At 45.3% G+C, this 253,066-nt stretch overlaps 3 protein-coding genes across 3 annotated transcripts in view; 2 read left to right on the top strand and 1 right to left on the bottom strand.

The window, feature by feature from the left end:
- The first annotated feature begins 12,948 nt into the window (after positions 1–12,948).
- LOC311143711 (speckle-type POZ protein-like A) lies at positions 12,949–16,184 on the top strand. Its single transcript, XM_084179579.1, has 3 exons — positions 12,949–13,085; positions 13,173–13,226; positions 15,523–16,184. The coding sequence occupies exons 1-3, from the start codon at positions 12,967–12,969 to the stop codon at positions 15,665–15,667; spliced, it is 318 nt and encodes a 105-aa protein (XP_084035705.1). The 5' UTR covers positions 12,949–12,966; the 3' UTR covers positions 15,668–16,184.
- A 23,282-nt stretch (positions 16,185–39,466) lies between these two features.
- On the bottom strand, positions 39,467–119,108 carry LOC311143522 (neurexophilin-2-like; the record flags this gene model as incomplete). The annotated part of the gene is made up of 2 exons (XM_084179351.1): positions 39,467–40,255; positions 119,064–119,108. 2 exons carry the CDS (start codon positions 119,106–119,108, stop codon positions 39,467–39,469), a joined length of 834 nt encoding a protein of 277 aa, XP_084035477.1.
- A 62,490-nt stretch (positions 119,109–181,598) lies between these two features.
- The window catches only part of LOC311143710 (hyccin 2-like), a 161,344-nt gene continuing 89,876 nt past the window's right edge, over positions 181,599–253,066 (top strand). Inside the window, exons 1-2 of the mRNA XM_084179578.1 lie at positions 181,599–181,711; positions 223,946–224,028. The gene's annotated coding sequence lies outside the window, so the exon portion shown is untranslated. The remainder of the gene's footprint in view (positions 181,712–223,945; positions 224,029–253,066) is intronic.

Genomic DNA, 253,066 nt, shown 5'->3' with positions numbered 1-253,066 from the left:
TCTCTCTCAGTAGGAGGATAGGTTATTGTCTCTCTCTCAGTAGGATAGGTTATTGTCTCTCTCAGTAGGAGGATAGGTTATTGTCTCTCTCAGGAGAAGGATAGGTTATTGTCTCTCTCAGTAGGAGGATAGGTTATTGTCTCTGTCAGTAGGAGGATAGGTTATTGTCTCTCTCAGTAGGAGGATAGGTTATTGTCTCTCAGTAGGAGGATAGGTTATTCTATCTCTCTCTCAGTAGTAGGATAGGTTATTGTCTCTCTCTCAGTAGGAGGATTGGTTATTGTCTCTCTCTCAGTAGGAGGATAGGTTATTGTCTCTCTCTCAGTAGGAGGATAGGTTATTGTCTCTGTCTCAGTAGGAGGATAGGTTGTCTCTCTCAGTAGAAGGATAGATTATTGTGTCTCTCTCTCAGTAGGAGGATAGGTGATTGTCTCTCTCTCAGTAGAAGGATATGTTATTGTCTCTCTCTCAGTAGAAGGATAGGTTATTGTCTCTCTCAGTAGGAGGATATGTTATTGTCTCTCTCTCAGTAGGATGATTGGTTATTGTCTCTCTCTGTAGGAGGATATGTTATTGTCTCTCTCTCTCTCAGTAGGAGGATAGGTTATTGTCTCTCAGGAGAAGGATAGGTTATTGTCTCTCTCAGTAGGATAGGTTATTGTCTCTCTCAGTAGGAGGATAGGTTATTGTCTCTCTCAGTAGGAGGATAGGTTATTGTCTCTCAGTAGGAGGATAGGTTATTCTATCTCTCTCTCAGTAGGAGGATAGGTTATTGTCTCTCTCTCAGTAGGAGGATTGGTTATTGTCTCTCTCTCAGTAGGAGGATAGGTTATTGTCTCTCTCTCTCAGTAGGAGGATAGGTTATTGTATCTCTCTCATTAGGAGGATTGGTTATTGTCACTCTCTCAGTAGGATGATAGGTTGTCTCTCAGGAGAAGGATAGGTTATTGTCTCTCTCAGTAGACAGATAGGTTATTGTCTCTCTCTCTCAGTAGGAGGATAGGTTATTGTCTCTCTCAGTAGGAGGATAGGATATTGTCTCTCAGTAGGAGGATAGGTTATTGTATCTCTCTCTCAGTAGGAGGATAGGTTATTGTCTCTCTCAGTAGGAGGATAGGTTATTGTCTCTCTCTCTCAGTAGGAGGATAGGTTATTGTCTCTCTCTCAGTAGGAGGATTGGTTATTGTCTGTCTCAATAGGAGGATAGGTTATTGTCTCTCTTTCAGTAGGAGGATAGGTTATTACCTCTCTATCAGTAGGATGATAGGTTATTGTCTCTCTCTCAGTAGGAGGATAGGTTATTGTCTCTCTCTCAGTAGGAGGATAGGTTATTGTCTCTCTCTCAGTAGGATAGGTTATTGTCTCTCTCAGTAGGAGGATAGGTTATTGTCTCTCTCAGGAGAAGGATAGGTTATTGTCTCTCTCTTTCAGTAGGAGGATGGGTTATTACCTCTATCAGTAGGATGATAGGTTATTGTCTCTCTCTCAGTAGGAGGATAGGTTATTGTCTCTCTCTCAGTAGGAGGATAGGTTATTGTCTCTCTCTCTCAGTAGGATAGGTTATTGTCTCTCTCAGTAGGAGGATAGGTTATTGTCTCTCTCAGGAGAAGGATAGGTTATTGTCTCTCTCAGTAGGAGGATAAGTTATTGTCTCTGTCAGTAGGAGGATAGGTTATTGTCTCTCTCAGTAGGATGATAGGTTATTGTCTCTCTCTCTCAGTAGGAGGATAGGTTATTGTCTCTCTCTCTCAGTAGGAGGATAGGTTATTGTCTCTCTCTCTCAGTAACAGGATAGTTTATTGTCTCTCTCTCAGTAGGAGGATTGGTTATTGTCGCTCTCTCAGTAGGAGGATAGGTTATTGTCTCTCTCTCAGTAGGAGGATAGGTTATTGTATCTCTCTCTCTCAGTAGGAGGATAGGTTATTGTCTCTGTCTCAGTAGGAGGATAGGTTTTTGTCTCTCTCAGTAGAAGGATAGGTTATTATATCTCTCTCTCAGTAGGAGGATAGGTTATTGTCTCTCTCATTAGGAGGATTGGTTATTGTCACTCTCTCAGTAGGAGGATAGGTTATTGTATCTCTCTCAGTAGGAGGATTGGTTATTGTCTGTCTCAATAGGAGGATAGGTTATTGTCTCTCTTTCAGTAGGAGGATAGTTTATTACCTCTATCAGTAGGAGGATAGGTTATTGTCTCTCTCTCAGTAGGAGGATAGGTTATTGTCTCTCTCTCAGTAGGAGGATAGGTTATTGTCTCTCTCTCAGTAGGAGGATAGGTTATTGTCTCTCTCTCAGTAGGAGGATAGGTTATTGTCTCTCTCTCAGTAGGATAGGTTATTGTCTCTCTCAGTAGGAGGATAGGTTATTGTCTCTCTCAGGAGAAGGATAGGTTATTGTCTCTCTCTCAGTAGGAGGATAGGTTATTGTCTCTCTCTCAGTAGGAGGATAGGTTATTGTCTCTCTCTCAGTAGGATAGGTTATTGTCTCTCTCAGTAGGAGGATAGGTTATTGTCTCTCTCAGTAGAATGATAGGTTATTGTGTCTCTCTCTCAGTAGGAGGATAGGTGATTGTCTCTCTCTCAGTAGAATGATGGGTTATTACCTCTATCAGTAGGATGATAGGTTATTATCTCTCTCTCAGTAGGAGGATAGGTTATTGTCTCGCTCTCAGTAGGAGGATAGGTTATTGTCTCTCTCTCAGTAGGATAGGTTATTGTCTCTCTCAGTAGGAGGATAGGTTATTATCTCTCTCAGGAGAAGGATAGGTTATTGTCTCTCTCAGTAGGAGGATAGGTTATTGTCTCTGTCAGTAGGAGGATAGGTTGTCTCTCTCAGTAGGAGGATATGTTATTGTCTCTCAGTAGGAGGATAGGTTATTCTATATCTCTCTCAGTAGGAGGATTGGTTATTGTCTCTCTCTCAGTAAGAGGATAGGTTATTGTCTCTCTCTCTCAGTAGGAGGATAGGTTATTGTATCTCTCTCTCTCAGTAGGAGGATAGGTTATTGTCTCTGTCTCAGTAGGAGGATAGGTTATTGTCTCTCTGTTAAAGGATAGGTTATTGTGTCTCTCTCTCAGTAGGAGGATAGGTGATTGTCTCTCTCTCAGTAGAAGGATATGTTATTGTCTCTCTCTCAGTAGAAGGATAGGTTATTGTCTCTCTCAGTAGGAGGATATGTTATTGTCTCTCTCTCTCTCTCAGTAGGAGGATATGTTATTGTCTCTCTCTCAGTAGGAGGATAGTTGATTGTCTCTCTCAGTAGGAGGATAGGTTATTGTCTCTCAGTAGGAGGATAGGTTATTCTATCTCTCTCTCAGTAGGAGGATAGGTTATTGTCTCTCTCTCAGTAGGAGGATTGGTTATTGTCTCTCTCTCAGTAGGAGGACATGTTATTGTCTCTCTCTCTCTCAGTAGGAGGATAGGTTGTTGTATCTCTCTCTCTGTAGGAGGATAGGTTATTGTCTCTCTCAGTAGGAGGATAAGTTATTGTCTCTGTCAGTAGGAGGATAGGTTATTGTCTCTCTCAGTAGGATGATAGGTTATTGTCTCTCTCTCTCAGTAGGAGGATAGGTTATTGTCTCTCTCTCTCAGTAGGAGGATAGGTTATTGTCTCTCTCTCTCAGTAACAGGATAGTTTATTGTCTCTCTCTCAGTAGAATGATAGGTTATTGTGTCTCCCTCTCAGTAGGAGGATAGGTGATTGTCTCTCTCTCAGTAGAAGGATATGTTATTGTCTCTCTCTCAGTATAAGGATAGGTTATTGTCTCTCTCAGTAGGAGGATATGTTATTGTCTCTCTCTCTCAGTAGGAGGATAGGTTATTGTCTCTCTCTCAGTAGGAGGATAGGTTATTGTCTCTCTCAGTAGGAGGATAGGATATTGTCTCTCAGTAGGAGGATAGGTTATTCTATCTCTCTCTCAGTAGGAGGATAGGTTATTGTCTCTCTCAGGAGAAGGATAGGTTATTGTCTCTCTCAGTAGGATGATAGGTTATTGTCTCTCTCAGTAGGAGGATAGGTTATTGTCTCTCAGTAGGAGGATAGGTTATTGTCTCTCTCTCAGTAGGATAGGTTATTGTCTCTCTCAGTAGGAGGATAGGTTATTATCTCTCTCAGGAGAAGGATAGGTTATTGTCTCTCTCAGTAGGAGGATAGGTTATTGTCTCTGTCAGTAGGAGGATAGGTTGTCTCTCTCAGTAGGAGGATATGTTATTGTCTCTCAGTAGGAGGATAGGTTATTCTATATCTCTCTCAGTAGGAGGATTGGTTATTGTCTCTCTCTCTCAGTAACAGGATAGTTTATTGTCTCTCTCTCAGTAGGAGGATTGGTTATTGTCGCTCTCTCAGTAGGAGGATAGGTTATTGTCTCTCTCTCAGTAGGAGGATAGGTTATTGTATCTCTCTCTCTCAGTAGGAGGATAGGTTATTGTCTCTGTCTCAGTAGGAGGATAGGTTATTGTCTCTCTGTTAAAGGATAGGTTATTGTGTCTCTCTCTCAGTAGGAGGATAGGTGATTGTCTCTCTCTCAGTAGAAGGATATGTTATTGTCTCTCTCTCAGTAGAAGGATAGGTTATTGTCTCTCTCAGTAGGAGGATATGTTATTGTCTCTCTCTCTCTCTCAGTAGGAGGATATGTTATTGTCTCTCTCTCAGTAGGAGGATAGGTGATTGTCTCTCTCAGTAGGAGGATAGGTTATTGTCTCTCAGTAGGAGGATAGGTTATTCTATCTCTCTCTCAGTAGGAGGATAGGTTATTGTCTCTCTCTCAGTAGGAGGATTGGTTATTGTCTCTCTCTCAGTAGGAGGACATGTTATTGTCTCTCTCTCTCTCAGTAGGAGGATAGGTTGTTGTATCTCTCTCTCTGTAGGAGGATAGGTTATTGTCTCTCTCAGTAGGAGGATAAGTTATTGTCTCTGTCAGTAGGAGGATAGGTTATTGTCTCTCTCAGTAGGATGATAGGTTATTGTCTCTCTCTCTCAGTAGGAGGATAGGTTATTGTCTCTCTCTCTCAGTAGGAGGATAGGTTATTGTCTCTCTCTCTCAGTAACAGGATAGTTTATTGTCTCTCTCTCAGTAGAATGATAGGTTATTGTGTCTCCCTCTCAGTAGGAGGATAGGTGATTGTCTCTCTCTCAGTAGAAGGATATGTTATTGTCTCTCTCTCAGTATAAGGATAGGTTATTGTCTCTCTCAGTAGGAGGATATGTTATTGTCTCTCTCTCTCAGTAGGAGGATAGGTTATTGTCTCTCTCAGTAGGAGGATAGGATATTGTCTCTCAGTAGGAGGATAGGTTATTCTATCTCTCTCTCAGTAGGAGGATAGGTTATTGTCTCTCTCAGGAGAAGGATAGGTTATTGTCTCTCTCAGTAGGATGATAGGTTATTGTCTCTCTCAGTAGGAGGATAGGTTATTGTCTCTCAGTAGGAGGATAGGTTATTGTCTCTCTCAGTAGGAGGATAGGATATTGTCTCTCAGTAGGAGGATAGGTTATTCTATCTCTCTCTCAGTAGGAGGATAGGTTATTGTCTCTCTCAGGAGAAGGATAGGTTATTGTCTCTCAGTAGGATGATAGGTTATTGTCTCTCTCAGTAGGAGGATAGGTTATTGTCTCTCTCAGTAGGAGGATATGTTATTGTCTCTCTCTCTCTCAGTAGGAGGATAGGTTATTGTCTCTCTCTCTCAGTAACAGGATAGTTTATTGTCTCTCTCTCAGTAGGAGGATAGGTTATTGTCTCTCTCAGTAGAATGATAGGTTATTGTGTCTCCCTCTCAGTAGGAGGATAGGTGATTGTCTCTCTCTCAGTAGAAGGATATGTTATTGTCTCTCTCTCAGTATAAGGATAGGTTATTGTCTCTCTCAGTAGGAGGATATGTTATTGTCTCTCTCTCTCAGTAGGAGGATAGGTTATTGTCTCTCTCTCAGTAGGAGGATAGGTTATTGTCTCTCTCAGTAGGAGGATAGGATATTGTCTCTCAGTAGGAGGATAGGTTATTCTATCTCTCTCTCAGTAGGAGGATAGGTTATTGTCTCTCTCAGGAGAAGGATAGGTTGTGTCTCTCAGTAGGATGATAGGTTATTGTCTCTCTCAGTAGGAGGATAGGTTATTGTCTCTCAGTAGGAGGATAGGTTATTGTCTCTCTCTCAGTAGGAGGATAGGTTATTGTCTCTCTCAGTAGGAGGATAGGATATTGTCTCTCAGTAGGAGGATAGGTTATTCTATCTCTCTCTCAGTAGGAGGATAGGTTATTGTCTCTCTCAGGAGAAGGATAGGTTATTGTCTCTCAGTAGGATGATAGGTTATTGTCTCTCTCAGTAGGAGGATAGGTTATTGTCTCTCTCAGTAGGAGGATATGTTATTGTCTCTCTCTCTCAGTAGGAGGATAGGTTATTGTCTCTCTCTCAGTAGGAGGATAGGTTATTGTCTCTCTCAGTAGGAGGATAGGATATTGTCTCTCAGTAGGAGGATAGGTTATTCTATCTCTCTCTCAGTAGGAGGATAGGTTATTGTCTCTCTCAGTAGGAGGATAGGTTATTGTCTCTCTCTCTCAGTAGGAGGATAGGTTATTGTCTCTCTCTCAGTAGGAGGATAGGTTATTGTCTCTCTCATTAGGAGGATAGGTTATTGTCTCTCTCTCAGTAGGAGGATAGGTTATTCTCTCTCTCTCAGTAGGAGGATAGGTTATTGTCTCTCTCTCTCCGTAGGAGGATAGGTTATTATTGTCTCTCTCTCTCCGTAGGAGGATAGGTTATTGTCTCTCTCCGTAGGAGGATAGGTTATTATTGTCTCTCTCTCTCCGTAGGATAGGTTATTGTCTCTGCCTCAGTAGGAGGATAGGTTATTGTCTCTCTCTCTCAGTAGGAGGATAGGTTATAGTCTCTCTCTCTCTCTCTCTCTCAGTAGGAGGATAGGTTATTGTCTCTCTCTCTCAGTAGGAGGATAGGTTATTGTCTCTCTCTCTCTCAGTAGGAGGATAGGTTATTGTCTCTCTGTCAGTAGGATGATAGGTTATTGTCTCTCTCAGTAGGAGGATAGGTTATTGTCTCTCTCTAAGTAGGAGGATAGGTTATTGTCTCTCTCTCAGTAGGAGGATAGGTTATTGTCTCTCTCTCAGTAGGAGGATAGGTTATTGTCTCTATCTCAGTAGGAGGATATGTTATTGTCTCTCTCTCAGTTGGAGGATAGGTTATTGTCTCTCTCAGTAGGAGGATAGGTTATTGTCTCTCTCTAAGTAGGAGGATAGGTTATTGTCTCTCTCAGTAGGAGGATAGGTTGTTTTCTCTCTCTCAGTAGGAGGATAGGTTATTGTCTCTCTCAGTAGGAGGATAGGTTATTGTCTCTCTCAGTAGAAGGATAGGTTATTCTCTCTCTCTCAGTAGAAGGATAGGTTATTGTCTATCTCTCAGTAGGAGGATAGGTTATTCTCTCTCTCTCAGTAGGAGGATAGGTTGTCTCTCTCTCTCTCAGTAGGATGATAGGTTATTGTCTCTCTCAGTAGGAGGATAGGTTATTGTCTCAGTAGGAGGATAGGTTATTGTCTCTCTCAGTAGGAGGATAGGTTATTGTCTCTCTGTCAGTAGGAGGCTAGGTTATTGTCTCTCTCAGTAGGATGATAGGTTATTGTCTCTCTCAGTAGGAGGATAGGTTATTGTCTCTCTCAGTAGGAGGATAGGTTATTGTCTCTCTCAGTAGGAGGATAGGTTATTGTCTCTCTGTCAGTAGGAGGATAGGTTATTGTCTCTCTCAGTAGAAGGATAGGTTATTGTCTCTGTCAGTAGGAGGATAGTTTCTCTCTCTCAGTAGGAGGATAGGTTATTGTCTCTCTCAGTAGGAGGATAGGATATTGTCTCTCTCTCAGTAGGATGATAGGTTATTGTCTCTGTCTCAGTAGGAGGATAGGTTATTGTCTCTCTCTCAGTAGGAGGGTAGGTTATTGTCTCTCTCTCTCAGTAGGAGGATAGGTTATTGTCTCTCTCAGTAGGAGGATAGGTTATTGTCTCTCTCTCTCAGTAACAGGATAGGTTATTGTCTCTCTCTCTCTCTCAGTAGGAGGATAGGTTATTGTCTCTCTCTCAGTAGCAGGATAGGTTATTGTCTCTCTGTCAGTAGGAGGATAGGTTATTGTCTCTGTCTCAGTAGGAGGATAGGTTATTGCCTCTCTCAGTAGCAGGATAAGTTATTGTCTCTCCGTAGGAGAATAGGTTATTGTCTCTCTCTCAGTAGGAGGATAGGTTATTGTCTCTCTCAGTAGGAGGATAGGTTATTGTCTCTGTCTCAGTAGGAGGATAGGTTATTGTATCTCTGTCAGTAGGAGGATAGGTTATTGTCTCTCTGTCAGTAGGAGGATAGGTTATTGTCTCTCTCAGTAGGAGGATAGGTTATTGTCTCTCTCTCTCAGTAGGATGATAGGTTATTGTCTCTCTCAGTAGAAGGATAGGTTATTGTCTCTCTCTCTCAGAATAAGGATAGGTTATTGTCTCTCTCTCAGTAGGAGGATAGGTTATTATCTCTCTCAGTAGGAAGATAGGTTATTGTCTCTCTCTCAGTAGGAGGTTTAGGTTATTGTCTCTCTCTCAGTAGGAGGATAGGTTATTGTCTCTCTCAGGAGAAGGATAGGTTATTGTCTCTCAGTAGGATGATAGGTTATTGTCTCTCTCAGTAGGAGGATAGGTTATTGTCTCTCTCAGTAGGAGGATATGTTATTGTCTCTCTCTGTAGGAGGATAGGTTATTGTCTCTCTCTCTCAGTAACAGGATAGTTTATTGTCTCTCTCTCAGTAGGAGGATAGGTTATTGTCTCTCTCAGTAGAATGATAGGTTATTGTGTCTCCCTCTCAGTAGGAGGATAGGTGATTGTCTCTCTCTCAGTAGAAGGATATGTTATTGTCTCTCTCTCAGTATAAGGATAGGTTATTGTCTCTCTCAGTAGGAGGATATGTTATTGTCTCTCTCTCTCAGTAGGAGGATAGGTTATTGTCTCTCTCTCAGTAGGAGGATAGGTTATTGTCTCTCTCAGTAGGAGGATAGGATATTGTCTCTCAGTAGGAGGATAGGTTATTCTATCTCTCTCTCAGTAGGAGGATAGGTTATTGTCTCTCTCAGGAGAAGGATAGGTTATTGTCTCTCTCAGTAGGATGATAGGTTATTGTCTCTCTCAGTAGGAGGATAGGTTATTGTCTCTCAGTAGGAGGATAGGTTATTGTCTCTCTCTCAGTAGGAGGATAGGTTATTGTCTCTCTCAGTAGGAGGATAGGATATTGTCTCTCAGTAGGAGGATAGGTTATTCTATCTCTCTCTCAGTAGGAGGATAGGTTATTGTCTCTCTCAGGAGAAGGATAGGTTATTGTCTCTCAGTAGGATGATAGGTTATTGTCTCTCTCAGTAGGAGGATAGGTTATTGTCTCTCTCAGTAGGAGGATATGTTATTGTCTCTCTCTCTCAGTAGGAGGATAGGTTATTGTCTCTCTCAGTAGGAGGATAGGTTATTGTCTCTCTCAGTAGGAGGATAGGATATTGTCTCTCAGTAGGAGGATAGGTTATTCTATCTCTCTCTCAGTAGGAGGATAGGTTATTGTCTCTCTCAGTAGGAGGATAGGTTATTGTCTCTCTCTCTCAGTAGGAGGATAGGTTGTCTCTCTCTCAGTAGGAGGATAGGTTATTGTCTCTCTCTCATTAGGAGGATAGGTTATTGTCTCTCTCTCAGTAGGAGGATAGGTTATTCTCTCTCTCTCAGTAGGAGGATAGGTTATTGTCTCTCTCTCTCCGTAGGAGGATAGGTTATTATTGTCTCTCTCCGTAGGAGGATAGGTTATTGTCTCTCTCCGTAGGAGGATAGGTTATTATTGTCTCTCTCTCTCCGTAGGATAGGTTATTGTCTCTGCCTCAGTAGGAGGATAGGTTATTGTCTCTCTCTCTCAGTAGGAGGATAGGTTATAGTCTCTCTCTCTCTCTCTCAGTAGGAGGATAGGTTATTGTCTCTCTCTCTCAGTAGGAGGATAGGTTATTGTCTCTCTCTCTCTCAGTAGGAGGATAGGTTATTGTCTCTCTGTCAGTAGGATGATAGGTTATTGTCTCTCTCAGTAGGAGGATAGGTTATTGTCTCTCTCTAAGTAGGAGGATAGGTTATTGTCTCTCTCTCAGTAGGAGGATAGGTTATTGTCTCTCTCTCAGTAGGAGGATAGGTTATTGTCTCTATCTCAGTAGGAGGATATGTTATTGTCTCTCTCAGTTGGAGGATAGGTTATTGTCTCTCTCAGTAGGAGGATAGGTTATTGTCTCTCTCTAAGTAGGAGGATAGGTTATTGTCTCTCTCAGTAGGAGGATAGGTTGTTTTCTCTCTCTCAGTAGGAGGATAGGTTATTGTCTCTCTCAGTAGGAGGATAGGTTATTGTCTCTCTCAGTAGGAGGATAGGTTATTCTCTCTCTCTCAGTAGAAGGATAGGTTATTGTCTATCTCTCAGTAGGAGGATAGGTTATTCTCTCTCTCTCAGTAGGAGGATAGGTTGTCTCTCTCTCTCTCAGTAGGATGATAGGTTATTGTCTCTCTCAGTAGGAGGATAGGTTATTGTCTCAGTAGGAGGATAGGTTATTGTCTCTCTCAGTAGGAGGATAGGTTATTGTCTCTCTGTCAGTAGGAGGCTAGGTTATTGTCTCTCTCAGTAGGATGATAGGTTATTGTCTCTCTCAGTAGGAGGATAGGTTATTGTCTCTCTCAGTAGGAGGATAGGTTATTGTCTCTCTGTCAGTAGGAGGATAGGTTATTGTCTCTCTCAGTAGAAGGATAGGTTATTGTCTCTGTCAGTAGGAGGATAGTTTCTCTCTCTCAGTAGGAGGATAGGTTATTGTCTCTCTCAGTAGGAGGATAGGATATTGTCTCTCTCTCAGTAGGATGATAGGTTATTGTCTCTGTCTCAGTAGGAGGATAGGTTATTGTCTCTCTCTCAGTAGGAGGGTAGGTTATTGTCTCTCTCTCTCAGTAGGAGGATAGGTTATTGTCTCTCTCAGTAGGAGGATAGGTTATTGTCTCTCTCTCTCAGTAACAGGATAGGTTATTGTCTCTCTCTCTCTCTCAGTAGGAGGATAGGTTATTGTCTCTCTCTCAGTAGCAGGATAGGTTATTGTCTCTCTGTCAGTAGGAGGATAGGTTATTGTCTCTGTCTCAGTAGGAGGATAGGTTATTGCCTCTCTCAGTAGCAGGATAAGTTATTGTCTCTCCGTAGGAGAATAGGTTATTGTCTCTCTCTCAGTAGGAGGATAGGTTATTGTCTCTCTCAGTAGGAGGATAGGTTATTGTCTCTGTCTCAGTAGGAGGATAGGTTATTGTATCTCTGTCAGTAGGAGGATAGGTTATTGTCTCTCTGTCAGTAGGAGGATAGGTTATTGTCTCTCTCAGTAGGAGGATAGGTTATTGTCTCTCTCTCTCAGTAGGATGATAGGTTATTGTCTCTCTCAGTAGAAGGATAGGTTATTGTCTCTCTCTCTCAGAAGAAGGATAGGTTATTGTCTCTCTCTCAGTAGGAGGATAGGTTATTATCTCTCTCAGTAGGAAGATAGGTTATTGTCTCTCTCTCAGTAGGAGGTTTAGGTTATTGTCTCTCTCTCAGTAGGAGGATAGGTTATTGTCTCTGTCTCAGTAGGAGGATAGGTTATTGTCTCTGTCTCAGTAGGAGGATAGGTTATTGTCTCTGTCTCAGTAGGATGATAGCTTATTGTCTCTGTCTCAGTAGGAGGATAGGTTATTGTCTCTCTCTCAGTAGAAGGATAGGTTATTATCTCTCTCAGTAGGAGGATAGGTTATTGTCTCTCAGTAGGAGGATAGGGTTAGGGTTGGGGTTAGCCTCTCGGGAATGTCCCTAACCCTAACCCAGAGAAACAGTAGGTTCTGACTGGACATGGTGTTATTCTCCTACATTCCTCTATTACGTTCTCTATATAACATATTTATTGAAATAGGCTTTAGCAAATAGAAGGGTTAGGGTTAGGGTTAGGGTTAGCCTCTCGGGAATGTCACTCATGCGCTGCACTGCTTTACTACGTGGCACCAGTCAAGTTCTAACAGGCTAAACCATCGCCCAACCCTAACCCCTAACCCTAACCCTAACCCTAACCAACCCTAACCCTAACCCTTTACTACGTGGCACCAGTCAAGTTCTAACAGGCTAAACCATCGACGGTGTCAGTCAATCACTATCTAACCCTAACCCTAACCCTAACCTACCCTAACCCTAACCCTAACCTACCCTAACCCTAACCCTAACCTACCCTAACCCTAACCCTAACCTACCCTAACCCTAACCCTAACCCTAACCCTATCGTAATATCGCCCAACCCTAACCCTAACCCTAACCCTAACCCTATCGTAATATCGCCCAACCCTAACCCCAACCCTAACCCTAACCCTAACCCTAACCCTATCGTAATATCGGCCAACCCTAACCCTATCCCTAACCCTAACCCTAACCCTATCGTAATATCGCCCAACCCTAACCCCAACCCTAACCCTAACCCTATCGTAATATCGCCCAACCCTAACCCCAACCCTAACCCTATCGTAATATCGCCCAACCCTAACCCCAACCCTAACCCTAACCCTATCGTAATATCGCACAACCCTAACCCCAACCCTAACCCTAACCCTATCGTAATATCGCCCAACCCTAACCCCAACCCTAACCCTATCGTAATATCGCCCAACCCTAACCCCAACCCTAACCCTAACCCTAACCCTAACCCTATCGTAATATCGCCCAACCCCAACCCTAACCCTATCCCTAACCCCTAACCCTAACCCTAACCCTAACCCTAACCCTAACCCCTAACCCCAACCCCAACCCCAACCCTAACCCCTAACCCCTAACCCCTAACCCTAACCCTATCGTAATATCGCCCAACCCTAACCCCTGACCCCAACCTTAATGAATCCTAACCCTCTCCTCTCTCTGTTTCAGTACGCCTTGGAGCGTTTAAAAGTGATGTGTGAAGAGGCTCTGTGCAACAGCCTCTCTGTGGAGAACGTGGCTGATACCCTCATCCTGGCAGACTTACACAGTGCCGAGCAGCTCAAAGCACAAGCCATAGATTTTATCAACAGGTAAGTATCTGTAGAAAGTCCCAGTGATGAATTCCTCCTGCCAGCTGTGTTTACCTTCTCTCAGCGCTGCTCTGTTGTCTCCTATAGGTGCAGCGTCCTCCGACAGCTGGGCAGTAAAGATGGGAAAAACTGGAATAGCAAGTATGTAACTAGGTGATATGTGACACCAGATTAATAACAAACTCTTATCTCTCCCAAAGAGATGCATTAGAAATCATTGTTTTAGCTACAGAGCCAGGGAGGAGGGCGCCAGCAGGGCCAGTATTGGGCTGTTCAGTGGCTCCCTATCTCTGAGCCATGATATTAATATACCTGGGTATGGTACTGTTCTACAATAGGAAATGAAGCATTGGTTTTATTCTGTGTGATGTAGTGTCTCGTTAAGGACTCCTTGAATCATCTCAGTATTTATCATAGAGGAGGATGACTTGTTTTACTGGTGATCATCTGACTTCAGTAGTATGAATAGGATGAGTCCCCACCACCATCACTACTGCTGCAGCTCTGTCTGAAACACTGCTTCATATCTCTGTATTTATACTGAACAAAAAGAGAAACGCAACATCAACAATTTCAAAGATTTTACTGAGTTTACAGTTCATATAAGGAAATTAGTCAATTGAAATAAATTCATTTAGGCCCTAATCTATGGATTTCACATGACTGGGAATACAGATATGCATCTGTTGGTCACAGATATCTTTTTTTTTAAAGGTAGGGGTGTGGATCAGAAAACCAGTCAGTATCTGGTGTGGCCACCATTTGCCTCATGCAGTGCGACACATCTCCTTCGCATAGGGTTGATCAGGCTGTTGATTGTGGCCTGTGGAATGTTGTCCCACTCCTCTTCAATGGCTGTGCCAAGTTGCTGGATATTGGCGGGAACTGGAGCACGCCGTGGTACACATCGATCCAGAGCATCCCAAACATGCTCAATGGGTGACATGTCTGGTGAGTATGCAGGCCATGGAAGAACTGGGACATTTTCCGCTTCCAGGAATTGTGGACAGATCCTTGCGACATGGGGCTGTGCGTTATCATGCTGAAACATGAGGTGATGATGAATGGCACGACAATGGGCCTCAGGATCTCGTCACAATGTCTCTATGCATTCAAATTGCCATCGATAAAATGCAATTGTGTTCGTTGTCCGTAGCTTATGCCTGCCCATACCATAACCCCACCACCACCATGTTCACAACGTTGACATCACCAAACCGCTCACTCACACGACGCCATATACGCTGTCTGCCATCTGCCCGGTACAGTTGAAACAGGGATTCATCCATGAAGAGCACACTTCTCCATTATGCCAGTGGCCATCGAAGGTGAGCATTTTCCCACTGAAGTCGGTTACGACGCCAAACTGCAGTCAGGTCAAGACCCTGGTGAGGACGACGAGCACCCAGATGAGCTTCCCTGAGACGGTTTCTGACAGTTCGTGTAGAAATTATTCGGTTGTGCAAACCCACAGTTTCATCAGCTGTCTGGGTGGCAGGCCTCATATGATCACACAGGTGAAAAAAACTGGTGTGGAGGTCCTGGGCTGGCGTGGTTACACGTGGTCTACGGTTGTGAGGCCGGTTGGACGTACTGCCAAATTCTCTAAAATAACGTTGTAGGTGGCTTATGGTAGAGAAATGAACATTCAATTATTTAGCAACAGCTCTGGTGGACATTCCTGCAGTCAACATGCCAATTGCACACTCCCTCAAAACTTGAGACATCTGTGGTATTGTGTTGTGTGACAAAACTGCACATTTTAGAGTGGCCTTTTATTGTCCCCAGCACAAGGTGCACCTGTGTAATGATCATGCTGTTTAATCAGCTTCTTGATTTGCCACACCTGTCAGGTGGATGGATTATCTTGGCAAAGGAGAAATGCTCACTAACAGGGATGGAAACACATTTGCTCCTGAGTGGCGCAGTGGTCTAAGGCACTGCATCGCAGTGCTAGCTGTGCCACTAGAGATCCTGGTTCGTATCCAGGCTCTGTCGCAGCCGGCCGCGCTATTGGGCGGCGCACAATTGGCCCAGCGTCGTCCAGGGTAGGGGAGGGAATGGCCGGCAGGGATGTAGCTCAGTTGATAGAGCATGGCGTTTGCAACGTCAGGGTTGTGGGTTCGTTTCCCACGGGGGGCCAGTATGATTTTTTTATTTTATTTTTATAATAATGTATGCACTCACTAACTGTAAGTCGCTCTGGATAAGAGCGTCTGCTAAATGACTAAAATGTAAATGTAAAATTTGTGCATATGGAACATTTCTGGGATCTTTTATTTCAGCTCAAGAAACATGGTCATGAACCACTTTACATGCTCTGTTGATATTTCTGTTCAGTGTATTTATTCTGTCATTACAGCCCTAGATTGGTTTTTAATGTCTCTGGTTTCAGATGTTTGGGGGTTAATTTCCTGTCTGTGTGGTTGTGTTGCAGTTATGCCACGGACATAATGGAGACGGCAGGCTGGAAGTCAATGATCCAGTCCCACCCTCACTTAGTGGCTGAGGCCTTCAGAGCCCTGGCATCGGCACAGTGCCCACCCTTCGGCCTGCCGAGGAAACGCCTAAAACAGTCCTAACTGCTACAGCCCACTGATACAGACACTAGGAGCTGAGAGCTGAGGCAGCATGGAGACCCGAGCAGGGCTGAACAGAGCTGGGAGGCTAACTGGCTGGGAGGCTAACTGGCTGGGAGGCTAACTGGCGGAAAGTAACGTTTGGTTTTGGTCCTCAAGTTTTGTCTGCTATTTTTCTGTCATTTCAAATGGCCTTAATCTATCTGCCATTGCTCTGGAGCTGATCGACTGTGTTCTCTCTATTTGACTCTGTGCCTGACCCGTCCCACAGACCAGGCTGCCCCGTCCCACAGACCAGGCTGCCCCGTCCCACAGACCAGGCTGCCCCGTCCCACAGACCAGGCTGCCCCGTCCCACAGACCACCAGACCAGGCTGCCTCCAGATTGCACTAGTTCCCATAGTCATTTTGATATGGAATTCTATAGGGACGTGTTAAGGGTTTGATTCATGGGAAATATTATATATTTGTAATGTTTAGCCCATTTTGTGACTAGACATTAAAAAGCGTGAACACTTTCAGTGCAAGGTCAATTCTTTACACTTTTTAAAAGATGAGTATGCCCCATATTGATGGCACCATTTCTATGTAAATGACAGTTGAACCATCTTCAGAAGACCGGTTTTAAAGCAAGTCTGTTCTATTTTCTGGCATTACGAGACCCTGTGTTGATGCTGTTATTGTATGTAAGACAAACATGTCGATACTCTCTGCCCCTGAACTAGTCAAACTATTGGACAAATAGGAAAGGCAATTTCCCCAGACAGTCTCCCATTGGACGATCACTTATGCAAAGACCAACCTACAGTGCTTTCAGACAGTATTCATACCCCTTGACTTATTCCACATTTTGTTGTTCCAGCCTGAATTCAAAATGGATTAAATAGATTGTTTTTCTCACCCATCTACACACAATAAATACCCCATAATAACAAAATGAAAACATGTTTTTTGAAATGTTTGCAAATGTATTGAAAATCATATACAGAAATATCTAATTTACATAAGTATTCACACCTTTGGGTATGTATGTCTGAATCAGCTTTGAGTCGTCTTCAGTATGTCTGAATCAGCTTTGAGTCGTCTTCAGTATGTCTGAATCAGCTTTGAGTCGTCTTCAGTATGTCTGAATCAGCTTTGAGTCGTCTTGAGTATTTCTGTATCAGCTTTGAGTCGTCTTGAGTATTTCTGTATCAGCTTTGAGTCGTCTTCAGTATGTCTGAATCAGCTTTGAGTCGTCTTCAGTATGTCTGAATCAGCTTTGAGTCGTCTTGAGTATTTCTGTATCAGCTTTGAGTCGTCTTCAGTATGTCTGAATCAGCTTTGAGTCGTCTTCAGTATGTCTGAATCAGCTTTGAGTCGTCTTCAGTATGTCTGAATCAGCTTTGAGTCGTCTTGAGTATTTCTGTATCAGCTTTGAGTCGTCTTCAGTATGTCTGAATCAGCTTTGAGTCGTCTTCAGTATGTCTGAATCAGCTTTGAGTCGTCTTCAGTATGTCTGAATCAGCTTTGAGTCGTCTTCAGTATGTCTGAATCAGCTTTGAGTCGTCTTCAGTATGTCTGAATCAGCTTTGAGTCGTCTTCAGTATGTCTGAATCAGCTTTGAGTCGTCTTCAGTATGTCTGAATCAGCTTTGAGTCGTCTTCAGTATGTCTGAATCAGCTTTGAGTCGTCTTGAGTATTTCTGTATCAGCTTTGAGTCGTCTTCAGTATGTCTGAATCAGCTTTGAGTCGTCTTCAGTATGTCTGAATCAGCTTTGAGTCGTCTTGAGTATTTCTGTATCAGCTTTGAGTCGTCTTCAGTATGTCTGAATCAGCTTTGAGTCGTCTTCAGTATGTCTGAATCAGCTTTGAGTCGTCTTCAGTATGTCTGAATCAGCTTTGAGTCGTCTTCAGTATGTCTGAATCAGCTTTGAGTCGTCTTCAGTATGTCTGAATCAGCTTTGAGTCGTCTTCAGTATGTCTGAATCAGCTTTGAGTCATCTTCAGTATGTCTGAATCAGCTTTGAGTCGTCTTCAGTATGTCTGAATCAGCTTTGAGTCGTCTTCAGTATGTCTGAATCAGCTTTGAGTCGTCTTCAGTATGTCTGAATCAGCTTTGAGTCGTCTTCAGTATGTCTGAATCAGCTTTGAGTCGTCTTGAGTATTTCTGTATCAGCTTTGAGTCGTCTTCAGTATGTCTGAATCAGCTTTGAGTCGTCTTCAGTATGTCTGAATCAGCTTTGAGTCGTCTTGAGTATTTCTGTATCAGCTTTGAGTCGTCTTCAGTATGTCTGAATCAGCTTTGAGTCGTCTTCAGTATGTCTGAATCAGCTTTGAGTCGTCTTCAGTATGTCTGAATCAGCTTTGAGTCGTCTTCAGTATGTCTGAATCAGCTTTGAGTCGTCTTCAGTATGTCTGAATCAGCTTTGAGTCGTCTTCAGTATGTCTGAATCAGCTTTGCACATCTTGATTTGGGGATTTCCTCCCATTATTCTTAACAGGCCTCCTGTAGCTCAGTTGGTAGAGCATGGTGCTTGCAACGCCAGGGTTGTGGGTTCGATTCCCACGGGGGGCCAGTATGAAAAATGTATGCACTAACTGTAAGTCGCTCTGGATAAGAGCGTCTGCTAAATGACTAAAATGTAAAAATGTAACAGAGCTTGAGAAAGCTAGTTAGATGGGGAGCGGTGGTGAACAGCAATCTTCGAGTCTTTCCGCAGATTTTCTATGGGATTCAAGTCTGGGCTTTGGCTGGGCCACTGACGGACTTTCACATTCTTGTTCTGAAGCCATTCTAGCGTTGCTTTGGCTGTATGCTTGGGGTCATTGTCCTGTTGGAACGGAAATCTTCGCCCTAGTGTAAGGTCGTTTGCACTCTGAAGCAGTTTCTCATCAAGGACTTGCCTGTATTTGACTCCATTCATTGTTCCCTCTATCCTTCCCAGTCCCTGCCACTGAAAAGCATCTCCATAGCATGATGCTGCCACCTCCATGCTGCCACCACCATGCTTCACGGTAGGGACAGACGGGTGAATGATGCTGCCACCTCCATGCTTCACGCTAGGGACAGACGGGTGAATGATGCTGCCACCACCATGCTTCACGGTAGGGACAGACGGGTGAATGATGCTGCCACCACCATGCTTCACGGTAGGGACAGACGGGTGAATGATGCTGCCACCACCATGCTTCACGCTAGGGACAGACGGGTGAATGATGCTGCCACCACCATGCTTCACGGTAGGGACAGACGAGTGAATGATGCTGCCACCACCATGCTTCACGCTAGGGACAGACGGGTGAATGATGCTGCCACCACCATGCTTCACGGTAGGGATGGTGTAAGGCGGGTGATGAGCTGTGCCTGGTTTTCATCACACATAGCGCTTTGCATTCAGGCCAAAGAGTAAAACATTTTGTCTCATCGGACCACAGAATATTTTGCCTTATGCTCAGAGTCTTTCACGTGCCTTTTTGCCAACTCCAGATGTGCTGTCATGTGCCTTTCTCAGGAGTGGCTTTGTTCTGGCCACTCTCCCATAAAGTCCAGATTGGTGGTGCTGTAGAGACTTGTCCTTCTGGCAGGTTCTCCCATCTCAGCTAAGGAACTCTGTAGTTCTGTCAGAGTGGTCATTGGGTTCTTGGTCACCTCCCTGACCAAGGTCCTTCTTGCCCGGTTGATCAGTTTGGTCGGACGGCCAGCTCTAGGCAGAGTCTGGGTAGTTCCATATTTTTATTTATTTCCCGATGATGGAGACCACTGGGCTCTTGGAAACGTTCAACACACTAGAAATTGTTTTATTCCCTTCCCCAGATACACTGAGTATACCAAGCATTAGGAACGCCTTCCTAATATTGACTTGCGCTCCCCTTTTGCCCTCAGAACAGACTCAATTCGTTGGGCATGGACTCTACAAGGTGTCGAAGGCATTCAGTGGTGATGCTGGCCCATGTTGACTCCAAAGCTTCCCACAGTTGTGTCAAGTTGGCTGGATGTCCATTGGGTAGTGGACCATTCTTGATATACACGGGAAACTGTTGAGCATGAAAAACCCAGCAGCGTTGCAGTTCTTGACACAAACCGTTGTGCCTGGCACCTACTACCATACCCCGTTCAAATGCACTTAAATATTTTGTCTTGCCCATTCACCCTCTGAATGGCACACATACACAATCCATGTTTCGATTGTATCAAGGCTTAAAACTCCTTCTTTAACCTGTCTCCTTCCCTTAACCTACACTGATTTGAAGTGGATTTAACAAGTGACATCAATAAGGGATCCTAGCTCCTTGGACTTCGTGGTATAGTTTCTGCTCTGACATGTACTGTCAACTGTGGGACCTTATAAATCATGTCCAAACAATTGAATTGGCCACAGGTGGACTCCAATCAAGTTGTAGTGACGGCTCAAGGATGATCAAAGGAAACAGGATACACCTGGGCTCCGTTTGGGGCATAATAGTGGAAATACTTATGTCAATTAGATATTTCTGTATTTGATTTTCAATAAATATGCAACATTTTCTAAAAACATGTCTTCACTTTGTCATTATGGGTAATTGTGTGTATATGGGTGAGAGAGAAATCTATCTAATCTATTTTGAAGTCAGGCTGTAACTCAACAAAATGTGGAATAAGTCAAGGGGGATGTCCACCAAGGGGTCTGAATACTTTGAGGCACTGTATAGATTCAACTTCCAGAGATTTAGCTTTCCATGTTACTACCAACTTGCAGATATTTATATATTCTCAATATGATGTGGTTAACAAAAGAACAACTTTGGGAAGACTAATGCATGGTCCTGTGTTGTTGACAAGAAGTGTCCAGGTTCACATTTTGTCATTAACCATTTTCTTTTGTTTGTGCAATTATCTAAAAGTATCTGTAAAGGATTTAAATGAATCAAGCTCCAACAGTATTGGATATGGAGCTGTATCGGCTGCATTATTACAGTATGTTATAGGAGTCAGGCCAGCTTCACATTCTAACCAGTCAGGACCTGAAACTGATTCAATTCATCAATGGAAAAAATTATGTTGGTCATACAGCCATGATGTGTTGTATGGATGGGTCACATGTTGGTTGGCTGTTAAGTGACATAGCTGCTGTTATTTTATAGTATGACAGAAATGCCTATGTGGAGAATTTTGTGAAATACTGAAAGCAGCATCCTTTTTACATGGAATTACTCAGTCCTTCTGTGTTCGTTTGCGATGTTGAAAAAAGATTGTTGCCTGCATTAACCCATTAAATATGTTTTACAGCAGTTGGTACTTTATTTACCTGACAACACTACTTTACTTATTTACCTGATCACACTACTTGACATACAGTGCTATGAAAAAGTATTTGTCCCCTTTCTAATTTTCTCTACTTTTGCATATTTGTGATACTGAATGTTATCAGATCTTCAACCAAAACCTAATATTAGATAAAGGGAACATAAGTGGACAAATAACACAACAATTACATATTTATTTCATTTATTTCATAAACAAAGTTATGCAACACCCAATTCCCCTGTGTGAAAAAGTAATTGCCCCCATGAATTCTGCTCTGTATCAGACAATTCTACAGGAGAATGTCAGACCATCCGTCTGTGAGCTGAAGCTGAAGCGCAGCTGGGTCATGCAGCAAGACAATGATCCAAAACACACAATCAAGTCTACATGAAAATTGCTAAAAAGCAACAAATTGGAAATTTTGGAATGGCCTAGTCAAAGTCCAGACCTAATCCCAATTGAGATGTTGTGGAAGGACTTGAAACGAGCAGTTCATGCTTGAAAACCCACACGTCACTGAGTTAAAGCAGTTCTGTATGGAAGAGTGGCCAAAATTCCTCCACAGCGACGTGAGAGACTGATCAACAACTACAGGAAGCATTTGGTTGGAGTCATTGCAGCTAAAGGTGGCACAACCAGTTATTGAGTGTAAGGGGGCAATTACTTTTTCACAAAGGGGAATTGGGTGTTGAATGACTTTGTTTATGAAATAAATATGTAATTGTTGTGTTATTTGTCCATTTATGTTCCCTTTATCTAATATTAGGTTTTGGTTGAAGATCTGATAACATTCAGTATCACAAATATGCAAAAGTAGAGAAAATTAGAAAGGGGGCAAATACTTTTTCATAGCACTGTATTTACCTGGGTAGATTACTTTACATTATTTACCCGATTAGACAACTTTATTTACCTGATTACTTTACTTTATTTACCTGATTACACTACTTTACTTTATTTACCTGTTTACACTACTTCATTTACCTGATTATACTCATTCCCTTTATTTACCCGATTACATTACTTTATTTATTTGATTACATTACAGAACTTTATTCACCTGATTACACAACGTAACATTTTTAAAACCTGATTACGCTACTCGATTTAACTGATTACATTCATTTACTTTATTTACCTGATTACATTACAGTACTAGTGTATAGAGGGTTCCTGATGGGTAGAACAGAACATTGCAGTGTAGAGAGGGTTCCTGGTGGTCAGAATATAACATTGCAGTGTAGAGAGGGTTCCTGATGGGTAGAACAGAACATTGCAGTGTAGAGAGGGTTCCTGATGGGTAGAACAGAACATTGCAGTGTAGAGAGGGTTCCTGATGGGTAGAACAGAACATTGCAGTGTAGAGAGGGTTCCTGATGGGTAGAACAGAACATTGCAGTGTAGAGAGGGTTCCTGATGGGTAGAACAGAACATTGCAGTGTAGAGAGGGTTCCTGATGGGTAGAACAGAACATTGCAGTGTAGAGAGGGTTCCTGATGGGTAGAACAGAACATTGCAGTGTAGAGAGGGTTCCTGATGGGTAGAATATAACATTGCAGTGTAGAGAGGGTTCCTGATGGGTAGAACAGAACATTGCAGTGTAGAGAGGGTTCCTGATGGGTAGAACAGAACATTGCAGTGTAGAGAGGGTTCCTGATGGGTAGAACAGAACATTGCAGTGTAGAGAGGGTTCCTGATGGGTAGAACAGAACATTGCAGTGTAGAGAGGGTTCCTGATGGGTAGAACAGAACATTGCAGTGTAGAGAGGGTTCCTGATGGGTAGAACAGAACATTGCAGTGTAGAGAGGGTTCCTGATGGGTAGAACAGAACATTGCAGTGTAGAGAGGGTTCCTGATTTGCAGAACAGATCTTGGTAGTGTAGAGAGTGTTGCTGATGAGTAGAACAGAACAGAACATGGTAGCATAGAGAGGTTCCCTGCAGGGGAGAAATAATGTATGGAGGCTATCACCTCTCTTCTGGACACATATCTAATATGCAAATATATGCAAATAAAATACATCATAGAAATGTATACTTTAAAAACATATACAGTGGCTTGCGAAAGTATTCACCCCCTTTGTCATTTTTCCTATTTTCTTGCCTTACAACCTCGAATTAAAATAGCAAAATATTTGTTCTTGTGAAACAAGCAAGAAATAAGACAAAAAAACGGAAAACTTGTGCATGCATAACTATTCACCCCCCCAAAGTCAATACTTTGTAGAGCCACCTTTTGCAGCAATTACAGCTGCAAGTCTCTTGGGGTATGTCTCTATAAGCTTGGCACATCTAGCCACTGGGATTTTTGCCCATTCTTCAAGGCAAAACTGCTCCAGCTCCTTCAAGTTGGATGGGTTCCGCTGGTGTACAGCAATCTTTAAGTCATACCACAGGTTCTCAATTGGATTGAGGTCTGGGCTTTGACTAGGCCATTCCAAGACATTTAAATGTTTCCCCTTAAACCACTCGAGTGTTGCTTTAGCAGTATGCTTAGGATCATTGTCCTGCTGGAAGGTGAACCTCCGTCACAGTCTCAAATCTCTGGAAGACTGAAACAGGTTTCCCTCAAGAATTTCCCTGTATTTAGCGCCATCCATCATTCCTTCAATTCTGACTAGTTTCCCAGTCCCTGCCGATGAAAAACATCCCCACAGCATGATGCTGCAACCACCATGCTTCACTGTGGGGATGGTGTTCTCGGGGTGATGAGAGGTGTTGGGTTTGCGCCAGACATAGAGATTTCCTTGATGGCCAAAAAGCTCAATTGTAGTCTCATCTGACCAGAGTACCTTCTTCCATATGTTTGGGGTGTCTCCCACATGCCTTTTGGCGAACACCAAACGTGTTTGCTTATTATTTTCTTTAAGCAATGGCTTTTTTCTGGCCACTCTTCCATAAAGCCCAGCTCTGTGGAGTGTACGGCCTAAAGTGGTCTTATGGACAGATCCTCCAATCTCCGCTGTGGAGCTTTGCAGCTCCTTCAGGGTTATCTTTGGTCTCTTTGTTGCCTCTCTGATTAATGCCCTCCTTGACTGGTCTGTGAGTTTTGGTGGGCGGCCCTCTCTTGGCAGGTTTGTTGTGGTGCCATATTCTTTCAATTTTTTAATAATGGATTTAATGGTGCTCCGTGGGATGTTCAAAGTTTCTGATATTTTTTTATAACCCAACCCTGATCTGTCCTTCTCCACAACTTTGTTCCTGACCTGTTTGGAGAGCTCCTTGTTCTCCATGGTGCCGCTTGCTTGGTGGTGCCCCTTGCTTAGTGGTGTTGCAGACTCTGGGGCCTTTCAGAACAGGTGTATATATATTGAGATCATGTGACAGTTAAATTGCACACAGGTGGACTTTATTTAACTAATTATGTGACTTCTGAAGGTAATTGGTTGCACCAGATCTTATTTAGGGGCTTCATAGCAAAGGGGGTGAATACATATGCACGCACCACTTTTCTGTTATTTATTTTTTAGTATTTTTTTTAACAAGTTATTTGTTTAATTTCACTTCACCAATTTGGACTATTTTGTGTATGTCCATTACATTAAATCCAAATAAAAATCCATTGAAATTACAGGTTGTAATGCAACAAAATAGGAAAAACGCCAACGGGGATGAATACTTTTGTAAGGCACTGTATACCATTTATACAAATCTTCATAGTTTATAGTAAGCAGAACCAATTCCACCGCATTCTGTGTGCCAAGTTCAAATCATGTTTAATGTCATAAAAACCTAAATAGATTTTACAAACAATTTTTTACATTTAATTTTAATAAAACAAATCCCTATTAAAGTAAATAGTTTTAAATGAACATTTTACTTACACAATGCACATAACAGATCACTTATTTCTATCTTACAGAACAATAACTAGAAACAAGATAAAGCTAGCAGAAAATAAACAATAGTCTAATTTAATCTCTGCGATAAATAGCAATGTTGCTACATCTACTTGATATTACTGGCAAACACCAATACTAAGGAACAATTCATATCTATATTAATACATTTATGGAAAATAGAAAGAAATTGACATCATTTATTTTTAAGCCATATAGTTTTATCTTTGCTGAAACAGACACATATTGAACAAAGGATTAGAACTAAAACATTAAGTTAGATTCAGTTCGCTCATTATATTACAGTTTTTGTCATTTGTATAATATTAGATTACAATTTTACAGTTTTTAAGAAGGACATCAGAAACATAAAACAAAGCTTTCTTACCAACTCATCCAACATCTCTTTGGCTCCAGTGATTGACATACATTACATGAGGCCCTAGCAGCCTCTGGATATGTATGAGCCAACATGACTGGAGACATTTCATATATTTGGAACCTGAGAATCCTAATGATCTGTTCCATATGTTTGTCCCCATAGGTTGTTATCAATAAAACGTCACAATACGGAGCAGATCATTTGATTTGGCTGCTGGGGGGCAGCTCCGCTAAAACCATTGACAACTGCGTGCCGTTTTCAAGGGATTGTTAAATAAACGTTAACTATTTGGTTTTAATATCAACACCTTGAAGAGAAAAGTCAGAACTACACAATTCTGATTATTCCACATTTAGCTCTATCAGAGTTATACAGAAAATAACTGCACGCTTTTCATGAACAGTAAACATCAAATGATCATGTAATTTCAGAGACTTGAGGGTAGCCTATCCATTTGGCATGTAGCTAGCTAATTAAGCAAACAACATATTTCATTTAGATTGACATCAGCAGGTCCTTGTCCTGGTAAAGTTGTCAGTCGGACTTCTGTCATCACCACTATAGATGGCAAGCAAATCAAGTTCAAGTTTATCCCCTGAAAGTTAGCTTGTTAACAAGCCATATTGACGTGATCTGATATTAGCTAGCTAGCCAATTTGACATGGTCCATCAATCAATGAAGCCAAGCTATCATGTCTAACTTCACGTTGGTTGGAGAAAAAAGTATATTAGGTTTACTTACCACTGTGTTTAGCCTGTACAAAGTTTCTACCGGTAGCTTGTAAATATTATCAGCTAACAGTACATCGGTAAAATGCGCCCTTCTGCTGCTTGACAGGAAGAGCCCACAAAGGATAAGAAATGAACCTAAACCACTCATACTTGTCAAGTAAAGTTAACTTTTATTTTATATCACTCAAATATCCAATCAATGGTGGGCAATATTGAGAGATATCGTCAGGCTACCCTCATGTTGTTGTTTACTGATCATGAACCGCATGCAGTTACTCTGATGATAGAGCTAAATGTGGAATAATCTGACATCTGTAGTTCTGTGTTCTTCAAGAGATGATGATATTACAACCCAACAGGCAAATCGAATACTCTGCACCTTATTGATAACAACCCATTCTAACCAGTCTATGGGTCGTTCCACGAAATGAGTGCCCATTGAAATTTTAAGTAGAAATCGTGCAAAATATTGAATTTTAAAGGCCTGTTATATTAAATGAAGTGCCTTTTAATAAAGCCCACATTGGTTGAATGTAATTTCACTGAAATGATGTGGAAAGAACGTTGATTCAACCTGTGTGTACCCGGTGGGAGACCATGTGTAAATTCAATAAATCCTATTTTTTTTATATGAATAAAGGCTTGCTAAAGTGCCAGAATTCCGCATTTTGACATGTCCCTCTGTGCGCCTTCTGTGACTTCTAGGAAGATTTTAACCCACTAACCCCAACATTTCTCAAAATGTTTTGCATCATTGTAAAGCCCTAGTTATGTTGTTATGTTGCTTTGACAAAGTAATTTCAGCTGATTCTTTTTTATTTAATGTGATTCATTTCAAGAAAACAATGATAATAACTGTCCCTCATTTTAAGGTCAACCCTGTTACGTGAACTGAACTCTTGTTTTAATCCTTAGTCCCGTGTAGCTCACTAACTGTAAGTCGCTCTGGATAAGAGCATCTGCTAAATGACTAAAATGTAAAACATTTTAAGAGTCTATTGACACACCCGTGCGTCAATCTAAGTAACATAATTTAAAAATCCACATCAAAATCTGTCAATTTAAGCTAGAGATATCAGGTTTTTGCATGGACTGCATCTCAGTCCACCGCATCCGCCTTTGTTGACCGTCCCCATCCGCCTTTGTTGACCGTCCCCATCCGCCTATGTTGACCGTCCCCATCCGCCTATGTTGACCGTCCCCATCCGCCTATGTTGACCGTCCCCATCCGCCTATGTTGACCGTCCCCATCCGCCGATGTTGACCGTCCCCATCCGCCTATGTTGACCGTCCCCATCCGCCTATGTTGACCGACCCCATCCGCCTATGTTGACCGTCCCCATCTGCGGTGGAAGGTGGCTGAGCTACAGCTGTGTTTGTCACACCATGAGACATCCCGAAAATTAGTTTTGTCATGAAAACGTCTGTAGCGTCCGAACGGTTTGGCCTACAAACTATTATGACCCATCTATGGAAATGGGAGACTCTGAAGGTCACTCATACAAACGAATGGAAGCATGGAGGTAGTTTTGTGCCAACAAAAGTAAGGGGTTAAATATGTCCTGATCTGTCTTATATAGACAGACACTTCAAAACATTATTCCTTATTATTTAATTTTGGACTGTCTTTTTTGCCATTTATGAATGTGTTATTCAATGGGTTTCTGTGGGCTATAGTAGTAAAGGTTTTATTTTGATACCTAAAGGGGTATCAAAACAATTCCATTTGTTAGCTTAGTATTTTTTTTCTTTAACCTCTTGAGATGGGAAAACATGTTGTTTTATTAACAGAATGTTAAAATTAGGTGAAACAAACACTACACTACTACTACACTACTACTACACTACTACTACACTACTACACTACTACTACACTACTACTACACTACTACTACACTACTACTACACTACTCAAAAGGAACCCAATTGGTGGAATGACCCCTAAACATTCTAAACTTTCAAAATGTTCTAAACATCCATAAATAAATAAAAAAAAGAATTGTTGGCCAAATATTAGAGAGAGAGAGAGAGAGAGAGAGAGAGAGAGAGAGAGAGAGAGCAGAGAGAGAGGAAAGAGAGAGAGAGCGAAAGAGAGCGAGAGAGCGAAAGAGAGAGAGGGGAGAGAGAAAGAGAGAGAGGGAGAGAGGGGAGAGAGAGAGAGAGAGACAGAGAGAGAGAGACAGAGAGAGAGACAGAGAGAGGGGAGAGAAAGAGAGAGAGGAGAGAGAGAGAGGGAGAGAGGGTAGAGAGAGAGAGAGAGAGAGAGAGAGTCTTTTCTATTATTTTCAGTGTTTGGAGAATTAACTCTCAAGTGCATGTGTGTCCTGAAGAGCAGCAGTTTAACATCAGAATTCCCCCACACAGCTCCTGTAATATCTTTATCTCTGCTCCATGATTACTGGCATGTTATCATTCCAGAAGAGGAGAATAGTAACTTTGAGCATTTTAGTTTCCTCCGTCACATAGTAAATGACAATTCCCCCCTCTAATGAATGTTAATGGAAGCCATGAAGAGTCAGGCTGAGTGGCAGGAGGAGTCAGGAAGAGCCAGGACCGTGACAAAGTGATGTTAACAGCCTGCCATCTTCACTAAACACTCATGTTGTTATCTCTATGTCCTGTACCTTCTATTGTAATCAGACTCCTCTCCTCTATCTCCTGTTGTTATCTCTATGTCCTGTACCTTCTATTGTAATCAGACACCTCTCCTCTAACTCATGTTGTTATCTCTCTGTCCTGTACCTTCTATTGTAATCAGACTCCTCTCCTCTATCTCCTGTTGTTATCTCTATGTCCTGTACCTTCTATTGTAATCAGACTCCTCTCCTCTATCTCCTGCTGTTATCTCTATGTCCTGTACCTTCTATTGTAATCAGACTCCTCTCCTCTATCTCCTGTTGTTATCTATATGTCCTGTACCTTCTATTGTAATCAGACACCTCTCCTCTAACTCATGTTGTTATCTCTCTGTCCTGTACCTTCTATTGTAATCAGACTCCTCTCCTCTATCTCCTGTTGTTATCTCTATGTCCTGTACCTTCTATTGTAATCAGACACCTCTCCTCTAACTCCTGTTGTTATCTCTATGTCCTGTACCTTCTATTGTAATCAGGCACCTCTCCTCTATCTCCTGTTGTTATCTATATGTCCTGTACCTTCTATTGTAATCAGACTCCTCTCCTCTATCTCCTGTTGTTATCTCTATGTCCTGTACCTTCTATTGTAATCAGACACCTCTCCTCTAACTCCTGTTGTTATCTCTCTGTCCTGTACCTTCTATTGTAATCAGACTCCTCTCCTCTATCTCCTGTTGTTATCTCTATGTCCTGTACCTTCTATTGTAATCAGACACCTCTCCTCTAACTCCTGTTGTTATCTATATGTCCTGTACCTTCTATTGTAATCAGACTCCTCTCCTCTATCTCCTGTTGTTATCTCTATGTCCTGTACCTTCTATTGTAATCAGACACCTCTCCTCTATCTCTCTGTCCTGTACCTTCTATTGTAATCAGGCACCTCTCCTCTAACTCCTGCTGTTATCTCTATGTCCTGTACCTTCTATTGTAATCAGACACCTCTCCTCTAACTCCTGCTGTTATCTCTCTGTCCTGTACCTTCTATTGTAATCAGGCACCTCTCCTCTAACTCCTGTTGTTATCTCTATGTCCTGTACCTTCTATTGTAATCAGACTCTCTCCTCTAACTCCTGTTGTTATCTCTCTGTCCTGTACCTTCTATTGTAATCAGACACCTCTCCTCTAACTCCTGCTGTTATCTCTATGTCCTGTACCTTCTATTGTAATCAGACACCTCTCCTCTATCTCCTGTTGTTATCTCTCTGTCCTGTACCTTCTATTGTAATCAGACACCTCTCCTCTAACTCATGTTGTTATCTCTCTGTCCTGTACCTTCTATTGTAATCAGACACCTCTCCTCTAACTCATGTTGTTATCTCTATGTCCTGTACCTTCTATTGTAATCAGGCACCTCTCCTCTAACTCATGTTGTTATCTCTATGTCCTGTACCTTCTATTGTAATCAGGCACCTCTCCTCTAACTCATGCTGTTATCTCTCTGTCCTGTACCTTCTATTGTAATCAGGCACCTCTCCTCTAACTCCTGTTGTTATCTCTATGTCCTGTACCTTCTATTGTAATCAGACACCTCTCCTCTATCTCTCTGTCCTGTACCTTCTATTGTAATCAGGCACCTCTCCTCTAACTCATGTTGTTATCTCTCTGTCCTGTACCTTCTATTGTAATCAGGCACCTCTCCTCTAACTCCTGTTGTTATCTCTATGTCCTGTACCTTCTATTGTAATCAGACACCTCTCCTCTAACTCATGTTGTTATCTCTCTGTCCTGTACCTTCTATTGTAATCAGGCACCTCTCCTCTAACTCCTGTTGTTATCTCTATGTCCTGTACCTTCTATTGTAATCAGACACCTCTCCTCTATCTCTCTGTCCTGTACCTTCTATTGTAATCAGGCACCTCTCCTCTAACTCATGTTGTTATCTCTCTGTCCTGTACCTTCTATTGTAATCAGGCACCTCTCCTCTATCTCCTGTTGTTATCTCTATGTCCTGTACCTTCTATTGTAATCAGACACCTCTCCTCTAACTCATGTTGTTATCTACAGCGATCTCCAATAGTATTGGGACAGTAACATGTTTTGTTGTTTTGGCTCTGTACTCCAGCACTTTGGTTTTGAAATGATACAATGACTGTGAGGTTAAAGTGCAGACTGTAGAAATGAATGGTAAATTATGTATTGTGTTATTTTGGAGTCACTTTTATTGTAAAGAAGAATAGAATATGTTTCTAAACACTTACACATTAATGTGGATGCTACCATGATTACGATAGTCCTGATAGAATCGTGAATAATGATGAGTGAGAAAGTTACAGACGCACATATATCATATCCCCAAGACATGCTAACCTCTCAGCATTACAATAACAGGGAGGTTAGCTTTTTATATCATACCCCCAAGACATGCTAACCTCTCAGCATTACAATAACAGGGAGGTTAGCTTTTTATATCATACCCCCAAGACATGCTAACTTCTCACCATTACAATAACAGGGAGGTTAGCTTTTTATATCATACCCCCAAGACATGCTAACCTCTCAGCATTACAATAACAGGGAGGTTAGCTTTTTATATCATACCCCCAAGACATGCTAACCTCTCACCATTACAATAACAGGGAGGTTAGCTTTTTATATCATACCCCCATGATATGCTAACCTCTCAGCATTACAATAACAGGGAGGTTAGCTTTTTATATCATACCCCCAAGACATGCTAACCTCTCACCATTACAATAACAGGGAGGTTAGCTTTTTATATCATACCCCCAAGACATGCTAACTTCTCACCATTACAATAACAGGGAGGTTAGCTTTTTATATCATACCCCCAAGACATGCTAACTTCTCACCATTACAATAACAGGGAGGTTAGCATGTTGGGGGGGTCTGATATTTATGATATTTATGCCTCTGTAACTTTCTCACTCATCATTGTCAAGTGTTTAGAAACATATTCTATTCTTATTTAAAATAAAAGTGACTCCAAAATGACACAATACATTATTTACCATTCATTACTATTGGGCACAAAATAATCTGAAACACACCCAAAACAAACAGCAAATGCATCCAACAAATGTGTAGAGTCACAAAGTTGATGTACCAAATATTTAACTTTTTACTACTTTAATACACATAAAAGTGAATTTGTCCCAATACTTTTGGTCGCCTAAAATGGGGGGACTATGTACAAAAAGTGCTGTAATTTCTAAAGGATTTGCCGCAATATGGATGGAAATACCCTCAAATTAACGCTGACAGTCTGTACTTTAACATCATAGTCATTGTATCATTTCAAATCCAAAGTGCTGGAGTACAGAGCCAAAACAACATCACTGTCCCAACACTTTTGGAGCTCACTGTATCTGTCCTGTGCCTTCTACTGTTATCAGGCACATGTCCTGGATTGATACAACAGTATAATTGTAGCATGTTGTATTAAAGGAAGAAATAGGAACAAAAAACTAGCAAATGTTTGCTTGAACTTGAAATTCTCTTTAGAGAATCAAGATTCCCTTTTTTTAAATGCCTAGGAGATGATATAATATGTTGATATTTAACAAGCCTAGGAAGTGATTTGATGTTAACATTGTTGTACAGGTCTGCAGGGTGTCATGGGGTAGTGAGAGCCTATAGTCTATCCTAATACCACACATCTGGACTGCTCTAATTGGCTGGGATTTACTGAGAACACAAGGATGTGATGAGGAGGAGGAACAGAGGGGTCATCATTACAGGAGGAACAGAGGGGTCATCATTACAGGAGGAACAGAGGGGTCATCATTACAGGAGGAACAGAGGGGTCATCATTACAGGAGGAACAGAGGGGTCATCATTACAGAGCAGTTTAACCAGAGTTGGGTCATATTGTGGTCATCATAACAGAGCAGTTTAACCAGAGTTGGGTCATATTGTGGTCATACTAACAGAACCAGGGTTGAACCAAGTTGCACAAGGTTGAACAAGAGTTGGTCATATTAACAGAACCAGGGTTGAACCAAGGTTGAACAAGATTTGATCATATTGTGGTCATACTAACAGAACCAGGGTTGAACCAGAATTGAACAAGGGTTGGTCATATTGTGGTCATACTAACAGAATGGTCAACCAGGGTTGAACCAAGGTTGGTGATATTGTAACCAGGGCTAGTGATGTTGTAACCAGGGTTAGTGATATTGTAACCAGGGTTAGTGATATTGTAACCAGGGTTGGTAATGTTGTAACCAGGGTTGGTGATATTGTAACCAGGGTTAGTGATATTGTAACCAGGGCTAGTGATATTGTAACCAGGGTTAGTGATATTGTAACCAGGGTTAGTGATATTGTAACCAGGGTTGGTAATGTTGTAACCAGGGTTAGTGATATTGTAACCAGGGCTAGTGATATTGTGATCCTACTAACTCTATGGGAGATCCAGGTACATGCTTAGACTGGATCAGCCAGTGGAGGAGTAGGGAGTGTTACTATGGTAGTTGGAGTCTGGGCAGACCTTCAGCCAGTAGAGGAGTAGGGAGTGTTACTATGGTAGTTGTAGTCCGGAGAGACCTTCAGCCAGTGGAGGAGTAGGGAGTGTTACTATGGTAGTTGTAGTCTGAGCAGACCTTCAGCCAGTAGAGGAGTAGGGAGTGTTACTATGGTAGTTGGAGTCTGAGCAGACCTTCAGCCAGTAGAGGAGTAGGGAGTGTCACTATGGTAGTTGTAGTCCAGGCAGACCTTCAGCCATAAGAGGAGTAGGGAGTGTCACTATGGTAGTTGGAGTCTGGGCAGACCTTCAGCCAGTAGAGGAGTAGGGAGTGTCACTATGATAGTTGTAGTCCAGGCAGACCTTCAGCCAGTAGAGGAGTAGGGAGTGTCACTATGGTAATTGTAGTCCAGGCAGACCTTCAGCCAGTGGAGGAGTAGGGAGTGTCACTATGGTAGTTGTAGTCCAGGCAGACCTTCAGCCAGTGGAGGAGTAGGGAGTGTTACTATGGTAGTTGGAGTCTGAGCAGACCTTCAGCCAGTGGAGGAGTAGGGAGTGTTACTATGGTAGTTGGAGTCTGGGCAGACCTTCAGCCAGTAGAGGAGTAGGGAGTGTTACTATGGTAGTTGGAGTCCAGGCAGACCTTCAGCCAGTAGAGGAGTAGGGAGTGTTACTATGGTAGTTGTAGTCCAGGGAGACTTTCAGCCAGTGGAGGAGTAGGGAGTGTTACTATGGTAGTTGGAGTCTGGGCAGACCTTCAGCCAGTGGAGGAGTAGGGAGTGTCACTATGGTAGTTGGAGTCCAGGCAGACCTTCAGCCAGTAGAGGAGTAGGGAGTGTCACTATGGTAGTTGGAGTCTGGGCAGACCTTCAGCCAGTGGAGGAGTAGGGAGTGTTACAATGGTAGTTGGAGTCTGGACAGACCTTCAGCCAGTAGAGGAGTAGGGAGTGTTACTATGGTAGTTGGAGTCTGGGCAGACCTTCAGCAAGTAGAGGAGTAGGGAGTGTCACTATGGTAGTTGTAGTCCAGGCAGACCTTCAGCCAGTAGAGGAGTAGGGAGTGTTACTATGGTAGTTGGAGTCTGAGCAGACTTTCAGCCAGTAGAGGAGTAGGGAGTGTTACTATGGTAGTTGGAGTCTGGGCAGACCTTCAGCCAGTGGAGGAGTAGGGAGTGTTACTATGGTAGTTGGAGTCTGGGCAGACCTTCAGCCAGTAGAGGAGTAGGGAGTGTTACTATGGTAGTTGGAGTCTGGGCAGACCTTCAGCCAGTAGAGGAGTAGGGAGTGTTACTATGGTAGTTGTAGTCCGGAGAGACCTTCAGCCAGTGGAGGAGTAGGGAGTGTTACTATGGTAGTTGGAGTCCGGGCAGAACTTCAGCCAGTGGAGGAGTAGGGAGTGTTACTATGGTAGTTGGAGTCTGGGCAGACCTTCAGCCAGTAGAGGAGTAGGGAGTGTCACTATGGTAGTTGTAGTCCAGGCAGACCTTCAGCCAGTGGAGGAGTAGGGAGTGTTACTATGGTAGTTGGAGTCCAGGCAGACCTTCAGCCAGTGGAGGAGTAGGGAGTGTTACTATGGTAGTTGTAGTCTGAGCAGACTTTCAGCCAGTAGAGGAGTAGGGAGTGTTACTATGGTAGTTGGAGTCTGGAGAGACCTTCAGCCAGTAGAGGAGTAGGGAGTGTCACTATGGTAGTTGGAGTCTGGGCTGACCTTCAGCCAGTAGAGGAGTAGGGAGTGTTACTATGGTAGTTGGAGTCTGGGCAGACCTTCAGCCAGTAGAGGAGTAGGGAGTGTCACTATGGTAGTTGGAGTCTGGGCAGACCTTCAGCCAGTAGAGGAGTAGGGAGTGTTACTATGGTAGTTGGAGTCTGAGCAGACCTTCAGCCAGTGGAGGAGTAGGGAGTGTTACTATGGTAGTTGGAGTCTGGGCTGACCTTCAGCCAGTAGAGGAGTAGGGAGTGTTACTATGGTAGTTGGAGTCTGGGCAGACCTTCAGCCAGTAGAGGAGTAGGGAGTGTCGCTATGGTAGTTGGAGTCTGGGCAGACCTTCAGCCAGTAGAGGAGTAGGGAGTGTTACTATGGTAGTTGGAGTCTGAGCAGACCTTCAGCCAGTGGAGGAGTAGGGAGTGTCACTATGGTAGTTGTAGTCCGGGCAGACCTTCAGCCAGTGGAGGAGTAGGGAGTGTTACTATGGTAGTTGGAGTCTGGGCTGACCTTCAGCCAGTAGAGGAGTAGGGAGTGTTACTATGGTAGTTGTAGTCCAAGCAGACCTTCAGCCAGTAGAGGAGTAGGGAGTGTTACTATGGTAGTTGTAGTCTGGAGAGACCTTCAGCCAGTGGAGGAGTAGGGAGTGTCATTATGGTAGTTGGAGTCTGGACAGACCTTCGGCCAGTGGAGGAGTAGGGAGTGTTACTATGGTAGTTGTAGTCTGGACAGACCTTCAGCCAGTGGAGGAGTAGGGAGTGTCATTATGGTAGTTGTAGTTTGGACAGACCTTCAGCCAGTGGAGAAGTAGGGAGTGTCACTATGGTAGTTGTAGTCCGAGCAGACCTTCAGCCAGTAGAGGAGTAGGGAGTGTTACTATGGTAGTTGGAGTCTGGGCAGACCTTCAGCCAGTAGAGGAGTAGGGAGTGTTACTATGGTAGTTGGAGTCTGAGCAGACCTTCAGCCAGTAGAGGAGTAGGGAGTGTTACTATGGTAGTTGGAGTCTGGGCTGACCTTCAGCCAGTAGAGGAGTAGGGAGTGTTACTATGGTAGTTGGAGTCTGGGCAGACTTTCAGCCAGTGGAGGAGTAGGGAGTGTTACTATGGTAGTTGGAGTCTGGGCAGACCTTCAGCCAGTAGAGGAGTAGGGAGTGTTACTATGGTAGTTGGAGTCTGGGCAGACCTTCAGCCAGTGGAGGAGTAGGGAGTGTTACTATGGTAGTTGTAGTCTGAGCAGACTTTCAGCCAGTAGAGGAGTAGGGAGTGTTACTATGGTAGTTGGAATCTGGGCAGACCTTCAGCCAGTAGAGGAGTAGGGAGTGTTACTATGGTAGTTGGAGTCTGGGCAGACCTTCAGCCAGTAGAGGAGTAGGGAGTGTTACTATGGTAGTTGGAGTCTGGGCAGACCTTCAGCCAGTAGAGGAGTAGGGAGTGTTACTATGGTAGTTGGAGTCTGGGCAGACCTTCAGCCAGTGGAGGAGTAGGGAGTGTTACTATGGTAGTTGGAGTCTGGGCAGACCTTCAGCCAGTGGAGGAGTAGGGAGTGTTACTATGGTATTTGGAGTCTGGGCAGACCTTCAGCCAGTGGAGGAGTAGGGAGTGTTACTATGGTAGTTGTAGTCCAGGCAGACCTTCAGCCAGTAGAAGAGTAGGGAGTGTTACTATGGTAGTTGTAGTCTGGAGAGACCTTCAGCCAGTGGAGGAGTAGGGAGTGTCATTATGGTAGTTGTAGTCTGGACAGACCTTCAGCCAGTGGAGGAGTAGGGAGTGTCATTATGGTAGTTGTAGTCTGGACAGACCTTCAGCCAGTGGAGGAGTAGGGAGTGTCACTATGGTAGTTGTAGTCCGAGCAGACCTTCAGCCAGTAGAGGAGTAGGGAGTGTTACTATGGTAGTTGGAGTCTGGGCAGACCTTCAGCCAGTAGAGGAGTAGGGAGTGTTACTATGGTAGTTGGAGTCTGGGCAGACCTTCAGCCAGTAGAGGAGTAGGGAGTGTTACTATGGTAGTTGGAGTCTGGGCTGACCTTCAGCCAGTAGAGGAGTAGGGAGTGTTACTATGGTAGTTGTAGTCTGAGCAGACTTTCAGCCAGTAGAGGAGTAGGGAGTGTTACTATGGTAGTTGGAATCTGGGCAGACCTTCAGCCAGTAGAGGAGTAGGGAGTGTTACTATGGTAGTTGGAGTCTGGGCAGACCTTCAGCCAGTGGAGGAGTAGGAATTTTTACTATGGTAGTTGGAGTCTGGACAGACCTTCAGCCAGTAGAGGAGTAGGGAGTGTTACTATGGTAGTTGGAGTCTGGGCAGACCTTCAGCCAGTGGAGGAGTAGGGAGTGTTACTATGGTAGTTGTAGTCCAGGCAGACCTTCAGCCAGTAGAGGAGTAGGGAGTGTTACTATGGTAGTTGGAGTCTGGGCAGACCTTCAGCCAGTGGAGGAGTAGGGAGTGTTACTATGGTAGTTGTAGTCCAGGCAGACCTTCAGCCAGTAGAAGAGTAGGGAGTGTTACTATGGTAGTTGGAGTCTGGAGAGACCTTCAGCCAGTGGAGGAGTAGGGAGTGTCATTATGGTAGTTGTAGTCTGGACAGACCTTCAGCCAGTGGAGGAGTAGGGAGTGTCATTATGGTAGTTGTAGTCTGGACAGACCTTCAGCCAGTGGAGGAGTAGGGAGTGTCACTATGGTAGTTGTAGTCCGAGCAGACCTTCAGCCAGTAGAGGAGTAGGGAGTGTTACTATGGTAGTTGGAGTCTGGGCAGACCTTCAGCCAGTAGAGGAGTAGGGAGTGTTACTATGGTAGTTGGAGTCTGGGCAGACCTTCAGCCAGTAGAGGAGTAGGGAGTGTTACTATGGTAGTTGGAGTCTGGGCTGACCTTCAGCCAGTAGAGGAGTAGGGAGTGTTACTATGGTAGTTGTAGTCTGAGCAGACTTTCAGCCAGTAGAGGAGTAGGGAGTGTTACTATGGTAGTTGGAATCTGGGCAGACCTTCAGCCAGTAGAGGAGTAGGGAGTGTTACTATGGTAGTTGGAGTCTGGGCAGACCTTCAGCCAGTGGAGGAGTATGAATTTTTACTATGGTAGTTGGAGTCTGGACAGACCTTCAGCCAGTAGAGGAGTAGGGAGTGTTACTATGGTAGTTGGAGTCTGGGCAGACCTTCAGCCAGTGGAGGAGTAGGGAGTGTTACTATGGTAGTTGTAGTCCAGGCAGACCTTCAGCCAGTAGAGGAGTAGGGAGTGTTACTATGGTAGTTGGAGTCTGGGCAGACCTTCAGCCAGTGGAGGAGTAGGGAGTGTTACTATGGTAGTTGTAGTCCAGGCAGACCTTCAGCCAGTAGAGGACAAGGGAGTGTTACTATGGTAGTTGTAGTCTGGACAGACCTTCAGCCAGTAGAGGAGTAGGGAGTGTTACTATGGTAGTTGGAGTCTGGGCAGACCTTCAGCCAGTGGAGGAGTAGGGAGTGTTACTATGGTAGTTGGAGTCTGGGCAGACCTTCAGCCAGTAGAGGAGTAGGGAGTGTTACTATGGTAGTTGTAGTCCAGGCAGACCTTCAGCCAGTGGAGGAGTAGGGAGTGTTACTATGGTAGTTGGAGTCTGGGCAGACCTTCAGCCAGTAGAGGAGTAGGGAGTGTTACTATGGTAGTTGGAGTCTGGGCAGACCTTCAGCCAGTGGAGGAGTAGGGAGTGTTACTATGGTAGTTGTAGTCTGAGCAGACTTTCAGCCAGTAGAGGAGTAGGGAGTGCTACTATGGTAGTTGGAGTCTGGGCAGACCTTCAGCCAGTGGAGGAGTAGGAATTTTTACTATGGTAGTTGGAGTCTGGGCAGACCTTCAGCCAGTAGAGGAGTAGGGAGTGTTACTATGGTAGTTGGAGTCTGGGCAGACCTTCAGCCAGTAGAGGAGTAGGGAGTGTTACTATGGTAGTTGGAGTCTGGGCTGACCTTCAGCCAGTAGAGGAGTAGGGAGTGTTACTATGGTAGTTGTAGTCTGGAGAGACCTTCAGCCAGTAGAGGAGTAGGGAGTGTCATTATGGTAGTTGGAGTCTGGACAGACCTTCAGCCAGTGGAGGAGTAGGGAGTGTCACTATGGTAGTTGTAGTCCGAGCAGACCTTCAGCCAGTAGAGGAGTAGGGAGTGTTACTATGGTAGTTGGAGTCTGGGCAGACCTTCAGCCAGTGGAGGAGTAGGGAGTGTTACTATGGTAGTTGGAGTCTGGGCAGACCTTCAGCCAGTAGAGGAGTAGGGAGTGTTACTATGGTAGTTGTAGTCCAGGCAGACCTTCAGCCAGTAGAGGAGTAGGGAGTGTTACTATGGTAGTTGGAGTCTGGGCAGACCTTCAGCCAGTAGAGGAGTAGGGAGTGTCATTATGGTAGTTGGAGTCTGGGCAGACTTTCAGCCAGTGGAGGAGTAGGGAGTGTCACTATGGTAGTTGGAGTCTGGGCTGACCTTCAGCCAGTGGAGGAGTAGGGAGTGTTACTATGGTAGTTGGAGTCTGAGCAGATCTTCAGCCAGTGGAGGAGTAGGGAGTGTTACTATGGTAGTTGGAGTCTGAGCAGACCTTCAGCCAGTGGAGGAGTAGGGAGTGTCATTATGGTAGTTGGAGTCTGAGCAGACCTTCAGCCAGTGGAGGAGTAGGGAGTGTCATTATGGTAGTTGGAGTCTGGGCAGACCTTCAGCCAGTAGAGGAGTAGGGAGTGTTACTATGGTAGTTGTAGTCTGAGCAGACCTTCAGCCAGTAGAGGAGTAGGGAGTGTCACTATGGTAGTTGGAGTCTGGGCAGACCTTCAGCCAGTAGAGGAGTAGGGAGTGTTACTATGGTAGTTGGAGTCTGAGCAGACCTTCAGCCAGTGGAGGAGTAGGGAGTGTCACTATGGTAGTTGTAGTCCGGGCAGACCTTCTGCACCAGTTTGTAGTCCACGCTGTAGAAGGCGATGTAGATGCAGATTACTTTAAAGGGCTTGGAGCAGAGCCAGGAGACGTGGCTCTGTGTCTGTTCCTGGTAACACACCTTGGAGGAGTCGAAGCTGCACAGAGCCGTCTTCTTGTTTCGGTCCGTCTTCTCATACTCGATACGACAGTTGAAAGCTTTAGAGTCTTTGGTCTCCAGTGTGGACTGCTGAGCCATCTCAAACTCCACCACTTTAGACGGTGGCACCAGACTCACCGACACGTTCCCCAGGCCAGTGGAGTTATGGCGGAAGTAGACGCTGAACGTTCCGTTACCGTGGTCTACGATCTTCCCGGTGATCAGCAGGTTGAGCTTGACAGTCTTGATGTTGGAGTGGAAGTCTCCCCAACCAAACATCTTCTTGAACTTGCCCGTCTTGACGATGGGTCGTCGCTTGGTTCTGGCCTGGCTGGCCTGAACATCTGTCTGGTTGGATAACCAATCCCAGAAGTCCTCCATGTTCTCTAGGTATGTCATATCCCTGATGGGGTTGTGTTTAAGGCTGGGGGCCCTGACGGCCCCAGGGGCTCCAGGGACCCCCCTAGCGAACAGCCTCAGGGGGTTGAAGACTCTGGGACTGGCTCCGGCTCCGCTGGGGGAGAACTTCTCCTCATGGACCCCCTCCCCCCACTCTATCAGCTCTGTCTCTGGGAATTGCAGCTGGACCTTCCTGCACCACACCTACAGAGGAAACACAGAGAGATACAGGAAGAGAAGGTTAGAGGACATGAACTATGTAATAAACTATACCACTGTACCATAATATTCAAACAGCAGAGCAACTGGATGCATCAAATAATATAAAACACATTAAAGCCACATTCTGTAATTTCTAAAGTTATTTCAAAATAGGGACACAATGTGGATGATTCTCTTTTGTTCCACTACTATTCCACTTTATGACCTACTACAAATCTACTATAATATGTCCCCCTATACATTACTGGATTTGAAGTGTTTAACTGCAAGTAGTCATCCTAATCTAGCAATGATCCTCTCTACCTCACAGCCTCTCTGCTTCAGGAGTGGTTCCTGGTCCAGTCCAGATACAGTTGAATCATAATACAGGGTAATAAGCTGTTAGGTGTTAGCAGTAATTAGCTAGCAGGGACCTGAGGCCTGGAATCACTGGCTAGTCGCACCAGATGTGAAGCTTTAAAAAGGCTGTTTCAAATCTAACACGAGCTCTACTGTATTTCCAACCTAATTATAACTTCAGCTGTAAGCTTAATTGAAGCATATGTGTTCACAGCGAACAAACTAGACACGTCGTCTACAACCATTACACAGTGTTAGAACGTTGTCTTGTTATCTTTCAGAAAATAACATTTATATAACGTATTGTACAGTGTTTAATATAATATATAGCACCAGGAGAATGTTTCTTCTTTTGCCTCTTTTTATTGAACATACTGTACTTGAGAGGAAACTAAATGTATTCCTCATGTTCAGTGAGGTGCTCAGGTGAGGATTGGGCAAGATTATCATAATGGAAATGAGAGAAACATTTAAGTCTGATGAACAACTGGGGAAATTGCTGTGACAACAAGGAGGATATCAAATACAGAGAGAAATGTGAACTTGAAAGCCTGCGTTGACACAATCTCTCTCCTCCTCCTCTCTCTCCCCCTTCTCCCTCTCCTCTCCCCCTATCCTCTCTTTCTCCCCCTTCTCTCTCTCTCGCTCTCTCTCTCTCTCTCTCACTCTCTCTCTCTCCCTTCTCTCTCTCTCCTCTCTCCTCTCTCTCCCTTCTCTCTCCTCTCTCTCTCTCCTCTCTCCTCTCTCTTCCTTCTCTCTCTCTCCTCTCTCCTCTCTCCTCTCTCCTCTCTCTCCCTTCTCCCTCTCCTCTCTCTCTCCTCTCTCCTCCCTCCTCTCTCTCCCTTCTCTCTCTCTCCTCTCTCTCCTCTCTCCTCTCTCCTCTCTCTCCCTTCTCTCTCTCCCTCTCCTCTCTCTCTCTCTCTCTCTCTCTCTCCTCTCTCCTCTCTCCTCTCTCCTCTCTCTCCCTCTCCTCTCTCTCTCTCTCTCTCTCCTCTCTCCTCCCTCCTCTCTCTCCCTTCTCTCTCTCTCTCTCTCTCCTCTCTCCTCTCTCTCCCTTCACTTGGCGCTATATGAGACACAACATTAAGGTGTGCAGTGCTGCTGTATAATGTGTTAGTGAAGCTTTGAAGCCCTGAACAGTCAAATGGAAGGAAGAGGCAGTCATTTAGACTTCAAAACTGAGAAAGAAAAAAAACTGCCAGGCAAGGTCTGATGAAGGAGAAACACAAAAGCTTCTTAATTAAGATTGGTTAATCGGAGCTGCTATGCTGATTGGTTAAGCGGATGCTCCAGGCATTCCAGGGCGACGTGGCTTAAAACAGACACTATTATCGTAATAAGCTGAAAACACAAGACCTCATTCCAAAGTGTTCAAAGCTCAGAGATGACCTGCCAGCGTTGGGATCTGCCTGTGGAAGAGACCGTGGAAATGTGACTGACTTTCTCCTCACACCTAATATCACACCACCCTTATCACACCACCCTTATCACACCATCCTTATCACACCACCTATATCACACCACCTATATCACACCACCCTTATCACACCACCCTTATCACACCACCTATATCACACCACCCTTATCACACCACCTATATCACACCACCCTTATCACACCACCTATATCACACCACCCTTATCACACCACCTATATCACACCACCCTTATCACACCATCCTTATCACACCACCTATATCACACCACCCTTATCACACCACCTATATCACACCACCCTTATCACACCACCTATATCACACCACCTATATCACACCACCCTTATCACACCATCCTTATCACACCACTTATATCACACCACCTATATCACACCACCCTTATCACACCACCCTTATCACACCACCTATATCACACCACCTATATCACACCACCCTTATCACACCACCCTTATCACACCACCCTTATCACACCATCCTTATCACACCACCTATATCACACCACCCTTATCACACCACCCTTATCACACCACCCATATCACACCACCCTTATCACACCACCCTAATCACACCACCTATATCACACCACCCTTAAAACACCACCCTTATCACACCACCCTTATCACACCACCCTTATCACACCAACCTTATCACACCACCTATATCACACCACCCTTATCACACCACCCTTACCACACCACCCTTATCACACCACCTATATCACACCACCTATATCACACCACCCTTATCACACAACCCTTATCACACCACCTATATCACACCACCAACAGTGGGGGGAAAAAGTATTTAGTCAGCCACCAATTGTGCAAGTTCTCCCACTTAAAAAGATGAGAGAGGCCTGTAATTTTCATCATAGGTACACGTCAACTATGACAGACAAATTGAGATTTTTTTTCTCCAGAAAATCACATTGTAGGATTTTTATGAATTTATTTGCAAATTATGGTGGAAAATAAGTATTTGGTCACCTACAAACAAGCAAGATTTCTGGCTCTCACAGACCTGTAACTTCTTCTTTAAGAGGCTCCTCTGTCCTCCACTCGTTACCTGTATTAATGGCACCTGTTTGAACTTGTTATCAGTATAAAAGACATCTGTCCACAACCTCAAACAGTCACACTCCAAACTCCACTATGGCCAAGACCAAAGAGCTGTCAAAGGACACCAGAAACAAAATTGTAGACCTGCACCAGGCTGGGAAGACTGAATCTGCAATAGGTAAGCAGCTTGGTTTGAAGAAATCAACTGTGGGAGCAATTATTAGGAAATGGAAGACATACAAGACCACTGATAATCTCCCTCGATCTGGGGCTCCACGCAAGATCTCACCCCGTGGGGTCAAAATGATCACAAGAACGGTGAGCAAAAATCCCAGAACCACACGGGGGGACCTAGTGAATGACCTGCAGAGAGCTGGGACCAAAGTAACAAAGCCTACCATCAGTAACACACTACGCCGCCAGGGACTCAAATCCTGCAGTGCCAGAAGTGTCCCCCTGCTTAAGCCAGTATATGTCCAGGCCCGTCTGAAGTTTGATAGTGTGCATTTGGATGATCCAGAAGAGGATTGGGAGAATGTCATATGGTCAGATGAAACCAAAATAGAACTTTTTGGTAAAAACTCAACTCGTCGTGTTTGGAGGACAAAGAATGCTGAGTTGCATCCAAAGAACACCATACCTACTGTGAAGCATGGGGGTGGAAACATCATGCTTTGGGGCTGTTTTTCTGCAAAGGGACCAGGACGACTGATCCGTGTAAAGGAAAGAATGAATGGGGCCATGTATCGTGAGATTTTGAGTGAAATCCTCCTTCCATCAGCAAGGGCATTGAAGATGAAACGTGGCTGGGTCTTTCAGCATGACAATGATCCCAAACACACCGCCTGGGCAATGAAGGAGTGACTTCGTAAGAAGCATTTCAAGGTCCTGGAGTGGCCTAGCCAGTCTCCAGATCTCAACCCCATAGAAAATCTTTGGAGGGAGTTGAAAGTCCGTGTTGCCCAGTGACAGCCCCAAAACATCACTGCTCTAGAGGAGATTTGCATGGAGGAATGGGCCAAAATACCAGCAACAGTGTGTGAAAACCTTGTGAAGACTTACAGAAAACGTTTGACCTGTGTCATTGCCAACAAAGGGTATATAACAAAGTATTGAGAAACTTTTGTTATTGACCAAATACTTATTTTCCACCATAATTTGCAAATAAATTCATTAAAAATCCTACAATGTGATTTTCTGGAAATGTTTTCTCCTTTTGTCTGTCATAGTTGACATGTACCTATGATGAAAATTACAGGCCTCTCTCATCTTTTTAAGTGGGAGAACTTGCACAATTGGTGGCTGACTAAATACTTTTTTCCCCCACTGTATATCACACCATCTATATCACACCACCTATATCACACCATCTATATCACACAACCGTCGAAGTCGACGTCGGCAACCTTCCGAAATACAAAGCTCTGGATCAAGCTGTCGGAGGCCTGCACCATCCTGTGAAGTGGATTTTGGGCAGCTCCATGGTAAGACGTGTGACTGTTCCTGGTGTCCCGGAGCTCGAGTAAATGACATTACTAAGCTGCTCCCGAATGCAATACGCCAGGACATGGACATCGATTCTATCGCAGTCCATGTGGGTTTTAATGACATTATGAATTGTATTTCGTATTGGACGAAAAAATTTTATTCAACGAGTCGGACACGAAGGATATTCTACAGACACCTGACAATGCCCAAATCCCTGTCATTCGCATGAGAAAGAGACAGAGATATCGTGGACGTAGGTCGGGGTGCCTTGTAAGGATCCGACAGCGAGCGAGTAATCTGCCTCTTCCATCAATCCTATTAGCCAATGTTCAATCATTTGAGAACAAAATGGGCGACCTAAGACTAAGGTTATCCTTCCAACGGGACATTAACAACTGTAATATCTTATGTTTCACCGAGTCGTGGCTGAACGACGACATGGATAACATACAGCTGGCAGGATATATGATACATCAGCAGGATAGAACGGCTGACTCCGGTAAGACAAGGGGTGGCGGTCTGTGTATATTTGTAAACAACAGCTGGTGCATAAAATCTAATACTAAGGAAGTCTCAAGGTTTTGCTGGCCTGAGGTAGAGTATCTCATGATAAGCTGTAGACCACACTATCTACCAAGAGAGTTTTCTTCTATATTTTTTGTAGCTGTCTACCTACCACCACAAACCGATGCTGGCACTAAGTCCGCACTCAATGAGCTGTATAAGGCCATAAGCAGACAGGAAAACGCTCATCCAGAGGCAGCGCTCCTAGTGGCCGGGGACTTTAATGCAGGGAAAGTTAAATCCGTTCTACCTAATTTCTACCAGCATGTTAAATGTGCAACCAGAGGAAAAAAAACTCTAGACCACCTTTACTCCACACACAGAGACGCGTACAAAGCTCTCCCTCGCCCTCCATTTGGCAAATCTGACCATAATTATATCCTCGTGATTCCTGCTTATAAGCAAAAACTAAAGCAGGAAGCACCAGTGACTCGGTTAATAAGGAAGTGGTCAGATGATGCAAATGCTAAGCTACAGGACTGTTTTGCGAGCACAGACTGGAACATGTTCCAGGATTCTTCCGATGGCATTGAGGAGTACACCACATCAGTCACTGGCTTCATCAATAAGTGCATCGATGACGTCGTCCCCACAGTGACCGTACGTACCCCAACCAGAAGCCATGGATTACAGGCAACATCCGCACTGAGCTAAAGGGTAGAGCTGCCACTTTCAAGGAGCGGGACTGTAACATTGACGCTTATAAGAAATCCTGCTATGCCCTCCGATGAACCATCAACCAGGCAAAGAGTCAATACAGGACTAAGATTGAATCGTACTACGCTCGTCTGATGTGGCAGGGCTTGCAAACTATTACAGACACTTGGTGGTCTATTAAAAAGGGAAGCACAGCCGTGAACTGCCCAGTGACACAAGCCTACCAGACGAGCTAAATAATTTCTATGCTCGCTTCGAGGCAAGCAACACTGAAGCCTGCATGAGAGCATCAGCTGTTCCGGATGACTATGTGATCACACTCTCCGTAGCCGACGTGAGTAATACTTTTAAGCAGGTCAACATTCACAATGCCGCAGGGCCAGACGGATTACCAGGACATGTACTCCGAACATGCGCTGACCAACTGGCAAGTGTCTTCACTGACATTTTCAACATGTCCCTGACTGAGTCTGTAATACCAACATGTTTCAAGCAGACCACCATAGTCCCGGTTCCCAAGAACACTAAGATAACCTGCCTAAATGACTACCGACCCATAGCACTCATGTCTGTAGCCATGAAGCATTTTAAAAGGCTGGTCATGGCTCACATCAACACCATTATCCCAGAAGCCCTAGACCCACTCCAATTTGCATACCGCCCCAACAGATCCACAGACGATGCAATCTCTATTGCATTCCACACTGCCCTTTCCCACCTGGACAAGAGGAACACCTATGTGAGAATGTTATTCATTGACTACACCTCAGCGCTCAACACCATAGTACCCTCAAGGCTCATCACTAAGCTAAGAACCCTGGGACTAAACACCACCCTCTGCAACTGGATCCTGGACTTCCTGATGGGCCGCCCCTCAGGTGGTAAGGGTAGGTAACAACACATCTGCCACGCTGATCCTCAACACGGGGGCCCCTCAGGGGTGCGTGCTTAGTCCCCTCCTGTACTCCCTGTTCACCTACGACTACGTGTTTTACCCCATATGTACAGTGAGGGAAAAAAGTATTTGATCCCCTGCTGATTTTGTACGTTTGCCCACTGACAAAGAAATGATCAGTCTATAATTTTAATGGTAGTTTTATTTGAACAGTGAGAGACAGAATAACAAAAAAAATTCCAGAAAAACGCATGGCAAAAATGTTATAAATTGATTTGCATTTTAATGAGGGAAATAAGTATTTGACCCCTCTGCAAAACATGACTTATTACTTGGTGGCAAAACCCTTGTTGGCAATCACAGAGGTCAGACATTTCTTGTAGTTGGCCACCAGGTTTGCACACATCTTAGGAAGGATTTTGTCCCACTCCTCTTTGCAGACCTTCTCCAAGTCATTAAGGTTTCGAGGCTGACGTTTGGCAACTCGAACCTTCAGCTCCCTCCACAGATTTTCTATGGGATTAAGGTCTGGACTCTGGCTAGGCCATTCCAGGACCTTAAGGTGCTTCTTCTTGAGCCACTCCTTTGTTGCCTTGGCCGTGTGTTTTGGGTCATTGTCATGCTGGAATACCCATCCACGACCCATTTTCAATGCCCTGGCTGAGGGAAAGAGGTTCTCACCCAAGATTTGACGGTACATGGCCCCGTCCATCATCCCTTTGATGCGGTGAAGTTGTCCTGTCCCCTTAGCAGAAAAACACACCCAAAGCATAATGTTTCCACCTCCATGTTTGACGGTGGGGATGGTGTTCTTAGGGTCATAGGCAGCATTCCTCCTCCTCCAAACATGGCGAGTTGAGTTGATGCCAAAGAGCTCGATTTTGGTCTCATCTGACCACAACACTTTCACCCAGTTCTCCTCTGACTCATTCAGATGTTCATTGGCAATCTTCAGACGGCCCTGTATATGTGCTTTCTTGAGCAGGGGGACCTTGCGGGCGCTGCAGGATTTCAGTCCTTCACGACGTAGTGTGTTACCAATTGTTTTCTTGGTGACTATGGTCCCAGCTGCCTTGAGATCATTGACAAGATCCTCCCGTGTAGTTCTGGGCTGATTCCTCACCGTTCTCATGATCATTGCAACTCCACGAGGTGAGATCTTGCATGGAGCCCCAGGCCGAGGGAGATTGACAGTTCTTTTGTGTTTCTTCCATTTGCGAATAATTGCACCAACTGTTGTCACCTTCTCACCAAGCTGCTTGGCGATGGTCTTGTAGACCATTCCAGCCTTGTGTAGGTCTACAATCTTGTCCCTGACATCCTTGGAGAGCTCTTTGGTCTTGGCCATGGTGGAGAGTTTGGAATCTGATTGATTGATTGCTTCTGTGGACAGGTGTCTTTTCTACAGGTAACAAACTGAGATTAGGAGCACTCCCTTTAAGAGTGTGCTACTAATCTCAGCTCGTTACCTGTATGAAAGACACCTGGGAGCCAGAACATTTTTGACATGCGTTTTTCTGGATTTTGTTGTTGTTATTCTGTCTCTCACTGTTCAAATAAACCTACCATTAAAATTATAGACTGATCATTTCTTTGTCAGTGGGAAAACTTACATAATCAGCAGGGGATCAAATACTTTTTTCCCTCACTGTAGGTAACAACACATCTGCCACGCTGAGTCTCAACACGGGGCCCCTCAGAGGTGCGTGCTCAGTCCCCTCCTGTACTCCCTGTTAACCCATGACTGCATGGCCAGGCACGACTCCAACACCATCATTAAGTTTGCCGACGACACAACAGTGGTAGGCCTGATCACCGACAACGATGAGACAGCCTATAGGGAGGAGGTCAGAGACCTGGCCGTGTGGTGCCAGGATAACAACCTCTCCCTCAACGTGATCAAGACAAAGGAGATGATTGTGGACTACAGGAAAAAAAAGAGGACTGAGCACGCCCCCATTCTCATCAACAGGGCTGTAGTGGAACAGGTTGAGAGCTTCAAGTTCCTTGATGTCCACATCACCAACAAACTTTCATGGCCCAAACACACCAAGACAGTCATGAAGAGGGCAAGACAAAGCCTATTCCCCCTCAGGAGACTGAAAAGATTTGTCATGGGTCCTCAGATCCTCAAAAAGTTTTACAGCTGCACCATCGAGAGCATCCTGACTGGTTGCATCACCGCCTTGTATGGCAAATGCTCGGCCTCCGCCGCAAGGCACTACAGAGGGTAGTGCGTACGGCCCAGTACATCACTGGGGCCAAGCTTCCTGCCATCCAGGAGCTCTATACCATGCGGTGTCAAAGGAATGCCCTAAAAATTGTCAAAGACTCCAGCCACCCTAGTCATAGACTGTTGTCTCTGCTACCGCACGGCAAGTGGTACCGGAGTATAGTCACTTTAACTCTACCATGTACAGTTGAAGTCGGAAGTTTACATACACTTAAATTGGAGTCATTAAAACTAGTTTTTCAATCACTATAGTTTTGGCAAGTCAGTTAGGACATCTACTTTGTGCATGGTACAAGTAATTTTTCCAACAATTGTTTACAGACAGATTATTTCACTTCTAATTCACTGTATCACAATTCCAGTGGGTCAGAAGTTTACATACACTAAGTTGACTGTGCCTTTAAACAGCTTGGACAATTCCAGAAAATGATGTCATGTCTTTAGAACCTTCTGATAGGCTAACTGACATCATTTGAGTCAATTGGAGGTGTACCTGTGGATGCATTTCAAGGCCTACCTTCAAACTCAGTGCCTCTTTGCTTGACATCATGGGAAAATCAAAAGAAATCAGCCAAGACCTCAGAAAAAAAAATGGTAGACCTCCACAAGTCTGGTTCATACTTGGGAGCAATTTCCAAACGCCTGAAGGTACCACGTTCATCTACAGACAACAGTACGCAAGTATAAACACCATGGGAACACGCAGCCATCATACCGCTCAGGAAGGAGACACGTTCTTTCTCCTAGAGATGAACATACTTTGGTGCGAAAAGTGCAAATCAATCCCAGAACAACAGCAAAGGACCTTGTGAAGATGCTGGAGGAAACAGGTACAAAAGTATCTATATCCACAGTAAAACAAGTCCTATATCAACATAACCTGAAAGGCCGCTCAGCAAGGAAGAAGCCACTACTCCAAAACCGCCATAAAAAAGCCAGACTACGGTTTGCAACTGCACATGGGGACAAAGATCGTACCTTTTGGAGAAATGTCCTCTGGTCTGATGAAACAAAAATAGAACTGTTTGGCCATAATGACCATCGTTATGTTTGGAGGAAAAAGGGGGTTGCTTGCAAGCCGAAGAACACCATCCCAACCGTGAAGCACGGGGGTGGCAGCATCATGCTGTGGGGGTGCTTTGCTGCTGGAGGGACTGGTGCACTTCACAAAATAGATGGCATCATGAGGAGGGAAAATTATGTGGATATATTGAAGCAACATCTCATGACATCAGTCAGGAGGTTAAAGCTTGGTCGCAAATGGGTCTTCCAAATGGACAATGACCCCAAGCATACTTCCAAAGTTGTGGCAAAATGGCTTAAGGACAACAAAGTCAAGGTATTGGAGTGGCCATCACAAAGCCCTGACCTCAATCCTATAGAAAATGTGTGGGCAGAACTGAAAAAGCGTGTGCGAGCAAGGAGGCCTACAAACCTGACTCAGTTACACCAGCTCTGTCAGGAGGAATGGGCCAAAATTCACCCAACTTATTGTGGGAAGCTTGTGGAAGGCTACCCGAAATGTTTGACCGAAGTTAAACAATTTAAAGGCAATGCTACCAAATACTAATTGAGTGTATGTAAACTTCTAACCCTCTGGGAATGTGATGAAAGAAATAAAAGCTGAAATAAATCATTCTCTTTACTATTATTCTGACATTTCACATTCTTAAAATAAAGTGGTGATCCTAACTGACCTAAAACAGGGAACTTTTACTAGGATTAAATATCACGAATTGTGAAAAACTGAGTTTAAATGTATTTGGCTAAGGTGTATGTAAACTTCCGACTTCAACTGTACAAAAAAAAACAACACTCGATCCCACTGATGTCAACAACTACAGACCAGTATCCCTTCTTTCTTTTCTTTCCAAAACTATTGAGCGTGCCGTCTTTAGCCAACTCTCTTGCTATCTCTCTCAAAATGACCTTCTTGATCCAAACCAGTCAGGTTTCAGGACTGGTCATTCAACTGAGACTGCTCTTCTCTGTGTCACAGAGGCTCTCCGCACTGCTAAAGCTAACTCTCTCTCCTCTGCTCTTGTCCTTCTAGACCTGTCTGCTGCCTTTGATACTGTGAACCATCAGATCCTCCTCTCCACCCTCTCCGAGCTGGGCATCTCCGGCGCGGCTCACTCCTGGATTGCGTCCTACCTGACCGGTCACTCCTACCAAGTGGCGTGGCGAGAAGCTGTCTCCGCACCACGTGCTCTCACCACTGGTGTCCCCCAGGGCTCAGTTCTAGGCCCTCTCCTTTTCTCCCTATACACCAAGTCACTTGGCTCTGTCATATCCTCACATGGCCTCTCCTATCATTGCTACGCTGACGATACACAACTAATCTTCTCCTTTCCCCCTTCTGATAACCAGGTGGCGAATCGCATCTCTGCATGTCTGGCCGACATATCAGAATGGATGACGGATCACCACCTCAAGCTGAACCCTGGCAAGACGGAGCTGCTCTTCCTCCCGGGGAAGGACTGCCCGTTCCATGATCTCGCCATCACGGTTGACAACTCCGTTGTGTCCTCCTCCCAGAGTGCGAAGAGCCTTGGCGTGACCCTGGACAACACCCTGTCATTCTCCGCTAACATCAAGGCGGTGACCCGATCCTGCAGGTTCATGCTCTACAACATTCGGAGAGTACGACCCTGCCTTACACAGGAAGCGGCACAGGTCCTAATCCAGGCACTTGTCATCTCCCGTCTGGATTACTGCAACTCGCTGTTGGCTGGGCTCCCTGCCTGTGCCATTAAACCCCTACAACTCATCCAGAATGCCGCAGCCCGTCTGGTGTTCAACCTTCCCAAGTTCTCTCACGTCACCCCCCTCCTCCGCACACTCCACTGGCTTCCAGTTGAAGCTCGCATCCGTTACAAGACCATGGTGCTTGCCTATGGAGCAGTGAGGGGAACGGCACCTCCGTACCTTCAGGCTCTGATCAGTCCCTACACCCAAACGAGGGCATTGCGTTCATCCACCTCTGGCCTGCTGGCTCCCCTTCCTCTGCGGAAGCATAGTTCCCGCTCAGCCCAGTCAAAACTGTTCGCTGCTCTGGCACCCCAATGGTGGAACAAGCTCCCTCACGACGCCAGGACAGCGGAGTCACTCACCACCTTCCGGAGACATTTGAAACCCCACCTCTTTAAGGAATACCTGGGATAGGATGAAGTAATCCTTCTACCCCCCCCCCCAAAAAATAAAATAAAAAATAATTATTATTATTGTAAAGTGGTAAACCCACTGGCTATAGGGTGAATGCACCAATTTGTAAGTCGCTCTGGATAAGAGCGTCTGCTAAATGACTTAAATGTAAATGTAAATGTAAATGTACATATTGCCTCAATTACCTCGACTAACTGGTGCCCCCGCACATTGACTCTGTACCGGTACCCCCTGTATATATCCTCCCTACTGTTATTTCACATTGACTCTGTACCGGTACCCCCTGTATATAGCCTCCCTACTGTTATTTCACATTGACTCTGTACCGGTACCCCCTGTATATAGCCTCCCTACTGTTATTTCCCATTGACTCTGTACCAGTACCCCCTGTATATAGCCTCTCTACTGTTATTTCACATTGACTCTGTACCGGTACCCCCTGTATATAGCCTCCCTACTGTTATTTCCCATTGACTCTGTACCGGTACCTCCTGTATATAGCCTCCCTACTGTTATTTCCCATTGACTCTGTACCGGTACCCCCTGTATATAGCCTCCCTACTGTTATTTCCCATTGACTCTGTACCGGTACCCCCTGTATATAGCCTCTCTACTGTTATTTCCCATTGACTCTGTACTGGTACCCCCTGTATATAGCCTCTCTACTGTTATTTCACATTGACTCTGTACCGGTACCCCCTGTATATAGCCCCTCTACTGTTATTTCACATTGACTCTGTACCGGTACCCCCTGTATATAGCCTCCCTACTGTTATTTCCCATTGACTCTGTACCGGTACCCCCCTGTATATAGCCTCCCTACTGTTATTTTATTTTTTACTTATCTATTTTTCACTTAACACTTTTTTTTTCTTAAAACTGCATTGTTGGTTAAGGGCTTGTCAGTAAGCATTTGACTGTAAGGTCTACATCTGTTGTATTCGGCACGTGGCAAATAAAATGTGATTTGATATACACGTCAAGGAATAAGTTAGTCCTTAATATTTCAAAAACTAAAAGCATTGTATTTGGGACAAATCATTCACTAAACCCTAAACCTCAACTAAATCTTGTAATAAATAATGTGGAAATTGAGCAAGTTGAGGTGACTAAACTGCTTGGAGTAACACTGGTTTTGCTGGCCTGAGGTAGAGTATCTTATGATAAGCTGTAGACCACACTATTTACCAAGAGAGTTTTCATCTATATTTTTCATAGCTGTCTATTTACCACCACAAACCAATGCTGGCATTAAGATTGCACTGAATGAGTTGTACAAGGCCATTAATCAACAGGAAAACGCTCATCCAGATGCAGCGCTCCTAGTGGCCGGGGACTTTAATGCAGGGAAACTTAAATCCGTTCTGCCTAATTTCTATCAGCGTGTTAAATGTGCAACCAGAGGGGAAAAAACTCTAGACCACCTTTACTCCACACACAGAGACGCATACAAAGCTCTCCCTCGCCCTCCATTTGGCAAATCTGACCATAACTCTATCCTCCTGATTCCTGCTTATAAGCAAAAACTGAAGCAGGAAGCACCAGTGATTCGGTTAATAAAAAAGTGGTCAGATGACGCAGATGCTAAGCTACAGGACTGTTTTGCTAGCACAGACTGGAACATGTTCCGGGATTCTTCAGACAGCATTGAGGAGTACACCACATCAGTCACTGGCTTCATCAATAAGTGCATCGATGATGTCGTCCCCACAGTGACCGTACGTACATACCCCAACCAGAAGCCATGGATTACAGGAAACATCCGCACTGAGCTAAAGGGTAGAGCTGCCGCTTTCAAGGAACGGGACTCTAACCCGGACGCTTATAAGAAATCCCGCTATGACCTCCGACGAACCATCAAACAGGCAAAGAGTCAATACAGGTCTAAGATTGAATCATACTACACTGGCTCTGACGCTCGTCGGATGTGGCAGGGCTTGAAAACTATTACAGACTACAAAGGGAAGCACAGCCGCGAGCTGCCCAGTGACACAAGCCTACCAGACGAGCTAAACCACTTCTATGCTCGCTTCGAGGCAAGCAACACTGAAGCATGCATGAGAGCACCAGCTGCTCCGGACGACTATGTGATCACGCTCTCCGTAGCCGATGTGAGTAAGACTTTTAAGCAGGTCAACATTCACAAGGCCGCAGGGCCAGACGGATTACCAGGACGTGTACTCCGAGCATGTGCTGACCAACTGGCAAGTGTCTTCACTGACATTTTCAACATGTCCCTGACTGAGTCTGTAATACCAACATGTTTCAAGCAGACCACCATAGTCCCCGTGCCCAAGAACTCTAAGATAACCTGCCTAAATGACTACCGACCCGTAGCACTGACGTCTGTAGCCATGAAGTGCTTTGAAAGACTGGTCATGGCTCACATCAACAGCATAATCCCAGAAACCCTAGACCCACTCCAATTTGCATACCGCCCCAACAGATCCACAGATGATGCAATCTCTATCGCACTCCACACTGCCCTTTCCCACCTGGACAAGAGGAACACCTACGTGAGAATGCTATTCATTGACTACAGCTCAGCATTCAACACCATAGTGCCCTCTAAGCTCATCACTAAGCTAAGGATCCTGGGACTAAACACCTCCCTCTGCAACTGGATCCTGGACTTCCTGACGGGCCGCCCCCAGGTGGTAAGGGTAGGTAACAACACATCTGCCACACTGATCCTCAACACGGGGGCCCCTCAGGGGTGCGTGCTCAGTCCCCTCCTGTACTCTCTGTTCACCCATGACTGCATGGCCAGGCACGACTCCAACACCATCATTAAGTTTGCCGACGACACAACAGTGGTAGGCCTGATCACCGACAACGATGAGACAGCCTATAGGGAGGAGGTCAGAGATCTGGCCGTGTGGTGCCAGGACAACAACCTCTCCCTCAACGTGACCAAGACAAAGGAGATGATTGTGGACTACAGGAAAAAAAAGAGGACTGAGCACGCCCCCATTCTCATCGACGGGGCTGTAGTGGAACAGGTTGAGAGCTTCAAGTTCCTTGGTGTCCACATCACCAACGAACTATCATGGTCCAAACACACCAAGACAGTCGTGAAGAGGGCACGACAAAGCCTATTCCCCCTCAGGAGACTAAAAAGATTTGGCATGGGTCCTCAGATCCTCAAAAAATTCTACAGCTGCACCATCGAGAGCATCCTGACTGGTTGCATCACCGCCTGGTATGGCAACTGCTTGGCCTCTGACCGCAAGGCACTACAGAGGGTAGTGCGTACGGCCCAGTACATCACTGGGGCAAAGCTCCCTGCCATCCAGGACCTCTATACCAGGCGGTGTCAGAGGAAGGCCCTCAAAATTGTCAAAGACTCCAGCCACCCTAGTCATAGACTGTTCTCTCTGCTACCGCACGGCAAGCGGTACCGGAGTGCCAAGTCTAGGTCCAAAAGACTTCTCAACAGCTTCTACCCCCAAGCCATAAGACTCCTGAACAGCTAATCATGGCTACCCGGAATATTTGCACTGCCCCCCCACCCCATCCTTTTTACGCTGCTGCTACTCTGTTAAGTATTTATGCATAGTCACTTTAACTCTACCCACATGTACATATTACCTCAACTACCTCAACTAGCCGGTGCCCCCGCACATTGACTATGCAACGGTACCCCCCTGTATATATAGCCTCCCTACTGTCACTTTATTTTACTGTATATATAGCCTCCCTACTGTCACTTTATTTTACTTCTGCTCTTTTTTTCTCAACACTTTTTTTGTTGTTGTTTTATTCTTACTTTTTTTGTTTAAAATAAATGCACTGTTGGTTAAGGGCTGTAAGTAAGCATTTCACTGTAATGTCTGCACCTGTTGTATTCGGCGCATGTGACCAATAAAATTTGATTTGATTTGATTTGATTTGAAATGTCATGGTCAAAACATATTGATACAACAGTAGCTAAGATGGGGAGAAGTCTGTCCATAATAAAGCACTGCTCTACCTTCTTAACAACACTATCAACAAGGCAGGTCCTACAGGCCCTAGTTTGGTCACACCTGGACTACTGTTCAGTCGTGTGGTCAGGTGCCACAAAAAGGACTTAGAAAAATTGCAATTGGCTCAGAACAGGGCAGCACGGCTGGCCCTTGGATGTACACAGAGAGCTAATATTAATAATATGCATGTCAATCTCTCCTGGCTCAAAGTGGAGGAGATATTGACTTCATCACTACTTGTATTTGTGAGAGGTATTGACATGTTGAATGCACTGAGCTGTCTGTTTAAACTACTAGCACACAGCTCAGACACCCATGCATACCCCACAAGACATGCCACCAGAGGTCTCTTCACAGTCCCCAAGTCCAGAACAGACTATGGGAGGCGCACAGTACTACATAGAGCCATGACTACATGGAACTCTATTCCACATCAGGTAACTGATGCAAGCAGTAGAATCAGATTTTAAAAAACAGATATAAATACACCTTATGGAACAGCGGGGACTGTGAAGCAACACAAACATAGGCACAGACACATGCATACACACACATGGATTTTTTGTTGTAGATATATGGTAGTGGAGTATGGGCCAATTCTGTAATAAATGTGTTGTAATGTTTTTACAATTGTATAACTGCCTTAATTTTGCTGGACTGCAGGAAGAGTAGCTGCTGCCTTGGCAGGAACTAATGGGGATCCATAATAAACCCCAGGAAGAGTAGCTGCTGCCTTGGCAGGAACTAATGGGGATCCATAATAAACCCCAGGAAGAGTAGCTGCTGCCTTGGCAGGAACTAATGGGGATCTGAATACTTTCCGAATGCACTGTATATCACTACCTATATTACTCCACCTAGTCACTGCTAAATGGATGAGTTCCTAATATCACATGTTTAATAGCAAGGTATATGTCAGTATTTCTTAAAGGGGTGTTAGTGTTGACAGTTTTATGAGAGGTGTTAGTGTTGCCAGTTTTATGAGAGGTGTTAGTTTTGACAGTTTTATGAGAGGTGTTAGTGTTGCCAGAGAGATATGAGAGGTGTTAGTGTTGACAGTTTTATGAGAGGTGTTAGTGTTGCCAGAGAGATATGAGGGGTGTTAGTGTTGCCAGATAGATATGAGGGGTGTTAGTGTTGCCAGAGAGATATGAGAGGTGTAAGTGTTGCCAGAGAGATATGAGAGGTGTTAGTGTTGCCAGAGATATATGAGAGGTGTTAGTGTTGCCAGAGAGATATGAGAGGTGTTAGTGTTGCCAGAGAGATATGAGAGGTGTTAGTGTTGACAGTTTTATGAGAGGTGTTAGTTTTGCCAGAGAGATAGGAGGGGTGTTAGTGTTGCCAGAGAGATATGAGAGGTGTAAGTGTTGCCAGAGAGATATGAGGGGTGTTAGTGTTGCCAGAGAGATATGAGAGGTGTTAGTGTTTCCAGAGAGATATGAGAGGTGTTAGTGTTGCCAGAGAGATATGAGAGGTGTTAGTGTTGCCAGAGAGATATGAGAGGTGTAAGTGTTGCCAGAAAGATATGAGAGGTGTTAGTGTTGCCAGAGAGATAGGAGGGGTGTTAGTGTTGCCAGAGGGATATGAGAGGTGTTAGTGTTGCCAGAGAGATATGAGAGGTGGGGTTAGTGTTGCCAGAGAGATATGAGGGGTGTTAGTGTTGCCAGAGAGATATGAGAGGTGTTAGTGTTGCCAGATAGATATGAGAGGTGTTAGTGTTGCCAGAGGGATATGAGAGGTGTTAGTGTTGCCAGAAAGATATGAGAGGTGTTAGTGTTGACAGAGAGATATGAGAGGTGTTAGTGTTGCCAGAATGATAGGAGGGGTGTTAGTGTTGCCAGAGAGATATGAGAGGTGGGGTTAGTGTTGCCAGAGAGATATGAGAGGTGTTAGTGTTGCCAGAGAGATATGAGAGGTGGGGTTAGTGTTGCCAGAGAGATATGAGAGGTGTTAGTGTTGCCAGAGAGATATGAGAGGTGTTAGTGTTGCCAGAATGATATGAGGGGTGTTAGTGTTGCCAGAGAGATATGAGAGGTGGGGTTAGTGTTGCCAGAGAGATATGAGAGGTGTTAGTGTTGCCAGAGAGATATGAGAGGTGGGGTTAGTGTTGCCAGAGAGATATGAGAGGTGTTAGTGTTGCCAGAATGATATGAGGGGTGTTAGTGTTGCCAGAGAGATATGAGAGGTGTTAGTGTTGCCAGAGAGATATGAGGGGTGTTAGTGTTACCAGAGAGATATGAGAGGTGTTAGTGTTGCCAGAGAGATATGAGAGGTGTTAGTGTTGCCAGAGAGATATGAGAGGTGTTAGTGTTGCCAGAGAGATATGAGAGGTGTTAGTGTTGCCAGAGAGATATGAGGGGTGTTAGTGTTGCCAGAGAGATATGAGAGGTGTTAGTGTTGCCAGAGAGATATGAGAGGTGGGGTTAGTGGGGTATTAGTGCTACCAGAACCCAGACAGTCCTCTCAGTAGCAGAAGGATGAATCAGACGAGACGTTGCTCTGTAATGAGGCATTATGGGCTATCTGCTGTGTCCCGTGGGGAGACATATCTTCTACAGGCTGACATAATGGTAATTGCCACAGTGACCAGAACTAGCCTCTAGAAAGGTATGAAGAAGCTGTAACATCCTCTGGCCGCTAGATCATGTGAGAGGAGAAGTTAAAACGCCTTGCCACAGTGATGGGTTCCCTGCCGCAGGCCGCCCGCTGTCCTGTCAGGATGGAATCCATTTCATTTTTTCTTTTTCTTTTTTCTTTAACCTCCATCCCTCTCTTCTGTCATTTTGTTGTCCTCTCTCTCTCCATGGACTAACAGTGTTCTATTGACAACATGGCACCTGCTTATTGTCAGATTTTGTAATATATTTTTTCAGACCAGGCTTTGACAGGGTTTGCATCCTTACACACTCCAGCTAAAATAAAACCTGTTGCTGTATTTCCACAGTGTAACGCTGTTTCCAGATAGTTGTGTTTTTGTGGATGATTGGTTCAGTAGCTCCAGACGTATTTCCTCTCTACAACATAACGACTAATTAACCTGAGTATCAGAGCAGCAGAGAGAAGCAGGCTGGCTGGGGGTTCTGCCTCCAGTGAAGCACTGAGCTGTTTCTCATGGATTTATCTACAGGATGGAAATTGACCTGACTTCTGTGCTGCAATCCATTTCCCTGCTAAGTCCCTGTGTCTGAAGCTTCATTAACTTAATTCCTGTATTTATAGGGAAATGCTGGACAGAGGAAATGGTGCCGTCTCACCGGCTGTAACTATGTCATCAGTTCCACAGTCAGTTAACAGTATAGACCAGACGCATAGTCAATGAATAGACTGGATTCACAGGTTCTGCTGACTCCTGTTTTCAAGAACTCACCACTATTCCATTCACATGAATCTCCATCCTTCTCACCCCCCACTCTCCCCCATCCTCCTCACCCCCCACTCTCCCCCATCCTTCTCACCCCCCACTCTCCCCCATCCTCCTCACCCCCCACTCTCCCCCATCCTTCTCACCCCCCACTCTCCCCCATCCTCCTCACCCCCCACTCTCCCCCATCCTCCTCACCCCCACTCTCCCCCATCCTTCTCACCCCCCACTCTCCCCCATCCTCCTCACCCCCCACTCTCCCCATCCTCCTCACCCCCCACTCTCCCCCATCCTCCTCACCCCCCACTCTCCCCCATCCTCCTCACCCCCCACTCTCCCCATCCTCCTCACCCCCCACTCTCCCCCATCCTCCTCACCCCCCACTCTCCCCCATCCTCCTCACCCCCCACTCTCCCCCATCCTTCTCACCCCCCACTCTCCCCCACTCTCCCCCACTCCCCCCACTCTCCCCAATCCTCCTCACCCCCCACTCTCCCCCATCCTCCTCACCCCCCACTCTCCCCCATCCTTCTCACCCCCCACTCTCCCCCATCCGTCACCCTACTGTACTCTCTCCATGTCAGTCACCCTACTGTACTCTCTACATGTCAGTCACCCTACTGTACTCTCTCCATGTCAGTCACCCTACTGTACTCTCTCCATGTCAGTCACCCTACTGTACTCTCTACATGTCAGTTACCCTACTGTACTCTCTCCATGTCAGTCACCCTACTGTACTCTCTACATGTCAGTTACCCTACTGTACTCTCTCCATGTCAGTCACCCTACTGTACTCTCTCCATGTCAGTCACCCTACTGTACTCTCTCCATGTCAGTCACCCTACTGTACTCTCTCCATGTCAGTCACCCTACTGTACTCTCTCCATGTCAGTCACCCTACTGTACTCTCTCCATGTCAGTTACCCTACTGTACTCTCTACATGTCAGTCACCCTACTGTACTCTCTCCATGTCAGTTACCCTACTGTACTCTCTCCATGTCAGTCACCCTACTGTACTCTCTCCATGTCAGTCACCCTACTGTACTCTCTACATGTCAGTCACCCTACTGTACTCTCTACATGTCAGTCACCCTACTGTACTCTCTACATGTCAGTTACCCTACTGTACTCTCTCCATGTCAGTCACCCTACTGTACTCTCTACTGTCAGTCACCCTACTGTACTCTCTACATGTCAGTCACCCTACTGTACTCTCTACATGTCAGTTACCCTACTGTACTCTCTCCATGTCAGTCACCCTACTGTACTCTCTACATGTCAGTCACCCTACTGTACTCTCTCCATGTCAGTCACCCTACTGTACTCTCTCCATGTCAGTCACCCTACTGTACTCTCTCCATGTCAGTCACCCTACTGTACTCTCTCCATGTCAGTCACCCTACTGTACTCTCTACATGTCAGTTACCCTACTGTACTCTCTCCATGTCAGTCACCCTACTGTACTCTCTCCATGTCAGTCACCCTACTGTACTCTCTCCATGTCAGTCACCCTACTGTACTCTCTCCATGTCAGTCACCCTACTGTACTCTCTACATGTCAGTCACCCTACTGTACTCTCTCCATGTCAGTTACCCTACTGTACTCTCTCCATGTCAGTCACCCTACTGTACTCTCTACATGTCAGTCACCCTACTGTACTCTCTCCATGTCAGTCACCCTACTGTACTCTCTCCATGTCAGTCACCCTACTGTACTCTCTACATGTCAGTCACCCTACTGTACTCTCTCCATGTCAGTTACCCTGCTGTACTCTCTACATGTCAGTTACCCTACTGTACTCTCTCCATGTCAGTCACCCTACTGTACTCTCTCCATGTCAGTCACCCTACTGTACTCTCTACATGTCAGTCACCCTACTGTACTCTCTCCATGTCAGTTACCCTACTGTACTCTCTCCATGTCAGTTACCCTACTGTACTCTCTACATGTCAGTTACCCTACTGTACTCTCTCCATGTCAGTCACCCTACTGTACTCTCTCCATGTCAGTCACCCTACTGTACTCTCTCCATGTCAGTCACCCTACTGTACTCTCTACATGTCAGTTACCCTACTGTACTCTCTCCATGTCAGTCACCCTACTGTACTCTCTACATGTCAGTCACCCTACTGTACTCTCTCCATGTCAGTTACCCTACTGTACTCTCTCCATGTCAGTCACCCTACTGTACTCTCTCCATGTCAGTCACCCTACTGTACTCTCTCCATGTCAGTCACCCTACTGTACTCTCTCCATGTCAGTCACCCTACTGTACTCTCTACATGTCAGTCACCCTACTGTACTCTCTCCATGTCAGTCACCCTACTGTACTCTCTACATGTCAGTTACCCTACTGTACTCTCTCCATGTCAGTCACCCTACTGTACTCTCTACATGTCAGTTACCCTACTGTACTCTCTCCATGTCAGTCACCCTACTGTACTCTCTACATGTCAGTCACCCTACTGTACTCTCTACATGTCAGTCACCCTACTGTACTCTCTCCATGTCAGTCACCCTACTGTACTCTCTCCATGTCAGTTACCCTACTGTACTCTCTCCATGTCAGTTACCCTACTGTACTCTCTACATGTCAGTCACCCTACTGTACTCTCTACATGTCAGTTACCCTACTGTACTCTCTCCATGTCAGTCACCCTACTGTACTCTCTCCATGTCAGTCACCCTACTGTACTCTCTACATGTCAGTTACCCTACTGTACTCTCTCCATGTCAGTCACCCTACTGTACTCTCTACATGTCAGTCACCCTACTGTACTCTCTCCATGTCAGTTACCCTACTGTACTCTCTCCATGTCAGTCACCCTACTGTACTCTCTCCATGTCAGTCACCCTACTGTACTCTCTACATGTCAGTCACCCTACTGTACTCTCTCCATGTCAGTTACCCTACTGTACTCTCTCCGTGTCAGTCACCCTACTGTACTCTCTCCATGTCAGTCACCCTACTGTACTCTCTCCATGTCAGTCACCCTACTGTACTCTCTCCATGTCAGTCACCCTACTGTACTCTCTACATGTCAGTCACCCTACTGTACTCTCTCCATGTCAGTCACCCTACTGTACTCTCTACATGTCAGTTACCCTACTGTACTCTCTCCATGTCAGTCACCCTACTGTACTCTCTCCATGTCAGTCACCCTACTGTACTCTCTCCATGTCAGTCACCCTACTGTACTCTCTCCATGTCAGTCACCCTACTGTACTCTCTCCATGTCAGTCACCCTACTGTACTCTCTCCATGTCAGTCACCCTACTGTACTCTCTCCATGTCAGTCACCCTACTGTACTCTCTCCATGTCAGTTACCCTACTGTACTCTCTCCATGTCAGTTACCCTACTGTACTCTCTCCATGTCAGTTACCCTACTGTACTCTCTCCATGTCAGTCACCCTACTGTACTCTCTACATGTCAGTCACCCTACTGTACTCTCTCCATGTCAGTCACCCTACTGTACTCTCTACATGTCAGTTACCCTACTGTACTCTCTCCATGTCAGTCACCCTACTGTACTCTCTACATGTCAGTCACCCTACTGTACTCTCTCCATGTCAGTCACCCTACTGTACTCTCTACATGTCAGTCACCCTACTGTACTCTCTCCATGTCAGTTACCCTACTGTACTCTCTCCGTGTCAGTCACCCTACTGTACTCTCTCCATGTCAGTCACCCTACTGTACTCTCTCCATGTCAGTCACCCTACTGTACTCTCTCCATGTCAGTCACCCTACTGTACTCTCTCCATGTCAGTCACCCTACTGTACTCTCTACATGTCAGTTACCCTACTGTACTCTCTCCATGTCAGTTACCCTACTGTACTCTCTCCATGTCAGTCACCCTACTGTACTCTCTCCATGTCAGTCACCCTACTGTACTCTCTCCATGTCAGTCAACCTACTGTACTCTCTCCATGTCAGTCACCCTACTGTACTCTCTCCATGTCAGTCACCCTACTGTACTCTCTCCATGTCAGTTACCCTACTGTACTCTCTCCATGTCAGTCACCCTACTGTACTCTCTACATGTCAGTTACCCTACTGTACTCTCTCCATGTCAGTCACCCTACTGTACTCTCTCCATGTCAGTCACCCTACTGTACTCTCTCCATGTCAGTTACCCTACTGTACTCTCTCCATGTCAGTTACCCTACTGTACTCTCTCCATGTCAGTTACCCTACTGTACTCTCTCCATGTCAGTTACCCTACTGTACTCTCTCCATGTCAGTTACCCTACTGTACTCTCTCCATGTCAGTCACCCTACTGTACTCTCTCCATGTCAGTTACCCTACTGTACTCTCTCCATGTCAGTCACCCTACTGTACTCTCTCCATGTCAGTCACCCTACTGTACTCTCTACATGTCAGTCACCCTACTGTACTCTCTACATGTCAGTCACCCTACTGTACTCTCTCCATGTCAGTCACCCTACTGTACTCTCTCCATGTCAGTTACCCTACTGTACTCTCTACATGTCAGTCACCCTACTGTACTCTCTCCATGTCAGTCACCCTACTGTACTCTCTCCATGTCAGTCACCCTACTGTACTCTCTCCATGTCAGTTACCCTACTGTACTCTCTCCATGTCAGTCACCCTACTGTACTCTCTCCATGTCAGTCACCCTACTGTACTCTCTCCATGTCAGTTACCCTACTGTACTCTCTCCATGTCAGTTACCCTACTGTACTCTCTCCATGTCAGTTACCCTACTAACCCTAACCCTAACTCTACATACCTACATGTTCTACCCCTAGCTACATGTTCTCTCCATGTTCTGTCATACCTACATGTTCTCCCCCTACCTACATGTTCTCTCCATGTTCTGTCATACCTACATGTTCTCCCCCTACCTACATGTTCTCTCCATGTTCTGTCATACCTACATGTTCTACCCCTAGCTACATGTTCTCTCCATGTTCTGCCATACCTACATGTTCTACCCCTAGCTACATGTTCTCTCCATGTTCTGTCATACCTACATGTTCTACCCCTATCTACATGTTCTCTCCATGTTCTGCCATACCTACATGTTCTACCCCTAGCTACATGTTCTCTCCATGTTCTGTCATATTGTGAGAGTATTCTTAGTGAATGATGAGATGAATCATGAAAGTGATGCTTTCATCACTATGTCAGTATTGTGTTATGATCTCAGTAGTGTCAGTACTGTGTTTTGATCTCAGTAGTGTCAGTACTGTGGTAGGATGTCAGTAGTGTCAGTACTGTGGTAGGATGTCAGTAGTGTCAGTACTGTGTTATGATCTCAGTAGTGTCAGTACTGTGGTAGGATGTCAGTAGTGTCAGTACTGTGTTATGATCTCAGTAGTGTCAGTACTGTGGTAGGATGTCAGCAGTGTCAGTACTGTGGTAGGATGTCAGTAGTGTCAGTACTGTGGTAGGATGTCAGTACTGTCAGAACTGTGGTAGGATGTCAGTAGTGTCAGTACTGTGTTATGATCTCAGTAGTGTCAGTACTGTGGTAGGATGTCAGTAGTGTCAGTACTGTGTTATGATCTCAGTAGTGTCAGTACTGTGGTAGGATGTCAGTAGTGTCAGTACTGTGGTAGGATGTCAGTACTGTCAGAACTGTGGTAGGATGTCAGTAGTGTCAGTACTGTGTTTTGATCTCAGTAGTGTCAGTACTGTGGTAGGATGTCAGTAGTGTCAGTACTGTGGTAGGATGTCAGTAGTGTCAGTACTGTGTTATGATCTCAGTAGTGTCAGTACTGTGGTAGGATGTCAGTAGTGTCAGTACTGTGTTATGATCTCAGTAGTGTCAGTACTGTGTTATGATCTCAGTAGTGTCAGTACTGTGTTATGATCTCAGTAGTGTCAGTACTGTGGTAGGATGTCAGTAGTGTCATATGTAATATTAAGCAGAGTTCCGGTAAGTTCAAGTCTAAGCCTACTATAATTATTTCAACTTGAAACAGTCCTGGAAATAAGATCCAAAATAATCTAAATTAATTGATTATTATATTCCTGGATACAGTTTTAGGTTGTTGGAAGCAAAATGAGGACCTGTACATGCTGAGATCATTTGCCTGAGGAGAGGGCTGTAGATTATAGAATCACTGCTGTAGACAGTGTTATTACTAAACTGGTATTAATGGTATTGTATCAGAATTATTGTCATATTCCGGACTGTATTTAGAGTGATGTCTCTCCTAATCATCAGCATGGATGAATCTTAACATCTGAATCCCTGTTGAGATGGCATCATACAGTGGGGGGAAAAAAGTATTTAGTCAGCCACCAATTGTGCAAGTTCTCCCACTTAAAAAGATGAGAGAGGCCTGTAATTTTCATCATAGGTACACGTCAACTATGACAGACAAAATGAGAATTTTTTTTCCAGAAAATCACATTGTAGGATTTTTAATGAATTTATTTGCAAATTATGGTGGAAAATAAGTATTTGGTCAATAACAAAAGTTTCTCAATACTTTGTTATATACCCTTTGTTGGCAATGACACAGGTCAAACGTTTTCTGTAAGTCTTCACAAGGTTTTCACACACTGTTGCTGGTATTTTGGCCCATTCCTCCATGCAGATCTCCTCTAGAGCAGTGATGTTTTGGGGCTGTTGCTGGGCAACATGAACTTTCAACTCCCTCCAAAGATTTTCTATGGGGTTGAGATCTGGAGACTGGCTAGGCCACTCCAGGACCTTGAAATGCTTCTTACGAAGCCACTCCTTCGTTGCCCGGGCGGTGTGTTTGGGATCATTGTCATGCTGAAAGACCCAGCCACGTTTCATCTTCAATGCCCTTGCTGATGGAAGGAGGTTTTCACTCAAAATCTCATGATACATGGCCCCATTCATTCTTTCCTTTACACGGATCAGTCGTCCTGGTCCCTTTGCAGAAAAACAGCCCCAAAGCATGATGTTTCCACCCCCATGCTTCACAGTAGGTATGGTGTTCTTTGGATGCAACTCAGCATTCTTTGTCCTCCAAACACGACGAGTTGAGTTTTTACCAAAAAGTTCTATTTTGGTTTCATCTGACCATATGACATTCTCCCAATCCTCTTCTGGATCATCCAAATGCACTCTAGCAAACTTCAGACGGGCCTGGACATGTACTGGCTTAAGCAGGGGGACACGTCTGGCACTGCAGGATTTGAGTCCCTGGCGGCGTAGTGTGTTACTGATGGTAGGCTTTGTTACTTTGGTCCCAGCTCTCTGCAGGTCATTCACTAGGTCCCCCCGTGCGGTTCTGGGATTTTTGCTCACCGTTCTTGTGATCATTTTGACCCCACAGGGTGAGATCTTGCGTGGAGCCCCAGATCGAGGGAGATTATCAGTGGTCTTGTATGTCTTCCATTTCCTAATAATTGCTCCCACAGTTGATTTCTTCAAACCAAGCTGCTAACCTATTGCAGATTCAGTCTTCCCAGCCTGGTGCAGGTCTACAATTTTGTTTCTGGTGTCCTTTGACAGCTCTTTGGTCTTGGCCATAGTGGAGTTTGGAGTGTGACTGTTTGAGGTTGTGGACAGGTGTTTTTTATACTGATAACAAGTTCAAACAGGTGCCATTAATACAGGTAACGAGTGGAGGACAGAGGAGCCTCTTAAAGAAAAAGTTACAGGTCTGTGAGAGCCAGAAATCTTGCTTGTTTGTAGGTGACCAAATACTTATTTTCCACCATAATTTGCAAATAAATTCATAAAAAATCCTACAATGTGATTTTCTGTATTTGTTTTTCTCAATTTGTCTGTCATAGTTGACGTGTACCTATGATGAAAATTACAGGCCTCTCTCATCTTTTTAAGTGGGAGAACTTGCACAATTGGTTGCTGACTAAATACTTTTTTCCCCCACTGTATGATACTGTAGTGTAGTAGAAGGACTAGTGGGTTTAGGGCCAGAGGTAGCGAGGGCCAGAGGTAGCGAGGGCCAGAGGTAGTGAGGGCCAGAGATAGCGAGGGCCAGAGGTAGCGAGGGCCAGAGGTAGCGAGGGCCAGAGGTAGCGAGGGCCAGAGGTAGTGAGGGCCAGAGATAGCGAGGGCCAGAGGTAATGAGGGCCAGAGGTAGCGAGGGCCAGAGGTAGCGAGGGCCAGAGATAGCGAGGGCCAGAGATAGCGAGGGCCAGAGGTAGCGAGGGCCAGAGGTAGCGAGGGCCAGAGGTAGCGAGGGCCAGAGGTAGTGAGGGCCAGAGATAGCGAGGGCCAGAGGTAATGAGGGCCAGAGGTAGCGAGGGCCAGAGGTAGCGAGGGCCAGAGGTAGCGAGGGCCAGAGTTAGCGAGGGCCAGAGGTCGGGGTTTAGGGACAGAGGTAGCGAGGGCCAGAGGTAGCGAGGGCCAGAGTTAGCGAGGGCCAGAGGTCGGGGTTTAGGGCCAGAGGTAGCGAGGGCCAGAGGTAGCGAGGGCCAGAGGTAGCGAGGGCCAGGGGTAGTGAGGGCCAGAGGTAGCGAGGGCCAGAGGTAGTGAGGGCCATAGGTAGCGAGGGCCAGAAGTAGCGAGGGCCAGAGGTAGTGAGGGCCAGAGGTAGCGAGGGCCAGAGGTAGCGAGGGCCAGAGGTAGTGAGGGCCAGAGGTCCGGGTTTAGGGCCAGAGGTAGTGAGGACCAGAGGTAGTGAGGGCCAGAGGTAGCGAGGGCCAGAAGTAGTGAGGGCCAGAGGTCGGGGTTTAGGGCCAGAGGTAGCTAGGGCCAGAGGTAGTGAGGGCCAGAGGTAGCGAGGGCCAGAGGTTGGGGTTTAGAGCCAGAGGTAGTGAGGGCCAGAGGTAGTGAGGGCCAGAGGTAGTGAGGGCCAGAGGTAGCGAGGGCCAGAGGTAGTGAGGGCCAGAGGTAAAGAGGGCCAGAGTTAGCGATGGCCAGACGTAGCGAGTGCCAGAGGTAGCGAGGGCCAGAGGTAGCGAGGGCCAGAGGTAGCGAGGGCCAGAGGTAGCGAGGGCCAGAGGTAGCGAGGGCCAGAGGTAGCGAGGGCCAGAGGTAGCGAGGGACAGTGGTAGTGAGGGCCAGAGGTAGTGAGGGCCAGAGGTAGCGAGGGCCAGAGGTAGTGAGGGCCAGAGGTAGCGAGGGCCAGAGGTAGCGAGGGCCAGAGGTAGCGAGGGCCAGAGGTAGTGAGGGCCAGAGGTCCGGGTTTAGGGCCAGAGGTATCGAGGGCCAGAGGTAGCGAGGGCCAGAGGTCAGGGTTTAGGGCCAGAGGTAGCGAGGGACAGAGGTAGTGAGGGCCAGAGGTAGTGAGGGCCAGAGGTCGGGGTTTATGGCCAGAGGTAGCGAGGGCCAGAGGTAGCGAGGGCCAGAGTTAGCGAGGGCCAGAGGTAGTGAGGGCCAGAGTTAGCGAGGGCCAGAGGTAGCGAGGGCCAGAGGTAGCGAGGGCCAGAGGTAGCGAGGGCCAGAGGTAGCGAGGGCCAGAGGTAGTGAGGGCCAGAGGTCCGGGTTTAGGGCCAGAGGTAGTGAGGACCAGAGGTAGTGAGGGCCAGAGGTAGTGAGGGCCAGAGGTAGCGAGGGCCAGAGGTAGTGAGGGCCAGAGGTCGGGGTTTATGGCCAGAGGTAGCGAGGGCCAGAAGTAGCGAGGGCCAGAGGTTGGGGTTTAGGGCCAGAGGTAGTGAGGGCCAGAGGTAGCGAGGGCCAGAGGTAGTGAGGGCCAGAGGTCGGGGTTTATGGCCAGAGGTAGCGAGGGCCAGAGGTAGCGAGGGCCAGAGGTAGCGAGGGCCAGAGGTAGCGAGGGCCAGAGTTAGCGAGGGCCAGACGTAGCGAGGGCCAGAGGTAGCGAGGGCCAGAGGTAGTGAGGGCCCGAGGTTGGGGTTTACGGCCAGAGGTAGCGAGGGCCAGAGGTAGCGAGGGCCAGAGGTAGCAAGGGCCAGAGGTAGCGAGGGCCAGAGGTAACGAGGGCCAGAGGTAGTGAGGGCCAGAGGTCGGGGTTTAGGGCCAGAGGTAGTGAGAGCCAGAGAAAGCGAGGGCCTGAGGTAGTGAGGGCCAGAAGTAGTGAGGGCCAGAGGTAGCGAGGGCCAGAGATAGTGAGGGTCAGAGGTCGGGGTTTAGGGCCAGAGGTAGCTAGGGCCAGAGGTAGCTAGGGCCAGAGGTAGCGAGGGCCAGAGGTAGCGAGGGCCAGAGGTAGCGAGGGCCAGACGTAGTGAGGGCCAGAGGTAGTGAGGGCCAGAGGTAGCGAGGGCCAGACGTAGCGAGGGCCAGGGGTAGCGAGTAGGTATTAGTGGTGTAACGGTAGGTATTAGATGTGTAACAGTAGGTATTAGTGGTGTAACAGTAGGTATTAGTGGTGTAACAGTAGGTATTAGTGGTGTAATAGATTAGTAGTGTAACAGTAGGTATTAGTGGTGTAACAGTAGGTATTAGTGGTGTAACAGTAGGTATTAGTGGTGTAATATTTTAGTGGTGTAACAGTAGGTATTAGTGGTGTAACAGTAGGTATTAGTGGTGTAACAGTAGGTATTAGTGGTGTAACAGTAGGTATTAGTGGTGTATTACATTAGTAGTGTAACAGTAGGTATTAGTGGTGTAACAGTAGGTATTAGATGTGTAACAGTAGGTATTAGTGGTGTAACAGTAGGTATTAGTGGTGTAACAGTAGGTATTAGTTGTGTAACAGTAGGTATTAGTAGTGTAACAGTAGGTATTAGATGTGTAACAGTAGGTATTAGTGGTGTAACAGTAGGTATTAGTGGTGTAATAGATTAGTAGTGTAACAGTAGGTATTAGTGGTGTAACAGTAGGTATTAGTGGTGTAATATTTTAGTGGTGTAACAGTAGGTATTAGTGGTGTAACAGTAGGTATTAGTGGTGTAACAGTAGGTATTAGTGGTGTAATATATTAGTGGTGTAACAGTAGGTATTAGTTGTGTAACAGTAGGTATTAGTGGTGTAACAGTAGGTATTAGCGGTGTAACAGTAGGTATTAGTAGTGTAACAGTAGGTATTAGTAGTGTAACAGTAGGTATTAGTTGTGTAACAGCAGGTATTAGTGGTGTAACAGCAGGTATTAGTGGTGCTATAGGATACAGCTCTGGGGAACACAGTCTTCCATCCCTGATATAGGATACAGCTCTGGGGAACACAGTCTTCCGTCCCTGCTATAGGCTACAGTTATAGGCTACAGGTACTAGTGGTGTGCGTGCTAGCTGTGTGCTAGCTGTGTGCTAGCAGGGTACTAGTGATGTGCATGCTAGCTGTGTGCTAGCAGGGTACTAGTGGTGTGTGTGCTAGCTGTGTGCTAGCAGGGTACTAGTGATGTGCATGCTAGCTGTGTGCTAGCAGGGTACTAGTGGTGTGTGTGCTAGCTGTGTGCTAGCAGGGTACTAGTGATGTGCATGCTAGCTGTGTGCTAGCAGGGTACTAGTGATTTGCGTGCTAGCTGTGTGCTAGCGTGGTACTAGTGGTGTGCGTGCTAGCTGTGTGCTAGCAGGGTACTAGTGATGTGCATGCTAGCTGTGTGCTAGCGTGGTACTAGTGGTGTGCGTGCTAGCTGTGTGCTAGCTGTGTTCTAGCAGGTTAGTAGTGGTGTGCGTGCTAGCTGTGTGCTAGCAGGGTAGTTTAGGGCCAGAGGTGTGGGTTTAGGGCCAGAGGTCTGGGTTTAGGGCCAGAGGTGTGGGTTTAGGGTTAGAGGTGTGGGTTTAGGGCCAGAGGTGTGGGTTTAGGGTTAGAGGTGTGGGTTTAGGGCCAGAGGTGTGGGTTTAGGGCCAGAGGTGTGGGTTTAGGGCCAGAGGTGTGGGTTTAGGGCCAGAGGTCTGGGTTTAGGGCCAGAGGTAGTGAGGGCCAGAGGTGTGGGTTTAGGGCCAGAGGTAGTGAGGGCCAGAGGTGTGGGTTTAGGGTTAGAGGTGTGGGTTTAGGGCCAGAGGTCTGGGTTTAGGGCCAGAGGTAGTGAGGGCCAGAGGTGTGGGTTTAGGGCCAGAGGTAGTGAGGGCCAGAGGTGTGGGTTTAGGATTAGAGGTGTGGGTTTAGGGCCAGAGGTGTGGGTTTAGGGCCAGAGGTCTGGGTTTAGGGCCAGAGGTAGTGAGGGCCAGAGGTCTGGGTTTAGGGCCAGAGGTAGTGAGGGCCAGAGGTGTGGGTTTAGGATTAGAGGTGTGGGTTTAGGGCCAGAGGTGTGGGTTTAGGGCCAGAGGTGTGGGTTTAGGGTTAGAGGTGTGGGTTTAGGGCCAGAGGTGTGGGTTTAGGGCCAGAGGTGTGGGTTTAGGGTTAGAGGTGTGGGTTTAGGGTTAGAGGTGTGGGTTTAGGGTTAGAGTTGTGGGTTTAGGGCCAGAGGTGTGGGTTTATGGCCAGAGGTGTGGGTTTAGGGTTAGAGGTGTGGGTTTAGGGCCAGAGGTGTGGGTTTAGGGCCAGAGGTCTGGGTTTAGGGCCAGAGGTAGTGAGGGCCAGAGGTGTGGGTTTAGGGCCAGAGGTGTGGGTTTAGGGTTAGAGGTGTGGGTTTAGGGCCAGAGGTGTGGGTTTAGGGCCAGAGGTGTGGGTTTAGGGCCAGAGGTGTGGGTTTAGGGCCAGAGGTGTGGGTTTAGGGCCAGGGGTCTGGGTTTAGGGCCAGAGGTCTGGGTTTAGGGCCAGAGGTCTGGGTTTAGGGCCAGAGGTGTGGGTTTAGGGTTAGAGGTGTGGGTTTAGGGCCAGAGGTGTGGGTTTAGGGCCAGAGGTCTGGGTTTAGGGCCAGAGGTGTGGGTTTAGGGCCAGAGGTGTGGGTTTAGGGCCAGAGGTGTGGGTTTAGGGCCAGAGGTCTGGGTTTAGGGCGAGAGGTCTGGGTTTAGGGCCAGAGGTAGTGAGGGCCAGAGGTGTGGGTTTAGGGCCAGAGGTAGTGAGGGCCAGAGGTGTGGGTTTAGGGCCAGAGGTAGTGAGGGCCAGAGGTGTGGGTTTAGGGCCAGAGGTAGTGAGGGCCAGAGGTGTGGGTTTAGGGCCAGAGGTGTGGGTTTAGGGCCAGAGGTGTGGGTTTAGGGCCAGAGGTCTGGGTTTAGGGCCAGAGGTGTGGGTTTAGGGTTAGAGGTGTGGGTTTAGGGCCAGAGGTCTGGGTTTAGGGCCAGAGGTGTGGGTTTAGGATTAGAGGTCTGGGTTTAGGGCCAGAGGTGTGGGTTTAGGGCCAGAGGTGTGGGTTTAGGATTAGAGGTCTGGGTTTAGGGCCAGAGGTAGTGAGGGCCAGAGGTGTGGGTTTAGGGCCAGAGGTCTGGGTTTAGGGCCAGAGGTGTGGGTTTAGGGTTAGAGGTGTGGGTTTAGGGCCAGAGGTAGTGAGGGCCAGAGGTAGTGAGGGCCAGAGGTGTGGGTTTAGGGCCAGAGGTGTGGGTTTAGGGCCAGAGGTCTGGGTTTAGGGCCAGAGGTCTGGGTTTAGGGCCAGAGGTAGTGAGGGCCAGAGGTGTGGGTTTAGGGCCAGAGGTCTGGGTTTAGGGCCAGAGGTGTGGGTTTAGGGCCAGAGGTCTGGGTTTAGGGCCAGAGGTGTGGGTTTAGGGCCAGAGGTGTGGGTTTAGGGCCAGAGGTTAGGGTTAGGGCCAGAGGTGTGGGTTTAGGGCCAGAGGTGTGGGTTTAGGGCCAGAGGTGTGGGTTTAGGGCCAGAGGTGTGGGTTTAGGGCCAGAGGTGTGGGTTTAGGGCCAGAGGTGTGGGTTTAGGGCCAGAGGTGTGGGTTTAGGGCCAGAGGTGTGGGTTTAGGGCCAGATGGCCATAACATGCTGATGTATTCTGCTACATGCTAACGATGGTTACAATGAGCCATGTCTCGAGGGATGGAGATGGAGGGATGGAAGAGATAGGAGAGGTGGAGAGATGGAGGGATGGAGAGGAGAGGTGGAGAGACGGAGTGATGGAGAGGAGAGGTGGAGAGATGGAGGGATGGAGAGGAGAGGTGGAGAGACGGAGTGATGGAGAGGTGGAGAGATGGAGGGATGGAGAGGAGAGGTGGAGAGATGGAGTGATGGAGAGGAGAGGTGGAGAGATGGAGTGATGAAGAGGAGAGGTGGAGAGACGTCAGGTAATCAAGGAAGGAAGGAGAATACTTGTGTTGTTATCTCAGCTCCTGACAGATCTGACAGCCGAGCCGTGCACGGCGCTGTGCACACTTCACTTTCCTGCAGGTGTTACCTTTCATCGCATCATCACTCCCATAATCCCTTTACACATCCCAGGACCCTCCCTTCTCTACACCCCCTCTACCCTCCCTTCTCTACACCCCCTCTACCCTCCCTTCTCTACATCCCCTCTACCCTCCCTTCTCTACATCCCCTCTACCCTCCCTTCTCTACATCCCCTCTACCCTCCCTTCTCTACACACCCTCTACCCTCTCTTCTCTACACCCCCTCTACCCTCCCTTCCCTACATCCCCCTCTACCCTCCCTTCTCTACACCCCCCTCTACCCTCCCTTCTCTACACCCCCTCTACCCTCCCTTCTCTACACCCCCTCTACCCTCCCTTCTCTACACCCCCTCTACCCTCCCTTCTCTACATCCCCCCTCTACCCTCCCTTCTCTACACCCCCTCTACCCTCCCTTCTCTACACCCCCTCTACCCTCCCTTCTCTACACCCCCCTCTACCCTCCCTTCTCTACATCCCCTCTACCCTCCCTGCCCTACACACCCCCTCTACCCTCCCTTCTCTACACCCCCTCTACCCTCCCTTCTCTACATACCCCCTCTACCCTCCCTTCTCTACACCCCCTCTACCCTCCCTTCTCTACACCCCCCTCTACCCTCCCTTCCCTACATCCCCCTCTACCCTCCCTTCTCTACACCCCCCTCTACCCTCCCTTCTCTACACCCCCTCTACCCTCCCTTCTCTACACCCCCTCTACCCTCCCTTCTCTACACCCCCTCTACCCTCCCTTCTCTACATCCCCCCTCTACCCTCCCTTCTCTACACCCCCTCTACCCTCCCTTCTCTACACCCCCTCTACCCTCCCTTCTCTACACCCCCCTCTACCCTCCCTTCTCTACATCCCCTCTACCCTCCCTGCCCTACACACCCCCTCTACCCTCCCTTCTCTACACCCCCTCTACCCTCCCTTCTCTACATACCCCCTCTACCCTCCCTTCTCTACACCCCCTCTACCCTCCCTTCTCTACACCCCCCTCTACCCTCCCTTCTCTACACCCCCCTCTACCCTCCCTTCTCTACACCCCCCTCTACCCTCCCTTCTCTACACCCCCCTCTACCCTCCCTTCTCTACACCCCCCTCTACCCTCCCTTCTCTACACCCCCTCTACCCTCCCTTCTCTACACCCCCTCTACCCTCCCTTCTCTACACCCCCTCTACCCTCCCTTCTCTACACCCCCTCTACCCTCCCTTCTCTACACCCCCCTCTACCCTCCCTTCTCTACATCCCCCCTCTACCCTCCCTTCTCTACATCCCCCCTCTACCCTCCCTTCTCTACATACCCCCTCTACCCTCCCTTCCCTACATACCCCCTCTACCCTCCCTTCTCTACACCCCCTCTACCCTCCCTTCTCTACACCCCCTCTACCCTCCCTTCTCTACATCCCCCCTCTACCCTCTCTTCTCTACACCCCCTCTACCCTCTCTTCTCTACACCCCCTCTACCCTCCCTTCTCTACACCCCCTCTACCCTCCCTTCTCTACACCCCCTCTACCCTCCCTTCTCTACATACCCCCTCTACCCTCTCTTCTCTACACCCCCTCTACCCTCCCTTCTCTACACCCCCCTCTACCCTCCCTTCTCTACACCCCCCTCTACCCTCCCTTCTCTACACTGCCTGCCTCCTCTATGGTCTTCCCTAAACTACCCTGAGAACCTCCTCTATACCCTCATCTACATTTCCTTCTCACTCCATCTGACTCCAACTCCGTTATGGCTGACTGGGGAGATTAAAAATAATCATACTGTAAAAAGATATACTGTATTTGTGAAATTGTTGGAATTTCATCATTTCTTCATTCATGGGCATAGAAAACGTTGCCACAATATTAAAGGTTGCATCTTATTTTCTCCTCTATTGCAAATCTACAATTGCGTTTACATTTGTTTTTTAGACCAGTAGTCCTCACTGCAATTTCAACTGCAATTTAAAGTTATTTTGTTATTTTCAAAACCCAGCGTAAACATTTTGCCATATTGAAATGTGGGGTAAATTAGGATTCCTTGATTCCCTAACCCTCTGTCTTAATGGATGAGCCCAGTCGGACATAACTAATGTTCCTTCTCTTTGAGCTGATAGCACCTTGACTCAGACAGGAGAGACGGTTCCTTTGAAGACAGAAACAGAAGAGAGGCCCAGCTTCCATTTCTCTCTGCTGTCTGGAGACAGGTAGGTACTTCAGAAGACAGAGAGGAGCTGACAGCGCTTTGTTAGACTGGGAATGACAAGCTGAAAGAGAACCCTCAGAGACCACAGAGAAGAGAAAAATGAAAACAGACAATAATCAGCTGAGATTTATCATTCTTATTCTAAAGCTGCCATCCTGTTATTCTAAAGCTGCCATCCTGTTATTCTAAAGCTGCCATCCTGTTATTATACATTACATTACATTATAGTCATTTAGCAGACGCTCTTATCCAGAGCGACTTACAGTTAGTGAATAGATATTTTTTTTATACTGGCCCCCCGTGGGAATCGAACCCACAACCCTGGCGTTGCAAACGCCATGCTCTATCAACTGAGCTACATCCCTGCCGGCCTCCCTCCCCTACCCTGGACGACACTGGGCCAATTGTGCGCCGCCCATGAGTCTCCCGGTCGCGGCCGGCGGCGACAGAGCCTGGATTCGAACCAGGATCTCTAGTGGCACAGTTAGCACTGCGATGCAGTGCCTTAGACCACTGCGCCACTCAGGAGTTATAAAGCTGCCATCCTGTTATTCTAAAGCTGCCATCCTGTTATTCTAAAGCTGCCATCCTGTTATTCTAAAGCTGCCATCCTGTTATTATAAAGCTGCCATCCTGTTATTCTAAAGCTGCCATCCTGTTATTCTAAAGCTGCCATCCTGTTATTATAAAGCTGCCATCCTGTTATTATAAAGCTGCCATCCTGTTATTATAAAGCTGCCATCCTGTTATTCTAAAGCTGCCATCCTGTTATCATAAAGCTGCCATCCTGTTATCATAAAGCTGCCATCCTGTTATCATAAAGCTGCCATCCTGTTATCATAAAGCTGCCATCCTGTTATTCTAAAGCTGCCATCCTGTTATCATAAAGCTGCCATCCTGTTATCATAAAGCTGCCATCCTGTTATTCTAAAGCTGCCATCCTGTTATTATAAAGCTGCCATCCTGTTATCATAAAGCTGCCATCCTGTTATTATAAAGCTGCCATCCTGTTATTATAAAGCTGCCACCCTGTTATCATAAAGCTGCCATCCTGTTATCATAAAGCTGCCATCCTGTTATTATAAAGCTGCCATCCTGTTATTATAAAGCTGCCATCCTGTTATTATAAAGCTGCCATCCTGTTATTCTAAAGCTGCCATCCTGTTATTCTAAAGCTGCCATCCTGTTATTATAAAGCTGCCATCCTGTTATTATAAAGCTGCCATCCTGTTATTATAAAGCTGCCATCCTGTTATTACAAAGCTGTCTCGTAGAAGAAAGCAATAGTGATGTAAATTAGAAAGGTCAATCATTTTACAAAGCTCTGACATGCTTTGTGATTGGCTGCCCTTCCCTAACATCAGGTGGTAATTATTACCGATGTCATACCACAGTCTGGTGAAGGTATGAGCCATATGAGCGCACTGTGAAGAGCCTGGTGGCACCACTAATACCTACTGTTACACCACTAATACCTACTGTTACACAACTAATACCTACTGTTACACCACTAATATATTACACCACTAATACCTACTGTTACACCGCTAATACCTACTGTTACACCACTAATATATTACACCACTAATACCTACTGTTACACCGCTAATACCTACTGTTACACCACTAATATGTTACACAACTAATACCTACTGTTACACCACTAATACCTACTGTTACACTGCTAACATATTACACCACTAATACCTACTGTTACACAACTAATACCTACTGGTACACCACTAATATATTACACCACTAATACCTACTGTTACACCACTAATACCTACTGTTACACCGCTAATACCTACTGTTACACCACTAATATGTTACACAACTAATACCTACTGTTACACCACTAATACCTACTGTTACACTGCTAATATATTACACCACTAATACCTACTGTTACACCACTAATACCTACTGTTACACCACTAATACCTACTGTTACACCACTAATACCTACTGTTACACCACTAATACCTACTGTTACACCACTAATACCTACTGGTACACCACTAATATATTACAACACTAATACCTACTGTTACACCACTAATAGCTACTGTTACACCACTAATACCTACTGGTACACCACTAATACCTACTGTTACACCACTAATACCTACTGGTACACCACTAATATATTACACCACTAATACCTACTGTTACACCACTAATACCTACTATTACACTACTAATGTATTACACCACTAATACCTACTGTTACACCACTAATATATTACACCACTAATACCTACTGTTACACCACTAATACCTACTGTTACACCACTAATACCTACTGGTACACCACTAATATATTACAACACTAATACCTACTGTTACACCACTAATAGCTACTGTTACACCACTAATACCTACTGTTACACCACTAATACCTACTGTTACACCACTAATACCTACTGGTACACCACTAATATATTACAACACTAATACCTACTGTTACACCACTAATACTTACTGTTACACCACTAATACCTACTGTTACACCACTAATACCTACTGTTACACCACTAATACCTACTGTTTCACCACTAATACCTACTGTTACACCGCTAATATATTACACAACTAATACCTACTGTTACACCACTAATACCTACTGTTACACCACTAATACATACTGTTACACCACTAATATCTACTGTTACACCACTAATATGTTAAACCACTAATACCTACTGTTACACCACTAATACCTACTGTTACACTACTAATACCTACTGTTACACTACTAATACCTACTGTTACACCACTAATACCTACTGTTACACCGCTGATATATTACACCACTAATACCTACTGTTACACTACTAATACCTACTGTTACACCACTAATACCTACTGTTACACCACTAATACCTACTGTTACACCGCTGATATATTACACCACTAATACCTACTGTTACACTACTAATACCTACTGTTTCACCACTAATACGTACTGTTATACCTCTAATAGCTACTGTTACACCACTAATACCTACTGTTACACCACTAATACCTACTGTTACACTACTAATACCTACTGATACACCACTAATACCTACTGTTACACCACTAATACCTACTGTTACACCACTAATACCTACTGTTACACCACTTATACCTACTGTTACACTACTAATACCTACTGTTACACCACTAATACCTACTGTTACACCACTAATATCTACTGTTACACCACTAATATGTTAAACCACTAATACCTACTGTTACACCACTAATACCTACTGTTACACTACTAATACCTACTGTTACACCACTAATACCTACTGTTACACCACTAATACCTACTGTTACACTACTAATACCTACTGATACACCACTAATACCTACTGTTTCACCACTAATACGTACTGTTACACCTCTAATAGCTACTGTTACACCACTAATACCTACTGTTACACCACTAATACCTACTGTTACACTACTAATACCTACTGATACACCACTAATACCTACTGTTACACCACTAATACCTACTGTTACACCACTAATACCTACTGTTACACCACTTATACCTACTGTTACACTACTAATACCTACTGTTACACCACTAATACCTACTGTTACACCACTAATATCTACTGTTACACCACTAATATGTTAAACCACTAATACCTACTGTTACACCACTAATACCTACTGTTACACTACTAATACCTACTGTTACACCACTAATACCTACTGTTACACCACTAATACCTACTGTTACACCACTAATACCTACTGTTACACCACTAATATCTACTGTTACACCACTAATATGTTAAACCACTAATACCTACTGTTACACCACTAATACCTACTGTTACACTACTAATACCTACTGTTACACCGCTGATATATTACACCACTAATACCTACTGTTACACTACTAATACCTACTGTTACACCACTAATACCTACTGTTACACCACTAATACCTACTGTTACACCGCTGATATATTACACCACTAATACCTACTGTTACACTACTAATACCTACTGTTACACCACTAATACCTACTGTTACACTACTAATACCTACTGATACACCACTAATACCTACTGTTACACCACTAATACCTACTGTTACACCACTAATACCTACTGTTACACCACTTATACCTACTGTTACACTACTAATACCTACTGTTACACCACTAATACCTACTGTTACACCATTAATATGTTACACCATTAATTCCTACTGTTACACCACTAATACCTACTGTTACACCACTAATACCTACTGTTACACCACTAATACCTACTGTTACACCACTAATACCTACTGTTATTACCACTAATACCTACTGTTACACCACTAATACCTACTGTTACACCACTAATACCCACTGTTACACTACTAATACCTACTGTTACATCACTAATACCTACTGTTACACCACTAATATATTACAAAACTAATACCTACTGTTACACCACTAATACCTACTGTTACACCACTAATACATACTGTTACACCACTAATATATTACACCATTAATACCTACTGTTACACCACTAATACCTACTGTTACACCACTAATACCTACTGTTACACTACTAATACCTACTGTTACATCACTAATACCTACTGTTACACCACTAATATATTACAAAACTAATACCTACTGTTACACCACTAATACCTACTGATACACCACTAATACCTACTGTTACACCACTAATACCTACTGATACACCACTAATACCTACTGTTACACCACTAATACCTACTGTTACACCACTAATACCTACTGTTACACCGCTAATATATTACACCACTAATACCTACTGTTACACCACTAATACCTACTGATACACTGATAACATATTACACCACTAATACCTACTGTTACACCACTAATATATTACACCACTAATACCTACTGTTACACCACTAATACCTACTGTTACACTGCTAACATATTACACCACTAATACCTACTGTTACACCACTAATATATTACACCACTAATACCTACTGTTACACCACTAATACCTACTGTTACACTGCTAACATATTACACCACTAATACCTACTGTTACACCACTAATACCTACTGTTACACCACTAATACCTACTGTTACACCACTAATATATTACACCACTAATACCTACTGTTACACCACTAATACCTACTGTTACACTGCTAACATATTACACCACTAATACCTACTGTTACACCACTAATACCTACTGTTACACTGCTAACATATTACACCACTAATACCTACTGTTACACCACTAATACCTACTGTTACACCACTAATACCTACTGTTACACCACTAATATATTACACCACTAATACCTACTCTTACACCACTAATACCTACTGTTACACTGCTAACATATTACACCACTAATACCTACTGTTACACCACTAATACCTACTGTTACACTGCTAACATATTACACCACTAATACCTACTGTTACACCACTAATACCTACTGTTACACTGCTAACATATTACACCACTAATACCTACTGTTACACCACTAATACCTACTGTTACACTGCTAACATATTACACCACTAATACCTACTGTTACACCACTAATATATTACACCACTAATACCTACTGTTACACCACTAATACCTACTGTTACACTGATAACATATTACACCACTAATACCTACTGTTACACCACTAATACCTACTGTTACACCACTAATACCTACTGTTACACCACTAATACCTACTGTTACACTACTAATACCTACTGTTACACTACTAATACCTACTGTTAATACCACTAATACCTACTGTTACACCACTAATACCTACTGTTACACCACTAATACCTACTGTTACACCACTAATATATTACACCACTAATACCTACTGTTACACCACTAATACCTACTGTTAATACCACTAATACCTACTGTTACACCACTAATACCTACTGTTACACCACTAATATTTTACACCACTAATACCTACTGTTACACCACTAATACCTACTGTTACACCACTAATACCTACTGTTACACCACTAATATCTACCGTTACACTGCTAATACCTACTGTTACACCACTAATACCTACTGTTACACCACTAATAAATACTGTTACACCGCTAATACCTACTGTTACACCACTAATATATTACACCACTAATACCTACTGTTACACCACTAATACCTACTGTTACACCACTAATACCTACTGTTACACCGCTAATACCTACTGTTACACCACTAATACCTACTGTTATTACCACTAATAGCTACTGTTACACCACTAATACCTACTGTTACACCACTAATCCCTACTGTTAATTCCACTAATACCTACTGTTACACCACTAATACCTACTGTTAATACCACTAATACCTACTGTTAATTCCACTAATACCTACTGTTACACCACTAATACCTACTGTTAATTCCACTAATACCTACTGTTACACCACTAATACCTACTGTTACACCACTAATACCTACTGTTATTACCACTAATACCTACTGTTACACCACTAATACCTACTGTTACACCACTAATACCTACTGTTACACCACTAATACCTACTGTTACACCATTATCTACTGTTACACCACTATTACCTACTGTTACACCACTAATACTTACTGTTACACCACTAATACCTACTGTTACATAACTAATACCTACTGTTACACCACTAATACCTACTGTTACACGACTAATATGTTACACAACTAATACCTACTGTTACACCACTAATATATTACACCATTAATACCTACTGTTACACCACTAATACCTACTGTTACACCACTAATACCTACTGTTACACTACTAATACCTACTGTTACATCACTAATACCTACTGTTAAACCACTAATATATTACAAAACTAATACCTACTGTTACACCACTAATACCTACTGTTACACCACTAATACCTACTGTTACACCACTAATATATTACACCATTAATACCTACTGTTACACCACTAATACCTACTGTTACACCACTAATACCTACTGTTACACTAATAATACCTACTGTTACATCACTAATACCTACTGTTACACCACTAATATATTACAAAACTAATACCTACTGTTACACCACTAATACCTACTGATACACCACTAATACCTACTGTTACACCACTAATACCTACTGTTACACCACTAATACCTACTGTTACACCGCTAATATATTACACCACTAATACCTACTGTTACACCACTAATACCTACTGTTACACTGCTAACATATTACACCACTAATACCTACTGTTACACCACTAATATATTACACCACTAATACCTACTGTTACACCACTAATACCTACTGTTACACTGCTAACATATTACACCACTAATACCTACTTTTACACCACTAATATATTACACCACTAATACCTACTGTTACACCACTAATACCTACTGTTACACTACTAATACCTACTGATACACCACTAATACCTACTGTTACACCACTAATACCTACTGTTACACCACTAATACCTACTGTTACACCACTTATACCTACTGTTACACTACTAATACCTACTGTTACACCACTAATACCTACTGTTACACCACTAATATCTACTGTTACACCACTAATATGTTAAACCACTAATACCTACTGTTACACCACTAATACCTACTGTTACACCACTAATACCTACTGTTACACTACTAATACCTACTGATACACCACTAATACCTACTGTTTCACCACTAATACGTACTGTTACACCTCTAATAGCTACTGTTACACCACTAATACCTACTGTTACACCACTAATACCTACTGTTACACTACTAATACCTACTGATACACCACTAATACCTACTGTTACACCACTAATACCTACTGTTACACCACTAATACCTACTGTTACACCACTTATACCTACTGTTACACTACTAATACCTACTGTTACACCACTAATACCTACTGTTACACCACTAATATCTACTGTTACACCACTAATATGTTAAACCACTAATACCTACTGTTACACCACTAATACCTACTGTTACACTACTAATACCTACTGTTACACCACTAATACCTACTGTTACACCACTAATACCTACTGTTACACCACTAATACCTACTGTTACACCACTAATACCTACTGTTACACCACTAATACCTACTGTTACACTACTAATACCTACTGTTACACCACTAATACCTACTGTTACACCACTAATACCTACTGTTACACTACTAATACCTACTGTTACACCACTAATACCTACTGTTACACCGCTGATATATTACACCACTAATACCTACTGTTACACTACTAATACCTACTGTTACACCACTAATACCTACTGTTACACCACTAATACCTACTGTTACACCGCTGATATATTACACCACTAATACCTACTGTTACACTACTAATACCTACTGTTACACCACTAATACCTACTGTTACACTACTAATACCTACTGATACACCACTAATACCTACTGTTACACCACTAATACCTACTGTTACACCACTAATACCTACTGTTACACCACTTATACCTACTGTTACACTACTAATACCTACTGTTACACCACTAATACCTACTGTTACACCATTAATATGTTACACCATTAATTCCTACTGTTACACCACTAATACCTACTGTTACACCACTAATACCTACTGTTACACCACTAATACCTACTGTTATTACCACTAATACCTACTGTTACACCACTAATACCTACTGTTACACCACTAATACCCACTGTTACACCACTAATACCTACTGTTAATACCACTAATACCTACTGTTACACCATTAATATGTTACACCATTAATTCCTACTGTTACACCACTAATACCTACTGTTACACCACTAATACCTACTGTTACACCACTAATACCCACTGTTACACCACTAATACCTACTGTTAATACCACTAATACCTACTGTTAAACCATTAATATATTACACCACTAATACCTACTGTTACACCACTAATACCTACTGTTATTACCATTAATATATTACACCACTAATACCTACTGATACACCATTAATTCCTACTGTTACACCACTAATACCTACTGTTACACCACTAATACCTACTGTTACACCACTAATACCTACTGTTACACCACTAATACCTACTGTTAGGTATTGTAGGTAGTTATCGTGGGTTGTTGTATGTAATTATTGTAGGTTAGTATTGTATTTGGCTGAGCACGGTGAAGCACGAAGCTAGCTGGCTAACCCACTACCTAGCGGGTAGCTACTGGCAACTATTAGCAACGGTATAGTTTTTTCACTCCTGAGAGTGCCTGTAATTACGCCAGCTGGCTGCCTACAATTATTACATACAATAATTGCCTACCATTCAGCTGTTTTTAACCTCATTGTCTGAACCGTTAACGTTAGGTAGTAAGTGGCTACTGTGCTTGAAATTTAGCTAGCTTGTTGCTACCTGGATAGCAACTAGTAAACAATAGCTGGAATTACCTAGCGAACAGACGCGAACTGGCTGAGTCAATTCAGTGGCTAGCTTTGCACTTGGCTAGCTAACAGTAGCTGCTAGGGGTAAGTCATAACCTACATTTGTGTTTTATTTTTACATATTGGTAGTTAGAGTCGTTCAAGGAATTCGGGACATGGGTGACTAGTTAACGTTAGTTTTGCTCTCTCTGTGTGTTCGTGCCGTGAAAGGAGGGGTTTCTTCTTTGTCTGAAAGCAATGGCTGGCTAGTATGCTAACTATTCTAGCTAACTAACTGGCTGAATAAGTTGACGACGGACTCGCTCAAGCTGTCGGGACTAACCCACAACGTTAGACACGGACACGAACGATCTGCTTGGCGTGTTGACACACTGGTGGTTGGTTGTGGCCGAGTATTGGTGCTAAACCGTGTTGTTGGAGTCCGGCATGCTAGCTGGCTGTGGCGTCTTATGACTAGCTGCCCTGGACGATTTTCACGGAAGAATACTGTACCTAGTTAGCTAGCTGAATAAACTAAGTTAGTCTATTCCTAGAAAACATTGAACCGCTGTAGTTTACAACAATTATAGTTTCTGAGGTGGAAGTTGGGAGAGTAATATTTGGGTGTTGTGGTGAGGGAGGCCCCGCTCTCTCCTTTCAGTTCATTTCATTCCGACCTCCTTTGAATTATTGTAGCCATTTTCTGCAGCCTGTCAACTATGCCTCTGTCTATCCCTGTTCTCTCCTCTCCGCACAGGCTATACAAACGCCTCACACCGCGTGGCTGCTGCCTCTCTAACCTGGTGGTCCCTGCACGCACCACCCACGTGGAGTTCCAGGTCTCAGGCAGCCTCTGGAACTGCCGTTCTGCTGCCAACAAGGCAGAGTTCATCTCAGCCTATGCTACCCTCCAGTCCCTCGACTTCTTGGCGCTGACGGAAACATGGATTACCACTGAAAACACTGCTACTCCTACTGCTCTCTCCTCGTCTGACCATGTGTTCTCGCATACCCTGAGAGCATCTGGTCAGCGGGGTGGTGGCACAGGAATCCTCATCTCTCCCAAATGGACATTCTCTATTTTTCCCCTGACCCATCTGTCTATCTCCTCATTTGAATTCCATGCTGTCACAGTCACTAGCCCATTTAAGCTTAATATCCTTGTCATCTATCGCCCTCCAGGTTCCCTTGGAGAGTTCATCAATGAGCTTGACGCCTTGATAAGTTCCTTTCCTGAGGATGGCTCACCCCTCACAGTTCTGGGGGACTTCAACCTCCCTACGTCTACCTTTGACTCATTTCTCTCTGCCTCCTTCTTTCCACTCCTCTCCTCTTTTGACCTCACCCTCTCACCATCCCCCCTACTCACAAGGCAAGCAATACATTTGACTTCATCTTTACTAGATGCTGTTCTTCTACTAATCTCACTGCAACTCCCCTCCATGTCTCCGACCACTACTTTGTATCCTTTTCTCTCTCGCTCTCCTCCAACACTACTCACTCTGCCCCTTCTCAGATGGTAATGCGCCGTCGCAACCTTCGCTCTCTCTCTCCCGCTACTCTCTCCTCTTCCATCCTATCATCTCTTCCCTCTGCTCAATCCTTCTCCCTCCAATCTCCTGATTCTGCCTCCTCAACCCTCCTCTCCTCCCTTTCTGCATCCTTTGACTCTCTATGTCCCCTATCCTCCCGGCCGGCTCGGTCCTCCCCTCCAGCTCCGTGGCTTGATGACTCATTGCGAGCTCACAGAACAGGGCTCCGGGCAGCCGAGCGGAAATGGAGGAAAACTAGACTCCCTCTCTGTGGATGACTTCGTCAACCATTTTGAAAAGAAGGTTGACGACATCCGATCCTCGTTTGTTAAGTCAAATGACACTGCTGGTCCTGCTCACACTGCCCTACCCTATGCTTTGACTTCTTTCTCCCCTCTCTCTCCAGATAAAATATTGCGACTTGTGACGGCAGGCCGCCCAACAACCTGCCCGCTTGACCCTATCCCCTCCTCTCTTCTCCAGACCATCTCCGGTGACCTTCTCCCTTACCTCACCTCGCTGATCAACTCATCCTTGACCGCTGGCTATGTCCCTTCCGTCTTCAAGAGAGCGAGAGTTGCACCCCTTCTCAAAAAACCAACACTCGATCCCTCTGATGTCAACAACTACAGACCAGTATCTCTTCTTTCGTTTCTCTCCAAAACTATTGAGCGTGCCGTCTTTAGCCAACTCTCTTGCTATCTCTCTCAGAATGACCTTCTTGATCCAAACCAGTCAGGTTTCAAGACTGGTCATTCAACTGAGACTGCTCTTCTCTGTGTCACGGAGGCTCTCCGCACTGCTAAAGCTAACTCTCTCTCCTCTACTCTTGTCCTTCTAGACCTGTCTGCTGCCTTTGATACTGTGAACCATCAGATCCTCCTCTCCACCCTCTCCGAGCTGGGCATCTCCGGCGTGGCTCACTCTTGGATTGCGTCCTACCTGACCGGTCGCTCCTACCAAGTGGCGTGGCGAGAAGCTGTCTCCGCACCACGTGCTCTCACCACTGGTGTCCCCCAGGGCTCAGTTCTAGGCCCTCTCCTATTCTCGCTATACACCAAGTCACTTGGCTCTGTCATATCCTCACATGGCCTCTCCTATCATTGCTACGCAGACGACACACAACTAATCTTCCCCTTTCCCCCTTCTGATAACCAGGTGGCGAATCGCATCTCTGCATGTCTGGCAGACATATCAGTATGGATGACGGATCACCACCTCAAGCTGAACCTTGGCAAGACGGAGCTGCTCTTCCTCCCGGGGAAGGACTGCCCGTTCCATGATCTCGCCATCACGGTTGACAACTCCGTTGTGTCCTCCTCCCAGAGTGCGAAGAGCCTTGGCGTGACCCTGGACAACACCCTGTCGTTCTCCGCTAACATCAAGGCGGTGAACCGATCCTGTAGGTTCATGCTCTACAACATTCAGAGAGTACGACCCTGCCTTACACAGGAAGCGGCACAGGTCCTAATCCAGGCACTTGTCATCTCCCGTCTGGATTACTGCAACTCGCTGTTGGCTGGGCTCCCTGCCTGTGCCATCAAACCCCTACAACTCATCCAGAATGCCGCAGCCCGTCTGGTGTTCAACCTTCCCAAGTTCTCTCACGTCACCCCGCTCCTCCGCACACTACACTGGCTTCCAGTTGAAGCTCGCATCTGCTACAAGACCATGGTGCTTGCCTACGGAGCTGTGAGGGGAACGGCACCTCTGTACCTTCAGGCTCTGATCTGTCCCTACACCCAAACGAGGGCATTGCGTTCATCCACCTCTGGCCTGCTGGCTCCCCTACCTCTGCTGAAGCACAGTTCCCTCTCAGCCTAGTCAAAACTGTTCGCTGCTCTGGCACCCCAATGGTGGAACAAGCTCCCTCACGACGCCAGGACAGCGGAGTCACTCACCACCTTCCGGAGACATTTGAAACCCCACCTCTTTAAGGAACACCTGGGATAGGATAAAGTAATCCTTCTAACCCCCCCCCCCCCTTACCCCACCCCACCATCCCACTGGCTATAAGGTGAATGCACCAATTTGTAAGTCGCTCTGGATAAGAGCGTCTGCTAAATGACGTAAATGTAATGTAAATGTTACACCACTAAAACCTACTGTTACACCACTAATACCTACTGTTACACCACTAATACCTACTGTTACACTACTAATACCTACTGTTACACTACTAATACCTACTGTTAATACCACTAATACCTACTGTTACACCACTAATACCTACTGTTACACCACTAATACCTACTGTTACACCACTAATACCTACTGTTACACCACTAATATATTACACCACTAATACCTACTGTTACACCACTAATACCTACTGTTAATACCACTAATACCTACTGTTACACCACTAATACCTACTGTTACACCACTAATATATTACACCACTAATACCTACTGTTACACCACTAATACCTACTGTTACACCACTAATACCTACTGTTACACCACTAATACCTACCGTTACACTGCTAATACCTACTGTTACACCACTAATACCTACTGTTACACCACTAATACATACTGTTACACCGCTAATACCTACTGTTACACCACTAATATATTACACCACTAATACCTACTGTTACACCACTAATACCTACTGTTACACCACTAATACCTACTGTTATTACCACTAATACCTACTGTTACACCACTAATACCTACTGTTACACCACTAATCCCTACTGTTAATTCCACTAATACCTACTGTTACACCACTAATACCTACTGTTAATACCACTAATACCTACTGTTAATTCCACTAATACCTACTGTTACACCACTAATACCTACTGTTAATTCCACTAATACCTACTGTTACACCACTAATACCTACTGTTACACCACTAATACCTACTGTTACACCACTAATACCTACTGTTACACCATTAATATCTACTGTTACACCACTATTACCTACTGTTACACCACTAATACCTACTGTTACACCACTAATACCTACTGTTACACCACTAATACTTACTGTTACACCACTAATACATACTGTTACATAACTAATACCTACTGTTACACCACTAATACCTACTGTTACACCACTAATATGTTACACAACTAATACCTACTGTTACACCACTAATATATTACACCATTAATACCTACTGTTACACCACTAATACCTACTGTTACACCACTAATACCTACTGTTACACTGCTAACATATTACACCACTAATACCTACTGTTACACCACTAATACCTACTGTTACACCACTAATACCTACTGTTACACCACTAATACCTACTGTTACACCGCTAATACCTACTGTTACACCACTAATACCCACTGTTATTACCACTAATACCTACTGTTACACCACTAATACCTACTGTTACACCACTAATACCTACTGTTACACCACTAATACCTACTGTTACACCACTAATACCTACTGTTACACCGCTAATTTATTACACCACTAATACCTACTGTTACACCGCTAATATATTACACCACTAATACCTACTGTTAGACCACTAATACCTACTGTTACACCACTAATACCTACTGTTACACCACTAATACCTACTGTTACACTGCTAACATATTACACCACTAATACCTACTGTTACACCACTAATACCTACTGTTACACCACTAATACTTACTGTTACACCACTAATACCTACTGTTACATCACTAATACCTACTGTTACACCACTAATATATTACAAAACTAATACCTACTGTTACACCACTAATACCTACTGTTACACCACTAATATGTTACACAACTAATACCTACTGTTACACCACTAATATATTACACCACTAATACCTACTGTTACACTACTAATACCTACTGTTACACCACTAATACCTACTGTTACACCACTAATATATTACAAAACTAATACCTACTGTTACACCACTAATACCTACTGTTACACCACTAATATGTTACACAACTAATACCTACTGTTACACCACTAATATATTACACCACTAATACCTACTGTTACACCACTAATACCTACTGTTACACCACTAATACCTACTGTTACACCGCTAATATATTACAAAACTAATACCTACTGTTACACCACTAATACCTACTGTTACACCACTAATATATTACACCACTAATACCTACTGTTACACCACTAATACCTACTGTTACACCACTAATACCTACTGTTACACCACTAATATATTACAAAACTAATACCTACTGTTACACCACTAATACCTACTGTTACACCACTAATATGTTACACAACTAATACCTACTGTTACACCACTAATATATTACACCACTAATACCTACTGTTACACTGTTAACATATTACACCACTAATACCTACTGTTACACCACTAATACCTACTGTTACACCACTAATACCTACTGTTACACCACTAATACCTACTGTTACACCACTAATACATACTGTTACACCACTAAAACCTACTGTTACACCACTAATACCTACTGTTACACCACTAATACCTACTGTTACACCACTAATATATTACAAAACTAATACCTACTGTTACACCACTAATACCTACTGTTACACCACTAATACCTACTGTTACACATCTAATACCTACTGTTACACTACTAATACCTACTGTTACACCACTAATACCTACTGTTACACCACTAATACCTACTGTTACACCACTAATACCTACTGTTACACCACTAATACACCACTAATACCTACTGTTACACCACTAATACCTACTGTTACACCACTAATACCTACTGATACACCACTAATACCTACTGTTACACCACTAATATATTACAAAACTAATACCTACTGTTACACCACTAATACCTACTGTTACACCACTAATATGTTACACCACTAATACCTACTGTTACACCACTAATATATTACAAAACTAATACCTACTGTTACACCACTAATACCTACTGTTACACCACTAATACCTACTGTTACACCACTAATACCTACTGTTACACCGCTAATATATTACACCACTAATACCTACTGTTACACCACTAATATCTACTGTTACACCACTAATATGTTACACAACTAATACCTACTGTTACACCACTAATATATTACACCACTAATACCTACTGTTACACCGCTAATATATTACACCACTAATACCTACTGTTACACCACTAATACCTACTGTTACACCGCTAATATATTACACCACTAATACCTACTGTTACACCACTAATACCTACTGTTACACTACTAATACCTACTGTTACACCACTAATACCTACTGTTACACTGCTAACATATTACACCACTAATACCGACTGTTACACCACTAATACCTACTGTTACACCACTAATACCTACTGTTACACCACTAATATATTACACCACTAATACCTACTGTTACACCACTAATACCTACTGTTACACCACTAATACCTACTGTTACACCACTAATACCTACTGTTACACCACTAATACCTACTGTTACATTACCAATACCTACTGTTACACCACTAATACCTACTGTTACACCACTAATGCCTACTGTTACACCACTAATACCTACTGATACACCACTAATACCTACTGTTACACCACTAATACCTACTGTTACACCACTAATACCTACTGTTACACCACTAATACCTACTGTTACACCACTAATACCTACTGTTACACCACTAATACCTACTGTTACACCACTAATACCTACTGTTAATACCACTAATACCTACTGTTATTACCACTAATACCTACTGTTATTACCACTAATACCTACTGTTACACCACTAATACCTACTGTTACACCACTAATACCTACTGTTACACCACTAATACCTACTGTTAATACCACTAATACCTACTGTTATTACCACTAATACCTACTGTTATTACCACTAATACCTACTGTTACACCACAAATATCTACTGTTAATACCACTAATACCTACTGTTACACCACTAATACCTACTGTTATTACCACTAATACCTACTGTTACACCACTAATACCTACTGTTACACCACTAATACCTACTGTTACACCACTAATACCTACTGTTACACAACTAATACCTACTGTTACACCGCTAATACCTACTGTTACACCGCTAATACCTACTGTTACATAACTAATACCTACTGTTACACCACTAATACCTACTGTTACACCACTAATACCTACTGTTACACCACTAATACCTACTGTTAATACCACTAATACCTACTGTTAATACCACTAATACCTACTGTTACACCACTAATACCTACTGTTATTACCACTAATACCTACTGTTACACCACTAATACCTACTGTTACACCACTAATACCTACTGTTACACCACTAATACCTACTGTTACACCACTAATACCTACTGTTATTACCACTAATACCTACTGTTACACCACTAATACCTACTGTTACACCACTAATACCTACTGTTACACCACTAATACCTACTGTTACACTACTAATATATACAACACTGACTGTTTATGAAGGATTTAGTCAGGCCCTCTGGGTACAACACTGTGACTTTATGAGGGATTTAGTCAGGCCCTCTGGCTACAACACTGTGACTGTTTATGAGGTATTTAGTCAGGCCCTCTGGGTACAACACTGTGACTTTATGAGGGATTTATTCAGGCCCTCTGGGTACAACACAGTGACTGTTTATGAGGTATTTAGTCAGGCCCTCTGGGTACAACACAGTGACCCCAATATGAGCTCTGATACACATCAGCACCTTATAAGCCTCTCGTCTTTACAAACTCACTAAAATCCTAATTTAATCACTTACAGAGCCATTCCTGGGTTACTAGCTTGACCAACCGCCATTTCCTCCAATATATTTCTCTCCCATTTGGCTTGTCGGGCGTTTTTTTCTCTTTTATTTTGCAGACGCTCTTATCCAGAGCAACTTACAGTTAGTGAGTGCATAATTTTATTTTTTTTCATACTGGCCCCCCGTGGGAATCGAACCCACAACCCTTGCGTTGCAAGCGCCATGCTCTACCAACTGAGCTACACAGGGTTGTGGAGAGTTGCCGTGCCTCAGAAGGCCAGTCCTGGGAGAGGGTGAAGCCAGGCCTAGCATCGAGGCTACAGCCACTTCACAGTAATATAAACAGTGTTTTGATTGTCTGTGGGGAAGAAACCAGCCTTATCACAGCCCAGCAGCTCTGGAATTCACTGCAACGATAAAGTGGCGGAGCAGAAAACCGTACAAGGCTGGCACAATCCAAAGACGGATTAGTTTTTCTGACATAAGCTTCCTGAAAAACTAATCAATCAGTCCATGCAGCATTATTAGAAGCATGAGATTAAAGCTGCAGCTCCTAATCCTCCACAGTTCAGTTATTACACTGCCACTGTTAGTTGCCTTTAAATATACAATAAATAAAAAATGAAAGCAGAGCTAATTGTGCCCAGGGAAGAGAAGAGGGCTGAAGAGGAGAGAGCTGAGCATGCCCTGGAGAGAGACTTTAGTTTAGACAAAATGTATGGTTTATTATGAAGACGGGACTCAAACTGGTGTCCTTGACGAACCCTTTCAACGTTCACTTCCACTGTCTCTGTCTACCACTGGCTTTCATTTTATTGCAACATTTAAGCAAAAAATATTCTGGTACATTTTAAGTACGCCATTCGCAGTATACTTGTTATGAATCTTTACATACACTACAAAACATTATGAACACCTGCTCTTTCCATGATATAGACTGACCAAGTGAAAGCTATGATCCCTTATTGATGTCACTTGTTAAATCCACTTCAATCTGTATAGATGAAGGGGAGGAGACAGGTTAAAGAAGGATTTTTAAACCTTGAGACAATTGACATGGATTGTGTGGGTGAATGGACAAGACAAAATATCTAAGTGCCTTTGAACGGGGTATGATAGTAGGTGCCAGGCGCACCGGTTTGTGTCAAGAACTGCAACACTGCTGGGTTTTTCATGCTCAATAGTTTCCTGTTTCCGAGTGGCGCAGTGGTCTAAGGCACTGCATCGCAGTGCTAGCTGTGCCACTAGAGATCCTGGTTCAAATCCAACCGGGAGACCAATGGGGCGGCGCACAATTGGCCCAGGGTAGGGGAGGGAATGGCCGGCAGGGAGGTAGCTCAGTTGGTAGAGCATGGCGTTTGCAACGCCAGGGTTGTGGGTTCGATTCCCATGGGGTATGAAAATTACAAATAATAATGTATGCACTAACTGTAAGTCGCTCTGGATAAGAGCGTCTGCTAAATGACGTAAATGTAAATGTAAATGTATCAAGAATGGTCCACCACCCAAAGGACATCCAGCCAACTTGACACAACTGTGGGAAACATTGGAGTCAACATGGGCCAGCATCTCTGTGGAACGGTTTGGACACCTTGTAGAGTCCATGCCCAGATGAATTGAGGCTGTTCTGAGGGCCAAAGTGGTGCAACCACGGGTGAAAGTAAGGCGGTACGGCATCCCAGCTAAATATATAGTGGGGGTACGCTGTACCGGCTAAATATATAGTGGGGGTACGCTGTACCGGCTAAATATATAGTGGGGGTACGCTGTACCGGCTAAATATATAGTGGGGGTACGCTGTACCGGCTAAATATATAGTGGGGGTACGCTGTACCGGCTAAATATATAGTGGGGGTACGCTGTACCGGCTAAATATATAGTGGGGGTACGCTGTATCGGTAGAACATGAGCCTATCACAATAATTAAAACAAAATGTCAAGAAAACTGTAGGCTGTTACACCACTATTTATCATCACTGCATGTCAGAGGCATGACATTTACATGGGTAGGGGAGGGAATGGCCGGCAGGGATGTAGCTCAGTTGGTAGAGCATGGCGTTTGCAACGCCAGCGAATGGACAGGTGGTATAGCCAACACTCCAAAATGCCATGTGGTTTGACGAGAACACTGACATTTTGCCAACGCAGAGATGAATAGCCGACACGCGCACGGACAGTAGTTGATGCATAAATTCTGGGCTAATACATTTACATTTTTTACATTTTAGTCATTTAGCAGACGCTCTTATCCAGAGCGACTTACAGTTAGTGAGTGCATACATTATTATTTTTTTATTTTTTATTTCATACTTGCCCCCCCGTGGGAAACGAACCCACAACCCTGGCGTTGCAAACGCCATGCTCTACCAACTGAGCTACATCCCCTGCCGGCCATTCCCTCCCCTACCCTGGGCCAGTTGTGCTCCCGGTCGCGGCCGGCTACGACAGAGCCCGGATTCGAACCAGGATCTCTAGTGGCCAATCAGCCAATCAGCCAATCAGCCAAATGTCATTAGACTTTCTGCTGTTTTGGGTAAAATATGTCTCTTTCTATCCACCACTGTTTGGAGGCTGGAAATATGTTGCGAGGAGATGAACATTCACAGGTAGCCTAGTAAAGGGATTTTTTGACAATCAGATGAAAACATGACTGGTTGTATTTATAGGACACTACATCTCTTTATAGAATACTACATCTCTTTATAGAATACTACATCTCTTTATAGAATACTACATCTCTTTATAGAATACTACATCTCTTTATAGAATACTACTTCTCTTTATAGAATACTACATCTCTTTATAGAATACTACTTCTCTTTATAGAATACTACATCTCTTTATAGGACACTACATCTCTTTATAGAATACTACATCTCTTTATAGAATACTACATCTCTTTATAGAATACTACATCTCTTTATAGGACACTACATCTCTTTATAGGACACTACATCTCTTTATAGAATACTACATCTCTTTATAGAATACTACATCTCTTTATAGGATACTACATCTCTTTATAGGACACTACATCTCTTTATAGAATACTACTTCTCTTTATAGAATACTACTTCTCTTTATAGAATACTACTTCTCTTTATAGAATACTACATCTCTTTATAGGTGTCACGCCCTGGCCTTGAGAGGCCGGTTGTCTTTAGTTGGTTTGGTCAGGGCGTGAGGATCTATGTTGTATATTCTATGTTTATGTTCTAGTTTTTCTATTTCTATGTTTGGCCGGGTATGATTCCCAATCAGAGGCAGCTGTTGCTCGTTGTCTCTGATTGGGGATCATCCTTAGGCAGCCTGGTTGCCTACCTTAGTTGTGGGATCTTGTTCCTGTCAGGTTGGTGTGTGTATAGCCCTTTGGACTTCACGTTACGTTGTTTCTTGTTTTGTTGTATGTTTATTTGAGTTAATAAACATGTACGCTTTTCACGCTGCACCTTGGTCCGACCCGTCTCTCAACGTTCGTGACAGAAGATCCCACCAAACGAGGACCAAGCAGCGTGGCCAGGAGCAGACATCCTGGACATGGGAGGAGATCCTGGATGGTAAGGGATCTTGGACATGGGAGGAGATCCAGGCTGGGATGGATCGCCGTCCTTGGGAATAGACAGAGGAAGCCCGGGTAAGAGAGGAGCAACGGCGACACCGATGGCGCCGGCCGAGGAGGAAGCCCGAGAGGCAGCCCCAGTAAATGTTTTTGGGGGGGCTAAAGGGGTGGTCGGGGATCGAGAGAGAAGAACCCCGTCCACTGCACCCGGTGGGGTTCCAGTTGGAATCCCTACGACCATGGGAACAGGAATGGGAACAGTTTTACACTGAGGAGTCAGAAGATGACGACGACGATGAGTTTCTGTTCCCTACCTCGTGGGGGCTCCCGGAGGAGTCCTCACTGGAGGATTGGGCGCGGAGAGTAAAGGACTGGTACAGTCGTAGACCTCCAGCGCCGGTTCCCAGTCCGGTACGCCTCATGCCTGCTTCTCGCACCAAGCCAGTGGTGCGTGTTCCCAGTCCGGTACGGCCCGTGCCTGCTCCTCACACCAGACCTGTGGTGTGTGTCTCCAGTCCGGCCCGGCCCTTTCCTGCTCCTCGCACCAGACCAGTGGTGCATGTTCCCAGGCCGGCCCGGCACGTTCCACCGGTGCCTGGTCCAGCACCGGTCAGCGGATCCACTCCGGAGACAGAGTAGTCCGCTCCACCGGGGTCCAGTTCAGCTCCGGTCAGCGACTCCACTCCGGAGCCAGAGCAGTCCGCTCCACCGGGGTCAAGTTCAGCTCCGGTCAGCGACTCCACTCCGGAGCCAGAGCAGTCCGCTCCACCGGTGTCCAGTTCAGCTCCGGTCAGCGGCTCCACTCCGGAGCCAGAGCAGTGGCTCCACTCCGGAGCCAGAGCAGTCCGCTCCACCGGGGTCCAGTTCAGCTCCGGTCAGCGGCTCCACTTCAGACCCAGACGTCAGCCCCTCTCTAGGTTCGGGGTCTCCCACACCAGGGTCCAGACAGGGCTTGGTGCATCGTGGGAGGAAGGAGAGGGGAAGCATCGCGCCGAGGTCCAGACCAGACCAGGGGCGCAACGGGGAGGCAGAGAGGGAGAGGTCGTCACACCCGGAGCCGGATCCGCCTCTGAGGCTTAATGCCCACCCGGACCCTCCCCTAATGAGTCAGGTTGGTGTGGCCGGAGTACGCACCTTTGGGGGGGGGGGGGGGTACTGTCACGCCCTGGCCTTGAGAGGCCGGTTGTCTTTAGTTGGTTTGGTCAGGGCGTGAGGATCTATGTTGTATATTCTATGTTTATGTTCTAGTTTTTCTATTTCTATGTTTGGCCGGGTGTGATTCCCAATCAGAGGCAGCTGTTGCTCGTTGTCTCTGATTGGGGATCATCCTTAGGCAGCCTGGTTGCCTACCTTAGTTGTGGGATCTTGTTCCTGTCAGGTTGGTGTGTGTATAGCCCTTTGGACTTCACGTTACGTTGTTTCTTGTTTTGGTTTGTATGTTTATTTGAGTTAATAAACATGTACGCTTTTCACGCTGCACCTTGGTCCGACCCGTCTCTCAACGTTCGTGACAATAGGACACTACAGTGAGGGGAAAAAAGTATTTGATCCCCTGCTGATTTTGTACGTTTGCCCACTGACAAAGAAATGATCACTCTATCATTTTAATGGTAGGTTTATTTGAGCAGTGAGAGACAGAATAACAACAACAAAATCCAGAAAAACGCATGTGAAAAATGTTAGAAATTGATTTGCATTTTAATGAGGGAAATAAGTAATTGACCCCCTCTCAATCAGAAAGATTTCTGGCTCCTAGGTGTCTTTTATACAGGTAACGAGCTGAGATTAGGAGCACACTCTTAAAGGGAGTGCTCCTAATCTCAGTTTGTTACCTGTATAACAGACACCTGTCCACAGAAGCAATCAATCAATCAGATTCCAAACTCTCCACCATGGCCAAGACCAAAGAGCTCTCCAAGGATGTCAGGGACAAGATTGTAGACCTACACAAGGCTGGAATGGGCTACAAGACCATCGCCAAGCAGCTTGGTGAGAAGGTCACAACAGTTGGTGCGATTATTCGCAAATGGAAGAAACACAAAAGACCTGTCAATCTCCCTCGGCCTGGGGCTCCATGCAAGATCTCACCTCGTGGTGTTGCAATGTCATGAGAACGGTGAGGAATCAGCCCAGAACTACAAGGGAGGATCTTGTCAATGATCTCAAGGCAGCTGGGACCATAGTCACCAAGAAAACAATTGGTAACACAGTACGCCTTGAAGGACTGAAATCCTGCAGCGCCCGCAAGGTCCCCCTGCTCAAGAAAGCACATATACAGGCCCGTCTGAAGTTTGCCAATGAACATCTGAATGATTCAGAGGAGAACTGGGTGAAAGTGTTGTGGTCAGATGAGACCAAAATGGAGCTCTTTGGCATCAACTCAACTCGCCGTGTTTGGAGGGGGAGGAATGCTGCCTATGACCCCAAGAACACCATCCCCACCGTCAAACATGGAGGTGGAAACATTATGCTTTGGGGGTGTTTTTCTGCTAAGGGGACAGGACAACTTCACTGCATCAAAGGGACGATGGACGGGGCCATGTACCGTAAAATCTTGGGTGAGAACCTCCTTCCCTCAGCCAGGGCATTGAAAATGGGTCGTGGATATGTATTCCAGCATGACAATGACCCAAAACACATGGCCAAGGCAACAAAGGAGTGGCTCAAGAAGAAGCACATTAGGGTCCTGGAATGGCCTAGCCAGTCTCCAGACCTTAATGACATAGAAAATCTGTGGAGGGAGCTGAAGGTTTGAGTTGCCAAACGTCAGGCTCGAAACCTTAATGACTTGGAGAAGATCTGCAAAGACGAGTGGGACAAAATCCCTCCTGAGATGTGTGCAAACCTGGTGGCCAACTACAAGAAACGTCTGACCTCTGTGATTGCCAACAAGGGTTTTGCCACCAAGTACTAAATCATGTTTTGCAGAGGGGTCAAATACTTATTTCTCTCACTAGAATGCAAATCAATTTATAACATTTTTGACACAGGTTTTGACTGTTCAAATAAACCTACCATTAAAATTATAGACTGATCATGTCTTTGTCAGTGGGCAAATGTACAAAATCAGCAGTGGATCAAATATTGTTTTCCCTCACTGTACATGTCTTTATAGAATACTACATCTCCAGCAGGGAGTCAGTCCCATGAATCTGTGCAGACCAGAATGACTCGTAGAATATAGTAGAGCCCATAATAATTTATAGTAGAGACTGTACCATAGCTTAGCTGCTTTGTGGATGTTGTGTCATAAAGCAACACAGAGCTTCGTAGTGGGACATGGAGAATGGAGTCATCTTCTTCTCATTAGTAATCCTGAACAGTAGGCCTTTTCATCCCAACATTCCATGATACATCATGGACACTATAGGACCAGAACAGTGATACATGATCCACTAATACAGCAGAACATTAGAGAGCAGAGCTCAAGTGGTTCTGTCCTCAGATACATTGTTGTGCTGTCAGATGATCAGGCACTGACTGTACAGACGTCATAGAGAGAATGGTTCATGTGAAGACTCTGACCCCCCTATCTCTCCCTAGGGGACTGCACAGATGCTGTGGCTACACCTACTGTGTGTGTGTGTGTGTGTGTGTGTGTGTGTGTGTGTGTGTGTGTGTGTGTGTTTGTGGCACAGACAATATGTCCATAGACAGAGAGGGTACGCAGGGAGGGAGCCAGGGGACAGGAGGCCCACAGGGAGGCTGGTTGGGGCTACAGGGAGGATGGGAGGTGAAAACAGGGGCATAGCCACACACAAGGCTGCACTCCAAATGAATACTATATTAATTTGATAGCATTGTAAACCAGTCATCTGCTACAGTCCTGCTACAACTACGCTACATTACAACTTTACAGCATTATTACTGCTACCACTAGGCTACATTACTATTTTACAACATTACTACTGCTACACAACATTATTACTGCTACCACTAGGCTACATTACTATTTTACAACATTACTGCTGCTACGCAACATTATTACTGCTAACACTAGGCTACATTACTATTTTACAACATTACTACTGCTACGCAACATTATTACTGCTAATACTAGGCTACATTACTATTTTACAACATTACTACTGCTACCACTAGGCTACATTACTATTTTACAACATTACTACTACTACGCAACATTACTACTGCTACCACTACGCTACATTACTACTTTAAAACATTACTACTGCTATCATTATGCTACATTACTATTTTATAACATGAATACTGCTATCACTATGCTACATTACTACTCTATAACATTAATACTGCTACCACTACGCTACATTACTATTTGACAACATTAATACTGCATCTGCTACCACAATGCTACATTACTAATTTACAACGTTACTACTGCTACCACTATGCTACATTACTATTTTATAACATTACTACTGCTACCACTATGCTACATTTCTACTGCTACCACTATGCTACATCACTATTTTATAACATTACTACTGCTACCACTATGCTACATTTCTACTTCACAACATTACTACTGCTACCACTACACTACATTAATACTGCTACTGCTATGCTACATTACTACTTTACAACATTGCTACTGCAACCACTACGCAATATTACTATTTTACAACATGACTACTGCAACTGCTACTGCTACACTACATTACTACTTTAAAACATTACTACTGATACTGATACCACTACGCTACATTATTACTTAGCAATATTACTACTCTACGACATTATCGATCATAGTCTAATGCTGGAATAACGTATGTCTTATGGCTTTACTCCACCTGCTATATTGTGGATACAGAGTTACCTGTCTAAGAGAACACAGAGGGTGTTCTTTAATGGAAGCCTCTCCAACATAATTCTACATAAAGGTAGAATCAGGAATTCCCCAGGGCAGCTGTCTAGGCCCATTACTTTTTTCAATCTTTACTAATGACATGCCACTGGCTTTGAGTAAAACCAGAGTGTCTATGTATGCAGATGACTCAACACTATACATGTCAGCTACTACAGCAACTGAAATGATTGCAACACTTAACAAAGAGTTGCAGTTAGTTTCAGAGTGGGTGGCAAGGAATAAGTTAGTCCTAAATATTTCTAAAACTAAAAGCATTGTATTTGGGACAAATCATTCACTAAACCCTAAACCTCAACTAAATATTGTAATAAATAATGTGGAAATGTGTCACGCCCTGGCCTTGAGAGGCCTGTTGTCTTTAGTTGGTTTGGTCAGGGCGTGAGTTTCTATGTTATATATTCTATGTTTATGTTCTAGTTAGTCTATTTCTATGTTGCAGTGCTAGGTTGTGTTTCTAGGTTTGGCCGGTTGTGATTCCCAATCAGAGACAGCTGTCGCTCATTGTCTCTGATTGGGGAAAAAAACAAATTTTGGGGGGGGCTCACGGGGTGGACGACGAGGCAGCAGGAGGCCGGGAAAGGGCTGACTAGAGAGGAGGAGGCCGCTATTTTCGAGGTCCTCAAGACCTGCGGATCGAGAGTCTGAGAGAGGAGGCCACCACGTTACGGGGGCTGTTAGATCAGAGGGAGCAGGAGTTATCCGTTCAGAGGGAGGCGCTACAGGAGGCTCAAAGGGAGAAGGAAGTAGTGGAGGCAAGGAGAGAGGAGCTGTTCAGGCAACAGAAGGAGTTCATAGAGGAACCTAGGTATGCGGAGATACGCACTGTGTCGCACTGTGTCGCCATTCACAGCCCAGTGCGTCCTGTGCCAGCGCCCCGCATCGTGTCGTGCGAAAGTGGGCATCCAGCCAGGACGGGTTGTGCCAGCTGTACACTCCAGACCTCCAGTACGCCTCCACGGTCCAGTATATCCTGCTCCGGTTCTACGCACTGTGTCACCAGTGCACCTCACCAGTCCAGTACGGCCCGTACCTGCTCCCCGCACCAGGCCTGTGGTGCGTGTTCCCAGTCCGGCCCGGCCCGTTCCTGCTCCTCGCATCAGACCTGTGGTGCGTGTCTCCAGTCCGGCCCGGCCCATTCCTGCTCCTCGCACCAGACCAGTGGTGCGTGTCCCCAGTCCGGCCCGGCCTGTTCCACCGGTGTCCAGTCCAGCTCCGGTCAGCGGCTCCACTCCAGACCCAGAAGTCAGCCCCTCTCCAGGGTCGGGGCCTCCCACACCAGGGTCCAGACAGGCCTTGGTGCATCATGGGAGGAAGGAGAGGCCTGTTGTCTTTAGTTGGTTTGGTCAGGGCGTGAGTTTCTATGTTATATATTCTATGTTTATGTTCTAGTTAGTCTATTTCTATGTTGCAGTGCTAGGTTGTGTGTCTATGTTTGGCCGGGTATGATTCCCAATCAGAGGCAGCTGTTGCTCGTTGTCTCTGATTGGGGATCATCCTTAAGTAGCCTGGTTGCTTCCCTTAGTTGTGGGATCTTGTTCCTGTTAGTCTGGTGTGTGTATAGCCCTTTGGACTTCACGTTACGTTGTTTCTTGTTTTGTTGTATGTTTATTTAGTTAATAAACATGTACGCTTTTCACGCTGCACCTTGGTCCGACCCGTCTCTCAACGATCGTGACAAAATTGAGCAAGTTGAGGTGACTAAACTGCTTGGAGTAACCCTGGATTGTAAACTGTCATGGTCAAAACATATTGATACAACAGTAGCTAAGATGGGGAGAACTATGTCCATAATAAAGCGCTGCTCTACCTTCTTAACAGCACTATCAACAAGGCAGGTCCTACAGGCCCTACTTTTGTCACACCTGGACTACTGTTCAGTCGTGTGGTCAGGTGCCACAAAAAAGGACTTAGGAAAATTGCAATTGGCTCAGAACAGGGCAGCACGGCTGGCCCTTGGATGTACACAGAGAGCTAATATTAATAATATGCATGTCAATCTCTCCTGGCTCAAAGTGGAGGAGATATTGACTTCATCACTACTTGTATTTGTGAGAGGTATTGACATGTTGAATGCACTGAGCTGTCTGTTTAAACGACTAGCACACTGCTCAGACACCCATGCATACCCCACAAGACATGCCACCAGAGGTCTCTTCACAGTCCCCAAGTCCAGAACAGACTATGGGAGATGCACAGTACTACATAGAGCCATGACTACATGGAACTCTATTCCACATCAAGTAACTGATGCAAGTAGTAAAATTTGATTTAAAAAACAGATTAAAAAACACCTTATGGAACAGCGGGGACTGTGAAGCAACACAAACATAGGCACAGACACATGCATACACACACGATAACATACGAACCATGAATTCTGCTCTGTATCAGAGAATTCTACGGGAGAATGTCAGACCATCCATCTGTGAGCTGAAGCTGAAGCGCAGCTGGGTCATGCAGCAAGACAATGATCCAAAACACACAATCAAGTCTACATGAAAATTGCTAAAATGCAACAAATTGGAAGTTTTGGAATGGCCTAGTCAAAGTCCAGACCTAATCCCAATTGAGATGTTGTGGAAGGACTTGAAACGAGCAGTTCATGCTTGAAATCCCACACGTCATTGAGTTAAAGCAGTTCTGCATGGACGAGTGGGCCAAAATTCCTCCACAGCGACGTGAGAGACTGATCAACAACTACAGGAAGCATTTGGTTGGAGTCATTGCAGCTAAAGGTGGCACAACCAGTTATTGAGTGTAAGGGGGCAATTACTTTTTCACAAAGGGGAATTGGGTGTTGAATGACTTTGTTTATGAAATAAATATGTAATTGTTGTGTTATTTGTTCACTTATGTTCCCTTTATCTAATATTAGGTTTTGGTTGAAGATCTGATAACATTCAGTATCACAAATATGCAAAAGTAGAGAAAATTAGAAAGGGGGCAAATACTTTTTCATAGCACTGTACAAGCCCTTAACCAACAATACAGTTTTAAGAAAGAATATCAGACAAAATCACAAAAAAATACAATATAAAATAATACAAAATAAAAGTAACAAATAATTAAAGAGCAGCAGTAAAAATAACAGTAGGGAGGCTATATACAGGGGGTACCGGTACAGAGTCAATGTGAAATAACAGTTGGGAGGCTATATACAGGGGGTACCGGTACAGAGTCAATGGGAAATAACAGTAGGGAGGCTATATACAGGGGGGTACCGGTACAGAGTCAATGTGTAATAACAGTAGAGAGGCTATATACAGGGGGTACCGGTACAGAGTCAATGGAAAATAACAGTAGGGAGGCTATATACAGGGGGTACCGGTACAGAGTCAATGGGAAATAACAGTAGAGAGGCTATATACAGGGGGTACCGGTACAGAGTCAATGTGTAATAACAGTAGGGAGGCTATATACAGGGGGTACCGGTACAGAGTCAATGGGAAATAACAGTAGGGAGGCTATATACAGGGGGTACCGGTACCGAGTCAATGGGAAATAACAGTAGGGAGGCTATATACAGGGGGTACCGGTACAGAGTCAATGGGAAATAACAGTTGGGAGGCTATATACAGGGGGTACCGGTACAGAGTCAATGGGAAATAACAGTAGCGAGGCTATATACAGGGGGTACCGGTACAGAGTCAATGTGTAATAACAGTAGGGAGGCTATATACAGGGGGTACCGGTACAGAGTCAATGGGAAATAACAGTAGGGAGGCTATATACAGGGGGTACCGGTACTGAGTCAATGGGAAATAACAGTAGGGAGGCTATATACAGGGGGTACCGGTACCGAGTCAATGGGAAATAACAGTAGGGAGGCTATATACAGGGGGTACCGGTACAGAGTCAATGTGAAATAACAGTAGGGAGGCTATATACAGGGGGTACCGGTACAGAGTCAATGTGAAATAACAGTAGGGAGGCTATATACAGGGGGTACCGGTACAGAGTCAATGTGAAATAACAGTAGGGAGGCTATATACAGGGGGGTACCGGTACAGAGTCAATGTGTAATAACAGTAGGGAGGCTATATACAGGGGGTACCGGTACAGAGTCAATGTGAAATAACAGTAGGGAGGCTATATACAGGGGGTACCGGTACAGAGTCAATGTGAAATAACAGTAGGGAGGCTATATACAGGGGGGTACCGGTACAGAGTCAATGTGTAATAACAGTAGGGAGGCTATATACAGGGGGTACCGATACAGAGTCAATGGGAAATAACAGTAGGGAGGCTATATACAGGGGGGTACCGGTACAGAGTCAATGGGAAATAACAGTAGAGAGGCTATATACAGGGGGTACCGGTACAGAGTCAATGGGAAATAACAGTAGGGAGGCTATATACAGGGGGATACCGGTACAGAGTCAATGGGAAATAACAGTAGGGAGGCTATATACAGGGGGTACCGGTACAGAGTCAATGGGAAATAACAGTAGAGAGGCTATATACAGGGGGATACCGGTACAGAGTCAATGGGAAATAACAGTAGAGAGGCTATATACAGGGGGGTACCGGTACAGAGTCAATGGGAAATAACAGTAGAGAGGCTATATACAGGGGGTACCGGTACAGAGTCAATGGGAAATAACAGTAGGGAGGCTATATACAGGGGATACCGGTACAGAGTCAATGGGAAATAACAGTAGGGAGGCTATATACAGGGGGGTACCGGTACAGAGTCAATGGGAAATAACAGTAGGGAGGCTATATACAGGGGGTACCGGTACAGAGTCAATGGGAAATAACAGTAGGGAGGCTATATACAGGGGGTACCGGTACAGAGTCAATGGGAAATAACAGTAGGGAGGCTATATACAGGGGGTAACGGTACAGAGTCAATGGGAAATAACAGTAGGGAGGCTATATACAGGGGGTACCGGTACCGAGTCAATGTGTAATAACAGTAGGAAGGCTATATACAGGGGGTACCGGTACCGAGGCAATGTGCGGGGGCACCGGTTAGTCGAGGTAATTGAGGTAATATGTACAGTTGAAGTCGGAAGTTTACATACACCTTAGCCAAATACATTTAAACTCAGTTTTTCACAATTCCTGACATTTAATCCTAGTAAAAATTCCCTGTCTTAGGTCAGTTAGGATCACCACTTTATTTTAAGAATGTGAAATGTCAGAATAATAGTAGAGAGAAGGATTTATTTCAGCTTTTATTTCTTTCATCACATTCCCAGAGGGTTAGAAGTTTACACACACTCAATTAGTATTTGGTACCATTGCCTTTAAATTGTTTTTACTTGGGTCAAACATTTCGGGTAGCCTTCCACAAGCTTCCCACAATAAATTGGGTGAATTTTAGCCCATTCCTCCTGACAGAGCTGGTGTAACTGAGTCAGGTTTGTAGGCTTCCTTGCTCGCACACGCTTTTTCAGTTCTGCCCACACATTTTCTATAGGATTGAGGTCAGGGCTTTGTGATGGCCACTCCAATACCTTGACTTTGTTATCCTTAAGACATTTTGTCACAACTTCGGAAGTATGCTTGGGGTCATTGTCCATTTGGAAGACCCATTTGCGACCAAGCTTTAACTTCCTGATTGATATCTTGAGATGTTGCTTCAATATATCCACATAATTTTCCCTCCTCATGATGCCATCTATTTTGTGAAGTGCACCAGTCCCTCCTGCAGCAAAGCACCCCCACAGAATGATGCTGACCCCCCGTGCTTCACGGTTGGGATGGTGTTCTTCGGCTTGCAAGCATCCCCCTTTTTCCTCCAAACATAACGATGGTCATTATGGCCAAACAGTTCTATTTTTGTTTCATCAGACCAGAGGACATTTCTCTGGTGTTTATACTTGCGTACTATTGTTTGTACAGATGAACATGGTACCTTCAGGCGTTTGGAAATTGCTCCCAAGGATGAACCAGACTTGTGGAGGTCTACTATTTTTTTCTGAGGTCTTGGCTGATTTCTTTTGATTTTCCCATGATGTCAAGCAAAGAGGCACTGAGTTTGAAGGTAGGCCTTGAAATACATCCACAGGTACACCTCCAATTGACTCAAATGATGTCAATTAGCCTATCAGAAGCTTTTAAAGCCATGACATCATTTTCTGGAATCTTCCAAGCTGTTTAAAGGCACAGTCAACTTAGTGTATGTAAACTTCTGACCCACTGGAATTGTGATACAGTGAATTATAAGTGAAATAATCTGTCTGTAAACAATTGTTGGAAAAATTACTTGTGTCATGCACAAAGTAGATGTCCTAACCGACTTGCCAAAACTATAGTTTGTTAACAAGAAATGTGTGGAGTGGTTGAAAAACGAGTTTTAATGACTCCAACCTAAGTGTATGTAAACTTCCGACTTCAACTGTAGGTAGAGTTATTAAAGTGACTATGCATAGATAATAAACAGAGAGTAGCAACAGCGTAAAAGAGGGGTGGGGGGGCAATACAAAAAGTCTGGGTAGCCATTTGATTAGATGTTCAGGAGTCTTATGGCTTGGGGGTAGAAGCTGTTTAGAAGCCTCTTGAACCTAGACTTGCCGCTCCGGTACCGCTTGCCGTGCGGTAGCAGAGAGAACAGTCTATGACTAGGGTGGCTGGAGTCTTTGACAATTTTTAGGGCCTTCCTCTGACACCGCCTGGTATAGAGGTCCTGGATGGCAGGAAGCTTGGCACCAGTGATGTACTGGGCCGTACGCACTACCCTCTGTAGTGCTTTGCGGTCGGAAGCCGAGCAGTTGCCATACCAGGCAGTGATGCAACCAGTCAGGATGCTCTCGATGGTGCAGCTGTTGAACCTTTTGAGGATCTGAGGACCCATGCCAAATCTTTTCAGTCTCCTTAGGGGGAATAGGCTTTGTCGTGCCCTCTTCACGACTGTCTTGGTGTGCTTGGACCATGTTCGTTTGTTGGTGATGTGGACACCAAGGAACTTGAAGCTCTCAACCTGTTCCACTACAGCCCCGTCGATGAGAATGGGGCGTGCTCGGTCCTCTTCTTTTCAAGTAGTCCACAATCATCATCTTTGTAATAAATACAAATATAAATACAAATATACTGATACTACTACGCAACATTACTACTTTACAACATTACTACTACTACCACTATCCTATATCACTCCTTACAGCATTAATACTGGTTCTCCTCAGACTTGACTGCCCTTGACCAGCACAAAAACATCCTGTGGCGTACTGCATTAGCATCAAATAGCCCCCGCGATATGCAACTTTTCAGGGAAGTTAGGAACCAATATACACAAGCAGTTAGGAAAGCAAAGGCTAACTTTTTCAAACAGAAATTTGCATCCTGTAGCACTAACTCCAAAAAGTTTTGGGACACTGTAAAGTCCATGGAAAATAAGAGCACTTCCTCCCAGCTGCCCACTGCACTGAGGCTAGGAAACACTATCACCACCGATAAATCTACAATAATCGAGAATTTCAACAAGCATTTTGCTACGGCTGGCCATGCTTTCCACCTGGCTACCACTACCCCGGCCACCAGCTCTGCACCCTCCGCTGCAACTTGCCCATGCCCCCCCCGCTTCTCCTTCACAGAAATCCAGACAGCTGATGTTCTGAAAGAGCTGCAAAATCTGGACCCCTACAAATCATCTGGGCTAGACAATCTGGACCCTTTCTTTCTAAAACTAGCCGCCGAAATTGTCGCAACCCCTATTACTAGCCTGTTCAACCTCTCTTTCGTAACGTCTGAGATCCCCAGAGATTGGAAAGCTGCCGCGGTCATCCCCCTCTTCAAAGGGGGTGACACTCTAGATCCAAACTGTTACAGACCCATATCCATCCTGCCCTGCCTTTCAAAAGTTTTTGAAAGCCAAGTTAACAAACAGATCACCGACCATTTCGAATCCCACCGTGCCTTCTCCGCTATGCAATCCGGTTTCCGAGCTGGTCATGGGTGCACTTCAGCCACGCTCAAGGTCCTAAACGGTATTATAACCGCGATCGATAATAGACAGTACTGTGCAGCCGTTTTCATTGACCTGGCCAAGGCTTTCGACTCTGTCAACCACCGCATTCTTATTGGCAGACTAAATAGCCTTGGTTTCTCAAATGACTGCCTCGCCTGGTTCACCAACTACTTCTCAGATAGAGTTCAATGTGTCAAATCGGAGGGCCTGTTGTCTGGACCTATGGCAGTCTCTATGGGGGTGCCACAGGGTTCAATTCTTGGGCCGACTCTTTTCTCTGTGTATATCAATGACGTCGCTCTTGCTGCTGGTGACTCTCAGATCCACCTCTACGCAGACGACACCATTTTGTATACATCTGGCCCTTCATTGGACACTGTGTTAACAAACCTCCAAACGAGCTTCAATGCCATACAACACTCCTTCAGTAGCCTCCAACTGCTCTTAAACACTAGTAAAACTAAATGCATGCTCTTCAACCGAACGCTGCTTGCACCCGCCCACCCGACTAGAATCACTACTCTCGACGGGTCTGACCTAGAGTATGTGGACAACTACAAATATCTAGGTGTCTGGTTAGACTGTAAACTCTCCTTCCAGACTCACATTAAGAATCTCCAATCCAAAGTTAAATCTAGAATCGGTTTCCTATTTCGCAACAAAGCCTCCTTCACTCATGCTGCCAAACATGCCCTCGTAAAACTGACTATCCTACCGATCCTTGACTTCGGCGATGTCATTTACAAAATAGCCTCCAACACTCTACTCAGCAAATTGGATGTAGTCTATCACAGTGCCATCCGTTTTGTCTCCAAAGCCCCATATACTACCCACCACTGTGACCTGTACGCTCTTGTTGGCTGGTCCTCACTACATATTCGTCGCCAAACCCACTGGCTCCAGGCCATCTATAAATCACTGCTAGGCAAATCCCCGCCTTATCTTAGCTCATTGGTCACCATAGCAACACCCACCCGTAGTATGCGCTCCAGCAGGTATATCTCACTGGTCATCCCCAAAGCCAACACCTCCTTTGGCCGCCATTCCTTCCAGTTCTCTGCTGCCAATGACTGGAACAAATTGCAAAATTCTCTGAAGCTGGAGACACTTATCTCCCTCACTAACTTTAAGCATCAGTTGTCAGAGCACCTTACCGATCACTGCACCTGTACACAGCCCATCTGAAATTAGCCCGCCCAACTACCTCATCCCTATATTGTTATTTATTTTGCTCATTTGTACCCCAGTATCTCTATTTGCACATCATCTCTTGCACATCTATCATTCCAGTGTTAATACTAATTGTAATTATTTTGCACTATAGCCTATTTATTGCCTTACCTCCATAACTTGCTATATTTGCACACACTGTATATATATTTATTTCTGTTGTATTTTTGACTTTGTTTTGTTTTACCCCATATGTAACTCTGTGTTGTTGTTTTTATCGCACTGCTTTGCTTTATCTTGGCCAGGTCGCAGTTGTAAATGAGAACTTGTTCTCAACTGGTTTACCTGGTTAAATAAAGGTGAAATAAAAAAATAAAAAAAAATAAAAACTTATACAAGAACGCTACATTACTACTTTACAACATTACTACTGATACTACTACCAATATGCTACATTACTACTTTAAATCATCACTACTGCTACTGTTACCACTACGCCACATTACTACTGCTACCACTACGCCACATTACTACTGCTACCACTACGCCACAATCCTACTTTACAACATTACTACTGCTACCACTACGCCACATTACTACTTTACAACATTACTACTGCTACCACTACTCTACATTACTACTGCTACCACTACGCCACAATCCTACTTTACAACATTACTACTGCTACCACTACGCCACATTACTACTTTACAACATTACTACTGCTACCACTACGCCACATTACTACTTTACAACATTACTACTGCTACCACTACGCCACATTACTACTTTACAACATTACTACTGCTACCACTACGCCACATTACTACTTTACAACATTACTACTGCTACCACTACTCTACATTACTACTGCTACCACTACTCTACATTACTACTTTACAACATTACTACTGCTACCACTACTCTACATTACTACTTTACAACATTACTACTGCTACCACTACTCTACATTACTACTTTACAACATTACTACTGCTACCACTACGCCACATTACTACTTTACAACATTACTACTGCTACCACTACTCTGCATTACTACTTTACAACATTACTACTGCTACCACTACTCTACATTACTACTTTACAACATTACTACTGCTACCACTACTCTACATTACTACTTTACAACATTACTACTGCTACCACTACGCCACATTACTACTTTACAACATTACTACTGCTACCACTATGCCACATTACTACTTTACAACATTACTACTGCTACCACTACTCTACATTACTACTTTACAACATTACTACTGCTACCACTACTCTACATTACTACTTTACAACATTACTACTGCTACCACTACCCTACATTACTACTGCTACCACTACTCTACATTACTACTGCTACCACTACTCTACATTACTACTTTACAACATTACTACTGCTACCACTACTCTACATTACTACTTTACAACATTATTACTGCTACCACTACGCCACATTACTACTTTACAACATTACTACTGCTACCACTACTCTGCATTACTACTTTACAACATTACTACTGCTACCACTACTCTACATTACTACTTTACAACATTACTACTGCTACCACTACTCTACATTACTACTTTACAACATTACTACTGCTACCACTACGCCACATTACTACTTTACAACATTACTACTGCTACCACTATGCCACATTACTACTTTACAACATTACTACTGCTACCACTACTCTACATTACTACTTTACAACATTACTACTGCTACCACTACTCTACATTACTACTTTACAACATTACTACTGCTACCACTACCCTACATTACTACTGCTACCACTACTCTACATTACTACTGCTACCACTACTCTACATTACTACTTTACAACATTACTACTGCTACCACTACGCCACATTACTACTTTACAACATTACTACTGCTACCACTACTCTACATTACTACTTTACAACATTACTACTGCTACCACTACTCTACATTACTACTGCTACCACTACTCTACATTACTACTTTACAACATTACTACTGCTACCACTACGCCACATTACTACTTTACAACATTACTACTGCTACCACTACCCTACATTACTACTGCTACCACTACTCTACATTACTACTTTACAACATTACTACTGCTACCACTACTCTACATTACTACTTCTACCACTACGCCACATTACTACTTTACAACATTACTACTGCTACCACTACCCTACATTACTACTGCTACCACTACTCTACATTACTACTGCTACCACTACTCTACATTACTACTTTACAACATTAATACTGCTACCACTACGCCACATGACTACTTTACAACATTACTACTGCTACCACTATGCCACATTACTACTTTACAACATTACTACTGCTACCACTACTCTACATTACTACTTTACAACATTACTACTGCTACCACTACTCTACATTACTACTGCTACCACTACTCTACATTACTACTTTACAACATTACTACTGCTACCACTACGCCACATTACTACTTTACAACATTACTACTGCTATCACTACTTTACATTACTACTTTACACACTATGTATAAACTACCAGTCATTTATTGGGTAAGAAACCACCAACGTTTTGGCATCATTGTGCCTTTTTCATCCTGAGGAAGGCACAGTGATGCCGAAACGTTGGTGGTTTCTTACCCAATAAATTACTGGTAGTTTATACATAGAGTGTGCAACTCTCTTTATTTGTTTTTGTAGTAAAGTAGTAATGTAGCATAGTGGTAGCAGTAGTAATGTTATAAAGTAGTCATGTAGAGTAGTGGTAGCAGTAGTAATGTAGAGTAGTGGTAGCAGTAGTAATATTGTAAAGTAGTAATGTAGAGTAGTGGTAGCAGTAGTAATGTTGTAAAGTAGTAATGTAGAGTAGTGGTAGCAGTAGTAATGTAGAGTAGTGGTAGCAGTAGTAATGTAGAGTAGTGGTAGCAGTAGTAATGTTGTAAAGTAGTAATGTAGAGTAGTGGTAGCAGTAGTAATGTTGTAAAGTAGTAATGTAGGGTAGTGGTAGCAGTAGTAATGTTGTAAAGTAGTAATGTGGCGTAGTGGTAGCAGTAGTAATGTTGTAAAGTAGTAATGTGGCGTAGTGGTAGCAGTAGTAATGTTGTAAAGTAGTAATGTAGAGTAGTGGTAGCAGTAGTAATGTAGAGTAGTGGTAGCAGTAGTAATGTTGTAAAGTAGTAATGTGGCGTAGTGGTAGCAGTAGTAATGTTGTAAAGTAGTAATGTAGAGTAGTGGTAGCAGTAGTAATGTAGAGTAGTGGTAGCAGTAGTAATGTTGTAAAGTAGTAATGTAGAGTAGTGGTAGCAGTAGTAATGTTGTAAAGTAGTAATGTAGAGTAGTGGTAGCAGTAGTAATGTAGAGTAGTGGTAGCAGTAGTAATGTTGTAAAGTAGTAATGTAGAGTAGTGGTAGTAGTAGTAATGTAGAGTAGTGGTAGCAGTAGTATTGTTGTAAAGTAGTAATGTAGAGTAGTGGTAGCAGTAGTAATGTTGTAAAGTAGTAATGTAGAGTAGTGGTAGCAGTAGTAATGTTGTAAAGTAGTAATGTAGAGTAGTGGTAGCAGTAGTAATGTTGTAAAGTAGTAATGTAGAGTAGTGGTAGCAGTAGTAATGTTGTAAAGTAGTAATGTAGGGTAGTGGTAGCAGTATTAATGTTGTAAAGTAGTAATGTGGCGTAGTGGTAGCAGTAGTAATGTTGTAAAGTAGTAATGTAGAGTAGTGGTAGCAGTAGTAATGTGGCGTAGTGGTAGCAGTAGTAATGTTGTAAAGTAGTAATGTAGAGTAGTGGTAGCAGTAGTAATGTTGTAAAGTAGTAATGTAGAGTAGTGGTAGCAGTAGTAATGTTGTAAAGTAGTAATGTAGAGTAGTGGTAGCAGTAGTAATGTTGTAAAGTAGTAATGTAGAGTAGTGGTAGCAGTAGTAATGTAGAGTAGTGGTAGCAGTAGTAATGTTGTAAAGTAGTAATGTAGAGTAGTGGTAGCAGTAGTAATGTTGTAAAGTAGTAATGTAGAGTAGTGGTAGCAGTAGTATTGTTGTAAAGTAGTAATGTAGAGTAGTGGTAGCAGTAGTAATGTTGTAAAGTAGTAATGTAGAGTAGTGGTAGCAGTAGCAGTGGTCATGTCAGAAGGGCCTTGATCAGGGAGGTGACCAAGAACCCGATGGTGGCGGTATCATGCTGTGGGGATGTTTTTCAGCGGCAGGGACTGGGAGACTAGTCAGGATCGAGGGAAAGATGAACGGAGCAAAGTACAGAGAGATCCTTGATGAAAACCTGTTCCAGAGCGCTCAGGACCTCTGACTGGGGCGAAGGTTCACCTTCCAACAGGAAAACGACCCTAAGCACACAGCCAAGAGGAGTGGCTTTGGGGCAAGTCTCTGAACGTCCTTGAGTGGCCCAGCCAGAGCCCGGGCTTGAACCTGACCGAACATCTATGCAGAGACCTGAAAATAGCTGTGCAGCGACGCTCCCCATCCAACCTGACAGAGCTTGAGAGGATCTGCAGAGAAGAATGGGAGGAACTCCCCAAATACAGGTGTGCCAAGCTTGTAGCGTCATACCCAAGAAGACTCGAGGCTGTAGTCTCTGCCAAAGGTGCTTCAACAAAGTACTGAGTAAAGGGTCTGAATACTTATGTAAATATGATATTTCTGTATTTTTATTTTTTTTATAAACTTGCAAAAATCTCTACAAACCTGTTTTTTCTTTGTCATTATGGGGTATTGTGTGTAGATTGATGAGGTGGAAAAAAAAATATTTAATCAATTTTAGAATAAGGCTGTAACGTTACAAAATTTGGAAAAAGTAAAGCGGTCTGAATACTTTCCGAATGCATTGTTTATCCTGTAGGTACGGTAATGCATTGTATACGAACACCGCTTCTAGCTGCCCCCTGACGGCGATTCTAAATATTTATTCAGATATTCAAAACCTTGTGCTGCAGGATTATTTTCCTCCTGCAACGAAACAGGTCAAATTAAGATCCGACATCTGTACTGCTACTGCAAAGCAACATTTAAATACTAACAGTGAATAATGTGGAGTTTTATTTCCTTAAATCTTCTGATCTATCTTTGGAGAGATTAAAGCGTCCTGCAGAGAAAACAGCATCGGGTCACAGAGGGCTTTACCCAGATTAAGATGAACAATCTCTGGTAAATACAGGAATAAATTCCCTGGATTTACACAGATTTATCTTCAAATCATATATTCTAGAACAGAGGATGAACTGTAAGGTTCAGAAAGCCCTTGTGGTCAAAGATTATTATTATTTGAGCAGGCTCTGTTGTGTATCAGCAGGTTGCTATGATGCGGGTCTCTCAGTATTATAAAATAACACAAACACGCGACTTTCATCTGAACAGGCCGCTCATTAAGGATTACATCCAAGGGTTGAATCTTGTTCAAATCCATTAAATGAAAATAATTTAATTAATTACTATTTATGTCATCCATGCATGTCATTAGAAGAGGGTTAACAGGCACACTGCATCCTTATCTCGTTAGTGCTGCTGGTAGATACTGCCCCAAAATCAACATGTAAATAACTCCCACATCCATGCAGCTGCAGTGCAATCCAGAAAGAGCTGGTAATATGGATGGTGTGTAAACTAGCTGAAGCTGTTCTGAGACATGACCCTGAAAATGTAATAGGACTTGACACAATGTGGACTAAAGGAAATCTCTCATATTACGTAACTGGTTTACACTTTTTACGCTGTCATTAATTCAGCGATAAAAACATAACCACTTCATACCTCTAAAGAAACACTGCACATTTAGAAATATGAAGGAATCACTGTAATTTCAGTAGGACATAAAAAAGCCTGAAAACAAACTAGGAATGGTTTGTAAATGCTATGGCAGCATGAGTACATGGGAGTAAACTAGATAATGGTTGTAAAATATAATGGATTGTGAATTATATGGCATACAGTCTGAGTAAATGAGAGTACATGTATTACACACTCATTTGATTTCTCAAAAACATTTTTCATCTGACTGGAAGTGTCAGGGCGACGTGTAGGAGGAGGGGCAGCCTCGGCTGATTCCGTGGCTGGAAGTGTCAGGGCGACGTGTAGGAGGAGGGGCAGCCTCGGCTGATTCCGTGGCTGGAAGTGTCAGGGCGACGTGTAGGATGAGGGGCAGCCTCGGCTGATTCCGTGGCTGGAAGTGTCAGGGCGACGTGTAGGAGGAGGGGCAGCCTCGGCTGATTCCGCGGCTGGAAGTGTCAGGGCGACGTGTAGGAGGAGGGGCAGCCTCGGCTGATTCCGTGGCTGGAAGTGTCAGGGCGACGTGTAGGAGGAGGGGCAGCCTCGGCTGATTCCGCGGCTGGAAGTGTCAGGGCGACGTGTAGGAGGAGGGGCAGCCTCGGCTGATTCCGCGACTGGAAGTGTCAGGGCGACGTGTAGGAGGAGGGGCAGCCTCGGCTGATTCCGTGGCTGGAAGTGTCAGGGCGACATGTAGGAGGAGGGGCAGCCTCGGCTGATTCCGTGGCTGGAAGTGTCAGGGCGACGTGTAGGAGGAGGGGCAGCCTCGGCTGATTCCGTGGCTGGAAGTGTCAGGGCGACGTGTAGGAGGAGGGGCAGCCTCGGCTGATTCCGTGGCTGGAAGTGTGTGGTTACTTTTTCCTATTTCTCCAGTTTTACCTTTTGCTTCCAGCATCTAATCAGCTCTGGGTGTTCGGTAGATGCTTTCTATTATCATATTGTACTGTAAAATTAACACGAATAACTACTGAACACTCAATAGCATGTGCTAACAAGCACCAGTATATTGTGATATTTCCTCGGTAAATCACACCATATGGATGAGACGCTTTACGATGAGTAGCAATAGAGAACTCTACTAGATGGAGAATATAGAGGTTCTAATAGAGAACTCTACTAGATGGAGAATATAGAGGTTCTAATAGAGAACTCTACTAGATGGAGAATATAGAGGTTCTAATAGAGAACTCTACTAGATGGAGAATATAGAGGTTCTAATAGAGAACTCTACTAGATGGAGAATATAGAGGTTCTAATAGAGAACTCTACTAGATGGAGAATATAGAGGTTCTAATAGAGAACTCTACTAGATGGAGAATATAGAGGTTCTAATAGAGAACTCTACTAGATGGAGAATATAGAGGTTCTAATAGAGAACTCTACTAGATGGAGAATATAGAGGTTCTAATAGAGAACTCTACTAGATGGAGAATATAGAGGTTCTAATAGAGAACTCTACTAGATGGAGAATATAGAGGTTCTAATAGAGAACTCTACTAGATGGAGAATATAGAGGTTCTAATAGAGAACTCTACTAGATGGAGAATATAGAGGTTCTAATAGAGAACTCTACTAGATGGAGAATATAGAGGTTCTAATAGAGAACTCTACTAGATGGAGAATATAGAGGTTCTAATAGAGAACTCTACTAGATGGAGAATATAGAGGTTCTAATAGAGAACTCTACTAGATGGAGAATATAGAGGTTCTAATAGAGAACTCTACTAGATGGAGAATATAGAGGTTCTAATAGAGAACTCTACTAGATGGAGAATATAGAGGTTCTAATAGAGAACTCTACTAGATGGAGAATATAGAGGTTCTAATAGAGAACTCTACTAGATGGAGAATATAGAGGTTGTATTATATGATTCCAGCGATTTATAAATAATGACATGGTTGTTATAATTTGTTGTATTAAATAGACTTCTACTGTATAGCTATAATTATCATTACTATGTACTGAGTGGGGTATTTCTCTATAACACAGTGACAGTGGAGACCAATCTTCAACTATTTCTGTAATTTATTTATTTCAACTAATTTCTGTAAAGTAAAATGTATACATTGAATACAAACCTTTTTGTAGGTGGCTTGCAAATATCAAAAGACAATATTACCACGTTTGACTTGCTAATAATGCAGTAATATTAAATAAAACTCTTATTATCTGACAATCTATGTATATATTTGCCATGATTTACAAAGTGTCTATTAAAGAGCAACCAGATCCTCACTGAGCCTAAATGACCTTGTAATTACATTTGACCATGTCATATCTTGGATATGAATACACTGAATTAACAAAATAATATATTTGTGCATTTTTGACTGTAGACTATTCCTAATACCAGCAGATAGAAAACAGTTGACTAAACATTGTCACTCACCTGATGTAGGAGAAAAATGGGCAGGAGGGATGTTGGTATTCTCATGTTTGATAACTGCTCTCAGACTTTATTTAGGAGGAATGACGATTAATTCCGCTTTGGAAGGTTTTGGGACCAGAGGACGCATGTACAGATGCCATTACTGTGCAGAAAATAAAAACACCACAAACATATTTTAGAGATACTGTAGCCTACTAACATTAATATTTATGTACACACGACACATGTATCAAATGCATCACCCTGTTACTGTCCGTTATAAGAAGAACAGCAGAAAAGCCCAAACCTTCCACTAAAGTAGTTTTTAATTCCTTAAAAATACATTTCGAGTAGGCTACATAACCTCACAATGCTATGGATGAATAAGCTACATGCATTACTAATAACGTTCAAATCCACCTTAACTTTTTTCCCCAAACGCAATTCCTTCGTTATTTCGGGACAGACCATGAATCCATGCGCTTCAGGAGAGCAGTCCGCTCAGGTCCCAGACCGCTGTTCACTTATCAACTGGTTTTACTGTTCCGAAGCAGAAACCTCTTTTCTATTGTTGAAAAACCTTCTAATTCTACCAGAGAATTGTGTTGAAATTAATTTCCAGTGACTGCATTCAGTGACTTGATTGAGACAATACTTAATCTTCCGGTGAGTCAAGTCCAACCTTAAAGCCGCTTTCCCATCTGCCCTTTTTTCCCAAGCAGCAATGTCATAATGCGATTACAGACATTGTCTTGGTGAAATTATGTTTTGCAATAGAGCATGCACTATGTTTTGTCAGCGAACGCTGTAGAGTAGAGTCTACTACCGTAGTGTGCGGTGCGGAGTATCCTCTCAGTAGTTGAGAGTTTGTCTTAATGCGCATTATCCGCCCCGCGTTCAAAGGTTCGGCTCCGCTGTCAGAGCACACAAAGAGACTTTCCTTTGAACTCTACCTAGGAGGAACAGGGGGCTGGTGAGGAGCTGGGTTAGGGTTAGAGGGTCTACCTAGGAGGCACAGGGGGCTGGTGAGGAGCTGGGTTAGGGTTACAGGGTCTACCTAGGAGGCACAGGGGGCTGGTGAGGAGCTGGGTTACAGGGTCTACCTAGGAGGCACAGGGGGCTGGTGAGGAGCTGGGTTACAGGGTCTACCTAGGAGGAACAGGGGGCTGGTGAGGAGCTGGGTTAGAGGGTCTACCTAGGAGGAACAGGGGGCTGGTGAGGAGCTGGGTTACAGGGTCTACCTAGGAGGCACAGGGGGCTGGTGAGGAGCTGGGTTAGAGGGTCTACCTAGGAGGAACAGGGGGCTGGTGAGGAGCTGGGTTACAGGGTCTACCTAGGAGGAACAGGGGGCTGGTGAGGAGCATGTCATGGTTCTGAACATCTGTTTATTTTTTTTCACTTTTCACTGACTTTCAGTTGCTGCATGTCTGGCTCTTGAGTTCTGTTTTCATGTGAATTGTTTTATCTAACTAAATACGTGTTAATGTTAATAAGGTCAATTTGTTTACAGAAAGATTTGAAATGTGACATGAGCTGTAACTGCTATACAAGCCTTCTGATCTGAATTAAATGTTATCATTAAATGTATGGTTTCAACATTATTACTGTTAGCCTGCCAGCCCACTCACTCCCTGACCATTACATTGTAGGTAGAGTTGGACTTGGACCAGCACAGTACCGTGGTCAGGCGATGTATGTTTTACATATTGTCAGACACAATTACTATTGTATTTAGGCCTTCATTCATATATACTCTGATCTATAAACCATTGAGATATAGCTGTGAAAAACTGCATCATCAAACTAGATACTGGTGTGTCTTCAGCACCACCATAAGGTTGAATAAAACACTTTCTCAAATCTCATTATAGAGCAACATTATACCATCCCACCACTAGAGGGCAGAATAAGCTCTCACAGTGTCTGGTATTGGAATGTTGGGGACAGGAGATGAAGGGAGAGGAGAGGAGGAATTTATTTACCATCATTATTGTGATTGGAAAAAGAAGGAAAGCGACAGAAAACTACAGATCTCCTGTGAATATGTCTGGATAGTATCTGAGACCTGGGTTGTTGAATATGTCTGGATAGTGTCTGGGACCTGGGTTGTTGAATATGTCTGGATAGTGTCTGGGACCTGGGTTGTTGAATATGTCTGGATAGTGTCTGGGACCTGGGTTGTTGAATATGTCTGGATAGTGTCTGGGACCTGGGTTGTTGAATATGTCTGGATAGTGTCTGGGACCTGGGTTGTTGAATATGTCTGGATAGTGTCTGGGACCTGGGTTGTTGAATATGTCTGGATAGTGTCTGGGACCTGGGTTGTTGAATATATCTGGATAGTATCTGGGACCTGGGTTGTTGAATATGTCTGGATAGTGTCTGGGACCTGGGTTGTTGAATATGTCTGGATAGTGTCTGGGACCTGGGTTGTTGAATATGTCTGGATAGTGTCTGGGACCTGGGTTGATGAATATGTCTGGATAGTGTCTGAGACCTGGGTTGTTGAATATGTCTGGATAGTGTCTGGGACCTGGGTTGTTGAATATGTCTGGATAGTGTCTGGGACCTGGGTTGATGAATATGTCTGGATAGTGTCTGGGACCTGGGTTGTTGAATATGTCTGGATAGTGTCTGGGACCTGGGTTGATGAATATGTCTGGATAGTGTCTGAGACCTGGGTTGTTGAATATGTCTGGATAGTGTCTGAGACCTGGGTTGTTGAATATGTCTGGATAGTGTCTGGGACCTGGGTTGATGAATATGTCTGGATAGTGTCTGAGACCTGGGTTGTTGAATATGTCTGGATAGTGTCTGGGACCTGGGTTGTTGAATATGTCTGGATAGTGTCTGGGACCTGGGTTGTTGAATATGTCTGGATAGTGTCTGGGACCTGGGTTGTTGAATATGTCTGGATAGTGTCTGAGACCTGGGTTGATGAGTGAACTGTTCTGTGAGGATATTTCACTCCTGTAATTGAAATGTCATTGACTTGTAGTCCAGCAGCTTGGTAACATACTGACTGATTGTATCATTAATCTGGAGATTGAGCTGTCAGGAAACACAGCATGGCTTTCTATCCACACTGACATATTGTCAAATCATTATGACCACACCTTGGTTTAACCACCACTCCATGGTCCTATACAAATCAAATGTAGCCATCAGTATTGGCTATAGTAAAACAGTATTTGTTTTGCCTCTTATTTTGTCACGATCGTCATAAGTAACGGATCAAGGCGCAGCGTGATATGCGTACATCTTTTAATAAGTACTTTACAGTCAACAACAAAACAACAAAACGATACGTGAAGTCCTAAGGTTGACAAAACACAAACCTCTCCGGAACAAGATCCCACAAATGACAAGTGCAAAACAGGCTGCCTAAGTATGGTTCCCAATCAGAGACAACAAGCCACAGCTGCCTCTGATTGGGAACCACCCCGGCCAACATAGAAACACATGAACTAGAACATGAACATAGAACACTAAACATAGAAACTAACACCCTGGCTCAACATATAAGAGTCCCCAGAGCCAGGGCGTGACAGTACCCCCCCCCCCAAAGGCGCGGACTGCGACCGCGGCAACTAAACCCAACAGGGGAGGGGCCGGGTGGGCATTCCGCCTCGGAGGCGGATCCGGCTCCGGGCGTGACCACCACTCTCTAGCTACCTCCCGTAGCGCCCCTGGTCTGGTCCCGCTGGCCGGAGCTGGACTGGACATCGGTGGAGCGGATTGCTTAGGCTCCGGTGTGGAGCAGCTGACCGGTACCTGACCAGGCACCGGTGGAACAGGCACGGGCTGTGCCGGACTGACGACGTGCACCACTGGCTTGGTGCGGGGAGCAGGAACCGGCCGGACCGGGCTGGCGACGCGCACCACTGGCTTGGTGCGGGGAGCAGGGACGGGCCGGACCGGGCTGACGACGCGCACCACTGGCTTGGTGCGGGGAGCAGGAACGGGCCGGACCGGGCTGACGACGCGCACCACTGGCTTGGTGCGGGGAGCAGGAACAGGCCGGACCGGGCTAACGACGCGCACCACAGGCTTGGTGCGGGGAGCAGGAACAGGCCGGACCGGGCTGGCGACGCGCACCACAGGCTTGGTGCGGGGAGCAGGAACAGGCCGGACCGGGCTGGCGACGCACACCACAGGCTTGGTGCGAGGGGCAGGAACAGGCCGGGCCGGGCTGGCGACGCGCACCACAGGCTTGGTGCGAGGGGCAGGAACAGGCCGGGCCGGACTGGCGACGCGCACCACAGGCTCGGTGCGAGGGGCAGGAACAGACCGGGCCGGGCTGGCGACGCGCACCACAGTCTTGGTGCGAGGGGCAGGAACAGGCCGGGCCGGGCTGGCGACGCGCACCACTGGCTTGGTGCGAGGGGCAGGAACAGGCCGGGCCGGACTGAGAACACGCACCACTAACTTAGTGCGGGGAGCAGGAACGGGTCGGGCCGTACTGGGAACACGCACCACTAACTTAGTGCGGGGAGCAGGAACGGGTTGGGCCGTACTAGGAACATGCACCACTAACTTAGTGCAGGGAGCAGGAACGGGTCGGGCCGGACTGGGAACACGCACCACTAACTTAGTGCGGGGAGCAGGAACGGGTCGGGCCGTACTGGGAACACGCACCACTATCTTAGTGCGGGGAGCAGGAACAGGTCGGGCCGGACTGGGAACACGCACCACTTACTTAGTGCGGGGAGCAGGAACGGGTTGGGCCGTACTGGGAACACGCACCACTAACTTAGTGCGGGGAGCAGGAACAGGCCTGACCGTACTGGGAACACGCACCACTAACTTAGTGCGGGGATCAGGAACGGGCCGGACCGGACTGGTGACACACACCACTTGCTTGGTGCGAGGAGCGGGACTGGGTTTCCTCATAACCCTCCGCTCCCTCTGCTGCCTAACCAGTTCCTCCCTCTGCTGCCTAACCAGTAACCCTAACCCTAACCAGTTCCTCCCTCTGCTGCCTAACCAGAACCCTAACCCTAACCCTAACCAGTAACCCTAACCCTAACCAGTAACCCTAACCCTAACCCTAACCCTAACCCTAACCAGTAACCATAACCCTAACCAGTAACCCTAACCCTAACCCTAACCAGTAACCCTAACCCTAACCAGTAACCCTAACCCTAACCAGTAACCCTAACCCTAACCATAACCCTAACCCTAACCCTAACCAGTAACCCTAACCCTAACCCTAACCCTAACCCTAACCAGTAACCCTAACCCTACCCAGTAACCCTAACCCTAACCCTAACCCTAACCAGTAACCCTAACCCTAACCCTAACCCTAACCAGTAACCCTAACCCTACCCAGTAACCCTAACCCTAACCCTAACCCTAACCAGTAACCCTAACCCTAACCCTAACCCTAACCCTAACCCTAACCCTAACCAGTAACCCTAACCCTACCCAGTAACCCTAACCCTAACCCTAACCAGTAACCCTAACCCTAACCAGTAACCCTAACCCTAACCCTAACCCTAACCAGTAACCCTAACCCTAACCAGTAACCCTAACCCTAACCCTAACCAGTAACCCTAACCCTAACCAGTAACCCTAACCCTAACCCTAACCAGTAACCAGTAACCCTAACCCTAACCCTAACCAGTAACCCTAACCCTAACCCTAACCCTAACCAGTAACCCTAACCCTAACCAGTAACCCTAACCCTAACCAGTAACCCTAACCCTAACCTTAACCCTAACCAGTAACCCTAACCCTAACCAGTAACCCTAACCCTAACCAGTAACCCTAACCCTAACCAGTAACCCTAACCCTAACCCTAACCCTAACCAGTAACCCTAACCCTAACCAGTAACCCTAACCCTAACCCTAACCCTAACCCTAACCAGTAACCCTAACCCTAACCAGTAACCCTAACCCTAACCAGTAACCCTAACCCTAACCCTAACCAGTAACCCTAACCCTAACCCTAACCCTAACCAGTAACCCTAACCCTAACCAGTAACCCTAACCCTAACCCTAACCCTAACCAGTAACCCTAACCCTAACCCTAACCCTAACCCTAACCAGTAACCCTAACCCTAACCCTAACCCTAACCAGTAACCCTAACCCTAACCAGTAACCCTAACCCTAACCAGTAACCCTAACCCTAACCCTAACCCTAACCAGTAACCCTAACCCTAACCCTAACCCTAACCCTAACCAGTAACCCTAACCCTAACCCTAACCCTAACCAGTAACCCTAACCCTAACCCTAACCCTAACCAGTAACCCTAACCCTAACCCTAACCCTAACCCTAACCAGTAACCCTAACCCTAACCCTAACCCTAACCAGTAACCCTAACCCTAACCCTAACCCTAACCAGTAACCCTAACCCTAACCAGTAACCCTAACCAGTAACCAGTAACCCTAACCCTAACCCTAACCCTAACCCTAACCCTAACCAGTAACCCTAACCCTAACCCTAACCCTAACCCTAACCAGTAACCCTAACCCTAACCCTAACCCTAACCCTAACCAGTAACCCTAACCCTAACCCTAACCAGTAACCCTAACCCTAACCCTAACCCTAACCAGTAACCCTAACCCTAACCAGTTCCTCTCGCCGTGCCTCTACTCTCTCCTTCTTCCTTATCGCCTCCAGTAGCTCCTCCCTCTGACCCACTAACTCCTGCTCCCTCTGGACCAATAGCCCCCGTAACCTGGTGGCCTCCTCTCCTATTCTCCCGATACGTCCTGTAGCTGCCTCAAGCATCCCCGTCGTCCATGCCGTGTGCCCCCCCAAAACATTTCTTGGGGTTGCCTCTCGCCTGTCCGACGACGGCACTGTTGGCGTCGTACCTCCTCTCTCGCCAGGGCCTTAACTTTTGCCCATGGACCTCTGCCCGCGAACATGTCCTCCCAAGACCACCATTCGCCCACCTGGGACATCGCCAACTTCTCCAGTTCCTTACCCGGCGTTTGCTCCTGAACACGCTGCTTGGTCCTGTTTTGGTGGGATCTTTTGTCACGATCGTCATAAGCAACGGACCAAGGCGCAGCGTGAAATGCGTACATCTTTTAATGAGTACTTTACAGTCAACTACAAAACAACAAAACGATACGTGAAGTCCTAAGGTTGACAAAACACAAACCTCTCCGGAACAAGATCCCACAAATGACAAGTGCAAAACAGGCTGCCTAAGTATGGTTCCCAATCAGAGACAACAAGCCACAGCTGCCTCTGATTGGGAACCACCCCGGCCAACATAGAAACACATGAACTAGAACATGAACATAGAACACTAAACATAGAAACTAACACCCTGGCTCAACATATAAGAGTCCCCAGAGCCAGGGCGTGACATATTTGCTCAGTGTATTGGCCAAGAGGCTGAATGTATCTCACTGGAAAAAGCATCAGAGCGAGTGAAACAGCGCCCCTCTGTCTCTTTATGCGTAGGCCATCTATCTGATGCTGTCTGGTCAAAAAGAGTATGACATTGTTGCCGCCCGTAGCGTTGAATGCAAGGGAAGCCAGCAAGCATTTGGCCTCCCTTGATTTAAAAAAAAGTATAAAATAATAGCCAATCAGCGTTGAGCCAGTTTGGATTTGGCCAATCACGTCACATCGAGAGCAATACGTCATTGACAGAAACAACTTGAATGAATTGTTGCATCTCGTTGTGTTGTTGTCCTCCGGTGGCTAGCTAACTAGCAAAAAGTGTCTCTTTCCTAAATTAGCAATGGATGGATATAGGGATTTGAACTTGTGGTTTTACTTAATTCTCCGTACTGGCCAATGATTATAACGGCAATTCTGATCCAACCATTAATTCATACATTGTGCCCCTGGCCTGAGAGGATGGAAGTTCAATATGTAGCTAGATGTAGAAGGCTAATGTTAACTAGCTAACGTTGCCCATGAATGGAAGTTAGGCTAGTGAGCATTTAGCCAGGTTGCCGAGGACAACAAACTAAAAGTGTGTACTGTATGACAGAGTCGTAGACCGTTTGGTCAACATGAAAGAGGAGGATGGTGTTAGCGTTTTTCTACAAGTAGGGTGAGTCAACATGTTTTTTCGATTTGCATGAATGCACACACACACACACACACACACACACACACACACACACACACACACACACACACAAACACACACACACACAGAAATCAGAACCATTGACAGCCACATCATATTTAGCTTACGTTGATTGGACTAAATCGTTTTCGGTATCTTTTAGTTGTCACTGTATTAGACTAAGCAGAGGTGATTTGATGATGTTGAAATGGTGCTGGAATAGTGGAGGCAGCTCCTGTTTTCTTTGCGACTTACGGTAACTGTGGTTCTAAATCAATAGTTGTTTAGTGGTCCGAAAACGTCTGAAACATGAACTTGCTTGACCGTGCTGTAGGTCATGTAACTGTTTGTTAGATGTAATATGCTTTATGGACTCCACCAGACAGATGTTGCTCTCCGGTTTTGTGATGAAACAAAGGTGTGGTTGAATTTATTCTGCCACTGTGTCTTCTTATTGTCTCGGCCTTTAGGCCTTTATATCACGGTGTCAAGGCATATGAACTAACAGGTTATAGAGCAAACAACTCAATTATCACAACACATAGGTTGTAATATGGCCCATTGATTTTACCCACGCACCACTACTGCTGGTATGTTCTGGAAAATACTTTGAGGTATGTTTGCTCCCGTTTGGTGGGTGTGGCGGGGTGTGGCTTAAAGCAATGAGTGACATATTTAAAAGGCAGTGGCCATGCTGACAGCATTTCCCAACCTACAACCCAACCCCTCTCCGTTTTTCCACTGGTCGTTCAGTACAGCACCGTTTCCGTTCAACTGAATGTTTCATTACGTAAAAATCCCTAGTCTGTAACCCTAACCCTAACCCTAACCCTAAACCTAACCCTAACCCGAACCCGAACCCGAACCCTAACCCTAACCCTAACCCTAACCCTAACCCTAACCCGAACCCGAACCCGAACCCGAACCCTAACCCTAACCCGAACCCGAACCCGAACCCTAACCCTAACCCTGCACCACACCTCCCAGCTAGCACATTCGGTTCCTTGGAAGTGCTTGGCACGTACGTTTTTCGGTTTTCCATTGGTTCTGGGAACGAAGCCATAAGTTTCCTGATCGGTAAAACAGATTTTTTTTTTTTACCTTCTGAGAGCGGAAGTGAAAATTCCACCAGTCTGGGAACGTTCATTTTTAGGTTGCAGGGAGGTTCTGAGAACGTTTTACTATGGTTCCCTGAATGTTTTAATAACGTTCTGAGAACGGAAATTATAGGTTATTTGAAGGTAATTAAATAACGTTCTGAAAACATGTTTCAATAAGACTTTTAATAACACTGCTAGCTTAGATTAACTGTTTTGAACTCCAAGCACAGATAGGACACAGAAAGTAATTTGTTTAGGCATTAATCAAACACATTTCTTTTTTATTGTGGCATGGCGTCAGTGAGATTCAAACCTATGATCTTCTGTTCTCTATCCATGGATTAGTCCACTGCACCACGAGTGTCACGATCGTTGACTGAAGACACGGACCAAGGCGCAGCGTGATAAGCGTACATACTTTTATTTAACGTACTTAATGACAAAAACAACAAACAAATGATACGTGAAGTCCTGAGGTTATAACACAACAAACCTTTACGGATCAAGATCCCACAAAGACTAGTGCAAAACAGGCAGCCTAAGTATGGTCCCCAATCAGAGACAACGAGCTACAGCTGCCTCTGATTGGGAACCACCCTGGCCAACATAGATCAAACGATCTAGAACAAAAACATAGAAAAACTAAACATAGCAAATCCACACCCTGGCTCAACATTTAAGAGTCCCCAGAGCCAGGGCGTGACAACGAGGATGGAGCATGCCATGTTTAAAGCTGTTCATTTTAGTCTATTCAAACAGACCCCATTTCAAAGGAAACAAGCACTCATTAAGATAAGGTGTGGCCAATTAGTGGGCACGGCCAACACACCCGAAAACACTTAACAAGATAGAGAATAGAGAGAGTTTTGTTGACACTGAGAACGGAATGTATTTGTTTTTAAATAACATTCTTAGAACGTTCTTTGAACGTTACTAATGTTTTCTGGTGTTTTTTATGGAATGTTTTCTTAATGTTCTGAGAAGATGACTTTAAATAGAACCATGTGGAAACCTAGAGTAAACGTTTTGCTGAAGGACTGAAATTCCCACCTAAGAACGTTATGTTCTAGCTGGTTATCCTGAACCATTCCCAGAATGTTGTGGGAAGGTTGTATGCAAATAACCATAGGACAACCCCACTCTCACCAAGCTCTAAGAAACATATGGTTTTCAGAATGTTATGTGCAAGTTGGTTTACGCTGCAGCTCATATTCAATAAATCAAACTGCTTCACCTCTGAACCAGAGATCTCTGGGCTGGTAGGTGGCACTAACACTGAACCAGAGATCTCTAGGCTGGTAGGTGTACAATAGAGCATGGCGCTTGCAACGTCAGGATTGTGGGTTTGATTCCCGGGGGCCACCCATAAGTAAAATGTTTGCACACATGATTGGAAGGTGTCTATTCAATCAGATTCTCTTTAGCCGACATCTACATAGAGCTGTCTAACTGTGTTAGAGCTGTCAACTAGAGGTGGAACTGTGTTAGAGCTGTCAACTAGAGGTGGAACTGTGTTAGAGCTGTCAACTAGGAGTGGAACTGTGTTAGAGCTGTCAACTAGAGGTGGAACTGTGTTAGAGCTGTCAACTAGGAGTGGAACTGTGTTAGAGCTGTCAACTAGAGGTGGAACTGTGTTAGAGCTGTCAACTAGGAGTGGAACTGTGTTAGAGCTGTCAACTAGAGGTGGAACTGTGTTAGAGCTGTCAACTAGAGGTGGAACTGTGTTAGAGCTGTCAACTAGAGGTGGAACTGTGTTAGAGCTGTCAACTAGGAGTGGAACTGTGTTAGAGCTGTCAACTAGAGGTGGAACTGTGTTAGAGCTGTCAACTAGTGGTGGAACTGTGTTAGAGCTGTCAACTAGAGGTGGAACTGTGTTAGAGCTGTCAACTAGGAGTGGAACTGTGTTAGAGCTGTCAACTAGAGGTGGAACTGTGTTAGAGCTGTCAACTAGGAGTGGAACTGTGTTAGAGCTGTCAACTAGAGGTGGAACTGTGTTAGAGCTGTCAACTAGAGGTGGAACTGTGTTAGAGCTGTCAACTAGAGGTGGAACTGTGTTAGAGCTGTCAACTAGAGGTGGAACTGTGTTAGAGCTGTCAACTAGAGGTGGAACTGTGTTAGAGCTGTCAACTAGAGGTGGAACTGTGTTAGAGCTGTCAACTAGAGGTGGAACTGTGTTAGAGCTGTCAACTAGAGGTGGAACTGTGTTAGAGCTGTCAACTAGAGGTGGAACTGTGTTAGAGCTGTCAACTAGAGGTGGAACTGTGTTAGAGCTGTCAACTAGAGGTGGAACTGTGTTAGAGCTGTCAACTAGAGGTGGAACTGTGTTAGAGCTGTCAACTAGAGGTGGAACTGTGTTAGAGCTGTCAACTAGAGGTGGAACTGTGTTAGAGCTGTCAACTAGGAGTGGAACTGTGTTAGAGCTGTCAACTAGAGGTGGAACTGTGTTAGAGCTGTCAACTAGAGGTGGAACTGTGTTAGAGCTGTCAACTAGAGGTGGAACTGTGTTAGAGCTGTCAACTAGGAGTGGAACTGTGTTAGAGCTGTCAACTAGAGGTGGAACTGTGTTAGAGCTGTCAACTAGAGGTGGAACTGTGTTAGAGCTGTCAACTAGAGGTGGAACTGTGTTAGAGCTGTCAACTAGAGGTGGAACTGTGTTAGAGCTGTCAACTAGAGGTGGAACTGTGTTAGAGCTGTCAACTAGGAGTGGAACTGTGTTAGAGCTGTCAACTAGAGGTGGAACTGTGTTAGAGCTGTCAACTAGAGGTGGAACTGTGTTAGAGCTGTCAACTAGGAGTGGAACTGTGTTAGAGCTGTCAACTAGAGGTGGAACTGTGTTAGAGCTGTCAACTAGGAGTGGAACTGTGTTAGAGCTGTCAACTAGAGGTGGAACTGTGTTAGAGCTGTCAACTAGAGGTGGAACTGTGTTAGAGCTGTCAACTAGAGGTGGAACTGTGTTAGAGCTGTCAACTAGAAGTGGAACTGTGTTAGAGCTGTCAACTAGAGGTGGAACTGTGTTAGAGCTGTCAACTAGAGGTGGAACTGTGTTAGAGCTGTCAACTAGAGGTGGAACTGTGTTAGAGCTGTCAACTAGAGGTGGAACTGTGTTAGAGCTGTCAACTAGGAGTGGAACTGTGTTAGAGCTGTCAACTAGAGGTGGAACTGTGTTAGAGCTGTCAACTAGAGGTGGAACTGTGTTAGAGCTGTCAACTAGAGGTGGAACTGTGTTAGAGCTGTCAAACAGGGGTGGAACTGTGTTAGAGCTGTCAACTAGAGGTGGAACTGTGTTAGAGCTGTCAACTAGAGGTGGAACTGTGTTAGAGCTGTCAACTAGAGGTGGAACTGTGTTAGAGCTGTCAACTAGAGGTGGAACTGTGTTAGAGCTGTCAACTAGAGGTGGAACTGTGTTAGAGCTGTCAACTAGAGGTGGAACTGTGTTAGAGCTGTCAAACAGGGGTGGAACTGTGTTAGAGCTGTCAACTAGAGGTGGAACTGTGTTAGAGCTGTCAACTAGAGGTGGAACTGTGTTAGAGCTGTCAACTAGAGGTGGAACTGTGTTAGAGCTGTCAACTAGAGGTGGAACTGTGTTAGAGCTGTCAACTAGGAGTGGAACTGTGTTAGAGCTGTCAACTAGAGGTGGAACTGTGTTAGAGCTGTCAACTAGAGGTGGAACTGTGTTAGAGCTGTCAACTAGAGGTGGAACTGTGTTAGAGCTGTCAACTAGAGGTGGAACTGTGTTAGAGCTGTCAACTAGAGGTGGAACTGTGTTAGAGCTGTCAACTAGAGGTGGAACTGTGTTAGAGCTGTCAACTAGAGGTGGAACTGTGTTAGAGCTGTCAACTAGAGGTGGAACTGTGTTAGAGCTGTCAACTAGAGGTGGAACTGTGTTAGAGCTGTCAACTAGGAGTGGAACTGTGTTAGAGCTGTCAACTAGGAGTGGAACTGTGTTAGAGCTGTCAACTAGAGGTGGAACTGTGTTAGAGCTGTCAACTAGAGGTGGAACTGTGTTAGAGCTGTCAACTAGGAGTGGAACTGTGTTAGAGCTGTCAACTAGAGGTGGAACTGTGTTAGAGCTGTCAACTAGAGGTGGAACTGTGTTAGAGCTGTCAACTAGAGGTGGAACTGTGTTAGAGCTGTCAACTAGAGGTGGAACTGTGTTAGAGCTGTCAACTAGGAGTGGAACTGTGTTAGAGCTGTCAACTAGAGGTGGAACTGTGTTAGAGCTGTCAACTAGAGGTGGAACTGTGTTAGAGCTGTCAACTAGGAGTGGAACTGTGTTAGAGCTGTCAACTAGAGGTGGAACTGTGTTAGAGCTGTCAACTAGAGGTGGAACTGTGTTAGAGCTGTCAACTAGAGGTGGAACTGTGTTAGAGCTGTCAACTATGAGTGGAACTGTGTTAGAGCTGTCAACTAGAGGTGGAACTGTGTTAGAGCTGTCAACTAGGAGTGGAACTGTGTTAGAGCTGTCAACTAGAGGTGGAACTGTGTTAGAGCTGTCAACTAGGAGTGGAACTGTGTTAGAGCTGTCAACTAGAGGTGGAACTGTGTTAGAGCTGTCAACTAGGAGTGGAACTGTGTTAGAGCTGTCAACTAGAGGTGGAACTGTGTTAGAGCTGTCAACTAGGAGTGGAACTGTGTTAGAGCTGTCAACTAGAGGTGGAACTGTGTTAGAGCTGTCAACTAGAGGTGGAACTGTGTTAGAGCTGTCAACTAGGAGTGGAACTGTGTTAGAGCTGTCAACTAGGAGTGGAACTGTGTTAGAGCTGTCAACTAGAGGTGGAACTGTGTTAGAGCTGTCAACTAGAGGTGGAACTGTGTTAGAGCTGTCAACTAGAGGTGGAACTGTGTTAGAGCTGTCAACTAGAGGTGGAACTGTGTTAGAGCTGTCAACTAGAGGTGGAACTGTGTTAGAGCTGTCAACTAGAGGTGGAACTGTGTTAGAGCTGTCAACTAGAGGTGGAACTGTGTTAGAGCTGTCAACTAGAGGTGGAACTGTGTTAGAGCTGTCAACTAGAGGTGGAACTGTGTTAGAGCTGTCAACTAGAGGTGGAACTGTGTTAGAGCTGTCAACTAGGAGTGGAACTGTGTTAGAGCTGTCAACTAGGAGTGGAACTGTGTTAGAGCTGTCAACTAGAGGTGGAACTGTGTTAGAGCTGTCAACTAGGAGTGGAACTGTGTTAGAGCTGTCAACTAGAGGTGGAACTGTGTTAGAGCTGTCAACTAGGAGTGGAACTGTGTTAGAGCTGTCAACTAGAGGTGGAACTGTGTTAGAGCTGTCAACTAGGAGGTGGAACTGTGTTAGAGCTGTCAACTAGAGGTGGAACTGTGTTAGAGCTGTCAACCAGAGGTGGAACTGTGTTAGAGCTGTCAACTAGAGGTGGAACTGTGTTAGAGCTGTCAACTAGAGGTGGAACTGTGTTAGAGCTGTCAACTAGAGGTGGAACTGTGTTAGAGCTGTCAACTAGAGGTGGAACTGTGTTAGAGCTGTCAACTAGAGTGGAACTGTGTTAGAGCTGTCAACTAGAGGTGGAACTGTGTTAGAGCTGTCAACTAGAGGTGGAACTGTGTTAGAGCTGTCAACTAGAGGTGGAACTGTGTTAGAGCTGTCAACTAGAGGTGGAACTGTGTTAGAGCTGTCAACTAGAGGTGGAACTGTGTTAGAGCTGTCAACTAGAGGTGGAACTGTGTTAGAGCTGTCAACTAGAGGTGGAACTGTGTTAGAGCTGTCAACTAGAGGTGGAACTGTGTTAGAGCTGTCAACTAGGAGTGGAACTGTGTTAGAGATGTCAACTAGGAGTGGAACTGTGTTAGAGCTGTCAACTAGAGGTGGAACTGTGTTAGAGCTGTCAACTAGAGGTGGAACTGTGTTAGAGCTGTCAACTAGGAGTGGAACTGTGTTAGAGCTGTCAACTAGAGGTGGAACTGTGTTAGAGCTGTCAACTAGAGGTGGAACTGTGTTAGAGCTGTCAACTAGAGGTGGAACTGTGTTAGAGCTGTCAACTAGAGGTGGAACTGTGTTAGAGCTGTCAACTAGGAGTGGAACTGTGTTAGAGCTGTCAACTAGAGGTGGAACTGTGTTAGAGCTGTCAACTAGAGGTGGAACTGTGTTAGAGCTGTCAACTAGGAGTGGAACTGTGTTAGAGCTGTCAACTAGAGGTGGAACTGTGTTAGAGCTGTCAACTAGAGGTGGAACTGTGTTAGAGCTGTCAACTAGAGGTGGAACTGTGTTAGAGCTGTCAACTAGGAGTGGAACTGTGTTAGAGCTGTCAACTAGAGGTGGAACTGTGTTAGAGCTGTCAACTAGGAGTGGAACTGTGTTAGAGCTGTCAACTAGAGGTGGAACTGTGTTAGAGCTGTCAACTAGGAGTGGAACTGTGTTAGAGCTGTCAACTAGAGGTGGAACTGTGTTAGAGCTGTCAACTAGGAGTGGAACTGTGTTAGAGCTGTCAACTAGAGGTGGAACTGTGTTAGAGCTGTCAACTAGGAGTGGAACTGTGTTAGAGCTGTCAACTAGAGGTGGAACTGTGTTAGAGCTGTCAACTAGAGGTGGAACTGTGTTAGAGCTGTCAACTAGGAGTGGAACTGTGTTAGAGCTGTCAACTAGGAGTGGAACTGTGTTAGAGCTGTCAACTAGAGGTGGAACTGTGTTAGAGCTGTCAACTAGAGGTGGAACTGTGTTAGAGCTGTCAACTAGAGGTGGAACTGTGTTAGAGCCGTCAACTAGAGGTGGAACTGTGTTAGAGCTGTCAACTAGAGGTGGAACTGTGTTAGAGCTGTCAACTAGAGGTGGAACTGTGTTAGAGCTGTCAACTAGAGGTGGAACTGTGTTAGAGCTGTCAACTAGAGGTGGAACTGTGTTAGAGCTGTCAACTAGAGGTGGAACTGTGTTAGAGCTGTCAACTAGAGGTGGAACTGTGTTAGAACTGTCAACTAGGAGTGGAACTGTGTTAGAGCTGTCAACTAGGAGTGGAACTGTGTTAGAGCTGTCAACTAGAGGTGGAACTGTGTTAGAGCTGTCAACTAGGAGTGGAACTGTGTTAGAGCTGTCAACTAGAGGTGGAACTGTGTTAGAGCTGTCAACTAGGAGTGGAACTGTGTTAGAGCTGTCAACTAGAGGTGGAACTGTGTTAGAGCTGTCAACTAGGAGGTGGAACTGTGTTAGAGCTGTCAACTAGAGGTGGAACTGTGTTAGAGCTGTCAACTAGAGGTGGAACTGTGTTAGAGCTGTCAACTAGGAGGTGGAACTGTGTTAGAGCTGTCAAACTAGGGTGGAACTGTGTTAGAGCTGTCAACTAGAGGTGGAACTGTGTTAGAGCTGTCAACTAGAGGTGGAACTGTGTTAGAGCTGTCAACTAGAGGTGGAACTGTGTTAGAGCTGTCAACTAGAGGTGGAACTGTGTTAGAGCTGTCAACTAGAGGTGGAACTGTGTTAGAGCTGTCAACTAGAGGTGGAACTGTGTTAGAGCTGTCAACTAGGAGGTGGAACTGTGTTAGAGCTGTCAACTAGAGGTGGAACTGTGTTAGAGCTGTCAACTAGAGGTGGAACTGTGTTAGAGCTGTCAACTAGAGGTGGAACTGTGTTAGAGCTGTCAACTAGAGGTGGAACTGTGTTAGAGCTGTCAACTAGGAGTGGAACTGTGTTAGAGCTGTCAACTAGGAGGTGGAACTGTGTTAGAGCTGTCAACTAGGAGTGGAACTGTGTTAGAGCTGTCAACTAGAGGTGGAACTGTGTTAGAGCTGTCAACTAGAGGTGGAACTGTGTTAGAGCTGACAACTAGAGGTGGAACTGTGTTAGAGCTGTCAACTAGAAGTGGAACTGTGTTAGAGCTGTCAACTAGAGGTGGAACTGTGTTAGAGCTGTCAACTAGAGGTGGAACTGTGTTAGAGCTGTCAACTAGGAGGTGGAACTGTGTTAGAGCTGTCAACTAGAGGTGGAACTGTGTTAGAGCTGTCAACTAGGAGGTGGAACTGTGTTAGAGCTGTCAACTAGAGGTGGAACTGTGTTAGAGCTGTCAACTAGAGGTGGAACTGTGTTAGAGCTGTCAACTAGGAGTGGAACTGTGTTAGAGCTGTCAACTAGGAGTGGAACTGTGTTAGAGCTGTCAACTAGGAGTGGAACTGTGTTAGAGCTGTCAACTAGAGGTGGAACTGTGTTAGAGCTGTCAACTAGAGGTGGAACTGTGTTAGAGCTGTCAACTAGAGGTGGAACTGTGTTAGAGCTGTCAACTAGAGGTGGAACTGTGTTAGAGCTGTCAACTAGAGGTGGAACTGTGTTAGAGCTGTCAACTAGGAGTGGAACTGTGTTAGAGCTGTCAACTAGAGGTGGAACTGTGTTAGAGCTGTCAACTAGAGGTGGAACTGTGTTAGAGCTGTCAACTAGAGGTGGAACTGTGTTAGAGCTGTCAACTAGAGGTGGAACTGTGTTAGAGCTGTCAACTAGGAGGTGGAGCTGTGTTAGAGCTGTCAACTAGGAGGTGGAACTGTGTTAGAGCTGTCAACTAGGAGGTGGAACTGTGTTAGAGCTGTCAACTAGGAGTGGAACTGTGTTAGAGCTGTCAACTAGGAGTGGAACTGTGTTAGAGCTGTCAACTAGAGGTGGAACTGTGTTAGAGCTGTCAACTAGAGGTGGAACTGTGTTAGAGCTGTCAACTAGAGGTGGAACTGTGTTAGAGCTGTCAACTAGAGGTGGAACTGTGTTAGAGCTGTCAACTAGAGGTGGAACTGTGTTAGAGCTGTCAACTAGAGGTGGAACTGTGTTAGAGCTGTCAACTAGGAGTGGAACTGTGTTAGAGCTGTCAACTAGGAGTGGAACTGTGTTAGAGCTGTCAACTAGGAGGTGGAACTGTGTTAGAGCTGTCAACTAGGAGTGGAACTGTGTTAGAGCTGTCAACTAGGAGGTGGAACTGTGTTAGAGCTGTCAACTAGAGGTGGAACTGTGTTAGAGCTGTCAACTAGGAGGTGGAACTGTGTTAGAGCTGTCAACTAGAGGTGGAACTGTGTTAGAGCTGTCAACTAGAGGTGGAACTGTGTTAGAGCTGTCAACTAGGAGGTGGAACTGTGTTAGAGCTGTCAACTAGAGGTGGAACTGTGTTAGAGCTGTCAACTAGAGGTGGAACTGTGTTAGAGCTGTCAACTAGAGGTGGAACTGTGTTAGAGCTGTCAACTAGGAGGTGGAACTGTGTTAGAGCTGTCAACTAGAGTGGAACTGTGTTAGAGCTGTCAACTAGGAGGTGGAACTGTGTTAGAGCTGTCAACTAGAGGTGGAACTGTGTTAGAGCTGTCAACTAGAGGTGGAACTGTGTTAGAGCTGTCAACTAGAGGTGGAACTGTGTTAGAGCTGTCAACTAGAGGTGGAACTGTGTTAGAGCTGTCAACTAGAGGTGGAACTGTGTTAGAGCTGTCAACTAGGAGGTGGAACTGTGTTAGAGCTGTCAACTAGAGGTGGAACTGTGTTAGAGCTGTCAACTAGAGGTGGAACTGTGTTAGAGCTGTCAACTAGAGGTGGAACTGTGTTAGAGCTGTCAACTAGAGGTGGAACTGTGTTAGAGCTGTCAACTAGGAGTGGAACTGTGTTAGAGCTGTCAACTAGGAGTGGAACTGTGTTAGAGCTGTCAACTAGGAGGTGGAACTGTGTTAGAGCTGTCAACTAGGAGGTGGAACTGTGTTAGAGCTGTCAACTAGGAGGTGGAACTGTGTTAGAGCTGTCAACTAGAGGTGGAACTGTGTTAGAGCTGTCAACTAGAGGTGGAACTGTGTTAGAGCTGTCAACTAGAGGTGGAACTGTGTTAGAGCTGTCAACTAGGGTGGAACTGTGTTAGAGCTGTCAACTAGAGGTGGAACTGTGTTAGAGCTGTCAACTAGAGGTGGAACTGTGTTAGAGCTGTCAACTAGAGGTGGAACTGTGTTAGAGCTGTCAACTAGAGGTGGAACTGTGTTAGAGCTGTCAACTAGAGGTGGAACTGTGTTAGAGCTGTCAACTAGAGGTGGAACTGTGTTAGAGCTGTCAACTAGAGGTGGAACTGTGTTAGAGCTGTCAACTAGAGGTGGAACTGTGTTAGAGCTGTCAACTAGAGGTGGAACTGTGTTAGAGCTGTCAACTAGAGGTGGAACTGTGTTAGAGCTGTCAACTAGGAGGTGGAACTGTGTTAGAGCTGTCAACTAGAGGTGGAACTGTGTTAGAGCTGTCAACTAGAGGTGGAACTGTGTTAGAGCTGTCAACTAGAGGTGGAACTGTGTTAGAGCTGTCAACTAGAGGTGGAACTGTGTTAGAGCTGTCAACTAGAGGTGGAACTGTGTTAGAGCTGTCAACTAGAGGTGGAACTGTGTTAGAGCTGTCAACTAGAGGTGGAACTGTGTTAGAGCTGTCAACTAGAGGTGGAACTGTGTTAGAGCTGTCAACTAGAGGTGGAACTGTGTTAGAGCTGTCAACTAGAGGTGGAACTGTGTTAGAGCTGTCAACTAGAGGTGGAACTGTGTTAGAGCTGTCAACTAGAGGTGGAACTGTGTTAGAGCTGTCAACTAGAGGTGGAACTGTGTTAGAGCTGTCAACTAGAGGTGGAACTGTGTTAGAGCTGTCAACTAGAGGTGGAACTGTGTTAGAGCTGTCAACTAGAGGTGGAACTGTGTTAGAGCTGTCAACTAGAGGTGGAACTGTGTTAGAGCTGTCAACTAGAGGTGGAACTGTGTTAGAGCTGTCAACTAGAGGTGGAACTGTGTTAGAGCTGTCAACTAGAGGTGGAACTGTGTTAGAGCTGTCAACTAGAGGTGGAACTGTGTTAGAGCTGTCAACTAGAGGTGGAACTGTGTTAGAGCTGTCAACTAGAGGTGGAACTGTGTTAGAGCTGTCAACTAGAGGTGGAACTGTGTTAGAGCTGTCAACTAGAGGTGGAACTGTGTTAGAGCTGTCAACTAGAGGTGGAACTGTGTTAGAGCTGTCAACTAGGAGGTGGAACTGTGTTAGAGCTGTCAACTAGAGGTGGAACTGTGTTAGAGCTGTCAACTAGAGGTGGAACTGTGTTAGAGCTGTCAACTAGAGGTGGAACTGTGTTAGAGCTGTCAACTAGAGGTGGAACTGTGTTAGAGCTGTCAACTAGAGGTGGAACTGTGTTAGAGCTGTCAACTAGAGGTGGAACTGTGTTAGAGCTGTCAACTAGAGGTGGAACTGTGTTAGAGCTGTCAACTAGAGGTGGAACTGTGTTAGAGCTGTCAACTAGAGGTGGAACTGTGTTAGAGCTGTCAACTAGAGGTGGAACTGTGTTAGAGCTGTCAACTAGGAGGTGGAACTGTGTTAGAGCTGTCAACTAGAGGTGGAACTGTGTTAGAGCTGTCAACTAGAGGTGGAACTGTGTTAGAGCTGTCAACTAGAGGTGGAACTGTGTTAGAGCTGTCAACTAGAGGTGGAACTGTGTTAGAGCTGTCAACTAGAGGTGGAACTGTGTTAGAGCTGTCAACTAGAGGTGGAACTGTGTTAGAGCTGTCAACTAGAGGTGGAACTGTGTTAGAGCTGTCAACTAGAGGTGGAACTGTGTTAGAGCTGTCAACTAGAGGTGGAACTGTGTTAGAGCTGTCAACTAGAGGTGGAACTGTGTTAGAGCTGTCAACTAGAGGTGGAACTGTGTTAGAGCTGTCAACTAGAGGTGGAACTGTGTTAGAGCTGTCAACTAGAGGTGGAACTGTGTTAGAGCTGTCAACTAGGAGGTGGAACTGTGTTAGAGCTGTCAACTAGAGGTGGAACTGTGTTAGAGCTGTCAACTAGAGGTGGAACTGTGTTAGAGCTGTCAACTAGAGGTGGAACTGTGTTAGAGCTGTCAACTAGAGGTGGAACTGTGTTAGAGCTGTCAACTAGAGGTGGAACTGTGTTAGAGCTGTCAACTAGAGGTGGAACTGTGTTAGAGCTGTCAACTAGAGGTGGAACTGTGTTAGAGCTGTCAACTAGAGGTGGAACTGTGTTAGAGCTGTCAACTAGAGGTGGAACTGTGTTAGAGCTGTCAACTAGAGGTGGAACTGTGTTAGAGCTGTCAACTAGAGGTGGAACTGTGTTAGAGCTGTCAACTAGAGGTGGAACTGTGTTAGAGCTGTCAACTAGAGGTGGAACTGTGTTAGAGCTGTCAACTAGAGGTGGAACTGTGTTAGAGCTGTCAACTAGAGGTGGAACTGTGTTAGAGCTGTCAACTAGAGGTGGAACTGTGTTAGAGCTGTCAACTAGAGGTGGAACTGTGTTAGAGCTGTCAACTAGAGGTGGAACTGTGTTAGAGCTGTCAACTAGGAGGTGGAACTGTGTTAGAGCTGTCAACTAGAGGTGGAACTGTGTTAGAGCTGTCAACTAGAGGTGGAACTGTGTTAGAGCTGTCAACTAGAGGTGGAACTGTGTTAGAGCTGTCAACTAGGAGGTGGAACTGTGTTAGAGCTGTCAACTAGAGGTGGAACTGTGTTAGAGCTGTCAACTAGAGGTGGAACTGTGTTAGAGCTGTCAACTAGAGGTGGAACTGTGTTAGAGCTGTCAACTAGAGGTGGAACTGTGTTAGAGCTGTCAACTAGAGGTGGAACTGTGTTAGAGCTGTCAACTAGAGGTGGAACTGTGTTAGAGCTGTCAACTAGAGGTGGAACTGTGTTAGAGCTGTCAACTAGAGGTGGAACTGTGTTAGAGCTGTCAACTAGAGGTGGAACTGTGTTAGAGCTGTCAACTAGAGGTGGAACTGTGTTAGAGCTGTCAACTAGAGGTGGAACTGTGTTAGAGCTGTCAACTAGAGGTGGAACTGTGTTAGAGCTGTCAACTAGAGGTGGAACTGTGTTAGAGCTGTCAACTAGAGGTGGAACTGTGTTAGAGCTGTCAACTAGAGGTGGAACTGTGTTAGAGCTGTCAACTAGAGGTGGAACTGTGTTAGAGCTGTCAACTAGAGGTGGAACTGTGTTAGAGCTGTCAACTAGAGGTGGAACTGTGTTAGAGCTGTCAACTAGAGGTGGAACTGTGTTAGAGCTGTCAACTAGAGGTGGAACTGTGTTAGAGCTGTCAACTAGAGGTGGAACTGTGTTAGAGCTGTCAACTAGAGGTGGAACTGTGTTAGAGCTGTCAACTAGAGGTGGAACTGTGTTAGAGCTGTCAACTAGAGGTGGAACTGTGTTAGAGCTGTCAACTAGAGGTGGAACTGTGTTAGAGCTGTCAACTAGAGGTGGAACTGTGTTAGAGCTGTCAACTAGAGGTGGAACTGTGTTAGAGCTGTCAACTAGAGGTGGAACTGTGTTAGAGCTGTCAACTAGAGGTGGAACTGTGTTAGAGCTGTCAACTAGAGGTGGAACTGTGTTAGAGCTGTCAACTAGAGGTGGAACTGTGTTAGAGCTGTCAACTAGAGGTGGAACTGTGTTAGAGCTGTCAACTAGAGGTGGAACTGTGTTAGAGCTGTCAACTAGAGGTGGAACTGTGTTAGAGCTGTCAACTAGAGGTGGAACTGTGTTAGAGCTGTCAACTAGAGGTGGAACTGTGTTAGAGCTGTCAACTAGAGGTGGAACTGTGTTAGAGCTGTCAACTAGAGGTGGAACTGTGTTAGAGCTCAACTAGAGGTGGAACTGTGTTAGAGCTGTCAACTAGAGGTGGAACTGTGTTAGAGCTGTCAACTAGGAGTGGAACTGTGTTAGAGCTGTCAACTAGAGGTGGAACTGTGTTAGAGCTGTCAACTAGGAGTGGAACTGTGTTAGAGCTGTCAACTAGGAGTGGAACTGTGTTAGAGCTGTCAACTAGAGGTGGAACTGTGTTAGAGCTGTCAACTAGAGGTGGAACTGTGTTAGAGCTGTCAACTAGAGGTGGAACTGTGTTAGAGCTGTCAACTAGGAGTGGAACTGTGTTAGAGCTGTCAACTAGAGGTGGAACTGTGTTAGAGCTGTCAACTAGGAGTGGAACTGTGTTAGAGCTGTCAACTAGAGGTGGAACTGTGTTAGAGCTGTCAACTAGAGGTGGAACTGTGTTAGAGCTGTCAACTAGAGGTGGAACTGTGTTAGAGCTGTCAACTAGAGGTGGAACTGTGTTAGAGCTGTCAACTAGAGGTGGAACTGTGTTAGAGCTGTCAACTAGGAGTGGAACTGTGTTAGAGCTGTCAACTAGAGGTGGAACTGTGTTAGAGCTGTCAACTAGAGGTGGAACTGTGTTAGAGCTGTCAACTAGAGGTGGAACTGTGTTAGAGCTGTCAACTAGAGGTGGAACTGTGTTAGAGCTGTCAACTAGAGGTGGAACTGTGTTAGAGCTGTCAACTAGAGGTGGAACTGTGTTAGAGCTGTCAACTAGAGGTGGAACTGTGTTAGAGCTGTCAACTAGAGGTGGAACTGTGTTAGAGCTGTCAACTAGGAGTGGAACTGTGTTAGAGCTGTCAACTAGAGGTGGAACTGTGTTAGAGCTGTCAACTAGAGGTGGAACTGTGTTAGAGCTGTCAACTAGAGGTGGAACTGTGTTAGAGCTGTCAACTAGAGGTGGAACTGTGTTAGAGCTGTCAACTAGAGGTGGAACTGTGTTAGAGCTGTCAACTAGAGGTGGAACTGTGTTAGAGCTGTCAACTAGAGGTGGAACTGTGTTAGAGCTGTCAACTAGAGGTGGAACTGTGTTAGAGCTGTCAACTAGAGGTGGAACTGTGTTAGAGCTGTCAACTAGAGGTGGAACTGTGTTAGAGCTGTCAACTAGGAGTGGAACTGTGTTAGAGCTGTCAACTAGAGGTGGAACTGTGTTAGAGCTGTCAAATCAGATCCTCTATAACTTCCACGTTGTTAATGTCAGGTGTACAGTGAAATGCCTTTCTTGCAAGCTCAATATCAATATCAATGTATCACAAAAAATTGCATAATGTAGAACAAAAACACACAAGAAATAAAAATAAGAACACAAGAACGTAAGAAGCTAAAAGTTTGGACACACCTACTCATTCAAGTTTTGTTTTTACATTGTAGAATAATAGTGAAGACATCAAAACTATGAAATAACACAAATGGAATCATGTAGTAACCAAAAAAGTGTTAAACAAATCAAAATATATTTTATATTTGAGGTTCTTTAAATAGCCACTCATAGTAATGCATTCCAGGTGACTACCTCATGAAGCTGGTTGAGAGAATGCTAAGAGTGTGCAAAGCTGTCATCAAGGCAAAGGGTGGCTATTTGAAGAATCTCAAATATATTTTGATTTTTGTAACACTTTTTTTGATTACTATATGATTCCATATGTGTTATTTCATCGTTTTGATGTTTTCACTATTATTCTACAATGTAGAAAAAAGTCAACATAAAGAAAAACCATTGAATGAGTAGGTGTCCAAACTTTTGACTGGTAGTATATATACAGGGTCAGTTCCAATACCATATTTACAATGTGCTGGGATACTGGAGTGATAGAGATAGATATGACACCTTCTGGAAACAGAAGACACTCTACAAGAATGACGGTCCTTCCAAATAATCTTGGCTCCTGGACTCTGTCCACGCATTTCAAGGCCGTGTTGAAACAATGATTTATCAATGACCCAAGACCATCTCAGTTAATCCCTACCATTGTGACAATGAGTCGTCATAATGCTGCATCAAATGTACATTATCCTAGGGGCGGACACAATGTAAGTAACTTAATTTATGTTCCCCTAATTACCTCTGTTTGTCCTACAGCTATTGTATTTATTTATATTTAACTAGACAAGTCAGTTAAGAACAAATTCTTATTTACAATGACGGCCTACACCGGCCAAACCCGGACGACGCTGAGCCAATTGTGCGCCGCCCTATGGGACTCCCAATCACGGCCGGTTGTGCTACAGCCTGGAATCGAACCAGGGGGTCTGTAGTGACGCCTCAAGCACTGAGATGCAGTGCCTTAGACCGCTGCGCCACTCGGGAGCCCAACAGTATGCAGTAATCATGAGCCTATGAACCAGAGTTATACTGTTATCACTGAGGAGGTGTGCCCTCTGTGGACTTTATTTAACTAATTATGTGACTTCTGAAGGTAATTGGTTGCACCAGATCTTATTTAGGGGCTTCATAGCAAATGGGGTGAATCCATATGCACGCACCACTTTACCGTTATTTATTTTTTAGTATTTTTTTAAACAAGTTATTTGTTTAATTTCACTTCACCAATTTGGACTATTTTGTGTATGTCCATTACATGAAATCCAAATAAAAATCCATTTAAATTACAGGTTGTAATGCAACAAAATAGGAAGAACTCCTAGGGGGATGAATACTTTTGCAAGGCACTGTATTTAAAGACATGGATGACATGCACACATGCATGAAAGATTCTTACATGTCTCTATCTGTCCAGGTGATAGGAGGGATGGGGACGGTGCCTGGTCATTGTCTTCTAGCTGAGCCATGTGTCTCCCACAGGCCTGAGCCAATCCTCTGCCACCAGGCAGGACCCACCTCTGTCCAACACACATCATCATTTGAAAATGAAATCATCTCCAACCAGAAAGCTGGTTGCAATTTCAGTTTAATCCATCAGAAAAGGCTGACGAAATATTATAACAAATGTTATGGTTAAACCCAAATATTCTAATTGATAGAAAACCATTATTTTGGGAAAAAAAATAAAAAACTGTATAATCTTTGTACAGTGGCTTGCGAAAGCATTCACCCTCCTTGGCATTTTTCATATTTTGTTGCCTTACAGTGAGGGAAAAAAGTATTTGGTCCCCTGCTGATTTTGTACGTTTGCCCACTGACAAAGAAATGATCAGTCTATCATTTTAATGGTAGGTTTATTTGAACAGTGAGAGACAGAATAACAACAAAAAAATCCAGAAAAACGCATGTCAAAAATGTTATAAATTGATTTGCATTTTAATGAGGGAAATAAGTATTTGACCCCCTCTCAATCAGAAAGATTTCTGGCTCCCAGGTGTCTTTTATACAGGTAACGAGCTGAGATTAGGAGCACATTTTTAAAGGGAGTGCTCCTAATCTCAGCTTGTTACCTGTATAAAAGGCACCTGTCCACAGAAGCAATCAATCAATCAGATTCCAAACTCTCCACCATGGCCAAGACCAAAGAGCTCTCCAAGGATGTCAGGGACAAGATTGTAGACCTACACAATGCTGGAATGGGCTACAAGACCATCGCCAAGCAGCTTGGTGAGAAGGTGACAACAGTTGGTGCGATTATTCGCAAATGGAAGAAACACAAAATAACTGTCAATCTCCCTCGGCCTGGGGCTCCATGCAAGATCTCACCTCGTGGAGTTGCAATGATCATGAGAACGGTGAGGAATCAGCCCAGAACTACACGGGAGGATCTTGTCAATGATCTCAAAGCAGCTGGGACCATAGTCACCAAGAAAACAATTGGTAACACACTACGCCGTGAAGGACTGAAATCCTGCAGCGTCCGCAAGGTCCCCCTGCTCAAGAAAGCACATATACAGGGCCGTCTGAAGTTTGCCAATGAACATCTGAATGATTCAGAGGAGAACTGGGTGAAAGTGTTGTGGTCAGATGAGACCAAAATGAAGCTCTTTGGCATCAACTCAACTCGCCGTGTTTGGAGGAGGAGGAATGCTGCCTATGACCCCAAGAACACCATCCTCACCGTCAAACATGGAGGTGGAAATTTTAAGCTTTGGGGGTGTTTTTCTGCTAAGGGGACAGGACAACTTCACTGCATCAAAGGGACGATGGACGGGGCCATGTACCGTAAAATCTTGGGTGAGAACCTCCTTCCCTCAGCCAGGGCATTGAAAATGGGTCGTGGATGGGTATTCCAGCATGACAATGACCCAAAACACACGGCCAAGGCAACAAAGGAGTGGCTCAAGAAGAAGCACATTAAGGTCCTGGAGTGGCCTAGCCAGTCTCCAGACCTTAATCCCATAGAAAATCTGTGGAGGGAGCTGACTGTTTGAGTTGCCTAACGTCAGCCTCGAAACCTTAATGACTTGGAGAAGATCTGCAAAGAGGAGTGGAACAAAATCCCTCCTGAGATGTGTGCAAACCTGGTGGCCAACTACAAGAAACGTCTGACCTCTGTGATTGCCAACAAGGGTTTTGCCACCAAGTACAAAGTCATGTTTTGCAGAGGGGCCAAATACTTATTTCCCTCATTAAAATGCAAATCAATTTATAACATTTTTGACATGCGTTTTTCTGGATTTTGTTGATGTTATTCTGTCTCTCACTGTTCAAATAAACCTACCATTAAAATGATAGACTGATCATGTCTTTGTCAGTGGGCAAACGTACAAAATCAGCAGGGGATCAAATACTTTTTTCCCTCACTGTACAACCTGGAATTAAAATAGATTTTTTTTTGGGGGGGGGGGTTGTATCATTTGATTTACACAACATGCCTACCACTTTGAAGATGCAAAATGGAAGGTGAACCTCTGTCTCAGTCTCAAATCTCTGGAAGACTGAAACAGGTTTCCCTCAAGAATTTCACTGTATTTAACGCCATCCATCATTCCTTCAATTCTGACCAGTTTCCCAGTCCCTGCCGATGAAAAACATCCCCACAGCATGATGCTGCCACCACCATGCTTCACTGTGGGGATGGTGTTCTCAGAGTGATGAGAGGTGTTGGCTTTGCGCCAGACATAGAGATTTCCTTGATGGCCAAAAAGCTCAATTTTAGTCTCATCTGTCCAGAGTACCTTCTTCCATATGTTTGGGGAGTCTCCCACATGCCTTTTGGCGAACAGCAAATGTGTTTACTTATTTTTTTCTTTAAGAAATTGCATTTTTCTGGCCCCTCTTCCATAAAGCCCAGTTCTGTGGAGTGTATGGCTTAAAGTGGTCCTATGGACAGATACTCCAATCTCCGCTGTGGAGCTTTGCAGCTCCTTCAGGGTTATCTTTGGTCTCTTTGTTGCCTCTGATTAATGCCCTCCTTGCCTGGTCTGTGAGTTTTGGTGGGCGGCCCTCTCTTGGCAGGTTTGTTGTGATGCCATTTTCTTTCCATTTTTTAATAATGGATTTAATGGTGCTCCGTGGGAGGTTCAAAGTTTCAGATTTTTTTTTATAACCCAACCCTGATCTGTACTTCTCCACAACTTTGTCCCTGACCTGTTTGGAGAGCTCCTTGGTCTTCATGGTGCCGCTTGCTTGGTGGTGCCCCTTGCTTAGTGGTGTTGCAGACTCTTGGGCCTTTCAGAACAGGTGTATATATACTGAGATCATGTGACACTTAGATTGCACACAGGTGGACTTTATTTAACTAATTATGTGACACATATGCACGCACCTTTTTTTTGTTATTTATTGTTTCGAATTTTTTGATACAAGTTCTTTTTTTCATTTCACTTCACCAATTTGACTATTTTGTGTATGTCCATTACATGAAATCCAAATCCAAATCCATTTAAATTACAGGTTGTAATGCAACAAAATAGGAAAAACGGCAAGGGGGAGGAATACTTTTGTAAGGCACTGTAAATTATATCATAAATAGGACTGGTGGAGTGGAGTTATGTCGCACATGCAGTTAACAGAAATATCTGATTGCAGCAAAAATAGAGCCAGTGGAAAGGAAAGAAGGTAAGGAACTTGTCTGAAGACCAAAATGGTGATAAATAAAATGGTACAGTGGGGAAAAAATGTATTTAGTCAGCCACCAATTGTGCAAGTTCTCCCATTTAAAAAGATGAGAGAGGACTGTAATTTTCATCATAGGTACACGTCAACTATGACAGACAAATTGAGATTTTTTATGAATTTATTTGCAAATTATGGTGGAAAATAAGTATTTGGTCACCTACAAACAAGCAAGATTTCTGGCTCTCACAGACCTGTAACTTCTTCTTTAAGATGCTCCTCTGTCCTCCACTCGTTACCTGTATTAATGGTACCTGTTTGAACTTGTTATCGGTATAAAAAACACAAACCACAACCTCAAACAGTCACACTCCAAACTCCACTATGGCCAAGACCAAAGAGCTGTCAAAGGACACCAGAAACAAAATTGTAGACCTGCACCAGGCTGGGAAGACTGAATCTGCAATAGGTAAGCAGCTTGGTTTGAAGAAATCAACTGTGGGAGCAATTATTAGGAAATGGAAGACATACAAGACCACTGATAATCTCCCTCGATCTGGGGCTCCACGCAAGATCTCACCCCGTGGGGTCAAAATGATCACAAGAACGGTGAGCAAAAATCCCAGAACCACACGGGGGGACCTAGTGAATGACCTGCAGAGAGCTGGGACCAAAGTAACAAAGCCTACCATCAGTAACACACTACGCCGCCAGGGACTCAAATACTGCAGTGCCAGACGTGTCCCCCTGCTTAAGCCAGTACATGTCCAGGCCCGTCTGAAGTTTGCTAGAGTGCATTTGGATGATCCAGAAGAGGATTGGGAGAATGTCATATGGTCAGATGAAACCAAAATATAACTTTTTGGTAAAAACTCAACTCGTCATGTTTGGAGGACAAATAATGCTGAGTTGCATCCAAAGAACACCATACCTACTGTGAAGCATGGGGGTGGAAACATCATGCTTTGGGGCTGTTTTTCTGCAAAGGGACCAGGACGACTGATCCGTGTAAAGGACAGAATGAATGGGGCCATGTATCGTGAGATTTTGAGTGAAAACCTCCTTCCATCAGCAAGGGCATTTAAGATGAAACGTGGCTGGGTCTTTCAGCATGACAATGATCCCAAACACACCGCCCGGGCAACGAAGGAGTGGCTTGGAGGTCCTGGAGTGGCCTAGCCAGTCTCCAGATCTCAATCCCATAGAAAATCTTTGGAGGGAGTTGAAAGTCCGTGTTGCCCAGCGACAGCCCCAAAACATCACTAGAGGAGATCTGCATGGAGGAATGGGCCAAAATACCAGCAACAGTGTGTGAAAACCTTGTGAAGACTTACAGAAAACGTTTGACCTGTGTCATTGCCAACAAAGGGTATATAACAAAGCATTGAGAAACTTTTGTTATTGACCAAATACTTATTTTCCACCATAATTTGCAAATAAATTCATAAAAAATCCTACAATGTGAATTTCTGGATTTTTTTTCTTCTCATTTTGTCTGTCATAGTTGACGTGTACCTATGATGAAAATTACAGGCCTCTCTCATCTTTTTAAGTGGGAGAACTTGCACAATTGGTGGCTGACTAAATACTTTTTTCCCCCACTGTATATCACCAGTAGTACACTGTAGGACTTTTCTCTAATTTCAACAGTAAAACACTGTAGAATGCACAGTAAAATACCTTAAATGTGTTTTACAGCATCAAAGCTGTAGGTTGCACTGCATTATGGGTAAAATCCTGAAAAATCCTGTTATTAACCGTACACCAGCAGGTGAGTACTCTGGAGGCCTGGACGCGGCTGTTGTGTGCAAAGATAATTACCTTCAGGTTGTCCTCCCACAATTCCTGGTACCTGTCAAGGGACTTGCCCATGGCAGTCCCGTAGGGCCATTCATCCAAACCTGGAGTCACAATACGTCTACACATTCACATTACATGTAACTCACTGTACTTTCAGTGTCAATTTCTAAAAAACTATACATTACTGGAGACCTATGCGAAACAATGCTACAAGATTACATTATTAACCACTAACATGTAAGCTAACATTGACTGAAACCAACTAGCCTAGAGCTAACTAGCGATTAGCCAAGCTAAATTTGGTTAGCATCAAGCTAGCGAACTGTTAAACGCTATTTTCGTACAAATATTAACTAACACATTTTATCGTGACATCACATATTTACATATTATTACCTAAAGTAAACGGAGCCTTTGTTCATAGAAAATAAACAAATTGGATCTAAAACGTTGTTGAAAAAAAGTACAGAAAGTTCGGACGCCATCTTAATCCCTTCTCTTACATGTAGAGTTGGAGTTGGAGTGAGTAGTCATGCTGTACTTCGCTCCGCAGGTAATATGACACATTACATTACAATGGAACAATTTGATTAGTGTAATGTTAGCTAGCTACATAGTTGTCTTTGTATCAAAGATAAAGGTGTAGTATAGAGAAACTATCGAGGTTAGCTAGCCAGCTACATTCGTTCGCAGCGATGCCGTTTTTCAAACAAAGTCAACACCGCAGCCATTGCTAGATAGCCAACACTACCAGCTAGCAGTACTGTAGCAGCTAAATACAATATAATTTTAGTCAATGATAATTTTGCAACATAAAGCTTCCCTTTCTGAACATTCGAGATGTGTAGTCCACTTGTGTAGCTAGCATGACTGACTTTGTGCTAGCTAGCCAACGTTTAATTATTTCTGCGTTATGAAAGGAACTAGACACGGACACGAATTATCTGTTTAGTGTGTTAACACACTATTGGTAGTTTGTTGTAACCAAGTATTGGTGCTAAACCGTGTGTTATTGGATGCTAGCATGCTAGTTAGTTATGGCGTCATAGGATACGGTTCCCTGGGCGGTTTTCACTGAAGAATACTGTACCAAGTTAGCTAGCTGAATAAACTAAGTTAGAGTCTATTCCTAGGAACATTGAACCGCTGTAGTTTACAACAATTATAATTTCTAAAGTGGAAGTTGGGAGAGTTATATTTGGGTTTCAGTGAAACGTAAGTGAGGGAGGCCCCACTCTCTCGCTTCCCCAGATGTTTAGTTAATTTTATTCCGATCTCTTTTGCATTATTGTAGCCTTTTCTGTAGCCTGTCAACTATGTGTCTGTCTATCCCTGTTCTCTCCTCTCTGCACAGGCCATACAAACGCTTCACACCTCGTGGCTGCTGCCTCTCTAATCTGGTGGTCCCTGCGCGCACGACCCACGTGGAGTTCCAGGTCTCTGGCAGCCTCTGGAACTGCCGTTCTGCAGCCAACAAGGCAGAGTTCATCTCATCCTATGCTAACCTCCAGTCCCTCGACTTCTTGGCGCTGACGGAAACATGGATTACCACAGAAAACACTGCTACTCCTACTGTTCTTTCCTCGTCTGATCATGTGTTCTCACATACCCCGAGAGCATCTGGTCAGAGGGGTGGTGGCACAGGAATCCTCATCTCTCCCAAGTGGACATTCTCTCTTTTCCCCCTGACCCATCTGTCTATCTCCTCATTTGAATTTCATGCTGTCACAGTCACTAGCCCATTCAAGCTTAACATCCTTATCATTTATCGCTCTCCAGGTTCCCTTGGAGAGTTAATCAATGAGCTTGACGCCTTGATAAGTTCCTTTCCTGAGGATGGCTCACCCCTCACAGTTCTGGGGGACTTCAACCTCCCTACGTCTGCCTTTGACTCATTTCTCTCTGCCTCCTTCTTTCCACTCCTCTCCTCTTTTGACCTCACCCTCTCACCGTCCCCCCCTACTCACAAGGCAGGCAATACGCTTGACCTCATCTTTACTAGATGCTGTTCTTCTACTAATCTCACTGCAACTCCCCTCCAAGTCTCCGACCACTACTTTGTATCCTTTTCTCTCTCGCTCTCCTCCAACACTACTCACTCTGCCCCTACTCAGATGGTAATGTACCGTCACAACCTTCGCTCTCTCTCCCGCTACTCTCTCCTCTTCCATCATATCATCTCTTCCCTCTGCTAAATCCTTCTCCCTCCGATCTCCTGATTCTGCCTCCTCAACCCTCCTCTCCTCCCTTTCTGCATATTTTGACTCTCTATGTCCCCTGTCCTCCGAAACACAACCCAACCGAGCCGCACTGCTTCTTGACACAGTGCCCGCTTAACCCGGAAGCCAGCCGCACCAATGTGTCGGTGGAAACACTGTACACCTGGCGACCGAGTCAGCGTGCACTGCGCCCGGCCTGCCACAGGAGTCGCTAGTGCGCGGTGGTACAAGAACATCCCTGCCGGCCAAACCCTCCCCTACCCTGGACAACGCTGGGCCAATTGTGCGCCGCCCCATGGGTCTCCCGGTCGCGGCCGGCTGCAGCAGAGCCTGGACTCGAACCAGGATCTCTAGTGGCACAGCTAGCACTGCAATTAACTATTTATATTTTTAACTACTTTTACTTTTCCTTCAGTACATTCCTGAAGAAAATATTGTTATTTTTACTCCATACATTTTCCATGACAACCCAAAGTACTCATTACATTTGGAATGCTTAGAAGGACAGGAAAAGTATGAAATTCACACGCTTATCAAGAGAACACGTGGTCATCCCTACTGCCTATGGCCTGGCGGAGTCACTAAACACAAATGCATCTTTTGTAAATAATGTCTGAGTGTTGGAGTGTGCCCCTGGCTATCCGTCAATTTTAAAAACAAAAAATGATGCCGTCTGCTTTGCTTAATATAAGGAATTTGAAATGATTTATATTTTTACTTCTACTTTTGATACTTAAGTATATTTTAGCAATTACATTTACTTTTGATACTTAAGTATATTTAAAACCAAATACTTCTAGACTTTTACTCAAGTAGTATTTTACTGGGTGACATTCACTTTTACTTGAGTATCTTTCTATTAAGGTACAGTTGAAGTCTGAAGTTTACATACACTTAGGTTGGAGTCATTAAAACTTGTTTTTCAACCACTCCACAAATTTCTTGTTAACAAACTATAGTTTTGGCAAGTCGGTTAGGACATCTACTTTGTGCATGACACAAATAATGTTTACAACAATTGTTTACAGACAGATTATTTCACTTATAATTCACTGTATCACAATTCCAGTGGGTCAGAAGTTACATACACTTTCATCGTTCATGTTCATCTGTACAAACAATAGTACGCAAGTATAAACACCATGGGACCACGCAGCCGTCATACCGCTCAGGAAGGAGATGCGTTCTGTCTCCTAGAGATGAACATATTGGTGCGAAATGTGCAAATCAATCTCAGAACAACAGCAAAGGCCCTTGTGAAGATGCTGGAGGAAACAGGTACAAAAGTATCTATATCCACAGTAAAACAAGTCCTATATCAACATAACCTGAAAGGCCGCTCAGCAAGGAAGAAGCCACTGCTCCAAAACCACCATAAAAAAGCCAGACTACAGTTTGCAACTGCACATGGGGACAAATATCGTACTTTTTGGAGAAATGTCTGATGAAACAAAAATAGAACTGTTTGGCCATAATGACCATCGTTATGTTTGGAGGAAAAAGGGGGATGCTTGCAAGCCGAAGAACACCATCCCAACCGTGAAGCACAGGGGTGGCAGCATCATGCTGTGGGGGTGCTTTGCTGCAGGAGGGATTGGTGCACTTCACAAAATAGATGGCATCATGAGGAGGGAACATTATGTGGATATATTGAAGCAACATCTCAAGACATCAGTCAGGAAGTTAAAGCTTGGTCGCAAATGGGTCTTCCAAATGGACAATGACCCCAAGCATACTTCCAAAGTTGTGGCAAAATGGCTGAAGGACAACAAAGTCAAGGTATTGGAGTGGCCATCACAAAGCCCTGACCTCAATCCTATAGAACATTTGTGGGCAGAACTGAAAAAGCGTGTGCGAGCAAGGAGGCCTACAAACCTGACTCAGTTACACCAGCTCTGTCAGGAGGAATGGGCCAAAATTCACCCAACTTATTGTGGGAAGCTTGTGGAAGGCTACCCGAAATGTTTGGCCCAAGTTAAACAATTTAAAGGCAATGCTACCAAATACTAATTGAGTGCATGGAAACTTCTGACCCACTGGGAATGTGATGAAATAAATAAAAGCTGAAATAAATCATACTCTCTACTATTATTCTGACATTTCACATTCTTAAAATAAAGTGGTGATCCTAACTAACCTAAGACAGGGAATTTTTACTAGGATTAAATGTCAGATATTGTGGAAAAAACTAGTTTAAATGTATTTGGCTAAGGTGTATGTAAACTTCCGACTTCAACTGTATCTATACTTTTACTAAAGTATGACAATTGGGTACTTTTTCCACCACTGCACCTTGACATCTCTGATCTGCTTGCCTCAATGAATGAATGCTAGAACATTGGTAGCCATGATTAGCTATTTGTATCTAGTCTCCTAATAATGCATGTTAGATACGTTATCTTTTGTTTGCATGTCATTGTTTTGCTCATTGATGTCTTTTTGTCAGTCCTGTCAATGTTGAGTGAGACATGCCTCAGCACACACAGGTTACTTTGCCTGCTGGCAAACGTGTGCTAAAAGTGGGGATGTTTCATAGTATTTCTGGGGATGTTTCATAGTAACTCCCCACCATCAATGAACATTTATTTAGTTTGTTTTTCACAGAAAACCACGGAACCACCACTACAATATGGGCCTACACTCCGATAAAAAGGTGCTATCTACATCTTCTTCCACTGTCCCCATAGGAGAACCCTTTTCTTCCACTGTCCCCATAGGAGAACCCTTTTTGGTTCCAGGTAGAACCTCTTCTGTGTCCAGGTAGAACCCTTTTGGGCTCCATTCCACAGAGGGTTCTACATGGAACCAAAAATACTTCTACCTGGAACCAAAAAGTGTTCTCCTTTGGTGACAGCCAAAGAACCCTGTTGAAACCCCTTTCCAAAGAGTGTTCTCAACAAGTTTAGCCTGTTAAGTTTACACCATTTCATTCTGTACTCAAACATCTGCCTGGTATTCAGGATAACAGGCAACATAGCACCGCCACCTTTGAAGGTTTTCGTCAACCTCTGCTCAGACTTAAATAGCAGAACCAAGAACCTCCACCAGGGGGTGACTGTAGTATCCTCAAACGGACAAGAAGGAGATACAGGAGGGCACTCATTTTAGATCCCAAGGGGTCTTTATTTTCATACTGTACACTCTCACTCTCATCACTAGCTCCTTTGCCATCTACTCATATATTTTCTTGGAACTCCATCCATCCATACACACACACACACACACACACACACACACACACACACACACACACACACTACTGTAGCATCTTGTTTACGTTTCTCACATTGTTGGCGTCTTGGATGGATCATGTTGCAATGACATGGGCACAGAGGTACGTATGTAAAGTCCTTTTCAGTGTGGCGGCAAATTCATTGAACAGGAGAAGAGGATGTGGTTGCTTGTGAAGAGTGAGCAGTGGGGGTGGTGGGTAGAACAGCTGCTGTGACGCTGATTGGTTGCTCTGGCTCATCACTTCTTGACTAAATGAAAGGCAGATTTAGAAATGAGTTCGACCTTGCCATAGTTCAACAGCTGAAAAGCCTTCATTAACATACTCCCAGAGAATGAAGTAGCCTACCCATCCCCAATTATAATTTCATTTATCAATTAGATAAATAATACTATCACACAGTTAGATTATTGTAGAATAGGCTACTCATTTATCCACACTATATTAGGACACCGTTATGATTCATTGGTCTTGTCAGACATGATTTTAAGGTCTTCGATCAAAGTTGTATGTTGTACCTCATTCCCTTCAGTGAAAAGTAGTTATTCATCCCCCATTCAATTCAGTTAGAGTGTGAATGTGTAGGCCTAGTGACAGTGGCCAAATAAACCCATAGCTCCATCACATTATGGCATGTAGGGGTGGTGTATTACAACGTAAAATATGTATATATCCTATAGTATAATAGTATAAAGGTTGGTTTCCTGTTCACCTTCTGTTGTCTTTCGTCGAGCGGCTTGGTTTGAGAACTCGTTCAACTGTCACACACAGCAGCGCCGCCGCCATTGCATCATAGCGTGTTCACGTTGTCTGGTGCTTGATGGCGTGCATGCATGCTCACCTACATACCGGTCATTTTGCATATGGGCTCCACATTTTCCTGCATTTTTTCCAATCACACGTAAAACCATGGAGGTTAGAATATTCTGAAATACACCAATCTGGAGTCCTTTTGGGCCAAACCTCTGAGAAGTCTGACCGACTGACACCACCAAAGTTATCCTGGATCGCCATCTAGCTGTGGGACGCCGTACTGCATAACCTTGTGCTTCGGGATTTCAGATACATTTCCAGATATCTGGATAAACACTGAGTGAACAAAACATTAAGAACACCTGCTCTTTTCATGACATAGATTGACCAGGTGAAAGCTATGATCCCTCATTGATGTCATTGTTAAATCCACTTCAATCAGTGTAGATGAAGGGGAGGAGACAGGTTAAAGAAGGATTTCTAAGCCTTGAGACATGGCTTGTGTATGTGTGCCATTCAGAGGATGAATGGGTAAGACAAAAGATTTCAGTGCCTTTGAACGGGGTATGGTAGTAGGTGCCAGGCGCACCGGTTTGTGGTCAGTGCCTTTGAACGGGGTGTGGTAGTAGGTGCCAGGCGCACCGGTTTGTGTCAAGATCTGCACCAGGGGGATTAGCTTTCCTTTCCCATCTAAATGCTCTACCAGGTAAATAAATAAAGTATTTAGGTCAACATTTTCTTACCACCTATCAGCCTTGGCCACAACTGAAAATACACACATCTGAATTCACATTACTTTCTAAAATCCTTCATCCATCCTTCAGTAAAAATAAAAACACACTACTTAATAAATACATTGTTAAAAAATATACAGACTTTTTTGTGCACAGCTATGTACTTACTGTATGTTAGCTGCGCTACGCAAGAAAGATGTATCAAAGCTGCCAGTAGAGGGTGCTGTTGTATACTTTATAAAACAATGTGGCGCTTGTGTGTGTGTAGTTATACACTAGTGTAAACTTTGTTCTGGCTCCTATAACATATAGAGGTTCTTTCTGAGTGTGTGCCTCAGATTGATGTTGTATCTGACTTCTGTTATGGTCGAATATCACTCTGTTTATCTCTGTATGGACATCCACTAATATCACTCTGTTTATCTCTGTATGGACATCCACTAGATGGTTCTTCCTGCAAGACAGTCAGGACATTACATTTACATTTTAGTCATTTAGCAGACGCTCTTATCCAGAGCGACTTACAGTTAGTGAGTGCATACATTTTTCATACTGGCCCCCCGTGGGAATCGAACCCACAACCCTGGCGTTGCAAGCGCCATGCTCTACCAACTGGCCCCCCGTGGGAATCGAACCCACAACCCTGGCGTTGCAAGCGCCATGCTCTACCCACTGAGCTAAAGGACATAATTGTTACACGGTGTTATGACCCCTCCACCATGTTCTAGGTAGGGTTAGGGTTAGTTAACCGCCTCTCTCAGGGCCTGTTCTAGGTAGTAGCTCCACTACCTCTCAGAACCGCCTCTCTCAGGGCCTGTTCTAGGTAGTAGCTCCACTACCTCTCAGAACCGCCTCTCTCAGGGCCTGCAGACCATGTTCTAGGTAGTAGCTCCACTACCTCTCAGAACCGCCTCTCTCAGGGCCTGTTCTAGGTAGTAGCTCCACTACCTCTCAGAACCGCCTCTCTCAGGGCCTGTTCTAGGTAGTAGCTCCACTACCTCTCAGAACCGCCTCTCTCAGGGCCTGTTCTAGGTAGTAGCTCCACTACCTCTCAGAACCGCCTCTCTCAGGGCCTGCAGACCATGTTCTAGGTAGTAGCTCCACTACCTCTCAGAACCGCCTCTCTCAGGGCCTGTTCTAGGTAGTAGCTCCACTACCTCTCAGAACCGCCTCTCTCAGGGCCTGTTCTAGGTAGTAGCTCCACTACCTCTCAGAACCGCCTCTCTCAGGGCCTGTTCTAGGTAGTAGCTCCACTACCTCTCAGAACCGCCTCTCTCAGGGCCTGTTCTAGGTAGTAGCTCCACTACCTCTCAGAACCGCCTCTCTCAGGGCCTGCAGACCATGTTCTAGGTAGTAGCTCCACTACCTCTCAGAACCGCCTCTCTCAGGGCCTGTTCTAGGTAGTAGCTCCACTACCTCTCAGAACCGCCTCTCTCAGGGCCTGTTCTAGGTAGTAGCTCCACTACCTCTCAGAACCGCCTCTCTCAGGGCCTGTTCTAGGTAGTAGCTCCACTACCTCCCAGAACCGCCTCTCTCAGGGCCTGTTCTAGGTAGTAGCTCCACTACCTCCCAGAACCGCCTCTCTCAGGGCCTGTTCTAGGTAGTAGCTCCACTACCTCTCAGAACCGCCTCTCTCAGGGCCTGTTCTAGGTAGTAGCTCCACTACCTCTCAGAACCGCCTCTCTCAGGGCCTGTTCTAGGTAGTAGCTCCACTACCTCTCAGAACCGCCTCTCTCAGGGCCTGTTCTAGGTAGTAGCTCCACTACCTCTCAGAACCGCCTCTCTCAGGGCCTGTTCTAGGTAGTAGCTCCACTACCTCTCAGAACCGCCTCTCTCAGGGCCTGTTCTAGGTAGTAGCTCCACTACCTCTCAGAACCGCCTCTCTCAGGGCCTGCAGGTACTCCAGCTGATCCTCACCAGTCCAACAGTGGCACCAGAAGACGTCTGCGTCTGTGGGGACTGACTCCACACTGGGAAACCCCTCAGACCTGCGTCTGTGGGGACTGACTCCACACTGGGATACCCCTCAGACCCGTCAGTCTCCAGCAGGTCCTCCTCCCTGTGAGCAAGGTGTTCTGTCGGCCTGAAGGAGCAGTCCTGGGGGTCTGACACGCTATAGGTCTGGATGAAGAACAGTTTGGGCTTGCCTGGGGCAGCAGTCAGGGGTGAAGAGGTTAGCCCGGGGCAGTAGTCAGGGTGAAGAGGTTAGCCCGGGGCAGCAGTCAGGGTGAAGAGGTTAGCCCGGGGCAGCAGTCAGGGTGAAGAGGTTAGCCTGGGGTAGCAGTCAGGGGTGAAGAGGTTAGCCCGGGGCAGCAGTCAGGGTGAAGAGGTTAGCCCGGGGCAGCAGTCAGGGTGAAGAGGTTAGCCTGGGGCAGCAGTCAGGGGTGAAGAGGTTAGCCCGGGGCAGCAGTCAGGGTGAAGAGGTGTCCAGACGCAGACATTTACATTTACATTTTAGTCATTTAGCAGACGCTCTTATCCAGAGCGACTTACAGTTAGTGAGTGCATACATTATTTATTTTTTCATACTGGCCCCCCGTGGGAATCGAACCCACAACCCTGGCGTTGCAAATGCCATGCTCTACCAACTGAGCTACATCCCTGCCGGCCATTCCCTCCCCTACCCTGGATGACGCTGAGCCAATTGTGCGTCGCCCCATGGATCTCCCGGTTGTGGCCGGCTATGAAAGATTCTAGATTCAAACCATGATCTCTAGTGGCACAGCTAGCACTGCGATGCAGTGCCTTAGACCACTGCACCACTCGGGAGTCAGACCTAGCCTGTAATGATTATACTAAGATATGCCATTTAGCAGACTCTTTTATCCAAAGTGACTTAGTCATGCGTGCATATAATTTTCCTATGGGTGGCCCCAGCGGGAATCGAACCCACGACCCTGGTGTTGCAGGTGCTTTGCTCTGCCTGTGGGAGTATGAAAATGTATGCACTCACTAACTGTAAGTCGCTCTGGAAAAGAGCGTCTGCTAAATGACTAAAATGTCAAATGTATAATGAGTCTGTAGCCAGCAGGTCTGTGGCAGTACCACGGCTGATGATGCAGCAGGTCTGTGGCAGTACAACGGCTGATGATGCAGCAGGTCTGTGGCAGTACCACGGCTGCTGATGCAGCAGGTTTGTGGCAGTACCACGGCTGATGATGCAGCAGGTCTGTGGCAGTACAACGGCTGATGATGCAGCAGGTCTGTGGCAGTACAACGGCTGATGATGCAGCAGGTCTGTGGCAGTACCACGGCTGATGATGCAGCAGGTCTGTGGCAGTACCACGGCTGATGATGCAGCAGGTCTGTGGCAGTAAAACGGCTGATGATGCAGCAGGTCTGTGGCAGTACAACGGCTGATGATGCAGCAGGTCTGTGGCAGTACAACGGCTGATGATGCAGCAGGTCTGTGGCAGTACAACGGCTGATGATGCAGCAGGTCTGTGGCAGTACAACGGCTGATGATGCAGCAGGTCTGTGGCAGTACCACGGCTGATGATGCAGCAGGTCTGTGGCAGTACCACGGCTGATGATGCAGCAGGTCTGTGGCAGTAAAACGGCTGATGATGCAGCAGGTCTGTGGCAGTACAACGGCTGATGATGCAGCAGGTCTGTGGTAGTACAACGGCTGATGATGCAGCAGGTCTGTGGCAGTACAACGGCTGATGATGCAGCAGGTCTGTGGCAGTACAACGGCTGATGATGCAGCAGGTCTGTGGCAGTACAACGGCTGATGATGCAGCAGGTCTGTGGCAGTACAACGGCTGATGATGCAGCAGGTCTGTGGCAGTACCACGGCTGATGATGCAGCAGGTCTGTGGCAGTACCACGGCTGATGATGCAGCATGTCTGTGGCAGTACCACGGCTGATGATGCAGCAGGTCTGTGGCAGTTCCATGGCTGATGATGCAGCAGGTCTGTGGCAGTACAACGGCTGATGATGCAGCAGGTCTGTGGCAGTACAACGGCTGATGATGCAGCAGGTCTGTGGCAGTACAACGCCTGATGATGCAGCAGGTCTGTGGCAGTACCACGGCTGATGATGCAGCAGGTCTGTGGCAGTACCACGGCTGATGATGCAGCAGGTCTGTGGCAGTACCACGGCTGATGATGCAGCAAGTGAAGGCATCAACATCCTGGTTCTCCCTCTGTTGGGCAGCCGTATCCCCCACACCCAGCCTGCCTGAGGAGAGACAGGGTATCCCCCACACCCAGCCACTTAACCAGGGTCACCTTGAAGTGGAGCCAGCTGAACATCTCCTCCAACATGTCTGGAGGGAAGAAGAACATCATCACTGTTACTGACACACATCATCACTGTTACTGACACACATCATCACTGTTACTGACACACATCATCACTGTTACTGACACACATCATCACTGTTACTGACACACATCATCACTGTTACTGACACACATCATCACTGTTACTGACACACATTTTCACTGTTACTGACACACATCATCACTGTTACATCATCACTGTTACTGACACACATCATCACTGGTACTGACACACATCATCACTGTTACATCATCACTGTTACTGACACACATCATCACTGTTACATCATCACTGTTACTGACACACATCATCACTGTTACTGACACACATCATCACTGTTACTGACACACATCATCACTGTTACTGACACACATCTTCACTGTTACATCATCACTGTTACTGACACACATCATCACTGTTACTGACACACATCATCACTGTTACTGACACACATCATCACTGTTACTGACACACATCTTCACTGTTACATCATCACTGGTACTGACACACATCATCACTGTTACATCATCACTGTTACTACACTAGACCCAGTATGTACCATCTGTCTCTACACTAGACCCAGTATGTACCATCTGTCTCTACAGTAGACCCAGCATGTACCATCTGTCTCTACACTAGACCCAGTATGTACCATCTGTCTCTACACTAGACCCAGTATGTACCATCTGTCTCTACACTAGACCCAGCATGTACCATCTGTCTCTACACTAGACCCAGCATGTACCATCTGTCTCTACACTAGACCCAGCATGTACCATCTGTCTCTACACTAGACCCAGCATGTACCATATGTCTCTACACTAGACCCAGCATGTACCATCTGTCTCTACACTAGACCCAGCATGTACCATCTGTCTCTACACTAGACCCAGTATGTACCATCTGTCTCTACAGTAGACCCAGCATGTACCATCTGTCTCTACACTAGACCCAGCATGTACCATCTGTCTCTACACTAGACCCAGCATGTACCATCTGTCTCTACACTAGACCCAGCATGTACCATCTGTCTCTACACTAGACCCAGTATGTACCATCTGTCTCTACACTAGACCCAGCATGTACCATCTGTCTCTACACTAGACCCAGCATGTACCATCTGTCTCTACAGTAGACCCAGCATGTACCATCTGTCTCTACACTAGACCCAGTATGTACCATCTGTCTCTACACTAGACCCAGTATGTACCATCTGTCTCTACAGTAGACCCAGCATGTACCATCTGTCTCTACACTAGACCCAGCATGTACCATCTGTCTCTACACTAGACCCAGTATGTACCATCTGTCTCTACACTAGACCCAGCATGTACCATCTGTCTCTACACTAGACCCAGTATGTACCATCTGTCTCTACACTAGACCCAGCATGTACCATCTGTCTCTACACTAGACCCAGCATGTACCATCTGTCTCTACAGTAGACCCAGCATGTACCATCTGTCTCTACAGTAGACCCAGCATGTGGACTCTCACCTCCATCACTGCCCACACAGTCTATTATGAGACATTCACCCCGGAGGTCTGACTGGAGCCTGTACACGTCCAGCGGGTTCTGACAGACCTGCCTTCTTCTTTCAGGTTCATTATCTGGGGCTGGAATGACAAAAATCATTGATACAGACCCATATTCTTTTTTTATGAATGTTGGTCCTGATAAACAGTTGTTAATTAAGAGAGAACATACTGTTCTGTGTGGACGGCTCCTGTCTTGAATGGTACAGGGGAGGCAGTGGGCATTGGGTTGGAATGAGGGACAGAAAGCACTGTTAGAGAAATATCAAGCCTTTACAGAAAGCTGTGGTAGAGAGGAGGAGGTAGTGTAGAAGTGATGTACCCACTGGAGTCCTGATCCAGTGCTGCTGGACCAGATGACTAGCCATCACTGGTATATGTTGTGGCTGGACCAGGTGACTAGCCATCACTGGTATATGTTGTGGCTGGACCAGGTGACTAGCCATCACTGGTATATGTTGTGACTGGACCAGGTGACTAGCCACCACTGGTCTATGTTGTGGTTGGACCAGGTGACTAGCTTCTGCTGGTCTATGTTGTGGTTGGACCAGGTGACTAGCCATCACTGGTATATGTTGTGGTTGGACCAGGTGACTAGCCATCACTGGTCTATGTTGTGGTTGGACCAGATGACTAGCCTCTGCTGGTATATGTTGTGGTTGGACCAGGTGACTAGCTTCTGCTGGTCTATGTTGTGGCTGGACCAGGTGACTAGCCATCACTGGTCTATGTTGTGGCTGGACCAGGTGACTAGCCATCACTGGTCTATGTTGTGGTTGGACCAGGTGACTAGCCACCACTGGTCTATGTTGTGGCTGGACCAGGTGACTAGCCATCACTGGTCTATGTTGTGGCTGGACCAGGTGATTAGCCACCACTGGTCTATGTTGTGGTTGGACCAGGTGATTAGCCACCACTGGTCTATGTTGTGGTTGGACCAGGTGACTAGCCACCACTAGTCTAGGTTGTGGTTGGACCAGGTGACTAGCCACCACTGGTCTATGTTGTGGTTGGACCAGGTGACTAGCCACCACTAGTCTAGGTTGTGGTTGGACCAGGTGACTAGCCACCACTGGTCTATGTTGTGGCTGGACCAGGTGACTAGCCATCACTGGTCTATGTTGTGGCTGGACCAGGTGACTAGCCACCACTGGTCTATGTTGTGGCTGGACCAGGTGACTAGCCACCACTGGTCTATGTTATGGTGTTCCAAATACAACAGGGTGCACAGGAAGAAGTATTTCCAAACAGGATGTAACAGAGGTGGTTCAGAGTAGGAGTTCTGATTTAGGATCCATTTAGCCTTTTAGATCACAATGTATAAGATTACATGGACAGGTGGATCCTAGATCAGCACTCCTAATCTGAGACGCTTGATACATACGGCCCCAGATCTCCATCCAATATCCTGACGTCTGGTTCTGGTACCCTTTGACCTTCCTGACCAGGTCAACCCTGCTGATGTCCCTCAGACATCGTTCTATCAGCTCCACCTTCTCAGACGACACTCTGTCCAGTTTCTCCAGTTCAACTATGACATCCAGGAAACTCTGTCACACAGAGAGAGGAGTTTAAATGGTTCTATGGTTCAGAACAATAACTAGATCCTCAGGAAACATACCACAGATGATGAGGAATGTTCTCACAGTAATACACGATACATATACAGCACACCTACTGGTATTTCAAAATTCAGAAATATTTCATTACATAATCAGATCAGGCTTGTCTGTAATTAAATAACAGGTTGTTATTCTGTGAGTGTTAACCAAAAGAGAGTAATGACTCAGTAAAGCCCTCTGAATGGTTAGCGTTAGGTATGCAGGCCTCAGAGACCTGGTGTCTGTCCCAAATGGCACCCTGTTCCTGCCCTATGGGCTCTGGTCAAAAGTAGTGCACTATATAGGGAATAGGAAGCCATTTGTGCCACAGGCCTGGCCTCTTACCTTGATTCTGGTCCACCTCTCTCTGGGTAAAGAACCCCTCAACAGGAACATGAGAGATTCCAGGTCTTCTGTCCCCATGTGTTCACTCACATCAGACATCAACACTCTGTAACCAGGAAATAGAAAACCTTCAGAGACAGAACTCTATGGGATATACAGGTCATTCAAAAAGTATTCAGACCCCTTGACTTTTTCCACATTTTGTTACGTTACAGCTCATTCTAAAATTGATTAAATTATTTGTTTTCCTCATCAATCTACACACAATAGCCCATAATGACAAAGCGAAAACAGGTTTTTAGAAGTTTTTGCAAATGTATTAAACATTTTAAAACAGAAATACCTTATTTACACAAGTATTCAGACCTTTTGCTATGAGAGTAATCAGGGGAGAAGGGCCTTGGTCAGGGAGGTGACCAAGAACCCGATTGGTCACTCTGACAGAGCTCCAGAGTTCCTCTGTGGAGATGGGAGAACCTTCCAGAAGGACAACCATCTCCGCAGCACTCCACCAATCAGACCTTTATGGTAGAGTGGCCAGACGGAAGCCACTCCTCAGTAAAAGGCACATGACAGTCCGCTTGGAGTTTGCCAAAAGGCACCTAAAGGACTCTCAGACCATGGGAAACAAGATTCTCTGGTCTGATGAAACCAAGATTGAACTCTTTGACCTGAATGCCAAGTGTCACGTCTGGAGGAAACCTGGCACCATCCCTACGGTGAAGCATGGTGGTGGCAGCATCATGCTGTGGGGATGTTTTTCAGCGGCAGGGACTGGGAGACTACTCAGGATCGAGGGAAAGACGAATGGAGCAAAGTACACAGAGATCCTTGATGGAAACGATTTAATCCATTTTAGAATAAGGCTGTAACGTAACAAAATGTGGAAAAAGTAAAGGGGTCTGAATACTTTCCGAATGCACTGTATGTAATGAAGACCGAATGTGTAGGTCTTATGACTGAATGTTGCTATTTTCGTTTCCAGGAAAACATCACACATCAAATAAGACTTGAGGCTGTGTCCAAAATGGCACCCTATTCATTATATAGTACACTACTTTGGGCAAGGCTCTGTCCAAATGTAGTTCACTATGTAGAGAATAGGATGCCATTTCAGATGCAGCCTCATGGAGAGTAACTCACCTACACCCTGACACAGCTCGGTTGTGTCCCAGAATCCCCTCCACTTCCTGTTTACTGGTGTAAAACACCTTCTTCAGGATGTCATAGAGTCAGAGTACCAGCTGTGTACTATTTTTGCTGTGTGATAACTGTATACTACGTTTAACTGTGTACCATTTTTGGCTGTGAATACAAAGAATATTTTAAAACAGTAAATAATGAGAATTACAATTAGGAAATAAGGTTTAAATTGTGCGAACGTTAACAAAAGACACCCATAGGAGGTACTATAAAAAGTTAGACAGTGCGAGTGTTGTCGTATGCATGAAAGTGTGAATGATAAACCTGTATACCTTGATAGAAAACAAATTGGGAATCAAAAGACGTTTGTGGCTGTCCAAACGGTATAATTTGGGAATAAATGTTGGATTTGTGGTTACTCAAACCATATAACCCGTCAGTGACAATCGAAAATATTAAATGAAAAGTGATGAATGAGTGTGACTGAACTAAAACGTTTGAACTGATATATTTGAAATATAACATTTGATGTTTGACATAGCATAGTACTGGTTTTAAATAAGTAAATTGAAGTGATATGGTGTGGCGCTTGATTTGATATAACGACCATTGGTTAATTAATTAAAACACTTGGGTTTATTCGTTCGATTTACCATTTGATGTGTGGCACTGTAAGAATACTGCTTTCAAATAAATAAGGCTGAAATAAACGTGCCCCAACTTTAACTAATTAGGTGGGAATTATTTGATTTAAATAAATAGACTGAAGTACTTTGAATAACGGCAGAATATTGGAAACGCGCTAAAACGAGAAACAGCTCCTCATAGCTCCTCACAAAGTCTGTTCCCCCTGGACAAGAAAAAGGTAGAGTTGCGAGGGGAGGGGCTGGAGAGAGCGAAAGTGTGGCTTTTGGAGCCATGAAAGACTGGAAGTTGGCTGGGAACACCACGGGGTGATTATTTGAGAGGTGCAAGTGGGTATCTGACGAGAGAATGTTCTAAACTTGCTCACCCGAACGCAGACGTGCGTCATGGGTGAGAAAGTAGAGAATGTTTACATTTGCATTTTTGGTAATTTGGCAGACGCTCTTGTCCAGAGCGATTTATGGGAGCAATTGGGGTTGAGTGACTTGCTCGAGGGCACATCGGCAGATTTTTCGCCTGGTCGGCTCGGGGATTGGAACCGGCGACCTCTCGGTTGTTGGCGCGGCGCTATTGGTCACTAAACTGCCTGCCGCCCCATATGAGTTTAAGATTGTGGCGTTGTTGGATAATATGATGGTGGAATAAACTAAGTAATGTTGTTTTAGACGTAATGTATAATATAGTACAAAGCAAATAGAGGGTTCAATTGAACTAATTATCATGGTAGAGCTAACGTAGTACAGTGAGGGAACTTCATTTTGTGTCAGAGGGTAAAATGAGAAATCAGTAATATGCTATTGGTGGAAATCCATTTATCATTTCAAGGCATGGAGTAACAATCTGCATTTATGAGTGTAAATTCCACTGCTGATGTGTTGATTGAATGGGTACGATGGAGTATTTGGTTTGGTAATGTTGAATGGACTATTTGTAGCATGTTTTGGGGTTAAATAGAAAACACTCACTTATTCAATAGGGAATGGGTGGAGAGAGAGAGAGTTTTTACGTGTATTAAAAGTTGCATAAGATAGCTTTAGTAGTATTCTAGTGTCACGATCGTCGTACGGAATAGACCAAGGCGCAGCGTGATGAACGAACATGTTTATTTATCTATAGTGATAAATACTGACAATGAACAAAACAACAAACGCCTCGTAACGTCCTAGGTAACATAGATCAACACGGAACAAGAACCCACAAACACAAAGGGAAAAACAGACAGTTTAAATATGGCTCCCAATCAGAGACAACCAGCCACAGCTGACACTCGTTGCCTCTGATTGGGAGTCACTCAGGCCAACATAGAAATAAACAAACTAGAACTCCCAACATAGAAATATAACACATAGAATGAACACACCCTGGCTCAACATATAGAGTCCCAGAGCCAGGGTGTGACAGTACCCCCCCCTAAAGGCGCGGACTGCGACCGCGCCTAAACGTACACCAACCAAGGGAGGGCTGGGTGGGCATTCCTCCTCGGAGGCGGTTCCGGCTCCGGGCTTGACCACCACCCTTCCACCATCCCCCCGTGGCGCCCCTGGTCCGGTCTGGCCCCGCTGGCTGGAGCTGGACCGGACATCGTTGAAGCGGACCGCTTAGGCTCCGGTGTGGAGCAGCTGACACCTTACCAGGCACCGGTGACCCAGGCACGGGTTGTGCGGGACTGACGACGCGCACCCCTGGCTTGGTGCGTGGAGTAGGAACGGGCCGGACCGGGCTGACGATGCGCACCCCTGGCTTGGTGCGTGGAGTAGGAACGGGCCGGACCGGGCTGACGATGCGCACCCCTGGCTTGGTGCGTGGAGTAGGAACGGGCCGGACCGGGCTGACGATGCGCACCCCTGGCTTGGTGCGTGGAGTAGGAACGGGCCGGACCGGGCTGACGATGCGCACCCCTGGCTTGGTGCGTGGAGTAGGAACAGGCCGGACCGGGCTGGCGACTCGCCCCCCTGGCTTGGTGCGTGGAGCAGCAACGGGCCGGACCGGGCTGACGATGCGCACCCCTGGCCTGGTGCGTGGAGCAGGGACAGGCCGGACCGGGCTGGCGACGCACACCGTAGGCTTGGTGCGAGAGGCAGGAACAGGCCGGACCGGGCTGGCGACGCGCACCGTACATTTGGTGCGAGGGGCCGTAACAGGCCGGACCGTACTGGGGACACACACCACTGGCTCTACCCCGGGATCTGGAACGGGCCAGACCGGACTGGTAACACACCCCAGTACCTCTCGCCGTGCCTCTAAACCTTCTTTCCCTACTTTGACCAGTGGCCCCCGTAACCTGGTGGCCTTCTGAATACGCCCCTTTTCTGCCTCCGTCCGCCCCGTCGTCCATGCCGTGTGCCCCCCCCTAAAAATGTTTTGGGGTTGCCTCTCGTCCGTCCGACGACGATACAGATTATGCCGTTGCTCCCACGTCCAGGCTGCCTGCTCCTGGACACGCTGCTTGGTCCTGTGATGGTGGGTTCTTCTGTCACGCTCGTCGTTAAGAGAGGAGGACCAAGGCGCAGCGTTGAATGCGAACATATTTATTTAGATAATGATCACACGAACAAAAACGAAAACGTGACGTCCCTGGTTACATACACAAACCAACACGGAACAAGAAACCACCATGAATGAATGCCTAACGGCTACCTAAGTATGACTCCCAATCAGAGACAACGAGCTACAGCCGTCTCTGATTGGGAGCCACCCTGGCCAACATAGATATACAACAACTAGGGAACCAACACACATGAAAACTCACACCCTGGCTCAACATACTAGAGTCCCCAGAGCCAGGGCGTGACATCTAGATAATCTATGAAAATATGTTACAAGTACGAATGACATTATTTCCTAAGAAGGAAGATTGTAGGGACATTTCCCGCGCCTCCCCCATAATGTAGGAAGGAGCAGGAGAGGGGGATGAGAGGTAAGAGACAGGACATAGTTCAGATAATAGGAATGTCATTAAGCGTATGCTGATAAACGATAGCATGTATTTGTTTTATTAATTAGGGCCTAATCAGAGAGAACAGTTAAAGAAATTGAATAGCGAACTGAAATGGGTTAGCGGGAAAATACAAAATAGTTGGACAATTTTAGAACGATAATTTATTTTGGTTAGGATGCAAGTATGCATTGGCTGTTGTGCTGGGGAAATAGCGCCAGCCTGTGGTGGGTTCTGGATTGGTGAAACAGTGGGGACAGGAACAATAGAAGGGGAGACAGATTTTCCTAGGGGGTTGAACAAATAATTGATAATGGATCATTTGAGCTGAGATCACACGTAGCAGAGTTAGGGTAATCAATTAAATAATCATTGTATACTCGAGGAGTTTTGAGTGGTTTTATGGATTGGTTGTGAGGAGTTGGATTGATGTAAGCAATTGTTGATGGGTTGAGACTGGGGATGTCTGTGTCGTGTTTTGTGTGTACTACCATCTTTGGATTATGACCAGGAGAAAGAGATTAGCTCATCTCAGTTAGGCAGTATTTAGGTCATAAGAGGGAGCTACCAAATTAAGTTGAGCCTAACTATCTCTGATTGTTATTTTTCAATTGGGTTTTTCAAATAAATAAAAAAACACACCCAGCATGATGTTTATAAAGGGTTGTTATGTTGAATTTGGGGGATTTTCAACAGATCATGGGTGGTGTTTACTATGCTGTAGGATGGAACGGTTTGTTGGGGGATATTTGAACCTAAATTAATGGAATAAGCTGCAGTAATCAGAGGAATGGTTATCACTAGGTAAATGGATAAAACAGGGGAAAAACATTACTGACTGGCAGAATACACCAAATGGGGATCAGTATGGCCACTCCACTGGGAGATATAGAAGAAAGTTAAATTGGAGAGCAGGAACCCTGCCCGGGGTCCACTTGGAGACAGGTTTTAACGGATGACAGGAAGAGATTTTCTTAACTCAGGAACAGGAGGCTGAGTTAGCAGCAATTCCGTTCAAAATTATGGTCACAAGGACAGCAGATGTTGGACTAATTAAGGGGGTAGCTCCAGTACAAGTGGTTCCTCGATCTGATAATAGACCATAACAAAAGCAATATCCTATGAAACCAGAAGCAATAAAAGGGATAACACCTACATTTCAGCATTTACTTAAGGGAGGGGTGATAATTCCTGGAGATGAGGCACAATGCAACTCTCCAGTATTTCCTGTTAAAAAGGCGGCACCTAGCGCCGACTGGAGGATGGTCATGGACTTGCAGGGGGTTAATAGAAATATAATTCCCAGAGCTCCATGAGTACCAAATCCACATACATTGCTGAACCAATTGAAACCAGAGAACTCCTATTTTTCAGTGATAGATTTAGCTAATTCTTTCTTTAGTATCCCAGTTCATCCGGATAGTCAGGGGTGGTTTGGCTTTACTTTTCAGGGACGGAAATGGACTTACGCTAGGATGCCTCAAGGCTACTCAGAAAGTCTTACAATCTTTGTTCAGGCTATAACTAAGAATTTGGGAAAGTTTGAACCTAGGGAAGGAAGCAAAATGTTAGTTTATGTAGATGATATTATATTGGCTAATCCCACTCAGGAGGGATGTAAGAGGGATACAATCCAATTGTTAACCTTCCTGGCAGAACAGGGACACAAAGTGAGCAAAAAGAAACTTCAACTTTGGCAGAGCGAGGTCATTTACCTAGGACACACTATAACACAGGAGGGGCGAATGTTAAACTCATCCAGGAAAACTGCTATATTTGAAGCGCCAAAACCGTTAAAACAAAAAACAAATGATGAGCTTTTTGGTAATGATAAACTGCTGTAAAGCTTGGGTACTCCATTATGTACTGCATACAGGTAAATTAAGTGATCTTATCTATGGGAAGGCAATGGCAGCCCATGGTAAAATAATTTGGAACTCTAAGGAGGCATATATACATCAGGGATGTTATCCAAATGGTGGAGAGTAAAGAGGGATATGACATTGGTCGTGATTTAAAGATGATGAGGTTTTTTGGTGGGCTATTAGACATAACTGGGTTAATCATGAACATAGAGATTTTTATTCTTTGTTGCTAGACAGAAGACTTAGGTGACCTAAAAATAGACTTGTCATGTCCAACAATTAGTCTTCAGGTCAAGCCCGGGAGAGCCTGGGTAGAACAGAGTTTGAACTAAACATGAGTGTTTTTACAAGATAAGAGATTGAAGATTGGATTAATAATTGATTCTGAACTGGATGAAAGTCGAATTTAGCTGCCATAAAAGACAAAGGAAGTGGGAGGAGCAATAAAGAAGCAAAAGACAATCTCAAAAATGAAAGACATGGCAATTGGATGATAAATTACCTAAGGGATGGTTTAGAAAGGTGGTAATATTGACACATGGGCAAATCATGTGTCAAAAAGGGGGAGTGATAGGATTAAATAATAATGATAGGATTAAATACAAAAATACTTAAAAAGAAAAAACACAACAATAGAAATTGAGAGCTCAACATGTATGTGTGAAGATAGTTTATTAACCACACCTGTATGTCAGAGGTTTTGTGCCCCACAGGTGAACTAAAGGAGAAGGTGACCCACTCTATCTCACAAGGAGACTGGGTGTGGATCCAGTCCCTAAAAGAAGAAAAACTGGAAGCAGGCCTGTTGGGAAGGGCCCTATCAAGTCCTATTAGATCCACCTGGGTGCATGTCACACACTGCAAAAAGGTAAACCCAGTTACACCTGATGAACAAACACAGAGTTAGGAGAAAGAACCGATCACCATTAGGGCTCGGGGGTTGGCTCCTTAACGAAGATTCCCTTACCCTGTCTGATCATCCCTGTGTGAGTTCGGTAGAAGGTGAAGCAATGGGTTGGCATCTGACATGTTCTCAGGGCGAGGGTGGGGATTCACAGGTCTCCTGATGGTAGGTAGCTGTCTGATTGTGGGGGCCATATTCCTAACACACTCAAACCCTCCTGATCAGCCAAAAGTAGTAGTTAACCTAAAACAAGTTGATAAAATAATACCTGAGCACAGTCTACGAAGGCATAGGAGACAGCTAGACGTAGGGAAAGGGGAAGTACTAGGGACTTTAGGGGAGGATATCACCATATGTATGTCACCATGTACATCCTGGGATTATGTAGTTGCTCATACCGAGCGGGGGGGGGATATGTAAATCTCCATACACAGTTTAGGGACAGGTGTAGTATTGTGAAAGTAGGGAATTACCAGAAATGGCAGTGCGACCCATAGAAGGGTAGGTACTGTCTGAAAGTCTGAAGTACGCAAAAACAGGTTTATCCTCCATGCAAGCCACCTGGGAATGTGGTGAAAGAGTCTTATGGTAACTTGAACTATCTGTATCCCCCGATAACAAAGTCATTCCGACCTAGGTTGCCTACGTTTGAAGTCTCAGGGGATTCTAATTGTTTTTCTAGGACTAGTAAGATAGGATACAGAGTAGGGCATCTTAGCTCCTGCTCCCACACAGAGAATATCACAACTAAAAGAGACCATGACTAATCTCTCCTCTTTGTTGCAGCCAGAGGATTTTAGGAACCAAAACCAGGCCCGTGCTGACATCTGATGGATGTGTGGTGATAACTGATTGTGAATTCACCTACATACGCAAATAATCAAACATGTCAGAGACTGGTGAGTTGTCATGTAGAAAGTAGGACCTCCTCCCGGGATCCTTTGATGAAAGGATCCTTTGATGGGATAGGAGTACCTCGAGGGTACCAGAAGAATTCAAAGCTAGGAATCAGATCGTAGCTGAGTTTGAATCAAGTCTTTTTTGGTGGTCAACAATTAATAAAAACGTAGATTGGATGAATTATATTTACTATAACCAGCAAAGATTTATAAACCACACTCGTGATGCATTAAAGGGATTAGCTGAGCAGACAGCGGCAACTAGCTTAATGAAATGGCAGAATAGAATAGCTTTAGATATGCTTTTGGCTGAGCGGGGCGGAGTTTGTGTTCTGTGTGGATATATGTGCTGTATTTTCATCCTCAAAACAATATAGCACCGGACGGGTCAGTGACAAAAGAGCTTCAGGGGAGTAACTACACTGACGAACGAACTGGCTGAGAACTCTGGTATTGATAGCTCCATAAACGGTTGGTTTGATAACATATTTGGTAAATGAAAAACTATTGTTGTAACTATTCTGGGTGAAGTTATAGCTTCTATGGGTATACTTGTTCTTTGTGGATGTTGTCTTATTTCCTGTGTCTGAGGTTTGGTAAGAAAGGAGATGGGGAAGGTGGTTTCCCAACAGATGGTGAGATACGGCCCAATCCTGGACTCCGACCTAAGGAATTAAGGATATGACCTACCAGGCTTGGTGGAGTGACACTAGAGGGTGTCTAAAGGGGGCCAAAATATACTTTTCTGTTTGTGTTTTATGTTTTAATAGTCTTATGTTTTGTGTTCTATTAATCCTGTGTTTTATGCTTTATTAATCAAGTTAACCATGTGAATGTTTGTCTTTCCTTATGTGATGGTTTGAAGTTCCTTGGTGACTGGTAACAATTTGCAAGTTGGGTGTAGATGGACGGAGGGTTTTAATTTTTTAGTATCATTATGGCCTATTAATAAAAGTGTGATTATTTTTGTTTGTATTGTATTTTAAGGAGTGACACCCTAGAGGGTGTCAAAAGAAGGATTGTTGGGTTCTATTTTCTAATAATTGGATTGATGGGATGACTAATTTAGAAAGAATGCATTCTTGACTGGGCTAATGTAGGTTGTGACACCTGGCAAGCTGTGATTGATGTGAAGAGCTGTTTTAGGGGGTAAAGGGAGATAAGGATTTGTGTCTCCAAATGCTAGACTATACTGGTTCTTTGTGATCTGTGAACCTTCCTTGGACGTGTCTAAGGGAGCTGGCTCTTCTCACTATGACAGGTTGTTATGATATGGACATATGCCTGGTAACAGAGATGCATCAACGGATTGGCTGAGTAAGTTTAAACCACGCTCAAGTCTTTACTCTAATTGGCCAGCAGAGAAGTGGGAAATTCTCTCTGTCAGAGTATTTGAGCAAGAACATGGAACAATTGATTAGTTCTCTGAAGTGCCCTGCGAGGTATTTCAAAGAGCCCGTATATACGAAACATCATATTTACCATTGAAGGTTTTTGCATTAATTAAAATAACTAGTTTATCTTAGAAGTCGTGTTGACCTCTTTTGTTCCTAATACCAGATTTGAATTGACGCAACTTTGACAGTAGGATACAGCGATGTCTGTTGCCTGAATAGACTGCCTAAAAAATGAGATGATCATAATGACGCATTAAAGCTTCGCGCATTACAAAATGGAAAGCGCAAATGGGAAGAAACGGTACAAATTCCATGAAACCATCCATGTGGGAAAAAACACTTCGGTCTGGGCGGCAGGAACATGGAACAGACCCACTGGGCAAAAACTGGTTGAATCAACATTGGTTCCACGTTATTTCAACAAAACATTGCAATGTGATGACTTTGAATCAACGTGGAAAACTGATTGGATTTGCAAAAAGTCATCAACATAAGGGAATTTCGTCTTTTTTTTACCCAACTTTCAACCTAAATCCAATGTAATGGTGAATTTTTTATATTTTTTTGTTTATATATTTTTTGAATTTACATTAGTTGACAACTCAGCCAAATGTAAATCAAAACTAGACGTTGACCTGACGTCTGTGCCCAGTAGGGACTCAACATTGGTCATATTAAATGAGTCACTGATAAAAAGTTGCTCAAATGCAGAGAAAAGTGAAAGTCACCATGCAATCATGCTAGCTAGGTTCATCTGCTCATGCTAGCTAGGTTCATCTGCTCATGCTAGCTAGGTTCATCTGCACATGCTAGCTAGGTTCATCTGCACATGCTAGCTAGGTTCATCTGCTCATGCTAGCTAGGTTCATCTGCACATGCTAGCTAGGTTCATCTGCACATGCTAGCTAGGTTCATCTGCTCATGCTAGCTAGGTTCATCTGCACATGCTAGCTAGGTTCATCTGCACATGCTAGCTAGGTTCATCTGCACATGCTAGCTAGGTTCATCTGCACATGCTAGCATCCAGATGGCCACTCACTGCAGCCAGCACTATCCGTCTTCTGTCACCAGTGTAGCAAATATCAATTTGGTGGTAGACTTATAATTGGTTCAATCACACACATCTTGTCCTGTCCTCTGTAAGGTCTGTGGACCAGCAGGGGAGAGAGGGCTCAGTGCTCTGTACCGCTTGCCGTGCGGTAGCAGAGAGAACAGTCTATGACTAGGGTGGCTGGAGTCTTTGACCATTTTTAGGGCCTTCCTCTGACACGCCTGGTATAGAGGTCCTGGATGGCAGGAAGGTTGGCCCCAGTGATGTACTGGGCCGTACGCACTACCCTCTGTAGTGCCTTGCGGTCGGAGGCCGAGCAGTTGCCATACCAGGCAGTGATGCAACCAGTCAGGACGCTCTCGATGGTGCAGCTGTAGAACTTTTTGAGTCTCCTGAGGGGGAATAGGCTTTGTCGTGCCCTCTTCACGACTGTCTTGGTGTGTTTGGACCATGATAGTTTGTTGGTGATGTGGATACCAAGGAACTTGAAGCTCTCAACCTGTTCCACTACAGCCCCGTCGATGAGAATGGGGGCGTGCTCAGTCCTTTTTTTTTCCTGTAGTCCACGATCATCTCCTTTGCCTTGATCACGTTTAGGGAGAGGTTGTTATCCTGGCACCACATGGCCAGGTCTCTGACCTCCTCCCTATAGGCTGTCTCATCGTTGTCGGTGATCAGGCCTACCACTGATGTGTCGTCTGCAAACTTAATGATGGTGTTGGAGTCATGCCTGGCCATGCAGAGTACAGGAGGGGACTGAGCACGCACCCCTGAGGGGCCCCCGTGTTGAGGATCAGCGTGGCGGATGTGTTGTTACTTACCCTTATCACCTGGGGGGCGGCCCGTCAGGAAGTCCAGGATCCAGTTGCAGAGGGAGGTGTTTAGTCCCAGGGTCCTTAGCTTAGTGATGAGCTTTAAGGCCACTATGGTGTTAAACGCTGAGCTGTAGTCAATAAATAGCATTCTCACGTAGGTGTTCCTCTTGTCAAGGTGGGAAAGGGCAGTGTGGAGTGCAATAGAGATTGCATCATCTGTGGATCTGTTGGGGTGGTATGCAAATTGGAGTGGGTCTAGGGTTTCTGGGATGATGGTGTTGATGTGAGCCATGACCAGCCTTTCAAAGCACTTCAGACGTGAGTGCTACGGGTCGGTAGTCATTTAGGCAGGTTATCTTAGTGTTCTTCGGCACAGGGACTATGGTGGTCTGCTTGAAACGTTGGTATTACAGACTCAGTCAGGGACATGTTGAAAATGTCAGTGAAGACACTTACCAGTTGGTCAGCGCATGCTCGGAGTACGCGTCCTGGTAATCCGTCTGGTCCTGCAGCCTTGTGAATGTTGACCTGCTTAAGTCTTACGCACATCGGCTACGGGGAGTGTGATCACATAGTCATCCGGAACAGCTGATGCTCTCATGCATGCTTCAGTGTTGCTTGTCTCAATGCGAAGATAGAAGTGATTTAGCTCATCTGGTAGGCTAGTGTCACTGGGCAGCTCGCGGCTGTGCTTCCCTTTCTAGTCTGTAATAGTTTGCAAGCCCTGCCACATCCGACGAGCGTCAGAGCCGGTGTAGTACGATTCAATCTTAGTCCTGTATTGACTCTTTGCCTGTTTGATGGTTCGTCTGAGGGCGTAGAGGGATTTCTTATAAGCGTCCGGGTTAGAGTCCCGCTCCTTGAAAGCGGCAGCTCTACCCTTTAGCTCAGTGCGGATGTTGCCTGTAATCCATGGCTTCTGGTTGAGGTATGTACATACGGTCACTATGGGAACGACGTCATCGATGCACTTATTGATGAAGCGAGTGACTGATGTGGTGTACTGCTCAATGGAAGAATCCCTGAACATATTCCAGTCTGTGCTAGCAAAACAGTCCTGTAGCTTAGCATCTGCGTCATCTGACCACTTCCTTATTACCGAGTCACTGGTGCTTCCTGCTTTAGTTTTTGCTTATAAGCAGGAATCAGGAGGATAGAGTTATGGTCAGATTTGCCAAATGGAGGGCGAGGGAGAGCTTTGTATGCGCGTCTGTGTGTGGAGTAAAGGTGGTCTAGAGTTTTTTTTCCTCTGGCTGCACATTTAACATGCTGGTAGAAATTAGGCAGAACGGATTTAAGTTCCCTGCATTAAAGTCCCCGGCCACTAGGAGCGCTGCCTCTGGATGAGCATTTTCCTGTCTGCTTATGGCCTTATACAGCTCATTGAGTGCAGTCTTAGTGCCAGCATCGGTTTGTGGTGGTAAATAGACGGCTACGAAAAATATAGATGAAAACTCTCTTGGTAAAAACAGTGGGGAAAAAAAGTATTTAGTCAGCCACCAATTGTGCAAGTTCTCCCACTTAAAAAGATGAGAGAGGCCTGTAATTTTCATGTTTCATGACAGACAAAATGAGAAAAAAAAATCCAGAAAATCACATTGTAGGATTTTTTATGAATTTATTTGCAAATTATGGTGGAAAATAAGTATTTGGTCAATAACAAAAGTTTCTCAATACTTTGTTATATACCCTTTGTTGGCAATGACACAGGTCAAACGTTTTCTGTACGTCTTCACAAGGTTTTCACACACTGTTGCTGGTATTTTGGCCCATTCCTCCATGCAGATCTCCTCTAGAGCAGTGATGTTTTGGGGCTGTCGCTGGGCAACACGGACTTTCAACTCCCTCCAAAGATTTTCTATGGGGTTGAGATCTGGAGACTGGCTAGGCCACTCCAGGACCTTGAAATGCTTCTTACGAAGCCACTCCTTCGTTGCCCGGGCGGTGTGTTTGGGATCATTGTCATGCTGAAAGACCCAGCCACGTTTCATCTTCAATGCCCTTGCTGATGGAAGGAGGTTTTCACTCAAAATCTCACGATACATGGCCCCATTCATTCTTTCCTTTACACGGATCAGTCGTCCTGGTCCCTTTGCAGAAAAACAGCCCCAAAGCATGATGTTTCCACCCCCATGCTTCACAGTAGGTATGGTGTTCTTTGGATGCAACTCAGCATTCTTTGTCCTCCAAACACGACGAGTTGAGTTTTTACCAAAAAGTTTTATTTTGGTTTCATCTGACCATATGACATTCTCCCAATCCTCTTCTGGATCATCCAAATGCACTCTAGCAAACTTCAGACGGGCCTGGACATGTACTGGCTTAAGCAGGGGGACACGTCTGGCACTGCAGGATTTGAGTCCCTGGCGGCGTAGTGTGTTACTGATGGTAGGCTTTGTTACTTTGGTCCCAGCTCTCTGCAGGTCATTCACTAGGTCCCCCCGTGTGGTTCTGGGATTTTTGCTCACCGTTCTTGTGATCATTTTGACCCCACAGGGTGAGATCTTGCGTGGAGCCCCAGATCGAGGGAGATTATCAGTGGTCTTGTATGTCTTCCATTTCCTAATAATTGCTCCCACAGTTGATTTCTTCAAACCAAGCTGCTTACCTATTGCAGATTCAGTCTTCCCAGCCTGGTGCAGGTCTACAATTTTGTTTCTGGTGTCCTTTGACAGCTCTTTGGTCTTGGCCATAGTGGAGTTTGGAGTGTGACTGTTTGAGGTTGTGGACAGGTGTCTTTTATACTGATAACAAGTTCAAACAGGTGCCATTAATACAGGTAACGAGTGGAGGACAGAGGAGCCTCTTAAAGAAGAAGTTACATGTCTGTGAGAGCCAGAAATCTTGCTTGTTTGTAGGTGACCAAATACTTATTTTCCACCATAATTTGCAAATAAATTCATAAAAAATCCTACAATGTGATTTTCTGGAGAAAAAAAATCTCAATATGTCTGTCATAGTTGACGTGTACCTATGATGAAAATTACAGGCCTCTCTCATCTTTTTAAGTGGGAGAACTTGCACAATTGGTGGCTGACTAAATACTTTTTTTCCCCACTGTATTGTGGTCTACAGCTTCTCATGAGAGACTCTACCTCAGGCGAGCAAAACCTCAAGATTTCCTTAGTATTAGATTTCGTGCACCAGCTGTTGTTTACAAATATACACAGACCGCCACCCCTTGTCTTACCAGAGTGCCGTTCTATCCTGCCGATGTAGCGTATATCCCGCCAGCTGTCTGTTATCCATTTCGTCATTCAACCACGACTCGGTGAAACATAAGATATTACAGTTTTGAATGTCCCGTTGGTAGGCTATCCGTGATCGTAGGTCGTCTATTCTGCCCATACCATAACCCCACCATGGGGCACTCTGTTCACAACGTTGACATCAGCAAACCGCTCTCCCACACGACGCCATACACGTGGTCTGCTGTTGTGAGGCCGGTTGGACGTACTGCCAAATTCTCTAAAACGACGTTGGAGGCGGCCAATTGCACGCTCTCTCAACTTGAGACATCTGTGGCATTGTTGTATGTCAAAACTGCACATTTTAGAGTGGCCTTTTATTGTCCCCAGCACAAGGTTTACCTGTGTAATGATCATGCTGTTTAATCAGCTCCTTGATATGCCACACTTGTCAGGTGGATGGATTATCTTGGCGAAGGAGAAATGCTCACTACTAGGGATGTAAACAAATTTGTGCACAACATTTTAGAGAAATAAGCTTTTTCTGCGTATGGAAGATTTCTGGGATTTTTTATTTAAGCTGATGAAACATGGGACCAACAATTTACATGTTGCGTTAATATTTTTGTTCAGTTAGAAGTAGCCCAAAAATCTGCAACCAATACATTTTCAACCGGGATATCGTTTTCTGATTGGGGTGATAAAAATCCTACAAGAAAAACCTATAGGATCCAATCAGATTACTTTTGATTTCCAATAGGAAAAAAAGTAGTCCAATAGGATTTTGATAAAGGTGACACAAAATCCTATAGAATTGCGAGAATCCTATAGGATCCAATATAATTAATTTGTATTTCCAATTTGTAAAAAGTAGTCCAAAAGTAGTCCAATAGGATTCTGATAGAGGTGACCCAAAATCCTATAGGATTTTTTGACTAGGGGTTAGAAAACTGAAGATTTTCTGCACAACCACAGCTGGTGAGCTGAACTTGGTAGTTAATTAACAGTGCAAGCCTGTGCTAGTTCTGATTTCATCAGTCATTCTTAAAGGGACAGGTGTTCTTAAAGGTGAATAAAACAGAAATTAATATAAAACTGTTGTTTCTGGTCAACGAAAATGTTGTAATTAATGTTGTATTGTACTGGAACTTATGACAACAAACCAGGGGCGCAACTTTGGTTTTAGAAGTGGGGTGGGACATAATGTTAAAAAATAAATAAATAAATAATTAAGTCGGATAAACACTCCAAACAGCCTACCCGACCGCTCGGAGGTTCTGCATGGTCCTAAAGCATGCCTACCCGACCGCTCTGAGGTTCTGCATGGGGCGGGGGTTTCAGATTGTGGGGGACATGTCCCCCCGTCCCCAGTGAAAGTTGCGCCCCTGCAACAAACTATAATTGAATGGGTTACATTAATTCTAATAGAGTTCTGATCGTGGGTGACAAAATACTACTAGGCTTATCAAAAGCCTATAGGACCCAATCGGATTACTTTTGATTTCCAATAGGAAGAAAAGTAGTCCAACAGGATTCCAATAGGATTCTGAGGTGATACAAAATACTATAGGATTGCGAGAATCCTATAGGGTCCAATAGGATTACTTTTTATTTCCAATAGGAAAAAAGTAGTCCAATTAGGATTCTCATAGAGGTGACACAAACTCCTGTAGGATTGTGAGATTCCTATAGGATTCTATTGGAAAAATCACTAATCCTATAGGATATTTTAACTAAGGCAGCCACCAGCTCGCTCTTCAATCAAGGTGCATGAATTGAGGAGCAAACTTCATGAAGAGAAAATTCAGGAAATCTTGTGGCAGTTGATAAAAGTGCGGCCAGCAGCCTTCATCAGGCCCTGCGTTTTACAGACGGAACAATTAAGGGTTGGCGCTATTTGAGATCCTTGGGCCTAACGTAACCGATTTAAATGTGAATTTCAGCCTTGGGACGTCCCAAGGATTCCGTTTAGACTTTTAATAATAATGAAGGAGAAGGGTTTGATATATTTCGAAATGGCCTCAGGTACCAATCATAATGGGATACGATGTTAAATTAGTTGCAAAAGTCTGACCAATAGGAAGCTATATTGAAATGTATAAAATCCTCTTTCATTTACCAATCTGTAAAACATTGATGAATTTCCAATGTCTCCAAGAGATGCTCAATTTCCTCTTCACAGGTGAGGTGAAAATACATAATGTATCTGGATGAATATTTTTCGAGGCGTAGTGTTTGGTGCTGTCAAATCAAATGTCCAGGTCTCACAGCAAAATGCAAATTATTGCCCAGGGTCTACCACCTATCTAGTATTGCTTCAAATTGAATGGTACACATTTTTGCAGGAAAATAATCTTTAGAATTATTCCCATAGATGTATAGGATAGTCTCGGTCTTATTGTAGCTCATTGGATACTCCACACATCCTTTCCGCAATATTTGCTTCACCTATAGTGATTCATTTTTGGGCGGAGACTGTCCAATAGCAGTGGAGCAGCTTAACGGGGAGGCGAGGTGATTGGACAATAGGTTGGGGAGTCAGTTTAACGGGGAGGTGATTGGAGAATAGGTTGGAGTCAGCTTGGATCATTCAGGGTACACGACCGACGCGCAATGAAAACTACAGAAATAGTCGAATTAATGTGATATCGGCTGTTATCGCATGACACAATTTGGGTAAGTTATATTTGGCTATCTAGCTACGCATCGCTGACTAACGTTAACGTAGCTAGTTGGATTTCCAACAGGGATTATTTTTGTAACGAGGCAGGAGTGAACACCTTTACGGTTTTAACTAGGTACGTTAACTAACACACTCCATTGGTAGCCTGTTTGCTAGCTTATCGACCTTGTCATTGGTTGCTAACTGGATGGGAAGCTAATTTGACCGTTTTGAATCGCGAGTAGCGCTAGTCTCTATGGATGTCTTCGTCGTTTTGGCTAGCTAGCTTATGCTAGCTATCATTGGCTTGCTAACGTACGTTACCCAGCCAGCTACGTGTCCACATCTCCTGACGTTAGCCGCACATGAAACCAAACACTCGTTGCTGCAAAGCTAGACATTATTAGCTACTATATTTCAAAATTAAAAGCGCAGAATATGTTGCTATATTGTTGAACAGCGACGTTGCCTGCCTGAGTACAAAACTGAAACCTATAAAACGTGGAAGTTGGAGCCAACCTTCATCATGCTAGCTTAAAAAACAGCACACCCCATTGCTAGCATTACCTAACAGCTAGCTAGCTCTCCACTGAGTCGTCGTTGAAATCAGCTAACTAGGTTGAGGGACGCTCGTTGTATGTTAGCCCAATAATAGACTAAAGGAGTCTAACGTTACATGTTCTGTTTTAAAGGACAATTGGCTCTGGAAGCCAAAACAGTATAATACTCCCATCGGTAAGGTTTTAGAAACATCAATCCCCAAACGTTACTTTCATATCACATCAAAATAATTTCACAAATGCAAAATACACACTTATTGTTTTAACCCGATGATGTTTATAACGCCTGGATGACTGACAGGTGGCGCTGTATTGAAGCACTTGGTACTGCTCAATTGTAAAACATATTTTGGAAGCTATATAAATGCATTAATGTCTACATTCGTTTTGACACGTTTATTCTATTACAGACACCTTAATGCATACTTTTAAATTATATTATTTGAGCGAAACATAACAATTAAAAACAGAAACAAATGTGTTTTCTTTTTACTAATGCTGCTGTCCCCACTACAACAACAAAATACTTAAACAGGTCATTTTGTCCTTAACATTTAATCTCAATACTGTAGAATTCCATTCATTCCTCTGGAGGACTGCTGCTACTGGGGAGAACCAATATGGCTGACTGGTGGCTTCAAAGCCTCTCAATGGCCAATACATAGCATCAGCAATCCAGGGTTTATATTCGTCAGTCATTGGTTTTAACAGTTGTAGCGGACAGTATTTTTCAGTGACAACACCTTTGTGGCATCTGTCTTCTGTTTACACAGGTGTTCGGAGACGTAGATAGCTAATTGGCACAGGTAGTCTACTCTGTCTTCCGTCTTCTCTGTAAACAAGCGTTGTTTTTTGAAAATTATTTATTGCTGATATGAAAGAAAGTCCTTATGCTTCCAAAACCTTACCGCAAGCGATGCGTGTTAATGTTCTGACAGTGTTGGTCTTCTTAACAAAACTCCCCCTTATAGAAGACGCCTTCGTCCAATGACTCATACGTGTAATGGAATTGAGTCACGATCAAGGGCTAGTTGTTTGGGACTGAAGGACATCCAATGATACTGTGGAGTTTAGCTTCTGTGTAAGCAGCATGTGCAATGTTTAGGGTTTTATAGTGAGATCAGCATGTTTTGGGTTTTATAGTGAGATCAGCATGTTCAGGGTTTTATAGTGAGATCAGCATGTTTAGGGTTTTATAGTGAGATCAGCATGTTCAGGGTTTTATAGTGAGATCAGCATGTTCAGGGTTTTATAGTGAGATCAGCATGTTCAGGGTTTTATAGTGAGATCAGCATGTTCAGGGTTTTATAGTGAGATCAGTGCTGTGTGTTTCTAGAAGGTTCCTGGTTTGTGATCCCCCATCACTAATACTCTCCTCTCAGCTGTGTGTTCAGTACACTGAGGTTAACACGAGGACACTATTTTTTACTACATTGCTATAAATCAGGGATGGGCAACTGGTGGCCGTGGGCCCCATTTTGTAAGCCCACGGACCAATATATTTTGTTTGTTTTAGTCATTTAGCAAACGCTCTTATCCAGAGCGACTTACATGAGCAATTAGGGTTAAGTGCCTTGCTCAAGGGCACATCGACATATTTTTCACCTAGTCGGCTCGGGGATTAGAACCAGCCACCTTTCGGTTACTGGCACAATGCTCTTAACCACTAAGCTACCTGCCGCCCCATATATATTTTAAATAATGTGTGTTTTGTATATACATTCATACATACATGCATACATATAGTGCATTTGGAAAGTATTCAGACCCCTTTACGTTTTCCACATTTTGTTACGTTACAGCCTTATTCTACAATTGCTTAAATATGTTTCTTCCCTCATCAGTTTACACCCAATACCTCATCATGACAAAGCGAAAACAAATATTTTGAAAATATTGCAAGGCAGCAGCTACTCTTCCTTGGGTCCAGCAAAATTAAGGCAGTATACAATTTAAAACAACATTATAATACATTCATAACAGGCACCTACTCCACCACCACATATCTACAACACAAAATACACGTTTAAGTGTGCATAGAGCATATGTTATCGTGTGTGCATGCATGTGTCTATGTTTGTGTTGCTTTACAGTCCCTGCTGTTCCATAAGGTGTATTTTTATCTGTTTTTTAAAATCTGATTCTACTGCTTGCATCAGTTACCTGATGTGGAATAGAGTTCCATGTAGTCATGGCTCTATGTAGTACTGTGCGCCTCCCATAGTCTGTTCTGGACTTGGGGACTGTGAAGAGACCTCTGGTGGCATGTCTTGTGGGGTATGCGTGGGTGTCTGAGCTGTGTGCTAGTAGTTTAAACAGACAGCTCGGTGCTTTCAACATGTCAACACCTCTCACAAACACAAGCAGTGATGAAGTCAATCTCTCCTCCACTTTGAGCCAGGAGAGATTGACATGCATATTACATAGATATGCCATTTAGCAGATGCTTTTATCCAAAGCGACTTAGTCATGTGTGCATACATTTCTACGTATGGGTGGTCCCGGGGATCGAACCCACTACCCTGGCGTTACAAGCGCCATGCTCTACCAATTGAGCTACAGAGGACCACACATCCAAGGGCCAGCCGTGCTGCCCTGTTTTGAGCCAATTGCAATTTTCCTAAGTCCCTCTTTGTGGCACCTGACCACACGACTGAACAGTAGTCCAGGTGCGACAAAACTAGGGCCTGTAGGACCTGCCTTGTTGATAGTGTTGTTAAGAAGGTAGAGCAGCGCTTTATTATACGGCACCTCCGTACCTTCAGGCTCTGATCAGTCCCTACACCCAAACGAGGGCATTGCGTTCATCCACCTCTGGCTTGCTGGCTCCCCTACCTCTGCGGAAGCACAGTTCCCGCTCAGCCCAGTCAAAACTGTTCGCTGCTCTGGCACCCCAATGGTGGAACAAGCTCCCTCACGACGCCAGGACAGCGGTGTCACTCACCACCTTCCGGAGACATTTGAAACCCCACCTCTTTAAGGAATACCTGGGATAGGATAAAGTAATCCTTCTACCCGCCCCACCCCCCAAAAAAACAAAAAAAACATTGTAAAGTGGTTATCCCACTGGCAATAAGGTGAATGTACCAATTTGTAAGTCGCTCTGGATAAGAGCGTCTGCTAAATGACGTAAATGTAAATGTTATAGACAGACTTCTCCCCATTTTAGCTAATTTTGTATCAATATGTTTTGACCATGACAGTTTACAATCCAGGGTTACTCCAAACAGTTTAGTCACCTCAACTTGCTCAATCTCCACATTATTTAATTGAGGTTTGGAGTTAAGTGAATGATTTGTTCCAAATACAATGCTTTTAGTTTTAGAAACATTTAGGACTAACTTATTCCTTGCCACCCACTCTGAAACTAACTGCAACTCTTTAAGTGTTGCAATCATTTCAGTCGCTGAAATGTGGTAGTGGAGTAGGGGCCTGACGGGGCACACTTAGTGTGCTGTGAAATCTGTTATGACTGTATTGTAATGTTTAAAAAAAATGTATAACTGCCTGAATTTTGCTGGACCCCAGGAAGAGTAGCTGCTGCCTTGGCAGGTGAGACTTGAAATTGAGCTCAGTTGCATCCTTGAGATGATCATCCTTGAGATGTTTTTTTAAAACTTGATTTGAGTCCACTTGTGGTAAATTCAATTGATTGGACATTATTTGGAAAGGCACACAGCTGTCTATATAAGGTCCCACAGTTGACAGTGCATGTCAAAGCAAAAACCAAGCTGTGAGGTCAAAGGAATTGTCCGTAGAGCTCCGAGACAGGATTGTGTCGAGGCACAGATCTGGGGAAGGGTACCAAACCATTTCTGCAGCATTGAGGGTCCCCAAGAACACAGTGGCCTCCATCATTCTTAAATGGAAGAAGTTTGGAACCACCAAGACTCTTCCAAGAGCTGGCCACCCGGCCAAACTGAGCAATCGGGGGAGAAGGGCTTTGGTCAGGGAGGTGACCAAGAACCCGATTGTCACTCTGACAGAGCTCTAGACTTCATCTGTGGAGATGAGAGAACCATCTCTGCAGCACTCAACCAATTAGGCCTTTATGGTAGAGTGGCCAGACAGAAGCCACTCCTCAGTAAAAGGCACATGACATCCCGCTTGGAGTTTGCCAAAGGGCACCTAAAGACTCTCAGACCATGGGAAACAAGATTCTCTGGTCTGATGAAACCAAGATTTAACTCTTTGGCCTGAATGCCAAGTGTCACGTCTGGAAGAAACCTGGCACCATCCCTACGGTGAAGCATGGTGGAGGCAGCATCATGCTGTGGGGATGTTTTTCAGCGGCAGGGACTGGGAGACTAGTCAGGATCTAGGGGAAAAATGAAAGGAGCAAAGTACCCCGATATCCTTGATGAAAACCTGCTCCAGAGCGCTCAGGACCTCAGACTGGGGTGAAGGTTCACCTTCCAACAGGACAACGACCCTAAGCACACAGCCAAGACGATGCAGGAGAGGCTTCGGGAAAAGTCTCTGAATGTCCTTGAGTGGCCCAGCCAGAGCCCGGACTTGAACCCGATCGAAATCTCTGAAGACACCTGAAAATATCTGTGTAGCAACGCTCCCCATCCAACCTGACCGAGCTTGAGAGGATCTGCAGAGAAGAATGGGAGAAACTCCTCAAATACAGGTGTGCCAAGCTTGTAGCGTAATACCCAAGAAGACTCGATGCTGGAGGTGCTGCCAAAGGTGCTTCAACAAAGTACTGAATAAAGGGTCTGAATACTATGTAAATGTGATATTTCTTTATATATTAAAAACATTTCTTAAAACCATTTTTTGCTTTAAAATTATGGGGTATTGTGTTTAGATTGAGGGGGGGGCAATTTAATCAATTTTGGAATAAGGCTTTAACCTAACAAAATGTGGAAAAAGTCAAGGTCTGAATACTTTCCGAAGGCACTGTGTGTATTTATATATATATATATATATTAGTACCAGTCAAAAGTTTGGACACCTACTCATTCCAGGGTTTTTCTTTATTTTTACTATTTTCTACATTGTAGAATAATAGTGAAGACATCAAAACTATGAAATAACACACATATGGAATCATGTAGTAACCAAAAAAGTGTTAAACAAATCTTTGAGATTCTTCAAAGTAGCCACCCTTTGCCTTGATGACAGCTTTGCACACTTGGCATTCTCTCAACCAGCTTCATGACGTAGTCACCTGGAATGAATTTCAATTGACAGGTGTGCCTTGTTAAAAGTTAATTTGTGGAATTTCTTTCCTTCTTAATGCATTTGACCAATCAGTTGTGTTTTGACAAGGTAGGGGTGGTATACTGAAGATGGTCCTATTTGGTAAAAGAACAAGTCCATATTATGGCAAGAACAGCTCAAGTAAGCAAAGAGGAATGACAGTCCATCATTGCTTTAAGACATGGTCAGTCAATCTGAAACATTTCAAGAACTTTGAAAGTTTCTTGAAGTGCAGTCGCAAAAACCATCAAGCGCTATGATGAAACTGGCTCTCATGAGGACCGCCACAGGAAAGGAAGACCCAGAGTTACCTCTGCTGCAGAGGATGAGTTCATTAGTTACCAGCTTCGGAAATCGGCAATTAACTGCACCTCAGATTGCAGCCCAAATAAATACTAAAGAGTTAAAGTAACAGACACATCTAAACGTCAACTGTTCAGAGGAGACTGCGTTAATCAGGCCTTCATGGTCGAAATGTTGCAAAGAAACCAATAAGAAGACTTGCTTGGGCCAAGAAACATGTGCAATTGACATTAGGCCGGTGGAAATCTGTCCTTTGGTCTGATGAGTCCAAATTTGTGACTTTTGGTTCCAACCGCTGTGTCTTTGTGACACAGATTAGATGAACGGATGATCTCTGCATGTGTGGTTCCCACTGTGAAGCATGGAGGTGTGGGGTGTGAGAGAAATATTAACATGTAACATGTTTACCTGCTTTGTTTTAATATTAATAATTAACAATTATACAGTTGAAGTTTACATACACTTAGGTTGGAGTAATTAAAACTAGTTTTTCAACCACTCCACAAATGTCTTGTTAATAAACTATAGTTTTGGCAAGTCGGTTAGGACATCTACTTTGTGCATGACACAAGTCATTTTTCCAACAATTGTTTACAGACAGATTATTTCACTTATAATTCACTGTATCACAATTCCAGTGGGTTAGAAGTTTACATACACTAAGTTGACTGTGCCTTTAAACAGCTTGGAAAATTCCAGAAAATGATGTCAAAGCTTTAGAAGCTTCTGATAGGCTAATTTGACATCATTTGAGTCAATTGGAGAGGTACCTGTGGATGTATTTCAAGGCCTACCTTCAAACTCAGTGCCTCTTTGCTTGACATCATGGGAAAATCAAAAGAAATCAGCCAAGACCTCAGAAAAAAAACGCCACATTGTCTGGTTCATCCTTTCCAAACGCCTAAAGGTACCACATTCATCTGTACAAACAATAGTACGCAAGTATAAACACCATGGGACCACGCAGCCGTCATACCGCTCAGGAAGGAGATGCGTTCTGTCTCCTAGAGATGAACGTACTTTGGTGCGAAAAGTGCAAATCAATCCCAGAACAACAGCAAAGGACCTTGTGAAGATGCTGGAAGAAACCGGTACAAAAGTATCTATATCCACAGTAAAACGAGTCCTATATCGACATAACCTGAAAGGCCGCTCAGCAAGGAAGAAGCCACTGCTCCAAAACCGCCATGAAAAAGCCAGACTACGGTTTGCAACTGCACATGGGGACAAAGATTGTACTTTTTGGAGAAATGTCCTCTGGTCTGATGAAACAAAAATAGAACTGTTTGGCCATAATGACCATCGTTTTGTTTGGAGGAAAAGGGGGGGGAGCTTGCAAGCCGAAGAACACCATCCCAACCGTGAAGCAAGGTATTGGAGTGGCCATCACAAAGCCCTGACCTCAATCCTATAGAAAATGTGTGGGCAGAACTGAAAAAGCGTGTGCGAGCAAGGAGGCCTACAAACCTGACTCAGTTACACCAGCTCTGTCAGGAGGAATGGGCCAAAATTCACCCAACTTATTGTGGGAAGCTTGTGGAAGGCTACCTGAAATGTTTGACCCAAGTAAAAACAATTTAAAGGCAATGCTACCAAATACTAATTGAGTGTATGTAAACTTCTGACCCACTGGGAATGTGATGAAAGAAATAAAAGCAGAAAATAAATAATTCTCTTTACTATTATTCTGACATTTCACGTTCTTAAAATCAAGTGGTGATCCTAACTGACCTAAGACAGAATTTTTACTAGGATTAATTGTCAGGATTTGTGAAAAACTGAGTTTAAATGTATTTGGCTAAGGTGTATGTAAACTTCCGACTTCAACTGTTTGCTGTTCTACTAATGCTGTGTTAGTCTAGGTGTGTGTGGTCAACGACATGTATAGTGTTGATTCATCCGCATACATAGACACACTGGCTTTACTCAAAGCCAGTGGCATGTCATTAGTAAAGATTGAAAAAAGTAAGGGGCTTAGACAGCTGCCCTGGGGAATTCCTGATTCTACCTGGATTATGTTGGATAGGCTTCCATTAAGAACACCCTCTGTGTTCTGTTAGACAGGTAACTCTGTTTCCACAATATAGCAGGGGGTGTAAAGCCGTTTTTCCAGCAGCAGACTATGATCGATATTGTTAAAAGCCGCACTGTAGTCTAACAAAACAGACCCCACTGTCTTTTTATCATAAATGTATATCAGCCAATCATCAGTAAAGTGTTGTGCTTGTTGAATGTCCTTCCCTATAAGTGTGCTGAAAGTCTTGTCAATTTGTTTACTGTAAAATGGCATTGTATCTGGTCAAACACCATTTTTCAAAAGTTTACTAAGGGTTGGGAACAGGCTGATTGGTCGGCTATTTGAGCCAGTAAAGGGGGCTTTACTATTCTTAGGTAGTGGAATTACTTTTGCTTCCCTCCAGGCCTGAAGGCACACACTTTCTATTAGGCTTATATTAAAGATATGGCACTTCTTCCATACTCACTTTATGGAATTCAAAATTACAATGCTTTTCTTTCATAATTTGGTCAGATATACTTGGACGTGTAGTGTCAGTGTTTGTTGCTGGCATGTCATGCCTAAGTTTGCTAATCTTGCCAATGAAACAATAATTAAAGTAGTTGGCAATATCAGACGGTTTTGTGACGAATGAGTCATCTGATTCAATGAATGATGGAGCTGAGTTTGCCTTCTTTCCTAAAATTGCATTTGGTGTTCCAAAGCTTTTTACTATCATTCTTTATATAATTTATCTTTGTTTCATAGTGTAGTTTCTTCTTCTTTTTATTCAGTTTAGTCACATGATTTCTCAATTTGCAATACGTTTGCCAATCGGTTGTGCAGCCAGATTTATTTGCCATTCCTTTTGCCTCATCCCTCTTAACCACACAATTTTCAATTCCTCATCAATCCACGGGGATTTAACAGTTTTTACAGTCATTTTCTTAATGGGTGCATGCTTATTAGTAACTGGGAGAAGCAATTTCATAAATGTGTCAAGTGCAGCGTCTGATTGCTCCTTATTACACACCACGGACCAACATATATATTCTTTACATCAACAACATAGGAATCACTTCAAAACGTATTGTATGCCCAGCCTAATAATAATATATGGTTCTTAATATAGACCGCAACATCGCCCCCATTGGCATTTCTGTGTTTTCGGTATTTGTTATAACCATGTATTGCTACCACTGTATTCATCTAAGGTATTATCTAAGTGAGTTTCAGAGATAGTCAGAATGTGAATGTCATCTGTTACAAGCAAGTTGTCTTCATGAACCTTGTTTCTTAGGCTACATACAGTACCAGTCAAAAGTTTGGACACACCTACTCATTCAAGGGTTTTTCTTAATTTTTACATTGTAGAATAATAGAGAAGACATCAAAACTATGAAATAACACATATGGAATCATTTAGTAACCAAAAATGTGTTAAACAAATATATATTTTATATTTGAGATTCTTCACATAGCCACCCTTTGCCTTGATGACAGCTTTGCACACTTGGCATTTTCTCAACCAGCTTCACCTGGAATGCTTTTCCAACAGTCTTGAAGGAGTTCCCACATATGCTGAGCACTTGTTGGCTGCTTTTCCTTCACTCTGCGGTCCAACTCATCCCAAACCATCTCAATTGGGTTGAGGTCGGGGGATTGTGGAGGTGTTGTAGAAAATTATCAAGCAAACAAAGTATTTCCAGAGTTTTGTAGAATTTTTAAGATATACTTTATTACAATTAGACAAAGCTGAGGTGGTCTGCAGAGCATCTGCTTTCACACCTCTCAGTTTATATAGTCATTTTACATATATTTTAGCTTAATCCCTCCCTTGTTGGTTCCCCCACCACTGTCTCCAGTTTGCACCTCTTGACCCTCCCACTTCCTTATTTTATGATGGTGGCAAAATTTGACTTCTCCCCCTTCTATGTATTCAGTTTGGAAACAATGGTGGCGTGACCAACCAAGCCTTGTCATCCAAAAATAACAGCCCTGTCATGTAAATAATCATGTTCAGTTTGAACTCTGTTCAACCCCGGCTCACCCTGGCTTGACCTGGAGATTGATTGTGGACATGGCAGGTCCACAATCAATCTTTCAAACATACCCAAGCCTAACCCCTCTCTCCCACCCGTCATGCTGTAATTCATCAGGAAGACGCCCAAGGAGAGACAAAGGGTTTAGCCTGAACTCTGTTCAACCATGGCTCGTTCCAGGGATCTGCCTAAGGAGAGCCACAGGGCAACAGTCTGGTTTCAGTCACTGATAAGATAAGACAACTGTAGAATTTGACCCGAAGACAGGTCAGATGCCCATTTCTCTCTCTCTCTCTCACACACACACACACAAACACAAACCCAGTGAGAGGAACCAACCAAGTTCTTGCTTAGCAACAGAGATGCACCAATCCAAAAATCCACATCAGAGGCCAGGTCATCTGATGCAGCACTCTATCACCCTCCTTCTTGGTAAAATAGCCCTTACACAGCCTGGAGGTGTGTTGGGTCATTGTCCTGTTAAACAAATGAGTCCCACTAAGCCCAAACCAGATGGGATGGCGTATCGCTGCAGAATGCTGTGGTAGCCATGCTGGTTGTGTACCTTGAATTCTAAATAAATCACAGACAGTGTCACCAGCAAAGCACCCCCACACCATAACACCACCTCCTCCATGCTTTATGGTGGGAACTACACATGCGGAGATCATCTGTTCACCCACACCGCGTCTCACCAGACACGGCAGTTTGAACCAAAAATCTTACATTTCGACTCTAGACCAAAGGACAAATTTCCACCAGTCTGTCAATTTCTCATGTTTCTTGGCCCAAGCAGGTCTCTTCTTCTTATTGGTGTCCTTTAGTAGTGGTTTCTTTGCAGCAATTCGACCATGAAGGCCTGATTCACACAGTCCCCTCTGAACACACAGTGGACTTCCTACTAGGGCACACCGCCTCAGTGCTAACAGTATAACTCTGGTTCATAGGCTCATGATTACTGCATCCAATAGCTGTAGGATCAACAGAGGCATTCAGGGCAGTTAGAGGGACATACATAAAGTTACTTACATTGTGTCTGCCAACGCCCCTGGGATAATGTACATTTGATGCAGCATTATGACAACTCAGCGACACAAAGGTAGGGATTAACTGAGCTGTTCTTGGGTCATAAGTCATTATATCCTATGCATGTGACAAATACACTTAGATTTTATTTGATATAGTGTGTGTTTACCAGAGACTAATGTGAAGAACATGACCTGCACCAAAGTCAGATTAGGAAATAGGCCAAGGACTAAAGTGTGTTTGCTACTACTTTCACCACTTTTAGTCTTGAATTCTTCGGTTGTTTACTACACTAACTTACTCCCTCTGTTTAGCACATGGCCTCACAGGTGAATCCTTAAAGAGATGGGTGGGGCTAAGGCTTAAGAGGGTGTGAACGATGCTGAATGGGTGTCGACAAAGCTTTCTCCAGTAGGTGTACCAAAACATTCAAGGGCCATTTTTACAAAGGTGTTGTTACACGTTTATCAACTTTCAAAGCAGGATTACTTTCCCATTGTTCCTCAACTGTAGTGTATGATATACCATTTTGTAGCTCTGAGTCTGTACTCTTATCCAATGTAAATATAACAATTTATAATGTTGCTACATAAGACTGAAACGAGGTGGTGGGTGACATGAACTGTAACTCAGTAAAATCTTTGATATTGTTGCATGTTGTGTTTTTTTACCTGATTTCCACTAGATAACACAGCCACACAATCAAAACAGATTTCCCATTTTGACCTCAGTTGCCACTCCGGTGGGAGAAATCAATAGGTGAAAATAACAGCCAATCACAACACTGGCGGGTAAGTAGTGCTGTGAAACACTTTCATTCCACTATTATGGACATCTGAAATTACAATTAAAAAAAAAATCCTGTGTAGCAAATGTAGTTCAGTTAATTTTCAATGGTCTACCAGCTAAATTGCAGTGGTCTGAAGGATAGGTCCAGTCTATGATTTCTATAGTTGAAAAGACACCCACCCTGTATTCAAGAGCATGCTGTCTCAACTGATGAACACAAAACCCTCAGATGTGGAATAGGGTCTAAGCTGCTACATATGCGAATACAAAAAAAGAAGAGTTTACACGTTTGTAGATTATTGACTTTGATGGTTTAAAAACGACAATTTTTCATTAAATATTTTTTCACAAAAATGATATAGTTTGACAACACTGTTTTAATGTTTTTATATGATATCAACTTCAACCAGTTCTATTTTTCAGTGATGAAGGTATTCAAAACAGGTCTACCTGGAGCACGTTTTAACTCCTGAATGTTTTGGCGTTCAGGTTTAAAAAAAAAAAAAAAAAAAAAAGTCCCTTTCTGACCACTTCTTCCATGGGCAAACATGTATGGAAAGTTTTTTTTGTTTGTTTAAATCAAAAGGGATTCTTTCAAAAAGTGATTGAATTCAAATGGATTTACTCTACTGGAGTTATATCCCCCAGGGCTATGCAGAGTCCCAACCATACATCATGGATTTACTCTACTGGAGTTATATCCCCCAGGGCTATGCAGAGTCCCAACCATACATCATGGATTTACTCTACTGGAGTTATATCCCCCAGGGCTATGCAGAGTCCCAACCATACATCATGGATTTACTCTACTGGAGTTATATCCCCCAGGGCTATGCAGAGTCCCAACCATACATCATGGATTTAATCTACTGGAGTTATATCCCCCAGGGCTATGCAGAGTCCCAACCATACATCATGGATTTACTCTACTGGAGTTATATCCCCCAGGGCTATGCAGAGTCCCAACCATACATCATGGATTTAATCTACTGGAGTTATATCCCCCAGGGCTATGCAGAGTCCCAACCATACATCATGTCCTCCACCTACAGGGACACACATGCCCAGGGGATCAGTGCTTTAATTAGCCTGTCATGGATTAACAGGTGCTCTCTGTTAGGCCTAGATTGTATCTAAGGCTGCTTTGTGTGCATTTAGGAATCTCCTATTTCTGCAGTTTAAATCCTAACTGACTGAATCCATAAGAGGAAACACTGAATGGGATAATCACACTGATCTAAGTAATGTGAAGGGACTGAACTGACATGGCTAGCGGAGCATGTCCGTAGCATGCAGACAGAGAGAGGGAGCAGAGAGTCCCACTGATAGACAGACGGGCAGGAGGCCTGGCTGGAGGCCCCACTGATAGACAGACGGGCAGGAGGCCTGGCTGGAGGCCCCACTGATAGACAGACGGGCAGGAGGCCTGGCTGGAGGGCCCACTGATAGACAGACGGGCAGGAGGCCTGGCTGGAGGCCCCACTGATAGACAGACGGGCAGGAGGCCTGGCTGGAGGCCCCACTGATAGACAGACGGGCAGGAGGCCTGGCTGGAGGGCACACTGATAGACAGACGGGCAGGAGGCCTGGCTGGAGGGCACACTGATAGACAGAGGGGCAGGAGGCCTGGCTGGAGGCCCCACTGATAGACAGACGGGCAGGAGGCCTGGCTGGAGGCCCCACTGATAGACAGACGGGCAGGAGGCCTGGCTGGAGGCCCCACTGATAGACAGACGGGCAGGAGGCCTGGCTGGAGGCCCCACTGATAGACAGACGGGCAGGAGGCCTGGCTGGAGGCCCCACTGATAGACAGACGGGCAGGAGGCCTGGCTGGAGGCCCCACTGATAGACAGACGGGCAGGAGGCCTGGCTGTGAGCTCTGTCAGATCTGTGTTATAAAGCTCCCTCCTATGGGGAGGCTTGTACCCCTATTGAGAGAGACTAGGGTTCTCTCTGGATTACACTGTGAAAGCAGCATTGAGGAAGAGCAACACGTCTCCTGATTATCCTGTTGAATCAGCGTGTTACTCGCCTGGTCTTTCTGGATTCATGTTACGCAGTTTTGGAATAGGACAAGTAGCTGTTCAGACCACACACACACACAGCCTTCCTAGTAGCTGGTCAGACCACACACAGCCTTCCTAGTAGCTGGTCAGACCACACACACACACAGCCTTCCTAGTAGCTGGTCAGACCACACACAGCCTTCCTAGTAGCTGTTCAGACCACACACACACACAGCCTTCCTAGTAGCTGGTCAGACCACACACAGCCTTCCTAGTAGCTGGTCAGACCACACACAGCCTTCCTAGTAGCTGGTCAGACCACACACAGCCTTCCTAGTAGCTGGTCAGACCACACACACACACAGCCTTCCTAGTAGCTGGTCAGACCACACACACACACAGCCTTCCTAGTAGCTGGTCAGACCACACACACACACAGCCTTCCTAGTAGCTGGTCAGACCACACACAGCCTTCCTAGTAGCTGGTCAGACCACACACAGCCTTCCTAGTAGCTGGTCAGACCACACACAGCCTTCCTAGTAGCTGGTCAGACCACACACAGCCTTCCTAGTAGCTGGTCAGACCACACACAGCCTTCCTAGTAGCTGGTCAGACCACACACAGCCTTCCTAGTAGCTGGTCAGACCACACACAGCCTTCCTAGTAGCTGGTCAGACCACACACAGCCTTCCTAGTAGCTGGTCAGACCACACACAGCCTTCCTAGTAGCTGGTCAGACCACACACAGCCTTCCTAGTAGCTGGTCAGACCACACACAGCCTTCCTAGTAGCTGGTCAGACCACACACAGCCTTCCGTGATGCATGTGATTCCCAGGGAAGCGGTTTTGGGATAGGCCTAGTTATGTCTGTTTCATCCTTAGGCCCGTCCCTGATGTCCCAAATGTCACCCTGTTCCTTACATAGTGCACTACTTCTGACCAGTACTACAGGGAGCAGGGTTACATTAGAGAAGCGGTTTACTGCCAGTCCTCCATAGGAAATCATGGAATTCTACAGTATTTGATTTCCATGTAGATTTGTCCTTAACATGGATTGAAGTCTTTTTTGTTGTTGTCTTAATTAATGTTTAGCTCACATAATATCATAAACATGGCAAAAACCAATGTAGACATTAATGCAGTTCTATAGCTTCTTCTCTCTCTTTCTGCTTCATGTAACAGTATGCAGTGCATTCGGAAAGTATTCAGACCCCTTGTTACATTACAGCCTTATTCTAAAATGGATCTACACACTGTACCCCATAATGACAAAGCAAATGACAAAGTTTTTAGAAATTGTAGCAAATTATTATTTTTATTTTGTTAAACGGACCCAAGAACTGTGTGTGAAATTTGCTGTGTGCCGTCAGGTCTCCATCAAAACCTGTTTTGTCTTTGTCATTATGGGGTATTGTGTGTTGATTGGTGAGGGGGACAAAAATTAATTTAATCCATTTTAAAATAAGGCTTTAATATAACAAAATGTGGAAAAAGTCAATGGGGAAGAATCATTTCCGAATGCACTGTATGTCCACTGTGACACACAGACCTGTCGTGGTGGCTGTATAACAAGTACATCACAGCGCAGGAACAATAGGTACCTGAGGCCTGGCCGGTTTACTGTGCCAGTCACGACTCAGCCCAGAGTTGAACTGGTGCCTATTCGGAGATGATTCCAGGGGAGGCCGGTTTACTGTGCCAGCCACGACTCAGAGCCCAGAGTTGAACTGGTGCCTATTCGGAGATGATTCCAGGGGAGGCCGGTTTACTGTGCCAGCCACGACTCAGAGCCCAGAGTTGAACTGGTGCCTATTCGGAGATGATTCCAGGGGAGGCCGGTTTACTGTGCCAGCCACGACTCAGAGCCCAGAGTTGAACTGGTGCCTATTCGGAGATGATTCCAGGGGAGTCCGGTTTACTGTGCCAGCCACGACTCAGAGGCCAGAGTTGAACTGGTGCCTATTCGGAGATGATTCCAGGGGAGGCCGGTTTACTGTGCCAGCCACGACTCAGAGCCCAGAGTTGAACTGGTGCCTATTCGGAGATGATTCCAGGGGAGTCCCTTGAATGATGAAGCATAATGTGTTGTCTTGATATGACGTGGACCTGGATTTGAGGCTTTGGCTGACTCTGGGGTTTTGGAGAGATTTGTATTTATTATGGATCCCCATTAGCTGCTGCCAAGGCAGCAGCTACTCTTCCTGGGGTCTGGCAAAATTAAGGCAGTTATACAATTTTTAAAACATTAGAATACATTCATAACATATTTCACAGCACACTGTGTGCGATCAGGCCCCTACTCCACCACTACCACATACAGTACCAGTCAAAAGTTTGGACACACCTACTCATTCCAGGGTTTTTCTTTATTTTTTTTTACTATTTTCTACATTGTAGAATAATAGTGAAGACATCAAAACTATGAAATAACACATATGGAATCATGTAGTAACTAAAAAAGTGTTAAACAAATCAAAATATATTTTATATTTGAGTTTCTTCAAAGTAGCAATCCTTTGCCTTGATGACAGCTTTGCACACTCTTGGCATTCTCTCAACAAGCTTCACCTGGAATGCTTTTCCAACAGTCTTGAAGGAGTTCCCACAAATGCTGTGCATTTGTTGGCTGCTTTTCCTTCACTCTGCGGTCCAACTCATCCCAAACCATCTCAATTGGGTTGAGGTCGGGTGATTTTGGAGGCCAGGTCATCAATCAATCAATCAATCAATCAATCAAATGTATTTATAAAGCCCTTTTTACATCAGCAGATGTCACAAAGTGCTATACAGAAACCCAGCCTAAAACACCAAACAGCAAGCAATGCAGATGTAGAAGCATGGTGGCTAGGAAAAACTCCCTAGAAAGGCAGAAACCTAGGAAGAAACCTAGAGAGGAACCAGGCTCTGAGGGGTGGCCAGTCCTCTTCTGGCTGTGCTGGGTGGAGATTATAACAGTACATGGCCATTAAGGCCAGATTTATCTCCAAGATGTTCAAACGTTCATAGATGACCAGCAGGGTTAAATAATAATCACAGTGGTTGTAGAGGGTGAAACAGGTCAGTACATCAGGAGTAAACATCACTTGGCTTTTCATAGCCGGGCATTTAGAGGTTGAAATAGCAGGTGTGGTAGAGAGAGAGAGTTGAAAACAGCAGGTCTGGGACAAGGTAGCACGTCCAGTGAACAGGTCAGGGTTCCATAGCCGCAGGCAAAAGAGTGGAAACTGGAGCAGCAGCACGACCAGGTGGACTGGGGACAGCCAGGAGTCATCAGGCCAGGTAGTCCTGAGGCATGGTCCTAGGGCATACTTAAATTCACACAGGACACCGGATAAGACAGGAGAATAACACCAGATATATCAGACTGATCCTTGCCCCCCGACACATAGACTATTGCAGCATAGCTACTGGAGGCTGAGACGGGGGATCGGGAAACACTGTGGCCCCGTCCGACGATACCCCCGGACAGGGCCAACCAGGCAGGATATAACTCCACCCACTTTGCCAAAGCACAGCCCCCACACCACCAGAGGGATATCAACAGACCACCAACCTACTACCCTGAGACAAGGCTGAGTATAGCCCACGAAGATCTCCTCCACTGCACGAGTCCAAGGGGGTGACAAACCCGACAGGAAGATCACGTCAGTGACTCAACCCACTCAAGTGATGCACCCCTCCTAGGGACGGCATGGAAAGGACCAGTAAGCCAGTGACTCAGCCCCCGTAATAGGGTCAGAGGCAGAGAATCTCAATGGAGAGACAGGAACCGGCCAGGCAGAGACAGCAAGGGCGGTTTGTTGCTCCAGTGCCTTGCCGTTCACCTTCGCACCCCTGGGCCAAACTACACTCAATCATAGGACCTACTGAAGAGATGAGTCTTCAGTAAAGACATAAAGGTCGAGACCTAGTCTGCGTCTCTCACATGGATAGGCAGACCATTCCATAAAAATGGAGCTCTATAGGAGAAAGCTCTGCCTCCAGCTGTTTGCTTAGAAATTCTAGGGACAATAAGGAGGCCTGCGTCTTGTGACCGTAGCGTACGTGTAAGTATGTACGGCAGGACCAAATCAGAGAGATAGGTAGGAGCAAGCCCATGTAATGCTTTGTAGGTTAGCAGTACAACCTTGAAATCAGCCCTAGCCTTAACAGGAAGCCAGTGTAGAGAGGGTAGCACTGGAGTAATATGATCACATTTTTTGGTTCTAGTCAAGATTCTAGCAGCCGTGTTTAGCACTGAAGTGTATTTAGTGCTTTATCTGGGTAGCCGGAGTGTAGAGCACTGCAGTAGTCTAATCTAGAAGTGACAAAAGCATGGACTGTCTTTTCCACATAATTTTTGGACAAAAAGTTTCTGATTTTTGCAATGTTACGAAGATGGAAAAAAGCTGTCCTTGAAATATTCTTGATATGTTCGTCAAAAGAGAGATCAGGGTCCAGAGTAATGCAGAGGTCCTTCAGTTTTTTTTCAGACTGTACAACCATCAAGATTAATTGTCAGATCCAACAGAAGATCTCTGTTTCTTGGGACCTAGAACTAGCATCTCTGTTTTGTCCGAGTTTAAAAGTAAAATATTTCCTTATGCCTAAAACACAGGCTTCCAGGGTAGGCAATTTTGGGGCTTCACCGTGTTTCATTGAAATGTAGAGCTGTGTGTCGTCCGCATAGCAATGAAAGTTAACATTGTGTTTCCGAATGACATCACCAAGAGGTAGAATATATAGTGAAAACAATAGTGGTCCTAAAACGGAACCTTGAGGAACGCCGAAACGTACAGAGGACAAACCATCCACAGAGATTTCATGACTAGAAGCTCAAAAGACGAAAACGCAGTCATTTTTGGGAGGGTAAATTGACATTTGCTATCGTAAATGTTATCAACACCTCCGCCTTTGCGGGATGCGTGGGGGATATGGTCACTAGTGTAACCAGGAGGAGAGGCCTCATTTAACACAGTAAATTCATCAGGCTTGAGCCATGTTTCAGTCTGGCCAATCATATCAAGATTATGATCAGTGATTAGTTCATTGACCATAACTGCCTTGGAAGTGAGGGATCTAACATTAAGTAGCCCTATTTTGAGATGTGAGATATCACAATCTCTTTCAATAATGACAGGAATGGAGGAGCTCTTGATTCCATGTTTAGTTTTGCTCAACCTAGATCGAGGCACAGACATGGTCTCAATGGGGAAAGCTGAGCTGACTACACTGACTGTGCTAGTGGCAGACTCCACTAAGCTGACAGGCTGGCTAACAGCCTGCTGCCTGGCCTGCACCCTATCTCATTGGGGAGCTAGGGTGAAGGCCATCTGATGCAGCACTCAATCACTCCTTATTGGTCAAATAGCCCTTACACAGCCTTGAGGTGTGTTTTGGGTCATTGTCCTGTTGAAAATCAAATGATCGCTGCAGAATGCTGTGGTAGCCATGCTGGTTAAATGTTCCTTGAATTGTAAATAAATCACTGACAATGTCACCAGCAAAGCACCCCCACACCATCACACCTCCTCCTCCATGCTTCACGGAGGGAGCCACACATGCAGAGATCATCCATTCACCTACTCTGCATCTCACAAAGACATGGCTGTTGGAACCAAAAATCAAATAATTGGACTCATCAGACCAAAGGACAGATTTCCAATGATCTAATGTCCATTGCTCGTGTTTCTTGGCCCAAGCAAGTTTCTTCTTCTTATTGGTGTCTTTTAGTAGTGGTTTCTTTGCAGCAATTCGACCATGAAGGCCTGATTTCACGGAGTCTCTTCTGAACAGTTGATGTTGATGTTTCTGTTACTTGAACTCTGTGAAGCATTTATTTGGGCTGCAATCTGAGGTGCATTTAACTCTAATGAACTTATCCTCTGCAGCAGAGGTAACTCTGGGTCTTCCTTTCCTGTGGCGGTCCTCATGAAAGCCAGTTTCATCAAAGCACTTGATGGTTTTTGCGACTGCACTTGAAGAAACTTTAAAAGTTCTTGAAATGTTCCGAATTGACTGACCTTCATGTCTTAAAGTAATGATGGACTGTCGTTTCTCTTTGCTTATTTGAGCTGTTCTTGCCATAATATGGACTTGGTCTTTTACCAAATAGGGCTATCTTCTGTATACCACTCCTACCTTGTCACAACACAACTGATTGGCTCAAACGCATTAAGAAGGAAATAAATTCCACAAATTAACTTTTAAGAAGGCACACCTGTTAATTGAAATGTATTCCAGGTGACTACCTCATGAAGATGGTTGAGAGAATGCCAAAAGTGTGCAAAGCTGTCATCATGGCAAAGGGTGGCTACTTTGAAAAATCTAAAATATATTTTGATTTGTTTAACACTTTTTTGGTTACTACATGATTCCATATGTGTTAATTCATAGTTCTGATGTCTTCTATTATTCTACAATGTAGAAAATAGTAAAAATAAAGAAAACCCTGCAATGAGTGGATGTCAACTTTTGACTGGTACTGTATCTACAACACAATATCCATGTGTACGTGTGTGTGTATAGTGCGTATGTTATCGTGTGTGTGTGTCTGTGCCTATGTGTGTGTCTCTTCACAGTCCCCGCTGTTCCATAAGGTGTATTTATATGTTTTTAAAATCTGATTCTACTGCTTGCATCAATTACCTGATGTGGAATAGAGTTCCATGTAGTCATGGCTCTATGTAGTACTGTGCGCCTCCCATAGTCTGTTCTGGACTTGGGGACTGTGAAGAGACCTCTGGTGGCATGTCTTGTGGGGGTATGCATGGGTGTCTGAGCAGTGTGCTAGTCGTTTAAACAGACAGCTCGGTGCATTCAACATGTCAATACCTCTCACAAATACAAGTAGTGATGAAGTCAATCTCCTCCACTTTGAGCCAGGAGAGATTGACATGCATATTATTAATGTTAGCTCTCTGTGTACATCCAAGGGCCAGCTGTGCTGCCCTGTTCTGAGCCAATTGCAATTTTCCTAATTCCCTCTTTGTGGCACCTGACCACACGACTGAACAGTAGTCCAGGTGTGACCAAACTAGGGCCTGTAGGACCTGCCTTGTTGATAGTGCTGTTAAGAAGGTAGAGCAGCGCTTTATTATGGACAGACTTCTCCCCATCTTAGCTACTGTTGTATCAACATGTTTTGACCATGACAGTTTACAATCCAGGGTTACTCCAAGCAGTTTAGTCACCTCAACGTGCTCGATTTCCACATTATTTATTACAGGATTTAGTTGAGGTTTAGGATTTAGTGAATGATTTGTCCCAAATACAATGCTTTTAGTTTTAGAAATATTTAGGACCAACTTATTCCTTGCCACCCATTCTGAAACTAACTGCAGCTCTTTATGTGTTGCAGTCATTTCAGTCGCTGTAGTAGCTGACGTGTATAGTGTTGAGTCATCCACATACATAGACACTCTGGCTTTACTCAAAGCCAGTGGCATGTCAGTAGTAGAGATGGAAAAAAGAAATGGGCCTAGACACCTGCCCTGGGGAATTCCTGATTCTACCTGGATTATGTTGGGGCTGAGATGGGGGCTGTGTCCCAAATGTAAGGTCCTATTTTATTTTTTGCCTGATTCCGTTTTGTTGAGGGTTACTAACAGTTCCCACCGTTTTGTTTTTCAAAATCATTTTATTTTTAATTTTTATAGAAAAACACCACAATTGGATGTTCTAAGTCCACAACAATGCTTCACCCACATCAGGAGATCTCTCATCAGGAGGTATGGTAAAAATCTAATAGATTTTCATTTTTGGGTGTAGTTACTCTTTCATTCAACTGCACACCAGCCAGAGACCTTTGTTTGGTTAGTGATGTTTCTGTAGCTCTCATGTGATTTGCAGAGTTTGCAAAACAAATGGACACTGGATTTATGCAAATAATCATGATATAATTCTGCCAGGTAGGCATAGGCTACTTTGTAGTTAACATTTAATCGAGAAGGTTTTGGGGAAAGCCTTTCCATCTACCAGAAGACAGATTTAATTACATGAGCATCATCGCTACACGGTGACAAACCCAGCCAGGGGCGTTCCTGTTCAGAAAGTGTCAAGAGAATTTCTATCTCTAATTCAACCTAAGCTTGAATCATTACCAGAGGTTGTAAGGCTCTGGTTTTAATCATCAATGATTCAAGGTCCACTAGTATTATCTGTATCTTTATTCATGGAGAGCTCTAGCGCCAAAAACACATACACTCAGTTTTATACCTCCTGAACTTGACTCCTCCCTCCTTTAGGTGGCTTTCTAAACAGTTTCCACCTTCCCCTCCCCCTTGAATATTTAGTACCGCCCCCTCTGTTAGTGGGTTGACACTACATGATAATTCTAACATTTATACTGTATTTGGGGTGAAATCCTTTAGTCATTATTCTTAAAATACAAATTAATCTAACAGAAAGTAGAAGGAAAATACGAGTCACCTGATGCATTTAGTTTTTCTTTATATAAAATTGGGATTCCTTTAGCGTTCTCCGCCCTACAAATGGCACCAGTACTACTTTTGACCAGGGCCCATGCGGCTAAAAGTAGTGCACTATATAGGGAATAGGGTGCCATTCTCTGGTCTAAAGTAGTGCACTATATAGGGAATAGGGTGCCATTCTCTGGTCTAAAGTAGTGCACTATATAGGGAATAGGGTGCCATTCTCTGGTCTAAAGTAGTGCACTATATAGGGAATAGGGTGCCATTCTCTGGTCTAAAGTAATGCACTATATAGGGAATAGGGTGCCATTCTCTGGTCTAAAGTAGTGCACTATATAGGGAATAGGGTGCCATTCTCTGGTCTAAAGTAATGCACTATATAGGGAATAGGGTGCCATTCTCTGGTCTAAAGTAGTGCACTATATAGGGAATAGGGTGCCATTCTTTGGTCTAAAGTAGTGCACTATATAGGGAATAGGGTGCCATTCTCTGGTCTAAAGTAGTGCACTATATAGGGAATAGGGTGCCATTCTTTGGTCTAAAGTAGTGCACTATATAGGGAATAGGGTGCCATTCTTTGGTCTAAAGTAGTGCACTATATAGGGAATAGGGTGCCATTCTCTGGTCTAAAGTAGTGCACTATATAGGGAATAGGGTGCCATTCTCTGGTCTAAAGTAGTGCACTATATAGGGAATAGGGTGCCATTCTCTCATTCTCTGGTCTAAAGTAGTGCACTATATAGGGAATAGGGTGCCATTTGGGACGTAGCTATGTGCTGTACAGCAGGTCTGGGCTTAGCCACTAGGATAGAACCTTCAGGGATTTGCTTTAGATTCCTTAGCATTCATTTCAGAGCAGCATTCATTTCAGAGCAGCATTCATTTCAGAGCAGCATTCATTTCAGAGCAGCATTCATTTCAGAGCAGCATTCATTTCAGAGCAGCATTCATTTCAGAGCAGCATTCATTTCAGAGCAGCATTCATTTCAGAGCAGCATTCATTTCAGAGCAGCATTCATTTCAGAGCAGCATTCATTTCAGAGCAGCATTCATTTCAGAGTTGCTGTTATCATTTCTCTATAGTCTTGAAGGGTCAGTCTGACTCACTGCTGTGATGGACGACGCCAAAATATTTTCCAGTTGGTCTGCATTAAATTAATATCCATTTGTTTATTCGATGGCTGTAACTCTGAGTGTCTGTAGTTGGTACCCCAGGCAGCAGGCAGGTGAGCTGTTTCATAGCAGGGCTGAGGGGTTTATTAAGGAGCTCGTTGTTATGCTTTAAACACACCGACTAGCGTTAGGCTATAGCAGGGCTGAGGGGTTTATTATGGAGCTCGTTGTTATGCTTTAAACACACCGACTAGCGTTAGGCTATAGCAGGGCTGAGGGGTTTATTATGGAGCTCGTTGTTATGCTTTAAACACACCGACTAGCGTTAGGCTATAGCAGGGCTGAGGGGTTTATTATGGAGCTCGTTGTTATGCTTTAAACACACCGACTAGCGTTAGGCTATAGCAGGGCTGAGGGGTTTATTAAGGAGCTCGTTGTTATGCTTTAAACACACCGACTAGCGTTAGGCTATAGCAGGGCTGAGGGGTTTATTATGGAGCTCGTTGTTATGCTTTAAACACACCGACTAGCGTTAGGCTATAGCAGGGCTGAGGGGTTTATTATGGAGCTCGTTGTTATGCTTTAAACACACCGACTAGCGTTAGGCTATAGCAGGGCTGAGGGGTTTATTATGGAGCTCGTTGTTACGCTTTAAACACACCGACTAGCGTTAGGCTATAGCAGGGCTGAGGGGTTTATTATGGAGCTCGTTGTTATGCTTTAAACACACCGACTAGCGTTAGGCTATAGCAGGGCTGAGGGGTTTATTATGGAGCTCGTTGTTATGCTTTAAACACACCGACTAGCGTTAGGCTATAGCAGGGCTGAGGGGTTTATTATGGAGCTCGTTGTTATGCTTTAAACACACCGACTAGCGTTAGGCTATAGCAGGGCTGAGGGGTTTATTATGGAGCTCGTTGTTATGCTTTAAACACACCGACTAGCGTTAGGCTATAGCAGGGCTGAGGGGTTTATTATGGAGCTCGTTGTTATGCTTTAAACACACCGACTAGCGTTAGGCTATAGCAGGGCTGAGGGGTTTATTATGGAGCTCGTTGTTATGCTTTAAACACACCGACTAGCGTTAGGCTATAGCAGGGCTGAGGGGTTTATTATGGAGCTCGTTGTTATGCTTTAAACACACCGACTAGCGTTAGGCTATAGCAGGGCTGAGGGGTTTATTATGGAGCTCGTTGTTATGCTTTAAACACACCGACTAGCGTTAGGCTATAGCAGGGCTGAGGGGTTTATTATGGAGCTCGTTGTTATGCTTTAAACACACCGACTAGCGTTAGGCTATAGCAGGGCTGAGGGGTTTATTATGGAGCTCGTTGTTATGCTTTAAACACACCGACTAGCGTTAGGCTATAGCAGGGCTGAGGGGTTTATTATGGAGCTCGTTGTTATGCTTTAAACACACCGACTAGCGTTAGGCTATAGCAGGGCTGAGGGGTTTATTATGGAGCTCGTTGTTATGCTTTAAACACACCGACTAGCGTTAGGCTATAGCAGGGCTGAGGGGTTTATTATGGAGCTCGTTGTTATGCTTTAAACACACCGACTAGCGTTAGGCTATAGCAGGGCTGAGGGGTTTATTATGGAGCTCGTTGTTATGCTTTAAACACACCGACTAGCGTTAGGCTATAGCAGGGCTGAGGGGTTTATTATGGAGCTCGTTGTTATGCTTTAAACACACCGACTAGCGTTAGGCTATAGCAGGGCTGAGGGGTTTATTATGGAGCTCGTTGTTATGCTTTAAACACACCGACTAGCGTTAGGCTATAGCAGGGCTGAGGGGTTTATTATGGAGCTCGTTGTTATGCTTTAAACACACCGACTAGCGTTAGGCTATAGCAGGGCTGAGGGGTTTATTATGGAGCTCGTTGTTATGCTTTAAACACACCGACTAGCGTTAGGCTATAGCAGGGCTGAGGGGTTTATTATGGAGCTCGTTGTTATGCTTTAAACACACCGACTAGCGTTAGGCTATAGCAGGGCTGAGGGGTTTATTATGGAGCTCGTTGTTATGCTTTAAACACACCGACTAGCGTTAGGCTATAGCAGGGCTGAGGGGTTTATTATGGAGCTCGTTGTTATGCTTTAAACACACCGACTAGCGTTAGGCTATAGCAGGGCTGAGGGGTTTATTATGGAGCTCGTTGTTATGCTTTAAACACACCGACTAGCGTTAGGCTATAGCAGGGCTGAGGGGTTTATTATGGAGCTCGTTGTTATGCTTTAAACACACCGACTAGCGTTAGGCTATAGCAGGGCTGAGGGGTTTATTATGGAGCTCGTTGTTACGCTTTAAACACACCGACTAGCGTTAGGCTATAGCAGGGCTGAGGGGTTTATTATGTAGCTCGTTGTTATGCTTTAAACACACCGACTAGCGTTAGGCTATAGCAGGGCTGAGGGGTTTATTATGGAGCTCGTTGTTATGCTTTAAACACACCGACTAGCGTTAGGCTATAGCAGGGCTGAGGGGTTTATTATGGAGCTCGTTGTTATGCTTTAAACACACCGACTAGCGTTAGGCTATAGCAGGGCTGAGGGGTTTATTATGGAGCTCGTTGTTATGCTTTAAACACACCGACTAGCGTTAGGCTATAGCAGGGCTGAGGGGTTTATTATGGAGCTCGTTGTTATGCTTTAAACACACCGACTAGCGTTAGGCTATAGCAGGGCTGAGGGGTTTATTATGGAGCTCGTTGTTATGCTTTAAACACACCGACTAGCGTTAGGCTATAGCAGGGCTGAGGGGTTTATTATGGAGCTCGTTGTTATGCTTTAAACACACCGACTAGCGTTAGGCTATAGCAGGGCTGAGGGGTTTATTATGGAGCTCGTTGTTACGCTTTAAACACACCGACTAGCGTTAGGCTATAGCAGGGCTGAGGGGTTTATTATGGAGCTCGTTGTTACGCTTTAAACACACCGACTAGCGTTAGGCTATAGCAGGGCTGAGGGGTTTATTATGGAGCTCGTTGTTACGCTTTAAACACACCGACTAGCGTTAGGCTATAGCAGGGCTGAGGGGTTTATTATGGAGCTCGTTGTTACGCTTTAAACACACCGACTAGCGTTAGGCTATAGCAGGGCTGAGGGGTTTATTATGGAGCTCGTTGTTATGCTTTAAACACACCGACTAGCGTTAGGCTATAGCAGGGCTGAGGGGTTTATTATGGAGCTCGTTGTTATGCTTTAAACACACCGACTAGCGTTAGGCTATAGCAGGGCTGAGGGGTTTATTATGGAGCTCGTTGTTATGCTTTAAACACACCGACTAGCGTTAGGCTATAGCAGGGCTGAGGGGTTTATTATGGAGCTCGTTGTTATGCTTTAAACACACCGACTAGCGTTAGGCTATAGCAGGGCTGAGGGGTTTATTATGGAGCTCGTTGTTATGCTTTAAACACACCGACTAGCGTTAGGCTATAGCAGGGCTGAGGGGTTTATTATGGAGCTCGTTGTTATGCTTTAAACACACCGACTAGCGTTAGGCTATAGCAGGGCTGAGGGGTTTATTATGGAGCTCGTTGTTATGCTTTAAACACACCGACTAGCGTTAGGCTATAGCAGGGCTGAGGGGTTTATTATGGAGCTCGTTGTTATGCTTTAAACACACCGACTAGCGTTAGGCTATAGCAGGGCTGAGGGGTTTATTATGGAGCTCGTTGTTATGCTTTAAACACACCGACTAGCGTTAGGCTATAGCAGGGCTGAGGGGTTTATTATGGAGCTCGTTGTTATGCTTTAAACACACCGACTAGCGTTAGGCTATAGCAGGGCTGAGGGGTTTATTATGGAGCTCGTTGTTATGCTTTAAACACACCGACTAGCGTTAGGCTATAGCAGGGCTGAGGGGTTTATTATGGAGCTCGTTGTTATGCTTTAAACACACCGACTAGCGTTAGGCTATAGCAGGGCTGAGGGGTTTATTATGGAGCTCGTTGTTATGCTTTAAACACACCGACTAGCGTTAGGCTATAGCAGGGCTGAGGGGTTTATTATGGAGCTCGTTGTTATGCTTTAAACACACCGACTAGCGTTAGGCTATAGCAGGGCTGAGGGGTTTATTATGGAGCTCGTTGTTATGCTTTAAACACACCGACTAGCGTTAGGCTATAGCAGGGCTGAGGGGTTTATTATGGAGCTCGTTGTTACGCTTTAAACACACCGACTAGCGTTAGGCTATAGCAGGGCTGAGGGGTTTATTATGGAGCTCGTTGTTACGCTTTAAACACACCGACTAGCGTTAGGCTATAGCAGGGCTGAGGGGTTTATTATGGAGCTCGTTGTTACGCTTTAAACACACCGACTAGCGTTAGGCTATAGCAGGGCTGAGGGGTTTATTATGGAGCTCGTTGTTACGCTTTAAACACACCGACTAGCGTTAGGCTATAGCAGGGCTGAGGGGTTTATTATGGAGCTCGTTGTTATGCTTTAAACACACCGACTAGCGTTAGGCTATAGCAGGGCTGAGGGGTTTATTATGGAGCTCGTTGTTATGCTTTAAACACACCGACTAGCGTTAGGCTATAGCAGGGCTGAGGGGTTTATTATGGAGCTCGTTGTTATGCTTTAAACACACCGACTAGCGTTAGGCTATAGCAGGGCTGAGGGGTTTATTATGGAGCTCGTTGTTACGCTTTAAACACACCGACTAGCGTTAGGCTATAGCAGGGCTGAGGGGTTTATTATGGAGCTCGTTGTTACGCTTTAAACACACCGACTAGCGTTAGGCTATAGCAGGGCTGAGGGGTTTATTATGGAGCTCGTTGTTATGCTTTAAACACACCGACTAGCGTTAGGCTATAGCAGGGCTGAGGGGTTTATTATGTAGCTCGTTGTTATGCTTTAAACACACCGACTAGCGTTAGGCTATAGCAGGGCTGAGGGGTTTATTATGGAGCTCGTTGTTATGCTTTAAACACACCGACTAGCGTTAGGCTATAGCAGGGCTGAGGGGTTTATTATGGAGCTCGTTGTTATGCTTTAAACACACCGACTAGCGTTAGGCTATAGCAGGGCTGAGGGGTTTATTATGGAGCTCGTTGTTATGCTTTAAACACACCGACTAGCGTTAGGCTATAGCAGGGCTGAGGGGTTTATTATGGAGCTCGTTGTTATGCTTTAAACACACCGACTAGCGTTAGGCTATAGCAGGGCTGAGGGGTTTATTATGGAGCTCGTTGTTATGCTTTAAACACACCGACTAGCGTTAGGCTATAGCAGGGCTGAGGGGTTTATTATGGAGCTCGTTGTTATGCTTTAAACACACCGACTAGCGTTAGGCTATAGCAGGGCTGAGGGGTTTATTATGGAGCTCGTTGTTATGCTTTAAACACACCGACTAGCGTTAGGCTATAGCAGGGCTGAGGGGTTTATTATGGAGCTCGTTGTTATGCTTTAAACACACCAACTAGCGTTAGGCTATAGCAGGGCTGAGGGGTTTATTATGGAGCTCGTTGTTATGCTTTAAACACACCGACTAGCGTTAGGCTATAGCAGGGCTGAGGGGTTTATTATGGAGCTCGTTGTTATGCTTTAAACACACCGACTAGCGTTAGGCTATAGCAGGGCTGAGGGGTTTATTATGGAGCTCGTTGTTACGCTTTAAACACACCGACTAGCGTTAGGCTATAGCAGGGCTGAGGGGTTTATTATGGAGCTCGTTGTTACGCTTTAAACACACCGACTAGCGTTAGGCTATAGCAGGGCTGAGGGGTTTATTATGGAGCTCGTTGTTACGCTTTAAACACACCGACTAGCGTTAGGCTATAGCAGGGCTGAGGGGTTTATTATGGAGCTCGTTGTTACGCTTTAAACACACCGACTAGCGTTAGGCTATAGCAGGGCTGAGGGGTTTATTATGGAGCTCGTTGTTATGCTTTAAACACACCGACTAGCGTTAGGCTATAGCAGGGCTGAGGGGTTTATTATGGAGCTCGTTGTTATGCTTTAAACACACCGACTAGCGTTAGGCTATAGCAGGGCTGAGGGGTTTATTATGGAGCTCGTTGTTATGCTTTAAACACACCGACTAGCGTTAGGCTATAGCAGGGCTGAGGGGTTTATTATGGAGCTCGTTGTTACGCTTTAAACACACCGACTAGCGTTAGGCTATAGCAGGGCTGAGGGGTTTATTATGGAGCTCGTTGTTACGCTTTAAACACACCGACTAGCGTTAGGCTATAGCAGGGCTGAGGGGTTTATTATGGAGCTCGTTGTTATGCTTTAAACACACCGACTAGCGTTAGGCTATAGCAGGGCTGAGGGGTTTATTATGTAGCTCGTTGTTATGCTTTAAACACACCGACTAGCGTTAGGCTATAGCAGGGCTGAGGGGTTTATTATGGAGCTCGTTGTTATGCTTTAAACACACCGACTAGCGTTAGGCTATAGCAGGGCTGAGGGGTTTATTATGGAGCTCGTTGTTATGCTTTAAACACACCGACTAGCGTTAGGCTATAGCAGGGCTGAGGGGTTTATTATGGAGCTCGTTGTTATGCTTTAAACACACCGACTAGCGTTAGGCTATAGCAGGGCTGAGGGGTTTATTATGGAGCTCGTTGTTATGCTTTAAACACACCGACTAGCGTTAGGCTATAGCAGGGCTGAGGGGTTTATTATGGAGCTCGTTGTTATGCTTTAAACACACCGACTAGCGTTAGGCTATAGCAGGGCTGAGGGGTTTATTATGGAGCTCGTTGTTATGCTTTAAACACACCGACTAGCGTTAGGCTATAGCAGGGCTGAGGGGTTTATTATGGAGCTCGTTGTTATGCTTTAAACACACCGACTAGCGTTAGGCTATAGCAGGGCTGAGGGGTTTATTATGGAGCTCGTTGTTATGCTTTAAACACACCGACTAGCGTTAGGCTATAGCAGGGCTGAGGGGTTTATTATGGAGCTCGTTGTTATGCTTTAAACACACCGACTAGCGTTAGGCTATAGCAGGGCTGAGGGGTTTATTATGGAGCTCGTTGTTACGCTTTAAACACACCGACTGCGTCATCGCGCAAAATAGTATGCAGCATCATCTAGATATGTGTGCAACAAAAGTTCAGCATTCACCTTCTGTTACCATTTCTGTCAACCCGTTTTACACATACAGTTTGACGCATACGTTCGTATACAACACACAGAACGCACTGCAACTGCCTCTGCAACACAATGCTGCAGTTGCTGCGTAATGACGCAGTTGGTGTGTTCAAAGCGTTAGGCTATAGCAGTGGTGTGTTCAAAGCGTTAGGCTATAGCAGTGGTGTGTTCAAAGCGTTAGGCTATAGCAGTGGTGTGTTCAAAGCGTTAGGCTATAGCAGTGGTGTGTTCAAAGCGTCAGGCTATAGCAGTGATGTGTTCAAAGCATTAGGCTATAGCAGTGGTGTGTTCAAAGCGTTAGGCTATAGCAGTGGTGTGTTCAAAGCGTTAGGCTATAGCAGTGGTGTGTTCAAAGTGTTTAGGCTATAGCAGTGGTGTGTTCAAAGCGTTAGGCTATAGCAGTGGTGTGTTCAAAGCGTTAGGCTATAGCAGTGGTGTGTTCAAAGCGTTAGGCTATAGCAGTGGTGTGTTCAAAGCGTTATGCTATAGCAGTGGTGTGTTCAAAGCGTTAGGCTATAGCAGTGGTGTGTTCAAAGCGTTAGGCTATAGCAGTGGTGTGTTCAAAGTGTTTAGGATATAGCAGTGGTGTGTTCAAAGCGTTAGGCTATAGCAGTGGTGTGTTCAAAGCGTTAGGCTATAGCAGTGGTGTGTTCAAAACGTTAGGCTATAGCAGTGGTGTGTTCAAAGCTTTAGGCTATAGCAGTGGTGTGTTCAAAGCGTTAGGCTATAGCAGTGGTGTGTTCAAAGCGTTAGGCTATAGCAGTGGTGTGTTCAAAGCGTTAGGCTATAGCAGTGGTGTGTTCAAAGCGTTATGCTATAGCAGTGGTGTGTTCAAAGCGTTAGGCTATAGCAGTGGTGTGTTCAAAGCGTTAGGCTATAGCAGTGGTGTGTTCAAAGCGTTAGGCTATAGCAGTGGTGTGTTCAAAGCGTTAGGCTATAGCAGTGGTGTGTTCAAAGCGTTAGGCTATAGCAGTGGTGTGTTCAAAGCGTTAGGCTATAGCAGTGGTGTGTTCAAAGCGTTAGGCTATAGCAGTGGTGTGTTCAAAGCGTTAGGCTATAGCAGTGGTGTGTTCAAAGCGTTAGGCTATAGCAGTGGTGTGTTCAAAGCGTTAGGCTATAGCAGTGGTGTGTTCAAAGCGTTAGGCTATAGCAGTGCTGAGGGGTTTATTATTGTGCTTATCATGCTTATTGGTCGATTTGCATAATTTATTGGAATTCATTTGGTGTTTTGTTAGTCGTCATGTATCTTAATCACGTGCACATCATACAGGAGAGGAATATCACCTGCCAGACAGCATACAGAGACTAGTTAGAGGAGAGGAATATCACCTGTCAGACAGCATACAGAGACTAGTTAGAGAGGAATATCCTACCACCTGTCAGACAGCATACAGAGACTAGTTAGAGGAGAGGAATATCCTACCACCTGTCAGACAGCATACAGAGACTAGTTAGAGGAGAGGAATATCACCTGTCAGACAGCATACAGAGACTAGTTAGAGGAGAGGAATATCCTACCACCTGTCAGACAGCATACAGAGACTAGTTAGAGGAGAGGAATATCCTACCACCTGTCAGACAGCATACATAGACTAGTTAGAGGAGAGGAATATCCTACCACCTGTCAGACAGCATACAGAGACTAGTTAGAGGAGAGGAATATCCTACCACCTGTCAGACAGCATACAGAGACTAGTTAGAGGAGAGGAATATCCTACCACCTGTCAGACAGCATACAGAGACTAGTTAGAGGAGAGGAATATCCTACCACCTGTCAGACAGCATACAGAGACTAGTTAGAGGAGAGGAATATCACCTGTCAGACAGCATACAGAGACTAGTTAGAGGAGAGGAATATCCTACCACCTGTCAGACAGCATACAGAGACTAGTTAGAGGAGAGGAATATCCTACCACCTGTCAGACAGCATACAGAGACTAGTTAGAGGAGAGGAATATCCTACCACCTGTCAGACAGCATACAGAGACTAGTTAGAGGAGAGGAATATCACCTGTCAGACAGCATACAGAGACTAGTTAGAGGAGAGGAATATCCTACCACCTGTCAGACAGCATACAGAGACTAGTTAGAGGAGAGGAATATCCTACCACCTGTCAGACAGCATACAGAGACTAGTTAGAGGAGAGGAATATCACCTGTCAGACAGCATACAGAGACTAGTTAGAGGAGAGGAATATCCTACCACCTGTCAGACAGCATACAGAGACTAGTTAGAGGAGAGGAATATCCTACCACCTGTCAGACAGCATACAGAGACTAGTTAGAGGAGAGGAATATCACCTGTCAGACAGCATACAGAGACTAGTTAGAGGAGAGGAATATCCTACCACCTGTCAGACAGCATACAGAGACTAGTTAGAGGAGAGGAATATCACCTGTCAGACAGCATACAGAGACTAGTTAGAGGAGAGGAATATCACCTGTCAGACAGCATACAGAGACTAGTTAGAGGAGAGGAATATCACCTGTCAGACAGCATACAGAGACTAGTTAGAGGAGAGGAATATCCTACCACCTGTCAGACAGCATACAGAGACTAGTTAGAGGAGAGGAATATCCTACCACCTGTCAGACAGCATACAGAGACTAGTTAGAGGAGAGGACTATCCTACCACCTGTCAGACAGCATACAGAGACTAGTTAGAGGAGAGGAATATCCTACCACCTGTCAGACAGCATACAGAGACTAGTTAGAGGAGATGAATATCCTACCACCTGTCAGACAGCATACAGAGACTAGTTAGAGGAGAGGAATATCCTACCACCTGTCAGACAGCATACAGAGACTAGTTAGAGGAGAGGAATATCACCTGTCAGACAGCATACAGAGACTAGTTAGAGGAGAGGAATATCACCTGTCAGACAGCATACAGAGACTAGTTAGAGGAGAGGAATATCCTACCACCTGTCAGACAGCATACAGAGACTAGTTAGAGGAGAGGAATATCCTACCACCTGTCAGACAGCATACAGAGACTAGTTAGAGAGGAATATCCTACCACCTGTCAGACAGCATACAGAGACTAGTTAGAGGAGAGGAATATCACCTGTCAGACAGCATACAGAGACTAGTTAGAGGAGAGGAATATCCTACCACCTGTCAGACAGCATACAGAGACTAGTTAGAGGAGAGGAATATCCTACCACCTGTCAGACAGCATACAGAGACTAGTTAGAGGAGAGGAATATCACCTGTCAGACAGCATACAGAGACTAGTTAGAGGAGAGGAATATCCTACCACCTGTCAGACAGCATACAGAGACTAGTTAGAGGAGAGGAATATCCTACCACCTGTCAGACAGCATACAGAGACTAGTTAGAGGAGAGGAATATCCTACCACCTGTCAGACAGCATACAGAGACTAGTTAGAGGAGAGGAATATCCTACCACCTGTCAGACAGCATACAGAGACTAGTTAGAGGAGAGGAATATCACCTGTCAGACAGCATACAGAGACTAGTTAGAGGAGAGGAATATCCTACCACCTGTCAGACAGCATACAGAGACTAGTTAGAGGAGAGGAATATCCTACCACCTGTCAGACAGCATACAGAGACTAGTTAGAGGAGAGGAATATCCTACCACCTGTCAGACAGCATACAGAGACTAGTTAGAGGAGAGGAATATCCTACCACCTGTCAGACAGCATACAGAGACTAGTTAGAGGAGAGGAATATCCTACCACCTGTCAGACAGCATACAGAGACTAGTTAGAGAGGAATATCCTACCACCTGTCAGACAGCATACAGAGACTAGTTAGAGGAGAGGAATATCCTACCACCTGTCAGACAGCATACAGAGACTAGTTAGAGAGGAATATCCTACCACCTGTCAGACAGCATACAGAGACTAGTTAGAGGAGAGGAATATCCTACCACCTGTCAGACAGCATACAGAGACTAGTTAGAGGAGAGGAATATCACCTGTCAGACAGCATACAGAGACTAGTTAGAGGAGAGGAATATCCTACCACCTGTCAGACAGCATACAGAGACTAGTTAGAGGAGAGGAATATCCTACCACCTGTCAGACAGCATACAGAGACTAGTTAGAGGAGAGGAATATCACCTGTCAGACAGCATACAGAGACTAGTTAGAGGAGAGGAATATCACCTGTCAGACAGCATACAGAGACTAGTTAGAGGAGAGGAATATCACCTGTCAGACAGCATACAGAGACTAGTTAGAGGAGAGGAATATCCTACCACCTGTCAGACAGCATACAGAGACTAGTTAGAGGAGAGGAATATCCTACCACCTGTCAGACAGCATACAGAGACTAGTTAGAGGAGAGGAATATCCTACCACCTGTCAGACAGCATACAGAGACTAGTTAGAGAGGAATATCACCTGTCAGACAGCATACAGAGACTAGTTAGAGGAGAGGAATATCCTACCACCTGTCAGACAGCATACAGAGACTAGTTAGAGGAGAGGAATATCACCTGTCAGACAGCATACAGAGACTAGTTAGAGGAGAGGAATATCACCTGTCAGACAGCATACAGAGACTAGTTAGAGGAGAGGAATATCACCTGTCAGACAGCATACAGAGACTAGTTAGAGGAGAGGAATATCCTACCACCTGTCAGACAGCATACAGAGACTAGTTAGAGGAGAGGAATATCCTACCACCTGTCAGACAGCATACAGAGACTAGTTAGAGGAGAGGAATATCCTACCACCTGTCAGACAGCATACAGAGACTAGTTAGAGGAGAGGAATATCCTACCACCTGTCAGACAGCATACAGAGACTAGTTAGAGGAGAGGAATATCACCTGTCAGACAGCATACAGAGACTAGTTAGAGGAGAGGAATATCCTACCACCTGTCAGACAGCATACAGAGACTAGTTAGAGAGGAATATCCTACCACCTGTCAGACAGCATACAGAGACTAGTTAGAGGAGAGGAATATCACCTGTCAGACAGCATACAGAGACTAGTTAGAGGAGAGGAATATCACCTGTCAGACAGCATACAGAGACTAGTTAGAGGAGAGGAATATCACCTGTCAGACAGCATACAGAGACTAGTTAGAGGAGAGGAATATCCTACCACCTGTCAGACAGCATACAGAGACTAGTTAGAGGAGAGGAATATCCTACCACCTGTCAGACAGCATACAGAGACTAGTTAGAGGAGAGGAATATCCTACCACCTGTCAGACAGCATACAGAGACTAGTTAGAGGAGAGGAATATCCTACCACCTGTCAATTCATATAGTCCTTATTATATCCTGTTATATTTCTACATAAGTATTCAGACCCTTTGCTATGAGACTCGAAATTGAGCTCAAGTGCCTCCTGTTCCCATGGATCATCCTTGAGATGTTTCTACAACTTGATTTGGAGTCCACCTGTGGTAAATTCAATTGATTGGACATGATTTGGAAAGGCACACACCTGTCTATATAAGGTCCCACAGTTGACAGTGCATGTCAAAGCAAAAACCAAGCCATGAGGTCGAAGGAATTGTCTGTAGAGCTCCGAGACAGGATTGTGTCGAGGCACAGATCTGGGGAAGGGTACCAAAAAATGTCTGCAGCATTGAAGGTCTCCAAGAACACAGTGGCCTCCATCATTCTTAAATGGAAGAAGTTTGGAACCACCAAGAATCTTCCTAGAGCTGGCCGCCCGGCCAAACTGAGCAATCGGGGGAGAAGGGCCTTGGTCAGGGAGGGGACCAAGAACCCGATGGTCTCTCTGACAGAGCTCCAGAGTTCCTCTGTGGAGATGGGAGAACCTTCCAGAAGGACAACCATCTCTGCAGCACTCCACCAATCAGGCCTTTATGGTAGAGTGGCCAGACGGAAGCCACTCCTCAGTAAAAGGCACATGACAGCCCACTTGGAGTTTGTCAAAAGGCACCTAAAGACTCTCAGACCATGGGAACAAGATTATCTGGTCTGATGAAACCAAGTCTGAACTCTTTGGCCTGAATGTCAAGCGTCACATCTGGAGGAAACCAGGCACCATCCCTACGGTGAAGCATGGTGGTGGCAGCATCATGCTGTGGGGATGTTTTTCAGCGGCAGGGACTGGGAGACTAGCCAGGATCAAGAGAAAGATGAACGGAGCAAAGTACAGAGAGATCCTTGATGAAATCCTGCTCCAGAGCGCTCAGGACCGCCGACTGGGGTGAAGGTTCACCTTCTGGCCCAGCCAGAGCCCGGACTTGAACCCGATCGAACATCTCTGGAGAGACCTGAAAATAGCTGTGCAGCGACGCTCCCCATCCAATCTGACATAGCTTGAGAGGATCTGCAGAGAAGAATGGGAGAAACTCCACAAATACAGGTGTGCCAAGCTTGCAGCGTCATACCCAAGAAGACTCAAGGCTGTAATCGTTGCCAAATGTGCTTCAACAAAGTAGTGAGTAAAGGGTCTGAATACTTATGTAAATGTGATATTACATTATTTATATCGGTTTTTCAATTTCTTTATCGGCTAACGGAAACCCTGGTTGGTGTGTGTGTGGACTGAGACTGACCAATGAGAGAGAACGTTCAGTTGTTTCCAGGCAGAGCTATGCTCCTGGGCCTCAGCTGTCAATCTATTTTCCCTGACCCTGGCTAATTAGTGAACCCCAGTGTGTTAGACTCATCTCATTCTGCTGCTGTGGGTGTCTGTTAGCCCGGTCCAACATGTCTGTTTGGCCCTGCAGCTGAGCTAAATTTAGACTCTGCTGCTGCTGCGTTCCTCCGCCTCACTTCCCTTCCCTGTCCCCTGGCTGCCTGTTCCCCTGGCTGCCTGTTCCCCTGGCTGGCTGTTCCCCTGGCTGCCTGTTCCCCTGGCTGCCTGTTCCCCTGGCTGCCTGTTCCCCTGGCTGCCTGTTCCCCTGGCTGCCTGTTCCCCTGGCTGCCTGTTCCCCTGGCTGGCTGGTTCCCCTGGCTGCCTGTTCCCCTGGCTGCCTGTTCCCCTGGCTGGCTGAGGAGAAGAGAGGAGAGGGACTGGTCTCCTCTTCTGTGTGACTGGCGCCGTAACCAAATAGCCCTGTAGTACGTCTGTGTGTTAGAAGTAGCCTATATCTGACTGTCAGAGTGGAAATATACATGTGCTCATTGAGTCCCAGTGTGTGACGTGGCAAAACACCAGTATTGTATTCCACAGGAGAGTATTGACAAGGCAGGCACCAGGCCTTGGTCAGAGTACTGAGGGTGTTTCTGATACTGGGGGTGACCCAAGCTCTATCAGCAGCACAGGTTCTGCCTGGAGCCTGGAGCTGTCCTCTAGCCTGGTGGAAACAGTCTGGTGGAAACAGCCTGGTGGAAACAGTCTGGTGGAAACAGCCTGGTGGAAACAGCCTGGTGGAAACAGCCTGATCTAGCCTGGTGGAAACAGCCTGGTGGAAACAGTCTGATCTACTGATCTAGCCTGGTGGAAACAGCCTGGTGGAAACAGCCTGATCTAGCCTGGTGGAAACAGCCTGGTGGAAACAGCCTGATCTAGCCTGGTGGAAACAGCCTGGTCTAGCCTGGTGGAAACAGTCTGGTGGAAACAGTCTGATCTACTGATCTAGCCTGGTGGAAACAGCCTGGTGGAAACAGCCTGGTGGAAACAGCCTGGTGGAAACAGCCTGGTGGAAACAGCCTGGTGGAAACAGCCTGGTGGAAACAGCCTGGTCTAGCCTGGTGGAAACAGCCTGATCTAGCCTGGTGGAAACAGCCTGATCTAGCCTGGTGGAAACAGCCTGGTGGAAACAGCCTGATCTAGCCTGGTGGAAACAGCCTGGTGGAAACAGCCTGATCTAGCCTGGTGGAAACAGCCTGGTGGAAACAGCCTGGTGGAAACAGCCTGGTGGAAACAGCCTGGTGGAAACAGCCTGGTGGAAACAGCCTGATCTAGCCTGGTGGAAACAGCCTGGTGGAAACAGCCTGATCTAGCCTGGTGGAAACAGCCTGGTGGAAACAGCCTGGTGGAAACAGCCTGGTGGAAACAGTCTGATCTAGCCTGGTGGAAACAGTCTGGTGGAAACAGTCTGATCTACTGATCTAGCCTGGTGGAAACAGCCTGGTGGAAACAGCCTGGTGGAAACAGCCTGGTGGAAACAGCCTGGTGGAAACAGCCTGGTGGAAACAGCCTGGTCTAGCCTGGTGGAAACAGCCTGGTGGAAACAGCCTGATCTAGCCTGGTGGAAACAGCCTGATCCAGCCTGGTGGAAACAGCCTGGTGGAAACAGCCTGGTGGAAACAGCCTGATCTAGCCTGGTGGAAACAGCCTGGTGGAAACAGCCTCTAGACCGCTAGAGCTGCCCTCCCCTCATCCCTCCCTCTCAGCCTCTAGACTGCTAGAGCTGCCCTCCCCTCATCCCTCCCTCCCAGCCTCTAGACCGCTAGAGCTGCCCTCCCCTCATCCCTCCCTCCCAGCCTCTAGACTGCTAGAGCTGCCCTCCCCTCATCCCTCCCTCCCAGCCTCTAGACCGCTAGAGCTGCCCTCCCCTCATCCCTCCCTCCCAGCCTCTAGACTGCTAGAGCTGCCCTCCCCTCATCCCTCCCTCTCAGCCTCTAGACTGCTAGAGCTGCCCTCCCCTCATCCCTCCCTCTCAGCCTCTAGACTGCTAGAGCTGCCCTCCCCTCACCCCTCCCTCTCAGCCTCTAGACCGCTAGAGCTGCCCTCCCCTCATCCCTCCCTCTCAGCCTCTAGACTGCTAGAGCTGCCCTCCCCTCATCCCTCCCTCTCAGCCTCTAGACCGCTAGAGCTGCCCTCCCCTCATCCCTCCCTCCCAGCCTCTAGACTGCTAGAGCTGCCCTCCCCTCATCCCTCCCTCCCAGCCTCTAGACTGCTAGAGCTGCCCTCCCCTCATCCCTCCCTCCCAGCCTCTAGACTGCTAGAGCTGCCCTCCCCTCATCCCTCCCTCTCAGCCTCTAGACTGCTAGAGCTGCCCTCCCCTCATCCCTCCCTCCCAGCCTCTAGACTGCTAGAGCTGCCCTCCCCTCATCCCTCCCTCTCAGCCTCTAGACCGCTAGAGCTGCCCTCCCCTCATCCCTCCCTCCCAGCCTCTAGACCGCTAGAGCTGCCCTCCCCTCATCCCTCCCTCCCAGCCTCTAGACCGCTAGAGCTGCCCTCCCCTCATCCCTCCCTCTCAGCCTCTAGACTGCTAGAGCTGCCCTCCCCTCATCCCTCCCTCCCAGCCTCTAGACTGCTAGAGCTGCCCTCCCCTCATCCCTCCCTCCCAGCCTCTAGACCGCTAGAGCTGCCCTCCCCTCATCCCTCCCTCTCAGCCTCTAGACCGCTAGAGCTGCCCTCCCCTCATCCCTCCCTCCCAGCCTCTAGACCGCTAGAGCTGCCCTCCCCTCATCCCTCCTTCTCAGCCTCTAGACCGCTAGAGCTGCCCTCCCCTCATCCCTCCTTCTCAGCCTCTAGACCGCTAGAGCTGCCCTCCCCTCACCCCTCCCTCTCTCTGTCTGTTTATTTAGCTGAGACAGCCTTCAACAGGATACACCATATAACAGGCCAGAAGCCATTTAGTGAACACATCAATGAACCCCTCAAATCAAATGTTATTTGACACATGCTTGGTAAACAACAGGTCTAGACTAACAGTGTAATTTTGATGGGCTCTTCACAACAATACAGACAGAAAAATAGAAAAAAAATAGAGAACAACATAACACAAAGAGAAACGATAACTTGTCTATATACACAGGGTGCCAGTACCGAGACGATGTGTAGGGGTACGAGGTAATAACTAGGCTATATACACAGGGTACCAGTACTGAGACGATGTGCAGGGGTACGAGGTAATAACATGGCTATATACACAGGGTACCAGTACCGAGACGATGTGCAGGGGTACGAGGTAATAACTTGGCTATATACACAGGGTACCAGTACCGAGACGATGTGTAGGGGTACGAGGTAATAACTAGGCTATATACACAGGGTACCAGTACCGAGACGATGTGCAGGGGTACGAGGTAATAACTAGGCTATATACACAGGGTACCAGTACCGAGACGATGTGTAGGGGTACGAGGTAATAACTAGGCTATATACACAGGGTACCAGTACCGAGACGATGTGCAGGGGTACGAGGTAATAACTAGGCTATAAACACAGGGTACCAGTACTGAGACGATGTGTAGGGGTACGAGGTAATAACTTGGCTATATACACAGGGTACCAGTACTGAGACGATGTGTAGGGGTACGAGGTAATAACTTGGCTATATACACAGGGTACCAGTACCGAGACGATGTGCAGGGGTACGAGGTAATAACTTGGCTATATACACAGGGTACCAGAACCGAGACGATGTGCAGGGGTACGAGGTATTTGAGGTAAATATTTGTACAGGCTTTGGTTTTCCATTTATATTTCGAGGTTGGACGTTAGCACGTGGGGCTCACCGATTGGTCAGTGTGTTATAACTAGGGCTGTTAGGTGACCGTATTACCGCCACACCGGCAACCCTACCTCATTATGGAGTCCTGCTCTGACCCGTTATGGAGTCCTGCTCTGACCCGTTATGGAGTCCTGCTCTGACCCGTTATGGAGTCCTGCTCTGACCCGTTATGGAGTCCTGCTCTGACCCGTTATGGAGTCCTGCTCTGACCCGTTATGGAGTCCTGCTCTGACCCGTTATGGAGTCCTGCTCTGACCCGTTATGGAGTCCTGCTCTGACCCGTTATGGAGTCCTGCTCTGACCCGTTATGGAGTCCTGCTCTGACCCATTATGGAGTCAGGTTTGTAGGCCTACTTGCTCGCACACGCCTTTTCAGTTCTGCCCACAAATATTCTATAGGATTGAGGTCAGGGCTTTGTGATGGCCACTCCAATATCTTGACTTTGTTGTCCTTAAGCCATTTTGCCACAACTTTGGAAGTATGCTTGGGGTCATTGTCCATTTGGAAGACCCATTTGCGACCAAGCTTTAACTTCCTGATTGATGTCTTGAGATGTTGCTTCAATATATCCACATAATGTTCCTTCCTCATGATGCCATCTATTTTGTGAAGTGCACCAATCCCTCCTGCAGCAAAGCACCCCCACAGCATGATGCTGCCACCCCCGTACTTCACGGTTGGGATGGTGTTCTTCGACTTGCAAGCACCCCCTTTTTCCTCCAAACATAACAATGGTCATTATGGCCAAACAGTTCTATTTTTGTTTCATCAGACCAGAGGACATTTCTCCAAAAAGTATGATCTTTGTCCCCATGTGCAGTTGCAAACCGTAGTCTGGCTTTTTTTATGGCAGTTTTGGAGCAGTGGCTTCTTCCTTGCTGAGCAGCCTTTCAGGTTATGTCGATATAGGACTTGTTTTACTGTGGATATAGATACTTTTGTACCTGTTTCCTTCAGCATCTTCACAAAGCCATGACATCATTTTCTGGAATTTTCCAAGCTGTTTAAAGGCACAGTCAATTTAGTGTACGTAAACTTCTGACCCACTGGAATTGTGATGCAGTGAGTTATAAGTTAAATAATCTGTCTGTAAACAATTGTTGGAAAAATTACTTGTGTCATGCACAAAGTAGATGTCCTAACCGACTTGCCAAAACTATAGTTTGTTAACAAGAAATGTGTCGAATGGTTGAAAAACAAGTTGTAATGACTCCAACCTAAGTGTATGTAAACTTCCGACTTCAACTGTAGATCCTCTCCATACCAACCAACCTGACTGACTGACTCTGTTTGTTCTCTCATTTTCTAGGTGACTGAGCGAGCGACAGATGTGTGACATCACGGATACCCAGCTTTTTCACCTGGTGGACATCTGAACTCTGGAAGAGTGAGGTAAGATGAGAGGTCAGGGGTGAAGGACCAGCCTGGATGCCAGCCTGATGTTTTCATCTCACTCCACTAAGTAAAAAAAAAACTTTACAATTGTCTCAGTCGTGTCTTATAATGGCAGGGCTCTGCAGTCCATATTGGGGGCCTATACTCCTAAATATTTTGCTATCTGGAATTTTTATTTGAGAGCACCAGTACACTTAGAAAAAAAATCAGCAAAAAGGTAAAAATAGTTGTACTGGTTTCTTCGCTGTCCCGTAGCCTCGGTAGTATGCAAACATGAGGGGGCACTAGGGCTGTCCCCGATAAAAAAATAAAATAAAATGTCGACATAGAGTGGGCTGTCCTTTCGATTAAGCCTATGTGTTTTAATAAAAGCAACTATATTTTGAGATACGAAGATGTTATTATAATTTAAATGGAACTGTTACTCCGTCCTGTAAAGTATCAACTGGGTCCGGCCAGAAGCTTACGCTAGCAAACTTGCAACATTGTATCAACTATTCTGGGCCTCAGTTTCCAGCGCCAGTGAGCTCCAGACAGACACTGTTGTATTTGCGCTAATTTGCTTCTTGGGATAAGAAGTAATCAGGAATTTTATGATGTTTCCACTGGATCAGAGCATTACATTTTTCCCTTTAACTTTGAGGCTGGTTTACATGCTGTTTGAGAAGCTCCACAGCTCATTAAGACAATCAGAAATACAATCAGACATCCCCAAATGGGCAAATGTATACATTTGTAGCCTAGGCCTACTTCTGTGTCCTTACTCAACATTGACAGGAGCCCTCCAAACAGAAGACAACAAATAAATGGAATGAAATAAACCAAACTTATTTCTCACAAGACAATAGGCTCTGTAAACAACTTGTCCACTCTGACAATGAGAACGGTAAACGACTTATAATAATATATTGAATGCATTAACAGAAATGACCTTCACCATACGTTGTAGGTTAGACATTATGGGGAGTAACTGGTGATATACACTGAGTGTACAAAACATTAGTAACACCTGCTCTTTCCATGACATACAGTGCATTCGGAAAGTATTCATACCCCTTCACTTTTTCCAAATTTTGTTACGTTAGTCTTATTCTAAAATGGATTACATCGTTTTTCCCCCTCATCAATCTACACACAATACCCCATAATGACAAAGCAAAAACTGGTTATTAGATTATTATTTTTTAAAGAAAAAAAGGAAACTTCGCCACTCAAGGACATTCAGAGACTTGTCCCGAAGCCACTCCTGCGTTGTCTTGGATGTGTGCTTAGGGGCATTGTCCTGTTGGAAGGTGAACCTTCGCCCCAGTCTGAGGTCCTGAGCGCTCTGGAGCCGGTTTTCATCAAGGATCTCTCTACTCCGTTAATCTTTCCCTCGATCCTGACTGGTCTACCAGTCCCTGCCGCTGAAAAACATCCCCACAGCATGATGGTGCCACCACCATGCTTCACAGTATGGATGGTGCCAGGTTTCCTCCAGAAGTGACGCTTGGCATTCAAATCAAATCAAATCAAATTGTATTTGTCATATGCGCTGAATACAACAGGTGTAGACCTTAACCAACAATGCAGTTCAAGAAATAGTTAAGAAAATATTTACTAAATAAACTAAAGTAAAACATTCTAAATAAAAAAAGTAACACAATAAAATAACAATACCGAGGTTATATACAGGGGGTACTGAGGACAGAGTTCAGACTTGGTTTCATCAGACCAGAGAATCTTGGTTTCTCATGGTCTGAGACTCCTTTAGGTGCCTGTTGGCAAACTCCAAGTGGGCTGTCATGTGCCTTTTACTGAGGAGTGACTTCCATCTGGCCACTCTAGCATATAGGCCTGATTGGTGGAGTGCTGCGGAGATGGTTTTCCTTCTGGAAGGTTCTCCCATCTCCACAGAGGAACTCTGGAGCTCTGTCAGAGTGACCATCGGGTTCTTGGTCACCTCCCTGACCAAAGCCCTTCTCCCCCGATTGCTCAGTTTGGCCGGGCGTCCAGCTCTAGGAAGAGTCTTGGTGGTTCCAAACTTCTTCCATTTAAGAATGATGGAGGCCACTGTGTTCTTGGGGACCTTCAATGCTGCAGAAATGTTTTGGTACCCTTCCCCAGATATGTACCTCAACACAATCCTGTCTCTGAGCTCTACGGACAATTCCTTCGACCTCATGGCTTGGTTTTTGCTCTGACATGCACTGTCAACTGTGGGACCTTATATAGACAGGTGTGTGCCTTTCCAAATCATGTCCAATCAATTGAATTTACCACAGGTGGACTCCAATCAAGTTGTAGAAACATCTCAAGGATGATCAATAGAAACAGGATGCACCTGAGCTCAATTTTGAGTCTCATAGCAAAGGGTCTGAATACTTACGTAAATAAGGTATATTGTTTTATTGTATTCAAATTTACATTTACGTCATTTAGCAGACGCTCTTATCCAGAGCGACTTACAAATAGGTGCATTCACCTTATAGCCAGTGGGATAACCACTTTACAATGTTTATTTTTTTTTCTTTTTTTTGGGGGGGGGGGGGGGGGGGGTAGAAGGATTACTTTATCCTATCCCAGGTATTCCTTAAAGAGGTGGGGTTTCAAATGTCTCCGGAAGGTGGTGAGTGACTCCGCTGTCCTGGCGTCGTGAGGGAGCTTGTTCCACTATTGGGGTGCCAGAGCAGCGAACAGTTTTGACTGGGCTGAGCGGGAACTATGCAGAGGAAGGGGAGCCAGCAGGCTAGAGGTGGATGAACGCAGTGCCCTCGTTTGGGTGTAGGGTCTGATCAGAGCCTGAAGGTACGGAGGTGCCGTTCCCCTCACAGCTCCGTAGGCAAGCACCATGGTCTTGTAGCAGATGCGAGCTTCAACTGGAAGCCAGTGGAGTGTGCGGAGGACCGGGGTGACGTGAGAGAACTTGGGAAGGTTGAACACCAGATGGGCTGCGGCATTCTGGATGAGTTGTAGGGGTTTAATGGCACAGGCAGGGAGCCCAGCCAACAGCGAGTTGCAGTAATCCAGACGGGAGATGACAAGTGCCTGGATTAGGACCTGTGCCGCTTCCTGTGTAAGGCAGGGTCATACTCTCCGAATGTTGTAGAGCATGAACCTACAGGATCGGGTCACCGCCTTGATGTTAGCGGAGAATGACAGGGTGTTGTCCAGGGTCACGCCAAGGCTCTTCGCACTCTGGGAGGAGGACACAACGGAGTTGTCAACCGTGATGGCGAGATCATGGAACGGGCAGTCCTTCCCCGGGAGGAAGAGCATCTCCGTCTTGCCGAGGTTCAGCTTGAGGTGGTGATCCGTCATCCATACTGATATGTCTGCCAGACATGCAGAGATGCGATTCGCCACCTGGTTATCAGAAGGGGGAAAGGAGAAGATTAGTTGTGTGTCGTCAGCGTAGCAGTTGTGCCAACATTTCTAAAAACCTGTGTTCACTTTGTCATTATGGGGTGTTGTGTGTAGATTTAATTTTTTTATTTAATCCATTTTAGAATAAGGCCGTAATGTAACAAAATGTGGAATAAGTGAAGGGGTCTGAATACTTTCCGAATGCACTGTAGACTGACCAGGTGAAAGCTATGATCCCTTATTGATGTCACTTGTTAAATCCACTTCAATTAGTGTAGATGAAGGGGAGGAGACAGGTTAAAGAAGGATTTTTAAGCCTTGAGACAATTGAGACATGGATTGTGTATTTGTGCCATTCAGAGGGTGAATGGGCAAGACAAAATATTTAATTGCCTTTGAACAAGGTATGTTGGTAGGTGCCAGGCATAATGGTTTGTGTCAAGAACTGCAACACTGCTGGGTTTTTCACGCTCAACAGTTTCCCGTGTGTATCAAGAATGGTCCACCACCAAAAGGACATCCAGCCAACTTGATACAACTGTGGGAAGCATTGGAGTCAACATGGGCCAGCATCCCTATGGAACGCTTTCGACAACTTGTAAAGTCCCGCCCCGACAAATTGAGGCTGTTCTGAGGGCCAAAGGGGTGCAACTCAATATTAGGAAAGTGTTCCTAATGGTTTGTACACTCAGTGTATATAATGGGGTAATGATAGACACTAAGGGCAAATAATTCACTAAATGAAGTCATGAAACAATTAATGCGCATGAATTGGCAGGAGAGAGCTTATTCTGGAGATGCCTCATCCACATTCCCCTTCTTCTTGACCAACATTTTAAATGATACCCAAGACACATTATCTGGCCTAAGGAATACTGTCACAAACGGTGGCAGGTCCAATACAGTAGCCATTTATGGAAAACCCAATTCCCTTGCAGCACGCGTGCCTTACATTGTGTACTCGTCGTCCCCGTGGTCTCCCCAATGACAGGCGTCTCATGGAAAAATGGAATAAACAGACTTAAAGGCTGTCGGTCGACAGATATCGACCAAACAATCGACCGGTCGACTAAATAAGAGAAAAGGCAGAGCTGCATCAAAAGTAGATTCATTTGGTCTCGTTGATAACCAGGCTTCTCTAATCGGGTCTCGTTGATAACCAGGCTTCTCTAACCGGGTCTCGTTGATAACCAGGCTTCTCTAATCGGGTCTCGTTGATAACCAGGCTTCTCTAACCGGGTCTCGTTGATAACCAGGCTTCTCTAACCGGGTCTCGTTGATAACCAGGCTTCTCTAATCGGGTCTCGTTGATAACCAGGCTTCTCTAATCGGGTCTCGTTGATAACCAGGCTTCTCTAATCGGGTCTCGTTGATAACCAGGCTTCTCTAATCGGGTCTCGTTGATAACCAGGCTTCTCTAATCGGGTCTCGTTGATAACCAGGCTTCTCTAATCGGGTCTCGTTGATAACCAGGCTTCTCTAATCGGGTCTCGTTGATAACCAGGCTTCTCTAATCGGGTCTCGTTGATAACCAGGCTTCTCTAATCGGGTCTCGTTGATAACCAGGCTTCTCTAATCGGTGAAGGCAGTGGCAGAAAGTAGCTAAAAAGGGGTTGAAACCGGTGTAAATCAGTGAAGCCTCGCAAGACATAACATTTACATTTACGTCATTTAGCAGACGCTCTTATCCAGAGCGACTTACAAATAGGTGCATTCACCTTATAGCCAGTGGGATAACCACTTTACAATGTTTTTTTTTTTTTTTTTTTTTTTTTGGGGGGGGGGGGGGGGGTAGAAGGATTACTTTATCCTATCCCAGGTATTCCTTAAAGAGGTGGGGTTTCAAATGTCTCCGGAAGGTGGTGAGTGACTCCGCTGTCCTGGCGTCGTGAGGGAGCTTGTTCCACCATTGGGGTGCCAGAGCAGCGAATAGCTTTGACTGGGCTGAGCGGGAACTATGCTTCCGCAGAGGTAGGGGAGCCAGCAGGCCAGAGGTGGATGAACGCAGTGCCCTCGTTTGGGTGTAGGGACTGATCAGAGCCTGAAGGTACGGAGGTGCCGTTCCCCTCACAGCTCCGTAGGCAAGCACCATGGTCTTGTAGCAGATGCGAGCTTCAACTGGAAGCCAGTGGAGTGTGCGGAGGAGCGGGGTGACGTGAGAGAACTTGGGAAGGTTGAACACCAGATGGGCTGCGGCATTCTGGATGAGTTGTAGGGGTTTAATGGCACAGGCAGGGAGCCCAGCCAACAGCGAGTTGCAGTAATCCAGATGGGAGATGACAAGTGCCTGGATTAGGACCTGTGCCGCTTCCTGTGTAAGGCAGGGTCGTACTCTCCGAATGTTGTAGAGCAGGGGTGTCAAACTCATTTTAGCTCAGGGGCCACATGGAGGAAAATCTATTCCCAAGTGGGCCGGACCGGAAAAATCATGGTATATATAACTTAAAAACAACAACTTCAGATTGTTTTCTTTGTTTTAATACGATCAACATACAACATAAAGCTGGAGCCTGAGGACAGTGTGTCCAAAATAGTACAAGCACAACATCACTATTAATCATAAAACACGTCAAATTTATTTGAAAATTCTAAAGAAAAAGAACACACAAACACACAATGCCTCAGTGATTAACAGAACTGTTTCACAGATCACAGAACTATATCAGGGTGTCATTTCTCAGGCAGAAATGTAGATAAAAAGAATGAAATCCTGTTCCACAAGTGCAAGAACCACAGAGTCAAGAATACGTTAAATATACAAATAAAATAAAAACAATTAAAAACAATAGCACATCAACATAAAAACATATAAACATAAATCTGAAAGCGTTGCTCAAACTCCTGTAACAGTCCCGTTATTTTATCTTTGAACTGCTTCATGTCTGCCACATGTTGGGTCGCGCACACATTTTTCAGACGGGGAAGTGAGCTGCATCACCACCGGCAAGTTGCGTCTCCCACAATGACAGCTTCAACTTGAAAGAACGTATGCTGTCATAATACTGCGTGACAACTTTGTTGCGCCCTTGCAGCTGTTTGTTCAAGTTATTCAGGTGCTCTGTAACATCCACCATAAATGCAAGGTCCTGCATCCATTCTGCGGAATGAAATTCTAACACTGGTTTGCCCTTTTCTTCCATGAACTGTTCAATTTCTTCTCGTAAATCAAAGAAACGCCTCAGCACAGCACCTCGGCTTAACCATCTTACCTCAGTGTGGTATGGCAGGCCATAGATGTGGTCTTTCTCTCTGAGAAGGCTGTCAAACTGACGGTGATTCAGGCTTCTGGATCGGATGAAATTAACAGTTTGGATGACCACCTTCATGACGTTATCCATCTTTAATGACTTGCAACACAAAGCCTCCTGGTGCAAAATACAGTGAAAAGTCAAAAAATCACGTCCTCCATTTGCAGATTGCACTTTCTCTCTGAACTTTGTCACAACGCCTGCTTTTTTCCCGATCATTGAGGGTGCACCATCTGTAGCCAGGCTGACAGCGCGGGACCAGTCCACTCCGACCCTGTCCAGCGCGCGGTAAAAATATCAGCTGCTGTCGTTGTATCTGTCATCGGCACCAACTCCACGAACTCCTCGGTGACGGTCAATGTGTCATCAACTCCGCGGATGAAAATGGCCAGTTGTGCGACATCTGTAATGTCCGTGCTTTCATCAATTGCAACCGAAAACGCAATAAATGACTTTACTTTTTGCTTCAACTGGCTGTCCAAATCCACTGAAAGATCGGAAATCCTGTCTGCAACTGTGTTTCTTGTCAGGCTGATATTTGCAAAAGCCTGCCGCTTTTCAGGGCACACAATCTCCGCTGCCTTCATCATGCATGTTTTTACAAATTCACCCTCACTAAATGGTTTTGAAGCCACTGCGATTTCATTAGCAATGAGGTAGCTAGCTTTCACTGCACTGATGTCTCGGCTGTGAGTAAACACAGACTGCTGTTTCTTCAGACCCGCCAACAGTTCATTCACCTTCTCTCATCTCCGCTGTCCTTGAAAGTTGTCATATTTGTCGGCATGAAGACTCACATAGTGGCGACGAAGGTTATATTCTTTCAGCACTGCAACATGCTCTGAACACACCAAACATACAGCTTTCCCATTCAATTCCGTGAATAAATAGGATGACCAGTTTTCTTCGAACACTCTGCACTCTGTGTCCACTTTTCTCTTTTTTGACAGAGACATATTGGGGCAATGAGGGTGCCAAAGCACAATGTTAAAAGTAGAAGCCGTAATAAATATCGCGGGCAAAACAAAGTAGCTCATTGGCTGCACGTGCTTGACCTACTTGCTCTGCCCCGGTATAAACAGTTTGCTTGCTTAACACAATTGCTATTGCGCCATCCAGTGGACGCAATTGGAACAGCAGTTTATTTTATTGAAAAATTGCAGCTCATTTTTATACTTTTTTTTTTTTGTTATTTTTTTTAATCATCTCGCGTGCCGGATTAAACCCGTTTGCGGGCCTGATCCGGCCCGTGGGCCGGACGTTTGACACCCCTGTTGTAGAGCATGAACCGACAGGATCGGGTCACCGCCTTGATGTTAGCGGAGAACGACAGGGTGTTGTCCAGGGTCACGCCAAGGCTCTTCGCACTCTGGGAGGAGGACACAACGGAGTTGTCAACCGTGATGGCGAGATCATGGAACGGCCAGTCCTTCCCCGGGAGGAAGAGCAGCTCCGTCTTGCCGAGGTTCAGCTTGAGGTGGTGATCCGTCATCCATACTGATATGTCTGCCAGACATGCAGAGATGCGATTCGCCACCTGGTTATCAGAAGGGGGAAAGGAGAAGATTAGTTGTGTGTCGTCAGCGTAGCAATGATAGGAGAGGCCATGTGAGGATATGACAGAGCCAAGTGACATAACACCAATCAAATGCCTTGCTTGGGCGGAGAGTGTTCAAGCAGAGGAGTTGTAATGCCGTTATCAATTCGATGTTGTGTATACAGCACACAAAACCAAATTCAGTTATTCCTCCAGGTTTTCTTCCATTTTCTGAAATGTTGCAAACTAGCATATGGAACAACTCTCTGCAAAATGTGTCCTATCCGGTCTGAAAACCATGACGAACAAGCACGTAGCACCCCTTCTACGGGCATGTGGGGGAAGGGTTCTTGAAATGTCCAATAAAAATGTAGCTGCTGGAATCCAGCGGCTTTAGCTAATACTAAATTCTCCAGACTCCCTGGAGGCGTGACAACATCGTGATCTTGAGGTATCGCTAGACTAATGTAGGCTATATCTCAATCTTAAAAATACTTTTTCCGGACAAAAATATAAATGCAACGATTTCAAAGATTTTACTGAGTTACAGTTCATATAAGGAAATCAGTCAATTTAAATAAATTCATTAGGCCCTAATATATGGATTTCACATGACTGGGAATACAGATATGCATCCATTGGTCACAGATACCTTAAAAGGGTAGGGGAGGCGATCCAGAAATCAGTCAATCTGGTGTGACCACAATTTGCCTCATGGAGTGCGACACATCTCCTTCGCATAGGGTTGATCAGGCTGTTGATTGTGGCCTGTGAAATGTTGTCCCACTCCTCTTCAATGGCTGTGTGAAGTTGCTGGATATTGGCGGGAACTGGAACACTGACGTACACGTCGATCCAGAGCATCCCAAACATGCTCAATGGGTGACATGTCTGAGGGAGTATGCAGGCCATGGATGAACTGGGACATTTTCAGCTTCCAGGAATTGTGTCCAGATCCTTGCGACATGGGGCCGTGCATTATCATGCTGAAACATGAGGTGATGGTGGCGGATGAATGGCACGACAATGGGTCTCAGGATCTCATCACGGTATCTCTGTGCATTCAAATTGCCATTGATAAAATGCAATTGTGTTCGTTGTCCGTAGCTTATGCCTGCCCATACCATAACCCCACCGCCACCATGGGGCACTCTGTTCACAATGCTGACATCAGCAAACTGCTCACCCCCACGACGCCATACACGCTGTCTGCCATCTGCCCGGTACAGTTTCAACCGTGATTCATCCGTGAACAGGAGACTTCTCCAGCGTGCCAGTGGCCATCGAAGGTAAGCATTTGCCCACTGAAGTCAGTTACGATGCCGAACTACAGTCAGGTCAAAACCCTGGTGAGGACGATGAGCACCCAGATGAGCTTCCCTGAGACGGTTTATGACAGTTTGTGCAGAAATTCTTCGCTTGTGCAAACCCACAGTTTCATCAGCTGTCCAGTTGGCTAGTCTCAGACGATCCTGCAGGTGAATAAGCCTGATGTGTAGGTCCTGGGCTGGCGTGGTTACACATGGTCTGTGGTTGAGGCCAGTTGGACGTATTGCCAAATTCTCTAAAACGACATTAACATTAAATTCTCTGGCAATAGCTCTGGTGGACATTCCTGCAGTCAGCATGCCAATTGCACGCTCCCTCAACTTGAGACATCTGTGGCATTGTGTTGTGTGACAAAACTGCACATTTTAGTGGCCTTTTATTTTCCCTAGCACAAGGTGCACCTGTGTAATGATCATGCTGTTTAATCAGCTTCTTGATATGCCACCCTTTCAGGTGGATGGATTATCTTGGCAAAGGAGAAATGCTCATTAACTGGGATGTAAACAAATTTGTGCACAAAATTTGAGAGACATAAGCTATTCATGCATATGGTACATTTCTGGGATCTTTTATTTCAGCTCATGAAACATGGGACCAACACTTTACATGTTGCGTTTATGTTTTTGTTCAATATGTTTTGTAATTGCTTGCAATTCTTATTCCTTATTACCTAAAATATTTCTCATTGTATTCCTAAATGTATTTGTGTTCAACTTAATGTAGAGCCCTGAATGGGCGGAGTTACTTAATGTAGAGCCCTTAATGTGCGGAGTTACTTAATGTAGAGCCCTTAATGGGCGGAGTTACTTAATGTAGAGCCCTGAATGGGCGGAGTTACTTAATGTAGAGCCCTTAATGGGCAGAGTTACTTAATGTCACCGTAGAGCCCTGAATGGGCGGAGTTACTTAATGTAGAGCCCTTAATGGGCGGAGTTACTTAATGTAGAGCCCTGAATGGGCGGGGTTACTTAATGTAGAGCCCTGAATGGGCGGGGTTACTTAATGTAGAGCCCTGAATGGGCGGGGTTACTTAATGTAGAGCCCTGAATGGGTGGAGTTACTTAATGTCGAGCCCTGAATGGGCGGAGTTACTTAATGTCGAGCCCTGAATGGGCGGAGTTACTTAATGTCGAGCCCTGAATGGGCGGAGTTACTTAATGTCACCGTAGAGCCCTGAATGGGCGGAGTTACTTAATGTAGAGCCCTGAATGGGCGGAGTTACTTAATGTAGAGCCCTGAATGGGCGGAGTTACTTTATGTCACCGTAGAGCCCTGAATGGGCGGAGTTACTTAATGTCACCGTAGAGCCCTGAATGGGCGGAGTTACTTAATGTAGAGCCCTGAATGGGCGGAGTTACTTAATGTCACCGTAGAGCCCTGAATGGGCGGAGTTACTTAATGTAGAGCCCTTAATGGGCAGAGTTACTTAATGTCACCGTAGAGCCCTGAATGGGCGGAGTTACTTAATGTCACCGTAGAGCCCTGAATGGGCGGAGTTACTTAATGTAGAGCCCTTAATGGGCGGAGTTACTTAATGTAGAGCCCTGAATGGGCGGAGTTACTTAATGTAGAGCCCTTAATGGGCGGAGTTACTTAATGTAGAGCCCTGAATGGGCGGAGTTACTTAATGTAGAGCCCTGAATGGGCGGAGTTACTTAATGTAGAGCCCTGAATGGGCGGAGTTACTTAATGTAGAGCCCTGAATGGGCGGAGTTACTTAATGTAGAGCCCTGAATGGGCGGAGTTACTTAATGTCACAGTAGAGCCCTGAATGGGCGGAGTTACTTAATGTTAAGCCCTTAATGGGCGGAGTTACTTAATGTAGAGCCCTTAATGGGCAGAGTTACTTAATGTAGAGCCCTGAATGGGCGGAGTTACTTAATGTCACCGTAGAGCCCTGAATGGGTGGAGTTACTTAATGTAAAGCCCTTAATGGGCGGAGTTACTTAATGTAGAGCCCTTAATGGGCGGAGTTACTTAATGTAGAGCCCTTAATGGGCGGAGTTACTTAATGTAGAGCCCTTAATGGGCGGAGTTACTTAATGTAGAGCCCTGAATGGGCGGAGTTACTTAATGTCGAGCCCTGAATGGGCGGAGTTACTTAATGTCGAGCCCTGAATGGGCGGAGTTACTTAATGTCACCGTAGAGCCCTGAATGGGCGGAGTTACTTAATGTAGAGCCCTGAATGGGCGGAGTTACTTAATGTAGAGCCCTGAATGGGCGGAGTTACTTTATGTCACCGTAGAGCCCTGAATGGGCGGAGTTACTTAATGTCACCGTAGAGCCCTGAATGGGCGGAGTTACTTAATGTAGAGCCCTGAATGGGCGGAGTTACTTAATGTCACCGTAGAGCCCTGAATGGGCGGAGTTACTTAATGTAGAGCCCTTAATGGGCAGAGTTACTTAATGTCACCGTAGAGCCCTGAATGGGCGGAGTTACTTAATGTCACCGTAGAGCCCTGAATGGGCGGAGTTACTTAATGTAGAGCCCTTAATGGGCGGAGTTACTTAATGTAGAGCCCTGAATGGGCGGAGTTACTTAATGTAGAGCCCTTAATGGGCGGAGTTACTTAATGTAGAGCCCTGAATGGGCGGAGTTACTTAATGTAGAGCCCTGAATGGGCGGAGTTACTTAATGTAGAGCCCTGAATGGGCGGAGTTACTTAATGTAGAGCCCTGAATGGGCGGAGTTACTTAATGTAGAGCCCTGAATGGGCGGAGTTACTTAATGTCACAGTAGAGCCCTGAATGGGCGGAGTTACTTAATGTTAAGCCCTTAATGGGCGGAGTTACTTAATGTAGAGCCCTTAATGGGCAGAGTTACTTAATGTAGAGCCCTGAATGGGCGGAGTTACTTAATGTCACCGTAGAGCCCTGAATGGGTGGAGTTACTTAATGTAAAGCCCTTAATGGGCGGAGTTACTTAATGTAGAGCCCTTAATGGGCGGAGTTACTTAATGTAGAGCCCTTAATGGGCGGAGTTACTTAATGTAGAGCCCTTAATGGGCGGAGTTACTTAATGTAGAGCCCTGAATGGGCGGAGTTACTTAATGTAGAGCCCTGAATGGGCGGAGTTACTTAATGTAGAGCCCTGAATGGGCGGAGTTACTTAATGTAGAGCCCTGAATGGGCGGAGTTACTTAATGTAGAGCCCTGAATGGGCGGAGTTACTTAATGTCACCGTAGAGCCCTGAATGGGCGGAGTTACTTAATGTCACCGTAGAGCCCTGAATGGGCGGAGTTACTTAATGTCACCGTAGAGCCCTGAATGGGCGGAGTTACTTAATGTCACCGTAGAGCCCTGAATGGGCGGAGTTACTTAATGTCACCGTAGAGCCCTGAATGGGCGGAGTTACTTAATGTCACCGTAGAGCCCTGAATGGGCGGAGTTACTTAATGTCACCGTAGAGCCCTGAATGGGCGGAGTTACTTAATGTCACCGTAGAGCCCTGAATGGGCGGAGTTACTTAATGTCACCGTAGAGCCCTGAATGGGCGGAGTTAGCGATCCCTGCAACTGGGTTTATGAAATGAACTACCACTCTACTGACAGTGATGTATAGCCTAGCTCTGTGATATACAGTTGAAGTTGGAAGTTTACATACACCTTAGCCAAATACTCCGTTTTTCACAATTCCTGACATTTAATCCTAGTAAAAATTACCTTTCTTAGGTCAGTTAGGATCACCACTTTATTTTAAGAATGTGAAATGTCAGAATTAGTAGAGAATTATTTCTTTCAGCTTTTATTTCTTTCATCACATTCCCAGTGGGTTGCCTTTTAAATTGTTTAACTTGGGTGAAACGTTTCGGGTAGCCTTCCACAAGCTTCCCACAATACATTTTGGCCCATTCCTCCTGACAGAGCTGGTGTAACGGAGTCAGGTTTGTAGGCCTCCTTGCTCGCACACGCTTTTTCAGTTCTGCCCACACATTTTCTATAGGATTGAGGTCAGGGCTTTGTGATGGCCACTCCAATACCTTGACTTTGTTGTCCTTAAGCCATTTTGCCACAACTTTGGAAGTGTGCTTGGAGTCATTGTCCATTTGGAAGACCCATTTGCAACCAAGCTTTAACTTCCTGACTGATGTCTTGAGATGTTGCTTCAATATATCCACATAATGTTCCCTCCTCATGATGCCATCTATTTTGTGAAGTGCACCAGTCCCTGATGATAATGCTGCCACCCCTGTGCTTCACGGTTGGGATGGTGTTCTTCGGCTTGCAAGCAACCCCCTTTTTCCTCCAAACATAACGATGGTCATTATGGCCAAACAGTTGTATTTTTGTTTCATCAGACCAGAGGACATTTCTCCAAAAAGTACGATCTTTGTCCCAATGTGCAGTTGCAAACCGTAGTCTGGCTTTTTTATGGCGGTTTTGGAGCAGTGGCTTCTTCCTTGCTGAGCGGCCTTTCAGGTTATGTCGATATAGACATTTACATTTACATTTTAGTCATTTAGCAGACGCTCTTAACCAGAGCGACTTACAGGAGCAATTAGGGTTAAGTGCCTTGCTCAAGGGCACATTAACGTCATTTAGCAGACGCTCTTAGCCAGAGCGACTCACAAATTGGTGCGTTCACCCTATAGCCAGTGGGATAACCACTTTACAATTTGGGGGGGGGGGGGGGTTAGAAGGAATACTTTATCCTATCCCAGGTATTCCTTAAAGAGGTGGGGTTTCAAATGTCTCCGGAAGGTGGTGAGTGACTCCGCTGTCCTGGCGTCGTGAGGGAGCTTGTTCCACCATTGGGGTGCCAGAGCAGCGAACAGTTTTGACTGGGCTGAGCGGGAGCTGTGCTTCCGCAGAGGAAGGGGAGCCAGCAGGCCAGAGGTGGATGAACGCAATGTCCTCGTTTGGGTGTAGGGACTGATCAGAGCCTGAAGGTACAGAGGTGCCGTTCCCCTCACTGCTCCATAGGCAAGCACCATGGTCTTGTAGCGGATGCGAGCTTCAACTGGAAGCCAGTGGAGTGTGCGGAGGAGGGGGGTGACATGAGAGAACTTGGGAAGGTTGAACACCAGACGGGCTGCGGCATTCTGGATGAGTTGTAGGGGTTTAATGGCACAGGCAGGGAGCCCAGCCAACAGCGAGTTGCAGTAGTCCAGACGGGAGATGACAAGTGCCTGGACCAGGACCTGCGCCGCTTCCTGTGTAAGGCAGGGTCGCACTCTCCGAATGTTGTAGAGCATGAACCTGCAGGAGCGGGTCACCGCCTTGATGTTGGCGGAGAACGACAGGGTGTTGTCCAGGGTCACGCCTAGGCTCTTCGCACTCTGGGAGGAGGACACAGCGGAGTTGTCAACCGTGATGGCGAGATCATGGAACGGGCAGTCCTTCCCCGGGAGGAAGAGCAGCTCCGTCTTGCCAGGGTTCAGCTTGAGGTGGTGATCCGTCATCCATACTGATATGTCTGCCAGACATGCAGAGATGCGATTCGCCACCTGGTTATCAGAAGGGGGAAAGGAGAAGATTAGTTGTGTATCGTCAGCGTAGCAATGATAGGAGAGACCATGTGAGGATATGACAGAGCCAAGTGACTTGGTGTATAGGGAGAAAAGGAGAGGGCCCAGAACCGATCCCTGGGGGACACCAGTGGTGAGAGCACGTGGTGCGGAGACAGCTTCCCGCCACGCCACTTGGTAGGAGCGACCGGTCAGGTAGGACGCAATCCAGGAGTGAGCCGCGCCGGAGATGCCCATTTCGGAGAGGGTGGAGAGGAGGATCTGATGGTTCACAGTATCAAAGGCAGCAGACAGGTCTAGAAGGACAAGAGCAGAGGAGAGAGAGTTAGCTTTAGCAGTGCGGAGAGTCTCCGTGACACAGAGAAGAGCAGTCTCAGTTGAATGACCAGTCCTGAAACCTGATTGGTTTGGATCAAGAAGGTCATTCTGAGAGAGATAGCAAGAGAGTTGGCTAAAGACGGCACGCTCAATAGTTTTGGAAAGAAAAGAAAGAAGGGATACTGGTCTGTAGTTGTTGACATCAGTGGGGTCGAGTGTTGGTTTTTTGAGGAGGGGAGCAACTCTCGCTCTCTTGAAGACGGAAGGGACATGGCCAGCGGTCAAGGATGAGTTGATCAGCGAGGTGAGGTAGGGGAGAAGGTCACCGGAGATGGTCTGGAGAAGGGAGGAGGGGATGGGGTCAAGCGGGCAGGTTGTTGGGCGGCCTGCAGTCACAAGTCGCAGGATTTTATCTGGAGAGAGAGGGGAGAAAGAAGTCAAAGCATAGGGTAGGGCAGTGTGAGCAGGACCAGCAGTGTTATTAGACTTAACAAACGAGGATCGGATGTCGTCAACCTTCTTTTCAAAGTGGTTGACGAAGTCATCCACAGAGAGAGAGGAGGGGGGGGGGGGGGGGGAGGAGGATTCAGGAGGGAGGAAAATGTGGCAAAGAGCTTCCTAGGGTTAGAGGCAGATGCTTGGAATTTAGAGTGGTAGAAGGTGGCCTTAGCAGCAGAAACAGATGAAGAAAATGTAGAGAGGAGGGAGTGAAAAGATGCCAGGTCGGTAGGGAGTTTAGTTTTCTTCCATTTCCTCTCCGCTGCCCGGAGCTCTGTTCTGTGAGCTCGCAGTGAGTCATCAAGCCACGGAGCTGGGGGGGAGGACCGAGCCGGCCGGGAGGATAGGGGACACAGAGAGTCAAAGGATGCAGAAAGGGAGGAGAGGAGGGTTGAGGAGGCAGAATCAGGAGATTGGAGGGAGAAGGATTGAGCAGAGGGAAGAGATGATAGGATGGAAGAGGAGAGAGTAGTGGGAGAGAGAGAGCGAAGGTTGCGGCGGCGCATTACCATCTGTGTAGGGGCAGAGTGAGTAGTGTGGGAGGAGAGCGAGAGAGAAAAGGAAACAAAGTAGTGGTCGGAGACTTGGAGGGGAGTTGCAGTGAGATTAGTAGAGGAGCAGCATCTAGTGAAGATGAGGTCAAGCGTATTGCCTGCCTTGTGAGTAGGGGGGGACGGTGAGAGGGTGAGGTCAAAAGAGGAGAGGAGTGGAAAGAAGGAGGCAGAGAGAAATGAGTCAAACGTGGACATAGGGAGGTTGAAATCCCCCAAAACTGTGAGGGGTGAGCCATCCTCAGGAAAGGAACTTATCAAGGCGTCAAGCTCGTTGATGAACTCTCCAAGGGAACCTGGAGGGCGATAGATGACAAGGATATTAAGCTTAAATGGGTTAGTGACTGTGACAGCATGGAATTCAAATGAGGAGATAGACAGATGGGTTAGGGGAAAAATTGAGAATGTCCACTTGGGAGAGATGAGGATTCCTGTACCACCACCCCTCTGACCAGATGCTCTCGGGGTATGCGAGAACACATGGTCAGACGAGGAGAGAGCAGTAGGAGTAGCCGTGTTTTCAGTGGTGATCCATGTTTCCGTCAGCGCCAGGAAGTCGAGGGACTGGAGGTTGGCATAGGCTGGGATGAAGTCAGCTTTGTTGGCAGCAGAACGGCAGTTCCAGAGGCTGCCTGCGACCTGGAACTCCAGGTGAGGGGTGCGAGCAGGGACCACCAGGTTGGAGAGGCAGCAGCCGCGCGGTGTTGTGCGTTGTTTGTGTAGCCTGTGCAGAGACGAGAGAACAGGGATAGGCAGAGGCATAGTTGACAGGCTGTAGCAAATGGCTACAAAAATGCAGAGGAGATCGGAATGAAATGAGCTAAGCATCTGGGAGAGGAGAGAGGGGGGCCTCCCTCACCAAAAACTTCTACCTCAGAAACTAAAATTGTTTCACTGAACAGTTGTTCAATGTTTAAAGGAATAAACTCAAACCCACTTTATTCAGCTAGCCAACTATGACACCATAGCTGACTAGCATGCTAGCATCCAATAACACACAGTTTAACACACAGTTAAGCACCAATACTCACAACAAACCACCAATAGTGTGTTAACTAGCTAACCAGCATGCCAGCATCCAGTAACACACAGCCAAGCACAAACACTTGGTCACAGCAAACCACCAATAGTGTGATAACACACTAAACAGATCATTCGTGTCTGTGTCAAGTTCCTTTCATGACGCAGCAATGATTCAACATTGGCTAGCTAGGACAAGTATATTGTAATTAGCTACTACCGCACCGTTCGCTGGTCGTGCTGGGTAGCTAGCAATGGCCACTGTGTTGGCTTTGTTTGAAGAACGGCTAGCTAGCTAGCTTCGTGCTACACCCGGCACACAATGGCTACTGTGTTGACTCTGACTCTGTTCGAAAAAACGGCTAATTAGCTCGCTTCGTGCTACAGCCGGCACGGCGGAAGACACTGCCAAGACACAGTAGCTACCCACGATACCTAGCTATGACGCCGTAGCTAACTAGCAAGCTAGCATCCATTAACACACAATTAGCACCAATACTTGGTTACAACAAACTGCCAAGAGTGTGTTAGCACACTAAACAGATGATTCATGTCCGTGTCTAGTTCCTTACATAACGCAGAACGCAGCAAAAATTAAACGTTGGCTAGAAGCACATTTAACAGTGGGAACAGCTAATCGTTACCAGTAGCTACCCGCTAGCTAGCTAGCCTCGTGCTTCGATACTAACCTACAATAACCTACGGAAACCTACAACAACAACAATACTAACCTATAATAAATACAATACCTAACTACAACTAACTACCAACCTACGATCTAATGCATGGTTAAGCTATACTCAACACCAAATGAGAAGTTTGCTTACCTCCAGCTACGCTTACCTCCAGCTTTGCTTACCTCCAGCTAACGCAGAACACAGCAAAAATTAAACGTTGGCTAGAAGCACATTTAACAGTGGGAACAGCTAATCGTTACCAGTAGCTACCCGCTAGCTAGCTAGCCTCGTGCTTCGATACTAACCTACAATAACCTACAATAACAACAATACTAACCTATAATAAATACAATACCTAACTACAACTAACTACCAACCTACGATCTAATGCATGGTTAAGCTATACTCAACACCAAATGAGAAGTTTGCTTACCTCCAGCTAGAGAGCTAGCTAGCCTCGAGCTTCAATACTAGCCTACAATAACCTACGGAAACCTACAATAACAACAATACTAACCTATAATAAATACAATACCTAACTACCAACCTACGATCTAATGCATGGTTAAGCTATACTCAACACCAAATGAGAAGTTTGCTTACCTCCAGCTAGAGAGCTAGCTAGCCTCGAGCTTCAATACTAGCCTACAATAACCTACGGAAACCTACAATAACAACAATACTAACCTATAATAAATACAATACCTAACTACAACTAACTACCAACCTACGATCTAATGCATGGTTAAGCTATACTCAACACCAAATGAGAAGTTTGCTTACCTCCAGCTAGAGAGCTAGAGAAAAACACGTCCTCTCCCGACTGCTGCTGACCACCCCATATAGGACTCGTTTTACTGTGGATATAGATACTTTTGTACCTGTTTCCTCCAGCATCTTCACAAGGTCCTTTGCTGTTGTTCTGGGATTGATTTGCACTTTTCGCACCAAAGTACGTTCATCTCTAGGAGACAGAACGCGTCTCCTTCCTGAGCAGTATGACGGCTGCGTGTTCCCATGGTGTTTATACTTGTGTACGGTACTATTGTTTGTACAGATGAACATGGTACCTTCAGGCGTTTTGAAATTGCTCCCAAGGATTAACCAGATTTGTGGAGGTCTACCATTTTTTTTCTGAGGTCTTGGCTGATTTCTTTTGATTTTCCCATGATGTCAAGCAAAGAGGCACTGAGTTTGAAGGTAGGTCTTAAAATACATCCACAGGTACACCTCCAATTGAAGCAAATTATGTCAATTAGCCTATCAGAAGCTTCTAAAGCCATGACATCATTTTCTGGAATTTTCCAAGCTGTTTAAAGGCACAGTCAACTTAGTGTATGTAAACTTCTGACCCACTGGAATTGTGATACAGTGAGTTATAAGTGAAATAATCTGTCTGTAAACAATTGTTGGAAAAATTACTTGTGTCATGCACAAAGTAGATGTCCTAACCGACTTGCCAAAACTATAGTTTGTTAACAAGAAATTTGTGGAGTGGTTGAAAAACGAGTTTTAATGACTCCAACCTAAGTGTATGTAAACTTCAGACTTCAACTGTATATGTGCATTGTAACATCTATTGCATTTTATTTCACAATATGGTCCAGTTTGATGCCATCAGGGGCCCAGTGTCACTCCTGACAGATTGCCATAGTAACAGGTTACTGTGGAGAGATCCTGCTGTCTGGGTGTTTGACACGAGGAAGAGACAGAATACTGCTTTGAATTCCCAGTCCTCCTCGTGACTGCTTTGAATTCCCAGTCCTCCTCGTGACATTCTGACGAAAAGAGAGACCGCATAATACAGATATGGTCTGTAGCAGAAGAGAGGAGAGCAGATTTCTATTCTATGCACAATTCTTGGCTGGCTCTTTTTTTCTCCGTTTTGGGATCAAACTCAATTCTCTACATCAGGGCTCTCCAGTAACCTCTCTCCAGTAACCCCTCTCCAGTAACCTCTCTCCAGTAACCTCTCTCCAGTAACCTCTCTCCAGTAACCTCTCTCCAGTAACCTCTCTCCAGTAACCCCTCTCCAGTAACCTCTCTCCAGTAACCCCTCTCCAGTAACCCCTCTCCAGTAACCTCTCTCCAGTAACCTCTCCCCTAGAGCCCTCTCTCCTCTAAACCCGTTCTTGGAGAGCAACAGTCCTGTAGGTTTTTGCTCCAACCCCAATCTAGGGTTAGGGTAAGGGTTAGCCAATCTAGTGCACCTGATTCTAAGAAGGGGCTAATGAGCCCCAGCTGCCGGGCTGATAATTAGTACCAATTGGTCCCTGGGCTAGGCCGTATGTATGTGATGGATGGATTCTGGGAATCGTACTGCCCCTCGGCGCCCTCCGCTGGTCACCAGGTAGAGTGCTCGCCTTGTCAGCTACGGCCCAAAGACACCCAGCCCCTAATGGCCTCCCGCTGACACACATATCGAGTTGCTGAGGGAGGTGTTCAGTCCCAGGGTCGTTAGCATACTGATGAGCTTAGAAGGCACTAGAGAATGACAACAAACAAAACATACATAGACAAAAACAATAAAAAACTTAACATTTAGACAAGGGCTGACACCATTTAGGCTGATCCCGTTTGTGACCGACCGCCTTGATTCGGTCTTATGTAGCAAAATTTGAAATTGTGTTTTTTACATTGGATAAAAGCTGAGAGACAGAGCTACACAATGGTATATCATGAACAACATACACTAACACTGCATTTAAGGAACAATGGGAAAGTTATTCTGCTTTGAAAGTTGATAAACTTGTAATCTCACTTTTGAGAAAATGGCCTTTGAATGTTTTGGTACCTACTGAAGAGCTCTTTGTCTACACCCATTCACCATCGTTCACACCCACATTAGCCCCACCCATCTCGTTTCGCTCTCGGAGCGTTCAGAGCACACACTTGATGCTCTGGCCGATGAGTAGGGTTGATCCGAGCGTTCTGACCTCACAATGGCAGTCAAACACCCAAGCTAACTGGCTAACATTGGCTAGCTTGCTAGCTACATCCAGACACAATGCAAATAGTCTGGGTAGCCATTATATTAGCTGTTCAGGAGTCTTATGGCTTGGGGGTAGAAGCTGTTAAGAAGCCTTTTGGACCTAGACTTGGCGCTCCGGTACGGCTTGCTGTGAGGTAGCAGAGACAACAGTCTATGACTAGGGTGGCAGGAGTCTTTGACAATTTGTAGGGCCTTCCTTTGACACCGCCTGGTATAGCGGTCCTGGATGGCAGGAAGCTTGGCCCCAGTGATGTACTGGGCCGTACGCTCTACCCTCTGTAGTGCCTTGCGGTTGGAGGCCGAGCAGTTGCCATACCAGGCGGTGATGCAACCAGTCAGGATGCTCTCGATGGTGCAGCTGTAGAACCTTTTGAGGATCTGAGGACCCATGCCAAATCTTTTCAGTCTCCTGAGTGGGAATAGGCTTTGTCGTGCCCTCTTCACGACTGTCTTGGTGTGTTTGGACCATGATGGTTGGTTTGTTTGTACAGACACCCGACAAGGCCCAAATCCCCGTCATTCGCATGAGAAAGAGACGGAGATATCGTGGACGTAGGTCGGGGTGCCTTGTAAGGATCCGACGGCGAGCGAGTAATCTGCCTCTCCCATCAATCCTATTAGCCAATGTTCAATCATTTAAAAATAAATTGGATGACCTAAGATTACGGTTATCCTACCAACGGGACATTAAAAACTGTAATATCTTATGTTTCACCGAGTCGTGGCTGAACGACGACATGGACAACATACAGCTGGCGGGATATACGCTACATCGGCAGGATAGAACGGCTGACTCCGGTAAGACAAGGGGTGGCGGTCTGTGTATATTTGTAAACAACAGCTGGTGCATAAAATCTAATACTAAGGAAGTCTCAAGGTTTTGCTCGCCTGAGGTAGAGTTTCTCATGATAAGCTGTAGACCACACTATTTACCAAGAGTTTTCATCTATATTTTTTCGTAGCTGTTTATTTACCACCACAAACCAATGCTGGCACTAAGACCACACTCAATGAGCTGTATAAGGCCATAAGCAAACAGGAAAACGCTTATCCAGAGGCAGCGCTCCTAGTGGCCGGGGACTTTAATGCAGGGAAACTGAAATCCGTTCTACCTCATTTCTACCAGCATGTTAAATGTGCAACCAGAGGAAAAAAAACTCTAGACCACCTTTACTCCACACACAGAGACGCATACAAAGCTCTCCCTCGCCCTCCATTTGGCAAATCTGACCATAACTCTATCATTTACATTTACGTCATTTAGCAGACGCTCTTATCCAGAGCGACTTACAAATTGGTGCATTCAACTTATAGCCAGTGGGATAACCACTTTACTTTATTATTATTATTATTAATTTTTTGGGCGGGGTAAGGGGGGGTAGAAGGATTACTTTATCCTATCCCAGGTATTCCTTAAAGAGGTGGGGTTTCAAGTGTCTCCGGAAGGTGGTGAGTGACTCCGCTGTCCTGGCGTCGTGAGGGAGCTTGTTCCACCATTGGGGTGCCAGAGCAGCGAACAGTTTTGACTGGGCTGAGCGGGAGCTATGCTTCCGCAGAGGAAGGGGAGCCAGCAGGCCAGAGGTGGATGAACGCAATGCCCTCGTTTGGGTGTAGGGACTGATCAGAGCCTGAAGGTACGGAGGTGCCGTTCCCCTCACAGCTCCGTAGGCAAGCACCATGGTCTTGTAGCAGATGCGAGCTTCAACTGGAAGCCAGTGGAGTGTGCGGAGGAGCGGGGTGACATGAGAGAACTTGCGAAGGTTGAACACCAGACGGGCTGCGGCATTCTGGATGAGTTGTAGGGGTTTAATGGCACAGGCAGGGAGCCCAGCCAACAGTGAGTTGCAGTAATCCAGACGGGAGATGACAAGTGCCTGGATTAGGACCTGTGCCGCTTCCTGTGTAAGGCAGGGTCGTACTCTCCGAATGTTGTAGAGCATGAACCTGCAGGATCGGGTCACCGCCTTGATGTTAGCGGAGAACGACAGGGTGTTGTCCAGGGTCACGCCAAGGCTCTTCACACTCTGGGAGGAGGACACAACGGAGTTGTCAACCGTGATGGCGAGATCATGGAACGGGCAGTCCTTCCCCGGGAGGAAGAGCAGCTCCGTCTTGCCAAGGTTCAGCTTGAGGTGGTGATCCGTCATCCATACTGATATGTCTGCCAGACATGCAGAGATGCGATTCGCCACCTGGTTATCAGAAGGGGGAAAGGAGAAGATTAGTTGTGTGTCGTCTGCGTAGCAATGATAGGAGAGGCCATGTGAGGATATAACAGAGCCAAGTGACTTGGTGTATAGCGAGAATAGGAGAGGGCCTAGAACTGAGCCCTGGGGGACACCAGTGATGAGAGCACGTGGTGCGGAGACAGCTTCTCGCCACTTGGTAGGAGCGACCGGTCAGGTAGGACGCAATCCAAGAGTGAGCCGCGCCGGAGATGCCCAACTCGGAGAGGGTGGAGAGGAGGATCTGATGGTTCACAGTATCAAAGGCAGCAGACAGGTCTAGAAGGACAAGGAGAGAGAGTTAGCTTTAGCAGTGCGGAGAGCTTCCGTGACACAGAGAAGAGCAGTCTCAGTTGAATGACCAGTCTTGAAACCTGACTGGTTTGGATCAAGAAGGTCATTCTGAGAGAGATAGCAAGAGAGTTGGCTAAAGACGGCACGCTCAATAGTTTTGGAGAGAAAAGAAAGAAGGGATACTGGTCTGTAGTTGTTGACATCAGAGGGATCGAGTGTTGGTTTTTTGAGAAGGGGTGCAACTCTCGCTCTCTTGAAGACGGAAGGGACATAGCCAGCGGTCAAGGATGAGTTGATCAGCGAGGTGAGGTAAGGGAGAAGGTCACCGGAGATGGTCTGGAGAAGAGAGGATGTGTGTAATGTTGCATTTATATTTTTGTCATTGTACATTACCTGGAAACCTAATGAGAACTTTTGAGGGATGTTCTGTGGTGGTTGTTACAGATGTTGTGCACAACATTTTAGTGAATGTTAGAACATTCAGTCAAAAACATGTTATCATCCTAATGTTAGATAAAACCCCAACTAGAACTGAATGTTCTGGGAATGTTCCCGGTTTGCTGGTCAGTCACGCTACTGTCTCTGTCCGAGGGCAGCAGGCTCTAACGGTTGGTGTCCTGTAGATTTGAGATTCATAGTGACTGGTGAGGGCCTGCTTATGTAATACACCAACCTTATAACTCCCGTCTACTCACAGGCCTCTTACTGTCAGTTATTGCGTAATGATTTGTTAGCCATCACTTTGAATGAACCTCACCTTGTGCTCTGCATCCTCCTCTCCCTCTGCATCCTCCTCTCCCTCTGCATCCTCCTCTCCCTCTGCTTCCTCCTCTCCCTCTGCATCCTCCTCTCCCTCTGCTTCCTCCTCTCCCTCTGCATCCTCCTCTCCCTCTGCTTCATCCTCTCCCTCTGCATCCTCCTCTCCCTCTGCATCCTCCTCTCCCTCTGCATCCTCCTCTCCCTCTGCTTCCTCCTCTCCCTCTGCATCCTCCTCTCCCTCTGCTTCATCCTCTCCCTCTGCTTCCTCCTCTCCCTCTGCATCCTCCTCTCCCTCTGCTTCATCCTCTCCCTCTGCATCCTCCTCTCCCTCTGCATCCTCCTCTACCTCTGCATCCTCCTCTCCCTCTGCTTCCTCCTCTCCCTCTGCATCCTCCTCTCCCTCTGCATCATCCTCTCCCTCTGCATCCTCCTCTCCCTCTGCTTCCTCCTCTCCCTCTGCATCCTCCTCTCCCTCTGCATCCTCCTCTCCCTCTGCTTCCTCCTCTCCCTCTGCTTCCTCCTCTCCCTCTGCATCCTCCTCTCCCTCTGCATCCTCCTCTCCCTCTGCATCCTCCTCTCCCTCTGTTTCCTCCTCTCCCTCTGTTTCCTCCTCTCCCTCTGCATCCTCCTCTCCCTCTGCATCCTCCTCTCCCTCTGCATCCTCCTCTCCCTCTGTTTCCTCCTCTCCTTCTGTTTCCTCCTCTCCCTCTGCATCCTCCTCTCCCTCTGCTGCCTCCTCTCCCTCTGTTTCCTCCTCTCCCTCTGCATCCTCCTCTCCCTCTGTTTCATCCTCTCTCTGCACCCTCCACTCTCTCTGCATCATCCTCTCCCTCTGCTCCCTCCTCTCCCTCTGTTACATCCTCTCTCTGCTTCCTCCTCTCCCTCTGTTACATCCTCTCTCTGCATCTTCCTCTCCCTCTGCACCCTCCTCTCCCTCTGTTACATCCTCTCTCTGCATCCTCTCCCTCTGCTTCCTCCTCTCCCTCTGTTACATCCTCTCTCTGCATCATCCTCTCCCTCTGCATCATCCTCTCCCTCTGCATCCTCCTCTCCCTCTGTTTCATCCTCTCCCTCTGTTTCATCCTCTCCCTCTGTTTCCTCCTCTCCCTCTGTTACCTCCTCTCCCTCTGTTTCCTCCTCTCCCTCTGTTTCATCCTCTCTCTGCACCCTCCTCTCTCTCTGCAACCTCCTCTCCCTCTGCTTCCTCCTCTCCCTCTGTTACATCCTCTCTCTGCATCCTCCTCTCCCTCTGCATCCTCCTCTCCCTCTGTTACATCCTCTCCCTCTGCATCCTCCTCTCCCTCTGCACCCTCCTCTCCCTCTGCACCCTCCTCTCCCTCTGTTACATCCTCTCTCTGCATCCTCCTCTCTCTCTGTTTCATCCTCTCCCTCTGCATCCTCCTCTCCCTCTGCTTCAGCCTCTCCCTCTGCTTCCTCCTCTCCCTCTGTTTCATCCTCTCTCTGCACCCTCCTCTCTCTCTGCATCCTCCTCTCTCTCTGTTTCCTCCTCTCCCTCTGTTTCATCCTCCCTCTGCATCCTCCTCTCCCTCTGCTTCCTCCTCTCCCTCTGTTTCCTCCTCTCCCTCTGTTTCCTCCTTTCCCTCTGCTTCCTCCTCTCCCTCGCTCCACATCTCTATCCCTGTAATCATCACTAACATTTCCTCCCTGCCTTTTGCTGCTGAGCCCTGAGTCTCCACATCACTTCCTTCTCTTTCACTGACCTAGAGGAACCGAGTAACAGAGAGAAAGGAGAGGACCAACAAATAGGATACAATAGTAGTCAGGAATATAATCTCTCTTCCACTTTGTTTTTCTCAACCATACACATACTCTCTTCCTAATAAGGGGTTTCCATAATCAATTGTGTGATACAGTTACATGCCCCCCCCCCCACCACACACACACTGTCTCCTCCAATAAACTCTTGCTTTCTTGCCTGACAGACGAACTATAGAGTTGGCCAATGTTAGCTGATGAGTTAGGAAGTTGGGACAGAACGAGCAACTTGTTAGCTGGCTATGTAAACAAATATCCAACTCATCATATGAGCTCCACTGTGCGGCCATCTACTACCCTAACACGACAGCAACGCTGTCAAATAATAGGAAAATGAGGCACTATATAGCCTATGGATATCTGCACCTAGCAAACATGCCAAACCATATGCTAAGCCCAACAGATAAACACTAATGACTCTAGCCTTCATTTCGGTGGCTAGTTAGCTGGTTATCTGTATGGCTAGCTAGTGAAAGTGACAGCTGAGGTTGACGCTTTGTGAACGCAGCCCAAATGTACTGCTACACACAACTTTTCTTGCCTGACAGACTAACTAGTTAGCTAGCTAGCTGTAGCAAGCAGCTTGGGCCGTTCCATATCAATTACATCTGTAGAAACCAGACAAAACAACCAACTAGTTAGCTGACAAAAAAAGAAAAAAAAAAAGAGGACTGAGCACGCCCCCATTCTCATCGACGGGGCTGTAGTGGAACAGGTTGAGAGCTTCAAGTTCCTTGGTGTCCACATCACCAACAAACTATCACGGTCCAAACACACCAAGACAGTCGTGAAGAGGGCACGACAAAGCCTATTCCCCCTCAGGAGACTGAAAAGATTTTGCATGGGTCCTCAAATCCGCAAAGGTTATACAGCTGCACCATCGAGAGCATCTTGACTGGTTGCATCACCGCCTGGTATGGCAACTGCTCGGCCTCCGACCGCAAGGCACTACAGAGGGTAGTGCGTACGGCCCAATACATCACTGGGGCCAAGCTTCCTGCCATCCAGGACCTCTATACCAGGAGGTGTCAGAGGAAGGCCCTCAAAATTGTCAATGACTCCAGCCACCCTAGTCATAGACTGCACGGCAAGCGGTACCGGAGCGCCAAGTCTAGGTCCAAAAGGCTTCTCAACAGCTTCTACCCCCAAGCCATAAGACTCCTGAACAGCTCATCTTTGCTACACGGACTATTTGCACATATATCTGCTGTTTACTTATTTCACTCACCTCGACATCGCTTTTCAAAGTGCAAGGACGTGTCCGAATCCGTATCAACAAACAACATACAGTGCCTTCGGAAAGTGTTCAGACCCCTTGACTTTTTTCACATTTTGTTCTGTTACAGCCTTAATCTAAAATGGATTACATAAATAAAAATTGTCATCAATCTGCACACAATACCCCATAATGACAAAGCGAAAACAGGTTTTTAGAATTTTATGCAAATGTATTTAAAAATAAAAACGGAAACCTTATTTACATAAGTATTCAGACCCTTTGCTATGAGACTCAATTGAGTTCAGGTGCATCCTGTTTCCATTGACCATCCTTGAGATGTTTCTACAACTTGATTGGAGTCCACCTGTGGTAAATTCAATTGATTGGACATGATTTGGAAAGGCGCACACACCTGTCTATATAAGGTCCCACAGTTGACGGTGCATGTCAGAGCAATAACCAAGCCATGAGGTCGAAGGAATTGTCCGAGACAGAATTGTGTCGAGGTACAGATCTGGGGAAGGGTACCAAAACATTTCTGCAGCATTGAAGGTCCCCAAGAACACAGTGGCCTCCATCATTCTTAAATGGAAGAAGTTTGGAACCACAAAGGCTCTTCCGAGAGCTGGCCGCCCGTCCAAACTGAGCATTCGGGGGAGAAGAACCTTGGTCAGGGATCAGGCCTTTATGGTAGAGTGGCCAGACGGAAGCCACTCCTCAGTAAAAGGCACATGACAGCCCACTTGGAGTTTGCCAACAGGCACCTAAAGGAGTCTCAGACCATGAGAAACCACGATTATCTGGTCTGATGAAACCAAGATTGAACTATTTGGCCTGAATGTCAAGCGTCATGTCTGGAGGGAACCTGGCACCATCCCTATGGTGAAGCATGGTGGTGGCAGCATCATGCTGTGGGGATTTTTTTCAGCGGTAGGGACTGGGAGACTAGTCAGGATCGAGGCAAAGATGAACGGAGCAAAGTACAGAGAGATCCTTGATGAAAACCTGTTCCAGAACTCTCAGGATCTCAGACTGGGGCGAAGGTTAACCTTCCAACAGGACAATGACCCTAAGCACACAGCCAAGACAACGCAGGAGAGGCTTCGGGACAAGTCTCTGAATGTCCTTGAGTGGCCCAGCCAGAGCCTGGACTTGAACCCGATCTAACATCTCCGGAGAGACCTGAAAATAGCTGTGCAGCGATGCTCCCCATCCAACCTGACAGAGCTGCAGAGAAGAATCTGAGAAACTCCCCAAATACAGGTGTGTCAAGCTTGTAGCGTCATACCCAAGAAGACTCGAGGCTGTAATCGCTTCCAAAGGTGCTAAAACAAAGTACTGAGTAAAAGGTCTGAATACTTATGTAAATGTGATATTTCTGGGGGGTTTTCCATTTATAAATTAGCCAAAATTTCTACAACCTCTTTTTGCTTTGTCATTATGGGGTATTGTGTGTGTGTGTGTGTGTGTGTGTGTGTGTGTATATTGATGAGGGGGAAAAAAACAATTTATTCAATTTTAGAATAAGGCTTTAACCAAACAAAATGTGGAAAAAGTCAAGGGGTCTGAATACTTTCCGAAGGCACTGTAGATAAAGCCTCTTTCACTGTGAAAAGTCATGTCTGCTTCAGCTCCATTATTTTGAGTAATGAAGTCAAATGACAGCATACCCGGTTTCTCGTTGATGACAACAGCCACGCGAATACCACAACAGGTTGTAAGCAAGTTGATTATGCGATATTGACACAGATATTGTTGTTAGTAAAACAAGGCAGTTT

This window comes from Coregonus lavaretus, assembly GCF_964263955.1.
Source record: "Coregonus lavaretus genome assembly, chromosome: 16".
Classification (NCBI taxonomy): domain Eukaryota; kingdom Metazoa; phylum Chordata; class Actinopteri; order Salmoniformes; family Salmonidae; genus Coregonus; species Coregonus lavaretus.
The sequence above is the reverse complement of the archived record's forward strand: the minus strand, read 5'-3'. Positions and strand labels throughout refer to the sequence as shown.

What these genes read in the sequence shown, in the direction of transcription:
- LOC311143711 (XM_084179579.1), top strand. Translation starts at nt 12,967, where the DNA reads ATGTGTGAAGAGGCTCTGTGCAACAGCCTCTCTGTGGAGAACGTGGCT. An exon ending in GCCATAGATTTTATCAACAG is followed by an intron (nt 13,086 to 13,172) that starts GTAAGTATCTGT and finishes TGTCTCCTATAG; the next exon opens with GTGCAGCGTCCTCCGACAGC. An exon ending in GGGAAAAACTGGAATAGCAA is followed by an intron (nt 13,227 to 15,522) that starts GTATGTAACTAG and finishes GTTGTGTTGCAG; the next exon opens with TTATGCCACGGACATAATGG.